The following is a 288,358-nucleotide window of genomic DNA, read 5'->3' as shown; positions in this document are numbered from 1 at the left end:
TGGAAGCAGAGGAAGGAGGAGCCGATCACAGCAGCTGTGCATCAGTAAATCACCAGGAAGGAAGCCCCCCTCCCTGCCCCCACCAGATGGAAGGGAGCTCAAGGGCAAACTGGAAACTCAGCAGACTGGCTGGGGGGTGGGGGTCAGTGTTAACAGCTGGAGCTCTGTGGGTCCTTTAGGGGGGTCGCTCACAGGAGTCTAGCTGGGCACTGGGTAGCCTGGGACCCCCAGCTTTCACTCTGCTATCTCTATGCTGGCATTGGCCAGGTCCTGCCTCTGCCCGGTTGTCAGCCTCCTTATTATAAAATGGGGAGATGGCTGGAAGGGGTCTCATTCTTCTCTGACCTTGGAAGGATGACACAAACTGATGTGTTCAAAAGAGTCAAGTGTGGGGTTACAGTTATTAATAATTTGTGTCCTTGGGAGAGGACACGGATAGGTGCGGCAGAGCTGGAGGGACACAGGGTGGGAGAGAGGGTGCAGACGGACGAAGTGGGGTAGAGTGCGAACCAGAGTAGGCCAGGGAGAAAGAGCTTGGAGGAAAAGTCGGGCTCCCCCAAAGATTTTTGCAACATTGCCCCCTGGAGGCAGAGAGGAAGTCTGCAGCCTGACCTTTCCTCCCAGATTCCAGGAAAGGCAGAAGTGGCCTTTGGAAGCACCAGCCTCAAACAAACAAGGATGCTTTATTTGTGGGAGCTCTGGCGTCTCCGCTTGTCAGCTGCTTTACTTCACTTCATAGTAGTGAAGCAGGCATGAGATTTACCACTGCATTCTTCAGTTTTTTAATTCTCATCTTTTTGTATTTTGTCTTCAATCATTTTGTATTCCTGGCTGGACTAGAACTCGCATCCATTCTCCTGAGCCAGCTTGCCATGTTTCCTCCATTCCATCTTTTTGTTGTCGTTACTGTATATTTAAAGCAGGGTCTCACATAGCCCAGGCTGGCCTTGGACTCACTATGTAGCTAGGAGCGAACTCCTGATCCTCCTGTCTCCCCACGGCTGAGGTTACAGGTGGGTGCCACCATGCCCATCTTATCTTGCCCACTTTCAGGTGGACAGCTTGGTGGCACTGAGTACATGTGCCCTGTGTGGAGCTACCGAGGGGTAATAGGTGTTCATCCAACACAATTGCTTTCCTCTCTAAAAGCAAGCAGGGATGTCTAGAAACCCATGGCCACGGCGCTGCGGCATTCATTACCAGGTCTCAAAGGTTAGGACAGCTGCTGGGAAGCATACCACCAGCTCCATCCAGGAAGATGATTCACTTCCTCCCTGATGGCTTGTGAGCCCATGAGTCTGAGGGTGGAAAGCAAGAATCCTGGTGGATCCACAGCTGCAGGGGCTTCTGGGCTGCTCACTCAGAGGGCCTGGATCACACGGCACTCCTGGAAGGGCTGCCTGGCATTGGAGCCAAGGCTGGGCTATGCAGGATACCTGTTTGCTGTTGCCAACATATGGGGAAAGGAAAGGCGGGAGCTGGGCCAGTGTCCTCGTCTCCACCACTGCTGTTTATTCAGGGTTTCGTCAGCTTGCATCTGGAGACTGCCTTATTCCCATCACCCCAGCACACGCCCTGCATCCAGCACACAAGGTCACTTTAGGTTCTGGAACACGTGTCTAAAGTGTCCTGGGTAAGGCTGGCCTTATGCAAATGTTGTCCTCTCTTCACTGTTAGGGAGAGCAGACCCAGTGACCCTCACATGGGAAGAAACCAGGTCTCAGGTCTTTTAGATGGAGTGGTCTCCCCAAGGCAAGGGCAGGGGGTTGCCCCAGAAAGTAGGACTGATGGTGGGTGCTGAAACGAGAGCTGGGCATAGAACTGGAGTGTAGTGGGCCTCAGAGTCCTGCCTTTGGATGGAGGATACCCCCACCCACACCCCCACCCACCCCGTGTGTGTGTGTGTGTGTGTGTGTGTGTGTGTGTGTGTGTGTATGTGTATGTGTGTGTGTTAGCGTTGCAGTGCATAACCAGGGGTGTCAGGTCCTTACGCTGCCCCTTGTTTGAGAGGGCATCTCTTCTAGCACATGCCAGGGCAGCTGGCCTCAGTGCTTCCAGGGATTCCCGGTCTCTGCCTCTCTTGCCACTGCAGGAGTGCCCGGACTACAGACTCACCCCATCATGCAAAGTTTCACACTGACTCCGGAGATCCAAATCTGGTTCCTCATGCTTGCCTCAAAAGTGTCTTACCCACTGAGCCATCTCCCCAGCCCCCCCAACCCAGTCTCTTGGGTTAAAAAATATGAAACCACCTTTTAGAACTGGGCAGCAAGGAGAGGCAGTTTTGTGTGAACAAGCCGATCTAGTCCTTGGAGCAATTTAGGCCTCAGCTCAGCCAATAACTAGCTGCATGACACCGAGCCGTTATTGGATTTTTCTAAGCTTCTGACTCCTTGACTATAAATCAGTGCGTTGCCAGACATCGTCCTGTACACCTGGAATCCCAGCACTCAGGAGACTGGGGAAAGGGATCACTCTAAGTGTGAGGCCAGTCTGGGCTGCACAAGAAGTTTGAGGCAAGCTTGGCCTACATTGTGAGATCCTGCTTCAAAAATCACCAAAATAAGCAAAGTAATAAAAATGGGAGCATTGATGATGACTGACATTCACCATATGTCAGGCGCTGTTCTCAGTTCATGTATCGGCTCAGGTAATGCTGCCAACACCCTACTAGAGTCTCCAATTTATAGACGAGGGAGCTGAAGCACGGGGAGGCTAGAGCATTTGCTCAAGGTCACACAGCTGGCAATGGGCAGGTCAGGACCAGAACCTAGTCAGTCTGGCCAAGTCCGTAGTCAGAGTCCTAACCGTGTCAGTGGCCAGTCGTGAACTGGGTGGTCAGGCACTAGTCCTCACATCTTGGGGTGGGTGCTGAGCTGAGTACTGGTGAGCTGAGTACTGAGTTAATGCTGTTGACAAGGATCCAGGCTTGGTACACGGGTAACTAACTATCTGGGAGATCAGGGCCTGCCACTTCCCGTGTCAGATCTCAGGTTTCCACACATGACAGGTAGCATAACCCCAGCGAGTGACTCCAAGGGCCCTGCTCCAGGGCAGAGCCCTCCCGAACTGTGTGTCTCTTCACTCTGTGGCAGCCTCAGGTACACAAGGCTCACCTGGAAACTGGCCTTTCAGAACTGAAGCCCCAGATCTATTCAGAAGCAGGCCTATCCCCCGCCATCGTCTCTCCCCTCAGCCTACACAGCAATGTCCTTCACTTTCCTATCTGCCCCTGTCCCACCTCCTACTTAGAGCTCACTTCACTTTCTTCCCGGACCCTTGTCCACCATCTCTCTTTTCTGTAATTCCAACGTCCCTGATCCCAGGGTATCCTCTGCACCTTCCCATGGATCCCCAAGCCCCCAACTTCCTGTGCCCAGTTTACTCCATGGAGCAAGGCTTGTTCTTTAACACAACACTCACACTCGTCACCTCCAAGCTGTGAGCTCTCTCCTAGCCTCACTGAAACTCCATGTACCTCTGGGCTCCATGCCTGAGCTGCTCCATACAGCCTGTCTTCACACTGAGCTGCTCCGTGCACCCCCGTTCTCCATGCCTGAGCTGCTCCATGCAGCCTGTCTTCACACCTGAGCTGCTCCATACAGCCTGTCTTCACACTGAGCTGCTCCGTGCACCCCATTCTCCATGCCTGAGCTGCTCCATACAGCCTGTCTTCACACTGAGCTGCTCCGTGCACCCCATTCTCCATGTCTGAGCCTGAGCAGTCCCTCTGATCAAACACGCTTCCAGAATCCTTCAAGGGCCACCCAAGCTCCCAGATGACTAATGTTTCTTGAGCTTCTGGAAGAACATGGGTGCAGTCAGCCTCACCTACTGTGCCCAGGTCCTTGGCTTAAGAGCACCTGATGGTCTGGCCCCATCACAAAACCTCCTGAGTCAGCTCCTCTGCCCTCGGTCTGGGTCTTCCCAGTGAAGACAGAGTTCTGATGTCTCTTCCTCACCTAAGACCTTAGGCTAAGGTTGGAGGTACCCTGGCGTCACTTATCACAGGGCAGCACAGCCCTAAAGAAAACCAGGTGGAGCATCTTGGCCGTTTCAGCACAGAGCCTCAGAGGGAGGGATGTGTGTGTTCGTGTGTGAGTATGCATGCATGTGCATGTGCATGTGCATGTGTGTGTTTTCTCCCTGTGGCAGTGGTGTGAGGGCTGCATAGAGGGCTGCTCTACTATTCTGTTTGCAAAGTATTCATTCGCACAAAGCATCTCACTACATTTTCACTTAAGACAACATCGATCGTCTGACCACCCTCACAAAAGGTAAAGGACAGGGAGAAGTTGCCCAGGGGCACAGCTGCTTGGTGGTGCTCAGATCCCAACCCAGGAGGTGCATTTAGCCCTGGAGCCGAATGGACTTCTGCTCTGGTCACACTGGCTCTTGGAGGAAGTGAGGATGACAAGGACAGCCACACTAGCGGCCCTGACTCGGAGCACTGAGCTTGATCCACTCCACAGAGCACTGTGGACCTCCTGCTCATGGCTGGGAAGGAACCCAGGCTCTCCTGAGATGTATTTTTAGCTCCCCTTCTTCCTTGGCACTTTCCTTTTCTAGCCTGTCATGTCTGTCAGAACCTCACACCTCTAAGGGGGTGGAGGTGAGGAGGAGGAGCAGTGGGAGCCAGACAGAGAGAGACAGCTCGCTTGTCACCATCTCAGTTCTCCCAGGGCAGAGTGGTGTCCAGGCGGGGCACAGCCTGCTGACCAGCTGGCCTCTGTCTGAGCTAAGGGTCTCTCTCTCTCTCTCTCTTCTCTCTCTCTCTCTCTCTCTCTCTCTCTCTCTTTCTTTTCCTTTCTTCCTCTCTCTCTTTCCTTTCTTCTTTCCTTTCCTTCTTTCTCTATTTTATTTAGTGTGTGTGTGTTGTGTGTGTGAGTGTGTGTGTGTGTGTGTGTGTGTGTGTGTGTGTGTGTGTAAGACAAAGAAAAACTCATGAGACTCGGCTCTTTTCCTCTACCACATAGGTTCCAGGGCTTGAACTCAAGTCACCAGGCTCAGCAGCAGGGGCCCTTATACTCTGAGTCATCCCTCTGCCTCCCCCACTGCTATTTTCTGATTTGAGTTTATACATGCTCCTGAGATGTGTGACTCCTCCTGGAGACATCTCAGGACCTCTCCATTTCACAGTTAGGGAGAAAAGGGAAAGTGAGCATGTGGACCTCCTGTGGTCCTGGAGAAGAGGGACATGGATTGTGCAACATGGATGAGATGTGTTTGTGGTGTCTGCTCACATCTTTCACCCCTTTGTAACCTGCACGGTACCAGCACAGAGATAACATTTAAGAGACCCTCACTTGATGAACAGTCCTTTGTTCCATAGTGAAGGAAACAGATTATCAGATGCGCAAGGATTGGGTCTAAATCAGCTCAGCACCAAGATCTGAGCCTGATCCACTCCTGCCTCGGGGCCGCTGAGTGGTGGTCATGTGTGCCTTACAGCCTCTGCTCCCACTAAAGTCTCAAAGGAGCCTCATCACTAATCCTTACCTCGGCTCACAGCCCTTTAGTTCTCTCTGCTTTTGCCTGCCTCTGCCGACCTGGGGCCTAGAGCCCAGATCCTAGGTTCGGAGATCTTACGCTCTGCTCACCATCCCTTTTTCCCAGTGATGGTTAATACTGCTGACTTGACAAAATTTATTAAAGGGGTTTCACCTAGGAGACAAGGCTCTGGGCGCATCCATCATGAGGGAGTTTCTGGACTGAGTTAACTTGAATGGGAAGACCTACCCGAAATGTGGGCAATATCATTCCCCGGGAGCTCAGATTATTTAAAATAGACAGAGTGAGCTGAGCACCAGCATCCATTGTTCTCTGCTTCCTAACAGTGGATGCAGAGTAACCAGCCACCTCATGATCCTGCTGCTCCCATGCCTGCCCCACCATGAAGGACTGCAGCCACAAGCTGAGAGAACCTGAATAAACCCTTCCTTTCTTACCATAGTAAGGTATGTTACCACAGCGCCAAGAAAAGCAACTGACACCCCCCCTCCCCGCCCCGCTTCACCCTCTACTCATGGTTCCCCACTGACAAACAGCAGAAAGAGGATTCAGTAGAATGGCTTACAGGCTGTGGTCCCGCGAGTCTGGCAATGACTGTCTGCCATTGGGGTCCAAGAATCCAGTAGTTGTTCAGTCCACGAGGCTGACTGTCTCAGCTGGTCTTCAGTGTACACTGGAATCCCAAAGAAATGGTCTCTCAAGCCAGTGGAGGACTGGACTTGTCAGGGAGAGCAAGAGCAAGCAGGCAAAGAGAGCAAGCCTTCTCCTTCCATGTCCTGTATGTGGGCTGCCAGCAGAAGGTGTGGCCCAGGTTAAAGGTGCATCTTCCCACCTCAGAGATCTGAATTAGAAGTGGGTCTTCCCACTTCAAAGAATTTAATTAAGACAAAAAATTCCTCACAGGTGTGCCCAGCCATTTGGGTTTTGGTCAGTTCCAGATGCAGTCAAGTTGACAACCAAGAACAGTCATGCCACGAACCTTCAACTCCAAAGTATTCACACAGGACCAGACACCAAAACCCAGCCAGTGTGTCAGTGGGAAGAGCGATTAGGTCATAAGATCAGAGCCCTCACAGGCAACCAGTGCCTTAGAAAAGTGCCGGGAGGAGCTTGTCTGGCCCCCGCCATGAGAAGACCCAGCTAGGAGAGGGCGTTTATGAAGCCGAAGCTGAGGACTCACAGACACTTGACCCTGAGCTTCCCAGACTTGTTACCTATCAATCGCCCAGGCTGAAGTCTTTTGATATAGCAACTGGGGTGTACTTAGATACTTCTGATCCCAGCCAGACCCCTGGAAGGTGTTACCTGCTTTCCCTCCACTTGGGCAGCATTCACAGCTTCTTTACTACGATACCCCATCATGCTGGGGTCACCAGGGACCTCTCTGCTAAATCTCACAGGCACATTCAGATCTTGTCTTTCTGGGCCCATCAGTGGAGTGTTTTGTTTATTGGTTGGCTGGTTGGTAGTTAAGGATCTTAATATGTAGCTCAAGCTGGCCTTGAACTTGATATGTAGCTAGGCTGGCTTTGAACTCTAAATCCTCTTTGAGCCAGCCTCCTGGGTGCTGGGATTGCAGACGTGTGCCCCCCGTGATTGGCTCTATCAGTGCTGTGCAGTTTTGCTGGCACAGCTGCCCGCTGGCACTCAACTTGGGGAGCACCTTCTCCTCCACTTACAACACCCTGCCCTGGGCCCATGTTGCCCTCTCTGGGAAGTGCTTCCCACTGTTGTTTACAGGTATTTCTTGCCTGTCTCAGCCTCACATTGGCTTCCCCAGGGTTATGACCTGCATCTGCGTGCTCTCTCCTGAGCCTCCCCACGGATATTCCCCAGGCTCCCCAAATGCAGTGTGTCCCAAGCTTAACTCATCCTCTTTTTCTTAGGTCTTCCTCCTCACTCAGCTGCCTGCTCCCTACTATGTGTTCTTAGTCTCGCTCAATGTCGATACTGTCTATCTTTCATCCAAGCCCAAACACATCAAAGTCTTCCACAATCAACTCTCTTATTTCTTCATGGTGTCTCTAATCCTTGATGGTTAAAGGGCACAGACATTCCTGACGGATTGAACTCTAACAACAACACACTATTGGCCCATCAGGAGGACTCTGGCAGGCTTGGGTACTTTACCTCTCTGACCTTTCTTGTTGGTGAAACATGGTGTTATAATCAGCTTTCCATCATCGGAACATAGTACCCCATCAAAGAACTTAAATAGGGAAACATTTATTTTGGCTCATGGGGTTAGAGGCTTTAGTGCATCGTCATTTGGCTTATCACCATGGGCCTATGGGAAGGCAGAACATCATGGGAGGAAGGATGTAGCAGAACAAAGCTGCTCTCTTCACTGTATCCAAGAGAGATGGGCCAGTGATCTGAGTGTTAGTTATTTAGCTGCGTTGTGTTCTTACCCTGCAAGGAAGTGTCACGAAACACGACAGAATCAGCTTATAAGAGTTTTATTAGAGATAAAGGGATAGAGAGTGCGCAGGCCTGTGGGAGAGACACGTGTGTAGAGAAGAGGAAGAGAGGAGAGAGAACTGGGAACATGGTGCTCCGCTTTAAAACCGGCTGGGGACGTGGCCAGGTCACGTCACTACTCCCACGCGTGTGCGTAGATCACATGGTCACGTTACGCGCTTATGTGGCCATGTAACGTCACGGATCCTGGTTACTCGAGACGCCTTGACCCAGAAATGGCTATCTTGACCTGGAACTGGCTAGGTGGAGGTGTCCAGGTCCGCCGGGTATCCTGGTTACGAGAGACGCCCTGACCCGGAAATGCCTGGTATATGCAACCGTGGGGGCGTGTTGTGAACCCTTCACTGAGGATAAGATATCCCCATCAAAGGAAAGCTAACTTACCCCAGTGACCTTCTTCCTCTGACCGGAGATCACCTCCTAAACGCCACTATGGAGAAAATGCCTTACAGCTGGGTCTCATGCAGGCATTTCCTCTTGGATGCTGGTGTCAAGTTGACGCACAAATCCAGCCAGTGCAGGTTCCCAACATCCGCACGTGAGTTCTCATCCTTGGAATTAGAGACCCTTCTCTCTTTGGTGACTTGTTGTCCACTTTAGTCTCACCTTTTCAGATTCTCCCCTAGCCTTCAGCTGCATCACAGATAGCAGGTCCGGTGTGGCGGTGCACGCCTCTAACCTCAGCACTGGGGAGGTTGAAGCAGGGGGATCCAGAGACTGAGGCCAGCCCAGGGTACAGTAGTGAGGATCAGGCAAGCCTGAGCTATATGGGGGACACCCTGTCAAGAGAGAGGGAGGAAGGAGGGAAACACACCTATAAAACCAGCACTTGGGAGTTAGAGGCAGGAAGATCAGGGGTTCAAGGTCCTCTTTAGCTGCATAGTCAGTCTGAGGCCAGCCTGGATTACATGAGGCCATGTGTGGAAACACAAGACACATATATTGCATTCCAAAAAAAAAAAAAAAGAAAAGAAAGAAAGAAAACTTCTACCTATCTGTCTAACACTCCTCCCAAGCTTCCCACCCTCCGCGGCTTGACTGATCTCTTCCTCGCAGGCTGGCTTTGTTCCCTCCTCTGCGCCCCCCAGTGCACAGATCATAATAGTGAGGATGCCAGGCTGGACACTGGCCACTCCACTCCATTGTTAGTTCTCCATGATCAAGCCAGCTTCACTCAAGACATCATGGTTGATGAACCGGAGTTCTCTGCAATTTAAAATAGCAGCATTCACAGCTGGGCCTGGTTATTCCAGAGAAGGGGGAGCACACCGGCAGCTGGAGGAAGATGAAGTCATGGAGGGCTCCCTGGTGGAGGCTGCACTTTGGATACTCATAAGGTCGCTGAGAAAGACTAGGAGTGAACAAGAGAGAACAGGCAGGAGAGTGAGAGAAAGTGAAGCCTGGGAGTGGAGCGGTTCTCCATTCTGTCATACCTGTTCCTGTAGCTTCAGAACACTCGAGGGTCCTCGCAGCCCAGGAGCACAGGCACTTTACACTCCCAGGGTGAATCCTCACACCTTTTCTCATTACCTCCCCATGTGGCATGGAAGCTACCTGGGGAATTAGTGAATGTGGGGCTTCAGATCTATGATACTAGCCATTGCCCCATGGGTGGGGGAGCCCCAGAGGATACAAAGTTCTGTGTCCCAGCGAGGACAATTAATCTTGTTGTTCTACTCACGAAGCCCAGTAGTAGCTGCTAACAAGCACCCGAGAGCGCCCCTAAAACATAAATCAAAGCCCCAGTAAGAGATCCTTGAAGGCCAAGATGGCGGCAGCCAATAAGGGCGAGTGCTTAGGAGACCCGTGGCATCGGGCTTCATCCCAAGCTGGTCATTTGTGATGAGGCACTGGGTGGGAGAGAAAGGATCCACGACAGCATCTTGGGTTGGGGCTGGCATGGGACAAGCTACAGAGGTCCCAGACAGGAAGCTACCGTTCAAATGCTCTGGGGCTGAAGAGATGTCTCAGTCAGTAGCACTTGCTGCTCTTGCAGAGAACCCAGGCCCAGTCACACAGTGATAGCTTACGACCACCCACAGCTCCATTTCCCGGGAATCTGATGGCTTCTTCTAGTCTCCCAGGGTCCGGGCATCCATGTGGTGCACATACACATATGTAGGCAAAAGACATACACATAAAATAAAATAACATGTCCAGAACTGGGTAGAGCCCAAGGAGGTGCCCAGCTCTGGGAGAGCATGTCTGGGAGGCAGACAGTGAGGAACTTGGGGACTCTCAGATGAGCGAGATGGCTGCTTCCTCCTCCCTGGTTTATTTTGGGTGCCTGGCTCTGCTCTGATGTTGCCCGTCATGTGTCTTAGACTATGCCATAGCCCTTTCCGGGCCTCCCTGACCCGTTGGCGGCAGCAAGGGAGCTGGACCAGAGTCTCTCTGCAGTTTCCTGGCCACCAGTTCTACAGCAGAACTTCCTACACAGCCCCAAAGCCGTCAAGACAGCGGTGCCCAATCTCCGCCTCTGGGAAGCCGAGGACCTGAGTACTACTGGCAGGCTGGCTTTATAGGGAGTGGTCCAGGCCCTCCAAGGATGGTGAGAAAATGGATGCCCAGCTGGCAGGCAATCCTTAGACATGTGGGCTTCAGTGTCTCTTCCACAGTGGGCCCCAGGGGGGCTGGGCAGGCCGAAGGTGTGCAGGTTCTGGTTAATGTGCACCAACTCTCTGTGTGACCTCAACCACGTCACTCCCTTCTCTGAGCTATTTTTATCTGGGTGGAGGGGAAAATGCCAGTTGTATATTGTACAAAACTGCTTGCTTAAAAACACAAAACAAAAACCCTGGCTCTGGGGTTCCAGAATCTCCCAGAAAACTTGGCACATGGTCCCAGTCGGCGGGAATTACTTCTCAGAATTGTCGCTTTTGGAGAAGGTACCGGTTTGTGTTTACTGGGATGAGAAAAGCAAAGAAAAAAAAAAAAAGATGCAACAGGTCTGCTGACTGATCTATGGGGGAAGCTTAGGTATTTTATCAATGAATTCACCAATAAAAAAATATTGCCACGGGTTCATGGTGACCCGGGCTGCAGGTGCCAAGCACTTACCCTCCAGATGTGAAGTGGCTTCCAGGACTTATCTTCAGGAAGATGTGACTAGTCTCTCTCTTCCTGAAGTCACATTTGAGAACATTTTCCCCCCTAACTATTTAGAGTGCCTCTTTATCACCCAGGCCATCTGAACCTGTTGTAAATTCTCTCAGAGCAAAGCTGCAATTTATACCTGTCTCAGATACCAGCCTGAGAAACGGAGGAGAAAATAAAACTGTTGGCCTCGTTCCTCTCCGGGTAGACACCAGAGAGACTGTCTAAGCTGCCCAGACAGACTAGTTTGCTGGCGAAGGAGCGAATGCCATGGCTGGGAAGTCTGGTGACTAGGCAAGATCTGACATTGACCCTACTCTGACCGGGAGGTGACACATCTATGCCACCCTGTCACAGCCTGATTGGTGCAGTCATGAGAAAGGGCACAGGCACAGTTCTCTGCGGGGCCATTTCCACGCCCCCACTGGAAAGAAAGTCTTCACTAGAAGGGAGAATGCTGCAGGCGCCGCTGGAACACCCGAGCGCGACCGCTCAGCCATCACAAGAGAGGAAGCAGCAGTGATCCAGATGTCGACATGACCTGCCCTGGACAGCTGCCAAAGGAACAAAGCCAAGTCGAGGCTGGGTCAGCATCTTCCCACCCACATGGACAGGGAGGAAAGTTAGGTCAGAAGAGAAACGGAATCCATAGCAGAGCGGAGGGGAGCATGTCGGCCATGCCTCACACCTCCTGAGCTGAGTCCTCACTGAGGCCGGTACCACTCCTCCTCCGGGCTCTCAGGCACAGTTAAGAGAACCACAGAGTAAGCTACATCACCCCCTACATCCCACATGCCCAGGACTTAACTTCACTCACCCTTACCCGACGAGTCTGTTACCTCCAGAGGGCCCCCGTTTGAAGATTCCTCACCAGCAACTATGCAGGGGTGTATATTGGACGGGTTTGTATCAAAGGAGACAGGTCCACATGTCCACACCAGAATGGCCCTTCCTCCATGGCAGCAGGAACTAGCCTTGGCCATGTCCTTAAAGAAGTGACTTGATTTTCTGATTGGCAGCTGTGCGATTGAACAGGCGCTTCTTGTCCTTGTTGTCCTTGATGTTCTTGTCCTCATCCTTGCTCTCCTTGTCCTTGTCCTTGCTGTCCTTGTTCACACACATCACCCCAACGCACCCACAGAAAATGTTAGATAGCAATGATGACTGGAAAGAAGATGATGTGGTGTCTACTCAAAGCCTTCAAGCATCCCCTGATTATTCTGGTTCCCAGATTTGTCCTCATTCCCTAGTTCTACCTGCTGACCCCCAGCTCTGAAACACTATAGAAGGCTCTTAAAGGTTGAAAATGACCAAAGGGTCACTTCCGGGATGCTGGGTCACAGGCCGGTGGTGCTACGTTGGGAGGTGTAGAAACTTTAGGAGCTGGGCCTAGCTGGAGAGAGTAGGTGATTAGGAGGGTGCCTTTGGGGTTACCCATGGTTCTCAGTCCATGTCTCCTGTGCTTCTTGTCCTCCTTGAGGTAAGTGCTCATGTTGTGTGCTCAGTATTTTAACTGGGCAAATATGTGTACATTTGTTTATGCTGTGGAATATTACTTTAACTGTGTAAATGTGTTTTACATCTGCTTATGCTACGTTTGTTTAATTATGTAACGATGTGCTGCATTTGTTTCACCTCGCCTGCCTAAGGCACCTGATTGGTCTAATAAAGAGCTGAATGGCCAGTTGCTAGGCAAGAGAAAGGATAGGCAGGGCTGGCAGACAGAGAGAATAAATAGGAGGAGAACTCTAGGCTTGGGTGAAAAGAGAGGAACAACAGAAAAAGAGAGGAGAGAATGAGAGACATGCCAGGAGCAAGAAGTCAGGCAGCCACCAGGCTGCAGACACAAGAAACAGTGAAAGTAAGATATGAGGAGCAAAGAAAAGGAAAAGCCCCGAGGCAAAGGGTAGATAAAGAGAAACAGGTTAATTTAAGTTAAAAGAGCTAACCAGAAACAGGCCTAAGCTGAGGCCAAACATTTATAACAAAGAATAAGAAGTCTCTGTGTCCTTATTTGGGAGCTGGGTCATGGTCCCCCAAAAGAAAAAGCCTGGTTCAAGCTCAAGCCCTATGCTCCTACCACCATGCTGCTCTGTTCAAGCACAAAGGTCCCAGCAGTGAGGGGCTGACACCCCTGAGACGTTGGCTCTAACAAACCCTCCTTTGAGCTATTCTTTGGTCACAGGACAAAAAGAACTCATGGCAGAACTGTAATGGACCAGAGGACTCCTCACCCACCCCACCTGCTATCCTCCTGCCTCAGCCTCCCAAGCACTGCAATTATAGGCATGTACCACCATCCAACCTTGACTTTGCTCTTAATCTACCCATTCTTCGTGGTGGGGAATGCTTGATCTCTCTGGCAGAGACTGGTCCGTAAACCCATGGTGCTGGCTATTCTTATGTCCACTTGACACACAAGCTAGAGTTGTGTGAAAGGGGAGAACCTCAGTGGAGAAGATGCCTCCATAGGCATTTTCTTAATTAGTGATTGATGTGGGAGGGCCCAGCCCATTGTGGGTGGGGCAATCTCTGGGCTGGTGGTCCTGGGTTCTATAAGGAAGCAGGCTGAGCAAGCCACGAGGAGCAAGCCACTAAGCCACACCCCTCCATGGCTTTTGCTTCAGTTCCTGCCTCCAGGTTTCTGCTCTGTTTGAGTTCCTGTCCTGACTTCCTTCCATAATCAACAGTGATATGGAAATGTAAGCCCAATAAATCTTTTCCTCTCCAACTTGCTTTTTTTTTTGTCATGTTCTTTTGTCGCAGGAATAGAAACCCTAACTAAGACATCCACATAATTCTTTATCATCAGCTTCTCAGAGTTAGGCATTCTCTCTCCTAAAATTGCTCTCTAAAGACCCCAGGCCATGCTTGGGGTTCTCTTTCTCTGCTTGCACACCAGCAGATGTATTCATTCCACAGTTTCTCCTGCCTTTCTCTTGGTGGCAATGACCCGTGACTGCTTTGTGACTCTTTGATATCCACAGGACCCCACATACTAACACCGCACTGGAAGCCATGTCTGGATCACTGCCCTCCTCTTGCCCATTCTGGAACTGGTATAGACTTCCTAGGTAGTATAGACAACGTTGCCTATATCTACCACTACTTCTGTGACCACTTACCCCTGGCCCAAGCTGCCTGCTTAGGAACTTTCAAGACCCTCATGGGTTCTAGATCACCATGGTGATGTCCTTCCTCCCCATCCTTCTGGTGTTGCTCTCCTGTGTCTAAATCCCAGCCTTGGTGCTCACAAAATTTCCAGCCTAGAGTGTTCAAAACCCTCCTCCACCTGTATCTCCCGCCTTCCAGTAGTGAACAATTTTTTATAGTTTAGATGGTAAATGTCCCTGAAAAGCCCATGTAGTAAAGAATTGGTCTTCAAGGTAATGCTGCTGAGAGCTGTACAGTTACTTCAGGAAACATGATTTTATCATGTTGAAGTCAGGTGCTGTCTGATCCAGCATAATAGCATGTCTTCAGCTTATGAAATGCTCAGAAAACACACCAACTAAAGAACTGGGGCTGGCGAGATGGCTCTGCGGGTATGAGCACTTGCTGCTCTTCCAGAGGACTCGGGTTTGGTTCTTACTACCCGTGTTGGGCAGCTCATAACCGCCTGTAATGTAACTCCAGCTCCAGGGCAGCTGACACCTCTGGCCTCCACGCACACCTGCACTCTCATGGACATAAACACAATCACAGTGGTTTTAGATGAAGCAATTCCATACATGTGCAACAACATGGGTAGATCTTGCAGTGAAACACAAAAGGATAAAGACTCAAAATGATGTATGCTAGTTAGCTTTATGTTACTATAATAAACACCAGATAAATCAACTCGGTGAGAGGAAGGTCTTGTTTTCGCTCCACAGTATTTGAAAGTTGATTCCATTGTGTGCTAACCCAATTGCTCTGGGTCTGAGACAGCACAGAGGACAGAGGAAATTGTTCACCTTGTGGCCGGGATCTGAAAAGAAAAAGAGGAGCTGTGCTGGTTTGAATGAGAACGGCCCCCATAGGCTCATAGATTTGAATGCTTGGTCACGAGGGAGTTGGCACTACTTGAAAGGATTAGGAGGTGTGGCCTTGTTGGAGGAAGTGTGTCATTGGGGTTTTGAGGTTCAAAAAGCCCATTCCAAGCCCAGAGTCTACTCTTCCTGCTGCCTGCAGATCCGGATGTAGAACTCTCAGCTCCTTCTCCAGCACCATGTCTGCCTGCATGCTGCCGATAATGGACTAAACCTCTGAAACTGTAAGCCAGCCCCAATTAAATGTTTTCCTTTGTAAGAGTCGCTGTGGTCACAGTGTCTCTTCACAGCAATAAAACATTGACTAAGACAGGAGCCAAGTGTGACAATACATTCCTATAATCCCAGAATTTGGGAGGGGGTGGCTAGAGAATCAGAAATTCAAGGTCATCCTCAGCTACATAGTAAGTTCTAGGATAGCCTGGGCTATGTGAAACCCCATCTCAGAAAGAAGAAAGAGGAAGGACGATGGAGGAGGAGGAAGAGGAAGAGACCAAGGACTCATAGTCACCTCCAGGGCACATCTCTAAAACCTCTCATTAAGGTTCTTATTTGTTAAAGGTTTGCAGCACTTTCTAATTGTTCTAACTAGAGGAACAAGCCTAAAATATACAGGCTTCAGGGACCATTCCAGATCTAAACTACAGCAAAATACTGTGTATTAGTCAGGGTTCTAAAGGAACAGAACTGACAGAATGAAAATTACATACATGCAGTGTGTGTGTGTGTGTGTGTGTGTGTGTGTGTGTGTGTGTGTGTGTAATTAAACTGGCTTAAAGGCTATGGTTCAGATAGTCTAACAACGGCTATCTCACATCCCTGTGGGGCATGTGACTACATTTAGTCTATGTCATACATTCCATCTCTGTGATAAATGCCCCAGGGAAACAGTTGAAATGAGGGGAGATCTTTTTGACGCATGATTTCAGACATTTACAGTCAGCTGGCTCTGTTCTAAGGAGACTATGGTGAGGTGGAACATTGTGGTGACAAACAGACTTACTGGAGCAAAGCTGCTTACCCTATGGAAGCTGGGAACCAGAGGGTGACCAAGAAGGACAGATGGGTATGCCCTTTCAAGTCATGCCCTCTGAACCACTGACTCCGGCCAGTTCCCACCTCCTGGTTTCCATGATATCCCAGTAATGCCTCTGAAATTGTTAGCCAAGAGTAGAATTTTTCCTTTTGTAAATTGATTAGCTTGGGTTTTTGCCACAGTAATAGAAATCTGGCTAATGTTCTCATGCAGTCGTTTTGAAGTCACGAGGCTATGACTGGATTACAAGAATGATATTTATAGTGATATCATTTCTACAGTGTATGTTCTTGGTAGCAAATAAAATACTACTATAAAATTCTTATTCTGTGTTTTCTCTTTGTGTTTCAAATAGTATGATTCACTTTAATTTTCATTCTCTCCTTTGTTTTCTCCAAAATACACCCTGGATTTATATCCACTAAACTCTGACTTCTCCTTTGAAAACTCCATTACTTCAAACATGTTTTGTTTTATTTAAGAAACATGTTTTAAATAATTTGTCCACTATTTCTGATTTTTTTTTTATTTGAGATGAGGACTTTCTGGTTGACATTGAACTCATGGTCTTCCTGGCTCAGCTCATAAGTAGCTGTGACTACAGGTGTGTGCCATTGGGCTTGGGCTTGTCTGTTATCGGTAAAGCCATAAAAAGCTCAGTTATTCGATGCTGCACCCACAAATGTGGGTGTTGGACAATACAGGCCTGAACAATGGGTGGATCACAGAAGAAACCACAAGGAAAATTCGAGAATATTTTAAGAGGGATGAAAATGAGAACAGTCTGTGAAACTTTGGGATACAATGAAAGACTGCTGACATTGAAGAGGAAAACTCAAATGACTTGACTTTGGACTGTAAGAAACTAGGAAGGCAAAGCAAACAAAAGCTCAAATATACACTAATCAAGACATCATAAACATGAGAGCAGGAATACATGAAACAATTAAAACAGAAAACAAAGCCTAGGGTGGCTATTTGTATACATCAACATTTAGTTGGACTAACCAAGACGAAAGAAGACTCTATTACAATAAAACGTGAAACAAAGGGACATTGCTATTGAGTATGGGGAAATAAACAGAAAATGTGTACCATTGTTCAATGTCTAAAATAAGGCTGGATTTATCACTGTCTGAGATGGTTAGTTTTAAGGTCAACCTGCTACCATCTAGACTCTCCCAGGAAAAGCTCAGCAGCGAGAGATCGTATAGATCAGTTTGTCATGTGGGCATATCTGTGGGGATTGTCTTTATCACATTAGTTTATGTAGGAAGACTCAGCCCACTGTGGTGGTACTATTCCCTGAGTTTGGGTCCTGGACTGTGTAAGGGTGGAGAAAGTGAGCTGAGTAGTATGCATGCACACTTATGCTCTCTCTGATCTTGACTGGACATGAAGAGCTGCTTTAAGTTCCTGACACTTTTCCCCAGAAACAATGTACTGAAACTTGGAACTGTGAGCTAAAACAAACCCTTTTTCCCCTAAGTTGCTTTGTCAGGGTATTTTGTCACAGAAACAGGAAATGGATTATGGACAGTAGCTTACACATGGGGATGCTGTACTGTATGGCACAGTCTGCTTCTGGGCCCCACCGACTACTACTGCACAGGGCTGTGGAAATAGGGTGTATTTACCTTTCCCATGGTGGTAGAGAAGTACCTGGCAGAAACAACGTAAGGGACAGATGATTTATTTTGGTTCACAGTTTCAGAGGGTTTGGTTCATGGTTGATCAGCTGTATGTGCTTGAACAGAGCATCATGGGAGAATGTAGATAGGAAGGGGAGAAAGAGAGACAGAAACAAGAGATACAGAGACAGAGGCAGAGAGCAGCAGAGACAGAGGGAGAGGCAGAGAGAGAAAGAGAAGCCAAGAGGAGGATAGGAGATGGGAGAGAGAAGAGAATTAGATGACGTGGCCAAGGTAAGCCACAAGACAGCTCTCACAGACTATTTTCTTCAGCTAGACCCCACTTCTTATTCATTGCCATCTCTCAAAAGGAACTAATCCATTGATTAGGTCAAGATCCTAAGAATCCAGTTACTTCCCCAAGCTCCAGCTGGCAACCAGGCTCACAGTCCATGAGGCTATGTTCAAAGTTTCATATTTAGACCAGGAGTTGGCCTTCCAGGTAGGAGTCTTTGGGGGCTGCTCACCTCTGGCTGAGAAGTGCTTACTGGAGTAAAATGGTTTGTGAGACCAGCTTTCAGAGTATGTATACCTGCCTGGAGCCATCAGCGAGCAATTCAAAAACTTTCAAACAAGTTCTGGTGATTGTTGCTATGACTGTAGTCAGTCATTCCGTAGAAAATGAGAGCAGTATTATTCTTAGAAGAAATAGAACAAATCCTATCCCAACTCATAAGATATAAGAGTTTTAATAGTATTTGGAATAAACTGTGAACAGACTCTTCCAGACCTTGACCAAGGCCCTATGTTGAAACTCCAGCACCTTCCCCAACTCCACAATTGCCAAATTCAGTCACCCACTATGACCTGCGTCCAGATAGCTGGGGCAAGACAGTTTCTAAGGATAAAACAGCCTTGTCTGGACAAACAACTCCAGGAGAGGGAAACTGTGGGCTGGTACATAGCTCCCTGAAGCTGCATTAACTTCCCATTCCCCAAGCCTCCTATAGAAAGCCCAAGTGTATCCCCTGCCCTTTGGCGAACATCCCTCTCCCACTGTGTCTGCCCCTCGATGTTAGAAACAAACAGCACAGTCTGCTGGTGTCAGTCTCTAGACCATTCTGCCTTCCGTGTCTTTAAGATGCTTCAGAAATCCAGCAACTGTCAGTCTTAGAATGTTGTCTTTTCACAAAGAAATTGTTGCCAATACGTTTTTCTATCTTATGGAAAACAGAATAAAATAAGAAACATTTTAAAAGGAAATCTAAAGCTTTGTTTTTGTCTATTTGTTTCCTGCTTACTACAATTCTGCCAGCTGCTGCCTCCTTGTGGGCTCCTCTAGCCTATGTCATTTTCCTAGTTTCAGTGACACATACTGAAAAGCCACCAGATAGTCTTGTACTACCAAATGGTGGCTTTCTACCGCTGATTAGGGGTCCCTGTAGTAGTGTCTGAGGAACAAGAAATAAAGCAAGAGAATCATCAGTCTGGTAAATCTATCGAATTATTTTTAATTTAAGGGTAAGTAGAACTCTCTTGAAATAAGCTCAATACTTACCTTTGTGACACCAAAACAAAGATCCACAAGGACAAATTTATCTCAAACCCCAGAGTCTCTATTCATGAAAGAGTGAGTAGCTATGGACAGAATAGGGCGATGTGTGTGATATATGCAAGTGCACAGTTGTGTTTGCCTGTGCATGCACATATAGAGGAGCCAATGTCCTTTTCTGGTCTATACGGGCACCAGGCATGCACGTGGTGCACATGCATACATGAAGACAAAGCTCTCATGTGCATAAGATAAACATAAATGTCTTTTAAAATAAATAATAATTTTTAAAGTATGGCAGAGGTGGAAGAGTCTAAATCAATAGAGTGCAGGTTTAAGACAAGCAAAGAGGAAAAGAACAAACAATATTCTAATCATACAGGAAATGAAATGATCAACAGCATTACAGGAATCGGCAAATCCCTCTCAACAATAATGTTAAATGCAAAAAAAAAAAAAAAATCTTAAAGCTGTGGTCCAAAAATGTAGACTGGGAGACTGGATTTAAAAGAAAAGACCTGTTTATTGTCTAGAAGAAACATCCCTCACTAACAAAGGCACACACAGAGAGAGAAAGGAGAGATGCCAACAGAACAAAGAAAAAAAAAAAGGAAGCTATCTGGTTTTCTACAAGAGGGCCAGAAGCATCGTTGGAGAAAAGATGGCCTGCCTAGCAAATGGTGGTGGGAAAATCTGGGGTTCACCTGCAAGAGAATGACACTAGATCCCTACCTCTTACTTTATACAAAACGCACTCAAAATGAAGCAAAGATTTCACTGGAAGACTTGAGATCCTGAACCCGCTAGAGGAAAACACAGGGAAAATCTTCAAGGTGCAAGAATAAACAGACTTGCGGAAAGGATTCTAATGCCCAGAAGTAATAGCAAGCACTGGCAAGTGAGCCTGCACGAATCGACACAGGGAAGGGAACTGTTAACGGAGCATCCACACAGGGAAGGAAACTGTTAATGGAGCATCGACACAGGGAAGGAAACTGTTAATGGAGCAGAATGGGAGAGAGATTCAGCCAGCTGTTCATTTCAGCAGTCAGTAGCTACAAATTGTTTTCATTTATGATAAAAGAAAAGCAACATACACAAAAATGCTGAGAAAGGTCTAAAAGAAAACATTCCAAGGCAAGGGGTGATGACCTCAGGAAAGGACGGACAGGAAAGGGGCTGTGAAAAGTGTGTGTGGGGGGTGTATTTAACAAAGCTCCACACTGATTCAATATTCTACAATGGGGGCAGGCTGGAGAGATGGCTTATTAATTAAGAGCACCAGCTGTTCTTCCGGAGGACCTGGGTTCTGTTCCCAGCACTCACATGGCGGCTCCCAGCTGTACGTAACTCCAGTTCCAGGGGATCCAATGTGAAACATCATGAAACCACTAAGCCCTTTGTGCATCTATGGAATTGGAGGCTCAGTAAGACTCAGGTCCCAGGCAATAGATGACATACTGCTGAACGGCTGGCCCAGAGTTTGGAGGAGAATGACTAGTGAGATGGGGCACAACAGAGGGACTCAGGGGCGACTGGGAGCAAAGAATAATGACATACACATGTGAAATTTCATAATGGAGCTCATTGTTTTGTACGATAGTTAAAAAACTAATAAGAGCTTAGGAAAATGTGTTTTTGAAAAAAGGTTCCAAGTCTTGGTGCAAACCCTGGCTCTGGCACTCTGCGCTCCTGTGAGTTTGCACACATCACTCCATTTCTCTAGTTCTGCTGTCCATCTTTAGGGGGCTGGGCCGTGAGACAGCCACCCTCAACGCCTTCCTTTGGCCTTAAACTTAAAAGGGAGGGGCGGGCAGTCTTGCCATGTTCCCTGGTGGTTATGAAATTGAGATGAGAAATTAAGAACAGCACTGTTTCCGGTGATGGATTCTGGACCCACGAGGCTTGTTAATGATGCCATTTTCATCATCAGCAAACCCCAGAGCTGGCGCTCCTGTGGTACCCCGTGAAGTTGTTGGCTATCTGCCAGCTCTGTGGTCCCGCAGGAGAGCCAGCTTGGAGGAAGAGTCCCAGCAGGTCTGATCAAGGGAGGGAATGCGGGTTTAATGAGTCAAGGCTCAGCTCCTCTCTAGCTCTTTCCATCAAGTCCAGGTGTGACAACTCCACAGAAGATCACTGGGTAGACCAGACTTGTCAGGTGAGCTGGCTGGGGATGGAGGACCCAGAAACAGGCAAAGGCTAGGGTGAAGGAGAAAGTCAAGGACACTGGGAACTCGTAGGACCAGAGTGCAATCTGGAGACACCCGTCTAATGTGTGGATATCCTGGTCCCCGAAGGCACATCAGCTGTGTATCTGGTCTATATGACCCTGGATCAGACACTGGCAGGCCAATCAGAGACGTGCATCTGTAGATAACTAAAGGTCTGGGAGGAGGGACTTGCCAGGAGGCAAAGCCCACGACTGTGGAGACCTGGAGGTACTTAATGGAAGCATGTTCAACTCAGAGTCACGGTGGAGGAACTTCAGGTCCGAGAGGGAAGGAGGGAAGTGGGGGAGCCAGGATGGAAACCAGGTCTAAGTCAGAAGCTAATAGACTTACATTCCGGGCTTCATGCACCTTTTCTGTGAGCCTGTGCGAGCATGTGTGGATTCCAGATTATAGTGAAGTGCAATGTCCCAGTGACTAAAGAATCAAGCTTGCAAATGGGGCTTAAAAACAGAGCCCAGCCTGGGGAGCTGGTTCTGTCAGGAAAGTGCTTGCAGTACAAGCAAGAGGGCCTAAGTTCGGGTCCCCAGCAGCCACATCCAAACAGCATGGTACCCCCAGCTATGACCCCAGTGCTAGGGGCAGGGCAGGACGGAGACAGGAGGCTCCGCAGAGCTCCCGGCCAGCCAGTGCAGCTGCATCAGTGAGCTCCAGATTCAGTGAGAATCTTCCTCAGAAAAGCAAGGAGAGAGGCTGAGGACAGCACTCAACATTGACCTCTGGCCTCCACAAGCGCACACACACTGAACACACACATACACACACACACACACACACACACACACACACACAATAACTGGGGGGGGGGGCGGTTCTTGGTGTACATCTTTAGGGGCTTGGGCTATGAGATAGCCACCTCTAAACTCCTCTTCAGCCAGCTGCACAGAGGACCTCAAAAAGGTTTATTGACTTGGAGGAGGTCATCTTTTCTAAATGCTCATTTGACAGATGTGAAGACTGGGCTCAGAGGCCCAAAGACAGCAATCAAAGTGGAATGCTGGCCCAGCAGGCAGGACTCTTGGTTGCCAGGTAGGTTCAGATCTTTGCGGCTGGCTGGCTAAAGAAACAACCTCTCTGGCTGTGGCCTCGGATGAGGGTCTGACCTCTTCTGACCTCTGTTCCTTCATTTGCTGGGGAAGCATAACCACTCCCCAGCAGGACTGTGTGGTCGGGATGCTGTCTGTGGAGTGCAGCATCAGCCTGGGCATTTGGATGACTGTGTCCTCTCTTCCTCTCTGGCTCACTAGTGGACTATTAGAGAATTCCAGCAGGGAAATCCCTATCAGAGAGAGGGCCCCTTCACAGCTTTAGTGGCCTGAAGTGCCCAAAACACCTTGGGAATGTGTAATTCAGAATAAAACCGCTTACTCTGAGTTACAGAATAAAGGGAGGAAGGGATCCAATGATATAGCTCTATGCCGCTGCTTTCTGAAATATGGTATCAAATGCCAAATTCTTTCAGAAGTCTTTTTGGGCTCCTCTTGGCTAGAGCTCCCAGACCTTGTGAGCTTCAGCACACTCCACCAGAGCAGCAGTTTAGGGGAGCAAATACTTCCAGTGCTTTTGGGGTGAGCACAAAAGTGTCAACTTGCAGAAAAACCTCAACTTATTAGGCTGCTCAGTGGTCCAGATCCATAGGGCAGCCAGGCTCACTGCAGACTTATCCTTGGCCCGAGAGGCAGGGGCTGATCACTGAGACCTGCTGATAGTCCATTTCTGATACTGATAATCCATTTCCCCTGAGATCTTGGGACAATCACAGCCCATTTCCAAGCCCCGCTCTGTGTCCCCTTCCATATAACGAAAGGGTTGGGTTAAACCAATCTCATCACTAATGGCTCCTTCATCACTGGTTCATGAGCACCAGCAAAGTGAGTCACATGGTTCCTGCCTGCAGTAACAGCTCCCGGGAAGGGCTGGGGTGCCTTGGTCAGTAGAAACACTCAGACTCCATTACTACCCTGAAAGTGCTCCTGGCTGGTGCAGCTAGAGCCACAGTAGTAATTTGATGGTGATGAAGGGAAGCACAGGGACTTTGTGAGCCCCTGAGCCAAGCAGAACTGGGGACAGCTTTTGAAGGAGGTGACATCTGAGATGGTGTCACAGAAGTACGGGGCAAGAGGAAGGGCTTGTGGGTGGCCAAAATATCAAGCTGGGACATTTGGGGTTCAAGTCCTGTCTCTGCAAGGAGTTTGCTGGCTTCTCCATTTCCGGCCTTGAGCCTCAGCACCGACCTCTCTCACTGTTTAATAGATGGAGCAGAGGAGGGAAGAGGATGCAGTTGAATTCAATGGCTTTGAACTTCTGTCCCTTGAGACCCAACTTGACCCAAGACCATGACATTTGATGCACAGTTGATTTCTCTGAGTTTTCAAGGCATTCGGGAAAATGCAGTTTGCATCTCTTCAGCGTTAGGGAATCAGGTGACAGGCCCAGGTAGGCTGGGTCTAGGTCATTGTGAGTTAATTCTCTGCTGTTTTGCTTTCCTGATCAGACCGTGGAGGTGACTCCCAGACACTTCCAATAGTGTCTTGTATGGTAAAGGGTCAGAAAAACATGTCACCAGCCTTCATTGTTAATGGAGATACAGGCTTCACTCCACACTTAAAGAGACAGACAGATGTCCTCTGAAATACGGTGATTCACCAATGAAATGGCATTGTTGGCCACAGGAATAGAGAAAGTAAGGGAATCCATCCAGACCCCCCTAAGACAGCAAGACAAAACACAGGATCTGTAGAGAGAGCTCCAGGCTCAGTCCTAGCACTGGAGCCAACAGTCGGTGTTGAATCAGACTTGGACCTATTCATCAAGTTCTTAATTTCAAATGTTGGACACTTTAGTTCTGGGATATTTCTTAAGAGATTCCAAGTTCCTGTGGAAATTCTCCATTTCTTAGTCATTTTTACAAAATTTTCCTCCATAAAATATAAGCATTCATACTAATGTCTTTGTTTACTCATTTAGGTAGTTAGACTTCTAAAATTAATTCATTTTTACATTTTATTTAATTTTACTATGCAATAGTGAGAACTGAACCCAGGGCCTTGTACGTGCTAGGTAAATGTGCTACCTACCATGGGACTTGTATGCCCTCAGCCTTAGATCATTTGTATGTCATTTAGAGTGTATTTTCCCACTTGGTCATATTTTCCTGACTTTGCATATCTAATAATATTATTGTGGGCTGAACATTATTAACAGTAGATTCACTGGATGCTTTGGATGACAGAAAGGCCTCACCTGTCACACTTCCCATTTCTCTCTTAGGCAGGCATTTGGGGTAACTGGTGCCTGTTTTAGGTTTCTGGTTGCTTCAGTCCCAGAGTCTAACCTCTCCTGGGGTATGGCTCTGTCTCCTCAGTGATGCCTGTGGGAGATGTGCTTCATTTTGGAGGCTACCACAAAGGCCCTTAGCTGTCCTCCACCTGCCTCCACGCCCCCCCCGCCACACACACACACACACACACAGTTTCAAATCTTTGGGAAATGTTGGGAGAAGGGCAGTGTATATGTGAGGGGCAAGCCCTCCCCTCTGGCCTTTTAAGTATCAGTGGCTCCTGGGGAGATCTTAGTCTTCTAGAAGAACGGTAAGGCCTAGCCCTCCAGCCCCCTCTGCACAGCCCCAGAATTCAGATGACTTATGGGAAAGACTAGTCCTACATTCAGAGTACTTTAACTGTCGAATCCACTTTGGAAGCCTCTTTTGATTAACAAAAGTTTGCTGGTTTCTCTTCTACCCAAGATCCCCTCCCTAGTTCCAGCCAGCCCCATGATAGTCACCAAATCAAATACTCTCTGAGGGAAAAATATGATTCACTCTGAAAGTATATTCACTGTACTTCACTCTGGAAGGTCCGCCAGCCTGTGGAAGTCCAACTCATCCCATCCTTACTGAATCTGTGTTTCTTCAGTTTGATTTTTAGAACGTGGTGGTACGCACCTGTAATCTCGGCACTGGGCAGGCTGAGGCAGGAGGATCAGGAGTTCAAGATCAGCCTCAGATACATGGTGAATGCAAAGCCAGGCTAGGCTACGTGAGACCCTATCTCAACAAAATGATGACTTACGTTATTTATCCAGGTTTTCCTAGTTGTTACAGTGGGGTGCTGGGCTGCCATGGCCTACCACACCTTGCTAGGAAGCAAAGGCTCGGATACCCAGTTCCCATGCAGTCCAAAGAGTCCCAGGTGGAGGAGCACAAGCGAGGAGGAGTCCTGATGAATGTGTGAGCTGCAGTGCGCTACCGAGAACCCTGGACAAAGCCGTCCCTCCAAAGCCACGTGCTGGAACTTTTGAGTGAGTGCAAAAGCAGAGTGTGTGTTGAAGAACTTGGTGTCAGAGATTCACCAACCTAACCCGCGTAGTGTGGAGTCTGAGATAAGCCCCAGAGGGAGTCATTCCAAAGCACATTCACGACAGTGATCCAATGACCAACCAACTGATTTTCCCACAGGAAGGCCGGGTGCTTGGGCCTGGCTTCTTCTCTTGCTTTGTAACCTAAACAATGTATGGCAACTTCTGTTTGGTAGACTGTTGACTGGTATTTGACAGATTTGGGGCTCAGACGGTAGAAGCCAATCTTACAGGCCACCACCAGTCCTCTGGAGTTGGTTATAAATAACTGTTTACATATACTATTTATATAAATAAATATATGAAAACAGATTAATTAAGGATAAACATTATGGAATGATTACAACAGAATTCTTTCTTTTTCTGGTTTTTAGATGTTCCAGTCGCCCATGACCCAGACCTCCAGTTCTGTTCCACTATGGAGGCTACAACCTGCAATGGATCGGTAGATGGTTCTACTGTCTTCTACCTGGTGGGCATCCCCTCTCTGCCAGAGCCCTTCTACCTTCCTGTGTTCTTCCTCTTCCTCCTCTTCTACCTGCTCATCCTGATGGGGAACACCCTGATCCTGGTGGCCGTGGTGACAGAGCCCAGCCTCCACAAGCCCATGTACTTCTTCCTAGTCAACCTCTCAGCCCTGGACATCCTTTTCACCACAACCACTGTCCCTAAGATGCTGTCGCTGTTCCTGCTGGGAGACCACTTCCTCACCTTCCCTTCCTGCTTACTGCAGATGTACCTCTTCCAAAGCTTCACATGTTCAGAAGCCTTTATCCTGGTGGTCATGGCCTATGACCGCTATGTGGCTATCTGCCGCCCTCTGCACTACCCCGTCCACATGACCCCACAGACGAACACTGCACTGGCAGCTAGTGCCTGGATCACCGCCCTCCTCCTGCCTGTCCCAGCAGTAGTAAAGACCTCTCAAATGGTATATAATAACATCGCCTACATCTACCATTGTTTCTGTGACCACCTGGCTCTGGTCCAGTCCTCCTGCTCAGACACCACCCCCAGACCCTCATGGGCTTCTGCATCGCCATGGTGGTGTCCTTCCTCCCTCTCCTCCTGGTGCTTCTCTCCTATGCCTGCATCCTGGCCTCAGTGCTTCGTATCAACTCCAGGGAAGGGCGTTCCAAAGCCTTCTCCACCTGCAGCTCCCACCTCCTGGTGGTGGGCACCTACTATTCATCCATTGCTGTAGCCTATGTGGCCTACAGGGCAGACCTGCCCCTGGACTTCCACATCATGGGCAATGTGGCCTATGCTATTCTCACACCAATCCTCAACCCTCTCATCTACACCCTGAGGAACAAGGATGTCAAAGCAGCCATTACCAAAATTGTTTATTTCAAAAGTGTGACGTGAATGTTCGGCCTCTTGATGCAGCTAACTCTACCCCTAGGACTCTAACTAGCCATGTTTAGCTCAGAGAAGAAGACTCTAAGTGGTCCAGTGCTCAGAGAAGAAACTCGATAAATACTGTAGAATGGTCAAATTAATGAGTGTAATGTTGTACAATAAAAATTCACTCAAGCAAATAGCCCTAACTTCTGTCTTTATAGCTTGGTTCAGGTTTCTTTCCTTTGTGCAATGAAATCATGTTAACCTTTATTTTTATAAGAATCTGAGGTTGCATAAAAATTTCACTACTGGATAATTCAAAAACATTTACTAAAGCAAAAAAATATGCATGGCAAGAAAAAATTCTATATAAGCAAAGTATATTTTAAAAATTTGAGGCTAAGAATCTAGGAACAACCTAGATGCCCCTCAATCAAAGAATGGATAAAGAAAATGTGGTACATTTACACAAAGGATTATTACTCAGCTGTAAAAAACAATGACATCATGTAATTTTCAGGCAAATGGATGGAACTAGGGGAAAAAAATCATCCTAGGTGAGGTAATGCAGCCCTAGAAAAACAAACATGGTATGTAAAATCACTCATAAGTGGATATTAGGTGTAAAGTAAAGGATAACCAGGCTACAATCCACAGTCCCAGGGAGGCTAGGTAACAAGGAGCGCCCAAAGGGGGTTGCATGGATTTCTCTGGGAAGGAGAAAAAAAGAGATCTCCTGGGTAAACTGGGGGCAGGGGTGGGGGGTGAACGTGAGGGATAGAGTTGGGCTGGCTGGGGGCTAGATAGAGAGGGGGAGTAATGAAAGAGATGTCTTCATTCAGGGTGCCAGGGAAACTCCCAGGAATCCACAAGGATGACCCCAGCTAAAGCTCCTAGCAATAACAGAGAGGGTGCCTGAACTGGCATCTCTTGTAATTGTCATCATAGAACCTTCATCCAGTAACTGATGGAAGCAGATGCGGAGATCCACAGCCAAGCACTGGGCCGAGTTCCAGGGGTCCTGTGAAGAGAGGGAGGAGGGATTGTAGAGCAGGGGTGTGTGTGTCAAGATCATGATGGGGAAACCCACAGAGACAGCTGACCCAAGCTTGTGGGAGCTCACAGACTCTAGACCAACAGCTAGGGAGCCTGCATGGGACCGACCTAGGCCCGCTGTGTGTCGGGGACAGTTGTGTAGTTTGGTCTGTTTGTGGGGCTCCTTGCAGTGGGAGCAGGACCTGGCACTTGAGCTGGCTTTGGGGAACCTATTCCTCATGCTGGGTTACATTGTCCAGCCTTGATGCAGGGGGAGAAGCTCGGTCCTGCCTCAACTTGATATGCCATGCTTTGTTGACTCCCTTTCTGAAGGGAGCCAAAAGAGGAGTGGATGGGAGAAGGGGCTGGAAGAGAGGGGAGGGGAGGGAGCAGGAGAGGGGGGAAGGGAAACTGTGATCAGGATGTTTGCATAAATGCAAAAAATGGATTAATAAAAAATTTTAAACAAGAAATTCACCTAGAGAACACAAACTAAAATAACTTGGAGGCTAGAACAATGGCTTAGTGTGTAAAACACTTGCCGTTCAATCATGAGGACCTGATTTCGGGTCACCAGAATCCACATAAATCCAGATGTGGTAGCACCATCTGGACTCTCAGCACCCCTACAGCAAGATGGGAAGTGGAAAAAAGAGAATTCCCAGAATCTCACAGAGCAGCTAGCCTAGAACATGCCACACACAGTGAACAAGAGGGGAGGACTGACATGTGACATTGTCCTCTGACCTCCACAGGCGAATGCCATGGGCATCTCTGTGCCTAACACCATACACAGAAACACAAAGATGCACACAGATCAAATACACACAGAGTTTTTACAAATCTGCATGGCAAAAAGACATCCTATCAGAAAAAATATAAGAGAAAAGACATACTACTGCCCTGGGGCTGTAGCTCAGCACAAAGGCAAGAATCACCCATTACGCTTAGCTTCTGATACAAAATGGTCATGTTTAGGTACAGCGAAAACTCTACATTTGTACTAGTCACTTTTCTTATAACTGTGATCAAAATACCCGACAGAAGAGCGTGAAGGGCAGATTCTCTTCCTTAGGATTTCGAAGACTCACTCCGTGTTGATTTGGCTCCATGCACATAGACAGAACAGACAGCAGTGGGAACATGTGGAGAACGAGGCTGTTCAACTCTTAACAGACAGGAAGCCACGCAGGAGAAGCATGAAAGGACCAAGACAAGACATGACCTTCAAAGACACACCTCCAGTGACCTACCTCCTCCAAACAGGAAGTTTCTAGAACTTCCCCAAACCAACATTAGCTAGGAGCCAAGAATTCACACACGAGCTGTGGGGCACATTTCAGATTCAGATCTAATAGGCCTCCAGTTACTGCCCATGAATTCGTTATTAATTTGAACATACAATGGAAAATTGGACCTGTACAAAAGCACCACATGATCAAGTAGAATAGATGTCATAATTAGGCTCAAACAGACCCAGAAGGCATAAGGTGCATGAGTAGGCAGTTCAGACTTCAGTGATATCCAGTCTCATGGTATTCATATTTTTCAACTAACTCTATCACCTCATGGGAAAAATCTCTAGAATCAAATCCTTTGGTGGGGGTGGACCTCAGGAAAGGAATTACAAGTCTTTCTTTAAAAATATGCTGAGGCTTTTAAAAAATGAACAAAGACCGCATTACAACCCACGCAGGAGGGTCTTGAGGGGCACCCACAAAATAAATGAGTGCTGTCAGTCGGCACAGTCTATTAGAGGGTCTCTGATTTTTCATCCAAGTTTAGCCTCCTGAAAAGTGAAATCCAAAGAGATAGGGGTGCATGTCTGTCTGCCAGCAATGGCTAGTGGCTTCATTAAGATATTTAGGACACTGGAAAGGACAGGGAGAAAGGATCGGTGAGCAACACAAGATCTAGACAAGAGTCACATTGGTAACCTCTCAGAATAGACAGTACCTGTAGGAGAAAATGCAGGCATGACCTGGCGGCCAGCCTACTTGGCATACCGCGCTTCTAAATAAGAAGCAGGGCACACCATGCTCCTGAGTATTCCCAGAAGCCGCAACACTGAAGTCTGAGGTAGCACAGTAACCAGCAGCTGGCTTGCCGACCAGTCTGCACTCTCCACATCTGCTTTAATGTGCTTCTTCCATGCAGAGACCCTGGTGGTCTGTGCAGGGTAAAAGATCCAAGCTCACAGCTGAGTTTGAAAACCCACCAATCCCTGAGTCTGCCCAAGCTCAGGACTTGAAATCCTACCAATCCCTATCCTGGAAATTTCCATCCTGGAAAGCTCCACCCCCAAGAAATCTATATAAAGCCTGCCTCCAGCTCAGATCTTTGCAGCTTCTTGCCCAAGCAGAGGCGGCCACCCTCTTGTGTCTTTCCCAGTGAATCTTATGTGAAGTTTGTTGTGCTGTGTGACTTTGTGGTATTCCTTGGCTCCTGACTACCAGGATACCTCTCCCCCTCAAGCTGCAACACTTGTATGGAGGAAACCTTTCCCCTCAGAGCTGTAACCCATACAGTATAAGTGCTCACTATCCAGTCCAAGGTTATGCTAACCAATCTCAGTCGCTAGACTTTCACTGTATAAGCAGTTGCTCACATGCGCTAAAGCAATTGCTGTTCCCATGAAACCGTCTCAGGAGTGGTTTATAGCTGCACCCTTTACCAACCCGCGGGCACCGCTGTCTTTTGGGGGGCACCCCAGTAACCATAGCAATTTGGTGCCCAAATGTAGGGCATGTGAGTACATAGGGTAAAGGCAGCCCCTGGTAGAAGAAACGGGCGGGTGGGGGAGGGGTGCAGAATGGGTAATTTGCCACCTGGCCAAGGAGCAGCTCAAATTCAGGTAGTAAAGTGTCTGCTAAAAGAGGAGTTAGAAAAGTTTTGGTCTGAGTTCTGCAGATAAATCCTTGGTTTTCTAAAGATGAGCTTTTTGATCTAGAGCTGTGGCAGAGAGCTTTGAGTAATACACGGAGACAGGAAGTTAGGATTGGACGTTCCTTGTCTGGATCTTTCTATCCCATTATTATGACTATAACTGGATGTCTAGGGGTGGGGTGGGGGCTATGGGTGGGGGCGGGGGAGTCATTAAGGGAGCAGCTTTTCTAGTAGCAGACAGAGATAAGGTCAGTGAAGAAGAAGAACAGGGAGGAAATCAAGATGGCGCTGACAAATTCTTGCTGCATCTGAAAGGACACTTCAGGCAAGAAGGAGGAAGTCAGTAAGTCATGGGAAGAGTGGTCCAGGTGAAGGCTGCTAGGCAACACCTTCTTCTTTATACCCTTGCTTGACTGCATTGCTTGAACACTGCACTCACTTAGCCGTGAGGAATCCCGGCTGCTGCTACATTTAGATCCTTTTCATGGCTTTGTGCTAGTAGTGATGATTGTTGGCCGAATGTGCAACCCAAAGTCTCGGCTTTTCCAGTGAAATCAAATTCTGCCCCACAGAGAACTTTAACATGGCATTCGCATGACCTTAAAACCATCCAGCAGTTGAGGGTGTGCTGAGATGACAGATGTCAGTCTCCACATGTAATGCAATTATTAGAATCCATAAGCATGAATTAAAACACACTGGAGGATTATAAACAGCTGGTTGGAAGTTGTTTGAGCCCTCAGGACTTTTTGATTTGGAAGGCACATTATTTCAATCAATGTGAACTTCAGGCTGAGAGAAATAGAAACTCAGGTGTAGCATTGAATGTGGAGATGTTACAGAGGGAAATCACATTCTCACCACCTGCTGAGCAGGCTTCTGGATCTCTTCAGTGTTTTAACCGAGTTTGTCTGTGTGCCCTCAGAGCTTGGAAGGTTGTGCCCTCCTCAAGGGACACAGCAAATTTCAAAGATTTAAGACAGGGACCTACTGAGCCTTTCTGGTGAGACTAAAGTTCTGTGGAATGGAAAGTACAGCATATTGAGGAGGTTGGCATGCTGGTGCACCCACTTGCTTATGATGGGAACACAGCAGAGCTACAGAGGGTCCAATAAAGAATGCCCCTGTGGATGATTGGATCCTGGCATCTCAAGAAATAGGGACTCAGATGTATACTGCCACTGTCTTTGTAGAGGCTCTTTGTGGTGATATTTTATTTGTGTTCTAACATATAAAGCTTGCCTAGGGATCAGAGGAAAAAGCCAGCCACTATATTAAACATAGAGGTCAGGCAGTGGTAGCACACACCTTTAATCCTAGAATGCAGGAGGCAGAGATTCATCCGGATCTCTGTGAGTTCAAGGCCATACTGGGAACAAAGCCAGGCGTGGTGGCACGCGCCATTAACCCCAGTACTAGTTAATCAGAGAGGTCTGGAGGTCTGTACAGATAGACAGGAAGTAATAGAGCTGGGTGGGAGGAGGAAGTGATGTAGCTGGGCAGAGAGAGGAAGTAAGATGGCAGGGCATAGAAAGGTATAGAGGCGTGGGTACACAGGAAGTAGCTCTCTTGGGCTGAGGATTTCCTAAGTGATAAGAACTTGTGGCTGGCTTGTTGTATCTGATCTTTCAGCTTTCACCCCAATATCTGGCTCCAGGTTTTTTATTAATAAGACCATTTAGCAATTTGTGTTACAGCTCTTGGGGCAGCCCTAAAGTCTAATGGCCCCTGTTGGTCCTGTGAACAAACTGGACATTTTAAGAGCAACTGCCCAATGCAGAAAAAGGGTACTTCCAAAGTCACCTACTAAATGTCCCAGATGTCCAACGGGCAAGCACTGGGTAAAAGATTGTGCTCTAAATATGGTAAGATAGACAGCTCCTGGTTCCTATAACCCCCCCCAACCTGGAAGCCCTCAGTCCCGCCCATAAGGATGGTCTTTTTGTTTGTTTGTTTGTTTGTTTTTCAAGGAGGATTTCTCTGTGTATCCCTGGCTGTCCTAGAACTCATTCTGTAGACCAGGCTGGCCTTGAACTCAGAGATCTGCCTGCCTCTGCCTCCCAAGCACTGGGATTAAAGGTGTGAGCCACCACCGCCCGGCAAAAATGGAGATTATTACATGACTTAAGAGTTATTAATTTACAAATGAAAAGATGACGTCTTTAAAGCCTGGTCTCCCACAAGGTACTGCCATCCATATTAATAAATATATTATAATCTTAGATATCAAAGGTTGCTTTCACTCTATCCCACTACAACAAGAGGATAGGGAAAGGTTTGCTCTTTCTGTACCTGTGCCAAGCAATGCATATCCCGCTCAGAGTTGGCAATGGAGAGTATTGCCTCAGGAATGAAAAAATAGTCCTACTATGTGTCAATGTTATGTATTTCAGGCTTTACATCGTTTGTTAAATGACCCCTCTGTCACATTTATTCATTATACGGATGATATTTTGCTTGCCCATTATGATTCTAACAAATTAGAGGAAGTTTTTCAACTAGCTCTGACCAGTTTAAACAATAGAGGTCTCAGAGTTGCCTCTGACAAAAATACAGCAAATTTTTTTTTTTTTTTTTTTTTTTAGGATGTAATGTTTTTTTTTTCTTTTTTTTTGTGATATATATTTTTTATTTTACAATACCATTCAGTTCTACATATCAGCCATGGGTTCCCTATTCTCCCCCCCCCCTCCCCTCCCCCAGCCCACCCTCCATTCCCACCTCCTCCAGGACAAGTCTCCCGAGGACTGTGATCAACTTGGTAGACTCAGTCAGGAGGTCAGTCCTTCTCCAGACTAAGCCAAGTGTCCTGCATAAGTTCCTGGTTTCAAACAGCAACTCATGCAATGAGCACAGGACTTGGTCCACTGCCTAGATGCCTCCAAACTGATCAAGCAATCAACTGTCTCACCTATTCAGAGGCCTGATCCAGCTGGGAGCCCTCAGCCTTTGGTTCATAGTTCATGTGTTTCATTCATTTGGCTATTTTTTTTTCAATATATATATAGCCTTTATGGATCTATGGGTTGTGGTCTGATTGTTCATTTTATATCTAGAATCACCAATGAGTGAGTACATACATAACTGTCTTTCTGGTTTGGTTACCTCACTCAGGATGATTTTTTCTAGTTCATCATTTGCCTGCAAATTTCATGCTTTCATTGTTTTTCTCTGCTGAGTAGTACTCATTGTGTATATGTACACATTTTTTTCATCCATTCTTCCGTTGATGGGCATCTAGGTTGTTTCCAGGTTCTGGCTATTACAAATAGTGCTGCTATGAACATAGCTGAGCATGTATCTTTATGGTATGTATCAGCATTCTTGGGTATATGCCAAGAGTGGTATGGCTGGGTCTTGAGGTAGTTCGATTCCTAATTTTCTGAGAAACCGCCATACTGATTTCCACAGTGGTTGTACAAGTTTACATTCCACCAACAGTGGAGGAGTGTTCCCTTTGCTCCACATCCTCTCCAACATTGGTTGTCATTGGTGTTTTTGATCTTAGCCATTCTAACAGGTGTAAGGTGGTATCTCAGAGTCGTTTTGATTTGCATTTCTCTGATGATTAAGGATGTTGAGCATTTCTTTAAATGTCTTTCAGCATTTGTAGTTCTTGTTTTGTGAATTCTCTGTTTAGCTCTTTAGCCATTTTTTAATTGGACTGTTCAGTGCTTTGATGTCTAGTTTCTTGAGTTCTTTATATATTGTGGAGATCAATCTTGTCAGATGTGGGGTTGGTGAAGATCTTTCCCGATCTGTTGGCTGTCTTTTTGTCTTATTGACTGTGTCTTTTGCCCTGCAAAAGCTTCTCAGTTTTGAGAGGTCCCATTTATTAATGGTTGTGCTCAGGTCTGTGCTGTCGGTGTTTTATTTAGGAAATGGTCTCCAGTGCAATGCGTTCAAGAGTGCTTCCTATTTTCTTTTCTATTAAGTTTAGTGTAACTGGATTTATGTTTAGGTCTTTGATCCACTTGGACTTGAGTTTTGTGCATGGTGACAGATATGGATCTATTTGTAATCTTTTACATATTGACATCCAGTTATGCCAGCACCATTTGTTGAAGATACTTTCTTTGTTCCATTGTATAGTTTTGGCTCCTTTGTCAAAAACCAGGTGTTCATATGTGCATGGATTAATGTCAGGGTCTTCAATTCGATTCCATTGGTCCGTATGTCGGTTTTTATACCAGTACAAGCTGTTTTTATTACTATAGCTCTATAGTAGAGTTTGAGGTCCAGGATGGTGATGCTCAAGGTTGCTTTATCGTATAGGATTCTTTTAGCTATCCTGGTCTTTTGTTTTTCCATATAAAGTTGAGTATTTTTCTTTCCAAGTCTGTGAAGAATTGTGTTGGGATTTTGATGGGGATTGCATTGAATCTGTAGATTGCTTTTGGTAAGATTGCCATTTTTACTATGTTAATCCTACCTACCCATGAGCATGGGAGATCCTTCCATTTTCTGATATCTTCTTCAATTTCTTTCTTTAGGGATTTAAAGTTCTTATCAAAAAGGTCTTTCACTTGTTTAGTTAGTGTTATCCCAAGGTATTTTATATTATTTGTGGCTATTGTAAAGGGTGATGTTTCTCTGACTTCTTTCTCAGCCCTTTTATCATTTGTGTATAGGAGGGCTACTGATTTTTTTGAGTTGATCTTGTATCCTGCCACTTTACTGAAGGAGTTTATCAGCTGTAGAAGTTCCCTGGTAGAGTTTTTGGGGTCACTTATAATACAGCAAATTTTGCCTTTTAATCTTCTGGAATCCCTTATAAATTTACACATGGTATCTGTAAACCCTCCTCAATTTCAAATTTCTAATCAAATCACGCTAGGTGCTCTTCAAAAGCCATTGGGAGACATTAATTGAATCAGGCCATTTCTATAGGTCACTACTGGTGATTTGCTTGCCCTCTTTCAGACACTAGAAGGGGACCAGACCCTTTCTCAGTGACATTCATAGATCGCAGAGCTCTATTGTCTCCAAGCAAGGTTAAGGAGTCACTAAATGCACTAAAACTATCCTGATGAGATCCCACCAAGGAACTGATTGCCCATTTGACAGATACTTATCCTGTTCCCAGTAGACTACTGTTTCAAAACCCAAACCATACTATTGAATGGGTCCATTTGTCCTCAAATTTCCCTTCAAAGATTATGACATATGACACAGTTGGCTGTGTTATGTATCTTGTTAAGACAGATGAGACACAGAGCGGTTCACATAACTACTGTGGAGCTGGATATTGTAATTGGACCTTTCAATAAACATATAACTGATAAATGATTCTCTTTATAGTAGTCACTCTTCGTTCCAAGCTAATATTTTTGGTTTCCCAGGAAGATTGGATAATCACTATCCTCCATGGAAGCCAATACATGTTTCAAGATAAACCACTGAAAAGAGCTTTTCTCCTGTCAGTTCAAACCCTGTACCTATATTGGATATAATATTCACTAATGCTATTCCCATGGAGGAATGACTTGTGTGATATTCAATACTGCTACTCAAGAGTTTAAAATTTGGAAGGCTGTACCAGGGAGAGCTTCCTCACAACATTTAGAGTTAAAAATTGTGCTCATAGCCATGAAACACAATCCTCGGCTATTAACCTGTATACTGACAGTATTTACTGTGCACTCATAGCCATGAAACACAATCCTCGGCTATTACCCTGCACATTGACAGTGTTTCCTGTGCTCAGCTTACTCCTGGATTACCTGCTGCATTCATAAAGACTAAAATTACATCTTCCCATGACTTCTATATTTTAGCTTTGCCAGCTTTATTACAACGGCAACACCATCCTATCTTTGTATCACATATCAGAGCCCGTATTCCTCTTCTGGGGATGCCAAATAAAGGAAATGCTCCTGCTGATGAGGCATCATGGTCTCTAGTGGCCTCCCTCTGGCAGGACTCGGTGACTATGCACAATCACTTTCATCAGTCTGTAAGGTCCTTAAGAACCCCCTTTCCGGCTTTAACTCATCATCAAAAACATCGAAACAGATTGAGGATGTAATGCCCTGTGCTCCCTTTCTCCCTTCAGGACCTCTGCAGCCAGAGGTCAATCCCTGGGGGCTAAAGTCACTGGCATTATGGCAAATGGATGTCATGCATATTGCTTCATTTTGTAGGCAAAATTCAAGTCACAGTAGACACTTACTTACTTTCACCTTCTTATGGCCACACCATTGACAGGGGAGAAGGCCTCTCATGTATACTACAAGAACAGATTATGGTCCTGTGTATCTCTCCTCTGCCTCTAAATAATTTCATCTCCAATGGAAAACTCAACATATTACTGGTATTTCTTAATAATCCCCCAGTGAAGCTGTAGTGGAGAGAGCAGACAACTCAAAGAACAAATTGATAAATACAAAGGGGGGCTATAGGTCTGAATAAGGCTCACCCTCAACATCTTATTGATATGGCATTAGTTACTTTAAAGTTTTTGAGAAGAGATGACAAGGAAAATACTATAGCTCATAAACATTGGGCCCCTTTGTCAGGGCCTACGAGACTACCTCTGGTGACCTGGAAAAATGTAAGAACAGGCAAATGGCAATCACCAGCCCCATTACTTACCACTGGGAGAGGTTTCCCTTGTGTCTTCCCAGAAAATGGACCACAGCCCATCTGGATCCTGGTCTGGCTCTCCAGACCCTGGACAGCTGACACCAGCAATGAAGCATGAAATTGAGCAGCTGCAAGAGATGGGGGCAAGCAACTATCCTGCGCATATGTCTGCTTGTCAGCACTGAACAGTAACTGGGCACTGGTACCCAGCCCTCCTGCATTGACTCTATTGACAGCACTGAACAGTACTGGGCACTAGTACCCAACCCTCCTGCATTGACTCTAATGTCAGCACTGAACAGTACTGGGCACTAGTACCCAACCTTCCCTTGTCATCGGGTGGATGTCAGAGGACCTTGTCCTCAGCTGTTTGCTAATGATGCCAACCTATTTCCTGATATGCATCCTATAAGGGAAAATTCTAAAATTCAGAATGACACCATCCCTGTGCCCAGATACCCTCTTTGCTTTCATAACTCTTATAATCTAGTTACCTATGCTGTTATCTCTTCAGCTGTAATATACTGGCTGGCATACTCCGCTTGTTGATTAGGAGGCTCTGCTCTCAGGAAAGCAAAATGATAGAGGGGGAACTGTAGGAGAAAATGCAGGCATGCCCTGGTGGCCAGCCTACTTGGCATACTGAGCTTCTAAATAAGAAGCATGGCACACTACGCTCCTGAGTATTCCCAGAAGTCAGAACCCTGAAGTCTGAAGTAGTGTGAGTAGCTGGTAGCTGGCCTGCGAATGAGTCTGCACTCCCCATGGCTCCTTCTGTGTGCCTCTTCTGCATAGACATTGGTGGTATGAGCGCTCCTATCCAGTCCGAGGAAGTGTGCTGATCAATCACAGTCACCAGGCTTCCACTATATAAGTGGATGCTCACGTACAGTAAAGCAGGTGCTGTTCCCTGACACCATCTCTAGAGTGGTTTATCTCTTTGCCCTTTACTGGCCCATGGGCATTGCTGTCTTGTCTGGGGATGCACCAGCAATGACAGCAAATAATTGTGAATGTATTTGTGTCCCATGTGACTGTTGTTTTCAACCAAAAGTTTCCATATATTTATTAAGACAGTTCCTTTAACTTCAGCATTCCACCAATCATCATCTGTGTCCTGTTGCACATCAGGGAAGTTTCTGAGATGTGTCAGGGCATGCTTCATCTGTGGAAGAACTAGAGTTCAAATAATCTCTTCAGAAGTCTGAGGACCTGGGCAGCCATCCATTAGGGCCTTGCCTTTCTTGTTCTCCATGGCGAAACTTCTGTTAAAAAAAAAGCTGTGACTTTTTTTTTTTTTTAAATATGATTTGCAAGCTAGAAAACTGTACCAGAGGGAACGTGAAACATTGGCTGCCTCTTTCATAGTCAGCTCTGAGGCAGGACTGAGGTCAGAGAAGTAATACCCGTGTTGGCTGCTATTGGCTTTGGTTTAAGCATCTTGATTCTGTGTGTTCACCATTCAACAAATAGAACCACAAGGTGCAGACTGTTCATTCCTCAACACGGTGATGTTTAAACCATATAAACTGCCTTCATGAGCAAGTCTATCAATGCACATCCCAAGCACGAACTTTCCTATCCTAGAAGAGAGGTAGATACCTCCACCCTGTCGGTTATCTTCATGCTACCAATCAGTTCTTTGGTCTAGATTGATAGCAAGTGAGACTATTTAATGATGCTATTGATGGGTAAGAAAGGGCCATCTGGGGAGACTTCAAATCCCCTACTTTCTTTTTCAAACATCTTACTATTACACAGGAATTAACTTTCTAGCCCAAATCTCACAGATACAAAGGACCTTTCTGTGGGTACTCACGGCTAAAACCTCATCTACATCAGCACTAAAACAAACCTTAAAGATGGGAAAGTTCCCTAAACAGAAGCTCTGGCTTCTAGGATTTGTTTTGACATCAACCCCAAACAGTACAACAGCATGATCTAATCTGGTGACGATCACCATTGGTGCATGCGGGTGGAACTGCCTCACGGAGTGCCAAACAGCACCTGGCACTTTGGCATCGGCATGCTGGAAGGTCTTCAGGATGTCTCTTGGAAAAGAAGTTGCAGGGGATTATGAACTTCCTAGCCTTTTACAGCAGCTCATCTCCCTCCTCCTCACATTCCTCAGGCGATATTTGCTGTTTACCAGTCTCTGATTGTGCAGATATCCTTCCACTCCCGGCTCTTGGCATGCTGGAATTCAACTCTCTTTTAATGTTTCTTTTGTTTTGTCGTTTTAAAATCCAGGGTCTCATGAGGTAGCCCAGACTGGTCTGGAACTCCTGATCCTCTGGCCTCCACCTCCCAAGCGCTGGGATTACAGGCTTTGCACCACAACACTCAGCTTAGATGTTTATCTTTCCAGAACTTGTTTCCACTGGCATTTCCATTGTTTCTTTTGGAAGCAACGGGCCGGCTACTCTCATATCAATGACTTTCTTATCTTCATCTGTATCCACCCAAAGAGCTTCTTCTAAGAGAAAAAGTATCTTTTGCTTCATTCTCCACTTCAGAGTCCTCCACGTGTCCAGAGAGTTGGACCCATAGCCCCCACAGCTGTCTTCATCATCTTCTGTAGATGTAACCGGCTTTCTCTTTTACATGGTTCTGTGTTTCTTATTTAATAAGACGGTTGGTTACATCTACAGTCTTCCTCATGACCACAGAGCAGGCATTGCCCATGGCCCCTGGCTGGCTTCTCCTCCTCAGGTGATTCCACAGCAGGAGCCAGCTATCTGGTGCCACCAATGCTGGCACCTGCTCCACCCTCTGTGACTTCTAAAGGTACCCATGGGAGAAAAATGTTCAGGAACAACATCTCAATGTTTATACAGGAGATGTTGGCACCCATGTTCATGCAAACAACTGTAATTAAACACAAAAACAAAACAGAAAACAAGAACAACCAAAAAAGGCACGAAAATAAGAGGGGGACTTGTTGGGAGAAAGAAGGGGAACAGTGTGAGTGGGGAGGGAGTGAAAGGGGGTAATGGGAGATGAAAATGACTAAAATACATTTTATGAAATGTGTGTATGAAATTGTGAAAGAATAAAGAAACAGAATTTTTAAAGAGTCGTGAATAAAAGGCCCCAGTGGTATGGAGAGAAGCTGAACATGGGTCCATCGAGGCTGATCCAGTTCATCTTCTGCTAAGAACCCCAAATGCCAACAACAAAGGCTGACACTGCACACAGGATGATGAATGACCAGCACTCAAGGGAACCAGTCAGCTGTGAATGATGCCGGATCCCTTTCATCATGAAGGGGCACTATTTATCTCTACAGAATGCAAAGCCATTCTGAACATGGGTTTCCCTTCTTGCTCACAGTGTGTCTACCACCATCGCCTGTGTATTTAATAAGTGCCTTAAGTGTGAGTCACTTCTCGTAACCATGACAAAATGACCGATAAAGTCAATCTAAGGGTCGATTTGGGTTCCCCGCTTTAGAGGCTTTATGCTGTGGTTGTTTGGTTTGGTTTCTACGGGCTTGTGTCAAGGCACAGTAAAGCTGTTCACCTCATGGTGGACATGAACAGAAGTACAGGATGTGCCTCCACTTCCTAGTTTATATCACTTTCCAACAGCATCATCAAATTATGACTCCACTGATGAATAAATCCACCCAGGAGGTGAGAGCTGTCATATCCAATCACTTCCCCAAATCACATTGACTGGCAGTCAAGCCTTTAACACATGAGCCTTCTGGAAATAGTTCCTACGCAAACCATAATAACTTACTCATCACAAGGACTTCCTGTGTGACCTTGCTTTTGACAAAGGCGCACAATTCATAGCAAGAGAAGTGAGGCCGGTGGCAAGTCCCGTGCACATAAGAGTCCCAGATCTTACAATACAGCCCATCCATCAGAAGGGAGCGGCTGTATTGAAGGGACCGATACCAGAGTGAAGACTCAGCTTGGCTAACTGGCAACAGCTGGAAGGTGTACAGGTACTGCCTGATAAGCTAAACCCATGCTCTTAACAAACAGCCAGTAGGCACGGCAGTTTCTGGTTTGTACAGAATGTACAGGTCTAGGATGTGAGGTAGGAAATAGGAGGGCGCTCACTAGCCCTGAGAACCAAAAATATTTTCTCCCTTCCCCTCAGTTTTAGATTCTGTTTCTCTAAACACTATGAGTTCTAAGAATGCTCACCTCTACCAAGGTTAGCATAATAATGTCACTGGCCTGGAAGCTGAGATTGTCATGAGCAATTGGGAGAGCTCAGGCCACTGAATCATTAAGCTAAGAAAAATACAACTAATACAGCTTACCCTGAAGAGGAAAGAAAGAGGAAGGGCAACTATTTCTGCACCCAGAGGCTTCTGCAAAGGCAGATTTCTATTCCTACGGCCATGATGAAAGTTAACGGAGGCCAGCAAGCCAAGGCAGGAGGGATTTCATATTTAATGGCCCCAGATCACTCACTCTTGGGCAGCATGCAATCCTGCTACTGTGGTCAAGGCCCCAGGCAAGACATAAAGCTTTGGGTCAGAGAACTAACTCTGCCTTCAGTCATCACTGTTAAAATGAACAAGTCATTTCACTTCCTAGGTCCCATCGTCCTTCCTTTGAACTTCCTGTCATGTCCTGTGGTAACTTCCTGTCTCTTCTGTTGTGAGGACCAGATGAGATCATGAGAACAAAGGCTGTATCATTAGTGTAAAACTCTGGCCCTTGAGGGTTGTTAGTGACAATCTTCTCATTATCGGCGAAGCCCGGGGCAAATCTGGCCTCCCTGGGATGGATGTTGTAGGAGATGTCAGCAAGTAATTTCCTGGGAGCACAGGGTTTGGTACAAGGGAAGAGACACCTGGAAGAAAGCACCCAGGAGACCAGGCTGGAAAGAGAGGGCTGAGGGTTTAATGAGCTCAAGCTCAGCCCAGTCTGCAACTTCTCCTGAGGCCTGTCGTGGAGAACCACAGCAGACATCACCATGGACCAGATCCAACAGGTAATCATTGCTAGGGATGGAGACATGCAGAGAGCTGTCAAGTAAAGAGACAGGGACTGGGGCCCAGGGGCTGTAGACTTGGGCCAGAAAGACTGAGTATGTAAAGAAGGACACCCACAGGATCCAAGATCACTGAACACACACGAGCTGTAGGATCCTGGACTGGATATGCTGCCAGATGAAGGCAAGGAGGTGTACCCACAGGTACCCCCAGACCATCCGAACCTGGGCCCTCCCACAGCGAGACAAGGCAGGTAACAGCAGGAGTCATGGGGAAACCCAGCAAATGGTTTGGCCTCAGGAAGCATTGCCTGTCTAAGCAGTCTCTCAACAAAAATAAAATCAAATAAAAACCTTCATGGTCCCAGATGAGAAAAATAAGGTTCAGAACTAAAGTGACTTGATTGGAGGCCACACACATGGAGGGTGCAAGAGGGATTTACAAGCAGTCCTCTGCCTCCCAAGTCCACATACTCGACTTTTAAAGAGCCAGAGCTCTGTGAAGGGAAGGGTGCTCTCTCCTTAAAGCACATATTGTGTGACATCTCTCTGTAGCCTCTCCTCTGCCAAACTTATAGGGGGCACTTAGAAGGTGGCTCATTGAACTCGAAATCCTTCAGAGAGCTTTACCTCAAAGTCATCACTGTACAGCTGAGCACAGCATGGCTCAAGGCTTTAAGTCTCAGCCTGAGAGAAGCAGAGCTCTCTTGATTGGCAGGTACGGCTTAGCCCTTTGAGGCTGGCTTCAAAAAGACCCCTGCTCTCACTCATCACCACTCATGGCCTTGGACATGGCCCGCCCTTCTCTCACACTCAGGTCCTTAGCTTTGACGAGGAATGGCTTCTCTCTGGCAGTGTTATGTGGTGAGAGGAAATGATGATACGTTTAGGTTGACATTCAGATGACTCGTGTGTGGAACAAGGGCCTACCTATGCAAAATATCTAGTATTATTTCTATTCATTGAAATTATACAGCTGAAGGAGAAACCACCTTCCTGACAATCCACAGATAAATGTGCCTAGTAGACTGAGATGTAATCGTGAGATTACATGTACACATTGCATGAAAATGCACAGTAATGGGGAGATTCACAGCTGCTTTGCACATGTGAAATTACAGACAGAAGCAACCAGTTTTCAGAGTTTGTGGCCTCATAAGCCTTGCTTGACATGGGGTTCCTCCATCAGAGAATTATTCATCTGGTAGGTTGACACCTGAATTATTAATTGACATCTGTTATAATATGTCATGAACCGTGGCAGCAAGAGCAGATTCTTGCCCAGTGGTTAACTTTTGCCTCAAAGAAAGCAAACTCCATATGGAGTTTCTTTGATGTCCATCATCTTCACTGAAGTAGATTGGTGCTGCCAGGAGCAGACATGTCTAATTTCCATAAAAAGCCTTATATTATTAAAACATCTTAAATGCCATATTCTGTAGATTTCTGAAGTGTTTGAAGAACACCTGTCTATCTAAAATATATCTCTGTTTGACCTTGAAAACATACCTAGCATGACTATAAGTTTGATTGTAATAGGTGACTAACTACTAACCTGCATTTCTTTATTATCCTAAATAGTTTGTAATAATAATCTTCAAGGACTAGAAATTTACATTACATTGTTAAATGAGCTGCATAGATATAATACCTTAAACAAGAGTAGAGACATATGTACAGCATATTCTAACAAAAATAACTTTAAATTTGTATCAATATACAAAAATCCATACCAATGTAATGTATTTAAGACTAGCAGTTGTTTTTTTAGTTTAAAAGTAGATTCAATAATCTGCCCTCTTATCTTATCATTCGATATCCTCCCTTTTTCTTTTCAGAACAAGATCCCTGAATCTAATCTCCTTTGTTCAGCTTTTTCCTGACCATTACCAATAACAACTTGTAATCAATCCCCCTAAATGATGACAAATATCTATAGCCCACTGCATGACCAAAACCCGCCCATCCTAACTCTTGGGAATGTATATGTTGTGTTCTCTAGATTGCTTCCTGCTGTCTGGGGGTGATGGCATCTTTAGGGACCCTGATAAAATTGAAATAATGATGAAGTCCTGGGAAAGTTAGCTGTACCATTTGTTGCCAGTCTCTGTATAATAGGAAAGTGTGGGGCTTTCTGAAATCCTGGCTGGAGTAGTGCATGAGGTTGGACTATCTCAGCTAGCCGCTTTGAAATTGCCCTAAGCAGTTTGTAGTCCAAAAGTGATCCTTGGGTGGTCTTTGTCAGTTTAGTGGCATTACCAAAATGCAGGTGGAATCATTGTTTTGGGGCCCTGTCATCCTTTTGAGACTTTTACTTTTTGTTTTGGTTTTTTGAGGGTTTCTCTGTGTAGTTTTGGTTCCTGTCCTGATCTCGCTCTGTAGACCAGGTTGGCTCTGCCTCCTGAGTGCTGGGATTAAAGGTGTGCCCCACCACTGCTCGGCCCTTTTGGAGACTTTAAAGGTTGCTGTTATGAATGGTCATGGTTCACTATAGAAAATGTAAACATTTTAAATGTCATATGCAGCAGATCTCCAAGAGGTTGAAGGACTACAGTTTGTTAAGTACATCCAGAGTACATAAACTTAATTTCTAGTTACCTGATAGAGACTCAAACCTAAAATCATGTACAGGAAGCTAGATGAAGCCTTTTTCTAGAATTAGTTAGTATTCTATATGATCATTAGTGTCATATATATATTATAAATTTAGAGATAATATTTATACCTTAAGAAAAAAATTTAAAGAGTCAAAATAAAACCAAAGAATTATGAGATTATTGGCAGTAAGACTAGTCCCTTAATTTTGGTTTTTCTTCTGTCCCATACCAGATGGCTCTTTTGACATGAGACAGAGATTTTAGATTTTCCTTTAATAAGCATGCTAGGGTTTAGAGATGGAGAAAGCCATGTTCCAACTTCAAGGCCAGCTTTAATTTTTAATTAAACTGGGACTACAAAAAGATCATTTGCCTTATATGTGTGTAGAGAACAGCAGACACAAACATTTGGGAAGATTTATGAAATTTTATCCTGTTGGAGATGTGATATACCAATAGGCCAATTTACTCTTTTTCATAGAACATTTTCTCTGAGTAATTTGTCCTTTTTCTTCAGATGTCTCATTTGACCAGAATTTTTCAGATTCCTTAGCTGGATGCCTTCATTCTCCTGGAAAGACAAAAACAAAACCCTTCCCCAACCTAACTTTGGGGAGTTTCTCTTTTAGCAGGGTATAGCCAATCAAATGAAAAGCATTTGTTAGTCTTACATGTTAGTTTAGTTTGATGAACTATCGCCTCTCCTAATCAAGGGTTCTCTCCTGTTTGAATCTAATCTTTATCAATTTTGATGGTATCCATATTTTTTTCTTCTGTGGAAATAATATCAAAACCTTCCCCAACGTAGCACATATCCTGGTTTCCATCCTGAGGTCAACACATCTTTAAAGTATGCAGGCTGGTTTAATTCAGCAGCTTTTTCTATTATCCAATGTCTCTCTGCAGCTGTCATTCCTTTCTCATTAGCATTTAAAGTTTTAAAGTTAATAAATCATTGTGCAATCTATCTCTGAGGGCCTTTATTACCCCTTTCTTTTTATTAAGTGTATCTTTTAAAGTGCAATTAGATCTTTCTACAGCTGCTTGCCTGTAGGATGTGTGGTCTACGTGTAATATGCTTTAGGTTGCAATATGCAAAAAACTGTTTCATTTTACTAAAGACATATGCTGAGCATTGTCAGTCTTAATTTGTACAGGTATCCCCATGATGACCATAACTGGTGGTCGTTCTTATATAGTAACTGGATAAACTAAGGTTGGTTTCCTAATAACTTTGGGGTCACCCCTATTCAGTTTCATAATGCAATAGTGTAGTAATTTCTGCTCTAAACTCCTTTCTTAGTTTCATTAGTATGTCTTTCTAAGGATTTTATCTTATCAGTCAACTTTTCATATTTGGCACCATATCAAACAACTTTTTAAGGATAAAACATGAATTACCAAACTGATAATGATTATGATAGACATTGTGTAAATTCCAGCTAAGTTAATTATCCTTTCATTTAATTGTTCCATTTTCAAACCATCCATTATGGAATCATACAGTGACCTAACACCCTATATTGTAATATTTCCCATTTTTAACATGGGGGGGAAACTTTTTAAAACTAATTCCCCCCTTAAGAATTCCCAGGTGTCTCACCAGATCTGCTGATGACGACAGTGAAGTGTGAGGCTAGCTGTCACTGTGTAGCACAGCTGGGCAGAGAACACAGGTGGTGCACAGCCTGGCTTAGGGCAGCTGCAGCTGCTTGTGTGTAGCTGTGAGCTGAGAGTGTGTGGTGGCTGCATCAACAACAATAGAAGCCCTATTGGGCGTCAAGGCAGCTAACCCACTGTGGCAGCAGCCTGATGAGGGGGTCCAGGGGAAGCCCACAACCCACAGGGAGAAGGAGCCAAGAAGCCAGCTGTCTGAAAAGTGGACACAGGGGAACATGCAGAAGAAGCACATGTGGCGGGAGCTGCCTGAAGGTGGAGCCAGCTGGTTGTGGACAGGTAACCTGAAGCCCCGGCATCTGTGGAGTTTGAAGCCTGTGGAGTCCGAGCAGCAGCTGGAGGCCATTATAAAGAGACTGCAACAGGAAAATCCCAGACTCGCCCAGAAGGCTTGGCAAGAAAGGAAAATCCAGCCAACGGTGTAGCAGCATGGCAGCTGCCATGGGTGAGGCTCCAGCAGTGGCAGGGCCGGGGCAAGTGGCTATCTTTCGATTTCATGCCCCGAGTTGGATGCCAGATGTTGCATTTATCTAATTATTCTTTATCAATAAAAATTAGGGAGTCAGATATCAGGGTAAAAACTTGAATAGTCAGAGAAGTGCAGAGAAGCAACCAGTGACCTCCGAGCTCTTCTGTTCTTCCATCCAAAAAGACCAAGATCCTCTCTAAGGCCCACCTTACCATTTCCTGTCTCTCTATCTGTTCTTAGTCCTCCAAAACCTCTATGGTTAATTTTGGTTCACTAGTGGCTAGCTCTGCCCTCTGATTCAAAACAATTTTTATTGTCAGAATGCAATCAAAATACCACACAACACTGGTAGTTCCTTTGGTTATAAACTTATTGTTTTTCTATAAAATTATTGCTGTTTTCTTCTGGTTAGTGTTTGTATGATGTATATTTTTACACCTTTGCATCTGATATTATCTTAACCATTGAAAGTATTTTTGTTGTAGTTTTTGAGATGGGGTCTCCCTCTGCAACCTTGGCTGTCCTGGTCACTATGTAGACCAGGCTGGGCTTGAACTCACAGAGATCTGCCTGCCTCTTTCTCCTAAGTGCTGGGATTAAAGGTGCATGCTACTTTACCTGGCTATTAAAAGGATTTCTTACACACAGAATGCAGTTGTGTTCTGCTTCTTTATCCCTTTTAACTAACTGGTGTGTTGACAACTGATTGTTGATATGATTGGATTACAGCATGTCATCTTGCTACCTGGTTTTTCTTTTAGTCAATCTGTTTTTACTTCTTATTTTCTATCTTCTTTTGTATTACTAGTCTTTTAATTTTATGTGCATGTATTTTTTATTTTATGGGTATGTTTTCCCTGCATGTATATCTGTGTGCTATGTGCATGCAGTGCCTCTGGAGACAAAAAGAGGGCGCCAGATTCCCTGGGAGTAGGATTACAGAAGTTTGTAAGCTGCCATGTGGGCACTGGAAATCAAACCCAGGTCCCCTGGAAGAGCAGCCAGTGTTCTTAGCCACTAACTCACCTCTCCAGTTCCCAGATTTTTTTTAAATGTATCTCTTTTTTTTTTTTTGGCTATTTTTGATGGTTAGTAATAATTGTCAAGTTGATTACTCTGAGAGATATGTAAGGTTTTAGTAGAGTAAACTCCTGGGTATATCTGTGAAGGCTTTTCCAGAGAGGATTAACTGAAAGGGGAAAGCTTATCATAGATGTGATTAGCATGCCCCATAAGCTGGGAGCCCAGATGGAATAGAAGAGGGAAAGGAGAAAAAGGAGTTCATGTGTTCTGTTTCCTAGCAGCCATGATGTCAACTGCCCTGCTCTGCTTCACCCGCCCCACCATGTTGAAGAAAAACATCTAGACTGCTACCTCATGTGTTCTTTCTGTCCTTCAATTATCTATGTCAAATATTTTATCACAGCAACAAAAAATCTAACACAGGGGCTGGTGTTGAAGGACGGTGTTCTTATGAACTGGTCCCCTGGAGAGAACTGGAAAAGATGGAGAAGCCCACTGGGAAGAGGCTCAGATGCTGCCACGGAGCTTAGTGGGGGATCTGGAGGGCATTTGGAGGACGCCACAGTCTGTGTTCAGGAGGTTGCAAGTGGGTATCTCTATTGGCAGTTGGTCTAACTCTACACACTACTCATGTTATAGGCTGGCAAAGACTTTCTCTTAATTTTGTCCAGGTTTTGAGATTTTTGTGAGGTTAAGAGATGGTGGATGAATTGATCTGCAATAGGATATTTCAAGTCAGTTCAGGATTCAGGCTGTGTTATGGTTATTACCAGCTGGTTTTAGTTAGGTTTGCAATGAAATCAGGGGGTGGGGTGGGGAGGTCAGCAGAAAGGCTCGACAAGCTTGTAATTTGGTCAGAAAAGTCTCTTAAAATGTGTTAATGGAGGCATGGTTTCTAAGGAACTTAACACCATTAAAAGATATCTCATTCCTCAGGCAGAGGTGGAGGGAAGAATGTAAGTTCAAAGCTGTCCTGAGCTTCGTGGGAAGTTGTAGGCCAGGCTAGACTACACTGAGCCCTATCAGAACAGTAGAAAAGATGCAGTGAGTTCATCTTGAAAAATGGACAGACTCTACCAACTGCAGTTTTGAGGGTTTGAAAGAATAAACTCACCTGCAAGGTTTCTCTTGTGTGGAGAGTGACTCCACAGTGCACTGTATACACAGGGTTGTCTGTGAAGTTGTTCATGCCAAAGTTTATGATCATTTGGTGTCATTGGCTTCAGAAATAAAGCTTTGAATGACGGTTTCACATGTGTGTGGAGAGATGTCTTCATTTCTTTTAGGGAGTAAGTTAGGAGTGCAATTTCTGGGTCATGTAGTAAATGTCTGCCTAATCTAAAACATTGCTAAACTAAAACTGTTTCCCAATTTGTCCCATTCTCAGAAACAATACAGTACTCCGGTTGCTTCATATTTCCCCAGTACTTGGTGTCATCTAAGAACTGTAGCCATTCCAAGGACTGCAGAGTGACAGCTCATGGTAGTTTTGTATTGGCTTCATTTGGTTTGGCTTTGAATTTTGAGATGAGCTGTGTAGAACTTGGGGTTCTCTTGCTTCCGCCTCCTGAGTCCTGGAATTACAGGCTTGAGCCGCTGTGCCTGGTCACTGTGGTTTGATTTTGAACTTCTGTGTTTAGTAGTAGCATTGAATATCTTCTCATGTGCCCATTGGCCATCGCCATAGCTTATTTTTATAGTGTGTGTTCAAGTGTTTTGTCTATTTAAAAAGAACATACTCTTTCCAAATAAAATCTACTCCTACCTTCATGTCATACTTTTTAATACCTACTGAATTTAATTAGGGTTGCTTGCATGTGTATGAATTAGGGTTATTTGCAGAAGCATAAGTTTCTTAACAGTGGCTGCATCACTGAAGAAAAGGTAATTCCTCTCCCGTAAGTGGTCATTAATTGCTAGTATGTCCTCAGCTAGTGGGGAGCCCTCATAGCACTTTCCCCATTCATGCTGAAATGTTGACTGGCTTGATCTTGTCTAGGTCTTGTGCAGGTAACTATAGCTGCTGTGAATCCATGAGTGAAATGGACATGTCATGACCAGAAAACAGCATTATGTAGCACTTCTTCCCATTCTCTGGCTCTTAATATTCTTTCAATCAGCTCTTCCACAATATTTCCTGAACTTCCTGACCTCCGAGGGAATGGTAGTGGTATAAAATCCCTGTTTTAAGCTAAGGACTCAACAATCCTTTGTTCTCAGCACTATGACCCACTGACCATGGTTTAGAGAAACAGCAATACATGGGTGTAAACATAAATATTTAGAAAGTATTTTAAATACCTTTGATAAATATTTTAAATATTTGAAAACTTGTCCATTTAGCAGAACAAAAGTAGTAGGCTCCTCCTAGTACCTAAGACATCCCCAGCCATGGGCTTTTGACCAGGTTCACAATACCAAGCATGAATTCTCTCCTGTGGATCAGGCTTTAAATTCAAGCTGAAGTGGTTATTCCCATAACAATTGTGCCACTGTTATACTAGTAGGCACATCTCTCCTGACAGGTTGAAATTGTGGCATGCAAAGGACCACTGGGTAAGACCATTGATAACTTTTCTCTTCTAGCAGCCTACAAAGTACCTCCAGCACTTGAAAGCTTAGCCAGCAGTGAGGATGTATCCATATAGGTCCCAGCTTGATTTATATATGCCCTGCAACCAAAGCATATGATTTCTTCAGCAATAGGGAATTACTATATAGTTTAGTGAGCACTCCAAGGGCAATAGCAATAGCCTGTATTATTTTGCGGTCTCAGTTACCTCCCTGATCAACAACTCATAGGGAGGTATTCCAAATATGGCACTGGGTTTTTGTTTGGTTCTTTAATAATCTACAGCTTCTGGAAGATCTATTATCCATCCATGCAAGATATTGCCATTGAAACTACTTTTTAAATTGTATGTCTGAACTAACTTACAAAGTAGTGGGTTTCCATATGGTCTTTCATATAGTAAAATTAATATAACCATTTTTCATATATTCTTGGTTTGAGTTAACTATTCTTCCAATTCCCTGCTTTCTCCCACCCCTAATATTCTCCCATTCTATTTTAATATTACATGTGTTCTAATAGTCCCTTCCTCTACTTAAGGGATCCCTCCATCATGGGTCCTTTCTAGCTTTATGACCTTTACAGACACTTCAAATTCAACACACAAATCTAGAGATTTAGTGTTAGGATCTGTTAGGACATGTAGGTTTGTCTTTAGGGACCTGGGTTACCTCACTCAGTGTATTTCCAAGTTCCACCCATTTCTTGCAAATTTAATTTTTCTTCATAGTTAAATAAAATTTCATTGTGGCCGGGTGGTAGTGGCTCACGCCTTTAATCCCAGCACTCAGGAGGCAGAGGCAGGCAAATCTCTGTGATTTCAAGGCCAGCCTGGGCTACAGAGTGAGTTCCAGGAAAGGCACAAAGCTATGCAGAGAAACCCTGTCTTGAAAAACCAAAAAAAAAAAAAAAAAAAAAAAATCATTGTGTTTTTGTACTACATTTTCATTATCTTTCATCAGCTGACGAACATGTGGACTGATTCCATTCACAAGCTATTGTGAATAGAGCAGCAGTGAACATGGATATACAGGTATCTCTTTAAAACACAAGTCCTTTTTTTATATCGGGTTCATAGAATTCTGGCTTCATAGAATGCATTTGGAAGGGTTCCTTCACTTTCTAGTTTGTGGAATAGTTTGAGGAACATTGGTAATATTCAACAGTGAATCCATCCAGTCCTACCCCATCCTTTGTCAAGTGAATATTTTTAGAAATTACTACTTCAGTCTCATTGCTTGTTACTGATATGTTTAGGTTTCTTATATTCTTAGTTCAATTTTGGTCAATGATGTATTTAGAAATTTGTTCATTTCTTTCAAGTTTTCCAGTTCATTGTACTATAATTAGAAAGTATTTCCTAATGATCATCTGGATTTCTGTAGTATCTGTTATAGTGCCTCCTCTCTTCTCTACTTACATTCACATGAGTCTTCTATGTTTCTTCTAGCTAATTTGGGCAAAGGCTTGTTAATTTTGTGTACAGTTTGAAAGAATGGACCCTTTGTTTCATTGTTCTTTTGTATTATACTTTTAGTCTTTCAGTTCTTTTTCTTTGTCCTTTATTATTTCTTCCCTATCTCTAATTTTGAGATTGGTTTGCTCTTGTTTCACTGAAGACTATGAAGTGCATCATTAAATTATTTGAGACCTCTCTGTTTGTTTTATATGTAGACACCCATTGTATTTGCTTTAGCCCACACATTCTGTTATGCAGCGTTTGAATTTCATTTGAGTCTATGAACACTTAATTTCTCCAGCCACACGCTCTTTACTCAAAGGTTCACAATTTAGTCTTCATGTGTTTGTGCAGTTTCTGCACTTTCTCTCACTGTTAACTTTATGTTTTATGCTATTTGTGTCTGATAAAAAGCAAGACATTAATTTGCTTATTGTATTTGTTGACTTATTTTATGGATTAAAATATGACCCATTTTAGAAAAGTTGCATGCACTCATGTGAAGAATGTATATTTTGCCACTTTGGGATGAAATTTTCTGTAGATGCCTGTTAAATTTCATCTATAGTGTAATTTAACTCTGATGTTTCTTTGTTGATCCTTATGATGAGAGTAGGGAGTTAAAACTACCTTCTAGTATTATATTGGAAGCCTATTTCTACCTTAAATCCGGTACTATCTGTTTTATAAAGTTAGGTTGTCTGGTATTCAGTATTCTTCTTAGTGGTTTGTTCTTCATCAATATGCGTGACCTTAAACTCCTATGATCTCTGGCTTGAAATCTTGTTTGCTTTTTTTTTTCCCCCTTAGGCATGATAATAGCCACATGTTTGCTGGGGAGATAAGTTTCCTGCAGGAAGCAAGTTGTTAAATCTTGTTTGCTAATTCAATCAGTCTAATCTTTTAATTGGATAATTAAGGCCATTGGCAGTCAAAGTTGTTATTGAATGAATGGACAAGTTCCTGAAGTCTTGTCAGTTTTGATCTGGCTGTTTTGAAGAATCCATGTTCATTTCTTCCTCCATTATTCATCTTAGAGGTTTGGTGTTTACTGAATTAATAGTGGTTGATTCTCTCCTTCTCGTTTGATTTTCTGCTCTTTCAGTGTGAATTTTAAAATTTCTCATGCTTTTATAATTTGTATTATGTTTACCTTGCTTTTTCTTCTGAAAGCAGGATTCCTTTAAGTATTTTTTGCAATGCTGTTTTCATGGCCACGAATTCCTTCAGCTGTTGCCTTTCTTGGCAGCTCATTAGCTTTTGGTTTTTAGGGACACCTTTGATAGAGATGGTGATCTATGTGGAAGTTATTTACTTTGAGGGCTTAAAATTCATCACGCTGTGCTTTCCAGCCTTTAGAGCATCAAGAAATCTACTGATACTCCATTAGGGCTGCCTGGTGTGAGAGTTGGCGTTTCTCTCTTGTACCTTTCAACAGTCTTTCTTTCTTCTTTGGCTAGGAAGCTTAACCATGAAGTGTCATCAAAAGAGTATTTTCTGGTCGTACCTATTTAGAGTTCTAATGCCTCTACACCTGGGTGCCTATATTTTTCCAAGATTTAGAGAAGGTTCTGTGACTATTTCATTGCACAGGTTTTCTTTAATTGTGTCTCTCTACTTCTTTCTATATCCTGGTTATATATACAATTGCTGTTTTAATGGTGTTCCATCAATCTTATGTGTTTTGGTCATTCTGCCTTACATTTTTCTTGTCTCTCTGTAATGCTTTTCCAACCTCTTTTTAAGCCCTAATATTTTCTTCTTGTTGTCTAGTCTATGATGAGGCATTCCACTGAATCCTTTATTGATTCACTGAGCTTTTCATTTGTAAGATTTCTATTTGATTCTTTCTCAGAATCTTGGTCAGATTGTTTTCCTGTGTGCTCCATTGTCTTCCTCCATTTCTTTAGCTGTTTGTGTCCTCTTGAAATTTATTGCTCTTTTTTATTGATCATTTAAAAATAGTCCTTTTGTGTTCTTTGTCTGCTTGGTGACCATTGGCTTGTCATGTGTGTGCATGCACCTGCATGTGTGCACGGGCACATACCACAGATCACATGTGGAGGTTAGAGGACAGCTTACAGGCGTCAGTTCTCTCCTTCGATCATGTAGGAAGACTGAACTCAGCTGTTCATGCTTTTGAATGTCATTGTAAATACTTTTCCACTTTTAATTTTGATATAATAATAATAATAATAAATTTTTATTTGCATTTTGAATATGTTAGCTTATATATACAAATAAAATATACTTTGCTAAATTGATATATTAGTTTTGGTAGCTATTTTCTATTACTCTGAATTTTCAAAGTCTCTCATAACATAATTTTTAATGACATTTACTTGTTCCTTTCTAACATATATGCCATTTATTATTTTTCCCATATCTTTGCACTGGTCTAGAACTCAAACACAACAATGAATAAAACAGTAAGACAAGACATGTCTCGCTTTTGACCCTCTGGTAAAAGGCACCCAGCATCTCACCATCAACTGTGACACAGGTTGTGGGATTTCATAGCTGCCCTTTGTCAGGTGAGGCTGTTCTTTTCCATGCCAGACTTCTCTGTGAGACTTTGTCGTGCGCTCTATTTTTATAGACTGTTGTCAGGGAGTCTGGAAATCGAGGTTAGCGCTGCTCAGATGTCCCCTTCTGGTCTGCAGTCTTCATAGTTCCTGTTGGAAGGACTGCTGTCAATCCCCCTGTTGCCACATTAAAGGGATGCACCTTACTCTCTGAAGAGTTGGTCCCTTACTCTGGGTTTTCAGTAATTCGACCTTCATTCAGTGGACTCCTTTGCATTTTTCTTCTTAATCTTAACATGGAGTCTTTTGAGCTTCTTAAATGTATGAGTTGATTTTTTTAACATCTTTGGAAATTTCTCAGATACAATCTCTACAAGTTTTTCTGCCCCCTACCCCCCACCCCCACCTCTGACCCCACCCCCACCCCCATCTCTTCCATCACAGAGACTAGAGGTGTATGTAAATTATATGTAAATTGTAACTTTTGACCAAATTGTACAATTTTTTTTTATTTTTTATGTGATTCCATTGGGATATGGGCTATAAATATGTCTCCAAATTCACTCACCATTTTTTTTTAATTTATAACTATCCAAAGCATTCTCAAAGTCGGATACATTTTTAAGTTATGGGAACTATATTTACTTTAAAAAAAGATTCAGGCCAGGCGGTGGTGGCACACGCCTTTAACCCCAGCACTCAGGAGGCAGAGGTAGGTGGATCTCTGTGAGTTCGAGGCCAGCCTGGGCTACTGAGTGAGTTCCACGAAAGGCACAAAGCTACACAAAGAAACACTGTCTCAAAAAACCAAAAAAAAAGGGGGGGTCTCAATTTTTATTCTGTTTCTCTTCACATCTTTGCTCATTTGGTTTGTTTTTCTATCTGCTTGTCTGCTTGCCTACCTGCATGCCTCATCCTTTCTGATTGGGTACTGAGAATTGAAAATCTGAGTGTTTACATCCAGAAGGGTTGAATTCTTCCAGTGAGCTTTAGCGATAGACTATCTTTATGGTCATGGAGCTTTGGATTAGCCTGGCTCATTTGTTTAGGTTTGATTTTTAGGATTTAGCCACTGCTCCTAGAATCTGGTACTTCCAAGGTCTCAACTGCAATCCTCTCTACTCAGAAGCTGAGCTCTAACCACTGATCACCCACACCTACACCCACACACATCACATAGCTGTTCAGATCTATCTATAGCTCTTTAGAATTCTAGTCGCTACCTTCTCCTGGGTTCCTCAGTTGTCCCCTGTGTTTACACTCCTGAGATTGACCAACAATCTGAATGGACTTTATATCTCAATTTTGGGGGTCTCTGTCATATCATTTCCGGGAATTTGTTTCTTAATTTCTAATCACATCAAGCATCCAGACTCCAATCTATGTCTCTTCAGCTAAGAATTTCTGTTTTCTAGGTGAGCTTTGTTCTTCCACCTTGCAACTTGGAAAACAGTTTTAAGTAAAAGGCTAGTGTCAATTCAACCTTGGCTGTCTCTCTTTTCCTTCAAGGCCTGTCATGGTCTGCACTCCAGAGAATTTGAACAATTGTACATTATACATTGTATTCACTTTTATACATTATATTCAGTTTTTAAAGATCTTTTGGGCAAATCTTAATGAAAATTTAATCTCAAACAAGCTACTCTCTCATAGCTCAAACTTTCAAATTCTCTTGAGGTGGCATGCGTTATTAATAGAAGAGTCAGAGCCCCCTAGGATTTTAGAGATGACACATTTTCCCTGCAGATAACTATTCTTATTATGAGTAATAGTCCCTGGCCCTGATCAGAATGAATGCCTGACTGAGGAACACTATGAATATGGGTCCCTGGTTCTTCTTTATGAACTGGCTGTTAAACTGAACACACAATATATAAAAACTGGATATATATATATATATATAATATATATATATATATAATTTCAGCATTATTTGAACACACTAACGGTAAATTTGGATCTATGAAAAAATATCCCATCATCAAGTGGAAGTAATAGGTGTCATGTTGGATTTAAATAGATCTTGTAGACATGAACAACTTTCATAAGCAGACAGTTCAAATCCAGTATCCCACGGCATTCACATCTTTCCATCAACTCTTAACTGTGATCTCATGAGAAACCCTGTATTCCTTATACTTAATTCCCTCAGAAATAAAAAAGTTCAAGCCTAAACAACAAATGTTTCTTTAAAATATGCTAGGACCAGCCAAGACTGGCCTACTGCTAAGCACCCTCAAGGAGATCCATAAGCTAAATGAGTGTTATCAATGGGCAGAGCCTACAGCAATGGTCTGGCTTTTCACACAAGTTCGTCTCACCTAGAAAGTGAAATCCTAAGAGCTATGGGTCCATGCCAGTCTAGGAGCTGGTGAAGAGGAGGTCTAGACAGCAGTTAAGGTGGTAGGTCTCTAAAATGGACACACACTGTGAAGACATCTGCTCCCATGTGATTATTCACCAAAGTATATCCATGATAGAAAGGCCTCCAAAAAGAGCAAGAGCCAGCAAAGTCACATGGTCATTCAGAGTCTGTGAACCCCCCAGTTGCTTCAAAGAGTCATGAAAAGGGAGAGGGGTGTGCTACAATGGCATTAATAGAGGCTGAATATGATTTCATAGAGGCTGATGAGTTTCATCTTCAGCTAAGAACCCAAGATGCCAGCAACAAGGACCAACACTGAGCCCTGATGTGGAGGAAAGGAAATCAGCAATGGATGACACTGAATCACTTTTATCATCATGGGACAATGTTGTTGTTTTTTTTTTTAAAAAAAAAAAAACTTTTTATTTATTCTCTGTGGCTTACACATCAAGCATCTCAATCCCATTCATCATCCCATCCCTTCATGTCCACCCTCTGCCCTTGTAACACACCCCCCAAAATAAAATAAGATTTAAAAGAAAAGAAAAAAAAAGAAAAGAAAAATCTCATCATGGAAGCTATAGTATGACACAGTGAGTCACCCAGTATAAATATATCTTTACTTGCAAGTGTTCATTGCAAGGAGTCATTGGCCTGGTTTCTGCTACACTATCAATATTGGTCCCACTGGGACTCTTGGGTATCCGGTTGTTGCCCTGTGTCATGGAGATCCTGCAGCTTTGGATCTACAGGACCAGCCCCTTCACTTGCTCAGTCAGATTATAGGTGGGGTGGATTTGGGGGTGGGCTAACTCATAGAGCCTGGGTGGTAGCAGAGTTAGTCAGCTCCTTGCTCACCTATCTTCCCCCCCCCCCCCGCCATACTCATCATCAACAGGGCCAGCTCTACTGTGTTGCCCAGGTAAGGTGAGGTGCAGGGCCTGCTTTCCTAAGTGCTGCAGCTGGTAAAGGGGGAGGTCAGCTTCCTCACCTGCCATAAGGGAAGGGGGGAGGGGGGGCAGGGACAATGTTTTGTCTTTAGCAAAATAGAAATCTATTCCAAATATGAAGCTGCTCCTCTTGCTCACAAGGCATTTGCCACTGTCACTGTCTATGCATTTAATAAGTGCATTGTATGTGTTGTGGTTTGAGTTAGAAGTGTCCTTCATAGGATCATCTATTTAAACACTCGGTCTCCTGTTGGTGAAGCTGTTTGGGGAGGTTATGCAACTTTTAGGATAAGGAACCTTGGTGGAGGAAGTGTCACCTGGGGGTGTGAGGGCTTTAGCCTCACCCCACTTCCTGCTTGCTTTCTTTGTTGCCTGTGTGTGGTTGAGAAGTGCTCTTGCTTCCTGCTCCTGTTGCCCGGTCTTCCCTGCTGTTACACACACCTCGCTCTCTGGAGCTGTAAGCCAGAATAGACCCTTCTGTTGTTTGGGTCATGCTATTTTATCACAGTAAAGAAAGATCAAATAATACAGCGTTAGTCACTGTTCATCACCCTGGCAAAATCACCGGCACTGCATGTGGTAAGGAGGAAAGGTTGGTTGTGGCCCACAGTGTTGAGATTCTAGCCCAGCATTATGTGGCCCCACCTCTCTGGGCTTGCACTAAGACACAACACCAGAGGAGGGACATGTGATAGCTGTTCACGTCATGGCAGCCAAGGAAGCAGGGGGAGAGGGGAGTAGGATCAAGAAAGGTCCTTCAAGGGCATGCCATCAGTGACTTTCTTTTTTTCTTTCTTTCTTTTTCTTTCTTTCTTTCTTTCTTTCTTTCTTTCTTTCTTTTTCTTTCTTTTTTTTTTTTAATTTTATTTATTTTATTTTACAATACCATTCAGTTCTACATATCAGCCATGGGTTCCCCTATTTTCCCCCCTCCCACTCCCTCCCCTTACCCCCAGCCCACCCCCCATTCCCACCTCCTCCAGGACAAGTCCTCCCCCGAGGACTGCGATCAACCTGGTAGACTCAGTCCAGGCAGGTCCAGTCCCTTCCTCCCAGGCTGAGCCAAGTGTCCCTGCATAAGCTCCAGGTTTCAAACAGCTAACTCATGCAATGAGCACAGGACTTGGTCCCACTGCCTAGTTGCCTCCCAAACTGATCAAGCCAATCAACGGTCTCACCTATTCAGAGGGCCTGATCCAGTTGGGGGCCCCTCAGCCTTTGGTTCATAGTTCATGTGTTTCCATTCATTTGGCTATTTTTTTCAATAATTGAGTAAAACTGAAATTTATTATAAGCCACAGTCGTCCTAGGGACCTCCATGCTATATATATATATATATCCTTCATGGTTCTATGGGTTGTGGTCTGATTGTTCTTTATTTTATATCTAGAATCCACTTATGAGTGAGTACATACCATGACTGTCCTTCTGGGTTTGGGTTACCTCACTCAGGATAATTTTTTCTAGTTCCATCCATTTGCCTGCAAATTTCATGCTTTCATTGTTTTTCTCTGCTGAGTAGTACTCCATTGTGTATATGTACCACATTTTTTTTCATCCATTCTTCCCTTGACAGGCATCTAGGTTGTTTCCAGGTTCTGGCTATTACAAACAGTGCTGCTACGAACATAGCTGAGCATGTATCTTTATGGTATGAATCAGCATTCCTTGGGTATATGCCCAAGAGTGGGATGGCTGGGTCTTGGGGTAGTTCGATTCCTAATTTTCTGAGAAACCGCCATACTGATTTCCACAGTGGTTGTATAAGTTTACATTCCCACCAACAGTGGAGGAGTGTTCCCTTTGCTCCACATCCTCTCCAACATTGACTGTCATTGTGTTTTTGATCGTAGCCATTCTGACAGGTGTAAGGTGGTATCTCAGAGTCGTTTTGATTTGCATTTCTCTGATGATTAAGGATGTTGAGCATTTCTTTAAATGTCTTTCAGCCATTTGTGATTCTTGTTTCGTGAATTCTCTGTTTAGCTCTTTAGCCCATTTTTTAATTGGACTGTTCAGTATTTTGATGTCTAGTTTCTTGAGTTCTTTATATACTGTGGAGATCAATCCTCTGTCAGATGTGGGGTTGGTGAAGATCTTTTCCCAATCTGTTGGCTGTCTTTTTGTCTTATTGACTGTGTCTTTTGCCCTGCAAAAGCTTCTCAGTTTTGAGAGGTCCCATTTATGAATTGTTGTGCTCAGGGTCTGTGCTGTTGGTGTTTTATTTAGGAAATGGTCTCCGGTGCCAATGCGTTCAAGAGTGCTTCCTGCTTTCTTTTCTATTAAGTTTAGTGTAACTGGATTTATGTTCAGGTCTTTGATCTACTTGGACTTGAGTTTTGTATCAGTGACTTTCTTCCTGTAGCTAGGTACTGCCTCCCAGCTTCCATAACCTCCCATCAAGGCCACCAAATTGTGACCCTATCAGTGATTAATCCTCTAATGAAGTGAGAACCCTCACAGTCCAATTGACTGCAGAGCTATCTGCTGGAGCCATGCCTTCAACATGTAACTCCTCGGGAGACATTTTAGATTCAAGTCACAACACCTTGTTCATCATAATAATATCCCAAAAGGTCTTGCTTTATTTTTATTATTATTATTAAATTTTTTTCATTCATTTTACACACCAATCGAAGATCCCCCTCTTCCTTCCTCCCACCCCCAGCCTCCCACTCCCACCCACAAGGAGGCAAAGCCTCCCATGGGGAGGCACATTCAATAGAGGCAAGTCCAAGCCCTTCTCCCCCACCTCAAGGCTGCACAAGGTGTCCCATCATAGGTAGTGGGCTCCACAAAGCCTGCTCATGCACCAGAGATGGATTCTGATCCTACCGCCAGGGGTCTTCCCAAGCAGATCAAGCTACATAGCTGTCTGGCCATGCAAAGGGCCTAGTCCAGTCCCATGCAGGCTCCGCAGCCATTGGTCCAACTTTCATGAGTTCCCTCTAGTTTGGTTTGGTTGTCCCTGCAGGTTTCCCCATCATGATCCTGATGCACTTGCTCATAGAATCCCTCTTCTCTCACTTTGACTGGACTCCTGGAGCTCTGTCTAGTGACTGGCTGTGGATCTCTGGATCTCCTTCCATCAGTCATTGGAGAAAAGTTCAGTTCAGGCACCCTCTCCACTATTGCTAGTAGCCCAGGCTGGGGTCATCCTTGGGGATTCATGGCAACTTCCCTAGCACTGGGTTTCTCTCCATCCCCATGGTAACTCTTTCATTGCATCCCCCTCCCTCCCTCCCTGTTCCAGCTCAACCATCCCATTCCCTTATGTTCTCATCCCCTACCCCTACCCCCTACCCTCCATTGCCCACCCCTCATCCCCAGTTTACTCATGGAGATATCATCTATTTCCCCTTCCCAGGGTGATCCATGGGTCCCTCTTTGGGTCTTCCCTGTTAGTTAGCTTCTCTGGAGTTGTGTGTTGTTTCCTGATTACCCTTTGTTTTATATCTAGTATCCACTTATGAGTGGGTACATACCATGTTTGTCTTTCTGAGTCTGGGTTACGTCACTTAGGATGATATTTTCTAGTTCCATCCATTTGCCTGCAAATTTCATGATGTCATTGTTTTTCTCTGCTGAGTAGTACTCCATTGTGCATATGTACCATATTTTCTTAATCCATTCTTCAGTTGAGGGGCATCTAGGTTGTTTCCAGGTTCTGGGTATTATGAATAATGATGTTATGAACATAGTTGAGCATGTGCCCTTGTGGTATGATTGAGTATTCCTTGGGTATATGCCCAAGAGTGGTATAGCTGGGTCTTGAGGTAGATTAATTCCCAATTTTCTGAAAAACCACCATACTGATTTCCAAAGTGGCTGTACCAGTTTGCACTCCCATCAACAGTGGAGAAGTGTTCCCCTTGTTCCACATCCTCTCCGACATAAGCTGTCTGCAGTGCTTTTGATCTTAGCCATTCTGACAGGTATAAGATGGTATCTCAGAGTTGTTTTGATTTGCATCTCCCTGATAATTAAGGATGCCGAGCAATTCCTTAAATGTCTTTCAGCCATTTGAAATTCTTCTTTGCTTTTGACATAGGAACTCAATGGGCAAAGAAATAAAATGGTCTTGCACCCATAGTGATCACAAATCTTAGAATGTTTGCCATCACTCAGAAGTGGGTAGTCTGGGTGAATGAAGGAAAAACTGAAGGTTTGGTTTAGGTATAGACTAGATAACAACAGTGTGCTACTTGACAAGTTCAAATATGCACCCTTAACCAGCAGCCACTATGTCAGGCAGTCTGCATGGCCAGAGTATATGACCAGAATATATGGACAGAGCACACAGGCCTGGAAGGAAGTAGGGCCATCTCTTCTCACTAACCCTGAGAACCTGGTTCTAAAACATTTGATTCCTTCTCTTCAACTTTGGGTTCTGCTGGCTGATCTTTTTCATTCTTTAGAATAGACTACTTCTACCCGGACTTGGATGATTCACTGGCCTGGAAGGTGAGATTGCCACCTGAAATTTTGGGGATCCTTATGCCACTGATTCAGTAAGCAAAGAAGGGTACTGCTAATGTATTTGATCATGAACAGGAAATGCAGTTGTGACTATGTGGTGAGAGCAAGAACTATTCCCGGTACCAGGGCCATCTCAGGAAGGCATAGCAGTATTCCTGTGAGCAACAGTGAAAGTTAGCGGAAAGCCAGCAAACCAAGACAGGAGGTTCTTTAATATTTAATACCCCAGGCCTTCCTCTAGCAGTATGCAATTCTGCTGTCGTGGTCTAGGCCCTTGGCAGAATATAGATCTGAGTCAGAAAACTAACTGCCTCCAGCCACTCTGTTAACACAAGTAAGCTATACTTGCTGTCCTTTTGGACTTCCTATTGTCCCCTACTGTTCCTTCCTGTCTCCTCTGTGGTGAAGATGAGATGGGATAACAAGAACAAACATTACACCATTAATGTAAAATTCTGGTCCCTTGGGTGCTGTTAATGATGATCTTCTCATTAGCAACAAAGTCTAGGGATAAATCCTACCTCCATCATATACATGCTGCAGGAGACACCAGGAAGTGATCCCTGAGGATGCTGGGTGGAACTTGGGGAGATGCGTCTTAAAGAAGAGTACCCAAGAGACCTGTTTGGAAGGAGAGGGATAAGGGTTTAATGGGCCACAGCTCGGCCCAGCCTGCTGCTTCCACCAAAGCCTGGTGTGGAGAACCACTGAAGACACCAGTGTGAAGCAGCCCCAACAGGTGAGTGTTGCTGGGGTGGAGGAGCCAGACAGAGGCAGAGATGGCTAAGGTGAAGAGAAGGACAGGGGCTCCCGGATTATAGACCTGTTGGATGTAAACAGAGGCAGGGCCTCGGGCTCTAGAATGACTGGACACACAGTAGCTCTTTGACCTTGGATTAGATACAACTGCTCTGTGAGGGCAAGGAGGTGCGTCAGGAGTGGAATTCAAACCATCTGGGCCTGGGTCTTCCCACAGAAAGACAAGGTGGAGGAAGGCAGGAGCCATTGGAAACACCAGCAAACTGGTTCTTATGAGGTCCAGCCTTTGTGAGCACTGGGTAAGCACTGTCAACATAAAGGAAAGCTTACAAGGCCACAGACGGGGAAATGGGGCTCCAGAGAAGAGACTCACTGAAGGTCACAGAGCTAGTCGTGAACAGGCATTTGTGTCTTGTCCTAACTCCCAAGACCACACACTTGTCTGCCACAGTGGGGGTGGCACAGCGAAGACAGAGTCTGGCTTTGTTGTGAAGAGTCTCTGTCTCCCTTAGAGCATGGATCACGTGACATGTCTTTTCATCCCCCCACTCTGCCAAACACAATGGGGACACTCAGAAGGTAGTTCATTGAACTGTAAATCCTTCAGCGATCTACGCATCAAAGCCTTCGCTGTATAGATGAAATAAACAACGATGAAGGTCACAGCAAGAAAGTGTAAGGGCTGGTTCAGTTCTTGATTGACAGGAAGGGCTTAGACCTTCCAGGTAGGCTGGCTCCAGGAGCACCCTCTCCTCTCACTCCGCACCCTGTGGCCTTGGACGAGAGCCTGTCCTTCTCTTAACTTTAATTATTTCATTTCCTCTTTTGTGTCTATGTTCCTATTTTTATTTGATGTGTGTGTGTGTGTGTGTGTGTGTGTGTGTGTGTGTGTGTGAGAGAGAGAGAGAGAGAGAGAGAGAGAGAGAGAGAGAGAGAGAGAGGTGAGAGCTGAACTTATGATTCATGTGCACCTGTGCCCAGCACAAGTGTAAACATGAGAGGACAACTTTTGAGACGTAGTTCTTTGCTTCCACTGTGGATTCTGGGGATCAAATTCAGGTTCCTAGGCTTGCGTGGCAAGAGCTTTCACCTTCTACAACAGCGGTTCTTGACCTGTGGGTCACATATCAAATATCATGTATATCAGATATCTACATTATAATTTGTAACAGTAGCAAAAATTACAGTTATGAAGTAGCAACCCAAATAATTTCATGGTTGGGGGGCACCACACCATGAAGAACTGCATTAAGGGGTTGTGGGGGTTAGGAAGGTTGAAAACCACTGCCTTACACCGGCGGGTGAGCCCAGTTTTCTCACTTTTAAGAAGCATAACCAGCAGGGAGGGCTCTGTGATGGGAGATGAGGAACATCAAGGGCAGGTTGGACATTCAGGTGACTCATGCATCTGTCCTCTCCCTCCCAACAGCAGAACTGGTGCTAGAAGATCCCCTGGGGCTGGGCCTTTTGGTCCTTAGCACAGGATTGCATTACTTAGACACAGCCTATAATTCAGGATAAAACAATCCCAACTTAGAAGGTGGAGTAAGGCCTAAGGAGATGTTGGCATTTCCTATGATAAACTGGTTGGTGCCAGATATCACACTCTTTAAAAAACTGAGGAGCTTTGCTGCCCTGCTTTGATGGTGGCCCAAGCCTGGACTGCCTATTAGACAACCCAGCACCACATAGCAGTCAAAATCTACAGGCGACCTCTGCACCAGGAGCTCAGCATCACATCTCTGTCAGCAGACAGTGGGCAGAGCAGGGAGCTGCAGTGGGCAGAGCAGGGAGCTGCAGGGGAAGCTGGGACCCCTCTGACTGCATCCTCTTGGCTTTAGTTCCTCCTACATCCCCCTCCCCCAGCTCAGTCTGATCCTGGAAGGACAGACAGCCCATGACTGACTGAGTGCAGCAACGTCCAGGTAGGGCAGTTGGTGTCCCTGAGGGTGTGAAATGACCCAACTGCTCCATCTATGGGCATGTGGGGGTCTGCTTTAAGGAGCCTCAGTTTGGAACAAAGCTGGCTCACTCTTTTTGTCCAGTCAAGGACATATTGCCAAGGAAGGATTTGATCGCCAGACACCAATTTAAGTTCTACCATATAGAGCCTCAGAGAAATATTTGAAATTTAGTCTTTTCAGATTTTTATCAACTGAAAAAGCACAGGAAATAGAAACCTCTGCCCAAATATTTTTGACTTGGATACTTGATATCTGGATTCCTCAGGAAAGATGGAAAGGAGAAAGAGCCATGCCCCAGGAATTAGAGACCCAGCACAGCCTTCCTGTCATTTCAGTCAGCTGCTGTGGCTCCTGGGAAAGCCCCATCCTCCAGTGCAAAGTCTCTGGTCTTCGGAGAGCTGGGTGGCTGCAAAAGAACTCACTATTACATAATGGTTTGTCATGAGAAATGCTTTGTTAGAAAATGGGAAAACAGAAGTCATGGGGTCATTGAGATTAAAGACACAGTATTACCAATGTCCGAAGACACTTGCTTCCAACGTCCAGAGGACAAGCCTAAGGCTGAGAATAAATCACTGGTGTCCTATGGCTTTAGTCCCTACATCTGTGAGTTGAGCGTTCCATTTTGATTCTCCTGAGAGTTCTTTCTGTGGGAACCAATACTGCAAGCATAGCTCAAGTTCTGTACAAATCAGTCCCCACCCATCCCAGGACATCATGACACCTTCTGAGCAGAGATCAAAGAGGCCTTCTGGGTGGTGGCCATCCAGGGATCAATTAGGGCACCTCCTGGGCTGCTGCATTCACTAGGGAGAGGCAGTCAATGGGCCTGCAGAGACTGTCGTGGATTCTGTCTTGTAGCAGAATTGACGAGAAATCATCCTCAGGATCCCTGACTTGACAGAGCACCTAAAGCATTCTCAGGGTGACCCCCTTTTCCTTAAAATGACAGAGACCCCTCACACACAGAAAGGGGACAAATGTCTCAACTTAGAAGGAGATATCAGGGCCAAGCAAACAAGCAAGGAGGCAGTAGTGGGGTAACAGTTACAGTGGGAAGGCAGTGTGTTTCCAGAAAGCTTGAGACACCCCACACACACACTGCAGGCCCACCGAGGTACCAAGGACCAAAACCAAAACCTTGAGACAAATCTTGAAGAAAAAGTAAATGAGTTAATTGACTGAAGAGATCTGATATTCCCCAAAAGATGATATTGGACATGGAAAAGAGAAGCCACGTTCATACAAAGCACTTAACACAACTATAGTTATGTAATCCTGTCATTGTTTGCTTCATGCCTTTCTTTCCCATGAGACTTTCACTCCTGTGAGGCTTACACCTCTATCCGGATCCACAAATCTGCATCTACCCTGTACACGACACTTAGTGTTTTATATCCCAGGGTCCTTCTGTGGTGCACTGTGGTTTTTCTATGATGTTTATACTGCAAGTGTTTCAGCCACCCTTGATTTAAGGTAGAGGGAGCCCTGGTCTAGGTTGAGGACTCTGGTACAAGACAGAACCTGCTGTACCTCCTCTAGAATTGACAGTAAATGAATTGGTTATCTGGATTAGACAATGACGATTTTATAATTCTCATCCCAGAACCTTGGGTTCTTCTGTTTACAGATGGGCCTGGGAACCTCCTGAGCATCCAGCTTTAACTCGCCATGGAGAACGTAGCCTGTAATGGATCAAGGGACTCTCAGACCATCTTTTACCTTACAGGCATCCCCTCTCTGCAAAAATCCCTCTTCCTCCCTGTCTTCTTCCTCTTCCTCCTCTTCTACCTGCTCATCCTGGTGGGAATACCCTGATCCTGGTGGCCGTGGTGACAGAGCCCAGCCTCCACAAGCCCATGTACTTCTTCCTAGTCAACCTCTCAGCCCTGGACATCCTTTTCACCACAACCACTGTCCCTAAGATGCTGTCCCTGTTCCTGCTGGAGGACAGATTCCTCAGTTTCCCTGCCTGCTTCCTCCAGATGTACCTCTTTCACAGCTTCTCCTGCTCAGAAGCCTTTATCCTGGTGGTCATGGCCTATGACCGCTATGTGGCTATCTGCCGCCCTCTGCACTACCCTGTCCACATGACCCCACAGATGAACACTGCACTGGCAGCCAGTGCCTGGATCACCGCCCTCCTCCTTCCCATCCCAGCAGTGGTACAGACCTCCCAGATGGCATTTAACAGCATCACCTACATCTACCACTGCTTCTGTGACCACCTGGCTCTGGTCCAGGCCTCCTGCTCAGACACCACCCCCCAGACCCTCATGGGCTTCTGCATCGCCATGGTGGTGTCCTTCCTCCCTCTCCTCCTGGTGCTTCTCTCCTATGCTCGCATCCTGGCCTCAGTGCTTCGTATCAACTCCAGGGAAGGGCGTTCCAAAGCCTTCTCCACCTGCAGCTCCCACCTCCTGGTGGTGGGCACCTATTACTCATCCATTGCCATAGCCTATGTGGCCTACAGGGCTGACCTGCCCCTGGACTTCCACATCATGGGCAATGTGGTGTATGCTATTCTGACACCTGTTCTCAACCCTCTCATCTACACCCTAAGGAACAAGGATGTCAAGGCAGCCATCACTAAAATGACATGTCACCAGGATCCAAAGAATGTTGGAAAACCCTAAATCTACACCTCATGGCACAAACTGGACTTTTTCTCATAAGCACCAACAACCATAGAGAGGAAAATGCAGGGAAATTCACTCAGCTAAATAATCAGAACACTAATTCTCAAAATATGTTTCCTCTGTTGTCATTTTTTTCTTACTCTAGAGACTAAATGGATAGGATTCTTGTTGGGTTTTTAAGTTGCCACATTCCTAAGTTTTACAAGACAGTGAATGTAACTTGGGGGGCTACAGTCCCATGAATTCCAAAAGTGTTGATTTCAATATTTGGCTGCCAAGTAGTTCATTCTTTTCTCTGGGACCTACTCTGAGATTCTCTGAAAATCCCCGGTGTTTCTGACACGTAGCTGTGCCTCACGCTTGTCCTCTTTGCAGAACTAACCACTTGAAAACACCTCTTGAGGGAGCAATGGAAACCGCTAACTATTTTAGCTGACCTAGCATTACCGTCACCTCCAGTATTCTAATGCCAGTCCCATAGGAGACACGCCTCTGCTTGCCAGACCTTGTGGAGTCTTAGGAGCAGAGCATATCCCCCAGTCCATGGAGGCTCAGTGAAGGAGCCTCCCCACACCTGCTCCGGCAAGAAACACTGCATGTCTTTGAATTCTCACTACACTGCATTTTCCTCACCCATGACCTTTGGTGGTAAGGAGAGATGCTTCTCAAAGCAGTCTACAGTTTCCAAGCTAGCATTCTTCCTCAAAATATAGTCTTTGTTATTTCTCTCTCTGCACTTAGAGGCCAATTCAGGCCCTCTATGCCCTTTTCCTATGGGAAGTTTCCTTTCTTTCTTTTTTGAATGTGTTTTGCCTGCATATATGTCTGTGAAGGTGCCAGATCCTCTGGAAATGGAGCTACAGACTGTTGTGAGCTGCCATGTGGGTGCTTGGAATTAATCCCACGGAGGAGCAGCCAGTGTTCTCAACCACTGAGCCATCTCTCCAGCCCCTGGAAGTTTCATTCTAAGTATCTGCCAGTTCTGTTTATCTAGAGACCAAAAGAAGTGTACAAGTATTTGGGCGGTAAGAGGTGGGGGAAGCAAGGTGCTAGATATTCTTTTCTGGCTTTTCACATACAGTCTCATTCCACTATCTGGCCCATCGCATCTCTCAACATTTTTCCAGGAGGGAAGACTCAGTAAGGATGGGAGCTCATTATAGCTTGACACAAACCCCAGCACACCTGTGAGGAGGGAATCTCAATTGTGGACTTGCCTCCATTCGACTGCTTGTAGGCGTGTCTGTAGGGCATTTTCTTGCTTGCTAATTGGAGTGGGAGAGCCCAGCCCTCTGTGAGTAATACCACTCCTGGGCAGGCAGGACCTAGGCTGTAAAAGTGGCTCAGCGAGGCAGGAGAAGCGAGCCAGTAATCCTCATTCCCTTATGACCTCTGCTTCAGTTCTGCCTCTGCGTCCCTTCCTCAAGTCCCCGCCTTGGCTTCTCTCAATGATGGACTGTAAACCATAAGCCAAATAAACCCTCTCCTCCGCACGTTGCTTTTGGTTGTGGTGTTTTATCACAACAACAAAAGTAACTAGGACAGAGCTCAAATAATGCTGCAACTCAGCAGAGGGTATGGTTAGTCCTGGGACTCCACCTTCAGCAGTCCCAGAGCCTGCCGGACTCTGGTTTGTTCTCAACCTGTGGGTCACAACCCCTCATCAAACCTCTGTCATGAAAAATACTTACATAATACTTGATAAAAGTAGCAAAATTACAGTTATGAAATAGCAGCAAACGTAATTTTATGGTTGGGGGTCAAATGAGGGACTGTAATATTAAAGGGTCGTAGCATTAGGAAGGCTGAGAATCACTGTGGGAGAGTTAACAACAACAAAAAGCCCCTTGGAGCTGAGTCAAGGAAGTAGACTCAGAGTGTCCTTGTTTACTGACTCCGGAAAACAGGCATCGGGACTCACCCCTTCCACTGCGGCATGCCTAGTCTTCACTCTGCGGCACTGATGTCTAGACTTGGTTGGGACCACAATCTTCAAGTTCAAAAGGGACAGGTTAATTTGGAGTCTAGCCTCTGAGTTCCAAATTTAACCTATGGATGGGGAGGGCAGTTTCACTCTCTCTCCATTACCAACCAGCGAACAATTCTAACTACACCCTTGTTAGCTTGTGCTCCGTTTTGGAACTCTGTGTTCAGAACGTCTCTTTGGGTATCACTGTCAGTTTTTAGTGAAAGCTTTTGCCTGCACTGCCCCTGGACATATTTGCGTCTTCAAACCTCCTTCTAGACAAGACAAAGAACCATTCACATGGAAAGTGGATTGGTGTGGAAATGGAGTTCAGGATAGCTTTACCTCCACTTACTATCTTCTTGGGGCTGCTTTTTAAATATTTATCACAAGTAGAGGTGAAACAGTAACCACAAAAACAGCAACAATACTTTTCACCATAGCCACAACTGCTAATTGGCAAATTTCACATTTAAAAAATGGTTTTTCAACTTTGATGCTAAAGAAAACTATCAGTAAAGACTCTCACAGAATGGGAGAAAATATTTGTCAATTTCATATCTGATAACAAATTAAGGAATTACTATCAATAATATATATAAAGAATTCTTGGGCCTGGAGAAATGGCTTAGAGGTTAAGAGTACTGACTGCTCTTCTAGAGGTCCTGAGTTCAATTCCCAGCAACCACATGGTGGCTCACAACCACCTGTAATAAGGTCTGGTGCCCTCTTCTGGTCATACATGCTGTATACATAATAAATAAATAAATCTTTAAAAAAAAAAAAAAAGAATTCTTGCTCAGCAACAAAAATGCAAACTGCTCAATAAAAATGTGAGGAGGGTTGTGGATGTAGTTCAGTGATGCCCGAGGTCCCAAGTCTAATATCCAGAAGCACGCACATGCACGCACGCACACAATGCACCCTCTACCTATGAATCTATCATACTTACACATACACACACCTATGATTATCATATTTACACACACACACCATCTATCTATGAATCTAATATATTTACACATACACACACACATCTATGACTATCATATTTACACATACATACACATATAATTTCACATTCTTCCATTTAAACCTTATTCACTCTGCAGCATGCCTAATCCTGACTTTGAAATTTAGGGAGAGGGGAAGGACTCGAACAGACAATCCTTTGAAGAAGACATCCAAGTAGCCAATAAGCACAAGAAGAGATCAACATCTCTCACCCCTGGGAAAATGCAGATCAGAACCATCTCGAGCCATCACCAAACATCCATCAGGACGGCTGCTTTAAAATAAAAGAGGAGGGACAAGTACGTCTTCAGGAAGGTAGGGAGAAGTCTGGTAAGGAAGTGAGCTTAGCCCAGCCTGGTGGGGTCAGAGGCAAAACAGGCTGTGAGGAGCTGCGCTCTAGGAGATCAGAACCCCAGTATTTTCTAAAGGGTGTCTAGTGCCGGGAGGATCTCAGCACCCCACCCTCTCTGTTCCTCCCCTCAGTGCCGTAACCCGAGTGTCAGTGAGACTCCTCAAGACCCCTTAGAATTTAAGGTGTCAGATCTGACAGCTCAGGATGATGGCCTACGCCTTTAATCTCAGCACTCAGGAAGCAGAGGCAGGTGGATCTCTGAGTTTGAGCCAGCCTGGTCTACAGAGCAAGTCCAGGACAGCCAGGGCTATATTAAAAGACTTGTCTCAAAGGAAAAAAAAAAAGGATACATCTTGGAGGCTAATAAAGTGACTCGGTGAGTAAACATACTCGCCACCAGGTTCCATCCTCAGGACCCACGTGGTGGAAGAAAAGACCCGACCCCTGAAGTTGTCCTCTGACCTCCACGTGTGCGCTGTGACGGGATGTGGAAAGACAGAAAGCCTGAGCGCTGGTGGAGGAAATGTAACTTGGTACAGCTGCTCTGGAAGATGCCATGACGTGCCTCAACTATTTAAACCAAGCACAAAACTTTAATCCCACCACTGAGGCAGGTGGATCTCTGTGAGTCTGAGACCAACCTGGCTCACATATGGAGTTCCAGGCCAGCCAGGACTAGGGAGTAAGACCCTGTCTCAAACAAACCAAAAGTGAAACCGACTTACTGCAGGTTCTAGCAACGCTACTTCCGGGTAAATCACCAAAGGAACCCAAGAGCCCGCAGTGGAACTTGTTTATCTGTATCCATAGCGCCGCGGTTTGCCATACTCAAGAGGTAGAAAGTACCCAACTGTCCACCGACAGATGACTAAGAAGCAAAGTGTGCTGGTGTGGTGTATTTACAACCATTCTTCTCCCCCCCCCCACATTTTATGCTAATTTTTGATGATTTAAATGTCCCCCAAGTCAAGTGTAGCTGTCCTGTTGAGTGTGTCCAAGTGCAAGAAGACTGGGGTGTGCCTACGGAGGCAGGGTGTGTGTTACATAAGCTCCGTGTGGGCTTGAATAGAAGTGTCATTGGCCACAAGTCCTATGGACGTCCAGTCTGCACTGAAAAAAGTGTCTCGGAACACAAACACATGTGAAGTAAGGCTGTGTGCTATTCAGCTGACAAAAACGTTAACTATAAACTTGTGGGAATTTAACCCTCTATTTCCCTACACAATGATTCATGTCCACTAACTCAGTGTAACATCGTAGAATATAATTCTTGCCAACATAAAATTGAGTGTGCTTTGAGATCATGTCTTCGCAGAATCATCATAGCTACACTCCCGGAAGTAACTGACCATATGGTTCCCATCTTTTCACAGGTTTTGCCAAAACCTGGTGTTATCCCACTTGAAGTTTTTGCCATCGCCCCCCCCCTGTGTGTGTGTGTGTGTGTGTGTGTGTGTGTGTGTGTGTGTGTGTTTGCATATATACACATGTGTCTGGGTGCATGTGGAATACAGATGTTAATGATGAGTGTTTTCTTCAATCACTTCACCTTATTTCACGAGGCAGTATCTCTCACTGAATCTGGTGCTCACTGATTGGCTACCCTGGCTGGAAGAGCAAGCTCCGGGAGCCACCCATCTCTATCTCTCCCATGCTAGGATTACAGGGGTGTGCACATTGCTCCTGGCTTTTTAGATGGGTGTGGTGATCCGACCTCAGACCCTCAAGTTTGCACAGCAAGATGACTGAGTAGAGTCATCCCCCTGGTGTGAAGCTTTGCATCATCACCAAGCTAATGCGCCACCAGATCTGTTGATTTACATCTCCCTGCTTACTAATGGATGTGGACATCTCTGTTTGCTCTCAGCAGCTGGCAAATCTCTCTGTGCAATTGCGTGTTGGGAAATTTAGTCCTTCTTTTCATATTTCCTCTTCTTGTGCCTTGTTGGGGGACTGATGCCTGTCTGTTCATTACAGATTTTAAGTATCACACTGCCAGACCACTTTGTGATTTGTTCTCTGTTAAGGAGAAATGCTTGGTTTGATGGAGTTGAATCTGTCACATTTATGATCCATGTATTTTCAGGGTGTCCAGCCATCAGTACCACAAAGGAATTCCCAGCTCTCACGAGCATCTTCATTTTAGTTCTTACATTTATAGCTTGAGTACACATGGGGTTTCTTTCTATATAAGGCATAAGAAAGGAATCTTTCTCTCCATATTGAAAGTCATTATTTTTTTCTCAAATTCATCTCTTTAAGAAGTCTGTCCTGGGACCAGGCAAGGTGAAGGACACCCTTAATCCCAGGATTTGGGAGGGAGAGGCAGGTGATCTCTGTGAGATCAAGGCCAGCCTCGTCTACAGAGTGAGTTCCAGGGATACACTGTGAGACCCTTTCTCAAAAACAAAACAGTCTGTCCTGGGAGCTAGAGAGATAGCTCACTGGTTAAGAGTGCTTGCTGCTCTTTGAGAGGACCCGAGTTCAGTTCCAGCACCTACCTCAGGCAGCTCACACCTGTCTGGAGCTCCAACTTCAGGGAATCTGATGTCTTCTTCTAGCCTCTGTGGATAATGCATATACATGGCACATACACAGACTAAACAGATAATCATTAAAAGTAAAAATAAATCTTTCATAAAAATCTGTTCTTTGTTGTTCTATAAAATTCTCATATAGAATGCCTGTTCTGGGTTACCTATTTTGTTTATCCGGTCTGTTGTGACTTCAAAGACCAAATCATTTTATTGCAGCTTTCAAGTGTGTGGGGTTTTCCTATTGGATACAAGGATGGCCCTTTGAGCTTACCACACATTTCAAAGTTCACTTAGCTATTTGCTTATCCTTGTTTGTGTTTAAATCACTTAAAAGTATCTTTTCTAGTTAGTGCTGTAAAGAAAACAAAAACATTTCTAGCTAGTATCCTATTTCTAAACCAAGCCCTCCTGCCATGAATGATGGTTGCCTTGTTTCTGCTTCCAGATATTCCTCACTAGAAAATTCGTGTGAAGACAGAGACTGGGCCTGTTTTTTCATGTCTGTGTCTCCCATATCTCAAGCATCACTCAGAGCTAATGAGATTGAGGACCTGAGTCCTGTCCCCAGAATCCATAGTGGAGTAGAGAACTGGCTCCTAAAAGTCCTTTGTCCTCCACATGCTTTGGCATGCATGTATTCACATTCGCATACACATACATGTAATAATAATAATAAAATAATAAAATAATAATAATAAATATACAATTTAAGAAGAAATGTGTCATTCAGCATTTATGTCCATGCCTGCACACATGCACATCTGTTGTGGGGTATTTTGATTGCACTCAGACACTCCCGAGACTGTCAACAAAGTTAAACCTTGACTAGAGGGCGGAGTCAAGATTTAGCTGGCCAGAATTAACCATAGGTTTTTGGTGGACCCAGATTGGGAATAGGGATGAGCTTAGGAAGACTCAAGGGCTTTTTCGATCTGGAAGTATGGAGAAGCAGGGTCAGCTGATTGTTCCTCCGTTGCTCTTCAGATCTATCAGGTTTTTACCCCAATATCTGACTCACTGAGTTTTATTTAATAATAGAACGGTATAAGTAATCACCTCATCTGGTGCCTTACACAACACACACACACACACACACACACACACACACACAATCATCTCATCAGGATCTTCATTGCATAGGCTCAAGGATAGAGAATATGCACTTCTGAAATCTTGGAGGAAATGAAAAAACCCACAGCTACATTCAAGTCCCCTACCTGAGTCTCATTTTATTTCACATCATCCCTGTCCTTAGTGCCCTTCCCTTATCATCAAAGGAAGAACAGATGATGGATTTGTACTCAAGAACAGGTCAAGGGTCAACTTTGTTCACAAGGCTCAAGGACCCCGGGGTGGTTGGTGGTGACACCAAACACCAAGCTTCCCTTCATTCTCCAGGCCTCACCACCCACGGTGTGGCAGTGTGTAAACTTCAGTGTCTAGGGAATCATGCTGATGGTTTATGAAAACACAGGATGCTGGCCCCCACCTGCATGTTTTGATCTAGCAGATACTGAGTGAAGCCTGAGGATTTGCATTCTAACACAAATAGTGAGTTCTAGGTGTGCACTCGCTTTTGATAGTACCCTATAGAACGATGCCTTGAGTACCAGGGCCCCTAATATCACCTAGCATTGCCCTGGAACTTTCTCCTGATGGAAGAAACTGTTTTATTTGACAGTAAACTGAGGGACCTTTCTCTTGCCAGTGAATGACACGCTTTGTACTCCACCAGATTCTTTTCCACCTTGGCTGACAGGAACTCGATCCTGTTTCTCAGCTTTTGCACATTTCTTTTTCAAGAGCCCAAAAATAGCCATGGCTCTTCTTCCCTCTAAATAATTTTTTGTTATGTTTTGCCCCATTTTACATTCTTTTCTACAGAAGTCTCAAATCTTTCTTATACATAGAATACAAGTAAATATATAATATTCATTGACATGATTACAAAGGTATATACTTCAAACAAAATAATGAGCACTTAAAAAATTTATAGCTATTATTTTGTGTTACTTTTTCTTTTCAGTAGATTGTCTTGGGTAATTTCTTGGGTAAGTTTGGGGGAACTTTTCCATCCATGAAGTGTTTAATTAATGTTCTTTCTGGAGAGGTGGCTATCAGACCTGAATAGCATTAAGGAAGTATCAGGGTGTGTCCTCGTTAATTTTAACCGTCAACTTGGCACAAACAAGAGCCACCTGGGAAGAGAGTCTAAATGAAGAATTATTTACATCAGGTTGGCCTGTGGCCATGTCTGCATGGGATTTTCCTGACTTTTAACTCAGCCTACTGTGGGCAGTACCATTCCCTAGGCTGGGAGGTCTTGATCAGTGTAAGAAAGGAGATAGGTAGTTGAGAGTAAGCAAGCAAGCCTACACACGTTCATTTATCTCTGCTCTTGACAGTGGGTTTGATGTGACTTGCTTCTTGAGTTCCTGCCTTGACTTCCCTTTCAGCGATCGACTGTAGCTTAGAATTGTAAGTGGAATAAACCCTTCTTCCCCCCTTAATTTCCTTTTTGCCAGTTATCTCCTCACAGCAACAGAAATAAAAGTAGGGCAGGGGAATAAAATGTATCAGGGTCTAGGAAAAGCCGAGAGCTGATACCTGCCCAGTGAGGTGCCCTGGTATTTCTGTCTTACTGGAGGCCCCCTCCCAGGCTGGGATCCCCTCCATTTCAGTTGCCAGTGGGCCAATATTCAGAGAATTTGTTACTTCTGAAAGTGTTCCTTTAGTAAAATTGTTGGTTGGGTAAATCAACAGAAGGTGCTCTCCATTCTTTTCAAAGACCCTGGGAGTTACTGGTGGCTGAAGTTAGGCTTCTGTCCCTTGCAACGAAAAGTGTTTTGGTTCGTTCACATCAGAGCCCTCTTCTGTACTGGCCTCCACTTCACACTCAGAGCCAGTCACTAGAATAGCTTTCTGACATGCTCTGGAGAGAGGAAGGTCGGGCTGAATGCCACCGGTAGCAGACATCAAATAGTCGATGTGGTCTCAAGACTCCTGGGTGCCCTCTCCTCTTCTTTACCCAAGATCCTCCCCTTCTGACACCACCTTTAGGAGTTGGGACACAGGAATATGATTCTGTCTGTTTCTATTTCCCTCCACAAACAGCACAGCAGCTCCAATGAGCTCCCACGGAGAAGAATGAGAGAACTGCCTCAGAGGCTGTCTGCGTTGGTGAACACAAGGTCAGGAAAAGATGCCAGGTTGAGCAGCTGATGGAGGAGAGAAGCTTGGGACTAGGAAATGTATAGCCTGAGGGGGTATGCACAGAGAACAAGATGGAGGACTCAGGAGTTCAGAGCTACAGATAGTGGCCTATCTGGTCCACGGTCACAGCTGCCACCATCACCTCATTCACAGCCACCTTCTCAATCCTTTCTCTTCAGGTCTGGTCCTTGGATCCCGAAGACACAAATTCCTCCTCTGTTCCCCTTTGATGTTCTTGTGTCTCCGAGCCTGCTTGCTTTCCACTGCACTCCAGCTGTCTGTCTGTGCCCGCCTGTCATCCAGCAATGCCTGACGGAAGGTAGAGAGCCACCGTCTAGGAGCCGTCTTAGTTCCCAGAGCTCAGCCAAAGCCAGGAAACTCTAAAGGATTTTGCTTTTTTTATGTGGGATTCTTCTTTGTTGTTTTTGAGATAGGGTCTTAGTATGCAGCAAGAGTGACTTCAAAATCCTCCTGCCTCAGCCTTCTGAGTGCTGGGGTTTGGGGTGTACATCTCTATACATACCACTCCCTGGCCAAGGGCTTGTGAGTTAAGAAATGGTGTGGTGCTGCAACTGATACGCCATGGCTGGCTGGTATCCATGGGAGGCCTGTCCTTTGCTGAAGAGAAACAGAGGAAGAGGAGTGGATAGAGGGGAGAAGGGGGGAAGAGAGACTGGGATAGAGGAGGGAGGGGAAACCACAGTTGGGGTGCATATACAAAAAATATAAAAAAAACCATCATAGGAATTCTGTGGATCAATAATGATTGCCTGACATGACGATGAGGCTGTGCCCACTGCCACTGAACGAACTGTATGTTCAAAAAGTGATGAAGAAATTCAGTTTTTATGTTTATCATATTTTACTACAGCTAACGTAAAAATAAATGGCAATGTTCTGATGAAACTGTGGAAGCAATTCTGAGATGCATGTTTTATTTAAATTTATAAATTCTTGTAACTATTACTGAAGATGTGTAAGAGTGTGCTAACAAATTAAGACTATCTTCAATTTTTCACTTTTAATATCACTGATGAGAGGTAAGTGGAATATTATGTAATAAACAAAAATTATGAAAAAAAGTAGTGCTGTAGACAGTAGATATTGTAGGGAAGAAGGGGAGGGAGGGGAGAGAGAGAAAGAGAGAGAGAGAGAGAGAGAGAGAGAGAGAGAGAGAGAGAGACTATCCTTCCCAGAGCCTAAATGGTGGGAAGATGAGCAATAGGAAAACATTTCTCATAATGTTTGATGTCTTTGAAGTAAAGGCATCAGTGGATGTAACAGAGAAAGTATTTCAAAATACATAACAAGAAAGGTCCATGAGATAAAGAACTAATTCTACAGCATTAAATGATACAGCAGATTTCAAGCAAAAATGAGACCAGGAGGTGGGTTACCTGTGCATACCTCGATGATGTAAACAAACTTCAAAGAGAAACCACTTTGCACTTTGCACATCCATGTCAGAACATGAAGCACCGTGTTCACTCAAGCCTAAATTAGGTAACAGGCGAATACTTCCAGACACACAGAAACGGGGGAGCCCAGCACCTGTGGGCTCCACTCTGAAAGCCTGTTACGTAAAGAAAAGCAGACAGCAGGTAGATGACTCAAAATAAAGAATGGCTAGCATTAAGAAACGGTGATAAAAGTGACAATGATAAGTAGCATTTAAATATAGAACCAAGACTGAAGCACTCTGGGAATTATAGTCACGGAATAGAAATTAATGTTCTAAACTTTGACAAAGTAAAATTAATGATACAACTAACATTGTTCAGGATCAAAGGATAGCAAGAACAAGTACACAAAGTTAATATCCTTTAAAATGAAAACGAGAAATTAAAAAATAGTGGTTCCTATCTATTAATGTTTTCCACAGTCTTTCTTCCTTTATTATCTCTTGGCTTCATTTAGTAGTTGACATCTCTCGAGCGGAAGACACATTTATCTTTATTGTTTTTTAGGTTGGCAGACAAAGTAATGATGAAACCTGCATGCTTTGTTCTCATGTGTCCCCTCCCCCACAGCCATCCCCCTCCTGCCCCCCTTCAGCAGGTTCCTGTTCTTCTCCTAGTCAGTAGCTCCCACTTCTGCTTTCCCATCACATGGACCCTTAGGCTCTCTCTTCCTACCTTCTGTTCCCTTTTGCAGTTTCATGACCTAAAGAATGCGCATATAAACACACACACACACACACACACACACACACACACACACACACACAGGGGGCGGGGAGAGAGAGAGAGTTCTGCCCGTGACAGAAAACATAGACCATGTGTCTTTCTAAGCCTGGCTTGTTTCACTTAGCACACTGATTTTCCAGTTGCAACCACATTCCTGAAACATGTTATGACTTTGTTTCTCTTACAGCTGCATACAATTTCATCATGTATATGCACTTCCTTTTCTCTACCCATTCATCCACTGGTGGACATCCACCTAGTTCAGTTCCTGGCTATTATAAATAGTGTAGTTATAATGCAAATTGCAAGTATCTCTGTGTGCTGACTTAAGAGATCTATAGGTACATACCCAAGTACCATACCTGGGTCATAGTCGTTCTAGTCTCTGCCTCTTTAGGAACTTCCATACTGAAGTACAGGGCTGCTATATGAATTTACACCCCACCATCATTAATTAAGTTTCCTCTTTCCTTACATCCTTGCCAGAATCTGCTGTTAACATTTTTAAGTTTTATTTTTATTATTTTTAATTATGTGTAAGTGCACATATCTGTCAATTTGGTGTGTGCATGTGTGTACAAGTGCCCTCAATGGCCAGAGACATCAGATCCCTTGGAGCTGGAGTTACAGATGCTTCTGAGCCACCTGACATGGGTGCTAGGAACAGAACTTGAGTCCTCTGGAGGAGCAGCAAGGGTCCTTAGCTACTGAGCCATCTCTCCATTGTTCTGACTGAGATGAAGTTCTCAAAGCAGTTCTACTTTATATTTTCCTGGTGGCTAAGACTGTTGATAACTTCTTGAAGTATTTATTAGCCATTTATATTTCTTCTTTTGAGAACTATCTATTCAATTCATAGTCAATCCATTGTCTGAGTGGTTCAGCTTTTTGGTGTTTTACTTTTACAGTTCTTTATATATCCTGGATATTAATCCTCTGTCTGATTTATAGTTGGTAAAGATAGCTCCCCCATTCTGTAAGCTGTTTCAAACCAAACCAGAGTACAAAGGGATTATAAGACAACACTATGAATACATCAATGCATTATGAATACAAACAGGATGAAATGAAAATTTTCTAAGTTTATAAAAGAAAAATGTCATAAATGTGCAAGTGAAGAAGTTGAATGAAAAAAAAAAAACTTACAACCAAGAAAAGCCCAGAGCAAATGATATGATTGGTATGTCCTACAACTTAAAGAATAATTAACATCATTCTCAAGGGGAAAAGAGGGAGGGACACTGTGTAAGTCATTAGATGAGTTGAACATCAACCTCATATCAGAGCCAGACAAAGAGATCAAAAGAACACTAACACCAACTCACCAATACCCTCTGTGGATATAGACGCAAAAACTCTCAGTAAACACTGGCAGTAGGATCCGTCTTCAAATGGTCATACACTGTGACCACACAGAGTGGCCGCAGACTGGGAGAGTGTCCGAATACATTAGAAGTATATAAGGCAGCATATCAAGAGAATGACAGGTGTGGGGGATCACATGATCACCTTAACTGATGCAGTGAAAACATTTGACAAAATGCAGTGCCCTTTCAAGGGAGACCCTCGGAAAGCGTGGAATAAATGCGCACTTTCTCAGCATAGAAATGCGCGTTCACGAGGAGCCCCTAGTAAGTCATCTCACTGGTGGAAGACCGGAAGCCCGAGAGCAAGGACAAGAAGAAGACAAGCCACCATCTTTTGTTTCTATTCAACACTGTCCTCAGAAGCACAGTGTCTCAGTTATTGTTGTTGTTGGACTTGATACAAGCTGGCTATCTGGGCGGGGCACCTCAGCTAGGAAAAATGCTTCCATCAGATGGCCCATGGGCAAGTCTGCAGGACATCTTCTTGATTAATGATTGATGTGGGAGGGAGGGCTCAGTCCACTGTGGGTGGTGCCATCCCTGGGCAGATGGGCCTGGGTCCTATAAGAAATCAGGCTGAGCAAGCCAGTAAGCAGCACCCCTCCGTGGCCTCTTCTTAAGTTCCTGCCCTGCTTCAGTTCATGCTTTGACTTCCTTGGTGGTGGACTATAAGCTGTGAGATGAAATAAAACTTCTAGCCGGGCGGTGGTGGCACACGCCTTTAATCCCAACACTTGAGAGGCAGAGGCAGGCGGATCTCTGTGAGTTTGAGGCCAGCCTAGTCTCCAAAACAAGTTCAGGAAAAAAAAACAAAAAAACAAAACTTCTCCCCGCAAGTTGTTTTTGTTCATGGTGTTTATTAGAGCAATAGAAAACAGACTGGGGCACCCAGTGAGAGGAAGTCAGAAAGTCACAGAAAGAAAGGGCATGCAAATGAGGAACACCAGGACATATTTACAGATGACATGAAACTACGTAGTAAAAAGTCCTCAAACCCACAAAAGGGCTGAAGAGGTGGCTCAGGGCTTAAATGCTGCTCTTGCAGAGGACTGGAATTCTGGTCCCAGCACGCATATTAAGCTGCTCATAACTGGCTGAAACTCCCGCTCCACTAAATCTGATGCCCTCTTCTGGCCCTTGCACGTATATGGACTCATATACATACCCAAGTGCAGACACACACATGAATATAATTTTTAAAAATAAATAAATTTGTTTTTAAAAAATCTATTAGAACAGTAAAGTTGCAGGGTGTAAGACTGACACACACACACACACACACACACACACACACACATACACACCCCAGTTGCTTTTTTGTTACTATGCACTAACAATGTAAAGTAATTTGAAGAATAAATTGAGAACTGTTGTACTCATACAGGAATGAAAATAAGGGCCTGGACCTGAGTTGGTACCCAGTACCCATGTGAGGCGGCTCACAACCACCTGTAACTCCAGCTTCAGGAGATCCAGTGCCTCTGGCCTCTGAAGGCACATGCACATACCCACATATGCTGACACACACATACACATAATTAAAAATAATAAAAATTAAATATTTGTTAAATTAACAGAATAAAATATTTGTGAATAAATATAATAAAGAATATGCAAGACTTGAATTGCTGAAAATTACAAAAATATTGCTAAAAGAATTAAAAATAGAATTGGATAAGTGGAAAGACATCTTTTTTGTTGATTGGAAAATTCAATATTGTTAAGATGGTAACTCTTTGAAAAATCCTCTACAGATTCAGTGTAAACTCTTAAAATGCCAACTGCCTTTTTGACAGAACTGGAGGATTTGTTGCTAATATAGAACAGCAAGGTGTGCTGGCTACTTGCTAATAGAATAGAAAGGTTTTTTCTTTTTGTTTGCTTTTTGAGACAGAGTTTCTCTGTGTAGCTTTGGAGCCTTTCCTGGATCTCACTCTGTAGACCAGGCTGGTGTCAAACTCAGAGATCCACCTGCCTCTGCCTCCCGAGTGCTGGAATTAAAGGCGTGCGGCGGCGAAGGGCGCCTTCTTTCGCCGCCGCCGCCACCACCACCCAGTGAATAGCAAGGTTTTATGTCAACTTGACCCAAGCTAAACTCATCAGAGAGGAGGGGGCCTCAACTGAGAAATTGTCTCCAAAAGATCAGACTGTAGACAAGTCTGTAGGGTACTTTCTTAATAGCGATTGATGGGGAGAGGGCCTGGCCTATGGATGGGCCCATCCCTAGGCTGGTTAGTCCTGAGTTCTGTAAGAAAGCAGGCTGAGCAAGCCATGAGGAGCAAGCCAGCAAGCAGCTCTACTTCATGGCCTCTGCATCAGCTCCTGCCTCCACTTCCTGCCCTGTTTGAGTTCCTGTCCTGACTCCCTTCAATAGTGGACTACATGTGAAAGTGTAAGCCAAATAAACCCTTTCCTCCCCAACTTGCTTTTGGTCATGGTGTTTCTTCACAAGAATGGTAACTCTTAAGATAAGACACAAGGGATCTTGAAAAAGAACAAACCTAAGAATTCTCACTTCCCAATTTTAGAACACACTATAAGAGGACAGTGGTGTGGTGGGCCACAGAGATAGACACATAGATTACTGGGCAGGCCCTGAAGCTCTAGAACTAAGCCTATCCATTTATCATCAACTGGTTCTTGATAAGGGCACCAAGACCAATCACGAGGACATGATAGTGTCTTCAGCAAAATGTGCCTAGACAACTGAATAATTTTATGCAGCATAAAACTGGGGGGCTGGGGAGATGGTTGAGCTGGGAAAGTGCTTACAGCTTTTGATGAGAGCCTGAGTTGGCTCCCCAGAACCTACATACAAATATCTGGGCAAAACAGCATGTGTCTGTGATCCCAGCACTGGGGAGGCAGAGCAAGGAGGATTGCTGGGACTTGCTGGTCAACCAATCCAGCCCAAATGACAAGCTTCTGGTTTGGTGACAGACTCCGTCTCAAAACATAAGGTGGAGAGTGATTAAGGAAAACACCCAGGTCGACCTCTGACCTCCACATACAGCCACACACATAAAGAATAAACTTGGATGTTTGTACATTATATACACAACTTATGTACTATGCATAAAATTATAATATAAATATGTATAATAATAATTAAAAAATAATGTATATACTACATACAAAATTACAACTCAAATAGATCAAAGATAAAATGTGTAAAGTAAAACCATACAAATCTTAGGGGAGAAAAAAAAAAGTACATTTTCATAAATTTGGATTTGACCATCACCACTTAGATATGGAATGAACATAACAAACAAATAAAAGAAAAAGAATAGGATGACAATATTGCCTTCAGAAGTTTAAAATATCATGCTTCAGAAGCCATTCTCTGGAAAGTGAAAGCTGGGGTTGCCGGGATGGCTCAGCCGCTAAGAGCACTTACTGCCCATCGGAGGACTGCATTTGGATCAGGCATCTCACAGGTAACTCCAGCCACCCTGTGACGTACATGGGCCCTTGCACACATGGGCACACCCACACTATAATTAATTAACTAATTAAAGTGACAATGCACAAGATGAGAGAAGTACTAGAATCCTGAGAACATGAACAATTCCCAGAATGAAACAACACAAACAATTCCATTTCCACATGGGTAAGGGACCTGAAGGCACATTTCTCCAAAGAAAACACACAACAGCAAAGGCACTTGAAATGATATTTGACGTCATTAATCATTAGGAAAATGTACAAGATACCACTTCACACTCACCAGAACCTCTGTAATGAATGGAGAGAAATGCTGGGAGGCCAAGGAAGCAGAGACCAAAGTACAAGACAGTGGAGTCTACACGGTGAGTTCTAGGGCAGCCTGAGCTACGTCCCATGTTGAGGAGGATGTGGAGAGATTGGAGCCCTCCTACATCACTGATGGGTATGCAGGCGACACTGTCACGACCAGAAACCACATAGCACTTCCTTAGTTAAACCCAGAATTGCCCTATCACGCAGCAGCCCACCCGGGGTAAACACCCCAAATAGAAACCGCATGTGCTCATCGTACCCCGGGGGAGAGGATGAAGTCTAGAAAGTGCCCCTCTCACAAGCAAGGGGGCCTGGATTTGATTCTGACGACCCGCAGGAAAATGCCAGGTACAGTGGCACATGCTTATAAATCCAGTGCTGGGAAGATCAGGCAGGAGGGGCCCAGGGCTCATCAGCCAGCTGGTATAGCTTATTCAGTAAGCTTCAGGCTAATGAGAAGCCTTGTTTCCAAAAAGGTGGATGGCATTACTGAGGATGACATCAGAGGCTGTCTTCTGCCTACCTCACATACAAGTGTACATGCTTCCTCAAGAAACACACACACACACACACACACACACACACACACACACGTAAGTAAAAAATGGATGCACCAAAAGTTTATGAGAGTGCTATTCACAATAGCTGAAAGAAACCACCAAAATCTGCATCAAAATAACGAAAAGATAAAATGTGCAATCTATGCACACTGGAGTATTATTCAACTGTGAAAAGGAATAGAACTCTTACACATGACATAGTATGGAGAAACCATGAAAGGATTTGTGAAATAATCCAGATATAAAAGGCAAATGTCACATGAACATGTATAGGAGGTCCCTAAAGCAGGAAAATTCATGAGACGGAGTATAGATTAGGAGTTACCACAAGCATGGAGAGAGGGGCAATGATGGAGAGTTATTATTTAATGGTTAATAGAGGTTTTGCTTTGTGGTAATGAGAATACTTTTGGAAACAGTAGTGATGGTTGCCCAACACTGTAGTGTAATTAATACCATAGATTCAAATACTTCAGAATAATTAAATCAGGGGCCTGAGAGTTGGCTCAGTGGTCAAGAGCACTTCCTGCACTTCCAGAAGTCTGCAATTCAAATCCCAACACCGATATTAGGCAGCTCACGCCACATGTAACTGTAGCTCCGTGGAATCCAATGCCCTCTTCTGGCCTCTGAGAGCCCCCACATGCATTCGGACACACACCCACAGATGCACACACATACACATACATCGTAATAAAACATCTTCTAAAAATGATTAAAATGGCTAATGTATCTAGGTTTAAAAACGAACAATGTAAACCGTGATGGCAGGTACCCCCTGGAATCCTCGTGTTTGGGAGGGTCTCAGAGGCAGGAGGCCAGAAGGTCAATGCCATCCTCGCTCAGCCACCTATTGAGGCCAGGGTGGCCTATATGAGATGCTATTTCAAATAGAATTTTTAACAATGTATATACAAAAAGCCTACTCTGAATTATACACTTTAGGTGAATGAATTGTGTGGTGTGTGGATTGTATCTCAATATAACTGCCTTTTTAAAAACAGAAAGGGAATATTACATTTATACAGATAAATGAACAGCATGGAGGAACCCAGGATGCATTCTGGTAAGAGATTCAAGTAGGACACAAAAGACACATGTCAGGTGGTGTCATTCAAGTGAGATATCCAGGGTGGATGAAGAGACAGTCTAGTCATCATTGCCTGGAGCTGAGGGGAGTGGAGGGGGAAGGGAGGGGACTGTGAGTGGGTGCAGAATGTCTTTGGTGGGGGAGATTAAAAAAAAAATTCTAAAAGTAATCTGAGGCCTGAGAGAGCTGAGCTGTTAAAGGCACACACTGCTTTTGCAGAGGATCCAAGTTGGGTTCCCAGCACTCACACAGAGACTCACAGCCTGTAACTGCAACTCTGGGCGATCCAATGCCCTCTTCCGGACTCCATGGGCACCTCCATTTGCACATGCACCACCATCCCCAACAAGCACAGAGACACATAATTAATATGTGTGTATATACCCATATATATGAAAAAATAAAAATGCTTTGACAATGGCTATACAATTCCGTAAATATATTGAAAACTAAATTCCTACTTCCAATGGTGAAGCAGATAACTGTACATGAATTCTAGCTCAGTACGGCTGTTTGTTAAAGTGAGGTTATTACAGGAAAGGCCCAACTTTGGCCCCTACCAAGTGCTTGGTACAAGCCAGTTACCATGGAGATGAGGGTGATTCTAAGATGATGACTTGTGCTTCACACAGGGAGGCTCTTAAAGGATGGAAACAGTCCTGGGTGCTCTTGGCAACTGCATGTTTGCGGGCATAGTCTGCCCATCTCCAGAGACGCAGCCCCACCAAGGACAGAAGGACCTGCCTCCAGCATAGGCACCAGTGTTTACCTCCCTGTTGCCCAGCTCCCAAGCTTCCTGTTGTTTTAATTGGCCCCTGAAAGGGAAACAGATCTAATTGACGGGCCCTAATGAGTCCCTAGAAATCTGGGTCCCCACATTCTCCGCTCCCCAGTCACTTGTTCCAGACAAGCAAAAAACTTTGCAGGCTCCCAGAGGAAAGGGGGTCCTTGGGAGACAGCCACAGAAGTGGTCTGAGCTGACTGGTAATTAGACCCAGGAGACCCTGCCTCATGATGGCAGACGCCATGCTTGGTGCACAGTGGATGCACTTCCTTGGCCTCTGTGGGAGAGTTCTGGCCCACACCTTCCTTCTGGTATGGCTTCCCCGCAGACGTCTCTGTTCATTCCCTGCTCTTTGCTTTATGGCTCTGAGGCCTGGACTGGGCCACTACCCACCCCTGGAGGTCCTGTGCTCACAAGGACCAACTCAGACCCCTCTTCTCACCCTTCAAGGTTCAGGACAAACGTTTCCCTACAACATCTTAGCCAAGTGCTAGACAGCCCATCCTGCCCTTACCTGGGGCAGCCATGGTTTGCACCTCCTGGCCCAGGTCTTGGCACTGCAGGCCTGGAACAGGGCTGGCCACGCATGCAGCAGGCTTCCAGGAGGACCACACAGCACAGACACAGGGCTGGAGGCAGAGAAAGGCTCAGGCTCCCTCTGCCCTAGTCACCTTCCCCCTCAGAGCAATGTCATGCTGCCATAGCCGTTCCTTTAAAAATGGTGCCTGAAGTCAAATATTAATAAAATTACAAAGCCGGACATCTGGTTTCCCTGACTCCAGGACTCCTCGGAGCCATCACTGTGTTAACTGATGCTGCCCATCTGTTAAAAAAAAAAAAAAAAAAAAAAAAAAGATAAAGGTTCTTAAGGGGCTAAGAGAGATGGATCAGCAGCAGTGAAGAGCATGCACTCCTCCTCCAAAGGACCTAAGTTTGACTCCCAGCACCCATGTGGGGCAGCTCACAACCTGTTACTCTAGCTCCAGGGGATGCAATGCCATCAGCCTCTGCAGACATCTGAACTCAGATGAACACACACACACAGACACACACACACACACACACAAAGCTCTAAAAGAGGAAGGTTCTTAACTATTGGCCACAGAATCTTTCCCCCCTCCTAAAATCTTACAGGACTAGTATAATGTAAAATCACTGGACATTTCTGACCTAGATGGTAAATGGGCAGGGCAGTTCACTTCTTACTACCTCCCAAACTCAACTCAAGGCCAGTGAAGTAATTAAACACTTAAATGAAACTACAAAAACTATCAGAAAATGAAACAAAAGGGAAATGTAGGCAACAGCTTTGGACCTCCAAGCCTGGAACTGAGCCTGGCCATGGTGCTCTGTAAAGACTGGTGTAATAAAGAGGGCTTCTAATATCACCAATAGACATGCTACAGAGGTAGCATTCAAGTCTGCTTTTTTAATAGGCTGGCTGCGCAATAGCCTCCATGTTGACCGTATTCCACCTAGGAAGCTACCGCTAGGAAACTGATAACTCCACACCATAGAGGGTCCCTCTATGGACCACTTTGTGGGGTCAGTGAGGCCAACACAGGGATGGGAGTGGGAGAAAAGATAATACAGGGTCAGATATGCAAGGCTTTAAAAACCATGCCAAGAGCCTGGTGTGGTGGCACATGCCTTTATTCCAAGAACTCAGGAGGTTGAGGCAGGTGGAGTTCAAGACCAGCCTGGTCTCTGTAGGAAGTTCCAGGACAGCCAGGGCTCATAGTGAGACCCTGTCTCAAAAGTAAAAAGTGCCACAGAGCATGACTGGGGGCAAGGTGCAGAGGAAAGGCACAGGGATGCATGCTTTCATGTGCACTTCTGGGTTCTATTTTTCTTTCTTGAGACAGTCTCATGTAGCCCAGGATGGCCTCAAACTCTCTATGTACCGAGGGTGACTTTGAAAGCCCACCTCTGCCGCCTGAGTTATGGGATTAGAGATATGACACCACATTTGATTTTACAAGGTGCTGGAGACTGAACTCAGAGCTTCATGCATGCCATGCAGGTGCTTTACCAGCCGAGCTGCATATCTGGCCTGTGACACATGCTTTTTTAAACAATCACCCTAACTAGACTACGGATAGCGATGGGCAGAGAGAAGGGGTCACTACGATGGTCTGCAAGAGAGAGATAGTGCTGCATTGGCCAGCAGCCTTACCCAGAACAGAAGTGGGCGGGGTTTGGGGTTGGAAGATACTTGAACAAAGGACAGAATTTGTCAACTAGCTTTGGCTTAGGGACCCTAATTGCTCATCGAACATACATGCAAAACTTACAGATGGAGGAACTGAGACCTGGACCCATTCAAGGACCTGTCCATGATCTCACACAAAGATAAGATGGTCCAGAACTTGACTTCCAGATCCCAGGCCCAGAGCCCTTCCCTACCTGACACAATGAGGAGATACAACACTGCAGGTTTCCTAAAGCCCTGGATGCCAAAGCTGGCAATCTGGACCATTTCCATAGCAACTGCATCCATGGCGGGTTCCTGCTCTTTGGGCTGCATGTCTTTGCCTTCTCCCAAGGACTTTCCCCAGTGCCGTGGCTAAAATGCACAGCCTAGTTGCTTCTAGGCCAAACCAACCCTCTTGGTCTTCACGTAGAAGAGGGAGGCACCCTCTCCTTCTTACAAGGCAAGAGCACGAAGTCCTGAGAAGCTGACGAGACTCACCTAAAGCCACACAGACCATTAGTACCTCAGATTTCCCTCAGTCCTAGAACTATTTGCCGACACCCTGGTTAAGGAATACAGAAGGCTGATGTCACGACCTAGAAAAGAACATCTGGTCCAAAGTCATCACGAGGGAGGGGTAAACAAGACCTTGAACCGAGGTGAGCTCCCAGAGGCCTGTGCAGCAGCCGGAAGGCAGCCTGTCTTCCATAGCTGCATTCCTGAGAGAAAGTCTGTGCCCTGACTCCTTCCTTCAGCATCACTGTGCCCCCATCTGTCTTGTCAGAGACCAGTGCCGGGACATCTCCAGGCTGCCTTCAATTATGAGGCAATAAATATGAGATGTGCCGCATGGTGAGCGGCTGCTTGGGCCGCCAGCCCCGCCTCCACCCTCACCAGCCTCCGCACCAAGAAGATTGGATTTTGTTTCGTTCATTTTTTATCTCTGGTCTATGTCGGATGGGAAGACACAGGCTATGGGGAGTGGATAATTTGATCCTTTCCCCACTTACCAGCACAGCACCAAGATGGAATGTGTGATGTCCTCAGGCTGTCCTCACCCTGAGGAGCTTCTCCACCTCCATGCATCAGCCTGTGTGTGTGTGTGTGTGTGTGTGTGTGTGTGTGTGTGTGTGTGTGTAGCTGCAGTGCAAGGGTCCAGCTCAGAGAGATGGCAACCTGAGTCCCAGTTTTGGCCTTGCTGCTGGCCCACTTCGAGGTGTTAGACCAACATCCTGAACTGGCAGGTAGGAGGGCCCATAAAATATAAATAAATAAATAAACAAACAAACAAGAAAAGAGACCTGCTCTGACCCTCTTGGAGCTGCATTTTACACCAAGTAAACAGACAGCGCCATGGTTGGGTGCAGCCATTGATACGGGGTGTGCAGGGTATAGATTTGCTAGGCAGGACCCAAGGGATGAGAGGGAACAGCATGGCAGATACAGAGAGAAGTGCTTGATAAACACAGCCAGGGGAAGAAAGCCACCTAAATGTTCTTGGAGAACTGAAAGTATGGCTGGATATGGGGCAGATGGAAGAGGGGGGTAGAGTTGAAGCAGACAGTGTCTCACCAGCTCTGCATTCTAGAACAATCTCTCTGACTGCCTGGAAAGCCGGTATGGCACTAGGACCAGAGAGGGAAGATAGAAAAAACTCCAAAGAGGAAGCTAATGGGATGGTCCAGGATGGTCCAGGAGAGAGGGCTTTGTCCTAGATTAGAGCAGAAAGAAATCACTGGGGCTGGAGAGAGGCCTTAGCTGTTAGGAGTGTGTACTGCTCTTGCAGAGACCAGAGTTCTATTCCCAGCATTCAAGTCACAACTGCCCATAACTCTGCCTCCAGAAGAACTGACACCCTCTTCTGGCCTCTGTGGGCATCTGCATTCACATGCAAATACACACACACACACACACACACACACACACATCATTAAAAGTAATCAAAACAAGTCTTTAAAAAAGAAATACTATTATTATCATCAGTCTAATGAGTGATGTCATCAAATGTTCATTGCAATGAGGATAGTGCTAGATATTAATATCAGTGTTTAACCCAACAATTCTTCGAGTAGATTATCACCTCCGTTTTGTAAAGAAAGAAAGCAAGAGTTGCCCAAAGTTACAAAGTAATAAGTAATTGAGGGAAGAGGCCAACACCTTTTCCTAATGCCCACATCTGTCCAACTCAGGTTCTGCTTCCTGCAAAGTAAGCAGTCTTCTAGGAGCCAAGAATGCACAGACTCCACCCGAGTTTTGTAATTGTTTGGATGTGGAAAGCAAAAAACAGAGGAGGGAAGGATGGTACACAGGCTGCTGACAGTGGGAGTGTGGGGTGGGGGATGGTGGATGAACAGAGAACACAGCAAAATCAGAAGTCTGCGAGGAGACGCTGAGTATGGTCCTGGCAATAGAAAGGTAAGACAGTCGGAAGTTGTTGGTCGATGACGGTTGCAGACATGTGAGTAGATGAGATTTAGAGGTAGTGCATACAACAACGGAAGACCAAGGCTGGGACCTTGGAGCACTCCAGCCCTCAGAGGATGAGGACAGAGGCATAAAGACTCAGAGGGGAGCTCTGTGAAGTCAGCCAAGGAGGAATGGAGTGGTCAGTGAGGTGAAAGCTAAACTCTGTGGGGAGCAGCAAGCAGGAATGAAGCAGAGGCACCCCACATCCATTCGACCTCGTCAAAGTGGTCTTCACAGGCATAGTGTCACACAAACAGCTGGAAGAGTCTCTAACACCCTACTCCTGGACTTAAACAATCGATCTCTGTGCACTAGACATGGGGCAAGTCTTTGGCCCTGGCATGCCAATGAGTCTTCTCCAACCCTTTCCACAAACTTTGAATGGTCTGAGGTTAAGAAGGCCAAGAGCAAAGCCAGGCATGATGGCATACACCTTTCATCCCAGTGCTCAGGGGACAAGCAGATCTCTGTACATTTGAAGCCACTCTGGTCTGCCAACCAGAACTACATAGTGAGGCCCTGTCTCCAAAAAAGAAAGAAAGAAAGAAAGAAAGAAAGAAAGAAAGAAAGAAAGAAAGAAAGGAAGGAAGGAAAGAAGGAAGGAAGGAAGAAAGAAAGAAAGAAAGGAAGGAAGGAGGAAAGAAAGAGAGAGAGAGAGAGAAGAAAGAAAGAAAGAAAGAAAGAAAGAAAGAAAGAAAGAAAGAAAGAAAGAGACAGAGAAAGATAGATTGCAGGAAGAAGAGAGAAAGATGAGAAATGCGTGAAGATTGCTGAAAAGATATAACAGATAGACCAAAGGGAAAAGGAGTTTTGTTTTGACGCTGTTTAAAAATAACCATATTTAACGAGAACAAAGTCACAACCACCATTGCTGAAATGTTATCCAAGCAAAGAAGACTGAGCACTTTGTGTACCATTTGGAATCAAATGGTACACTGTCCATTGTCCTGACAGACTTTTGGGCTACTGTCCTTATCCACGAAGGATACTGTGGTTGGGTGTAACCATCAAGTGCATGTGAGCAGAAAAGTAAAACTCCTGCTGGACAGAGAAGGCTCGGCAGAGGGTGACCGTCATCACCAGCTGGGTCAAATCATGACTCACGGTTCTCTTCACTGCTGTTACTCTTGATGAAAGAGCCCGTAAAACTACTTACTGATGCTGTGCTGTTTTGCAGTCGTAAAAAGCTGAGTCCATGCTTGATTGACAACATTTTTAGGCTATTGAAAGGAATCGTTTTCCTCTTGAAAATTCAGGGGCCCAAACCCCAGAAGCTTAGGGTAATTTAGGTAGGTGGTAGAGGTGCAGAAAATGAAGGCCAGTTTAAAGAGCAGGAAGAAAGTACAGACAGAGTGAATCTCAAGAAATTGAGCTGTCGTGGTGAGGGAAGAGAGTGGAGTTAGTAACTATAGAGTAACATGGGATTGAGGTCACTTGAGATGAGAAATTTGTAATCACGCCAAATGCTAAGCAGCAGGTAGAGAGAAAAAACGGTACCTGGAGGAAGAGGGCAGAAATGCATTCAGGCCCCGATCTGGGGCGGGGAGGGGGAAGACTCTCCTTTCTGACCATTGTACTACAGCACAGAGGTTAAGCACACAGTGTCTGCAGCCACGTGGTCTGGGTGTGAATTATATGCATTGCCCCCCGCCCCGGCATCTGACTTTGGTCGAGTTACTTAACATAAGGCAAGGTTGCCCAATAGAGATGTCCGCCCTGCCGAGTTAATTTAAGATGATGAGGCCAGTTGATGCAGGAAAGCACTCAGAACAGCGCCTGGTGCACATGAAGTGCCTGATGAGGGGGTGTCAGCGGTCAGTCAGTTAGCGATTAGCTAATTCATCTCACACAGCTGCGGGGAAGGGGAGACATGGCCCAGCCTGCCGATCCCACTCACAGCTTTGGTCTGGAGATAAGGACTTTGAGTCAGACCTGAGTTCCCGCCACTGCCTGCTAAGTTTCCATTTGTCTGTCTGGGACAAGCTCCCTGTCAAGAGGGGGCTCTGGGGCTGGGGATACAGCTTAGTCGGTAGACTGCTTTCCTAGCATGCATGAAGCCCTAGGCTTGAGCCCAGCAACCTCATAAACAGGCATGGAGGCATAGACTTATAACCCCAGCACTCAGGAGGTGGAGGCAGAAAGGTCAGAAGTTCAAAATCATCTTGGGCTACACAGTGAGTTCTCAGGGCCATTCTAGGCACATAAGACTGTCTCAATAAAATAATGCTGCATGTGGTAAACCATGGAATCAGATGCTTGGCCCTTCAGAACTTAGTCTGTGCTCCACCACACAGCTAGCTGGCCCATACCCAACTCCACGTTATCTAGAAGACCTCAGGCAGTTTTCTGTTCTTCACAATTAAAGAAATCCAAAGAAAGACTATGGTCATTTTTCAGGTGAGAAAACAAAGGCTTAGAGGGAAAACTACTTGTACAAAGCCACTCAGCTAGCTGGCCAACTGGCAGAGGCAGACCTGGGATCCAAAAGTCCCCTCCCTTAGCTCTGCCTCTTCTCTATGTCCCCAGCTCACTCAGCCCCCACTGCACCTGAGGGTCCCTCCAGGTGGGCACAGCCAGAGCCCCCTAAGCCTCAGAGAAGGAGGTAAACGTGAGATTGATTCTGTTGCCCCCATTTGCCCCCTTGAGGGCTTTTTGCTGGAACTCCCAGTCTCTAGTATCCTCTGGCTTTCCCCATCCCATGAGAGACTTGGCATTCTTGTAGACAGCACCCACAGTAGCTGAGCGTCGGGTTTGGGGATCTGAGGACTTGGGGCTCATGTGCTCAGGAAGGGCAGACCTGAGTGGGCAGAGAACAAAGGTTTCCCTAGCATAGGTTCCAGGTCTAAACAGGATCAGAGAATTTCCCTGAAGCCTCTCTAGCTCCTAGTTAGGTCTGTACCATGATCTTCGGGGTATATCTAGGGAAGCTGAGGCTTGAAGCAATGAAGGCATCTGCCTAGGGTCTCAAGGGCAATAAGGTTCCAACTGGGGGTCTCCTCTCCGGCCACAGGCCCTACCTCTGGACACATCCTGCTACTGCAGGTTCCTATCACCTCCAGTCAGGAGACAGCTCCCCTCCAGCTCTCCTGTGCAGTACCCATGGCATTGAGTCTGTCACCCCCTTCTCAGGGTCCTTCCTGAAAGGAGGAGAGTCCCCTACGTTTCTGAGGCCTGCCCACCTGCTCTTTCCAGGGTGGCAGCCTCTCCACAGCTGGGTGAACTCCGGGCCACTCCCCACCCACCCGTCTCCCTGATAATGAAGCCCCAGCCTGCAGGACCAGCTGCAAGGCTTTCATCATCCAATTACCGGAGCTGCCGGCATGATAAATCTTGCTCACACAAACGCAGGCAAAACTGCAGCTATTTTCCTGGCCATTACTGTGCATAGGACATTGGGACTCGGGTCATTTGCTTTTCTGACGTGGCGTCCCTGTCCCCCAACCCTCTCTCTTCCCTGTCTTCTTGCATTTCTCGTTGGCAGCTACCCTCGCCCCTACCCCTTCCTGTCATTAGCTCCCTCTCTTTCCCCAAGCACCTGCTCCTCTCTTCCCTAGGCTGTGGGCCAAGACTGGAAGACTGTGTGACCTTGGCCGAGTCCATTTCACCTTTCTGAGCTTCAATTTCTTGTAAAATAAAAATGGTGTCAGTGACTTTACAGGGGCTTGAGAAGACTAACTTACCCAAGCATGCTACACTCCTCATGGGCAGTCACGAGGGTACTTGTCAGCATTCTTTGTTGTTTTTAAGAAGTTATATATTCATAATAATGTGTGTTGGGAAAGAGAATAATATCAAGTCTGTGAGTATCACTGCTAGGAGACCACGACATAAGATATTTACATAAAGTATGCTAAGGGAAAATATTAAAAATAATCCACAGATTTAGCTAATATGGAAGGGGTATGTGAGAGAAGTGTGAGAAACCCTGAAATAACAGTCTCACAATGCTTGCATTCATAAACATCTGTTCTGTTCGTCACTCTGCCCCAGTTCCTGTGGAGGGGAACCCGGGCCCTCCAGAGCAGAGGGTCTATCCTGCCAAGAGGCATGGCTGATCGTCCACAGGTTGTGGGGTCATCTTAGGACCTTTGTTCATGTGAGAAATGGTTCCTGGTCCTTTACCATGGAGACCCCATGCTTGGTACTGGGAACACAGGGCTCTGATAGTGTCTCCCTCAGGGAACTCCCAATCCACTTCTCTTTGAAGTCAACACAATCCATTTCTCTTTGAAGTGAATCACACACACACACACACACACACACACACACACACACACACACACAGAGGAAGGTGGAATCTGCCTCTGGCTTCATCTAGGATAGTTGGTTCTGTTGACCTAGGGTATATAATAGGACTTCTCTCAGACTTGTGCATTTGCAGTGAGGGCACAAGGTGAAGACAGGAGGCCCTAAGACCACCTCTGTAAGGAGAGGTGTGAAGGAGCAGCTGCACACACAGGACTTGATGGAAAAGGCTGTCAGCAGTGGCCCTGTGTGGAGGGCTGTGTGTATGCCCTGGCGGAGGGAGGAGGGGACTGCCCAGACCCTTGTGCATTCTGACTGTGTCTGCCAGAAGGGAGAAACCTCACCTCTTTCCCTGAGGAAAGCTGGCTGAACCAGAGAGTCTCAGGCCTATTCCAGGGCTGTCACTGGCCAGTGGAGAGACTGGGACAGTGTTCTAATAGAGATGACTAGGGACAGGGGTCCACTGAAGGGGTCAGGTGCAGCCATTTGAAGGGAACTAGCTAAGAAATTCCAGGAAGCAGGCGGAGGGCTTCCTCCAGGTTCTTCCCCTGGTAGGCAGACACGGAGGAAGACCATAGCAGTTTCCACAGCCCCCATAACAGAATTCACAGGCCAGCGTGCAGCCTGAGGGCTACAGTAAGGTAGGGCCGACTGCCTTCAAAAGGCTGAGTCTTGGGTATCTGGTAAAGTAGGAGGAAAACCCAGCTGCCTGCCTCTAAATGCACTGGTAATGGATGGTTGAAGAAATGGAAACTTCAGGGAAGCCAGCCTACCAACTGCCAGCTAACCCTAGGTCAACAGAACCGACTATCTTAGATGAAGCCAGAGGCAGATCCCACCTTCCTGTGTGTGTGTGTGTGTGTTGTGTGTGTGTGTGTGTGTTGTGTGTGTGTGTGTGTGAAACCTTGGGGACAATAAAGCTAATAAATGATGCCTCAGGGCAACTTTGAAAGAACAGGCACTGCTGTTCTGCTACGAGGAGAGCATGCTTCAAAATTGGGGTTGGCTGCAGCCTTCAGGGAGTTAGGGGAAGATTGCCACCTTGTGGATAATGTTGGTAGTGCCTTGGACAAAGCTATGCAGGCCTTACAGATGCTTTGGATTGCAGACTTTTGACTAGCTGGTCCAAAATAGTCTTGCCAATAACATGTTCTAATTTCTGGAAACAAATTAATACCTAGTCTCTTTAGGCAAGACACCAATATCCTAAGTTTTCTCCTCCAATCCCAGTCCAGGTGACTATCGAAGACTTAAGGATAAGGCCACCTACCCCTTACCTGCAACTGCCCACCCTCCCATCATTTTTACACATATGCAAATGCATCCAACAAGCCCGATGGTGCTCATACCAAGTGCCAGGACATAACCTGGTCTCTGGCCCCTGCCGCTGGGGAGCTCAGCCTAGAAAAGGACACAAATATAGCAATGGAGAATTCACACGGTGGTCGTGCTATGTGACTGGGGACCTGGAAGGTAAGAAGGGGTGCCTATCCTGATTCAGGAGCAGGGCAGGTACTCCAGTAGATGGAACATCTACTCAATTAGTTCTCTTAGTAGAGACGAGGGGAAGTGGGGTCCACACAAAAAGAGCCTCAGAGAGGCAGAAACACAGCCTGTTTGGGGACATCTGTCTACATACACAGAACTATTGAGGGAGATGGGGCGGAAACTTGTCCCTGGCCACCAAAGTAAAGACTTTACACTGTGTCTGTGAGGACACACTAGGTAAAGGTGCATGCCACCCCGTGATGCAAGTCTGATGAGCTGAGTTTGAGCCCTGGAAACTCAGTAAGAGTGGGAGGAGAGGACTGACTCCACATGGTGACCTCTGACCTCTGCACAGGTGCTGTGGTACGCACACTCACACATCTGCATCACATGAACAATACTAAATAAATAAAAATGTAAAAAAAAAAAAAAAAGGAAAGGAAAAGACTGTCGCCTTGGCTGAGAACCTCGATAGCCACAGAATGGGCTGGAAAGGTAAGAGGGCCCTGCAGAGGTGGGGGGCATGTGGAGATTCACGGGGCAGTCCTGGTAAAAACACATGAGGTCCACAGCCTTCACCTCCAGTTTCTTCCTTGGCCCAAAGTCAGACCTCCTCAGTGGGTCCCTGAAGTTCTCTCAGACACAAGAGAGACCTCTCATGGTCTCATGCTCATGGACAGACCCAAGAACCCTTCTCCCTACCAAAGACAAGAGCAGGACCCAGACAGGGAGTGGAGAATAAGCTCACCATGCCTCTACTCTGAATGTCTTTCAAGAGTATCCGAGGTCCTCTCAAGAGCCAAGAGGTCAATGCTGCCATGCCTGCTTCCAGAAGAGGAAGGGCAGGTCTAGAGTTCAACATATCGCCTAAGTTCTAAACCTCAAAGGAGAGTGGAGACAGAGGGAAGAGAGGAAAAGAAGAGCCAGAACTATAATAAGACCTAAGAACACTTCTTTCTCAAGATGGAGCGATAACTTAGTTAGTAAAGTGCTTGCCCTACAGTCACAAAGACCTGAGGACCAAGGTTCAATTCCCCAGAATGCTTTATTTAAAAATGGGCAGGGGGCTGGAGCGATGGCTCAGAGGTTAAGAGCACTGGCTGCTCTTCCAGAGGACCTAAGTTCAATTCCCAGCACCTACATGATGGTTCACAACCATCTGTAGTGAGATCTAATGTTCTCTTCTAAATTAAAAAAAAAAAATGGGCAGAACTGTGTGCACCTGCGATCTCTGTGCTGGGGAGACAGACATGGGAGGATCCCTGGAGCTCACTGGCCAGTCAGTCTAGACTATCAGCCAACTCTGGGTCCAGTGAGAAAATTTGTCTCAAAAAAATAAGGTGGAGAGCTATTGGAAAGACACCCAATAGCATGTGCGCGTACACACACACACACACACACACACACACACACACACACACACACACACCCCTCTACTCTCTTTCCAACTTCCTCTTGGCTTCCAGCATCTCTAACCCCACATTATTTATTCTATCCAATAAGGTTCTGTACAGTAATCAACATTCTCCTAAGTGTCGTCACATAAGGGTTTCCCTCCCTTGAAGCTTTGTCATAGAGTATTATATTTTAATCAGCCCTGCCCTCAGGCCTCAGAGGTTACAGTCAAGCCCAGAGGCCTCTTTCGAATGTGGTCCAGAGTTCTCCATATTTATGCAGGTACATCCCATGTCCTGGATGAGCAGGCTCAGCCTGACACACAGGCCTAGGTCAACCTTGGGTCCCAGCTTCCCATAAAGAAACCAGGCACAGACTTTCCAACCTTGACCTCTTAGACAGCTGTGGTGGTTTGAAGGAAAGTGGCCCCCCAAAGGGAGAAGCACAATTAGGAGGCATGGCCTTGTTGGAGGAGTGTGTCACTGTGTGAGCGGGCTTTGGGGTCTCTTTTGCTCAAGCTTCCCTCAGTGTGACAGTCAGTTGACTTCCTGTTGCCTCTGAGTCAAGATGCAGGACTCTCAGCTCCAGCACCACATCTGCCTGCATGCCGCCATGCTCCCTTCTATGATGATAATGGACTAAACCCCTAAGACTGTAAGCAGCCACCTTAATTAAACATTTCCTTTGTAAGAGTTGTCATGGTCATGGTGTCTCTTCACAGCAATAAAAACCCAAACTAAGACAGTAGCTGTGATTAACATGACCTCCGATACTCAAAAAGAGGGATTCCCAAAAGGTGCCCCTCTAGGCATATTACATGGCTTAGGACGTGCCACTTGGCTGGATTGAAGCCCCGTGTGCCTATCAGCCAGGCACAGAAGCAGCTGTGCCGGATAGTTTTATGTCAACTTGACACCTCCTCTGAGAGGAAGGAACTTCACTCGAGAAAATGCCTCCATAAGATCAGGCTGTAGGGTATGTCCTTAATTAGTGACTGATGGGGGGCAGGACAGATCATTGTGGGTAGCACTACCCCTGGGATGGTTGTCCTAGGCTTTATAAGAAGGCAGGCTGAACAAGCCAGTAAGCAGCACCCCTCCATGGCCTCTGCATCAGCTCCTGCCGCCAGGTTCCTGCCCTGTTTGAGTTCCTGTCCTGACTCCCTTCAATAGTGGACTATATATGGAAGTGTAAGCCAAATAAACCCATTCATCCCCAAGCTACTTTGGTCATAGTGTTTCATCACAGCAATAGAAACCTTAAGACAGCAACAGTTCTCCCAAGTACAGCCACCCACCTAAGCTGAATCTTGAGTCATCTATCGCCAGCTGGCAGGATTGACCTTAGCTCTCCAAACAGGTACAGTACATACACGCCTGCAGCCCTGGATCTTTGTCAGAACCCATTGAAATCAGTGATGTCTGTGAGGCCTACCCTGCGCCTGGTTCTGAGTTAGTGCTCTCCCACTGGAAATTCCTAGGGCACTGGGATGCTCCTTAGCCTTGAAAGTACTGATGAACACCTACCCACAATAGCCTGCTCCAGAGATGTAAGGACAATGCAACTGTCCTCTGAAGGGACATCTTCACAGGATGGGTGGAAGGCCGTCAACACACCACCAGACTCTGGCCTTCAGATATATCTTTCTCTTCAGATCTTCTCTGATCCCTACTGCCATCATCACACTGGCCTTTGGAAGCCTCACTGTTCAATCACAGGTCCCAGGTTACATATGCTCACCCCTAGCATTCCTTAATACTAACAACATAGCAGACGCAAGACTAGAGTGCTGGCCAGGCTTCTGGAAGAGGATCTGTCTTAGTTAATTTTCTATTGCTGTGATGAGACACCATGAACAAGGTAGCTTTAGAAGAACATTTATTTGGGACTTACAGTTTCAGAGGGTAAGCCCATGACCATCATGGCCAGAAGCATGGCCGTAAGCAGGCAGGCATGGTGCTGGAGCAGTAGTTGAGAGCTTACATGTTGATCTAGAAACACGAGGCAGATAGAGCTACCTGGGGATGACATGGAAACCTCAAAGCCCACACAGAAAACGCCCCCAGTGACACACCTCCTCCAACAAAACCACATCTCCTAATCCTCAAACAGTTCCATCAATTGGGGACCAAGTCTTCAGACATATGAGACTATGAGGGCCATTTTCATTCAAGCCACCAGAGCTCCCAAGTAACAACAGAGCAGGGCATGAACCTGGAATGACTTGGGGTCCTGTCCTGCTAGTGGCACCTCTCTGAACCCAGGGTTCACACTACCAGATACCATCTTTGAGGTCACTTCAATGCAAAGAAGTCCCAAGTCAAGGAAGGTCAAGAAGAGCAGGGATGTCTGTCTTGTCTAAGACCCACTTTTGAATTTACAAATTTGTGGGCGCTGTACTTCTTCAAATGAAATGGGATGGCCATTCATTCATTCACTCATTCAACAAATATTCATGCTATACAAGATGAACAGAAGGAAAACTAAGGGACTTGATGCCATTCCCTCAAAGTTCATACCTGTCTATAAACCAGATTCCTTGGCCTTCAACATAGAAGCTTTCAAAGCAGGCACAGAGTGTAGCTGGAAGAACAATTTCCCAATGATTTGACCCCAAAAAATCTAAGTCTGAGCCCCCCAAGGGAAGAGATTTACCCCAGACCTACTAAATTCCATTCTCCAGAGGGAGGTGTGATGGAGGATAAGGGGGTGGGAATAGCTTTTAAATAACTCTCCAGGGGTGACTCCTATGTACATAAAGGTTGGAAAGCACCACTTTGACTCTACCCTCATTCAGCCTCCTGTGATTTTATTACCGCACCCTGGACTGAAAAGTCCATGCTCAACAGGAATTTGTGGGTCACAGTTCTTGAGACTGAGAAGTACAAGATCCAGGTGCCAGCATTTGGGCATCTGGTAGGGCTTCAGGAGGGCCTGATGAGGCTTGGTTTCTGTATTCTCACATGGCTGAATTCCCAATTCTGTAGGCTAGGGCAAGAATTCAGGGTGTGTGTGTGTGTGTGTGTGTGTGTGTGTGTGTGTGTGTGTGTGTGTTCAGGACAATGTGCAGAGAACCATCCACCCTGCACACAGAGGCTCAGACTTGGCTACTATACACACCGGCCCAACAATGGAAAAAGACAGAGGTAGTGTTGCACAAAGCAAGATTTCACTCCAAGTTTTGGCTCTGAGAGCTGTCTGGTGCCTTCAGGCTTTGTGGTTGGCACTCCATCAGCCTTCACTGCTATCCACACCTATGCTTCTCCCTGAAGGGAATCCATGTCCTCATTCCTGATTCTCTTCCCCATTGCTGATAACAAAACCCATCTTTAGGATGGCTCTGGATCTTGGAGGGCAGGTTCTCAGGAGGTTGGAAAACAATTCTATCCTGAGATTCTGAGACTAAAGGCTTTCCTGGGAGGAACTGTAATGCAACTGCAGCCCAATGCTGCAGAGATTGCTGCAGCCTCTCGCAGGTGCTGGCCACATTCCACCTGGGAGTGCCTTCCTGGGGGAGGGGGCAGCCTTCTTCCTCTTCATCACCTCATTGTCTGCTTTCACCCATCAAATGCTGCCCATGCTGAGGATGACAGAGACCAAGGATAGGAGAAAGATGTCTCCCTGCTCTTCTCTTCACACTGCTAAGCCCTTCTGAGGACTCCTGGTCAATCTGATCTACCCCATGGCCCTCTTGCTGTGGTGAGGTAAGCATGTGCTCTGGCTGTGGGGTTTTTGTGCCCCACTTTGTTATAACAGTGACTTATAATTGGATTAACCATGTTTCCAATACTACCTACAGTGTTTGGAACATTCAAATCAAATTTGCTATTAATTAAATGTTTAATGAGTCTTAATAAACTATTAGATGAGTTAAATAAATTGAACAGCCAAGGCTTGTGATTTGAATATTCCCCTCAAGCCCACAGGCCCAACATGGAGCAACCTAACAAAAATGCAAAACTAAAATTAGGTTAGATTTCTTGCTTTAAACGAGTCTGTAAACAATTATTGCAAACTACTGAAGAGGTGAGTTAGTATTCACTGGGTGGCACTGTTGTTCTTGGGAGAGTCTCATTATTATGAAAATTGCTATGTTTACTTGAAGCCTTTCCAAAAGTGACTTCCAGAAAGCACATGCACTCACCGAGAGAATGTAAGGAGTCGTGCTGAAATAGTTGGTCAAGCCCAGCAGCGCCACAAGCATCCCTGGCCTTGTTCCTTCCCACTGACTAAACAGCAATGTATAAGCCAGGTGGTGGTGGCACACGCCTTTAATCCCAGCACTCGGGCGGCAGAGACAGGAGGATCTCTGTGAGTTCGAGGCCAGCCTGGTCTACAAAGTGAGTTCCAGGACAGCCAGGACTATACAGAGAAACCCTGTCTCAAAAAAAAAAAAAAAAAAATACAAAAGAGTACTAAAGTTAAAAGTTCTCATGAAAAGAATAAATCACTTCAAATTTACTTTTTGAACAAATGTTGAATATGAACTATTCATTAATAGGTATTAAGATGATGATAATTTCAGTTTCCTTGGCAACAAAGATCAAATCACTGGAATGAAGACCTTCAAGCATCTTTATTGGTTCTAAGGCAGTGGTTCTCAACCTTCCCAATGCTGCCACCCTTTAATACAGTTCCTGGTGTTGTGGTGATCCCCGACCATAAACTTATTTTCACTGCTACTTCAGAATTGTAATTTTGCTGCTGTTATAAATTGTAATGTAAATATCTGTTTCTGATGGTCTTGGGCAACCTCTGTGAAAGAGTCACTTGACCCCAAGGGGTCCCAACCCACAGTTTGAGAACCACTGTTCTAAGTGATGATCATGTTTATGGTACAGTGATGTGTCTGATGCTGGCATCACAGAGTCAAGCAAGACACACTCAGAACATGATGAGCTCAGTCAGCATCTCCCTTGGAGTGCTGGAGGAGTAACAGTCATGGAAAATCCAACCAGGGACAAAAGGGAAATGGTAGTGAAATGAGAGCCACACACATCACAGCTTGGCTTTAGGCTTAGGACTTCTCACAGGGCAAGACCAGGCTCAGCCTAGACAAAAGCCCAGCTCCAGGGACAAGACCAGGCTCAGCCTAGACAAAAGCCCAGCTCCAGGGACAAGACCAGGCTCAGCCTAGACAAAAGCCCAGCTCCAGGGACAAGACCAGGCTCAGCCTAGACAAAAGCCCAGCTCCAGGGACAAGACCAGGCTCAGCCTAGACAAAAGCCCAGCTCCAGGGACAAGACCAGGCTCAGCCTAGACAAAAGCCCAGCTCCAGGGACAAGACCAGGCTCAGCCTAGACAAAAGCCCAGCTCCAGGGACAAGACCAGGCTCAGCCTAGACAAAAGCCAGCTCTAGGGACAAGACCAGGCTCAGCCTAGACAAAAGCCCAGCTCCAGGGACAAGACCAGGCTCAGCCTAGACAAAAGCCCAGCCCCAGGAGCATTGTGACGGACCTGAACCAGGCACAGCAGCATGTGTTTCAAGTGACAGCTCAGCAGTACTTGAATGTGGGAGCACCTGGAGAGGGTGGATGCAGATCAAGTAGGCCAAGAATTTCTGACTCGTTCATTCATTCATTTATTCATTTAGCCTCTCTCTCCTGCTGCCTATCATTCCAGACCCAGTGCTGGGGACAGAGGACAAAGACGGGTCAGACAGCTCTTACTTTCAGGGAATTCAGAATGTGACAGAAAAGCCATGTTATAGGTAAGTTATTGTGACTCAAGGTTATAAAGGAACAAGGGTTCCTCCACCCCACCTAGCAGAGGTCTCGAAGACACAGCGGATACTGGCATCCCATGGAAGGACCAATGGGAGACTCAGAATGTGCCTTCAGCTGTATAGAGGGATGGCATGGCCCTCTGGAGAAGAGTGGTCAGCCCAATAGGCTGCATGGAGATCATCAGTCTTTCAGCCTCAGGTTGACTCTGTGGGTCCTCAGGTTCACTCTGAAACTTCATAACATCTTCTGGCACTCTGAGGAAAGACTCATGACCAAGAGACACAGGTCCAAATGCAGCACCAAAGGACATGGTCCTGAGGTGACTCTTAAGGAACATGAGCAGAGCCAGGTGAGTGGACAGGATTCCGTTTTCTGGAACTCCAGTGTCGGACTACTGTGCTGTGCTGCTCCGTTCTAAAGACTGCAGGGGAAGACTGGGCCACTCTGAAGGCAGAAGATCAGAGCCTGCACGGGCTTCTCTTCACTTGGGCTACAGGCCTCTCTGCTTTATTTTCCTTCGCAGGTGTGACTTCCTGCCCTGCTTTTTCTACTCGGCCAACTGGAAAACAGCTGAAGCGTTACCACAGCATGGGACAGGCTCCAGGGCCCTGAAAACCTGGATGACTGGCAGAGCTGGAGTGCCCACAGTTCTTTGTTACTGAGCTGAACTGCGAACAAGCTAAGACTGCTAAATGGTTTGAGTTGGACTTCCCCCACAGGCTGAGCCACAGGCCTGTGGAGGTCTCTCCCCTCCGGCCAGTTTCAGGACAGCAGCTTCAAGCTGGTTCCGCCCCACAGCAATCCTCTCTACACCACCCCTCAAGCTGGGCCCTGACACCTGCCTCTCTTCCCAAAGGTGCAGGATCCACCTCTGCGGCTCCTGCCCTTCACAGCTGCCGCCGCCCACTCTGTCTCTCTAGTCTTCGTCTTGGACTTCCTGTGTCCCTAATCCTCTCCTTACTTTTTCTGAAAGCAGCACAGTGGGCCTTTTCCTGGTTAAGGAATTTACAGCTAGTCACTAAGTAGATACAAACACAGGGGCGGGGGTAAGGAAGGGCCATGGGATAAGTGGCATTCATGTTGGCAGGCGATTAATTCCCTTCCTTGATTCCCTTCTTGGACATTCCCACATAAATTCCAATATTGTTTTCATCCTCTAGCTCTAGCCACAGAATTGAGTCACTGTGGTGGTATTGCGTTCCCCAAAATATCGTGTACCCTAATAAACTTATCTGGGGTCAGAGAACAGAAAAGCCACTAGATGCTTAGGATAGGCAGTGGTAGCACACGCCTTTAATCCTAGTATTCCAGAGGCAGAAATCCATCTGTTCAAGGATACAGCTAAGCATGGTGACTCACTCCTTTAATCCCAGGGAGTGATGGTAGAAAGCAGAAAGGTATATAAGGCGTGAGGACCAGAAACTAGAAGCATTTGGCTGGTTAAGCATTTGGCTGGTTAAGCTTCAGGCTTTCGAGCAGCAGTTCAGCTGAGAGCCATTGGGATGAGGACACAGAAGCTTCCAGTCTGAGGAAACATGACCAGCTGAGAAGTTGGCCAGGTGAGGTTAACTGTGGCTTGTTCTGTCTCTCTGATCTTCCAGTGTTCACCCCAATACCTGGCTCAGGTTTAATTTTATTAATAGAACTTTTAAGATTCATGCTACAAACCACTGTGTCTACTCTAATCTAGTACAGTGTGAGGAAATCTGGGCTTTCCAATGAGTTCCTACCTCAGAGAGTGTTCTCTTTTCACCCTCTCCCTTTCCCCAACTGCACCCCTCCCCCGTCACCTGCCCTGGTCACCCTTGGGCCCTGGCTGCTCTTTACTTCCCACCAGAGAGAGGTCTTCCCTGGCAGGGGGCTTCACATAAAAGTGAAGGGAAGTAAGTCCGCATTCATCCCTTTCACCTCATCCTGAAGGTCTGCACACCAGGCTGCTTTGTAACCATCCTTAGTAAACAACGGAGAGCCAAAAATGGAGGTGGGCCAAGGATCAAGAGAACTGGGTATGGGTGTTATGCCTGTGTGTGTGTGTGTGTGTGTGTGTGTGTGTGTGTGTGTGTGTATGTGCGCGCGCGCCTGTATGTGTACCATGTGCATGCAGTACCTACAGAGGTCAGAGGAGGGGATTGGATCCTCTAGAACTGGAGTTATAGACGGTTGTGAGCTGCCATGTAGGAGCTGGGAATGGAATCCAGGTCCTCTAGAATAGCAGCCAGTGTTCTTAATCACTGAGCCATCTTTCAGCCCCCTCAGATTCATCTTTAACGCAGGCCATGGCATCAAGAGCAATAAGCACCATTATCAAGGGCGGCTGGCATGGGTTTCTCATTTTTCTCCCTGGGAAATGTTCTCTGGATTCGGAAGGGGAGGTTGAACATAGCATCCATGCTGGGGAAAGCCCAGCCTCACACTTCTGCTCTCTCACTTAGTTCTTCCAGGATAGAGAACCTGCAGAGCTCTGGGCGTGATTAGAAGGATAAGGGCATTTTCCTTATTAAAAATTGAACAATGCAGATCTTTCTTCTGGCTAAAGCACCTGTAAGCCACCTCATACTCAGGTTAGCAATGAGTCATTTGAAAAAGATAAGTCTCTGGCTTTCATTCAAGATCAGAATCCAGGGTTTGCGGGACAGGGAGTAATTTCTTGTCTCTTCTCTTAATGGGAAGACAAGAAATCACAAATCAACCTTCACATTTTACAAATGGAGACCTGATGCCCAGAGAGTCAGGGGATACATCCACAGTCCTAAAGCAAGTCAACAGCAGGGCCCAAACCACATCATGGTCTCCAAACTCCCAGTTCAACAGTCTTATTGCTGTGTAAGATAAGGCACCATTTTCTCTAGGCTCATTGGAAAGGGAACAGTGAAAAAATACAAGGAGCAAAATATTCATTTTTGGGGTTTTCTGTAGACATCAGTGACCTGTTATCCCGGCTGTCGCTGCCATTCCCTCCTGTGGAAAGTTGGGTCCTCACCCATCAGTCTTGCTTTGGCTTTAGTTCCTACTAGGGCTGGTGCAGTCTTCACAGCTCAGGACCTCTCGGCTTGAAAACAGACGAAAAGCAATCTGCTCACACTCATGTTCCTTCCCACACTCAAACAAACATGCAAATAAGCCCTGTTCTTCCACAACAGCCAGATCAGAGTAGCCAGAGGGCCCACAGTGCAAGATCCAGGGGCGGGACCAGCAGGTCACCTCCAAGGGGTCCCTGTTGTAGTAGATGCCCAGGTTAATTCTCCGCCTCTTGCTAGCTGGATGTGAGTACAAGAGCCATGTTGGTGATGGTGTTCCAACGCCTTCCTCCAGCTCCAGAGAACTGTCCAGCAGAGGGCGCTTCTGGGTAGTGGGAGCGTCTTTACCACTTGGGTCTTGTGAGTAGGGCATCTTCAAGGGCCGGAAGCTCACTACACTGCCTTGGCAGCCAGTGCGGGGCTCATGGAGCTGTGGGTTCAGAGTTGGTTTCTGAAAGCAGTCACCGCAATCAGTGCTAAAAGACTCTGCTCGGAATCTGTTTGGTGTCCGGGCACTGCAGTAGAGCACCAGGTTACCTGCCCTCCCAGTCACTTCGGCCACTTGGCACTCGCCTGTCACCTGAGGCCCAATGAGCTTGCCATGGTGCCACGTGACTCCTAAGTCATCACTGTAGATCATCAGGGAATGGGGCTTGACTGAACACGGAAAGCAGAGGAACCAGCGTGAGAAATGGTAGGCGTAGGCAGGGATGACCAGCCTCCCTGACTGCAGCTGGATACCATGACCCGGGCCCACAGCAAACGTGGCCCAGTGCTTCAGCTCTGAGCCAACGACCTCCTCAGTCAAGTCCTTCACTTCACCCCACGAGCACCCGGCGTCCTGACTGCAAACGAAGCACAGGCGAGCGGCATTCTTGCCTAACGTAATTTGCCGACACTCAGTAACATGGTCCCGCACACAGATGAAAAACAGGTACACACGGCCAGTATTCTGCTCCCACACAGGGCAGGGGTTCATGGTCCGATGACCAGGTAATGTGGCTTCCATCAGTGGCTGCAGGGGTCCCCACTAGTCAAGGGGAAGAGAAGGAGATTGTGGGAGTGGGTTATTAATAGGAAGACACAAAGCTCATCAAAAGCATCAATTCTTTTCGCAAACAATCTATGACATTGAAATGGACAGAATCTTAAAGGCCCAAATAATCACAAAATCTGCAACTATTACAAAGTGTCTTTAAATCGGAAAAAAGATAATGCTAGATATTGTAAAAAGCTGTGCTCTCTCAAGAATGTTCTTCTGGGGCTGGAGAGATGGCTCAGAGGTTAAGAGCACTGGCTGTTCTTCCAGAGGTCATGAGTTCAATTCCCAGCAACCACATGGTGGCTCACAACCATCTGTAATGAGATCTGGTGCCCTCTTCTGACCTGCAAGTGTATATGCAGACAGAACACTGTATACATAATAAATAAATAAATCTTTACAAAAAAAAAAAAAAAAAGAATGTTCTTCTTTGCTTCATCTGGACTTCCAAATCAATCTCCAATTCCCAACTCTAATGTCACCTCCTTTGGGAAACCTTCCTTGAAACTCACTGGTCTAACAAGTTATAGCAGCTATATAACACTATGCATATTTTTGGTAACTATCTCCCTTTTTAGACTAGGAGCTTTTTGGATAATACCTAAATTATATGCATTTGTATCTCCAATACCTGGCACACATGACAGCAGCCAATAAAAGTTTACCAAAAAATGGGAGGAGGAGGGTGAAGAGGATGAAGAGGAGGAAGGGAAGAAAGAAGAGGAAGAAGAGGAGGAGGAGGAAGGAAGGAAGAAAAGAAGGTAGGAAGGAAAGGAAGGAAGGAAGGAAGGAAGAAGAGAAAAGAAGAGATGGGGGTCCGTGAGACCACTCAGAGTGAAGGTGCATGGCACCAACCTATCCTAGAGCAAACGAAACACCTAAAACTCTGGGCTCTGTCACCACAGGGCTGGGCCTCTGTGGAGTCTGACCTGGCAAGCTACAGAAGATCTAATGACATACAGTAAAAAACAGGGACTGGAAAGTCCTCAAAATACAAACTCCTCAGAAGGAACCGGGAACCGGCGTCATTCAAAGCAAGGACAGGGGCTCAGCAGTCACATGGTCACTGTGACCCAGCAAAGGACCCACTCTGAGTGTGCAGCTCAAGCGGGGAGAAGCAGAACAGCAGGCAGGTTAGGAGACGAAGCCTTCAGGACAGCTGGACTAACGGTGCTCCCTGCCCTGGGTGGTTTTACCAGGGCATAGAAAACAAACAACAACAACAAAACCAGGCCATTATAGGGTCTGAATGCACCACAGAGGCCTCAGGAGCCCGAGTTTGTTTTGCTGCTGGATTAGAGATGCATGACTTAGAGTAAATGAGAAACTCTTTGCCCAGTTCTCCCATGTGCTAATCATGACTGACAGCAGTGCCTACGGTACAGACTGACTCTTAAAATCCAATGGACCCCTGGCACAAAATAACTCAGGAAAAGCCACTGGTTTTATTATTTGCCCCTCAGCTCCCCACACAGAGATTTGCTGGCCAAGGTGGGGAGAAACAGAACAGACCCGGACGTGCACTCAGCTCTGAGGAGAGAAGATGAGGCCCAGGCCCCGGTCTGGGAAGAGTTACCTGTACAGAGAGGCCCTTCATCACCCCTCTCCTGAACACCAGGTAGAGAGCATCCACGTCTCTGCTTGTGGAACGCTTCTCTGCGAAGGCCAGGAAGGTGTGGACGGGAGGGATATAGAGCAGGGCTGGGATCCGGTAGGTGATCCCTTTCTGGTCTTCCTGCTGGAACAGGGTGCTGTTGATGGGACACGGTGACACTTCTTCCATGGCTTCTGCAAGGACAGTAAACAGTTCAGTGGGTGTCTGCACACAAGGTCACCGCTGAGGGCACAAGCCAGCTGTGGACATGCTCAAATGTCCACTGTTTCATATAAAGAAAACATCATGGCCTCAGCAGCCCAAAGCAAATAACATGCACCCTCAGTCAACAAATCTGTTCTCCAGACATGTTGATTTCTTGGCCTGGAGTTCCCAGGTTATTCAGATGACTATAAACTAACCCACTTGAGTAATATCCAGATTAACAATCCTCAAGCTCTCTCCCTCTTCTGAAGGCCAGAGACAGGACAATCCTCTGAGTCATCTGTGTCAGTAAGGAGGTTCACCCCTAGTTCACTCTATGTGGAGCACACACAAGAGAAGGGTAGATTCTCAAGGGATGCATCTTGGTGTTGTGAGCTCAGTTCCATGTGCTCTGGCGCAGGTGGACCTGCAGCTTGGGCAGCTGTGACAGGGTATTAAAAGCCACACTTTTACATGTGACCAGCTAAGTGTAGTTCAAGGGGTAATTATTGTGGCTTTGAGTTTTCTCTTATTTCCAGCCCTCTGGAGATTACATTCTTGCAAATTCAGCTACATGGATCTTTGCGATATTCTATCTGCCATTTGCCAGGCTAGCGGGTCTGTGATAACATGGAGAGTGGAAGCCTCCAGAAACTCTTTGAAAGCGTCCAGATAACCCATTTGTCAGAGGCCCCAGGAGGGACTCAGACCAAACAAACAAAAATAGGTCTAGGATTTAACTTTCTTTCAAATGATCTGTCACCAAGGCTCATCTTACAAATAATTTACATAAACAAATAAATAAAAGCGCTAGGTCAATGAGTCCCTCTTTATTTATTCAGCAAACATTTCTGAGTGCCTACACATATCAGGCCCTTACAACAGTGTCGAGGAGCCACCTGTTTTCAAGCTGAGAACAGCTGAGGAGGGCAGCCGATCTGCACACAGATAAACACCAAGAAGTATGTGCCGTCTTAGAAACACAAGAGCAAGCAGGAAAACCGAAAAGGCGCACCTGTGCGGATGAAAGCCCCAGAAAAGGACTTGTTGAGAAGGTAGTAACTGGCCAAGCTGGGGACCCAGTTTGCCTGGAACACGCTTTCTCAATCGCCACACAGTTCCCTACCTCCCCTCCCGTGGCTTCAGCTGTATTCAGATGTCATCCAATGGGTGAGCTGTTACCTGACAGCGCCCTTGCCGCCTCTGTGTCCTGTCCCCTGCCTATTTCTCCACAGGACTTAGCACTCTCTGAGGTCTCATATAGTATACACATACAACGCATGCTACAAAATAAAAGCGCCACAGTGTCAGGTCCCAGCCCCCCAAGATGGTAGTCTGGACTCTGACCTGGGAAACACTCAGGATTCCTCAGAAACCTTGTAAAGTGGGTTTCTGTTTGCCAGTAAGAGCCATTACTTTCTTATCTTCTCCTATACCCTCACCCCCAATCTCCGGAGAGGGCATCTAGTTCTCTATTAAGAAGCCTCCAGCAGATCTGAGGCCCCACAGTAGTTCCCAGGCTGTTCCAGCTAACTGGCCCTCCTCCCTCCGCAGGGTAACCACTGCTAACTGGAAGGGCTTTCCTGCCATTTCCCCACCCTGGCGATTGCCTGTCTCCTCCTCTCCCTGCCTTTTCTCTTTGCTCCTCTCTCGGTCCCCTAGAGGTAGCCATGGCTAGATTCCCCCAGACGCCTCTGGTTATTCTCTCTCCTATCTACAGTAAAAAACCTTCCCCCTAGCCATGAGGTAGCCATCTTGGTGGTTTCTTCATTGCGCCCCTTGTTTACACATAGGACTCTATCTTCTCACCCAGAGCCAAGCACGGTTTGTGATAGGCATTGGACAAGTACATGCTGGATAAATGAATGAATGGAAAAATGAACTGGAATATGAAGAGTGCAGATTGGGCTAGCCAAGCAATGGGGTAAGAAGCAGAGTGGGTGGTAGCAAAGCCTTTTGGTAACAGCAAACAGTGAGCTGTGTAGGCTTTCAGTAGAATGGTGTGACTGTGACGAGCTGGAATGCAAAACCTATGAGCAAAGGCAGGACCAGACGGCCCAGCAGAGCCAAATCCTGACAGGCTTTATCACCTTAGTGTGGTCCCGATCCTACTGGGATCCACTGTAGAGTTTCTGATAGGAATGGCATCGTGAGTTTAGACCAGCCTCTCAGGCAGCGTTCCGGGTAATGAGATACAGGGTAATGTTGCACTGCGTCAGTCCATCTATGCCCTTTGAGTCAAGCAACACATACGAATAACTCATCAATCAATCACTAAATTGAGAGAACTGTGGCTCACTACTGGGAGAAGGGAAGGGGGAGCGGCCTCAGAGTCAGAAGAAAAGCTGCCCTTCCTTCCAGGCTTGGGCTCGAACCAGCATCAGCAAGCCTGGTGTGGACCGTCTTGTCTGCATGTTGTTAGGGCACGCCTATGCTCCGCATTCAGGCTCTGTCCTTTCATGCACCACTGGACTTCATCCTAAGCCCATCTCTATCCTGAGTCACACTGCTGGTAATGCTTCACCGAAGATTTGGCTGAGACCACTCCAGGTTCTTGGGCACACATCTCACTTCTCTATTCCTTTGGGATCCTCATCTCTAAAATGAACTAAATGCTACACAACAAGAGTGGAAGAGCCTCCACTAGCTGTCACAAGGCCGGTTGCACAATAGGAGCACAATACATGGCAGTCACTGTGTCACTAGTTTTCAGTTATAAATCATTACGTTTAAAAAAAAAATGTCTCACTGTGTAGCCCAGATTGGCCTTGAACCTGATAGCCTCGAGCCTCAGCCTCCTGAATATTAGGGTTCCAGGTGTGCGTCACCATGCCAAACAGGTGACATATTATTCCTGAATCCTAAAACTGATATATGACTGCAGTCATGCACTACATAAAATATACATAAAATGTAGTAATATAATAGACTGTATACGTGTGGGGGTCCTGTAAGCATCGCAGTGCAGATGGAAAGGTAGCCTAGCAGTTAGCGTAGCCGCTTACAGCCCTGCTCCAGGGAAAGGTTTCCCCAATGCAAGTGTAACAGCTCGGTTCCAGCAGAGGAGGGTTTCCCAGAGAAGCTTTTACAGCTCTGCTCTGCTCTGCTCTGCTCTGCTCAGGAGAAGTGTTAAGAGATTTATTGGGAAGGAAGAATCCAGGAGGGGGCTGCCTTGGTGAGAAAAAGCAGCAAACTGAACAGGGTACAAAGCTTATATAGGGTTTCTGGGGGGGGAGGAGCTTTACAGGGTGGCTAGGGATTGGTGGAATTTTGTGGTGTGGTCTGATTCTGGGGCAAGCTCAGGGATTGGAGGCATTTCAAGCTCAGGGACCTCAGGGATTGGTGGGATTCTGTGCTCAGAGATTGGTTGGATTCTTCAGCCTGACTCAGGCAAACTCAGGGATTGGTGCGATTTCAAGCTCTGGTCTGGGGTCAAATCAGGGTGTTTTTCCTTTGTCTAGGTCTCAGATGTAGCCAGGTACAGAGTGTTTTTCCTTGACCCTTTTCACCCTACAGGTTCCATATGAGTATAAGAGTGCTGAAAAAGGAGGCCGGTGGTGGTGGTGGTGGTGGTGGTGGGAGTTCGAGGCCAGCCTGGTCTACCAAGTGAGTTCCAGGAAAGGCGCAAAGCTACACAGAGAAACCCTGTCTCGGGGAAAAAAAAAAGAGTGCTGAAAAAGTCCTATTGTCTAGAGACATCTTAGTTACCAGTATCACAGCCCTGGCATATTATATATTTATTACTCACATGTTTGTGGTGATGCCTGTCATATAAAAATATAACACAACTGTGTACAGTTCATAAAACTTGAAATGACAATAAGCTATACTGCACTTCCCGTCATTATCTTGGAGCACATACCTAATTACTCAACTTCTGTGAAACAGCATGCTATATCAGCTGGCAGCATCTTCCATACAGCCTAGCCATGCTGTAGTCTGTACCATATAGATGTGCATAAACACTGATGGTGTTTTCACAACAACAAAATCACATTAGTGGTGGTGTTCCCAGTACAAAGCTGCATCTTTAAGCATTGCATTGTTCTATCAATAACAACTCCTCCTCTTAGCACCTGGGCTGCTCTTGAACTTGTGATTCTCATGCCCCAGCCTCAAGAGTAAGGCATCGTGGCTAGCTCTCATTTGTTAAAGGTGAATAATGTGTACTTATGAGGACCACTCAAGAGTGCACTATAAAACTTTAAGGCACTATGCAAATAAATGTCTTTAATTATTATGAATGTTGACCTTTTCCAATTCACTTTGGGTTCTGCTATCACCTCAACCATTAGTCATTAATTTTCATTAATTATGAATGATATGGATGATAATGATAATGGCCTGCCATTGACACCTAAACAGTTCACCCAAACTATGTGCTGAGAAGTGGGGACTGAGAAGAGTCACATACAGGTCCGCTTTGGAACTGTTTGCTTTACCAGAGAATTCTAAGTATTAATTGCTGTCCCATACTCTCTCATTTCAACAAAGTCCTCCCTGCTCTTTTCTCGGGGAGAGAGAGTACAGTGTAGCACGACTTTTGAAGGCTTGTTTGCGGAGGAAAACTTAGGTAAGACCCTCTGTTGCAAACCTAGTTTCAAAATCCCACCTCGGGACCTTTGTGGCCGCCCACAACTTCCTCTGTAGTAAGAGGCTTTTTCCTAGGCTCTCTTCCCGCTTCGTTTCCACTGTTCTAAGGTTAAGTTTGGCTTCAGATGGAAGCAAACAAAAATAGAACGGCCCAGAACACGCTCCAGCTGTGAGGTCCTAGCTGATTCAGGCTGACTCAGTATTCCTTCCTGACGCAGGTCCACACAGTCCTGGGCCGTATTCGGGGTGACCCCCACCCCAGCTCACCGGTTCCAACGTGTCTCTGGGCTCTCCCGTGGGGTCTCGGAGGAGGTCCTGCAGCCGAGCTGGGGCGTTGGAGACAGAGAAGCGGCGACGAAACCCGCGAATGCAGAGACAGAGCCAGACAACGCCGAGCAGGAGCTGGCAGGAAAGAGACCGAGACCGCGCGGGGATGAAGTGACACGCAGGGGAGCTGGCGCCCGAGGACTGTGACCGGCAGCAGCCGGGTGCCAATCTTCCCGGCCTGGCCACGCCCCTCGCCTCGCAGCGCCCGCCTGCTCTCTTCTCTATGCTCTGATCTGTGGGTTGGTCTGTGGAAGGTATCACCGCCTAAAACTTCCCTGGACAGCCTAATTGTCTTGCAAAGGTTCCGGGCCTCAGAGGGGACTAAGAAGAAGACAGAGGTGGAAGGGTGTGTGCACACAAAGCCGTGGGCACTGCCCTTGCAAAAAGTACCAAAATGTATATATTTATCAGGGCCTGGTGGCACAGGGCTTGTGAACTCAGCTAGTCTGATGAAGACCAAAGCTGGAGGACTGTAAATTTCAGCCGTCTGGACTACAGAATGAGTTTAAGGCCACCCTGAACAATTTATCAAGAAGCCCCTATCACAAGAGAGAATAAACAGAGCTGAGAAAGCAGCTCAGTGGTCGAGCACTTGCCTAGCATGTACAACATCCTAGGCTCACTCTCCAGTACTGTAGACAATTTATTATGTATTGTCTACCCACATATACATACATGTATCTGTCACTGAGTACTGAACCCATTCTCTTGTTTCACAGTTATGTGCAAGGACCACCCCCTTCTCCCCTGCTTCCCCCAGTCAAAAAGGGAAGAGGCCCCTCTTGAGACACTGCAGCATCTAAGAGGGGCAGCCAGTGATGAGGACAAAGAGAGCCACAAACGACTCAGTCTGGTCACTAAGGCTACCAGAAATGGGAGACTCGAAGGAAAATAAAGAAAACAAACAAAAACAAGCTGTGGAGTCCATCGGCATCAAAATCCACCCAGTGGTTACTTTTATAAGCATTAGAACTAGGACATTTAGTGTCGTGGCATTGTCCTGTGGCGGGGGACTTGGGTTTGGCTTATAGAACTCAGAAAGACGGACTATAGATACTTTGACCTTATAATACTAATAATCACATGCCCAAATGTGGGTTTAACTGTAGTAAGACATGAAGCTTCACCACAGGATTCCACAGGGACCTGGACTCCACCTCTGCCTGTGACGATGACAAGGGTCAGGGCCCTGCCCACTAAGGAACATGGCATCTGTTCCTCTCATTTTGTTTCTGTCGTCTTAGGAGTCTCTCTCCCGAAAGCCTGCCCCCTCTTGCTCCAGCATAGGAATACGGGGTCTTGTTTCTTTGACATGAACTTGCTCGATTCTTCTGAGTAGGAGTCACATGGTGAGAAATAAAGTCACTTGTGTTGGAACCAAGTAACACAAAGGAATTTGGCAAAAGAAATAAAAAGAAAAGTGGAATACTAACTTGGAGGATGAGAAACATTGACTTCTTGAATTTGAGTCTGTGAGTCAGGGGGAATGCAGTGAGTAGAGAGCTGGGGGACGGGTCATGAGTTGTTAACAGTTCTAAGGGATGGCCTTTCCTGAGAACACAAAATTACAGGAGGAGCTGCTTCTTCTTTTCTTTTTAAAGGAAGACTATGAGAGACTAACCTAACCATACTGAGCTAAAGTAAAATGTTTCCTCCTAAAAGAACCAGTACTCCACAGAAAAATGGCTGACTTCAGAGAGAGGGGAGAAACGGTACAGCATAGGCCTACGGTGTCTAGCCTTACCTGAGAACAGGGCAGCCAGAAGAGAGGAGCTGGCTCACAGCGGAAGAGCTCCCTTAATGAGGCCCCTACTACCAAATGTGGCAATAACAACAGCCAGGTGTGGTGGAGCACACCTGCCCCAGTACCGTAAAAGTGGACGTAAGGGACCTCCACATGTTCTAAAGCAGCTTGGTTTAAATATGAGCTCCAGGGTACTTGGGCCTAAATACTGAGACCCCGTGTCAAAGGGGGAAGAAGAATAACAACTTACAAAGGAGTAGACTAAATATTTAAAATTCTGAGATCATGGTGTGGAGAGATGGCCCAGTGATTGAAAGGACCCAGGTTCAGGACCCAGCACCCACATGGTGGCTCACAAACATCCTTAGTTCCAATTCGACAGGACTCGACACTCTCTTCAGATCTCTGAGAGCACCAGGCATGTGCATGGTGCACATACACACATGCTGACAAAACATTTATACACATAAAATAAAGAAAAATCTTTAAACTACTGTGAGATGATATTGACATATGGAGGTCTCTGGTCATTTCCAGTAGTTGCTATGGTGAGAGTCAAGCTAGAATACACGTAGAAGGCAGAATAAAGCCTTTCCTATACAAATTGTATTCAAGGTGGCTGAATGTTCTCCTTTATAATAATAATAATAAAGGAATTAGACAGTTTCCTCATTTTACAATAACTGAGTGGCTACTAGAACCATCTGATGGTCAGTGTAAAATTTTTGTGTTAGATGCATCGATCCAAAAACATTTGAGCTCACTGTGTAGCATGACAAATAGAGGCAAACAGGTGATCATGTGGGCTCCTACAGTCTTAATTGCTAAACAACCAATCTGAGAGTTGGAGGTGTAGCCCAGTGATAGGGTGCTTGCCTAGCCCTGGTTCAGTCCCCAGCCACCCCCACCACATGCACACACAAAGGGGGAGTAGAAAATGTGTTAAATGATGCCATGCCATCAACCTTGTTTGGATCCTAGATTGAACAAATCAGTTCTAAAAAGACACTGAGGCGATTTTACCAGTGACCAGACATTAGGTGACATTCAGGATTTGTTTTTGTAGTTGTTTTTGATCTTCCCAACAGGGAGCACCAAGCCCCCAGACCTCAGTTTCTAACAATATGGACCAAGCTCCTTGTAAAATAAGTTAATCCCAGAGTGGAGCCAGTGTGGGGCGTTTACCCACCAACCCCACAGCTCCCCAGAGTTTTCTTCAGTGTGAGCAGCAGGAAATATTAGAAGGATTTATTGCAGAGAATATCGCGGAGATAAACAGATAGAAAATAAAGGATAGCCTCAAAAGGGCCTGGAACCTTTTCCAAGGGCCCCCGACTGTCTCTGCCCCAGGGTTTTTATAGAGACGCCAAGGGGTGGAGCAAAAGACCTCCCCCCCCCCCAGCACAGCCAAATGCAGACCATCTCAGACACCTGCACTCAGGCCCGTGGTCCTAATCATCCTCTATGAGGACCTGCAGGGTAAAGCCACGAGGAACCTGAGAACCGGCTCCCACAAGCCGGGAAAAACACAAACTGAGTGTAAAACACCATGCGGTGCATAAAGGTCACAAAGTGATAGGGATTCTCTCACAGGGGCTCCTTAACGGCCAAGCTGGGATCCACATGGTTAGAAGATACTGGTAGTGAGACTATAATTCCTAGAATAAAACAAAACTGATATGAATAGTTATACAAATAAACTAGGACGGACATAGCTCTTCCTGAGGGTAGAATTCTCGTTAATAAACACACTGGAGAAAGAAATAAAAATGACCACTGTCTTCCCTTTAAAGGTTGGCAAAAGGGCTCCCATTTATCATAGCAAGATGTTATAGAAAACACAGTTTTATTTCTAAAATACTGAGATGATTCAGAGTCACTTCCCAGACTTTTCATTATCAGTTGAGAACTCTACCAACGGATGAGTCAACAGTTTTACTGTGATATTGCTGGGACACGCTTTGCAGGTCCTTCCTCAAGAAAGGCCTGTGGCCACAGCTGCAGGAACTGCTCTCAGGTTTCAGTCATCACACTGGAAGGTTCAGGGTTTCCTCAGCTGAAGAAAGCGCCTCTCTTGTGGTCAAGCCCTTTTCCCAGATTGACCCACATCCAACATAAGGAAGTAACTGATAGCAGAGTGTAAAGATCAGGCCATTCTGAGTCAACTGATCTCCAAAGTAAGTCAGCAGTCAGGGCTGGTCACCTGAGCAGGCTTGCACCATATCTAAACTCTCTGCACCTTTTGCTTGTCGCCTTCTTCTCTAAACCATCTAGACTGAGTTCCTTGCCAAACTCCGCCCACGGCCTGCTTCATGGGCAGAACTAACCTGAAATACTGGAATGGTGACTGAGTTACTCATGAGTGGATTCCATTTTCTTCTTATTATTTAAACATTTCTTCATCATGTGTATTTGTTATATATTCAATTGTTCTACATAAGGATATTTTCATGCATGTATGTACCATACAAAACACCCCTCCCTCCTAAACTTTCTCACCTCTCCCGTTAGTCCTCTTTGTTCCTCCCGAGTCTCACTTCTACCTTCATGTCATAAATACATACAAGAGCTTATCCATAAGTGACAGAAAACATTCTCTCACATCTGACTTAACGTGATTATCTCCAGCTGCATCACCTTTCTGCAAATGACATAATTTCGTTCTTCTGTATAGCTGAAAAAGAAAATCCATTAGGCGTATATACCACATCTGTTCCTCTCTTGTTGGAACACTCGGGTTGGTTCTGTAACTAAGCTACTATTAATACTGTATGTCTGTGATGTGTTAACCGAGTCCCTGGAGTAAATATCTAGGGGTGACAGAAGTAGGTCATATAATAGATCTTTTCATTTGAGGAACCTCCACAATGACTCCCATAATAGCTGGACCAGTTCCTCACTACAGTATATAATGGCTACCTTTGTCCTCATCCTCACCAACACTTACTTTTTAAAAACACTTTTTTATTCTTTTAAAGAATTGATATATATATGTGTGTAGATGTATGCCACAAGTGACCATGCCCTCATACACCAGAAGGCATCAGATCTCCTGGAGCAGAAGTTGCAGGCAGTTGTAAGTTGCTCATATGGGTACTGAGAAACAAATTGGGTCCTTTAGAGTGGCCTTAACCACTGAGCCATCTCTGCAGCCCATCTGTTCTTTTTTAAATGGCTGCTAGTCCTACAGGGGTCAGATGGAATTGCAAGGTATTTTGGATTTCCCTTCTCTGAGGTCTAGTGAGAGTGAAAATGGTTTTGTATGTCTATTGACCATTTTGTATTTCATCTTCTGAGGACGATTCATTATGCCTTTGTTGATTGGTTGATTCGTTAATCTCGTGTAGCTAGCTTTGTCAACATCACACAGCTTAGAGTCATCTAAAGAAAGCCTCAATTGAGGAATCACCTAGATCAAATTAGCCTGTGGGCTGCCTGCCCACTGTGGGCAGTACCAGCACCAGACAGGTGGTCCCAGGCTATCTAAGGAAGCTAGCTAAGCATCCGCCTAGGAGCCAGCCAGAAAGCAGCACTCCCTGATGGGTCAAGTCCCCACCCAGATTTTCCTGTAGTGTACTATAACCTGTAAGGTGAAACAAACTTGTCTCCCTTAAGTTGCCTTTGGTCAGAATGGTTTTTTTTTTTCACAGCAACAGTAAGGAAACCAGAACATTTATTTATTTTGGTTCTTTCTAGCTATTAATCCTGTTAGAAATACAGCTAGCAGATTCTGCTCCACTTTTTGGGCTGTCTCTCTACACAACTATCACCTCTACTGTATCGCTTTTAAATTAGTGTCATCAGTTTTTTTGTCAATATTTGGCATTGCTTCCTGACTGGGTTCTATCCAGAAAGTCCTTTCCTGTGTCTGTATCAAGTGGTTTCTCTCTTCTCCCTCTAAGTTTCAGTTTAGATCACACATTAAGGTCTCTGGTCCACCTGGAGTTGGTTTTGTACAGGGCTAGCTAGAGCTGGCATCACTTCCTCCTTCTACATGTGGACATGCAGTGTTCCCAGCACCAGTTATTGAAAATGTGCTTTCCTCCAACATGTATTTTGACACTTTTCTTATAAGGTAGCTGCGGTTGCAAGCGTTAACGTCTGGGTCTTCTGTTCCATTGATCTATGTGATTTTGTGCCAGTATTGTGCTGTTTTCGTTTCTATAGCTCTAAAGTACAACTTGAAATCATTTTTCTTTTTTCTCAGCATGGCTTTGATTATCCAAGGTGTTCTGTTTCTGCATGGATTTTAGGATTTTTTCCTGTGACAGTGACATTGCATTTTGATGGGGATTGCATTGAATCTTTAGACTTCTCCTTAGTCTAACCATTTTACAACATTCATTGTTACAATCTGCAAGCTTAGCTGGTCTTCAATTTCTTCAGTGTTTTGAAGTTTCCATTGTAAAGGTCTTTCACTTCTTTAGTTAGGTTTATTCCAAGGGCTTTTTGTGGGTGGGTGGGTGGGGGTGAATGGGATTGTTTTCCTCATTTCTTTCTCAGCACGTTTTTTGATATACTTAATGCTTTTTTAAGATTTTTATATGGTAATTTTGTATTCCGCCACTGCTGAAAGTGTTTATCAGAGCTGTTTTCTTGTAGCCTTTGGTTCTTCTATATATGAAATCTTACCTTTTTAAAAATATTTTTAATTAAGAAATTTTCTATTCACTTTACATAACCACAGATTCCCCCCCTTCTCTCTTCCTACCCCAAGACTCCCCCCCCCCAACCCATCCCCACATTTTCCAAGTCAAGGTCTCCCATGGAGAGTCAGCAGAGCCTGGCACTCAGCTGAGGCAGGTCCAAGCCCCTCCCCCCTGCACCAAGACTGTGCAAGGTATCACACCTAGACCCAAGGATGGATCTCCTATCTTTTCCTGATTCTTAAAACTCCTAATTGTTTTCTAGCCTGTTTGTTGTTGTTGTTGTTTTTTAAGATGTATTTATTATGTATACAGTGTTCTGCCTGCATGTATGCCTGCAGGCCAGAAGAGGGCACCAGATCTCATTATGGATGATTGTGAGCCACCATGTGGTTGCTGGGAATTGAACTCATGACCTCTGGTAGAGCAGCCAGAGCTCTTAACTGCTGAGCCATCTCTCCAGCCCATTCTGGGCTGTTCTTAATTATTTCTTTCCACCTACTATTTGGGGTTTGGTTTGTTCTTTTTTTCTCCAAGACCTCACCTCATGAGCAACTACCTTTGAACTTACTTCTCACTACTCAGATTCTACAACCACCTCCCTAATACCTCACTATCAGACAATTACATGGGAATTCAAAATATTCTGAGGAAGGGGGTCACAGACACCACCAGAATATCAGGTCCAGGGATTTTATTGGAGACAGTCTCACCATGTAGCCCTGGCTGAGCTGTATTGTGCTAGGTAGGTACACTAGGCTGGCCTCAACCACAGCCATCTTCCTCCCTTCGTCTCCCTAGTGCTGGGATTTCAGATGTGCATCGCCACATCCAGCTTTATAATCAGGTTTCCAATCTTTGTTGATTCTTCAAGTGGTATAGACATCAGAAGAGACCTAAGCATGTGCACCCTTAGCTGTGTTCAGACTGTTCTATTTAATAACAGAGGATGTGGTCAGCGAGGGCAGGTGTACTCTATAAAACTCAGCGTGACTGCAGCGGCTTGTCCTGTGGTGTCTGTTGTGGAGACAAGGCTTGGGTACAGTCGGGTCAGTAAGAGTAGATAAAAGCAGTTAGTGAAAGAGGTCTTTGCAGGCTGAGTGAATCAAAGAGATTTCACAACTTCTTCCACTCCCTGAAGTTCCAAAGCAAAAAGTGTTGTCTCTGAGATACATATGAAAGTATTACAAACAATAAATAGTATCAGCAGCAGAAATTTGCAAATAATGGCCTTTCTTCTCTTTAGTGGTTCTTTCTGCTTGAAATTTAAGTCCATGGAGGCAGGTGAAAAGCTGAAAAACAGGAGGATGTGATAGGCTCCGGGGTTTCCAGGAGGAAGGGCGCCACAGATCCAGAGGGTCAGCAGCAGCCCAGCAGCAGCCCAGACAGGCCGCAGTGAACCCCAGTCCAGCCCTCAGGAGATGCTCTGCCGTCTCACCAAGTGCCGGTCGTGAAGCTGGAGCCTGTAGAGTGTTTCTGGTTCATGTGACTGACAATTATCCATGATGAATGCCACCAGGACAAGGGTAGTGGCAGTGCATAAATCGGCTGGGCTTCCTCAATACATCTAACTGCTTCCTCAATGCATCTAACCTGCTTAAACTGGCTTGAGGCAAGGGGAAACTGTAAGATCCCTGCAGTCCAAGTCCCTAAGTGGGTTTATTTGAACGTTTTACTGGGATTATGAATGTACCACCACAGCTGGCTTCTTTTTACATGGATTCTGGGGCCAAACTCCGGCTCTTATGCTTGCATGGCAGGCAAGCACTTTATTAAATGAGCCACCTTCTCAGCACTGCACTATGACTTTTATAAGGGGCACGGGGGCAGATTGGAAGCTCAAGGAGCTCTGACTTACCAAAGGCTTTTACAGGAAAGAGTATAGAAGAGAATCCAAGGCTTCAACATCTGGCCAGTCTTGTCTCACACTCTCCACTGGGTAGTCTAGACAGGACAACATTCCCAGGGCTTTCCATAAAGTGAATTCTCATAAAGTGAATTGTGGGAGCCCGTTCTCGGGTTCCTCGTGGCTTTACCCAGCAGGTCCGAATAGAGGATGATCAGGACCACGGGCCTGAGTGCAGGTGTCTGAGATGGTCTGCACTTGGCTGTGCTGGGGGAGGAGGTCTTTTGCTCTACCCCCTTGGCGTCTCTATAAAAACCCTGGGCCAGAGACAGTCGGGGCCCATTGGAAAAGGTTCCAGGCCCTCTCGAGGCTATCCTTTATTTTCTATCTGTTTATCTCCACGATATTCTCCGCAATAAATCCTTCTATCTAATATTTCCTGCTGATCGCACTCAAGAAAACTCTGGGAAGCTGTGGGGGTGGTAGGTAAATGCCCCACAGTGAATATTGTTTTGGGCACTAGACTTAGGTAGAATTATACTCCTGAATGTCTAGAGGTACAATATTCCTAAGGGTCACAAGATCTGGTCAAGCGCCCAGTTCTCTGACCAGGTTGGGAAAATGCTGAGGGGAAAAAAATACTGTTTTGTCTCTGAAGGAACATAACCTCTGGAGCCAGGTAACTAAGATTTAAGTTCCCATTCTAGAAGCATCTGTGTGGCAAGCTGTTAACTTTTGTGTCTTGGCTTCCTCCTGTGTAAAGTAAGGAACAGTGGCTGCCACTGAGAATGACTGCGGGCATCCGCAAGCCAATGCATATAAAGTGCCCAGAGCACAAAACCAGCGCTGGGTGTCGCTGCTATCCCTGGAACAGAGTCCCTGGCTCCAGGGTCTCACAGCCTAGAAGGGACTCCATCACAAGTAGTAAAGCACTTGCTGCACTGTTCCTTCTTTCAAGACTAGGACTCCACATTTTCACATCTTCTTTCATTTATTGAAAAAAATTTTAGAAAATGGCAGTTAATAAAGGGCACAAACAAATCAATAGGAACATACTAGTGGAAAACATAGAGAATATAAAACTAAAAATGCCACTGGCTTCTTTAATTGGTTAAGAGCACAAAATGTAATAGGCAGGTCTATTTTAAACAAAAAGCTAGTTTGTATTTTTTTAAAATAATTCTCCCCAAGTCAAATATATATATATATATATATGTATATATACACACCCACAAAAATGGTGTGTAAAGGAAAGCTCTCATACATAAGAAGTTGTATCCTGGATGGAAGGAAATTGTTGCTGAGGCAGGGATTAACACAAAGTCAGCAACAAGTTAACAAAACCCACTGCGCAAGACAAGGCCTGGCTCTACAGTCCAGGATGGCCTCAAACTCAACCCCACTTCCTCAACCTTCCAAGTGCTGGATTGTAGGTGAACACCACCACCCAGCAAGGTTAGCGGTTCTTAAGAACTGAGCGTTCAAACGCTGCATGGCACAAAACTATACTAAATAAAGTACTATTAAGTACAAAGGAAAAGTATGCTCAGTTTTCACAAAAAAAAAAAAAAAAATGCTTCTAAAGGAAAACAACAACAAAAACCCACCCAGCAGACCAAGGAGGCTACAGCTAGTGGTCAAAGACACAACTCTGCAAATCTGTGCTAGGAAATTCTATTTATCCAGAGCGGACTAAACAGGGGCATTTTTGAACATTTCATACTTGACCAAGTTTAAGCTTTCTGTTTCTTCCCTACCCACCAGTAACTCGTATGATCCAGCAGAAAGAGAGCTTTTAAAATTGGCTATTTTATTTTTCTTTCTGTGGCGAGACTGTCATGGAGCCTGGATATTTCAGGCTCATATGCATCCATGACCAGTGTCCCGCTGTGATCAAAGAACTTGGCGATGGACTTGGTGAACTCGGCTTCCCGCTGCTGCTTTGTCCTCCCACTGATGAAGGTCAACTTCAGGGTGTATTTGTCATCAAACCTAAGCATCAGGACAAAGAGAACAGATCAAAAACCAAACAGACGGGGAAACTGAGGAGATCTTAGGGTGAAGGAAGACAGTAATGGAATACTCAACAGCAGGAGAGGTTTATTTACGGGGAAGGAAGGGACTAGCCGAAGGGTAGCAGGGAGAGGAGGGAGGAGGACCAATGACAGCATACATATGAAAATGCCCCCGGAAAACACACCACTTTGTATGCTAATTGATTTTAAAAATCAATTTAAAAACCAACAGGGACTCAAGCAGTAACATACCTCACCAAGTGCTTTTGAAAGGTGGGGATAAGCTTGGCACTGCTGATACAGGGACTACCCCTCCACGCTCACCCAGAGAGACAGACAGACAGACCTACTCCCAGGCTTCCTAATTGCTAATTATTAAACTAATTCTGATGCCTCCCTAGATATGCTGACATATCTTCCCTGGTACAATTACTGAACCCTAATGAAGATGAGAACACACTATCCAAGAAAAATATTCCATGTGGAGGGACCAGAAAGGACAGAGGCCCCAAGGACATGCCTAGGATGACTGAAGAACAGAAAAAGAACAAGATGAATAAAGAAAAGGAGTATTGGTCGCAGGAGAGGGGAGTGTTTGTGCACACATATACGAACACACAAAACACACACATACAGACTGCTAAGCTGTCCCTAGGAACTTAGCCTTTTTCCTGAACAGGAGATCTCAAACAGAGGACTGAGTGGATGCGATGTATGTATGTATGTAGAAGATAACTTGCTTTACCTGCCCTGCAGGCAATGACTACAAGCAGGGAGAGATGCTGCAGGGTCCACCCCACATGAGGAGTTAGCTAGTAACTGTGGAGCTGACAAACTAGAGGCACTCTGGAGTCCAAATGATCTGGACTTGTTAGAAATAAAACTTACCCAGAGAGGAAAACTGGGGCAAGAGTGGGCTGGATAATGGGGAAAGGAGTTGGGTTTTAGACATGTTAAGATGCCCATTAGGATCCAGTATCAGACAGAAAGCAGGATATAGCTACAGTTCAGATAAAAGGTCTAGGATAAAAATGTAGATTTAGAGATCTTTATATAGGTAACATTTAAAGTCTTAAAAAGCTACATAAAGATTTCTCAAGTATAAAGTAGTTCTAGGAATAAGCCCTAATGTTACTTCCAATTTCAAGAAAGGAAAAAAGAAAAGAAACAAAGATGAAAGAAAAGACACTAATGTAATTAGAAATTAGAAGAACATGGTACCCCAGAAGACTTGTTTAAAAAAAAAAAAAAAAAAAAAAACAGGCAGAAAACTGTAACTAAATGGTCAGATGCTGTTAACAGGCTAATGCTGTAGGATGGTCATTCTATATGCTGTGAATATGTGTTGTTACTATTGGTTAATAAAGAAGTTGCCTTGGCCTATGGCAAGACAGGTTATAGCCAGGTTGGAAATCCAAGCAAAGATACAGGGAGAAGAAGGGTGGAATCAGAGCAGACACCAGCAGATGCTGAAGGAGCAAGATGCCAGAGCACCAGTAAGGCACGGGCTACGTGGTGAACGAAGATTAATAGAAATGGCTTAACTTAAATGTAAGAGCTAGTAGGTAATAATCCTGAGCCATCATTCAAACAACTGTAAGTAATATAAGCCTCTGAGTGATCATTTGAAAGCGGCTGTGGACTGGGACAGGACAGAAAAGCCTGACTACAGGCTAAGATGAGGAATGAAAGGTAACAGCTGCTCCAAGTGATAATGGGGGAGAAGTAGATGACAGCAGTGACAGACAACTGAGAAAAAAGTATGAGGGACAAAGGGGAGGAGACTTTTTTTTTTAAGGCTAGGAGAAATTACAACCTGATTCTATGTCAGAAGGAATGATCTAGTAGCAAGGAAAACATCAAGGAGAAGGGACAGAAAGGAGCATGCAGATGGAGAGGATGGGAGCCTCTGACCACCTCTGCCTCCTCACCACAGACAACAGCAAAGACAAGAGGTGATGCTCAGGAGGTTTGGGGACAGATGAAGAAGCATATAAGATCCTCCAAAGGGATCTAAGCCACGTGAGAAGAAAGGCAATGGGAAGGTGGTCGGCTCTATGAATGGGGGCAGTACAACAGCCAGGAAACCAGTGATCATCAGAGCAGAAATTTTTAAAGGAGAAATGATAATGACTAGGATGTGCCCAATGAAAATACGTGCTGAACACACAGTAGAAAATGACATCATTGAAAGACAGTGAGTAAAACAGACCACAATCTGCAATAATCATCTATCCAAACATATAGATACTGAGACTCACAAAAGGACATATATTAGAGAGTGCCATGAGCCAAGTTATCTCTAGGAAGAGTTCTGCAGTGAAGCACAGAAATGGCAAAATGTGATGAAGTACAATTCAAAGTGGGTATGTTGGGGAGGAGACTGAGGAGGAGCAGGAAGAAGTGAGTGGAGAAGGGGGAATCCAGCTCCATGTCACCATCAGGGTAACAAGGACTACAAGACAAACATCAGCCACCACTTTCAGTATACAGAGGAAATGTGTCTTCCAGTCACAGGCAGGTTTCACTACAGGAGGAAAAACAGGAAATGTTCAGATGGAGAAGCTATGGGAGATTTTGTAGATGGTCTACAATAACTTGGCTGTAAATGAAGAGGTCACACACACTACAGCTAAGGCTAGGTTCATTGCGGTCATTCACACAACCAATTTTTTTCATTTATTTTTATTTCTTATGCACAAGTGTTCTGTCTGCATGCATGTCTATGTATTACTTGTGTGTCTGGTACCCATGGAGGCCAAACAAAGGCACTAGAATCCCTAGAGCTGGATTGTGAGCCACCATGTGGGTGCTGAGAATCAAAACCCAGGTTCTCTGGAAGAACAGCCAGATCTTTTAACCATCTCTTTAGCTCCAATACAAACAAAGTGTTTGACACATTTATACTCTCTCCGACTTTGGGCGAGGTCTGAGGACTCAGAGATAAATGACACAATCCCTGCCTGTTGTACTTGGGAACAGTGAATGGTAAGGAGTTTTATGCCGTGGAGAATGGTATTGTGGGGTTTACAGTTTACCAACAGACAAGTAAATTTAACTATAGCTCCATGGACAACACTAGCAAGTAAAAATGTTCTTGGAATAATTTAGACTAGCATGTATCAGCAAAGCCTTCTTCAGAAAGAGGGCAAACAGTTTATCTTAGAGACAGAAAATTAATCAAGCCAGAAATAAGTCAGTTTAAACAGAGAGTCACTGGGCAACTAGAGAAGATGGCAAACTGCAAAATGCTGTTAGCTTCTGAGAGGGGTATGAAGAAATATGGAGATGCCACTGGGGCAGATGAAGAAAACTCCAACTGCTGGGCAAGTTTATACTATATACTAACTGCAGAAGAACAACTCACTGAAGGCTCTTTACACTTGAGTTAAAGCCTGTGCAAAGTTTGAATATGGCAGCTGATCATCTGCGAAACTTTCACTGCCATGGCACATCATATGACCTGGCAGCTGTAGATGACAGCAGAATCAGGCACTGTTATACTAAACCACTGTGAAGGGAGAGCATGACAGAACAAGAAGCATTCATGATTCTTTCTCTACCAACAATCCAGCAGCTGACAAAAACTAGCAAAGAATGTAGAATGTATTTTTACACACTTCTAGTGGGATTTAAAATGATGCACACACTTTGGAAAACAGACTGTCACTTCATTAAACAAAGTAACCACATGATCCATGAATTCCTCTTCTAGGTACATTATCCAAGAGAAATGACACAGATCCATACAACTACATATGCACTATCATTCATAAAACCTAAAAGGTAGAAAGAATCCAAATGTTCTTCAACTGAAATAGGTTAACAAAATATAATATATCTGGGCAATGGACTATCAGTCAACCATAAAAAGGATCAAAGTACTGATTACTGACATATGCTACAACAGAGATGAACTTTGAAAACATGCTCTGTTGTGAAATAGTGTCTTCTGTACATGGCAGGCTATTGGACTCATGGGCTCACAGCAACTGTGGCTGCCTGTTCAAGATTTGTACAAGATCAAGCCAGTCAAGATTCCAGCATAGACGGAGAGCTCATGAGGCTCCACTGTTGGCTGAGAGTAATAGGCAGTGATGGCTGCTGGGGGGGACAGTCAGCTGTTTTCAGAGGTATGGCCTCATAGGTTGCCCATGCTCCAGTGGGTAATCCTACTAGCAGGCAGCACTAGTTGGATTCAGTGGATTATGAAGACAATATGAAGTTGAGAAGGGGATATGCAGAAGTGTCTGGGGAAAATTGGGGAGTGAATAGGGGGTGGATATGATCAAAATACACACCTATATGAAATTCTCAAAAGCCAGGTAAAATTTTAAGTCTTAAAATATGAAAAAAGGAAAATATTAGGCTAAGTTAAAGAAGCATTATCATCCCATGCACATGAAATATCTATAAATGTCTCTTTTAGGGACAGGAGAGCAGAAGGGTGATTACTTAGGTTGCAAGAAATGGGGGAAATAGAAGATAATCACTGAAGGTACAGGGTTTCATTTTGAGGTGAAAAAATGCTTTTATGACTGTGGTAATAGGTACAATTATAAATACACTAGGAGTCACTGACTTAAACTTTGTATGGGTGAATGGGGTGGTAGGTGAACTTTCTCTCAATAAAGTGGTTACAACACAAGGCAGCTGAGATGACTCCGTGGGTGAAAGTGTTGCCAGTTGATCCTCAGATCCTACGGTAGGAGGAAGAGAACTGACCCCCAAGAAGCAGCCTTTGACCTCTACATTGTATGTACCATGGCACAGGTGCACACAAGCAAATCACACACACCACCACCACCAACAACAACAACCACAACAATAACAAAAACAACAACACAAGTTGGATGAAAATAATGAAATCAATGTTGTTGGATTCTAGAATTATGCAACTCTGTTTTAGTGGCCTGGTGAAAAGGGCAGTCTTCTCTAACGGTTGAGGCAAAAAAAAAAAACCCAAAACAGGTAGCAACCCTGCCAGGAGATAGCAGAACTCAACTGCAACATCAGAATGAAAGTCTGTTCCTCTTCCTCAGAGGTTACTCCACAAACTGCCAGAAAGGGGCTGGTGCTGATGTTACTTACCTTCAGTATGAGTAATTACGATGTGATGGCCTGGATATGCTAACAAAGTGTGTCATGTATTTTTAGTCAATGACTAAAAACCTGAAATCTAGCCGGGCGGTGGTGGCGCACGCCTTTAATCCCAGCACTCGGGAGGCAGAGCCAGGCGGATCTCTGTGAGTTCGAGGCCAGCCTGGGCTACCAAGTGAGCTCCAGGAAAGGCGCAAAGCTACACAGAGAAACCCTGTCTCGAAAAAAAAAAAACAAAACTAAAAACCTGAAATCTGTGCACAACTTAGGCTAAAATTCATTCTCTACCACTTCTGAGCTCAATCCTTTAGGCCATGTTCTTATCTGTAAATATGTGTTCTAAGGTTTAAATGAAGTAATGCATTTAGAATACTGCAGTGGTTTGAATGAAAATGCCATCACAGGCTCAGATAATTGAACACTCAGTCCCCAGTTGGTGGCACTATTTGGAGAGGTCTAGGAGGTGTGGTCTTGTTGGATAAAATATGTTGCTGGGATGGGCTCTGAGGATCTAGAGACTTGCACCATTTCTAGTTTGCTCTCTCTGCTTTGTGCTTGTGGCTCAAGATGTGAGCTGTCAGCTTGCTCCTTCAGCCACTGTGTATGCCTCCCGGCTGTGATGGGGATGGAACCACAAAGTCTGGTCATGGTGTTTTATCAAAGCAACAGAAAAGTAACAAATATCTAATATATAATAAATGCTGGATGTATATTTGCTATAACTGGCATTTCGTCTTCCTAACAACTCTATGGATTATTTTTTTATCTCACTAAACTTCACTTTACGTAATTTACCAAAAGTCATGAGTTAGAAACAAACTCAATGGAACATGGACCCAGTTCTAGATACCAATGAACACCTGTATGTGCTACCACAAGACAGAAGAGACTCTGGACTGTGGGGGGTAATACAGAAGCCCCAAGCCAGAGACTCCTCAACACACTCGGGATGAAGCCAGAGGTCACAGATGCTAAATGGAGGCTCCCGAAAGACAACTAACCTCACACCTTTAATCTTTTAAAGAAGATTTATCTATTTTATGTGTATATGTGTTCACCAGCATGAATTTATGTGTACAACATGCATGTAGGTGACAAAAACAAAAAACAAAACAGAAGAAGATGTTGGATCCCCTGGAACTCAAGTTACAGCTGGTTGTGAGTCACTGCATGGGTGCTAGGAACCAAGCCCAGGTCCTCTTTAAGAGCAGTAAGCACTCTTAACCTCTGAGCCATTCCTCCAACTGCCACACCAACTCCAGTGTCGTCCGTGTGACATGAACAATTATGTCAATAATAGCGGACGGGAGATACGTGTCCCACGGGACTAAGCTCCCTGGAGGTCCCTGGCAGAGTGCCCGTGTTATGCCATCTTCTCAAAGGAGACATGCTTCACAGATCATGAGCTCCCTGGGCTATGGGTTCTGTATAACTGCTTTTCTGATAATGTTCTGATTAATCAATAAAACACAGCCAAAATTAATGAATGCTTGGGTTGTGAACTATGGAGAAAAGGGGAAGCTGGACATGGACCTTATTTAGATATAGCAGAATGAACTATTCCTTAAAAACCTCAAGCCTCAAGCCGCTAGATAATAGAAAGTATAATAATTCAGGCACTTCTAGGGAATGAACACTCACCCACTAGGAATCCTTTAGGAATCCCAACTAAAGTGATTTATGGCAGAAAACATTATCTCATAGGAGGCAGATGGTGGGCCCCTCTGTTGAGGAAGTTCAGCATGGAAACTTAAGGACTACAGCAGAACCCCTTCCCCTTACAGGTGTAAAAGTACAAGAGTCCATATTCCAGCAGGTAAAAAGGCTTTATATTAGAAGAGATATATGGTAAAGAACTGAAGAAAGACTTAGGGAGGATCTGCAGCATCCAAATTGGCTAAATGGGTCATGAGAACCAGAAAAGTAGAAGTGAATAATAAACTAGCAAGCGGCTGAGATAAAGATGAAGGACACAGCTGCAAGAAGCCTACATAAGTCTAGGAACTGTACTAAGTTTAAAAAACACAGACTGCTCTTTGGGTCATAAAGTTCTTGTGAGTAAAGGGATATGTCTAGCGCAGATTAATAATTATATGCTTACTGTTTTTAAAGATGATGTAATTAAATTATTGCCAAGCTCTTGTTGTTCCTTGTATGACTTGATAGTTTTCTTTTCTATATATAAACTACTGATTTGCAGAAGTAAAATTGCAGCAGATTCAAACCACTTTTGAGTGTGTTGTCTGTCAGTCGCCGAATCCTTGCCTTCCTGACTACCCAAGCCCTGATTCTCCTACGGTCGTGGTACTCCTGGTGGGCCAGTCCGTGGCATCCAACCTAACCTCTGACTTTCGTTGACTGGCCACAAGGAAAAAGACAATCATTCTCCAGCCTTCCACCAAAGTATATCCTGAGGGTATCTTCTATGATAAAGAACCTCAGAACTGCAGTGCTAGGAAAAATCTATCAGCTCATTCATCCCTCCACTGTACATGACTAGCACTATGATCAGCATAGAACAAGAACAAACTAGTACACTGTGGATCATGACAACACCCCAGGGCAAACCCAATGCCAGGCGTTAAGAATCTCTTAAGAACCAAGGATGGCCATTACCTTTTGAGGCTGGAGGACAGTTGCCAAATATCATCAGGATCCATTCCTGTAGGATCTTTTCTGTGGGCCACAAGAAAGATGCTCTTCTCCTTGTATGAGGTATAAATGGTCAGAATCCCCATCATCACAAAATAGGTTCAAATAATGTTAAGGGGAAAGTAAACAAATATGCAAAGACAACTAAAGTAACAACAAATGACACACAAGAGCCACAAAAAAATTCTTGACAGTCCTAAGTAAGTTTTATCTTACCACTAAAGCACTGAAAATTTAGTTATTTCCTTTTAACCCTTGTATTTATGTACCTAGAAGAAACAAGGCTCTCTCTGGTTAGTTCTCTAGACACCTCACAAAGGAGACAAAAGGTACAGGACAAATAGGCTTTCTCATCTTTTACACTGAAGGACAACAGGTCTAAGAATGTCCTGTTACCCAGCTTCTCATGACTTCGTTATCACTTATGCTTATTTCTCTACTTAAAAAAAGGATCAGAGGCTAGAGAGATGGATCAGCAATTCAGAGCACTGGCTGCATTTGCAGGGAACCTGGGTCTGAATCCCATCACCCATATGGCAGCTCACTACATTCTATAGCTCCAGTTCTAGATCTGACACCCTTTTCTGGTTTCCTTGGGCACCAGACATGCATGTGGTACAGAAATATAAGCAGGCAAAACACCTATATACGTAAAATAAAAAATATATATAGTCAACCAATGTCAAAGTGATTTCAGATTTAGTCAACTGTGAGACCAATTATGCCTAATGCACATGCAGACACATTATTACAGGGTTTGACAGTGTTAACTGTATATTCAACCACTAACATGTTGTATGGAGTGTCATTTAAGTTTTATGAATTAGAAAGGCAGGAAATATGGTGTGAAGCATAAGGACTTTGGAGTTAAGACAGTCCTGGATTTGCATGTCAGCATTTAATAACTTCATTTCCCTCCCAAGTATCCTCATCTCTAAATAAGAGTACTGAACTTTTAGAGATGTCAGGAAGCTAAGCGTAGGGGTGCACACCTATAATTTCCACACGTGGATGCTGCTAAGTCAGGACTACTACTGAGACCCTGTCTCAGACAAACAAAAATAGAATTGTCATGGGTTTCTATATATAGCCAGGTAGTACACAGCAGTTATTTACAGTGGTAGTCACCAGCACTATATATAAAACATGAACTTCAGATCACGCTTTGCTTTAAACAAATATAACTGAAATATTGTCAAAGTAGTTCTTTTGGAGACTGTGTAACAGGGTTGCTGTCATTGTCTTGAGAATGGTCTCTAAAACTTATGGTATATTCTTTTAGATTGCTTCAACAGCGGAAATTTCAAACTAGGATATTTAATGTCATTATTGAAGAGTCAAAGGTCACTTGTTGCCAAGTCCAGGAGCCATCTATTTGTATACTACTTTTAATCAGATGCTTTATTAAGATGGCTTGCTAACCACCTCTGATAGTCTTTATTTTTTTTTAATTATGTGCATATGTGTGTGTCCATGTAGGTATGTGCACATGAGAGCCAGAAGAGTGTGTCAGGTCCCCTGGAGCTGGAGTTACAGACGGTTGTGAGCCACCTGACATGGGTTCTAGGAATCAAACTCTAGTCTACTGCAAGTACAGCAAGTCCCTTCAACTACCGCACCTGTGGGAAGGTGGTCTGTAAGATATGTTTTTAGTTAGTGGTAGAGTTCCACATACTAATGTATAATTTTTTTAAATTTTACACTTTTTATTTATTTGGGGAAATGTGTATGTATAAAAGTATGTCAAGGCACAAGTATGGAAGTGAAAGGACAACTTGTGGGGGTCAGTTCTCTCACTCTGGGTTCCAGAGACTGAACTCAGATCATCAATCTTTTTTTCTTTTTTTTTTTTTAAAGATTTATTTATTATGTATACAGTGTCCTGTCTGCATGCAAGCCTGCAGGCCAGAAGAGGGCACCAGATCTCATTATAGATGGTTGTGAGCCACCATGTGGTTGCTGGGAATTGAACTCAGGACCTCTGGAGGAGCAACCAGTGCTCTTAACTGATGAGCCATCTCTCCAGCCCCAGATCATCAATCTTGACAGCAAATGCCTTCACCTGAAAAGGCATCCTGATGGACCAAAAAAAAAAAATCCATTATATATTTTTTTTAAGTTATAAAGTGTAAAAGTTATATACATACAAACTAAGGGACAGGTGATGGGAGTGGAGGACCACAGAGAAATCATTCTATGAATGTAAATAAACTCTGTAATTAAGACTATAATAAAAGCTCTTTGCATTGAGGATCTTAGAAATAATCTATGAAATAATCAGAAGTAATCTATGTTTATCATAAAAAGGAGAGGCAAAATTCTCAACTTACAATGGGATTTTGTAACTATGAATTAAATATGCATGTAATACACCATACTTGCAAACACTATAATTAGCCTAGCCTACCTTGAATGTGCTCAGAATATTTACATCAGCCAGTCAACTGGGCAAACTCATCTAATACAAAGCCTACTGTGTAATAACATGGTGAATAGCTGATGTAATTTACTGAGTACTATATTGAAAATTAAAAATGCAATGGTTGTTTGGATATTTTTTTCATGCCATTATAAAAGTGAGAAATTTTAAGTTGAACCCTTTGAATTTGGGAAATATACTATAAAATCTCCCATCTGATTTTCTTTCTTTTTCATTTGTGTGTGGAATATGCACATGTATGTGTTCACATGTGTGCACATGTATGTATGGGTACACAAAGATATGCATGTGTGTATGTGTAGGGCCCTGGTCCCCCATTTTGGGTAGCTGCCACCTTGCTTGCAGACCTTGACCTTGATGTCCTCCCTATGCTAATTCCCTCCCGGGTTCCACCCTCCTGAATGCTTAAGGGAAGTTCCTTGTTTGTGTATCCTGTATATTGGGCGTTAACAGCTTAGATGAAAGATTGTAAACATCAGTAGCAAACTTCTGCCCTCTGGGGTTCTCCCACTGTGCAGTAAGCCTGCATTTAAGGTTTCCTCCCTCTTCAATAAACAGCATTCCGCATTCTGCTGAGGCGAATGACCCACTGTCTTTTCAATCCACAGCCCCTTGGGTGGTGGTAGCGTGGACATTATCGCTACATGTACGGAAGCCAGGGGTCAACACTAGGGGTCTTCCTATGTCACACTCCACCTAATTTTTTAAGGCAGGGTTTCGTACTAAACCAACCTGGAGCTCACTGATTCAGGTGGACTGGCTGGCCAGGTCCTGGGATCCCTGTTCCCATCTCCTGAACACTGGGATTACAAGCCTGTGCTGCTCTGCCAGCTTTTAAGTGGGTGCTGTGTTGAGCTTTTAAGTGGGTGCTGGGGTCCCAAGCTCAGGTCTTTGTGCTTGTGTAGCAAATATTTTAACAACTGAGCCATCGCTCCAGCCCTCTTTTTTTTCTAATTTTTAAATGCTATAAGGTTTTTTTGCCAGGTAGCTGGCTTGAAAGTCATGATCATCCTGACTCATCCTGGGAGCTGGAATTACAAGCATATGCTACCACATCCAGTGTCCCACTCACTCTGGCAATTCTGAATGGGTATTACTTACATTTTTTCCTTTTAGCCTAAGATCACACACACCTTGGATTTCAAACTCATGTTGTATAGTATGTTAAACCCATGTTGTGTAGGATTTTAAACTCATGTTCTGTAGCCCCAGGAGTCCTCAATCTCACTGAAACACGGACCAAATCCACACCTCATGCTCAGGACCTCCCCAGCCAGCTCTTCAGCTTCAAAGAAAAATAGGAAACAAATTCAAACTTCTAAAATCCAAAGCTTTTCTATGAATAGTCAGGAATAAACGGCTTAAAGCAACCCAGTCTAAAGGGAAAAATCCAACGAGTTAAAAGAGCTGGGTCTATCATCATGTGTTTTTGCTTTAGGTCTCCTATTAGTTAATAACTAAGTATATAGGATAAAAACCTTATTAAATCCAGAATATCAATGATATAGCATGAATTTACAGGTACAATTTTTAATGTTAATCCTAACATCAGCAAGCCCTAAAATCAAAGCTTTTATGGAAAGGAAGGATGATTTAACAGCAGATATTTTTGAACTGTTATTAAAAAGCAAACCTGAGCATAAAAAAAGGATATGATATGACGCACAAAGCCAAAACTGGCTTGGACTCTGGAAAGGGGTGCATGTAATCCCAAATCAAAGCCACTATGGCAAAGAAGCAGGAGATGGTACAGATGGTGAGGCGACCGTCAATTAGACCAAAGTTCTCCACGTACTTGTATTTTTCCAGGAGTACCTAGCAAGAAGCAGGATGGAAGGTGACAGCGATGTATCCTTGCTGTGACTTGCTTTTACAGATCCCCACTTAGTCATGTCATGAACTGCAGGAATGAACAAATGTTCTTTTCGACTAACATCTTACCACTCTAAACAAAGAAGCTCAAACCCTCTTTAGAGAATCCCAGGTGCAGCACTCGGGAGGCAGAGCCAGGCGGATCTCTGTGAGTTCGAGGCCAGCCTGGGCTACCAAGTGAGTTCCAGGAAAGGCGCAAAGCTACACAGAGAAATCTGTCTCGAAAAAACAAAACAAAACAAAAAACAAAAAATCCCAGGTGGGTTTTTTGTTTTTTTGGAGACAAGAGTTTCTTTGTGCAGCCATGGCTATCCTGGAACTAGCTGTGTAGACCAGGCTGGCCTCAAGTGTGCCTGGCAGTACCTTACATAGTTTTTTAAATTCTCAACTTTTCTCATAGGACACAGCTAACATTTTCTTTTCTTTTTGCAAATGGACCCTCCACAGTTGAATAGTCTACCTTCCCAAACTTCTGTGTTTCAAGCTAATTAATCTCAAAACAATAATTACCAATTTTCTTGACACCCCAACATTCATGGTGAAACACACTTCCTCCTACTTACTTATTCTGTGATCATTGTAGAAGCCCTTTTCTGGCTCATCTTCTAACTTTGAGATCTGTGAGGAGATGTATCCACAGACTAAAAACATGCTCATGAATGTCTTTAAAAAATGTACCTTTTTGGCGGAATCATCCAAAGAATTTTTCACAGCTGATCCATCCCACTTATCAATCTTTACAGGCTTATCATCAATCTTCCACTACAAAACAAATAGAAAAATTGTGCATCAGAAAACGTGGCACCTTACAAAGTAGAATGAGCTACTTTCTTCAGATCTCTGAGTATTTGAACATTCATTCTTTGTCTTCGGATGTTGAGACTAGGCACTAAAATCAGGTGGGTTCTCATATGGATTGGTACAAGTTTCCACACAGAAAACTCAAATCCCACAGCCTAGAACCAGAACACGTACATGTGCTATGCCAACTCATATATCCCACCTCCATTTAACCACAGATGAGTGCAGAAAAACAACAACCAACCAACCAAACAAACAAACAAAAAACCTGCTTTTGTTCACCCTAACATTCTATAAGCACAAAATTCAGCAAATACAGATATGGGGATTTACAGACACTAACAGAGAGGGAAGGGTCTTTGCGAACAACTTTAAGACAGCAAATCCAGTATAATCTGTTGAAAACATCAAATTTTCAATTATAAACCAAGTGTCCTAGTTTGCTTTCTGTTACTCTGATAAAATACTATGACCAACAGCAACTTGGAGAGGAAACCAGGGAAGGGATGCAGCTCAGAGACAGTGTTTGCCTAGCATGCACGAGGCCCTGGTTGGCTCACTAACTTTTCAATTCACAATCATTTGGCTTGAGAATGGATTCTTTTACTCAAAGACAGAAAACACTTCTACCTTATCAACCTTTTTACAAAGCTGTGGTTCTATATACTAATATACAATAAGAAAAGTGAAGTCTGTCAAGAGGAATAAATGTAAACTGAATGTTACGTGTGTATGTGTAAAATTAGTCAGTGTGTATGTTGTAATTGTGTGTGTGTGTGTGTGTGTGTGTGTGTGCATGCGTGCGTGCGCGCGCGCGTGTGCATGTGCCTTCAGATCCCCTGGAGCTAGAGTTACAGGTAGTTGTAAGTCACCTGACAGGGTGCTGAACCAGAACTTGGATCCTCTGCAAAAACAAGCACTTTGAGCCACTGACCAGACCCTAAATTAGCTATATTTAAAGCCTTTTTAAATCAAATCTTTTCCCATCAGTGTCTTATAAAACAAACTTTTTCTTTATTACTTATGGTGACATTTTTAAATACAGATTCTAATAATCTGTTAGCCTACTAATCAAACATAGCTAATTTTTAAAATTACATATTAAACTAAGAATAACAACTGTTTTATTCAGTCAAGTATATTCTAATAATACCAAAGAATTTGTATGCATAATCTGTGAAATAATGAAGTCATTTACAAATTTTTATCATTCCAAAAGGGACTTATTCTCATAGACCCCCACCTCAGACACACACACATCACTGAGTGCAGCACAGTCCAGAAATGGAACTCAGCTCTACAATCTCCCAGCAGTTTCCAGGGACAAGGTGCAGAAGCAGCATTAACATGCTGAATAAGCCTCAGCTCTAACAGCACTGTCTGGTTCGAGAAACTTCAGCAGGGAGAACAGGAACTTTTCCTGTGATTACACAGATCATGAGAAAGGTTTTCATTTGGTTTCTGAAGAGAGGGATGCATCGTTTTACTTTGTATGCACGCAAAACCTTAGCCCTCTCTGCTATAGCACAGAGAAATACCTGAACAAGCGGGATTGACATTAAGTTCCTATTTCCATTTTGTTCCCATTTCCCATCATCTCAAAAACTGCTCATCTAAAATGTATGCAAACTGCATCTCTCCTGCTGTTATTCATGTTATCTTTTCCCCTCCCCTTGGTCTTCCTAAACACTAGGAACAGGAGCAATAAAAAGGACAAAAAGACAAGGCAGGGGCTGGGATCAGTAAGCTCTGAATTCAGTAAGAGATCCTGTCTCAGATAAAGGTGGAGCCAGGCATGGTGGCTCATGCCTTTAATCTCAGCACTCCAGAGGCAGAGGGAGATGGCTCTCTCTGAGTTTCGGAGGCCAGTCTGATTTGCATAGTTCCAGGCCAGTGAAGGCTACATAAAAGACTGTCTCAAAAAACAACAAAAAGGTGGAGATCAACTGAGTAAGATACCCACTGTCAGCTTCTGGCCTACACACACACACACACACACACACACACACACACACACACACCCCTCTACATATGTGAGTGCATGAACATACACAGAGACAAGGCAAAGGGCAAGTCTGGTTCACATGGGACCTCACAGGATAAATTATGACGAAGGGCAATATGTGGAAAGCAATTAATGTAAGTCTTCCTAAGGATTGTCACTCTTAGTTAGGAAGGCAGATTTTCCAGGTTGGTCCCTGACTGCTATTTGACAACTTGGCTGTTACAGTTCCCTGCACTGATAGAAGACATCCCCTACATGCTAAAAGAGCTCCCTGTGTCTAAGTTCTGTCAACAATGCGATCCAGGCCAAATATCTTTCCTTCTAGGGATCTGGCAGACTTGGCATAAGGTACCCACTTAACTAGCCCTGTGGAAAATCAAGCACTGTGTGTCTAATGATGTTCCCTGGCAGACACCATTTCACACGGACTGTCCTAACTCTCCTTACTGAAGTCTTTGAGGGCTCTAATGGCAGAGGAACTCTAGCACACCACTTGGTTTCCTGTACACTCCACCCTATGGGGCTATGATATATCTTACTACAAGCAGCATTATATGCTGAGTCTCATGGTTTGTCTAACATAGCACTAGTCTTGGGGAATTCTATACACACACACACACACACACACACATTTATTTTTCCTGCTCCTGCCATCTTTTCAATACAGTCATAGTACTGATTTGGAATTATTTAATAGTTTAACTGGATCAGATCATGACTCTGAGTTTATACTATAACTATACAAGTTATTCACATTCATGAATGAGTCATGGTGGTTACTAGGAATCATTTTTATTGAGAGGAACAAGGCATGCTTGTCCTTGTCCACACTTTGGAGGTCAGAAATACCTAGCTAACAAGTTCACAGAAAAAGGGTACACGATGATTTTCATGATACTCAAGACTCATTTCACTTATGATTCTCCAGTGCAGAAAGTTCTACAAAGACTTTTCACTGCAGGCATGGCATTGGGGATCCCATTTCTCAAGTGCTTAGGCAAGTTTTTAAATACTTCTCCATATTGAAAAATATGTGAACAATGCAGGAAGTCATTTTTCTAAATTAAATGATTTGGGAATTACAGCCTCTGCTCCCCAAGCATCTTCTGGTGTTAAGGCCTGGGGATGGGTCAACAAAGGAAAACACTGGTCATTAGGGTAAGCAAACAAACAGTCCTGAGTATAACGTCGTAGCAGGTACACTTTCTTTACTTTAGAAAGTATGTGGTGATATGAAGACTGCACTGGACTGCTTTACAGAGTTCCTTAGCCTGACTCAAATGATTCCTCCCCTCACTCTGGTGAGATGGATACTGGGGGTGACAGCATCAATGTATCAATGGAAGGACCCCACTCTGATTTAGAAAAAAAACAAAAATTTTCTCTCCCTTCTTTTTGTCTACTCTAGTTCAGAAAGTGGATAGAAGCTGCAAAGCAGGACAGTTAGTAGGAACAAGGCACATGGCTGAGGGACCAAATGCTTACAAGGCTAAAGGTAAAACATGATTCTAAGCAGGAAATGGTAAGAGTTTAAGTGTGTAAATATCAACTAACTTTATGTGTTTTAAGGGGTTTTGTTGGTTTCATTTTGAAAATCGTTTCACAGACAAGTCTCAAAGATACCAGAGACATATATAATCTATAATTATATAATTATATAATTCTGCTACTAATGTATAAATTAGATGGGTCCTTTTTAACCTGAATCCTCCATACAGGACCAGCAAGTGGACAAACAGTGGACACATATAGCAGGACTGGATGGACTTAGTAACATACTAGTCAAAAGTAACATGACAAGAGACAGGTGACCACCATCAGAACTAGGGCTTAGACAACTTGTCAGAACCATCACGTCACTTCCCAAGAGAAGGAATAGAGGAAAAAGGATAAATATTCTTTTTTGTATGCTGGGTTTGAGATGTATAGCTCAACTGTTTTATTTTACCTCTGACTCCAGATTTTTCTAACCTATAGTAAGGAGATGACAGAAACTGATACTCAGAAGCTGAGATGACCACTTGAGTTTTAATATATGTCTAACCTCAACTTCCATCTATACACATTTAGCGAGATCAGGAGTAACAAGTGCAAAAATAAAGGGAAAACGTTAATTTGGGAAGAAAATGATGAGTATCTTAGAATGCAGTTGCTTAATTTAGATGCAATTTGAAAACCCATGGTATCACCAAGACAAGATTACAGCTCTTAGCAGCACACTGAGCCTTTAATTTCAATCTCTTTTTTAAGGGCCAAGAAATACTGTAATGGAAATTATTGGTGTAGGAGTGCTTATTAGTGGTTGTATTTATGAGTTAGTTGGAGGTTAGAATTACGATGTGTCAGTTAAATTATGAACATGCACATTAGTGGCAACTCCAGAGAAACTGATTACCCCCTGGGCCCCAACTGCTTTCTCCATGGTCCCAAACTATATGGGAGCCTTGGCCCCATGGCTCAGGAAGCCTACACCACTGCAATTCTGTGGGCACAGCTTTAGTTCATGGGGGCTATGGATTAAATATCCCACAACTGATGCCAATACATCTGGGCTCTAAGGCTGAAAACGGTTCACACTGAAACTGCTGTGACGAGCGGTAAGATGAGGGAGCGGGAGCTGGAGCTGGAGCTGGAGCTGGAGCTGGAGCTCAGCTGCTAGAGGGCTTGCCTGGCAGGCAGGAAGCCTAGGTTCAATCTCTAGCACATAAACCAGAACACGCCTGTAATCCCAGCACTTGGGAAGCGCAGGCTAGCTATCAGAAGTTCAAGATCATCCTGAGTTACACAGCAGCTGGAGGCCAACCTAAAATACAAGACCCTACCTCGAAACAACAAGGTTAGGTATGTACCTTTTAAGTATGTACCTTTAGTCCCAGTGCTTCAGAAGGCAGAGGGACACAAATCTCCTTGAGTTCATGGCCAGGCTGGTCACAGTGAGTCCTAGAGTTCCAGATCAACCAGCACTATATAGTGAGACTGTCTCAAAAAACATAAAACACAAAACAACAACAACCCCAAGAAACAGAAAGATATGAGATGTGAGTCCTTCGTCTATGGAGGGGGCAAATCACGCATTTAAAAACTACGTGCAACCAGTTTAGAAACTGCAACTACATTAGAAATTCCTTTCTCGATTCCTTGTGGGAATGTAAAGTAGCACCCCTAGTGTGCAATATAGTTTTGATAATTCCTCAAAGTTAAATGCAGTGCCAAGGTGTCAGAATATAGTCTGGTGTGGGGGATTTGAGTGCCTGTGAGAAATCTCTAAGAAAATAAGACATGAGTCTTGTGACCTCAGTCTCTTCAGAACATGGGATTGTTCTTGGAATGTGTTTTCATGATCCTCCCAGGTATAACGGATAGGAATGAGATGACTTCAGCTGTGTTAGTCATAGGCCTCTATGGAAAACATGCTTTTGCCATGTAGGATTGTCCTTGTGGTTGTTCACTTTACTCAGGTGACGCTTCTTAACCCTCAGAATCTAAACTGTCTGATCTCTGACTAAAACTGGCCATTGCAGGGGACTTCAGTGAGCCTCATTCTCCCAGGTTCACGCTGCCAACTAGAGTAGTAAACACCAAGGGAACCTGAAATCCTAGCACTCAGCAGACTGAGGCAAGACAATCGACAGTTCCGGGCCAGCCTGGGCTACTGAGACCACATTTCAAAAATTAGTCAATTAAAATATCAACAGTTACAATATGACCCAGCAATTCCACTCCCATTTACATAATCCGAAGAACTGAAAATGTCCACCCAGTGAACAGATGTACTTATATTAGGTACCACAGAGCCAAAAGGTGCACGATTCAAGTATTAACTGGCAAATGGAAAGATAAAAGTATCAGTATCTGTCAGAGGATGGTTTGATGGGTAAAGCACTGGTCACACGAGGGTGAGGACCTGAGTCTTCATGATATTGTGAAACTGGATGCAGCTGTGAAGATTTTTAACACCCATGCACCTGGAGTGAGGAGGGAGGTGGAAATAGGTGAAGACTGATACCTGAGTCTGTCCTCTACATCCACACACAGAAATTTTAAAACAGTTTATCAGTGCCAATGAATATATTTAGGTCATATAAAAATAAAGTTTGATACATGCTATAATACATGTTAAATGAAAGACACTAGTCACAATAGGCTATGTTTGTTGTGATGGTTTGAAAGAAAATGGCCCCCAAAGGAAGTGGCACTATTAGGAGGTGTGGCTTTGCTGGAGTAGGTGTGATCTTGTTGGAAGAAGTGTTTCACTGAGGAGGTGGGGTTTAAGGTCTCATACATGCTCAAGCCACTCCCAGTGTGACAGTTTACTTCCTGTTGCTTGCAAGATATAGGACTCTCAGCTACTTCTCCAGCACCGTGTCTGCCTGCACGCAGCCATGTCCCACCATGATGATAATGGGCTGAACCTCTAAACTGTAAGCCAGCACCAATTAAATGTTTTCCTTTATAAGAGTTTCCGTTGTCATGGTGTCTCTTCACAGCAATGGAAACCTTAACTTTCATCTATATAAAATGTCCACAACAGACAAATCCAGATAGAACTAGACTTGGGAGGGCTGGGGGCTTAGCTTAGTGGCATAGTCTTGCTTAGCATTCATGAGATTATTGGTTTGGGTCTCCTCCCTGAAAAAAAGCTTTCTGTGGTGGCCTGGAGAGACTAGGAAGAGGGACTAGGGCATGACTGCTAATAGGTATGAGGCTTTGGGGGGACTTAAAAAATTTTCTGAAATTGTGTACTAATGACTTTCTAATTATACTAAAAACCATTGGACTATATAATCTACATATTATATATTCATTTAAAATTTTTATTTTCAAAATGTACAGGTAACAAAGAGCGTATGAAAATACAAATACCCAGGCTTCAATACTACAAAATCTTGTTCTGATCTGGGAGGTACAGAAATCTGTTATTTTTAACTAAAACCCAGGGGAACCTGATATGGACAGTTTTTACATGTACTAAAAATATTTATCTAAGGAAGTCAAAATCCAGAGAGGTTTTGTGCACACACAAACTGTTATTAGCTCCACTTTACAGGTGCAGAAACTGAGTTACAAAGAGATTTGTTAACTGGCCCAAGAATACACATCTGGGTAGCACCATAATTCAATGCTAGGGGCTGGCAAGGCCGGCCCCAGAGCTATGTTCTCAGTAACCAAGATATAGAAGCTGTGCTCTAAGGTCAGGCTGAGAAGCCAACCATGAGAAAGAATCCAGGTTATGACATTAAAAAGGTTTGGATAACAGTTTACAAAAAAAGAAAGAAAGAAAACATTAAGCACCATTCCAATTTTTAGTAGCCCAAACAGACTGGGAAAGAGCTGCCCTTTCCAGTTGCCGTAGAGAACAAAGCATGGGCAGCCGTGGGGCAAAGATAGTGCAGTCACTTCGAGAGGGAAGGGCAGGCCTGCAAACTTAAAGTCAGGAAGGGACAGGTGCCACTTGTTCCTCAGTCCGGTTCAGAGGAGCAGAAACCCACGTCAGTGTGGACAAGTCAAGCAGCACACTCGAACACCTCGACTGCATTTCTTCACGGCAAGAGAAACGATGGGTGTGGAAATAAAAACCTTCCTCCCACAAAGGGAGAAAAGAAAAGGCAAGAAGAGAAATCCAATCAAAGGGGTTCTATGAAGGCAGCGTCCTCATTTGAACACACCCTACATCCTCACCCCTCAGAACAAAACCTCCCCGTTCCAGCAGACCTGATGCACTCAGGACAAGTCCCCAGATTCTCCACCTCAGCAGTCAGGGGGTTTTCAGATACTTCAAGCAACATCCTCTACGGCTCTTTCTAAGACTGAGGTGGCATATCCCCCTCCCCCTTGCTAAATTCAGGGCTGTAAGCTCTGGCTTTGCGATGATCAGTGTAGAGAAACTCTCACAGGAAGGACACTGGAAAAATACAAACCGGCAGAACTAAGTCAACCCCCAGGGGCACTAGTTCTTCTGTAATTCAGAAGGGGAACAAGTCAATGTAAGCCGAAAGGCAGTTTTCCAGGAAAGGGGATTTTAAACAGCTCTTGATGGTTTTCCCTCTTCTGTCTCTCATTTCTTGGTTAAATCTTCCAAGTTGGGGGAGGGGGAAGTATGCTGGACCATGCCTGTAAGCTCACCATTAGGCAGGCTGAGGCAGAAAGACCTTAAGTTTCAAGACCAACCTGGTTACAACAGTAAGGCCCTGTTTCAATAAAACAAATAATCTGCCAAATGTTCCTCTGTGAGAACATTTTACCTCTTTCTGATACCCCAGTAGGGGATCTCATCACCTTGCCATTCCGTTTTTATATAGGCCTTTAACCTTACCAGTATTGTATAATTTAATCTTTACCACAAGCCTATAATGAGAATACCTACAATATTCACTGTGGTAAAGAAAATCAAGTTCAGTAATGAATAATCATCCAAGGCTTTAGGTATGCTACACCAGAACTCAAACTTACCCTTCTTTCTGTGAAAGCCTATATACTAGTCTATGGCCTTATTATGTGTCTAATTCTGTGAACTATGTGAATAATTTTCCTAAAATCACTTTATATAGTCTCAAAAGCCTTTACATCCCCCTCCCACTTAAGTGACCCCTCTCCAGTCTAACTCTACTATCACTGTGTTTCCGTGGAGACCCTCCTAGTAAGCCTACTAAGAAATCTCATCGTATTCTGTGTATCTTTCTTTCTTCAAGAAAGACTCCCTTGAGGACCAGAAAGATGGCTCAGCAGTGACGATACTTACTGCCAAGCCTCAAGGGATTCCTGGGTCCCGCACAGTAGGAGAACTGATTCTCAAAAGCTGTCCTCTGACCCCCACACCCATGTGCACACACACCAAAATACATCAAATAAAATAAATAACTTAAGACTTTCTTGATATGTTCTTCTTCTCATTCTCAAAATCATGTCTGAACTCTACTCAGACATGAAGCCTTTCAACCCAGGGCTTCTCACTCTTAGCTATCAGATCTCAAGAACCATTCTCTCTCATTTGAATTTCTGCAAAAAGTACCTTCTGAATACATCATGTGTTTCCTTAAATATACTTACTTTGAATACGCCACTTCCTATTTGGCTAGTCTGAGTACTCTGATAATAGGAACCTGCAAATATATTTCCCTCCATCACTACATAGTATACTTCAAAGAGTGCAGAGGCTGATATATAGTCTTGATTCTGTTCCCAAGCCCTGTCATACAGTTGCCAGAGACTCTCAACATTTCAGATGAAGAATGGGAAAGGTACTAAGGTTAAGTAACCTGACAGTCTTCATACTTTATTCCAATAGCAGAGATACTTAAAGGCCAAATTATCCTAACACAATGTGCCAGATACTACAGTCAGCTCTCTCTACCAATATTGCACAGGCAAGGACCAGCCAAACATGTATAGATAGTATTCAAGGAAAGAAAAAACAAAAAACAAACAAACAAAAAAACCTTTGTATGCCCTGAACTCACAGATATTTTTGTAATAGTATTACAACTGTCTGCCTAACATTTACTTTGCAGCAAGTATTCCAAATAATCTAAAGGTGATTTAAAGTATTCTGGAAGGTATGTAGCTTATATACAAATATTATTCCATTTTATGAATGATCTGAGTTTCCTTGGATACCAAAAAATATGCAGTGAATCCTGAAACCAAGCCTTCACAGACATCAAAGAGCACTGTGTTTAGTAATCTCTGCCTTGGCAGAATGTTCATGTTTATGTTTGCTGGTGATAACCCAAGCAGAGGGAAAACAGAGAAGAGTCACCCTGGGGAGGCTCAACACAAGCTATGAGATGCACTGCACCCAACAGAAAGGGTGAATTTGAACGCAAAATACCAGCCAGTTCCCAGAACACATTCCTATTTCTCAAGAAGTATGAAGAGTATGAAAGCAGTCAGAAGACGGGAGGAGGTTCTGAGTTTGGGCCAGCTTAGCTATATAGCAAGACTCTTTCCATTTGAATCTAATGATCCTCAAAAAAAACCAAACAAACAAAACCAAGCAGAACTGGGGATATGGCTCAGTGGTGGAGCCCTTGCCTGTCATGCAGGAAGATATGCAGGACCGGAAGCCCTCAACATGATCAGATATTCCCTCCTTAAGCACTAGCCATCTGTTTGGCACAGAAGAATCAGAAAGTGTTTCGATTCAAATGTTTAAAGAAAAAAGGTTTACTATATTAAAGCACCATGCTCCACCCTTATCACATCAGCTGGGACTGAGAACACTGCAGGGGGGCCATAAGATAGATCTAGGCTAAATTCCTCATTTTGCAGATGAGAAACAGACACGAGGAGAACAGGTATATTTTAGGTCACATAGCTAGAGGCAGAACCAATACTAGGCCTGTTTTTCACACAGCTGTTTCTTCCAAGATGCTGTGCAAAGGGCAAGAAGGTCAATCCAGGAGCAGCCCCCCACCCCTTCCTTTAAGCCCTTATGGATAAGGATGGGTAGGCAGAGTGGAAAAGCAGCTGGCTGGTACAGACAGCAGGAGAAGAAAAAAGAAAGGCAGGGAATGCAAAATGGAAAAATAATCTTAAGGCTTCCTGTCAGCCCAGCAAGGAAAGTCAACATACGAATATTTCATTATTTGATGTATCATGAAAAAAAAATCGCCTAGAAACGTTTGTGAGTAAAAGGCAAAGGAACTCTTTGTACTCTCTAGCAACACGCGAGGGTGACGGTGGAAGTTTGGGAAATACTCTTTTTAATTTCTTTGGGAGATCAGTTTTCCGCGTTGGTGAAATGGGCACTTTCAAAAGTGGGCCTCCTAGCACAATAGAAACGTCATCCTTACGGTGAAATATAGCCCTAACTAGGAGAAGCTGCGGTGGCGGCCCGTGTTAGGGACCAGCACACTTGCGAAAAGAGATGACCCAAAGAGAAGGCTTGGGTCTGAGTGTGTAGAGAGGGCAGATTACAAGCGTGCGTTGGTGGGCTACAGAGGAGCGCTCGTCAAGAAGCCGCAGAAAAGGGGGGCGGGGATGGGGACGGTGGGCTCATCACCTCCTGGGCATCCCCAGGGCTCTAGACTGTACCCAGGACTCAGCTCCTCACCTTATCCAACAAACCACTGCGGCTGCTGCCTGTTCCGCAGCTGGGGCCGCCGCCAGCCCCACTACTGCCTCCGCCACCGCCGCTTCTCCCGCCTTGCGACGCCGCCGCCGCCATCTTGTCTCCCTCCGTGTCTCCCTCCCCTACGACTTGTCCAAAGCCGATTGGCTAAAGCTGCCCACGTGATGCGCCGCGCAGAGCCCATCGGGATCCGTAGTTCGGGGTGCTGACGAGGCCTGAAAGTGGCCGCGGGGCTTGCCGGGACTTGTAATTAGAATCTGCGGTCGCCGGTTGCCGCCTACGTTGCTAGCCTTAGCGTCGCGGTTACTAAGGAGTGGGTGGGGAAGACTGTGGCAAGCGCCACCGTGGAGCGACTCCGAGATTCCCGTGAGGCTCGCAGGCGTGCATCCCGCCTGACGGGGACATCGCCTCCGCGGACCGTACGGAGGCGGAAACGACGCCGGAGGCAGGTGTGGCTGGAAACTTAGTCTGCTTGAGTTAAGAGTCTTTCCAGCCCAGAGGTAGTCTCCTGAGAAGTGAGGAAGAGCCAGCTCTTCACCCTTTTCGATTTCTGTTGTTGGAGCATTAGTTCGAGTATTCTCTTCAAAGTGACTATCATCTTAGCTGTTTGTAGTGTTTCGTGTAGAACTGTCATTTATTGAGCGCCTACTGTCTACCAGGCAGTGCCCTACATGCACTTACATCCATCCATCCTGTGTCTCAAAATAATGCTGTTTAGACAAGAAAATGAATTTACCAGAAGCCAGAGAGCATGGATCAAAACATAGTTGAAGCCAAGTTTTTAGTTGTTTTTTTTAAATTAAAAGCATGTTTCCAGTTTGGCATTCTAATTTTACAAATATCGATTGAGAAAAAATATTGAGCACCAATAAAACTTGACAATGTACTAAGGCATGTAAGGAAAATAAATCTGATTGCTACTCTGGAGGCTTAGAATTATCGCATAGTAATATTACTTTATGCCATATTACATTCCATTATTTAGCTTTTATACCCATATACTTCTCATAAATATACAGATGATGGACCAAATACTAAATTCGTTAAGACATTATTTTGTTTTGTTTTTCTGAGATAGGGTCTTACTCTAAGGTTCTGGCTGGCCTGAAACTCACTATGTAGACAAATTGGCTTAAAACTCACAGAGGCATACACTACCATGCCCAGCTTCTGAATTGCTTAGCATATAGTCAGTCCTGTTCTAGTCACTCAGAATATACCTCTGAATGAAACAGACAAAACCTGTCTTGGCAAAGCTAATGTTCATATGAAAATAGCGATCACTAAAGAATACCAGATTGGATTTCGTCTTCTGTAAAGCAGTTCCTGGCCACCGCAGTTGAATGCCTCATAACTTTTTGTTGATGCCGTTCATCCTTCTTGCGACGTCTCATTTCTCAGCACTCAGCTCTAATGTCATCCTGCTCTTCGAAACCCTCCGTGATCCCTTCCTTTTTCCTTCCTTGCAGACAAAACACAGTACTCCTGCAGCATTTTGTTTATGCCTCTGCTTAGTCGGGGGTAGTAGCATTTATTAAGAGTCTTCCTTCTGTAGGCCACACCCTGTTTGAGAGGCTGGAGATGAAGAGATTACTAGGACCTAGGTTTGCTTTTGAAGGGCTTCAGCCTCAGCCTGAGGTTGGTGTGGCAGAGAACAGTGAGAAAACCAGACCATTCTACTACAGTGTAATAGAGTACCTCCATTAAGAAATAGGTCCTGCTGGACGGTGGTGGCACACGCCTTTAATCTCAGCACTTGGAAGGCAGAAGCAGGCAGATCTCTGTGAGTTCAAGGCCACACTGGGCTACAGAGTGAGTTCCAGGAAAGGTGCCAAAGCTGCACAGAGAAACCCTGTCTCAAAAAAAAAAAAAAAAAAAAAAAAGAAAGAAAGAAAGAAAAAAAGAAAAAGAAAGAAAAAAAAAAAAAAAAAAAAAAAAAAGAAAGAAAGAAAGAAAGGGGTCCTTGCCAGGAGATGGTGGTACATGCCTTTAATTCTAGCACTCAGGAGACAGAGTCAGGCAGATATCTGTGAGTTCGAGGCCAGTCTGGTCTACAGAGCTAGTTCCAGGACAGCCAGAGCTACACAGAGAAACCCTCAAAAAACCAAGAAGAAAAGAAAAGAAAAATAGGCCAGAGGATTGGAGAGATGGCTCAGCAGTTCGAACACTTGCTATTCTTGCAGAGGATTCCAGTTCAGTTCCCAGCATCCACACAAAGGCTCATAAACACCTCTAATTCCAGTTCCAGGGGACCCAGTGCCTTCTTTTGTCTTCTATGGGCATTGGGTACACATGCATACAGGTAGGCAAAACACTCAGACACATAAATTAAAAATAAATGTTAAAAAGAAATAAAGCGGGCCTAACATAGGTCAATCTGGGAATAGCGAGGTACAGGAAAGATGACTACATGAATCAAGAAAGACAGACATGTGATAGGCCCAAGGGATGGAGGAAGCAAACGTATGAAAATGAGGAACATCAGTGTCTATGTGGGGCGTGGGAGTGATGCAGGCACACAGGAGTAGGAAAGAGACACACCGACAAAAGATGCGTGCTTGTTGGAGCTGGGAGGTCCTAAAGTCAGCTTGACATTAGCTTTCAAGTTTGAGAGAGAGTTCAGAGGTAGCTGAAGTTTCCCCTTAAGTCTGGACCTTGGTCTTTCATTTTTCTGCCATAAAGATAAGTTCATGCTTCTAATAGGGTTACATTCTAGAAAACATAACCAAGGAGCTATGTTACTTCTTGTCCCTTTAATTGTAAATCAATGCCTTCTCACCTATTATTCCTCATGCTGAATTGGAATTTCTATAATCATTTATGTCCTGTCTAATACTTGAGTTTGATTTATTCTTTGTGTTAAATGCATGGCATTTGTTTTTCCCAGACTGGGTCTTATCTTTCAACTTTGTCTTTGCTATTTTCTTTCTGCCGAAATGTATTTCATTTAAATGATCTTACAAATGGTCCCTTCCTTTCCCATCTATGCTTTTTGTAGCCTGCTTAAACAACCCGACTGCGTTCTAGTGGTAAACAGTGTGGCTCTTAAAATCCTATGTCCATGTCTTTGTTTCTGTGACTTTTGTGTGTGTACATGTGTGATACTCAGTATCAAACCCAGGGTCTTGAGCATATTAGCTACATCCCTAGCCCCTTTTATATTCTCTCTATAGTTTTATCCATCTATTTCCTGGAATTGTTTCCATCCTATTATTCCCCCCTCCTCACACACACACATGCACAAACCCTTCATACAAGACACATTTGGGAGCATAAGGCTCCAAATATCCAAAATGTGGGATATAATTAATAAGGTTCAAGACTTCTTAATGACAGGCTAAGAAAATTTATACTATCTGTTTTACAGGTAAAGAAACAGGTAAAGAAACAAAAACAAAAAGGAGGCAAAGGATCATTCCCAAGGTCAAAGATCAGGTAAGTACTGTATAGACACAAAACTAAGCCCTGATGTCCTAGTGAATTTCCAGATCCTACTCTAGCAGCTGCCATCTCTAGCGTTTTCCAGAGACTGATTTCCTCATTCATTCACTTGTCTAGCTGATAGATTGGTTGATCACCAGAGAGGCATCCTGAAAAACAAACCAACTGGTTTTGTACCCAGCCACCTGCCCTCCTTTAGAGAGCTCTAGCTCCGTGCTAAACAAACCCAGAATCTAGCAAAAGCACACGTGTTTCCCACTAGGAGGTCCAGGAGAGGCTTCGTGAGAGGGGTGGCGAGCGAGCCAAGGGTGCAGAGAGACATCCTCTCGCTCCTCACTCTACCCACCGCTTCCTCTCTTTCTCACACAGTTCTCTGGGGCACAGAAGTTTTAGCTTCGTCTTCTGTGTGGGGAAATGGAGACTCCAAGAGGTAAAATGATTTGCCCACAGCCGTCCAGCTTTGTAGTAAAAACTAGACCCAAAGTTAAGCTCCTTGTTCCCAAACTGCCCCCCCCCTTCCTTCTGCCTCTCCTGTCCTACTTGTCACTGCCAGGAAGCCTCTTCACAGGACGTCTTGGCCTCAGCTCTCCTCACTGCTCCCGCCTTTTATGTACTCTTCCCACACTGTCCACACCTCAGTCTCACAGTCTTCGGGGAACTCCCTCAGCCAGGGGGGCTCGGAGAGGCTCTCATTACCTGAAGCTGCCCCCAAAGCAGATTTTTTTGGTAACTGAAGTCTGTTAACGAAAAATCTCTAGGAGTTCACAATTTAGGAACTCAGATCTTTGAGGAGGCCATTACTGAATTTTAACGGATGAGAACGACCAGGTAGACAGGGTAAAAATGGGTATTTTATGCTGAAGCCACACAAAGCACAAAGCTGGAAACAGTGGTTGCAGTATAGCCATGTAAGGCTGAATGCCCAGGACTGGCTAGCCTGGAAACATCTGGGCACAGATGCCAAGGACCTTGGAGAGCAGGCCCAGGGCCCTTGGGCTCAGGGCAGAACACCTGCCCAGTGCGTTTGAGGCTCTGGATTCTAGCACAGCACAGCAAAAGCAACATGCAGCTAAACATACAGAAATGATTAGTGCCCATGGCGTTCTCAGGGGTCCAGTCAGAAGAGCGTGGGTGGCGACAGTCTAGGTACGATGAGAAGCTGAACGAAAGCCATGGTGAAGAGTGGGCTGTAGAACAGTATGAGCTGGAATTCTGCTACGGTGACCAATAGAAGTGTAGAGGACAAGAAGCAAGGCCCTGGGGCCAGGAGAGGGGCCAGGCTGCAGTGAAGTCCCCAGTACATTTCCAGGCAGCAGCAAATGTTTGTGGTTGAATTGGCAAAGCTAAGTAATAGTTGTTTTCTGGTTTGGTTTGGTTTTGAATAGAATTTCTTACTTTATTCCTGTGAAAGCCAAAGAATTTTTATCACAGAAAACCAACAGTAGCCTGGGAGTTGACTATCTTCCCAGATGTGTTTGGTTTGGCCTGTACATTGTTTCAAAATGACAGATGAGTTGTTCCTGCTTAAATAACCAGATTTTATACAAAAAGCAGCAGATCTCGCTTGAAAAAAAAAAAGGGAAGATCTGGTAACGTTGCCTGAGAGTTCTGCTTGGCAGCGATTGGGGAGGGCTGAGTCAGAGCTGCTCCTGCAGGCGCATGTCAGCTCACATACACATCCTCCCCTTCCCTACTGTCTCCCTGGCATCCAGCTTCCTTCACCCGCTCCACCCCCACAGCCTCCCAGCTCCTGTAAAGACGCGGGTTTGCAATGCTTGGCCACTTACATTGGTTTATGCAAGGTTTGACATCAGATTCTGACAAAGACTTAAACATATAGATGATAAATACGTGTGTGCGCGTGTGCGTGTGTGTGTGTTGCTAAGGATGGAACTCAAGTTCTTGCACATGCTGGGTAGCCAGCTCATCTTCATCTTTCCTGAACTCTGCAAGCTCTTTAACTTCCTGTTTCCTGAGTAACAGGTGATAAATTTAACTGTAATTAGGGGTAGTTCCTCTTTCAAAGAATTATTCTGAAGACAGCCACAATTTGACTTTAACAAAAACAAACAAACAAACAAACAAAAAAAAAAACAACAAGTCAGACCCTGGAGGCAGAACCATATCCACTTCCCAACTTCTGTTTGTATACATGCTTGTACATACATTTCTGTCTGTATACGTTCATGCACATACATGTGCAGCCGACAGGAAGTGAAAGATCATTTCCTTTGTGTTCTTTTTATTCCTTAGGTGGTAGAGAGATGGGCCAGTCAGAGTATGTGAACTGTCTTCCCTATCACAGCTGGGATCCCTGAAGGAGCCTTCCTTCCCTGTCTCTTCCTCCCCTCAGTGGAGGAACCCCTCCCCTGGGCTGGGCATACCCTCCCTCCTGACCGCTCCCAGAGAGGGTAAGGCCACCCTTCTCTCTCATCATTCCCTCCTCCTCGAACCTGCTCCTTCCTCTCGGTGATGATGTAGCTGAGTCTTTCTCATCCTGTTAGCCATGGTCATCATAGAACATGACCACTGTGTGCCAGCCAGGTGCTGGTTCCACTCCTAAGCCCATCCACAAGCATTTTCTCATTTGATCATTAAAACAGTTCCATAGAAGAGGTCCACTCACTGTCTACATTTCACAGAGGGAGAAACTGAGGCAGTGTGGTGAAACGTTAAATAACTTAAGTGTCCAAAGCATTCTCACTAGCATTTGAACCATCCAGAGTCCATGCTTTGTAGTGACTGCCTGCCCTCCAAGGCTGGGACTAGAGCAAACGCCTTGCCTTTGTCCACTGTCCCCACACCCCACACCCCTAAGTCCCGACCTGTTGGCTGCTTCCTCTAGACCGTGCTACTGCTTGCCTGGCTCCTCCCTTTCACAGCCGAGGTCTTTGGAAAGCTTGCTTGTGCTCACCCTTTGCACTTGTGCTCACCCTTTGCACTTGTGCTCACCCTTTGCACTTGTGCTCACGCTTTGCACTGCCTCCCTTTATCCACTCCTTCATAGGTCAGTATTTAGTTCTGCCCTTCCCTGGATGCTGACTGTCAGTTCCTCAAGGTCTGTTTTAGGTGGTACCCTACCTGACTTCTCAGCTCCTCCTCTCTGATGCTTTCCTAAGCTTTGGGGTCCCTTGGTTTATCTGACAGCTCCCTGGGCATCCTCCACCTTCCTGTTCACCTCTCTAAACTGGTTTCCGGTCTTGTTTCTGCTTTGGGTTTTTGTGATGTGCCTTCCCCCTTTGCTCCCCGCTCCTTCCTTTGAGCTTTGTCTTTGTCTGGTCCCTCCGTGTCACCTGGGCCCTCATAGCTCGCACTAGTTTGGTACAGTACTCCCTACAGCAGTCCCCATGGCCAGTCTCATCCACTGGAACTGTTTTGTCAGACCTCCCTTTCTCAAGCACAGCTCCGGTCATGGCTGTGTACAGCTCAACTCTTGACTTTGTCTCCTAGTCACTGACTGACTAGGAGAAAGTATGAAACACAGAATGAAATCACAGCCTCCCTACCCTCATAGCAAACACCCTTCAGAAGCAGGCACTATCTTCCTGTCGAACCTTACTGTGGGAGTCTCAAATGCACAGCCTGCCCCGTCCTGGGCCTGACCATTTCTTCCTGTGTACCATGATACCCTCAGTCCTGTGGCTCTTTGTGTTTGGACGGTTTATTCTCCTCTCCATCAGTAAACTCACTTTACCCCTCAAACCAGATTTATCCAGTCCAAACTTGGTTTGCTCATCACTTCTAAAATGTGAGCCCCCTTTCTCTGAACGCTGTTAAAACAAACAGCCCTTCTCATCCCATCCCCTCACCCCTCTGTTAAGGTAGGAACATTGCCCCCACAGGGGGACCCTGGAATTCAGAGGAGTAGAGGAATATGCTTAGTCACACAGCAAGGAAAGACAGAGCCGGGCTTCACACCAGGGCTGTGTGAGCCTAAGCTCGTATTCTGCGGAGTTAGGACTGGTTTGAACTGGAAAGCCCAGGTCCTGCCCCCTGCTCTCTTCACAGCATCCCCATTGCTGAAGCAGAGCCCCTTGGTCCTCAGAGGTAGGGTGGACAGGACACAGTGGTCTAAGATCAGGTGGGCTCAGGAATGGCACTGGGGAGGGCTGCCTGCCCTGTGCCTCTTCACCCTTCTGATGTCCCCCTGTCCTTGCTGTCTCTCAGGGAGATGATGTCTTCAGGAATGTACAAAATGGACAATGGCAAGCCTTGCCTCAACAACTGCTTTCCAGCCAAAAGTCTCCTTCGGATGCCGGAAGAAGGTGAGAGGAGTCACAGATCGCTGCCTTTTCTCCATACCCAGCTCCTTCCTGCCTTGCACAGTTTTTATTTTCTCCTATGTCACTCAGTCCTGTCCCTCATCCCTCTTTTTGAAGCAGCCCCATTGGCCTTCTGCAGTGTGCTTTTAACCACGGTGCCTTGTTACTCGAACTCTAAAAAACCCAGAGCCAGATATTGGGGTAAATGCTGACAGATCAGAGAGACAAAGGAACAAGCCACTGACGTGTCTCACCTCTAGGACTCCTCAGCCTGCAAAGGCCTCAGTTCCTGTCTCCTCACACCTTACACACCTTTCTCCACCCAGCCATCACTCCCTTCCTAGTGTTGGGATTAATGATGCGTGTGCTTCCCAAATACTGGGATTAAAGGTGTGAGATCTCAAGTGCTGGGATTAAAGGCATGTGACTCCCAAGTGCTGGGAACCAAGTTGTGTGCCACCACTGCCTGGCTCTGTTTCTCTCCTAGACCAAGTCAATCTCATGTAGTCCAGGGTGGCTTTAAACTCACAGAGATCCAGACGGACCTCTGCCTCCCCCGAGCGCTAGGATTCAAGGTGTGTGCCACCACTGGCCGGCCTCTATGTTTAATCGAGTGGCTTGTTCTGTTCTCTGATCTTGAGGCAGATTTTATTAGAGTACACCACAGTGCCTTCTGTTCAGTAGCCTCTCATTGCTGACACCTTTAGAGGCACATGGCACTCACGGTCTAACCTATGCTTAGTCTCTGCCACAGTCCCTTTCCTTTACTCCTGCTCCTTTCTTTTCAGGGTGCTCTTTCCACAAAGCCTTTTCATCTGTCTCTAGCATTCTGGCCTCCATTCCAGTTCGCCAGTCTTCAAATCCAGGAAGCCCTGCTCTCCTCCCACATTTCTCAGCAAACCACCTTATGACCCATAGTCTGTTATGCATCTTTCTTCCCACTTCTCTGATTAGATGAGGAACCATTCTCTGTTCAGCTCCCAAATGAAAGCACCAAGACTTCTCTGGTAGTTTCTCAAATATCGATCTAGTTAAAAACTCCTCTGGAGCAGGGACTTCTAGACTGAGCACAGCTTCTAAATGGAACACTGTCTAGAAATCAGGTAGGCCTGCTGCTTTGGATGGGTAGGTCAAGAGAGAAGTACACCTTCTTTAATCCCTGGGTTTGTGACGTGTTGCCCACTCTGAGTATGTAATGTAAACCATATGTGTGTATGTGTGTATGCATACAGATAGACATGTATATACTGTATTGTCTCATGAATAAAGACCTGATAAGGTTTAGCTTATAAATTATAAATAGTATGAGATTAACATACACAGTTAAAACTGTTCTAGTTATCTAAAAGTAAATAGAATAATTATATCAGTATGCTGCAATGAATAAGTTATTTAAAATTATTCTTTATTTCTGGAATTTTCCACTTAATATTTTTAGGCCATAGTTTGAGTACCAGCAACTGGAAACATGCGCGAGCACACACACACACACACACACACACACACACACACACACACACTTGAATAAAGGGGATCATAGAATACATAGGATTGGCTCTTCTCTGGTCTATTCTTTAATTTTTTGAGGGACATAGTAACTAGGGATGGATCACAGGGCCTTACACATGCCAGACCAGGGCTTTGCCACAGAATTAGCATCCCAACCCTGAGCTCCCTGCTTCTCCAGGGTGATTTCATTTTTTACCTAAGCATCATTCCTGGCCACCTACTTATTTAAATCCTCTAAACCAGTGGTTCTCAACCTTCCTAATGCTGTGACCCTTTAATACAGTTCCCCATGTCATGGTGACCCCCCAACCATAAAATTATTTTCATTACTATAATTTTGCTACTGTTAAGAATCATAATATAAATATCTGATATGCAAGTTATCTGATATGTGACCCCTGTGAAAAGGTCATTTGACCCCCAAAGGGGTTGTGACCCACAGGTTAAGAAGCACTACTCTACGGCACCTACCAATATAGATTTATGATTTCTCTCACTCACTCAATCTCTCCTCCCCCACCCTGTCTCTTCTTACACACACACACACACACACACACACACACACACACACACACACACACACACGGAGAGACAGAGGATGGAGGAAAGTGGAGTATATCTGCATGTGTTGGTATACATATTCACTGAGAGCAAAGAGGTGTCAATAGTGAAAAGAATATACTTGTTGCCTGGATCTTGGTTTCTAAATACCATTATCCAATGAGAGGAGTAAGACCTCTCCCAAAAATAGATGTTCACAGGTCTGAGGCAAGAAAAAAAGAATTCAGATTAGACTTGAACATCTTGTGGTACCAGAAAGCCAAGAAGTGCTTAGAAAAACATTGAGGGCAGGTTGAAAGGACACAGCAGCCAGATGACAGAGCCAAATCTGGGACAGCCTAAACAGGGAAATAAATAATGGTAGGATTGGGTTGTAAACCATGCAATAAATATTCATGAGCCCATAATGATATAAATAAACATTTAAGTCAATAAATTAGTGGGAGAGAAGAAACAGCTTTTCCTTGTGGTAAAAATCTCATTAATGAATACAGAAGACATGAGGGATATATAAAATCACTAATCAAATATCACAGTAATATTTTTTGCAGGTAAAACCCACTTATAGATAATATTTCAGTCAGGATTCTTTAAAGAAGTAAGTCTAGTAGAAGATAAGTAAATGGATGAATAGATGGATAAATAGATAGATGGATTGATAGATGATAGGTAGGTAGGTAGAGAGATGACAGATAGATAGATAGATAGATAGATAGATAGATAGATAGATAGAGCAGGTGGGTAGATAGAATAGGAATTGTCTTATGTGACTTCAGAGGCTGAGATAACCCTTGAGGAAGTGCCTATTTTGAAGTAGGTTTTTTGTTTGTTTTGTTTTGTTTCCTGATGGTGAGTATGAAGCTCAGTGCTTTGCACAAGTTGCCAAGTGTAACTGAAGTTTTTCTGTGTCCCATCCAGTCTGCAGCTGCTCAGACCCAAGTAAACACATAGAGACTTATATTAATTATAACTACATGGCCATGGCTCAAACCTTTTGGTAGCTAGCTCTTATATCTTAAATTAACCCATTTGTATTAGTCAATGTTTTGCCACATATTCTGTGGCTTACCAGTCTGCTGGCATGTTGCTCCTTGGGCAGCAGGCTGGCATCTGCTGACTCAGCCTTCCTCTTCCCAGAATTCTCCTCTCTGCTTATCCTGCCTATACTATACTTCTTGCCTGGCTACTGGCCAATCAGCATTTTATTTATGAACCAAACAGAGTGACACACATTCACAGCATACAGAAAGACATCCGCAGCAGGCAAGTGTTCTGCCACTGAGCTACATCCCAGCCCATTGTCTTTTTTTCTTTTCTTTTTTTTTTTGGAAATAGAGTCTCTTGAGGTAGTTCCAGGCTGTCCTGGAACTCACTATGTAGACAGGTTGGTCTTGAATTCACAGAGATCTACCTGCCTCTGCCTTGAAATGCTGGGATTAAAGGCGTGCACCACAATGCCTTGAAACCCACCCCACTCCCATTCCCCACCCCCTACTCCCCCACCCTGCCACCCCTGGCCATGTTGCAGTCTTGAAGCAGGACTTCTTTTTCTTCTAAAACGTCTGTTTTTGCTTCTTAAGTTTTTCAGCTAACAAAGTGAGGTAGCGCGACTAACATCACCTCATCCTAGATACTAATTAAAACTACAAAGTACTATCACAGCAATTGCATATTATAATCCAGTAAAGCTGACATACAGCAATTTGGGATGCTAGAAAAAAAAATGGGTAAAAGTATGAGAAACAAGACATTTGAACAACCTTCTAGGTATAATTATTAATAACCAAGGTAAAAATAGGAACTCCTCAGTAGTGAAATCAAGCAGACCCAACTTTGAATGAATGATCAAAATTAGCACTGTAGGGCTGGGGAGGTGGCTCAGCAGAGAAAACTTGCAGCAATAATGAGGACCCATCCCCAGCATCCATGTAAAAACTGGGTGGTGTGGCCATATATGCCTGTCACCCCAGAACTGGGGGTGAAGACAAGAAGATTGCTGAGGCTTGCTGGCCAACATAGCTAAAATGTTGAGCTTCCAATTCAATGAGACACTCTGCTTCAAGGGAAAAAGATAGAGAGTGACAGAGACACCTCACGTTTCACTGGCTTCTCCGTGCACAGCTGCACACATGCACTCATGGATCATGCATGTGTATCCATACACACATCAAACAGACATTGTAGTGTCAATGTGTTGCATCATAGTACACTCCTAAAACCCCAGCACGCAGGAGGTTGGGGCAGGAGGATTGTGAGTTTGAAGGCAGCCTGGGCTGCATAGTAAGACCCTGTCCCCCAAACAAGTTACCGCCACTAGGAATAAAGCATAATGATTTCACAAGTTCCCTGAAATGATGCACGGAGAAAGGCACAGCTTGCTTTTGTGGTAGCTCGCCAAGTTCAAAGCCTCAGTCTGAACATGGGACAGCATCAGAAAAGTTCACACTGGGGGATATTTTATTTTAAATACTTTAATATTTCACTGACAAAAACCCTTCACAATGTCAAGTCTGCAGAAGGAAAGAGAAGAGTGGAGAACCATCTCACCAGTTGGAGCAGACTAAGGAGCCATGCCAGCTGAATGTGATGTGAGATCCTGGCCTGGATCCTGGGACTCGAGGAGGGCGTTAGTCAGAAAACTGGCAACCTTCAAAGAAGGGCTAACATTAGTAGCTGATGTTGCATCAATGCTAATTGCCTGGGTTCAGTAATTGTGTGGCTGTTATGTAAGATGAGAACAGAACATTAGCGAAGCTGGGTAAAGGCTGTGTGGCAATTTATACCATTTTTGCAACTCTTCTGGAAGTCTAAAATTATCTCAAAATGAAAAGTTATAAAGAAAAACAAAGCAAAAAGTACTCCCTTGATCCTCCTCTTGCTGCTAAAAGCCTATACCATTACCAGGCTCCATCTAGTTTCAGCACTTTTATGGTCTGCCTCTCCTGATCCCTCCAGCCTCATCTCACATTGATCTCCTGGCATGTCTGGGCCTTTCCTCTTGGCCACTTGGAGTTTTCACACCAACTCAGACTGCTATCTCCAGGAGTCAGGGATATGAAGAGGGAGTCAAGGAGCACTAAAGTCTATGACCTAGATGGGGCAGCCTGTGGTGGTGGGGTACCAAACTGCCTGACCCATGGCAGGAGTGGGAAATTGTATTTGGACTTTTTTTGTACCACCTAGCCAACTCCCAAATAACCACACAGAGACTTATTAATTATAAAAGCTTGGCTGATAATGCCATATCATGTAGGTCTTTGAAGTGTTTGAAGATCACCTACCTTTCTAAAATACATCTCTGTATGATCTTGAAAAACATAGCTAACATGACTATAAGTTTGATAGTTATAGATGACTACTAACCTGTACTTATTATCCTAAATAGTTTTCAAAGACTAAAAGTGTACATAACTCTTTAAAATGAGCTGTATAGATACAATACCTTAAACAAGAATAGAAACACATATAATAGAACAAGAATAACTTTAAATTTGTATCAATAAACAGAAATCCATACCAATGTAAAATATTTGAGACTAGTGGTTGCTCAAAAGTAGACTCAATAATACACCCTTTTATCTCATTTTTATACTATATTCCTCCCTTTTTCTCTTCCAAAACAGATCCTTGAATCTAATCTTCTTTATTTAGCTTTTTCTCTGACCTTGACAATAACAATTTGTAACCACCCCTCCCTAAATGATGACAAATATCTATAACCCATTGAATGACCACAAGCCATTCACTCCACCTCTTGGGAATGTTCTCTAGACTGCTTTCTGTTGTTTGGGGGTGCTGGCATCTTTAGGAGACCCTGTGAAAATTGGGATAATGGTTAAGTTCTGGGAGAGTTAGCTGTATTATTTGTTGTCCAGTCTCTGTGCAATGGTAAAATGTAGGCCTTATCTGAAGTCTTGGCTGGATAGTCTCTGAGGCTGGACCATCTCAGGCAGCAGCCTTGAAGGTGTTCTGGATGCAGAACTCTGAGGAAACTGCAACAGAGGCATTCTGAGAGGCTGGATCACCTGAGCTACCCATTTTCATTGGTGTTTAGTCCCCTTGCTCTGAAAATACATAAACTTTCTAAGGTAACATACATATCTGCATTAACACAGCTATGGACTGTGCACTGTACACAAGCCAGCCAAAGATGATTGTTTGTTTTATGTTTGAGCAGGTAAAATATATGTCACCTGCATTGTAGTTTTTTTTTTTTTTTAGGTTTATTTATTTATGTCTGTAGTCAGGATTTTCAGGGAATCTTCCCTGGTCAAATCTGATCTCTATCAACCATGAATGAATCCACAGCCTTTTGTTTTCTGTGGAAACAAAAGCATAACCTCTTCTCCAAAGTAATACAGTTTTTAAGTTCCATTTTAAAATTAAGACATTTGTAAAGTTTTTAGGCTAGTTTATTTCAGTAGTCCCTTTCATAATCTCATGTCTTACCAGCAATCAAAACATTCAAAGAGAACACAATAACATAGAGGATCCCATACTCCCTGTGTATTTCCCATCTCTACATGGCTTTTTATATATATATAAAACTTTACTCTTTTTTTAAAATGGCTTTTTGAGACAGGGTTTCTCTGTCCTGGAGCTAGTTCTGTAGACCAGGCTGGCCTTGAACTCACAGAGATCTGCCTGCCTCTGCCTTCTGAGTTCTGGGATTAAAGGTGTGCACCACCACCAACCAGACTTTACTCTTTCTTTAAAGACTTTACTCTGTTATTTTAAACTATTATTTTATTTAATTTTTTATGACTGTCTATATCCGTTTTCTTTTTTTTCTTAAGCCTACGCACATTGTTAAACACACTGTAATCTGTTTAGAGATTTTTTTCCTGCCTAAACCTGCTTTTTTGTATATCTGTATTCTTTTCTGTCTGCATGAGCAAAATCTTAAACTTCCAAGCAGCTTAGCTCATGGAGCGCTGGTAGCTAGTTCCACACACCCCCATCCTTAGTTCCCTGAGAGCTTAGCCTCACGGTGGAGGTACGGGAGGGAGCCATGTTTACCACCCCAGCTCTGGAAAGTTTCTGGGTCCATGCTGCTGTAGGTGTTTCTACCTAGTCTCATGCCACCAAGAGCACCACCCTCTGCTCATGAACCCCATTCAAGTGCTCAGTAGCAGGGCCTCTTAAAAGAGCTGTATGCTGCTAGCACTGAGCCTACCCAAGAAGCAGCAGCATTTGACTCCATGTTCCAAACCTTCTTTTTTTTTAAGCTTCCTTAGGTCTCATGTAGAAATATATGCCCAGATATTGGGTGACATTTGTAGCTGGACATGTTTTGTCCCCCCCACTAGCCAGCTCCCAAATAACCACATGGAGACTTCTTATTGATTATGAAAGCTTGGCTGATAGCTTAGGCTTGTTTCTAACTAGCTCTTGTTTTTTCTTGGTTTTTCGAGACAGGGTTTCTCTGTGTAGTTTTGGTGCCTGTCCTGGATCTCGCTCACAGAGATCCACCTGGCTCGGCCTCACGAGTGCTGGGATTAAAGGCATGCACCACCACCACCACCCCACGCCAAGTTTGTCTCTTAATCGAGCAATAGACATAGGAGGCACTCATTTGGAAAAAAGGGAGGACTTGGGCAGCCATCGCATCCTTTCCACTATAAACATTTTCTATCTGTAGCATATCCCTCACTGAGCTTAGTGGCTGCTTAAATGAGACTTGTACACAAATACCCTCCAGCAGCTGTGAGTACTCAGGAGCTATTGGGGTTTTAGAATTTTAGATAAATAACCGTATTCACACCCTCGACTTTGGAGGAGTTTGACCCTTCTCACTGTTCCAATCTTCCCCACAGGCCGGGGACACTGGTTAGTGGCTCGGAAAGGTAGCATGAAGAAAGGTGTGGCTAAGGCATCCACTGAAGGCCAGGAAAACCTGAAGAGGGTTTCTTTCGAGACTGGGTTGAAGAAAGCATCTCGGCGGGAGAGCCAGGCAGACGTTATTGGACACGTCTTGGACCGGGCTTTTCTGGTGAGAGTAAATGCATTCCTGAGGATCTGGCAGCATTAGCTAAGGGAGAGGGAAGGAGGAAGGAGGACCCCTTCCATGCCCTTGTCTGACTGGGGACAAAGACTTGTCTTGCCCAGGTACCACTACTCCTGTCCCACTCCAAGCCTTTTGAGAGTGATGGTGGCAAATTGAGTGTGGCTGATGATGAGAGAACTCTGGAAATTTCCTTTAACCTGAGAAGCCTTTACATACACCCTGTGAGATAGGCCCAGGATTGCCATCTTAATTATATTGTTGCCACTGGTAGACGGGGAAAAAGAGGTCCCCCATACAGCCAATAAATGGATGACCAGGATTAGAACCCTGATCTCCTGACTCCAGTACCTTTATATCATGTACAATGGCCAGATATGGTGGCACAGACCTTTCATCCTTGTACTTGGGAGGCAGAGGTAGGTGGATCTCTGTGAGTCTACAGAGTGAGAGCCTGACTCCAAGAGAAAAAAGATATCATATGAAGTGCAAAGTCTTATGTGAGCTGGAGAGGCAAGAGTGTTTCAGAAATAAAGGGGAAACGGAGGATCCCATGTCAGTGCTGAGGAGGAACAAGAGATTCCTCTGTGCCACGCTGTGCTCCACTCTGGGGTGGGAGCCAGTGGGGCTGGAGGTCCTGCTCTCCCCAGCCTTGGTCCTTTGGTTTTAGCATGTGCCTGGAAGCAGGAGGAGCTCATGGGATTGCTCCAGCCAGGCCTGAGGCAGTCTCTCTGGAGAGAGCTGGGGTGCTGGATTGGAGTCCAGCCAGGTGGTTTCACATCTGTCTACGCGATGCTTCAGTAGCTTTGCCAAGCAAGATGGATTTTGTAAATTAATATGAATGGGTAGTGTGGTTCTCACTGCTCCCTGAGAAGAACTCCAGCAGCCTCACTCGTTTCCACATTCTGCTTGTGAGTCCCAGGAGATGTGTATCAGAGGTTGCAGGGGAACGTGCTTGGCTCCACCTCCCCGCATTGAGCAGCCAAAGGGTTTAGCAGAGCCTGTGAGGTTTGTTTGACTGTCATGACCACTCCCCAGTGGAGTCCAGAGAATGAACAGCAGTACTGGGGTGGGACAGACCACATCACTCCACGGTGCTCTTTTTCCTCATTCCATTACAGTTGACCCTGCACATCCAGTATTCTTTATCCACAGATTCAAACAACCACAAGTTGAAATGTTTGAAAAATAAAGCAAAAACTTTTCTCTGTACTACGCATGTGCATACTTTTATATTACCATTCCCTAAACCATATGGTCAAACAACTATTTACATACTATTTGTACTGTATAAGGTACCATCAATAACCCAGTTATGGTTTGAAGTATATAGGAGGAGATACATAGGTTGTTAACAAATATGACACCATTTTAAATGAGGGACTTGAGGCCTGGAGAGATGGCTCAGTGGTTGAGAGCATTGGCTGCTCTTCTAGAGGACCCAGGTTCAATTCCAGCACACACATAGAAGTTTCAGACACCTATAACTCCAGCTCCAGGGGATCTGAAACCCTCTTCTTGTTTCCACAGGTATCAGGCACACAGGTGGCACACAGACATACATATAGGCAAGCATCCAGATGTAGAGAATAAAGTTAATTGTTCAGGTTCTGAGGTACTAAACGCCCGTTTCCACATCCTCGAATTTCCAGCAGTTGTGAGAGGGTGACTGTCCCCACATGTGATTGGCATGGTTTGTTACCTCTATTGCTGCTTTGGGTAGAAGGAGCAATGAGAATGTTTCTCAGAGCAACAGGATCTCTATGCTGCCTCTCAGTTCACGGGCACCTCAGATTGTACTGCTGCACACACCCCATTGACCCCACGTCCCCAAATATGTCGTCTCTGTGTTGGCACTAACTAACCGGCCGCCAAGCTCGTGACCTGGGGCTCTGCTTTACACTTGCCTCTCGCCCCGTCATACTCCCCCCTTTGCCAAGTCCTGGAGCTCCTGTTAAACATCATCAAGTCGATCTTCCTCTCATCTCTTCTGCTGTTGCTCTTAACCCAGCCACCATCATCTCTTATTGGACTAGCCACAGACCTCTCTAACTAGTGCAGACCAATTAGAATGCTTTCCTTTTGGGTCATCAAGATGGCTCAGTGAGTAAAAGCACTTGCTGAACCAAGCCTGACACCCCGAGTTCGATCCCCAGGAGGGAAGGTGCAAGGAGAGAACCAACTCCCAAAAGTTGTCCTCTGACCTTCCCATGTATGACATGGTATGTGCACACATGCACACATCCCCAGACGCTGCTGCTAATAATCAAATGATATAAATCAAATGCCTTTGTTTCACACAGAAGCCTGAGGCATTGCTTGGGATCCATTACATCATGGGTATGTAACATCTCCCACGTGTCCTTCCATCTTTCTTCTCTGTCATCCTCAGCATGCTGACTTGTCCTCCTGGCCTGACTCCCTTTATTATTCCAAAATGGCTGCAGCAGTTCTGATCATCACACACACACACACAGGACAATATCCAGAGGCAGAGAAGGGGTTGCCACTGTACCACGCCTGCCTCTAGAAGAAAGGACATCCCTAAACTGTCACCCACTCCTGCTCTCGGCAGCCAACATCTTATTGGCATGACCTACATATCCAGTTACTGGTTGGTGGAACAAGACCTTGACGTTTGGCTGGGACAGGTTAAGGCTTGTTCTTGGGGCTGGAGCTTGGCACATGTCCACTTTAAGGGAGGAAAATGACCTTAGTGTTCTTTAACAGGGAAGATGTAGACGAATGTTTATTGGGAGGGTCATTAACAACTTCTGGCACATTGGTCTCTTCTGTCTTTTTATCCTTTCTAAGGAGATCAGACATACTGCTTTTTAAGAAACCGCTGTCAGCCATTACTTAATCCACACTCTTGTTCAGAGCGATGCGGATCCGAATGGTCTCACAACTCCCCCTCTAACCTTGTCTTGGCTACCTCTCAACAACTCTGTGCCTCCTCCCGCCTGGGAGGCCTGCACACCCTCACCCACGTCCTAGGATTGTCCCCTCTTCACCTCTTAGCCCTCAGCTGAAAACCACTTCCTCAGGTCAGTGTTTCCTCTTCCTGAGACTGAGGTTGGGACCTCCTGTTTCCATACCTCATGGGATCTTGTATTTCTCCTTTAAAATAATCATTACATTTCTAAGCACTTGTCATTTGACTTCCCACTAAGTGAAGGTGTGGAAGGCATCTGCCGCTTGCCCCCTGTCTTCCCTGAGCCTGTTTAGAGCCTCTTCAGAGTAGACACCATACGGGATGCCCATAACGGGTGGGACAAGGAGCGCCATAGCATCAGACTAGGAGACACTTTGAAGCCAATATTCAGTCCTAACTTTTTCACTGTATATAATGACATGCAGTAGGCAAAAATGTGTGGTTTAGTGAGTACAGATTTGAATCCAAATCATAGATCAATCATGTACTAGCTAGAGAGCCTCAGGCAAGGCACCTTCTGTCTCTGAGCCTCATTGAAGAGGGGAAGTAAACCCTTTAAAGTAATACTGAAAGAGAGAGCTAAACCCTTCAGCACAGCTAATAAGTAATAAGAAACACTATTTACAATAGAGGGGTTCAGTTAGGATTAAACATGAGTTTGTTAATATAGTCAGTTGTGGCCCAAAGGTGGTACTCAGTTAATACTCGATGAATGAATGAATGAATGCACATGCAAACAAATGGCAAGTTCTATGAGAGTTCCCACTGAGAAAACACTCAGCAGAAATAGCCTAACATTACATTCTGTTGGGACCTTGGGGACCAACTCTGTCCTGTGTTCCAGCTGAAGCACCACTGTGCAAGAAAGCCATCAGACCTTTGCACTATCAATGTGAGCGGCATGAAGTTCTCCAAGGTGAGGCCAGCAGCGAAGATGTGACAGAGCCAGATGTGAGGGGGCTACCCGGATGCTCTGGTTTGTGTATGGCACCCCCACAGTCCCTGGACACTGTTACGTAGAAAGAGAGGGGAAGCGGGCAGACAAGGGCTCACTGGGCAGAAATAATATTCACACCAACGTTGCTATAAATTTGGTATTTGTATGAATTAGCAAAACTCACCTTAGGAATCTGTTCTTGAGCCTGGGGCATAGAACATGGTGTGAATTGGCTAGGGAATTTGAGTAGAGTGTATGGAGTTCCCATCACAGGAGCTTACCATCTGGTAGGAGTAAAGAAACTCTTATGATGAGGAATGTACAAGAATGTATATGGCACCAGTGTTTATAATTATGGAAATTTTGAAACAGATTAAATGTGCACCCACTAGAAAAGGACAGTTTGTCATAGAGTCAAGCAAGGAATTCAAATGGATGAACTGGACCCTTGTGTATCAACACAGATTAATCTCCAAAGATATATATATATATATATATATATATATATATATATATATATATCACATAAATCTCAAAATCATACTATTGAGTAAAAAGGCATATTGTACCATAAGACTGCATGAATATAAAGTTTTAAAACATGTAAATAACCCTATGTATAGTTAATGGGCATAAACATGTGTGTATGTAATACACCTAAAAATCAAGAACAGGGATGAGGTGTGAGATTTGGGGAGGAGACAGACATATAGAGGGCATGATGATAGAGGTCATAAGTCTTTGAAGCTGAAACAGTTCAGACTCAGATCTGTTAAAACTGGGTCATGTTTCAAAGATCACTCACGGTGCTTTTCCATATATTTGGAGTACTTCAGGGTAGTACAAAATGAACAGAAAAGCCCTCACAGCTCTCCCCCACAAGGCTGCTCTTAAACTAAGAATATCTCTTAGTCCTTTGGGCGTTTGTCCTCTCGACAGTTGCTCTGGTGTTCCTGCAGGGCTCCTGGGCAGGGAACTAATCCTGTGTTTTCCTGGAATCCTGACAGGCAAAGGAAAAGGACTTCAAACATTTTACTTCTGTGATTTATATCAACGCCTCTGAAAACCTGCTGCCTCTAGGTGAGCTTCCTCTTCTTGGAAACTGTCCTCCTGGCTGGAATATCACTTGCGATAGGATTTGTCTGTCCGTCCAACTGTCATGGGCCTTTTGTCTCTTGTAGAGTACAGGAGAGTAAGGGCCCTGGAGAGCGCTCAGGTCTGCACTCTGGGCCTGGGCTGTCCCTGGAGCATGCGTCTCTGTGAGCTGATGCTCCTGTCCTTCAACCTTGCAGGCCAGCTTGCAGACTCCAGGGAGAGAGGCATTTAAACCTGCATGTGCTCCTGCCAGAGAGAAAGCCTCTTGGTAATTCAGCAAATCTACAGTGACCCCTGCTGGTGTCAGGATGTGTGGCCTTTAGAAAGAAGCATGCCTAATTCCTGCTCTGGACAGCTTATGCTTTGCTAGGAGAGATGGGCTCAGACTCAGACCAAAAGCAGGGCACATATAAGCAAGGGTACAGGGACGTCAGGAAACACTGTGTAAGCATACAAGGGGGACTTTAACCCAGACCAGTGAGTGAGTCAGGAAGATGTAAGAAAAGAACACCTGAGCTGAGATAAATAAGCTGGGCTGGCAAGATGGCTGAGGGGGTTAAAGCACCTGCTGCCAAGGTCAGTGACCTGAATTTATTCCCTGGGACTCACGTGGTAGATGAGAACCATCTCCCGAAAAGTTGTCCTCGGACACACACACACACACACACACACACACACACACACACACACACACACACACACAATGTAATTTTAAAAAAATTGACTCAGGAATTAGTAAAGGTGTTTTGGTTTGAGGGGCAGCTGTGTACTGCCTTGTCAGGAAGATTGCTGACAGGGGATGAATGGGGAGGCCTAAGGCTAGACACATTGGCAGGACTTTGGGATCGTGGAGTACTTGGGGAGTTGAACTTAATCCTCCAAACAGTAGAGGGACAAATCTCTCCCACTCGAATCCCCCAAGTAAGCACACAGAGGCTTATACTGGGGAAGGCTTTTAAACAGGGAAGCTCAGTGAGAAGGGGTGGATTCTGAGAGAGAAAAATGGAGGCCAGGAGATGAGAGGGATCATTTCAGTTTTCCATGGGAGAGGAGATGATGCTTGAGACAGGCAGAGTGAGGGTGATTGAGAGAGTGATTTGGGAAGAGGTGGGACTCACAAAAGGGGTGAATCAAAGGAAATACTCAGAAACAGTCCTGGAAGGGCGGGACAATGAGAAGAACTCGGGTTGTCTCAGTGAGTTGGATGGGAGCTTCTAAAGAGGCATCCATCCGATGAGATCCCTGCCTTAGAAGGAAGTGTGGTCTGCTGGGAGATGGCTTGGTATAAACAGGCCAAAAGGCACGTGAAAAGATGATCAGCCCCACTAATAAGGGAAACAACACCAGGATACTATTTTATGCCCGTCAGATATTGACAGGTATGAAAAAGACGGATTAAGAGCCAGCACTGGTGTGGAGGTGGGTACTCTCAGTGAAAGTAAAATATAAGAAGTCGATGTGACACCATGGAGGTAATTTGGTAGTATCTCTTAAAGTTTAAAACAGGCCTGGAGAGCTGGCCCAGCTGTTAAGAGCATTTGCTGCTCCTGAAAAGGACCCAGGTTCAGTTTCCAGCCCCCACATGACACCTCACAGCCACCTAGTTCCAGGGAATCCAGTGCCCTCCTCTAACCTCCACGGGCTCCTGCACACACTTGGTGCACATGAAGTCACACAGGCACACATACGTACACTAAACAAACAAACACATACATAAATACATCTCTTAAAAATTGAAATAGTCAGCCGGGCGGTGGTGGGGCACGCCTTTAATCCCAGCACTCGGATCTCTGTGAGTTCGAGGCCAGCCTGGACTACCAAGTGAGTTCCAGGAAAGGCGCAAAGCTACACAGAGAAACCCTGTCTCGAAAAACAAAAAAACAAAAAAAAAAAAAAAATTGAAATAGTCACTGCTTTTTGTAGTTCCATTTCTAGGAATCTGTTGTACAGAGAGAGAGAGACTTACCCAAGGAAATTCCCTCTGGACAGTCTCTCATTAGGCCTTACTGAGCATTCTGACTCACAAGCCTTCTATAGGCCACACGGTACACCAGGGTCACTTAGAAGGTTCTAAGTGGTTCTACACTACATGTCAGTTGCACAGCTTCGGAAGTTCTTCAGTGGAGTCCCCATGGCTGGCCGTCTAACAGGGCTGCCCACTAGCCAAGTATCACCCCAGGTGTAGGACAGAAACTCACTGGGTAAACGCAGGAATCACCCTTGCTGGGAAATCTCATCAACCACAGGAACCAATGTCCCTTGTGACATTCCCTAGGTCTGTAGCTTGTAGCATTCCCATGAAGGACATGCCTGATTATAGGAGTCACCACTTACAGAAAAGCATCCCGTTCGGATGTTTATAATTTATACTTTCTCCTGGCCCAGACACAATTTACCGGTCTGCAATCATTTTTACCACAAGCAATAGTTGCCTAGGAACACAGTTACCATAGCATGTGCTTCAGGTTTCCAGGGAAACAGGACTAGAAAGAAAATCTGAGATCCAGTTATCACGCAAGAGGGGGTGTTTGATTACCCCTTACCCACATAGCCTAAATGCTACCAGTAGGAAAAGGGTTAAATTACGGCATGTCTATACCAGAAGGTAGCTAAGATATTGGACCAATCTGTTTGTTTTAGCATGGAATAATCTTCAAGTCATACTGCTAAAGGAGAAAAGCCACAATACAGCATGTATTCCATGTTTGTAAAAAGAAGATTGTATTTCAATACATACATGAGAAAAATATGAGGTATATACAAGGAATTTTAAACAGTTGACACTAAATGTTGGGATTAAAGGAACTTTTTTCCCCTGTGATGTTTGACTCTTTGGGGGTGAGCATGTTGACATCCCTAATCAGTATCTAGGAATGTGGCTCAATGGTAGAAAGTCTGCCTGGCATGCACAAGGGCCTGGGAAGAAAAAAGAAGCAAGAACAGAGATAATTTTTAAATGGGCTTTGCATTGGAACAGACTTACTACATTCCATCCTCAGTTTTCCCACTTACTAGCAATCCTGTTTCTAACATGTAACTTTGTCTGCCTGGGCCTCCATTTCCTCAGCCACAGAATGAAAATCATAATTCCCATTAGTGAATGTGGTTAGAGATTTAAAATTTTCTAAAAGTGGTGTGTGTGTGTGTGTGTGTGTGTGTGTGTGTGTGTGTGTGTGTGTACATGAATGCAGGTACCCATAGAGGACAGGAGAGAGAGGCCATTGGAACCACTGGAGCTGGAGTAACAGGCAGTTGGAGTAACAGCAGTGTGGGTGCTGGGAACTGCACTCTGGTCCTCTGCAAGAGCAGTCAATCCTCTTAACCCCCAAGCCATCTTTCTAGCCCTATGGTTAGAGATTTAGAGGACTGATGCATAAAGTGATACATAAAGCGTCGTCCATAGCACTCACCCGTCCCCCTGTGGAAGCTCAGTGAATGGTCATTATTAGCATCTTTCTCTGTACACCTATACAAGCTCAAGATTCTCTTTCTGTTCCCATGTAGATGCTTTTCACACATTTCCAGCCCTAAAGGAACTGGAGCTTGCATTCAACAGCATCAAGATGATTTATGTGAAATATGGAGACTTCAAGACATTGGAAGTAAGTTGGAGGTAGGGAGTTTTTGATCCTACCTGTTAGTCTGTAAGGAATTAGTATAGGAGTCTTCAAGATTGTAACTTTGGGGAAGGGTTCTCCAGGCTTTCACTGCTAGACTCTTCACGGATGGCCTCTGGAGAGGGTGGTGGTTGTGGTGGTGGCGGCGGCGGTGGCGGCGGCGGTGGCGGCGGCGGTGGCGGCGGCGGTAATAGTATTAGTATCATAGGAGGAGGAGTTTCATAGGAGATGTATCTCCTTAGGTGTTTGAAGAGCTGTGGGTTAAGAGCCAGGAGCAGTAAGACAGAGACATTGTGAACCAATGCCAAAACACACCTGACCTCAGTAACCTAGGTTGGTCCAGTGGGGTAATATAGGCTATACATCTATTCTATAGACCTAGAGATGAGGACAGACAAAATGGGGCTCCTGTGAACTCAATAGTATATTCTAGGCACATGCACATCTCTAATTATCCTCAGAACCTTGGGATAGAAAATTTGGTTTGCATATCTTTACACTTTATTACCACTTGTGACTTTGACAGACTAGAGGCCACTTTTTACGGGGGAATGAAGTTCTTGTCACTAATTGAGAGTCACTGTAGACATGGACTAGAGAACAGTGCCAGAAGAAGGACTCAGCCACCTGGCCAGGCTCACTCTCTCCCTGAGTAATGAACCCACCCTTCATGCTGGCCTTACAGGAAAGCATTTCCATCCATGCCTTAGCAGCATATCTGCATGCTGTAAGCTTTGGTAGCTAAAATCTGCAAACATCAGAGGTCAGTCATGCTTCATGTATGCCTCACTTAACTTGTCTCAGAGAGACTGACTTTTTCAAGGAGTTGATGGCCTTTATACGCCAGAGTTTGGAAACACTTTAACATAATGGGCATCTTCCCAAGACAGACAGTGTCTCCTCACATTCTGAAAACATCCTGTGCTGAATGCAATGCTGACCTTTCTCATGGTTTTGAGTCGACTTGCTCTGACTTGGGACATGACATGGAGAACAGTCACTGAACTCCTGAGAATTGCATATTGGGCCATAAATCCTGTCTTCCTCCTTCCAGATATCCCAAACACTCCAAAGTGCCAGGAGCCATCCAGGGGGATGTGATCACAGGCTTTGGCTCTGAATGGCTAGCTTGGGATCTAATGTTCACCATGATTGATTTTGTACGTGCCCTACTTTATACTTTGATTGCATCTGATGAAGATTATTTATCCTTCAGACCCGGTATTAGTCAAAAGAATTTGTCAACAAAAGAAAACAGACTCATTTTAGGATGCAGAATATAAATGAGAAAAGGAAATCTCTGGACCAGTCATTTGTTCTTGTCTCTCTGTGATTTGCAAGGGCTCCTTAGGAAAAAAGATAAACATGTCAAATATCCTGAATTTGCATCTCACAGTAATGAATACTTTAATGTGTAATAAAACTCAATGTGACTCAGCTGATACAGCAGCCAGGCCAAGAGTCTCTGTCCTTGGTTGTCAGCGAGCCTGTCCCGAGGGGAGCAGCCCAGAGTAGAATTCATTCCTCCATAGTCAGTTCTGGAGAACTTAACTTTGTCATGATTTGATTCCCTGTTTACAAATCTGAAAACTGTCCAGCAGGACCTCTGCCCCAGCAGCCGGAAGCTTTACTCTAGTCTTTCCTGCCAGCCCTTTGCTGGCACCTTGGCTTGAGGTTGAAGTTTCCCCCTTTGTAAAATCTGGGCTGGCTCTAAAATTCTGTGAACTATGATGCTACAAATATTTATTTCTTGAGCTACCCTCATGGAAAGCAAATCTGGATCCAACATTAAATAGCCAACGCAGTAGAATAGGGGTCCACAGTTTTGTTGTTTTTTTTTTTTCTGTAAAAGACAAGAAATTAAGTATGTTAAACTTTGGGTCCATCTCTTCATAATAACTAGGACTGTCATAACAAGTCATCCATGCCTCTGTAGAAGGAAAGAACTGTAGACAGAATGGGGGCAAACAAGCATGATGTTTAAATGTGAATTTCTCATAATTGCCATATGGAGCACTCTCTCTCTCTTTCTCTCTCTCTCTTTCATTTCTATCTATCTATCTATCTATCTATCTATCTATCTATCTATCTATCTATCTATCTATCTATCTATCTATCTATCTGTCTATCTATCTGAGACAGGGTGTGTCTGTGTAATCCTAGCTCTCCTAAATTTACTCTGTAGCCCAGGCTGGCCTCAACTCACATAGATCTGCCTGCTTCTGCTTCCCGAGCACTGGGATTAAAGGCGTGCACCACCTGACCTGGCCCCTTGTTTTTATTTTTAAGTGTAAAGATCATTCTTAGCTCATTGGCCACAAACGAGCATCAGGCTGGATTTGGCTGGTTGGCTGTGGTTTGCTGACTCCTGAGCTTGAATACTGGTGAACCGGTTCAAATGTGGATGGGATGGAGAGTGAGAGTTGGGGGTGGGTAGTGCTGTGTGAGCCTGAAGAAGGGGCTCCGGCCAGACCTCGGAGTGTCTTGTACTTGCTAAGGAGCTGAAACTGTCTTATAGGATCATGGAGTTTTAAGCTGGAGCATGTTGTGGTCAGAGCTGTATTTTAGAAAATGTGTTCTGGCTGCTGTATGAGGAATGGGATGGAGGAACCATGAGAGACACAAAGGAGGCAGATAAAATCCATTATGTCTTGGCAGTCCACACGTGAGTATTAGAGACAAGGACTTCCTGTCTTCACGTGTGCTTTTCAGAACCTATTTCCAGGCCTTCCTCTCTCCTTGTTCCAGCCAAGTGAGATGGCTCTGTTCTGTGCACCTTAAGTGCTCTCTTTCCTGTTGGTGCTTGGAACTTTTCACGTCCTGGCCAGTCTTATCCATCCTCTCCTATAGCATAAGCTTCACTGACACCCAGACCTTTTACAGTTCTCGGAACCAGCAAGATGGCTCCTGCTTCCGACCTGTGCCTCTCACTCCAGCACTCTTTGCCTTTAGCAGTCTTGTCTGAGGGTGGCTCAGATGCTGCCGCTGTGGGGAGCCTGTGCTGGCATTCTGGCAGACCTGGCCGTTGCTGCCTTTGTGGCTTGTGGGGTGTGTCTAGACGTCTATCCTAGTGGTATCACTTCTTTCTCTTTTAAATTGACTTAGTTGCTATCTTCTGGCAGTTTCCTGAATGTATATAATGAATTTTAATCCTCTCCACCTAGTACCTGTTTCATCCCTCTTCCTCTCCTGCTGAAACCCGTCTTCCCAAGACCCCCTTCTGCCTTTATGACCTGTGTGTGACCCTCTGGGCTGCCTGCATGAGCGTAGGTGGGAGGTTATTTACCAGAACACGGACAACTTATCACCACAGAAGGAAGTGACACCCTTCCCCTGCCGTTATTAACTACCAGTAGTCCTTCCGAGGGGGGCGGGCCCCATGAGCCCTTTCTCCTTCCACGATGAATTGTTGATGGTCACCACAGCTGCAGTGAGGTCATGCGTGCACCAGGCACGCCACACCCAGACGACAGTTTTACAACATTCCTCTCCAGCCTCTTAAACCCTTGCTACCCCTCCTCTGCGGTGGTCCCTGGGCCTTGAAGGAGAGGATGCAGGTGTCCCGTTAAGGCCAAGCACTCCACAGCCGCTTAGTCTCCGCACTGGATCAGTTGTGGGTCTCTGTTAACCACCGACCACACAAAAGCAGCTTCTCGGAGCCCGGCAGCATCCTTATTAACAGATGGACAGTGATAGCTTGCAGCCCAAGAAAGCTGGGAGCTCCCAGAGGGCAAGGACAAAATAAGCCTTCAGGATGGGGGTGGTGTATCTGCTTTATGTCAGGGCCTGTGCTCATAAGGCTGCAGTACTGCCGTGACTTGGCCTCTGACCTCAAAGGGCCTTACGATCCCATCCACTCCTCCACTGTGTGCCAGACAGAGTACATGGCACTCCTGTTTCTTGTACATCTCCAGCTATCTCAAGAACCTGCAGAGTTGGACAAGTATCCTGGGGTAGTTTAGACACGGCTTACAAAGCCAGACGAGGGAGATAGCTCACCTGGCTGAGGTTTGGGGAATATTTTATAAGGAAGCAGCTTTGAGATGGCTTTCTTGGGCTAAAATTCCCATGCCCAGAGAAGGACATCCTTCTAGTAGGGACATAAAGAGGGTGACTGGTGGGATTGGCAAGGGGCAGGGAGGAGTCTGAGCAGCACCACAGGGAGACAGAGATGAAAGAGCATGAGCCTGACTCCCACAAGTGATGCGGTTTCCAGGAAGTGAGGAGGGGGCATAGCCAGCTCCCCTTGTGTTTGGGCCTCTTTGTCACACATTGCTTCTCCTGTCCCTTCTTTTGTTTTGCATGGCAGTTCCTGGACCTTTCCTTCAACAGCCTGACCGAGGAGGCCATCTGTGATCTGGGGATTCTGCCGCATCTCCGTGTGCTGCTCCTCACAGGCAACGGGCTCACCTCTCTGCCACCCAACATGGCTGTCGCAGAACAGTAAGTTCTACACCCATGAGTTCATTCTGTGTGTCCCCTCAGAAGCCTGAGTCCTGTCATCAAAGGAATAGCTCAGAGCAACTCTTCTTGGAAATTCTGTAAAGTCAGGCTTTGAGTGCCCAAAGGGTGAATGCTGCCTATTCATCCTCCCAGGAAAGGCCCAAATGGATGCTTTCCTGTGTGCTATTAAGAGAAATTAGAGCTGGTGTGGGACGTTTACCCACCAACCCCACAGCTCCCCAGAGTTTTCTTCAGTGTGAGCAGCAGGAAATATTAGCTAGAAGGATTTATTGCGGAGAATCTTGCGGAGAGAAACAAAATACAGAACAGTCTCGAGAGGGCCTGGAACCTTTTCCAATGGGCCCTGACTGTCTCTGCCCCAGGGTTTTTATAGAGACACCAAGGGGTGGAGCAAAAGACCTCCCCCCCCCCAGCACAGTCAAGTGCAGACCATCTCAGACACCTGCACTCAGGCCTAATCATCCTCTATGCGGACATGCTGGGTAAAGCCACGAGGAACCCGAAAACAGGCTCCCACAGGTCCCCCTTTCTTAATATATAAAAAATAACTAATTATTAATGGCCTACAGCAATCTCAATAGCTGTTACACCTCCCAATATGGGAGTAGAGGATGATATAGATGGCATTTCTTTTTTGAATTAGGTCCAAGGTGACTACAGCAGTCTTAGCTGCCTCAAGCCCTTTCTAAAACAAAAACTCTTGAGGCGACTACAAACTTAAAGAATCCCTTAGCTTCATCATTACCATTAACAGGTTAACATAAATATTGCTACACAGTCACAATTCTCCCACTCTTACAACACAAAGCAAACTCTTAACAAAACCATTTGAATTAGCATATATGGTGCTATATATAGTTAACAATTTTCTCCGTCTTACAACTTTAACTCTTAATCATTTGAAATTTTCTTGCTAACAGAACATAGGAAAAACTGATGTATTCACATCAAACTTAAATATTTCCTTAACCACAAAACCAGGGTGCATTAATATCAATAAGTTAAACATAATTTCTGAAAACATACATTCAACCTTAATTCACTCATAACTCCTCCTTTTCTTTATAATTTTTTAAAACAATCTCAAACCTAGTTAGAAAAAACCCAAACTTATACAATTCCTACAAACCCATATTGAAAAGTAATATTTTCAATCTAATCATTAACACTTTGAAAACTTTTAGCAAAACATCCAAAAGCAGCTTCTTAATAAAACTCTTTACACTTTAAAAGTAGTCTCTTAGTATACCCCATTTGCATTTCTTACTAACAAAACATGACATTAATACACTCAAAGGAAATATTTTTTAAATTAAGTAGACTAAGGAATATTAACTCTCCCTTTTCGTTATAATTTTTTTAGCAAAATCTCAAGCCTAGTTATAAAACCCAAACTTCTGTTTAAACAGTTCCATTTGTAACACAAAACCAGTTCCATAAGTAATTCCATTTTTACATAAACAGTTCCACAAAACAATTCATGAATCATCAATTAATAAAGCATATATGCATACACAAAACTGCATCTTGATTTTAGGTAGAAATAAATTTCTTCATTTAAACAGTTCCATTTTTTTTTTTTAAGATTTATTTATTTATTATGTACACAGTGTGTTCTGCTTGCATGTGTCCCTGCAGGCCAGAAGAGGGCACCAGATCTCATTACAGATGGTTGTGAGCCACCATGTGGGTGCTGGGAATTGAACTCAGGACAGGACCTTTGGAAGAACAGCCAGTGCTCTTAACCGCTGAGCCATCTCTCCAGCCCCAACAGTTCCATTTTTAATCCAATTCCAGCAAACAGTTCCTAGGTCATTACTATAAATAAACTCAAAATTGTCCCATTGCAATGAATTCTCTATTGTTCATTTCATTTCTTAAGTCCTCAAATTGAAATGATAAATTCTGGTACTAGCCTTCCAAATATGAAGAAATTCATAACCAAAATCTTTCTGTAGTTTCATCTCATTTTAAGTTCAAAAAGTTCAGAAAAGTAAATTCTGGTATCAGACTTTCACTTCCAAATATGAAAAGACATTTTACAACCAAAACTTTTTGCAGTTATCAATTTTAGTTCAAACAAGCATCTCTGCAACTTATTCTCAAGCCAGAGACCTTTTTAGTTATAGTAATATTTTAAACTGCACCGTTTTTGCTGTTAGCTCAGGTTTTTCTGTGTTGCATTGATTTTCCACGGATCTCAGCTGCGGATTCCTTGTTGTGCTGGTTCTGGCATCCGCCATTCTTAGCTTCTTAGCAGCTTCTGGAACTTTTGAAAACCGCTCAGACTGACTACTTTGCAGTCTACTAGGACACTTCCTTCTGTGTCTCAGGTTCTTTTACCATATACATTAAGCATAGATTCACACACAATATTTACACTTTCACAAACTCACATATAACATGTGCTTAAGCATAAACTCACACTCAACATTTACACATTTTTTCAAACTCACATATAACATTAACATCTACTTATTTATACTCTTTAAGGAAACTTTAGAACTACTTTAGCAAATATATTTCTTATTACGTCTTATATACTTCTTATATTCATTCCATCTTATTTCTTATTTAAACTTACATTTACAACTAGCATCTTACAAGCTTATTACTACATGTCTTAAGACTACCTTGGATACTTTTTGCAAGCTTATATTCTTTTTTTTCCTTTTATGTTATTTTACAATACCATTCAGTTCTACATATCAGCCATGGGTTCCCCTGTTCTCCCCCCTCCTACACCCTCCCCTTACCCTCAGCCCACCCCCCATTCCCACCTCCTCCAGGGCAAAGTCTCCCCTGAGGACTGAGATCAACCTGGTAGACTCAGTCCAGGCAGGTCCAGTCCCCTCCTCCCAGACTGAGCCAAGCATCCCTGCATAAGCTCCAGGTTTCAAACAGCCAACTCATGCAATGAGCACAGGACTTGGTCCCACTGCCTAGTTGCCTCCCAAACAGATCCAGCCAATCAACGGTCTCACCTATTCAGAGGGCCTGAACCAGCTGGGGCCCCTCAGCCTTTGGTTCATAGTTCATGTGTTTCCATTCATTTGGCTATTTTTTTTTCAATAATTGAGTAAAACTGACATTTATTATAAGCCACAGTCGTCCTAGGGACCTCCATGCTATATATGTAACCTCCATGGTTCTATGGGTTGTGGTCTGATTGTTCTTTATTTTATATCTAGAATCCACTTATGAGTGAGTACATACCATGACTGTCTTTCTGGGTTTGGGTTACCTCACTCAGGATGATTTTTTTTCTAGTTCCATCCATTTGCCTGCAAATTTCATGCTTTCATTGTTTTTCTCTGCTGAGTAGTACTCCATTGTGTATATGTACCACATTTTTTTCATCCATTCTTCCCTTGACAGGCATCTAGGTTGTTTCCAGGTTCTGGCTATTAACAAATAGTGCTGCTACGAACATAGCTGAGCATGTATCTTTATGGTATGAATCAGCATTCCTTGGGTATATGCCCAAGAGTGGGATGGCTGGGTCTTGAGGTAGTTCGATTCGTAATTTTCTGAGAAACCGCCATACTGATTTCCACAGTGGTTGTACAAGTTTACATTCCCACCAACAGTGGAGGAGTGTTCCCTTTGCTCCACATCCTCTCCAACATTGACTGTCATTGGTGTTTTTGATCGTAGCCATTCTGACAGGTGTAAGGTGGTATCTCAGAGTCGTTTTGATTTGCATTTCTCTGATGATTAAGGATGTTGAGCATTTCTTTAAATGTCTTTCAGCCATTTGTGATTCTTGTTCATGAATTCTCTGTTTAGCTCTTTAGCCCATTTTTTAATTGGACTGTTCAGTATTTTGATGTCTAGTTTCTTGAGTGCTTTATATACTGTGGAGATCAATCCTCTGTCAGATGTGGGGTTGGTGAAGATCTTTTCCCATTCTGTTGGCTGTCTTTTTGTCTTATTGACTGTGTCTTTTGCCCTGCAAAAGTTTCTCAATTTTGAGAGGTCCCATTTATTAATTGTTGTGCTCAGGGTCTGTACTGTTGGTGTCTTATTTAGGAAATGGTCTCCGGTGCCAATGCGTTCAAGAGTGCTTCCTACTTTCTTTTCTATTAAGTTTAGTGTAACTGGATTTATGTTCAGGTCTTTGATCCACTTGGACTTGAGTTTTGTGCATGGTGACAGATATGGATCTATTTGTAATCTTTTACATATTGAGATCCAGTTATGCCAGCACCATTTGTTGAAGATACTTTCTTTTTTCCATTGTATAGTTTTGGCTCCTTTTTCAAAAACCAGGTGTTCATATGTGCATGGATTAACGTCAGGGTCTTCAATTCGATTCCATTGGTCCATATGTCGGTTTTTATACCAGTACCAAGCTGTTTTTATTACTATAGCTTTATAGTAGAGTTTGAGGTCAGGGATGGTGATGCCTCCAAAGGTTGCTTTATCGTATAGGATTCTTTTAGCTATCCTGGGTCTTTTGTTTTTCCATATGAAATTGAGTATTTTTCTTTCCAAGTCTGTGAAGAATAGTGTTGGGATTTTGATGGGGATTGCATTGAATCTGTAGATTGCTTTTGGTAAGATTGCCATTTTTACTATGTTAATCCTACCTATCCATGAGCATGGGAGATCCTTCCATTTTCTGATATCTTCTTCAATTTCTTTCTTTAGAGATTTAAAGTTCTTATCAAAAAGGTCATTCACTTGTTTAGTTAGTGTTATCCCAAGGTATTTTATATTATTTGTGGCTATTGTAAAGGGTAATGTTTCTCTGACTTCTTTCTCAGCCCTTTTATCATTTGTGTATAGGAGAGCTACTGATTTTTTTGAGTTGATCTTGTATTCTGCCACTTTACTGAAAGAATTTATCAGCTGTAGGAGTTCCCTGATTGAGTTTTTAGGGTCTCTTATGTATACTATCATATCATCTGCAAATAGTGAAAGTTTGACTTCTTCCTTGCCAATTTGTATCCCTTTGATCTCCTTTTGTTGTCTTATTGCTCTAGCTAGAACTTCTAGTACTATATTGAATAAATATGGGGAGAGTGGACAGCCTTGTCTTGTTCCTGAATTTAGTGGTATCGCTTTGAGTTTCTCTCCATTTAATTTGATGTTTGCTGTTGGCTTGCTATAAATTGCTTTTATTATGTTTAGAAATGTTCCTTGTATTCCTGATCTTTCTAAGACCTTTATCATGAAGGGGTGTTGGATTTTGTCAAAGGCTTTTTCAGCATCTAAGGAGATGATCATGTGGTTTTTTTCTTTCAGTTTGTTTATATGGTGTATTACATTGACTGATTTTCATATGTTGAATCATCCTTGCATCCCTGGGATGAATCCTACTTGGTCGTGATGGATAATTGTTTTGATGAATTTCTTCAGGGGCAGCTGATTTCAGTCAGTGAAGTATATACTTATGATTCTGGTGATCTGGTTTGGTGGCTGGGCAGCGCCTTCTTCTGTGTTCCCAGGTCACGTTTTGTTCATTCGTCAACTCCTCAGCTGATCTTGTTTCTTCAGACTTCAAACTGTAGGGATCTGAATCCTCTCCCGGATGTATTTCAGCTGAGCGGGGTAGTCTCACCAACACCTCCAAGTTGTTGGGTTTCTCAGGATCAGCAGCTGGGCCCTGGGTTGTCCTCAGACGGAGTGTTCAGATTCGTTCTGGTTCCGTCCCACGGAGATAGCTTCTTCCCCGGGTGTTGGGGTTAGAGGTGTCCCTGTTCCAAGCTTTTGATTAAGAGTTTGTTTTCACTAGCTCTTCAGCGGGTAATAGCTCTGTTTCTGGTCTTTATTGCGACTGTGTTTCAACCGCTGCCTGCTGTGCCTGCCTGCCTCAGCCGGGCTAGTCTACCTCTGCCGGCCGCTGCCGCCAGCCTACCTGCGTCTGCTTGTCTCCATCGCTGGGCCTGTCTACCTCTGCCGGCCGCTGCTGGGCCTGTATGTCTCTGCGGCTGCTGCCGGGCCTGTATGTCTCTGCCTGCTGCCGCCGCGGGCCTACCTACCTCTGCTTGTCGCCGCTGTGGTGCCTGTCTACCTCTGTGGGCCGCTGCCAGGCCTGTATGCCTCTGCGGGCCGCCGCTGGGCCTGTATGTCTCTGCCAGCTGCCGCCAAGCCTGTGTGTCCCTGGCGGCCGCCGCCGCCGGGCACTAGCTTATATTCTTAAAGGAACTCTATAGATCTATTTTACAAACTTATATAGGGCTACCATTAGCATATATTTAACTTAGCAAACACCTAAAGATTTCTTAACACAGATCTAAAAGACAGAATTTTTACAAACTCACATATCTTGTTTTCTTCTTTTTCTATTTCTTACTCTTAATTATTATCACTATCTCTATTAGAAAGATTCTCTTAACTAGACAGGAAGTACGTACATCATTTCTAAAGTTTAGAGTTTATAGTCAGCTTTGCTATAAAGCACTGGGATTTAGTGAGTGTTGTTACAGAATTGTGATAGTTGTTGCTAGGGGACTGTAACCTTCCCAGGATGAAGCCACACTCCAAAGTTGTCAGTTCTCTCAGTCGTTCTGGACTGGCAGAGATGCACTGTCAGCGGTAGACTGTTTTTAACTAGAGGCTGTCCCTTCACCCAAATTCATAGTAGTTCCCCTAAGTACTTCAATTCAGACAAACATTTCTATTACAGCAGTACTTTTGGCTTGTTCTACCAAAAAACTTCACTTCACGCTGAGGGTGAAATTACTGTATTTAGCTGCTGTAAAGCTCTTCACCAAATACTGCACAGCTATTAGGTAATATAAAGTATTTTTCTAAAGGAGCTAGTAAAGCCAAAAGCGGCACAGCTCCAAACTCTATTTCCTCACTGTTTGCATTAACCAGTGACAAAACCTCAGAAACACTAATCGAGCCACTTTCATTCTGGTTCCTTTATAGGAACGTCATTGTAGCTGACTTTTCTTAGTTCCACGCTTCTTACAAATGCTCCAGTAACCACCAAGCTTCATTCTCCTCTTGTGAAAAAACAAACATGTGCTCAACCCCATATTAACACAGGATTGGGACCCTTCCATAATCCTGAGCAGGGATTTCCATTTCACTTGAGCAAAAGTCGCTTGGATGCCACTGTGCCAAAATCTATCTGCAGCAGACTGTTCGTAGACATCCATATTCAAAAAGTTCAGAACAAAAAGAGCATGGTTTAATGCATTATGTGGCAATTGAGGGTAAATCTCTTCCTTTTTTTATTTTTTATTTTTATTTTGTTTGTTTGTTTGTTTGTTTTTTCGAGACAGGGTTTCTCTGTGTAGCTTTGTGCCTTTCCTGGAACTCACTTGGTAGCCCAGGCTGGCCTCAAACTCACAGAAATCCGCCTGGCTCTGCCTCCCGAGTGCTGGGAGTAAAGGCATGCGCCACCAACGCCCGGCCCTATTTTTATTTTTTGAAGTTGTATTTTAAGACTGCCATGAGCCCTTTCTACAATACCTTGTTCCCTGAGGATTATAAGGAATACCTATTTTATGTACAATTTCCCATTGGGTACAAAATTGTTGAAATGCCTTACTACTATATCCAGAACCATTATCAGTTTTAACAGTTTTTGGTATACTCATATACGAAAAACTCTTCAAGCAGTGCATAATTACATGTTTTGTAGCTTCCCCAGGTTGTGCACTAGCCATTAAAAATTCTGAATAAGTGTCAATGGTCACATGCACATATCTTAATTTGCCAAATTCTGCAATATGAGTAACATCCATATGCCATAGATGATTGGGAAGAAGACCTCAAGGGTTTACCCCTAAGTGAGGGATAAGAAAATATTTTGGACATATCCCACATCATTTAACTATTTGACGAGCTGCTTCTTTGGTGAGATTGAATTGCTTTCTTAAACTTTTGCTATTTTGATGATGAAGAGCATGCAACTGTTGAGCCATTTCCACTTGGGATAATGCTACTAATCTTTGTTAACTTATCAACCATTGCATTACCCTCAGCTAAAGGACCAGGAAGATTAGAGTGAGCTCTAATATGGCCCACAAAGCATGTCAGCTTTCTTTTGTGAATAGCATCTTTGAATTTGTTGAAACAATTTGACTTGATTGTTGTTAGTTCCAATATTTTCACCAAAACTGTTACTATTCAAAGGAGTCAAGAACATAGATGTACTTTCATGAAACTATCCTTCATTAGCTTACTTTGAGAAAAAGCATTTTCAGGATTTAGTATTTTCATTTCATTAGCTTTAACTCCTGATGTTATTAGTAGCTGTAATATTTAGCTTTGATTTTTTTATAAGGAACTTTCATGTGAAGCAACTCTTTTGTAAGACAGCTAGATTTTCTGAAGTTTGTTTCCCGTCTATAAAGCAGTCATTTCCTTTTTGAATGTCTGTTTCTTTGTATCCTTATTAGATTTGCAAAGGAATTACTCATTGCAGGCAGTTTGTTCAAAAGGCAAAGAACTTTTTTAATTTCAACATAAGTTTCTTCATATCTAAGACAACATTCAGTGTATAAACTGCTTTCTCTTGCTTTCTTAAGGATTTTAAAGTGGCTTGTTTGCTCTTAAAGGTAGCTTTTTGTCATCCAGCTACCGTAAAAATTTTGCACAGCTATTAGGGTAAATAAGGCATTTTACTAAGGGAGCCCCAAACCGCGAAGCACCTAGTTCCGTATCCTTTCAATTTTTCATTGGAACTGACACTTAAACCCTTAGACAATTTTCCTCCTTATTCTTTTAAAAGCTGTATTTTAAGTTTACCATAAACGTATTTTCGAACTGACAAAAGTGTTTCAGGGCAATGTCGCTGTCTTTAGCAGAAAAACTACATTTCCCAGAATGCATTTCCCTTATATCAGTCCATAATAATATCAGTCCCTTATATCAGTCCTTTATATCATTTCCCTTATATCAGTCATTTCCCATAGTTCTTTTTGGGTCTGAGAGCCAACTGGTTCTCTTTTACTAGACTTGCTTACAAATTCTTGCCCGGGAGGTTTGAACAAAGTTTTTTGCTTTTGCAATGGGCGATTTGAACAAGCATTTTACATTTTCAGCTATGGCACATTGGGAGGTTTCTATTCTCTCCTCAGGTGGCTTCAACAGGTGTCTCTGCTTCATTTGACACTGGCCCCCAAATCAGAACCACACCTGCCTTGTTAGTGCGCATTGAGGTGGGCAATTTCTGATAGCAACTTTCCTCGGGGCTTGTGCTTGCCTTAGCCAGTCAGTGAAAAACAAAAGCATTTACAACAGAGCTTTTCATAGCTCCCTCAGAAAGATTTTCTCCCACTGATCTATCTCGTTTTGCTTGTTCCTCCCCCGCCCCCGCCCCCCAGATGCAGAGCTTCAGGTATCTGTCTGCGGCTCTGTACCTCTGCTAGCTGCCTTTGGAGGTAGGGGCTTTTTTTTTTTCTCCCCCTGTATCTGCCTCAAACTCTAGCAGCTTTGTCAGGTCATGCATTTTCTGGGGAGGAATCTGTCCCCTCTGTTTCTTCAGTCTTTCTCCCTGACAGTATCCAGTTTGGTCTCAGTTTATCCCCTTTACCCCAGAAACAGTTTTCGACACTACAGCGGCGGCTTTCCCTGCTCCTGAAGGTAGGGGCTTTTTGTCTGTTTCTGTTTTCGGGGTCTGTATGGTTTGCGTACAGACTGAAAATCTAACAAGGGACATTTTTGCCATTTCTAAACTCCCATTAGGACAGGTGCTTTGTATCATCAGGCCTTCACCTGGCCCAGTCCCCCAGTGGGTTGGGTTTGCTTGTCTGGGTGCTCAAGGACAGAGCTTATGCCAGAGGCAATCACCCCTCAGGGCTACACTCCCTCATCTCATAGGGAGTCAGTTGAAACAAAGCTTTTCTCAAAGAGGTGCTTTCTCTGACAGAAAAGAAAGCTTTGCTCCTGGATAGTTCTGCCCTGCCCTGTCTGGGCTCTTTCCCCAGACAGCGTTCTGACTCAACAGCACAACTGCTTCAGACACAGATCAGCTTTACTGTTTTCCCAGAAAGGTCCTTACTCTGATAGGAAAGCTTTTTCTCAGATTTCTTTTTGCAGCTGTGGACCTATCAACCCGGGACCTGTAGGAAAGTGGACAACTGTGCTATTCCCACCGGCTTTAGCTTTGTTTGTTCATTAGCAATCTTCCCCTGGGTCCTGCACCTTTCTGCCTCATCTCTGTGCTCCAGGAAGTTTACAACTGCAGGAACCCTAGTATCCCTGAAATGAGGTAGAGACAAGTCAAATAGCTTCCCCAAGTTTACAAAACTAGTTTCTCAACAGAGCCAAGATTTGCGTCGTTTTTCTGACTCTAGAGGCAGAAGCTGCAGTCATCATCATGGCTTCTCATATAGGCTGATCATATTCCAAGGCCCAGCTCCTATCCCATTTCCCCTCTTTTCTAAGCATCAGGCAAACTGAAGGTTTTCCTAGTTAGTCTAGTACCTGACTTGTCTGTTGTGACCTGGGCAACCTAAACATGTGTCTTTACAGAAGGTAGATAGACGGCTGGTACATCTGACCTCTCCATGAGGGTCAGGAGCACTCTCAGAGCAAGGGCTCCGATCCCATCTCTGATCTGCAGCAGCTAGACAAGAATCTGGTGCTTCCCATATAATCTGTAGTCAGTTGATGTTGGCCAATAGAGATATTGATGGTGACAGTCCTCGTGATGGTGATCATTACCATGGTGAAAGATAAGGGGACAGTGACAGTGGTGTGGCAGTTCGTTAGTTACTCCAGGGGTTCAGGATAATAGTGATCATTGGATTTAGGGTTTCATTAGTTAGGATTATTTTGTTTCCAAACTGGGTTTCACAAATGCAGTTCAAACTAACTGAGAAAAATGAACCATTAGTGGTATCATGTGCCTATAATATCAGTATGTAAGAGGTTGAGACAGGAGGATCATGGGAGTTCAAGGTCAACCTGGGTTACACAGTGAGACCTTGTCTCCTGTACAAAAGAAAAAGGAGGAGTGAAGAGTTGATTCAACAGTTAAAAGCACCATGTTGCTCTTGCATCAAGGACCTGGGTTAGTTCTCAACACCCGCAAGGCAGCTAACAATCATTTGTAACTCCAGTTCCATAGGATCAATGCCCTCTTCTGGCCTCCATGGGCACTGCATACATGTGGTGGACAGTCATGCATATAGACAAAGCACCCATACACATTAAAAATGATAATTTTTAAAAAGAAAGGGAAAGGTGTAGCTGGAGTTTTTCTAGCTGGCCCACAGTCAGGACAAATCTCTCTCACCCGCCAGTCCTGCATCCACTCAGACCCAACCAAGTAAACATACAGAGACTGATATTGCTTACAAACTGTATGGCCGTGGCAGGCTTTTGTTATCTAGTTCTTCTATCTTAAATTAAACCATTTCTATTAGTCTATACTTTGCCACATGGCTCGTGGCTTACCAGTACCTTACATCTCGCTTGTCATGGCGGCAGCTGGCAGTGTCTCTCTGCCTCAGCCTTCCACTTCCCAGCATTCTCCTCTCTCCTTGTCCCGCCTATACTTCCTGCCTGGCTATTGGCCAACCAGTGTTTTATTTATTAACCAATCAGAGCAACACATTTAACATACAGAACATCCCACAGTAGAAAGGGCCCTATTAATCTGGAAACTCCTAAAAATGAATCTGCAGGATTTGTGTGCTGGGCATTGGGGACAGGATGTGTCAGGGTTCTGGATGTCTTTCTTTTCCTTGGTCGCATATGCAACTTCTATTAGGGTGCCTGTCACCTGCTCTTAGACACCTGCACATAGCTTCACTTGCCTCTGTGCTGACTTCATCTGAAGGTAGGCTTTCTCTGTGAGAGGACATATCTCTGTCAGACTCACAAAAAAGTATTGCAATTAGAGAGTCCGCTTGCCCTGAGTAGAGAGAGGCCATCATTCATATTCTATTATGGAAAAACTTCAGAAATGTACAAAGGAAAGTTATGGCTTGAGTATGTAATGTCCCCTCGGATGGCTTCTATACTGAAGGGTAGGTTCCCAGCTGGTGGGGCTGTTCTGGGAGGTGCCAAAACTTCAGGAAGTAAGGCCTCGCTGCAGAAAGTCACCTCCTGGGGAAGGGGCTTGGGGTATCGTGCATCCCTCCCATTCTTGTCTCTGATTCCAGCCCTTCCCGAGGTTGGTAATCTGTGCCACAGACTCCCATCAGCATGATTCCCTCTCACTGTAGGCCCAGAATCAAGAGAATCAGGACTACCAATAGCCAAAACAAACGCTTCTTCCCTTTGAGTTTCTTCTCGCGGGTGTTTGTCACAGCAGTGGACAAACCACTTACCAGACAGAGAGTAAATGGTGAAATGCCCCTGTTCCTCCCACCCAGTATTAGCCCCTGGCAGTTGTGAGGTCATGGCAGTCTGTTACAGCTATGCCCCTACCATACCCTATTGTAGATTATTCTAAATAAATAATGTATCCAGCTATAAATGTATCTACTCAGAAATGAATCAGCAGATTCATGTACTATCTATAAATACTCAATATATGCTTCGAGAGATAAGGGCTTTTTTAAAACTCAGAGTCAACAAACCTTATTCCACCTCCAGCCTCACCACTGATAAGTAGAGAGAAGTAGTTACAGAAATCTCAGGATGATGCTGGAGCACATGGAGCAGAGGGGCATGGAAGAACCAAGGAAGGAGGGTTGCCCGTCAGCTGTTGGAAACTAACTCTCGTGGACTGGAGCCAGGAGTCTGCGTCTGCCATGGACTTTAGAGAGGCTGTTGCTCTGATTCTAGCCCTGCTGCCTCAACACTTGTCATTGTCACGGTTCCTGTGCTATCAGAAGCCAGGCAGAGGATTTACCTTCCCCTCTCCTGGGCTCCACAGAGGCTTACCAGACCCTTCAATTGATAGTACTTTGCTAGAAACCAGTTTAAAGAGTCAGGTTAGCATGTATAGTTAAGCTCTGCCATGCAGAGCTGAGCACAGAGGCAAGGGGTGAAGGCTGACAGCATGGAGCCAGCTGTCTGGTATGTCCACCCCTTGGAGCCCTAATATCCATCTCCTCTCTCCATATTTAATTCCCACACAACGGTAATAATCACTATAGGCTTCATGTAACGTACATTTGAAGACACTCACCCTCCTCCACAATGGGCTGAGATGTAGTTCCATCAGCTACTGTATCTATCTCTGAATAACTATTTCCATAGAAATTTAGGAGCCAGGCATGGTAGCAATTGCCTGTAATTCCATCACTTGGAAGGGAAATGTAGGAGGATTGAGAGTTCAGTGCTAGCCTGAACTACACCATGAATTTGATGTCAGCATCAGCTACACAGTGAGACTGTCTCAAAAAAAAAAAAAAAAAAAAGAAAAAACAACACATTTGGATGTTTTATAACCTGAAAACTAAGTTACAAAGTCATTGATCACCTGGCAACTTATATGTGCATTGCACACGCACATACTCATATGTGTGCATAAAACCAGAAAGAGCTGGGCGGGGGTGGTGCACGCCTTTAATCCCAGCACTCTTTTTGGGAGGCAGAGGCAGGCGGATCTTTGTGAGTTCAAGGCCAGCCTGGTCTACAAACTGAGTTCCAGGACAGCTAGGACTGTTACACAGAGAAACCCTGTCTCCAAAAACCAAAAACCAAAAAAAAAAAAAAAATTCATAATTACTGTAGTCATTTTTGTAGGCTAATTTTTCTTTGGGCTGCCAGTCCCCCCCCCAAAAAATGACATGGAGACTTATATTAATTATGAAAACTCAGTCTTAGCTTAGGCTTGTTTCTAACTAGCTCTTATAACTTAAATTAAAATTAACCCATATTTTTAATCTACATTCTTTCACATGCTTGTTACCTCATCTCCATTATGCCCATCCTGGTTATTCTGTGCCTGGCTGGTGACTCCATCTTCTTCTTCCCAGCATCCTCTCTGCCCCGAAAATCCTGCCTAGCTATTGGCCATTTAGCTTTTTATTAAACCAATCACAGTGACATATCTTCACACAGTGTAAGGAATATTCCACAACACATCTTTCTTACTTGGTCAGGTCATAGTGGATATTTATAATTTTCCCGTCACCCCTTTAAGGTCCTGTTCCTGTCAGCCAGCAGCCTCAGCCGTTACAGCTCTTCAGTCTTCACTCCCAAAGAGACTGAGCACTGGACGTCTCGCTTTTCAGGGGCTCCTGTGGTTTTCTAGTAACTCTTTCTAAATGTCATAGACTCTCTAAGGGGAGACCAACAATTCACGAACTCCAAAGGCAGTATTTTGGGTCTTCAAGGAACAACAACAGTATATTTACTTTTGATAATTACTCATATCGTCAAGAGCAAGTCCCCTCTTTGCCTGCCTCTTGGTTCAATGAAACAAGAAACCCAAGTGTCTGGTAACAATATTAGCTTCTAGTTCAGTGAGACTATTCTTGCGAACCCCCAGGGAGCACCTCTCTTGAGAAGACAAACCTCTAAGTCCGAAGCACCTGAAATGGGACCATCAGGATGGCTCAGTGTTTAAAGAACTTGCTCCACAAGCCTGCTGACCTGAGTTCAATCCCTGGAAGCCATATAAAGGGAGAAGGAAAGAACTAACTCCAAAAAGTTGGCCTCTTACCTCCACATACATGCTGTGGCACATGCACGCACACACACACACACACACACACACACACACACACACACACACACAGCCCAAAGCTGCAGAAATACCATTATTATCCCACTATCAGATATCATTGAGAGGATATTTCCACTTCCCTCTGCTAATCCCCAGGTCCTGTGAGAATGCTAACGAAAAGCCAGCATCATGGATTGCTGATTTAAGTGATGTCCCCACTGTACAGCAAGTCCAAGCTTCAGTTTCCCCAACTCTTCATACCTGGTATAGTAACTGAGTCAAAAAGGCTATTTCGCCAGAAGATTCTCTGCAGGTAGTAGAATAGGAAACACCCCAAATCTGTCTCCTCACCTGGCAACATGTGCATTGGCAGAATCTGTCTCAGGAGGCCACTGGGGAACTCTGGGACCTGCTGGAGACATACCTTCCAGAGGAAGAAGGCTTAGCCATCAGACTGCTGATGATCTTTTATTTCAGCTCTTTTCCCGGGAGCTGGAACCATCCCCAGTCACACATATCCTTTGGAATGTAACTATGAATAGCTTGCAGTTGCCAGAGTGGGCAGAAAGGTCCCTACTCTCCAAGTGTGGGAGCTCTGTGGTGTGACCACTGACTGCTACTTCTGATCCAGAGAAAAGCACAGGGTCAGAAAAGATCTGAGAAGACCTTACATCTGTACCTCAGAATGATCCTTTCCATGAAGACAGCCTATAAAAATCATAAAAATAAACCAACCCTGCTGTGGGATGGTCTGTATATCAAATTGCTCTGATTGGTCAATAAATAAAACACTGATTGGCCAGTGGCCAGGCAGGAAGTAGGTGGGACAAGGAGAGAGAAGAATTCTGGGAAGCGGAAGGCTGAGGAAGAGAGACACTGCCAACCGCCGCCATGACAAGCAGCATGTGAAGACTCCGGTAAGCCACAAGCCACGTGGCAAGGCATAGATTTATAGAAATGGATTAATTTAAGATATAAGAACAGTTAGCAAGAAGCCTGCCACGGCCATACAGTTTGTAAGCAGTATAAGTCTCTGTGTTTACTTGGTTGAGTCTGAGCGGCTGTAGGACTGGCAGGTGACAAAGATTTGTCCTGACTGTGGGCAAAGCAGGAAAACTCTAGCTATACAACCCCATCAAACCTTGATGAGAAAAGAGCGTAACCTCCAGGGCTATCACTTCAGCAGATCCCAACTTCAGTCTTCCACCAAAAATCCATCCTGTAGAACCTGGGGACTGTTACAACGAAAAACTAAACACACAGAACTATCTCTCAGGAAGATCTGAAGGAAGATCTTCTAGAGAAAAATTTTAACTGTGGTAAGGATGCCCACAGAGCTAACAGGATAAGGGGGAAGTCAAGAAAATGGCATACAAGCAAAATAGAAATAATAGTGGAGAGGGGACCTGAAAAGAAGACAAAAACTCTACAACTAGAAGTTAGTGAAGTGAAAAGCTCATCAGAGGAATTTGGGCAGATTTGAGCCCCAGAAGAAAGAATCGGTGAGCTTAAAGGTAGCTTTAATACAATTAAATGTAGCAAGTCTGAGAAATAAGAGGATGACCTGTGTAAAGCTGGAGGGATCTGAAGAGACTGTCAAGCAAATCCACCTGTGTTCTGTGGAAGCCCTGGAAGAGGGAGGGGGCAAGCTGGGAGAAGGAGAGGAGGGAAGGGAGTGGGAGGGGGAAGGTTTTATGGAGGGAGGGAGGGAGATTTTTTGAAGACAGAATGACCCCAAACTTCCCAAGTTTGCGTGAATGTAAACATCTGTGAAGCTCAGGGAGGTTCGTGCACGTACTACAATCAGTGTCAAAGAGAAAGAGAATTTGAACCAGCACAAGGGAAGTGACTCCTCGCATGCGAGGGAGGCTCACTGAGACTACCAGCGATGCCCAGCAACTGTGGCAGCCAGAAGGCACAAGTCTGCCATGTTCAGAATGCTGAAAGAAGAACTGCCAACCAAGAGTCCTGTGTCCAGCAAAGCCGCCCTTCAGGGGGCTGGAGAGATGGCTTGAGTACATGCTACTCTTGCAGAGGACCCAACTTTGATTCCTAGCAGCCATGCCCCACAGCCTTCAACAGCCTGCTGGACTCCAGCTTCAGGGAATTCAATGCTTTCTGGCCCCTGTGGGTACCTGCATTCACATGTGTACACACACACACACACACACACACACACACACACACACACACACAGTGTCTTTGGTAAGGGAGAAATGAAGACATTTCAAGATAAGCCAAAGCTAAATGAACTCATGACCTCTAGACCTGCTCTATAGGAAGTGTTAGGAGGGCGTGGCCCGAGATAGGGATGAGCCAACCCTAGACAGAAACCCAAGCCGTAAGCAGAAACAAAGATTGTATTTAGGTCAATGCACAGTCAACACAGTATTACTGTAATAATATCACAGTTCCAGCTGTAGAACGCTGTGGGCCGAGAAGGCAAATCTGTGTCCCAAACTCTGTAGGATCACTTTAATAGGGACAAACGCCTGCTCCTCCTATCTGAAGGAAGGGATGTATTGCAGCCAGTCTGGAAAGGGTGCCTTTGGGGTGACCTCTGCTGTTGGTAGATGACGCACAGTGTGCTCTGATGAGGGGAAGGGCATAGTCTTCCTCCCTGCCGTGGAGGCCAGTTGGTCGCCTGACATTCACAGAATTAGGTCACCTTGTCCATCTCATCACTGGGATCTCTGCAGTGTATACACCCACAGAGGACAGAAATAACCTTCTACCCTCTATTCAGGGATCACTCCAAACCACCCGTTAACAGGGGTTCATTCTTTTTTATACAAGCTTTTATTATCTATCCACCCACTGCCTGGGAAAGGTCTGTACTTCTGTCTCTCCAAGCAAGCAAATGGACAATCGGGCGCATCACTCTAAGCTTTACTGCTGTGTAGAGCCATACCACGATAGCTCATTTTTCACTGATGTTAGCATATCATACAGAATCATTTTCAAGTACAGTGGAGGCATTTTCCCAGGCTAGCTGGTGCTAAGGCTTTAGTTGTGAGTTGATGGTAGACATTGGCACAGCTGAAATAGGCACCACGGGAATTCAGACTTTCTGAAACTGACCTTAAATAATGCTTTTCCCAGACACAGAAAGACAAATACTGCAATATCTCACTCATACATGGAATCTAAAATAGTTGATCCCAGCTGGGAATTGAGCTCTGTTGGTAAAGTGAATACCTGGCATGCACAAAGCCCTGGGTTCAACCTCTCCCCCCACACACACATTGCATAAACTAGGTGTGGTGGGTAGCACACACCTATGATCCCAGCACATGGGAAGCGGAGCCAAGAGGATCGGAAGTCCAAGAATGCACTGTGAATTTGAGGCCAGCCTGGGATACATGAGATCCTGTTTCCAAAAAGGAGGCATGGCTCAGTGGGTGAAGTCAGCATGTGTCTGTGTGCCCACCTGTAACTCTAACACTGGGGCGGGGGTAGAATCAGATGGCCTCCAGGGACTCACCAGCCAGCCTTCCCCACACAGTGACCTCCAGGTTCAGTGAGAGACCCTGTCTCAAAAAAAAAGTGGAGAGTGATAGAAACCCCCGACATGGACCTCTGCCCCCGCCCCCACATACACAGATTTTGAAAAGTTAACTCATAGAAGCTGAGAGTAGAGTAGAATCAAGGCTGAGAAAGTTGGGAGAGGAGGATGAGGAGAGGTGGATCAACAAGCATTAAGCGCTGGGTGTATAGGCCACCCGAGGTCTCATGTTCCATTGCCCACTAGGATAAGTTATATTACACAGATGACAAGAATGTGCTGTGTAGTTAAAAAAAGAAGAAGAAACTAGAAGGAAAGATTGGAATATTTTTATCATAAACAGTATGTGTTTGAGAAAATAGATGTGTGTGTGCTGATTCGAACATTATGCAATGTATATTATCAAAGCATTGCACAGTGCTCCATAAATACACGCATTTTAAATGTGCCCATTATTTTAAAAGGCACATTTCTGTCACTAGATGAGTCCATTCTGTCAGACATCTGGTCCATGATGAATGACTCATGTCACATGGCCATTTTGTGTCTTGTGTGTGGCTCAGTCTTTGCCAGCACACAGTATGAGCCAAAAACTGATTTTCAAAAGAAAATAATGATCGAGACAAGGGCAATATTTTGCTCTTAGTGGTTTCCACTATTTTTTACCTCCAAAGGGTTCCATTTATAGCATAAATTGCCATTCATCACCCAAACCATAATGTATCTGAGCAAGAATAAAAGAATAGTTATTCTTTGAGAAAATGGAGAAATTCAAGCTTCCCTTGAAAAACAGGAAGCCTGGCCACCCTCCCTGTCTGTGTGACATGTCTGTTGCTATGGGACTTTAGCATCCGGACGGGCTGAGCGACAGTCCAGCAGAAGAGCAGTTCTCAACCTGCCGAAGAACCTTGTCATGGAGACTGGTGGTCTGGAGACTAGTCAGTCAGTGGGTCTGAATGGCCCAAACGCTTCACCTGTACTTTCTGGAACCCAAAGGGACCAGCGAAGCGTTGTGCCTTTTTCTTAGCTACAGGTGGTACAAAGTCCAAGAGGTACAGCCCAACATGTCCCAGATACCTAAACGCCAAGGAAATTAAGCAAGGTGACAGTCTCTAGAATTCTTGTGCTTTACCTCTAGCCATGTGAGCTTTACTAAGCCATCTGGCGGGGGGGGGGGGGGGGGGGTGGCTTTATCACTACGTCCAATCAGCATGATATTTTCTGTGGCCCTGACAGAAAAGGACACAGGGATACTGTTGTCCCTGTCCGATTAAGACAAACTATTTCTGGAAGTCCTTTTTTTTTTTTTTTTTTTGTTTTTGTTTTTGTTTTTGTTTTTGTTTTTTCCAGACAGGGTTTCTCAGTGTAGTTTTGGTGCCTGTCCTGGATCTCGCTCTGTAGACCAGGCTGGCCTCGAACTCACAGAGATCCACCTGGCTCTGCCTCCCAAGTGCTGGGATTAAAGGCATGTGCCGCCACTGCCCGGCTTCTGGAAGTCCTTTTAACTGATAAAGAGAAGGATCCATTTTCGGGTTCTCAGATTCCAAGTGCCACAAGCTCTGTTGATTTACCAAAGATTTCACATCTGCAACAGCAGCTGGAGTTGGAGTCACCAGCGTGTTAAGATCGCATAATCTACCGTCATTCTTCAGGGTCTGACGTGCGCACACGCCGATGAGCAGGGAGCACTCCACAGAAATGCCATACGATTCCATGGCCTCCGTGCTCCTACGCGCCCATGCTGCCGGCGCTCTCTGCAGTGACCCCAGGATGTGGGTGGAATTTCCAGTTTCCTGTTAGAGAGGCTCTAGAGCTTCAAGGCGGCATTTTCCGTAGTAACGGCCCACCAGTTTGTTGTTGAGTAGACAAGTCCGGGTGTTCTGTCATCTGATTCAAACTGTGGGGAGAACGACAGGCGGGCTGACTTTGTGGACTTCCTCCGACTCCCCGACCCCACACTGACTGGGCCCCTGTCCTGTCACACTCACACCAGGCAGCAGGTGCTGTGTGATGGTTTGTGCAAGTCCTGTTTAACCCCGCAGCGCTGCTTGCTGCGACCGGGGAGCGTCCTGGGGGATGTTGCTCAGTGTGGCCCTACAGTCATAGAAGCGCGAAAGGAGCTGGTACGAGGCAAGAACTTGCTTTTCTATTTCATTTAAGCCCAATTCTGTCTAATTTAAATGCAAATACATGACCGAATGAGATGTCCCAACTCTCCCTTTGAACAACTTAAATCATTTTTTTTTTCTTGTCAGATTGAGAGTCTCTGGCTATCTACAGTGTAGATTCTACATGGATAATTCCAAACCTAAATCCAATTACAGTAACTGAAATTATCTGTAGTGCATACCACCTCCTAGAGTTTGGTCCTTCAGTGCCCTAACCTTTACCCACAGACGTTCTATTAGGCTCCCTTCTGTGGCACACCATGGACCTGAGGTTTGGGACCCTCCACTGGCAATGGACTGTCTGTCACTCCTGCAGTGGGCAGACAGCCCTGGGGAAAGCAGCCTCTGGGTCACCGCCTAAAACCAAGTCCCATAAGTCCTCACAGCTTATTAGTTGGGGGCACTGTAAAGTAGACTGTTTTAAAATGTGTATTTTGCCTGGATTTCCTCTTTTATGCCAGGGAAGTTGGCTCACATCACTTGTCTTGACACCATAAACCTTTCCATGCATTTGGCCAGTTGCCCAGGAATACTCACTGTGGCTATTTTCTGATGGTTCTGATGACACAGATTTGAGGTACAGCTTTCCAAACTCCGTCTCTTTTCACCCCAAGACAGCTTTCCTGCCTGTGGGATGAGAAGGGCTCTGACTGGCTCACACCGTCCTGAGGGTGGACATCCCTTAGAGTCTCCGATTCTCACTGAGTGCTCTACCATCATCACGCTCTGGGTTTTGATCCTCCAGACTGTTATGTCACAATTCAATTCCCACAAGATCAGCAAACGCTCTTGAGGCTGCCCGGCCGCCTAGCTTCCGTTCTCTCTTGGGGGTTGAGGTTCTGTGCACTGCCTCCTCGGGGCCTCCAGCTCTCTTGCAAGTTTAAAACGATGCACATTTCCTTTTTGCACAGTACTCCTCACTCTAAGTGTTGTCCACGGGAAGTACTGTTGCGTAAAGAACAGCCAGTCCCTACCAGTGCTTCCTCATGTGTTAGTCGGCTGTGTGTCACCATGGCAGAGCACCCCAAAGAAACAACGGGAGAGAAAGAAGGCTTATTTAGGCCACGCTTTCGAAGGCCTGATCCTGGTCACTTGTTTCTGGCTATGGCCAGGCTGACTGTCTTGAACGAGAGTGTCTTGGGGCACATGCGGCAGTTAGGAAGCAAAGAGAGAGAACATGGCGAAGGGACCAGGGACAAGTTATACCCTGTTTTTAGTAGTGACCTACTCTTTGCAACAAGGTTTCACATCCTGGAGTTTCCACAGCCGCTCCATAATGCCATCAGCTGGCACCAAGCATTCAGCACACGGTCCTTGGGGAGTGTTCTATGTCCAAATAGAAACTCATTGCCCAACACATAAGAGCTGCAGAGTAAATGTGCTTCTGTCTGCAACAGGGGGTTGTTGAAATCATTGTGCTTTAAGAGCTGCGGGGCTCTTGACATAAAAGAAATGACCTCCACGTATGACTGGAGGGTCTGGGTTCAGAGACACTCAGCACCAGAAGTCAAGGGCTGTCACAGCAGGCACACTTCGTGAACTAGAGCTCTGGGCTCCCTATGCTGCGGGGGAGAGGGGGCGTCTAGGCATCTGCTGAGAAGCATGCTTTCCTCTGGCTGAATCCAACCACCAGGATTGTGTGCACTTAGCATCTAAAAGACATTGGTCTACCCAATTCTAGAAGACAGTAAAATCCATTTCCCAGGCAAGGGACAATACCAATGACATTTCTAGCACGAAGAGCTGGAAACTTCAGCTTCTCCGTCCCTGGTGAACTTCAGAGAGTTCATCTGGTGAGACTGTGAGAGCCGCAGCTGTGGCTGGCTTTTCCTACTAGGTCCCGTGACACCGTCTCTGTCTGTCTGTCTGTCTGTCTCTCTTGCTCTCCCTCTCCCTCCTCCTCTCCCGCCCAAAGCTTCATTTATAACTGGGGTTCTTTGGATTGATTTGTTATGGGAGCGCACATGCTCTAGCACACGTGTGCAGGTCAGAGAGCAACTTGTGGAAGTTGCTTCCCTCCTACTTCGTGGGTTCCTGGAGTCAGACTCAGGCTGTCAGACCTGGCGGCAGGAGCAGTTACCCACTGAGCCATCTCACTGGCCCCGTCCCTCTTCTGAGACATTTACTTTTTGTCTGTGTTTTCTCTAGGGCAGACTTTAAGAAAGCAGGGTAGTATTACTGTCACAGGAACGAGTGGAACCACCTCGCTGTGACAGTGTTTAAGAGGAATGTCTGAAGGCCCGACTCCTAGTGTGTGTCTCCCTGGAGTAGAATGAAGAGCTGCTGTGGCTTCCTGGCTATTTGGTTGAGTAGAGATTCAGATTCAGAGTGCCAGTGCCCTTTCTAAACCATCTGCCCTGGCCCTTGTTCGGTCAGAAGGCTGTCAGTTCTACAGTAAGCCCCCACGGCGGGAATTCATTGTAAGAACACCCAGGAACCTCCCAACTGCATCTTAAAGACAGACAGGATCTATGTTAAGATTGTAGGTCCGAGGACTGGAGAGCAGCCCAGAATTCTCTCTCAGCTCTGTGTCCACTCCTTTCCGTGACTCTGCCCATGTATCCTCACAGGCGAACCGTGTGTCTCTGGGCCCTGCTGTAGGAAACGGTTGCACGGAGCTACAGAGCCAGAGTTGATTTCTTTCTGTTGCTTTCCTCTCACAGAGGTTAAAATCACGAGAATTCCTCTCATTCTTTATTAATTCACTTAATCGTTGCCTTTCCTGCGCTTCCCCCCCCCCTTCAGTTAGAGCAATTGTCTTGTTGTGGGCAGTGCCTCATGCCTCCTCCATGGGACTGGAAATGCCTTGAAATGGGAGAGTGTCCCTTCTCTCCCAGTACCAGCAGCATAAATTCCTGCTAAGGAAATTCCCGAGGGAGGGAGCGATCGTATTCCTCGCCGTGTCCCCCTGTGAAACTTAAGGTGTATGTGTATGTTCCAGGGCCTTCATTTTTCATCAGTCCTCAGAATTTTGGACACCCTTCTTCCCCCTCTTCCCAGACCCACCCCAACTTTTTACCTACTTTTGAATTCATCTACTTCTGCCAAGCTCTGTCTAGACCAGGCAGTAAGGGCCTCTTCATCTCCTCACCCTCTAATCCACATGGGACTTAAAGATGGGGCCAGAAGAGGAGGCGGTGGTGGGAAAGTTCTGGGCTTGGGAATCCGGAAGGACTAAGTTCTAGTTTGAGCTCTGCCACTCTGTGGCTATGAGACTTTTTGGCAGGTTACCGAGCTTCCTGATGAAAAGCAGGTGGACAGTGCCTCTGCCACCGACCCCTGCAAAGACTGCATGAAGTCGTTTATCACAGTGCAGGAGTGAAGTAGGACTGGAGAAATGTTGCTCACCCTGTCTCTTGCCTGTGTGCTTATAGCTCATGCATGGAATGTGTGTTTGTGCGTGCACAGCTGTTTCTGTTTTGTGTGGATGAAATGGAATGTGCAGGGAGGGACGAAACTGTGTCATCTGCCCATGTGTCTTTAGAGCAACCTAGGCCTCATCCACTTGGAAACATGAGGTCATATTAACAGTCACACCTAAAATGCCACCACTTCCTGTCCACCTGTGTACATCAGGACCTCAGCCTCTTGAATCCCACTCTCAGGTGTTTTGGGAATTCTTCAAGGAAACCTTGATGGCACAGCCATGTTCCAAGCCAAGAGCATATCGTTCCCATGGTTACCAATCCTCAGGGTGAGTGACAAAAGATTCTCAGGAGTCTGCCTTTGGCCAGAATTGTACAGTGTACCATCTGCAGCATTACCTCTACAATTTGGTCTTGCTTCATTCACCCTGGTGCTGACCATCAGCACAGCCGGTGACCCTACTACCCCAGCACAGCCCAGTGTCCGTGAAAATGTCTCCATGCAGTGGCCTGTGTAGACAAGCAGGATTTGAGGGCGGGGTCAGTGCGTGGGAGCCGTACCTGCTGCTCACCTCTAAATGGACCCCTTGCAGGCACTAGGGAAGTTTGGAAGCTGGTTAATCGTCCTGGTCAGGTCCCTGTCTTCCTGGGGATAGTGGCTCTCATTCTCTGCTTTCACTCAGAACAAAAGATCTCTGTGCCCACAGGGAGGCATCCGTATCATCACTGACAAGCAAGAAGTACATCCTGAGGTTCCCAGCACTGGAGACCCTGATGCTGGATGACAACAAACTGTCCAATCCCAGCTGCTTTGCCAGCCTGGCTGGGCTCAGGAGGTAATGTCACAGCCCTCCTCTGCACCATCCCCAACCCCAGTGGGGCTCACACCCTGAGTGCTGCATTCAGGCTATGCAGTATGGGGTGAAGTCTGAGCTCCACCATGTGTGTGTGCTATGTGGCCTTGGGCAAGTGAGTTCTTTCTCTGAACTTAGCTTGACAGAGAAATACAACATCAGTAAGGGTTTTTTCTGGTCATGTGCAGGATTCGCCACTACCCAGGGTAGAACCCTGGCCACCACCACCACCACCACCACCCCCACACACAAAGAACTTTAGTTGCCAGATTCTGTGTATTTGACAAGGATCTCTAAAATATTTCTTTTGATTTTAGTTACTATTTACCGAATACTACTTGGTGCCCAGATGTTTACATATTGTCTCATTTAAGTCTTCATAGAGCTTTAGAGATTAATAAACTTTATCCCCATTATAAGGTGAGGCCACTGAGCCCCAGAGGAGGTAAGTCCCCCTCATCTCAAGGCTACACAACAGGTGTCCACGTCCAGGCCTGAATCCCTGTGTGTTCCCCAGCTTGCTCAGTAACACCCCAGGGATCACATCACTGCTGTGATTCTGAATTTACTTTCCTTAATTGAAGACTGAAGAAATTGAGCCTGGACCAAAACAAGATTTTCCGGATCCCGTACCTACAACAGGTTCAGCTCTGTGATGGATCGGGGGACTGGGTTACAGAGGGGCCAACCCCCCAGAAAGAGCTGCAGACCCAGACGTGGATATTTGAGACCCCGGATGAGCAACCAAATTATACTGTACTGCCCATGAAGAAGGACGTGGACCGCACAGGTGAGCCATGTCCTTTGTTCTGATGCCCGCTCCATCAGGGAGTGGACTTCGGGGGTTGGTTCTGGGAGTGTTCTAAATGAACTGCTTAGACTTCCCAACTAGTTCTGTCAGGTGAGACGCTTTCAAACTCCAACTAAAAGTAGATCATTTTTTAAAAATCTCATCTATTAAGAAACTCAGAAGTCAGGCAAGCCTGTGGCATACTCATGTCCTTAAGGGCTTCAGGCCTTTCCAGCCTCCTTGGGCATAGCTTGTCCTGTTTAGCTGGTTCCTACTGGGTTCTCAGGATGGCTCCACAGTTCCAAGAGTCACATCTGCATGGCATCCTCCAGAGGCAGAAAGGAAGATTGTAAGCTGCCATGTAGGTGCTGGAAATTGAACCCAGGTCCTCTGAAAGAGCAGCCAGTGCTCCTAACCACTGAGCAGGTGGTTTTGGGGTCATTTAAAGTCCTCTCAGGAGTGCTCTGTTGTTTCCAAGGCTGAGACCATGACCATCTGTCATTAGATGTGTTCCTGGGTTTTTATCTCTTTTATGCTATCATTGATGCCGTTGCTTTTTATATTTCAGTCCCACTCACTTGTTGCTAGTACACAGACATTTTGAACTCATGCCTAGCAATGACATTTCCAAGTTCATTTCTGTCTTTAGTCACTTGCAGGCTCTCTTGATTATTTTTGTTCATGGTGGTAGCATCTATATATGACGCCTGTTTTGTCTCCTCTTTTCCTATTGTAAGAGTTCTTAGCACCTTTTTATTGCTATACTGGCTGACCCAAACAGTATGGTGTTGAATAGAAGCCATGATGGCCTGGGTGGTAGTGGTGCATGCCTTTAATCCCAGTACTTGGGAGGCAGAGCCAGGCGGATCTCTGTGAATTCAAGGCCAGCCTGCAACCTGGTCTACAGAGCGAGTTCCAAGATAGGCTCCAAAGCTACACAGAGAAACCCTGTCTCGGAAAAAAAAAAAAAAAAGAAGCCATGATGGGAAATTTTCTTCCTTAGGAGGAAAGTGTTCAGTATTTCAAAAGTATATTAGCTGTATATATATTTGTAGATGTCTTGTATCATCAAATTTAAAGAAATCTGCATGTATTCCTAGTTTGCTGAGAGGTGTTTTTTTTTTTTTTCCTGTGAATCAGTGTTGAATTTTATTTCTTTTTAAAAAAACATCTATTGGGCTGGACAGTGGTGGCATATTCCTTTAATTCCAGCACTCAGAAGGCAGAGGCAGGCAGATATCAGTGAGTTCAAGGCCAGCCTGGTCTACAGAGAAAGTTCTAGGACAAGTTCCAAAGTTACAGAGAAACCCTGTCTCGGGAAAAAAAAAAAAAAATCTAGTGGGCTGGTAATTACATGTATTCATTTTTAGTGGTGGGAAGGTGAAAAAAAATTTGAGACAGAGTCTTACCATGTCTGTCTGGCTGACCTGGAACTCAGAGATGTGCTTGCCTCTGCCTGTCTCTCCAGTACTGGGATAAAGACATGCACCACCTACCTGTACAACAGACGGAGGGTCTGGGGCCCCATGTTTCTTCATCTGAAGGCTTGAGAGAACTTCAGATGGACTTCTCAGTGTTGAGTCAGTCTTGCGTTCCCAGGACAAGACCCCTGTTGGCCATGATGGTCCAGGAATTGAATTTGCTGACATTGTGTGGAGGGATTTGGCATCCATGTCCAGGAGGTGATTGGTGTAATGTCTTCCTCTGTGGTGGTGTTCCTGTGAGGACTGTCAGTCAAGGCTGTGTTTGCCTCACGAGTTCAGGGGTGTTCAGTGTTCACTGCTCTTCTGTTTCCTGGGAAAGTTCTTAAGTGTTGGAAGACAATGTTATGAAGCCACCAGAGCCTGGAGTTTGCTTTGTGTGAAGAGGTTGGAATCGGGAAAGTTAGAATCTTGGAGGAGGGGCCTCTTAGTCTTTAGACCTAAGACTTAGACCCAAGAAAGATCTGCTGCTGAATTTCCTGTATCTGTGAGCTCAGCTGGCCTTGCAGAGCTCAGACAGATCTTTGAAGAGAGGACCCGCCAAATGGGTCAGAATTGGGCTGCTTTATGCATGTGGAAAATGTGCCATTTGGATTCACATGCTAACCAAAGTAAAGCTTCCATTTTGCCATCCCCAGGAATCACAGCAGCTAGGGAAGCAAGGGAGCCCCCCCCCCTTGTTGTCCAAGTCCTCACAGCAGCCACCTCCTTGTCATTCTCTGACAGACTGGCTGTTCGCTGGCTAACCCTTCCCCAGTCCCTGCTAGACTGCCCCAAGGGACTGTTCCTTGCGAGTGTTGTTCCCCTACTCCTATGTTTACTTTCATGTGACCTTTCTCATCCATCCTGCCACGGAATTGAGGGAGGGGCCCAGGCACCAGGTGAAGGAGAGTGCTGTCAGATGAACTCATTCTGCAGCCTCTTCCCTATCTCAGCTGTTCTCGGCTCCTCGATGGGATGTCTGTTCTCTACCTCTCTCTTATGAGGTAGCTGGTTAGCTTTCCGCTCCATGCAGGCTTCCCGGCACCAGGGCTAGAAAGAGCTTGCATGTTGCAAAGTTAGGCTGGAGGTCCGTGTGACTGACACACTGTGAGTGAGCAGAAGGACAGCATGAGCTGGGGTGGGAAACGACGGGAGACATGGGGAGGGGACCAGCCACTCGGGCCTCCGCAGCCTGGCTAAGGAGTTGGTTTTGGTCCAATCGGATCCTTTTCGGCATTAGCCCTGGAAGCTGTCTGGGGGGCACCGGAGTACACGGAAGGGAAGATGCCCAGACCGGACCTCCAAGGTCAGGTGATCTCACCGCCTTTCCTCCGTCTCTTTGTCGTTTCAGAGGTCGTGTTCTCATCTTACCCTGGATTTTCAACCTCAGAGGTAGGCAGAACTGCTACTTCATGTTTGTGTTTGTTTGTTTGTTGTCCTTCTAGGGATCGAACCCACGGCCTTACACTGACAGGGCGAGGGCTGTCCCTGAGCTACACTTGCAGCCTCACCTGGATTCTTTCTCACCTGATACAGTGAAAAGTCTTATCAATAGTTGTACTTTGATGACAAAGAATGACAAGGGCATTAAATAGTGACAAGTTAACAGAGCCACAAGAGAAGATTCTGTAGGTCACACCAAGTAAACACGTCTTTGCTGAGCACCTACTACAGATCAGCCCTGTGCTGCTGACGTTGGGGAGGTGCTGGGGGAACTGACCAGGCCCTGACCTCACTGCTCCCAGACTCGCTCCCAGGCCTTCAGATACTGTTTAGTAGAGTGCAGTGACAGCCACTGCCCTAAGTGATAACTGGGACTGCCAGGATGGGGCTCACAAGAGCCTCCTCACAGAGGCCTCAGAAAGTAGATTTCCGGTGAGTTACAGTGCTGCCCAGACCTGAGCCTCGCCGTCAAAGGTGTACCGTTCGATTTTGTCAACACAGAAGGCTGGTTTTTGACTCAGGACAGAGCTCACTAACCAAGCTCATGGAGACTGACACATGTAGACTAAATATTGATGCATCCAATTGCAACAAGCTGTGCATGTCTACACCCAGTCAACCCATGTCCTTGAGAGATAAGTCGTCTCCTCACAGATATGACTGTGGAGAAATTGGACTGGTTAACTACATCTGCGCAACAAAACCACTGACTGACTTCAGTTCAGCCGATCACGTCCTAAAATTCTTGGAGCTAGCAAAGCGGTTCTGCAGGCTGTGCAGGCCAGCTGGGAACTGAGCTTCCAAGGGGAGGGCATGCCCTGGCTCTCCACACCATCTTTACACCCTGGTCATAACAACAGGGCAGTTTCAGGTCTCAAGAGAGCAAGCAAGCGTGGAGGAGTATGAAACTCAATTGTGTCACATTGGCCACATTCGATTGTCAAAGCGTGTTAGAGGGACAGGGTGACATTAGAGCACACTAACCAGCCCAGAGTTTAAGGTCAAGTTTAGGGAGAGAATTCCTAAGAAAACTGCCCTCACTTTAGGTGCCAGTCAGGAAGGAGGAAGAAGACAGTAAGCTATCCACACTGTGACCACCTAGCTACAAATCTGGGAGTCCCCACAACCCCCCTGAGGGTCAATAATTTTCTAGAACTCAGAGAACCTGAGAAAGGGCCATTCGCAAACAACTGCAGTAGCAATAGAAAGGACAAAAAACGAGGCCAGCAAAGTGAGAAGGCTGCTCATAAGGGGAGACCGGAAGGCTCCATCTGTACAACTTCTGCACCCTCCCAACACCTCAAAGTTCTTACCGACCAGGAAGCTCTTCTGAGCCTCGGGGCACAGCTTTGTAGAGGGTCTTCTTAGATGCATGTTTGAACTCAGAGCCCTCCCCTCCAACCCGGCCTGACCAGCGCCCCCCCTTCCTCATCCCATTAGTAGAATGGAAGTGTGGTTCAAGGAACCCTGGCTAACAAACAAACCATCACTTAGGAAATTCTCAGGGTTTTAGAAGCTCAATGCCAGGAGTCTGGGGCAGGAACCAGATCAATGCTTCACCACAAGGCAGCCGATCTACTTTTAGGAGTGTAGAAACGGCAGCTGCTCATTTGAGTGGGCAGTGTCAAGGGTCACACTGCAATAGGACATTCCCACTGGATGGCAGGGCCTGTGGCCGGGGATGTGCCTTGGAAATCAATGACAGTTGGCAGGATGGTCAGTGCTCTCAGCTCAGTACCTGGAAACCTAGAAGGTGAAATGGTGGTAGAGATGTTCATGGGTCTCTCTCTCTGTAAACGTCAGATTCATGTCCCTCTAGGAGACGGCCAGTCATGCCCTCAGCTCAGTGTCCTCTGAGCCTGGTTCTCTGGGTTTTCCTGGTCTGTGCTCTACTCTGACTTGCCCTTTTCTGCTTACCCAGTCTTGCCCCAGTTCTGACGCTGGAGGGTCCTAACAGGCCAGTCTCCTGCCACCTCCTTCCTCAAAAGTTCAGGGAGACAAGTGGTGGTCAAGAAGGAAATAATTTATTATGCAGTGTACCCACACTGAGAAGAAGCGGGGGACCAGGGGCTAACCCCTGTCCTTGGGCTACTGAGAAGAGCCCAGGCTATGCAGGGGAAGGACAAAAGACAGTGTGGTGGGGCCGTAAGTATACACAGTCGATCAGTCTTGGTCCATCTCTGAGTGGCTCATGGCTTCAGGTCTGGTTCTGGAGGTTCTGTGGTCTCTCAAAAAATTATTGCTTGGTGGTGTGGGTTGGCTCAGTCATGAGATGACCATTCCCAACTCAAGGGGCAGCCTCCACTACCTTATGGGGTAATTGCTTCTCCCTCTGTTCCCATGGTGGAGTAATCTGCCTGCAGTCTGTGTCTAGAATCTTGAAGATGTCTTAATTATTCTTAGTGTCTTGTGCCTTGAAGGACGATGGGAGGGGTCAGGTAAGTTTAGAGCTGATCTTCTGTGGCCGGTTTCTAGATGGATACCCCTTAAATGTGTATGTGTGGAGTTGAGCAGGGATGTGACCCCAAGCTGAGAGTTGCACAGGAGAGAGCCGTTGTCCCCTAAGGGGCCAGAGGCAGCCCTTCAATCCTGTCACAGGGCTGAAAAGTAGAGAAGACTGCTGTGTGCTGTCACTCTGCCCCCGGCTCCATCAGATTGCAGAGTGACCTGGACCAGAGGAGCCGTGGAGGTTTCCCAAAGTATCACTCATCTGTGTTTACCTCACGCTGGCCTGTCTCATGTGTGTGACTTCACAAAATATTTGGCCCAAAGTAGATGCTGCACACATGTTCATCTGTCGAAGAAGGGGCAGTAGAGCGATTGTATCAAGATCATACAGCAGTTAGTGGCACTTGGGACATCTGGCTCATTTTAGCCCAATGTCTACCCTCCTCATGCCCTTTGACTCCATGTAAGTGTTTGACATGGTTAATCCGTCAGTCTCAGGTGTGTGCTTGGTCCTACATTGGCCCTGAGCACTCCAGGCTGGAGGGGAGCCATCCCATCATCAGGCTGAGCCTAGCTCAGGTTGGTCAGGACTTAGCCCTTGTTCACCCTGAATGAGAACTGGGGGCTGAGGGCCTGGGTGCTGGGAGCCCCGTTCAGTCCCCTTCCGCCCTACCTCTTCTGGCCAAGGCGATTGGTCGCCTCTATCAGTGCAAACCCTTCCTCTACCTTCGGGGGAAATCTCAGCTGAGTTGCACAGAACGGGTGGCCAGGGCCAAGGCGCCTCGGGGCTGGGGCTGGAGAAAGGGCAGGAGCCTCTGGGGTCTGCAGCACTCCTGTAGTCTGTGGCCCCCGAGAACCTGAAATTGGAACTTGGGATACTGGAGAATTAGCTCATGTGACCTCAAAGAACATGGAGTCAGAATTCTGGCCTTTGTGACCCCAGATGTCTCTTTGGCCAGACACTCTTACAGAGGTCTTTTCTCCACACCAACAGAAAGAGCATTTGGCTGCTGCCAGCCTCAAAGCCTTTTCTTTTTTTAATCATTGTGACACTTTGACTCTGACTTTTTTTTTCCTTCTAAGACAGCCAAGATATGTTCCCTTCCTCCCATATTTGAGATTCTTCCCGTGAAGTCACTGAAAGCGAGGAACCAGACACTGGCCCCACCTTTCCCAGAGCTCAGATACCTTAGCCTGGCCTACAACAAGGTAACTAACCGCCTTTGCTCTCTCCTTGGGGCACAGATGGAAGGCAGGGGCACGAGAATCAAGATCAGCTGCCTGGTGAGTTTGAGGTTAGCCTGAGCAAGAGACACTGTAAAAGAGAAAGCCATGGTCTTTCAGAGCTTGTCTGTCAAGGGGATGGCACTGGACAGGCGGTCACAATGTAAGCATGTTTGCTGCTGAGGGACGACACAGCACTGTGAGGTAGTGTGTGCTGCCGGGTCTGACCTAACGTTTGGCCGAGGAAAAGTGGTATCCAAGCCTAGATCTGAATCATTGGGTTTCATCAGGTGAAGGGGGCCCAACAGGTTGAAAAGTCCACGTGTGGACTTCAGCTGTTTGCCCTCTATCTAGAATCCAGACCTTGTTTGATTTTCTATAGACCCTCGGGGGTTTATTTTTTGGTGCTGGATGACAAACCCAAGTTCTCATGCACAGTAAGCATGTGCTCACCTACAGAGCTACTCCCCAGCCCAGCCCAGCCCTAAAGGATTTTTAATTTTTCCTGTGATTTCATCTCTGGGCATCAGTTGGCTAATTTCCAAATCTTCTAGGTGTCTTAGCTTTGTTGATTTCTAATTCATTCTCTCGCCAGGTAAACATGATTTGTAAGATTTCTTTCTTTCTAAAGTCTACTTAAGCTGGTTTTGAGGTTCCCTCTAAAACTGATTGTCCTGTGCGCACTGCCAGCAACAGATACCTGCAGCTGTGGAGATAGTGTTGATGAATGTCTGTCGAGATAAGGCACTGGTGGCATCCCTGCCATTCTGTTCTCTTGCTTTAGCAGTACCGAGAGCAGTGTTTTCAAATATCTACTCAGGGATCTGGGGTCGACTCGGTGAGTAAGCTGCTTGCTACACAAGCGTGAGGCCCTGAGTTCAAACCCCGGCACTCACATCAAAGCCAGCTGTGGCAGCACACATCTATGGCCCAGGTGCTGGAAAGCAGCCGCCGCAGGTGGATCCTAGGGCCCTGCTGGCCACCCAGGAAGATACCAGATGCCAACATCAGGCCTCCACACACACATGCACAGGCAAGTGCACCCACACACGAAGAGAGAAATCCACTCCTGGCCATAGTTTTGTCTTTTCTACCTTTAGTTCTGTCGTTTTGAAACTTTAGCAGGGGCAGCTGCATTTAGCACACGTCTACCTACCATGCGGTCCAATTGTGAATCACCTCCCTCTGCTTCTGATCATACTCCTTGTATTGCAGTCTTCTTTGTCTGATTCTAACATGGCTGTGGCACCTTCAAATGCTTCCTCTTCACATGGTCTGTCTCTACCCTTGCACGGCAGCCTGTCATCTGTACTCAAGCGCATCCCTTTCAGATCACAGAGATTTGATCTCTGCTGGGCTGTGAGGGTGGTTCTCTGCTGTTCCCATCTGCAGCTCCCATTAGCATTTCTGCCTCCCAGGAGACTGCTGTTGCTTGTTCCTTGGCGCTTGCCAGACCAAGGTAGGAACCCAAGGTGGGCTACAACCTCAGTCTTGGGCAGCACCGTGGCCCTGCATCTCCGAGACGGGCGTTCTCATGGTCCTACTGTGCAGATTTCTACTGTGCAGGACCTCAGGAGTAGCAAGTGCTCCCTCTCCCAGATGCCTTGCTTGGGACTGGCTGTTCCTTCTGGGCAGCAGGGGACCACTGCCTCTCCTGCAAGGGCAGCTCTTCTCCAGGCACACGGTATGCCGAACGGTGCCGTGCCTCGATGAGGCTTTCTGTGGTCCTCTCTCATACCCACACACCATCACCACACCCTCAGGAGCCTCACTGCCATGCTCTGAGCCACAGCTGGACTTCAGCCATTCGTTACAACCTTTAGTTGATTAGTCCTTACAGCAGATGTAGCCCCAGCACGGACCACAGGTGAGCCGGTGTCTCACTCACCCTGGAGATGCCCTGCTTTCCAGAGAACTCCCCAGGACATCCCTGAGACCGGAGTTCTCTGCCAGCTTGCCTGACTTCTTCTTTTTGGGGTAGCACTCCCTCATCTTGTGTCCTCATCATGACTGTCATTTTCCTGTGTGACAGTTAACCCCAGCGCTGTGGTGGTTAGCTCTTGTCAGGTCCTGGCACAGACCGTCAGGCTCCACTTGTTTAAGTGCTAGGCTTTGTTCTGCTTACTCGTGTATCCTTAGAATCCAGAACAACTTGATGCACAGTGGGCTCCCAGTAAGTCTTCATGAGTGCTGCTCACAGCTCACCGCAGACACAGATGCATGTGTTGAAGCGAGTGAGTGGTTTACCAGAGGTACAAGTCTGCCTCCAACAGAACTTCTCTCCCTAAGATGTTCACTTAGAAGTATTGTGTCAAAAGCAAAACAGTCACTTTAACTCAAACTTTAACCAGTACTTATTTAGCTCATAGATTTGATTGTTACATTGTCTTTAACCCAGTGAGGTTGCGCAGAAATCAGAGGTTATCACTGAAAGAGGTGTCTCTCTGATGTCATGTGACTCACCCTATAGGGAGCAGCTAGCCTGGGGCCAGATTCTGCTTGCCAATCAGCCAGAACCCTGAGTCCATGCCTTTCAGCTAGGGCTTGGCGTCACAGAACATATAATACACATACATCCTAGGTGCCACTCAGCTCCCTTTGGATTTTAACTATACACAGGATCTTCTATCTTGTCTGAATTAATTAACTTCTGCTCCCCATCTGAAGTGCTTGTCTCTCATTGCCTTGTTTACCCAGAGGCTTGAGCCATCCTGGGCCACCATTACATATACCACAGGCAACTCTGGAGACTGAGCCTCTTTCTCTGGATGCTAGCACATAGGTCCACAAGCTTTTTGTAACGTGTTTTCAGCATGCTGGGCATGCGTTCTACCACTGAGCTACATCCCCAAGCCCGGCATTTTTTTTTTTTAATAAAGGGCCAGATGATATATCAGTCTATTGTAGCTACTTAATTCTGCAAAGGCACTGTGACCACAAAGGAGAAAGATTGTGATCTATTAAAATATGAGTGAGCAGACAGCTTGGTCAGCCTCTGGACGGAGTGGCTTTTGTATTTCCAGGTACATTCAACAAGGATAGCGTTTCATAGCGTGTTAAGATTATACAAAATCAAATTTCAGAGTCCATAAATAGAATTTTACTGGAAAAGAAACGCTCTAGCTATTGGCTTGTGACTTGTCCAGGACTAAGTCAGGAGCAGAGAGTCTGTCCTGACACTTGGCGCCTGGCTCTTCACAGGAAGCTTTTAGTGGCCTGTGGTCTAGAGAATCAGCATTGGCTAGCTGAATGAACAACCATGAGAGATGCCATTTGTTCCAGGGCAGTCCAGTGAGGATCCAGGAGCCAAACTGAAGAGTCTGTCGTGCCCCCCCACCCACCTGGGGCCTCCTGTGTCCCTGCATCGAACCCCACTCCAGGCTCCTCTGATTCCACCCCACTGCTGTCCTCACGTTCTAGCCACTCTGCTCAACAATGCTTGTGTAACTTTTGTCATGCAGTCTGCTAAGTGCACAGGGGCACTGTAGCCTCTGGCCCCAGCCAGCCATGAGGTGTCCCTTGCCGTGGCTCAGCTTCATCCCACTGATAAGTGGGCCCCTGGCCTCTGGTGCTCTTCACTCAGTCCATCGGTGCTTAGGGCTGATGGCAAGGAATACCAGGAGTACTGCCGATGGAATGCTGGAGTGTGCAGGTTTGCCATGAGGAAGACCGTTATGTCCAAAGCCAGGGCTGGGTCTACCCTCAAGGCTCTTCGAGACAAAGGCTTTTTGACTGTTTGGCCACCAGTACCCTTGGCGCTCTCATATCCAGTGTGGATAAGAGAGAGATTTTGAAGATGCAGCAAGGAGGCTGGGGGGTGGGGGTGGAGAGATGGCTCAGCTGTAAAGAGCACCATGTGGCCGCTCACAACCAACTCTAACTCCAGTTCCAGGGAGATCCAACACCCTCTTCTGGCCTCTGAGGTCACTGCACACATGTAGTGTACAGACATACATGCAGGCAAAACACCCATACACATAAAATAATAAAAAATATTTTCAAACAATGAAGCAGTGGTGGCAGAATCTTTAGACAGGAGGGCAAAGTGTCTGGGCCCAGGCAGGTGATGGTGCAGGGATAAGGCATTGCCTGCTGTCCATCACTCCCACATCTGTTCTGTAGCCGCCCTTGCTAGCCAGCCCCTCCCACCTGGTTGGGGAGCACCAACTAACGTGTCCCCTGCACTTGTTCCAGATTGCAAAGGAGGATGCTGTCCTGCCAGCGGCTCTCTTCCCCTCCCTCTGTGAGCTTGTCTTCCACAACAACCCTCTGGTGGCACACACACGAGGTGGGTGGCCACAGATCTGTCCCCGGCCCAGTGCTCAGGGTTAGCCCTAGGACCCTCGCTCTCACCTTAGACGCTAGGCTAAACTTGCTGGGGAGGAGTGGGGTGAGAAGGGGAGGCTCAGCTACCCTGGAGAATGGAGCCCCTGCTTTGCACCTGCTGCCCCAACAGCAGCCATGGCAAACAGGCATCGTTAACCTCAACAACTCTGGTGGAAACCAAAGTTCACAGTGGTTATGATCTGCTCAAGGCCACTCAGGGGGAAAAAAACCTGGGAATTTGGAATTCTCTAGCCCTTACTTGAGCTCTATAAGCTGCACCCTGGTTGCAGAGCAGGGCTGTGTGGCGGGCACAGCTGCAGGGCAGTCTCTGCCGGCATTGTGAATGCAGTTCTGTTGTGGAGCCCACCATCTTCTGGCCCAGACCTCACAGCTGGAGGTGTGTTAGAGTCCAGGGCCTGTTGTCACACCAGTCGGGGGCTAAGCCTTGCTGCACTTCGTCACCGTCACCGTCGCCTCTGTGTGCCACTTTCCTTGCTCATAGAATAGGAATAATATGGCGCCGACTTCCTGTGGCTGAAAAGAGCAGTCCAATCACACTAACACATACGAAGTAACAGAACAGTGCAATCACACAGCAAGCCCCAGGGGATACTAGCTAATCGTCATCTTCTTTCCCTTCACAACACCAGGGATCCCACCGCTGCTAAAGAGCTTCCTCCAGGAGCGCCTGGGCATCCGCTTAGTTCGAAGGAAACTGGTAAAATCTAAACACCATATTTTGATGCCTCGGAAGGAATCACGAAAGGTAAGCCTTCCAACAGGGCCCTAGCCCTGGGGAGGTGGAACCTATTTTCACATACACACTAGGTTGGGCATGAGAAGATGCCTTCCCAACCAACCTGGACGCTCTCTCTCCATTGACTCGTGTGCCTTCTTCCTTGTTAGATACAGCTAGAAGCAGGGTAGTAAGACGGAAGGCCCCAACAAGAGGAGGGATAGCCTTGGAGGTCACTAAGTCAGTGACCCCCTAATTTAGAGAAACTAGGGCCAGAGAAGTGGGGGAGAAATCGGCCTTCAGGTTAGACCCATCACTGACCATAGCTGTCTGAACTTGGCAAGAGTTTTGATCTTGGAGCTGCTGCTTTCTCAGCTCTGGAGCCTCCCAGGGCTGCTGAAAGGGCTGGGTGAAGGGAGGCATGAAGCCACACCGGAGAGCCCAAGCCCTTAGCCACACATGCTCCTGGTGAAAGTTACAGCTCTGGGGTGTCAGAACTGGATACACAGCCCCTGCCACAAGCAGGCTGAATTCTCTCACTCCCAGCGGGTTCTTAGCCTCACCTCTGGGGACCATGAATTAGTAATTACCATCCTCTTGATCTGAAGCAATTTCAAACAATCTGCGAAAAGCTCCCGTCTCCTAATGCGGACATTGCTGGTCCCCCAGGGAAGACACATCTGTCCCTCACCATCTGCTCTGTGGCTGCTTCTGTCTGACCAAGCTCTTAAGCTCTCAAAGGAGGAGAGCAGAGTTTAAAGCCAGAAATAGAAATTCCTAGGGTTTCTGTGGCCTGCTCTGAGATCTACCACCTCCCTGCGCACCCGCCATCTGGCAGGGGAGGATGTTCATGAGCTAGATGCTGGGTACAGGCCTCTGTCTCCTAAGTGGTCCATGGCCGGTCCTCCACGGAGCACTCACACCTCTGCCCTCATTCTTCTCCCAAGAAAACAGGCTCGGCTCACCAAATACAAGTCAGTGTTGGGTTCAGGGTGCCCCTCACGCCTCCTCCTGTTCAAGGGTCTGAGTAATTGAGGTCTTAATAAACATAGTACCAGCTGGTGAGAAACAGAGCACTAGGGTGCATCTAGGCACACACACCACCTGACCCCAGAACATGGCGTGGGCCTAAAGCCGGCTGGGATAGCAGTCTGCCTGCAGTGTGCTGAGAGGTGGAGCTACCCACGCAGGTCAGTCCTGGGACTTTTCCTCCTCAACTCCCTGAACAAAGGCTACAGGCCCTGTTCAGGCATGGACAGGACATCGGGCCACCAGTGAGGCAGGGGTGAAGACTGTCAGTTCACCTGCGGGAAGGGACTAGGAAAGTAGGGTATGCTTGAGGAAGTCTTTCTCCAGTGGCTCTCCATCTCCCACCCACAGGCAGATGGAGGGAGACGCTGCCCCTGCCATGGTGGCAAGGGCCCCTGGTGGGTCAAAGCTGCCTTTCCCCTGTGACATGGGCTCCGGATCCATGCCCTTCAGGCTGCCATTCAAAACATGGACTCCTCACTTATCAAAAAGAAAAAAATTCTTAAAATGAAACTTACTTTAGAAAGGAGTGATCCACCCGGGCGGTGGTGGCGCACGCCTTTAATCCCAGTACTCGGGAGGCAGAGGCAGGTGGATCTCTGTGAATTTGAGGCCAGCCTGGGCTACAAAGTGAGTTCCAGGAAAGGTGCAAAGCTACACAGAGAAACCCTGTCTCGAAAAACAAAAAAACAAACAAAAGAAAGAAAGAAAGAAAGAAGGAAGGAAGGAAGGAAGGAAGGAAGGAAGGAAGGAAGGAAGGAAGGAAGGAAGGAAAGAAAGAGAAAGAAAGAAGGAGTGGTCCTTCCCACTCCTCAGATGGTGGATCCAGGTTCAGGCTGGGCAGGGGCGTCTGCCCTGTTCACAGGGAAGCAGCTTCCAGGGATCCAGCTGTGTCTCAGAGCGCATGCTCCCAAGTGCGGTCCAGGGTCTTTCTACTCTAGTCAGTCTGTAAACCTTGACAAGAGGGCACACCAGCCCCGCCTCCTCGCTCCCTCACCACCACCACCCCGCCCCACGGGAGACAGTGCAGGAAAGATGGTGAGGGCCCTGCCAGTTAGGTAGCGCCACAGCTCCTGAGAAACTTGGCTCAGGAAAACTTGGCAGGACCACCACCATCCCCTTTAGGAATCCCTGAGGAAGGTGAGAGCCACCGTAGTGGATAGAGGGAAGCTGTCCTCTGTGCAGGGCACATGTGACAGCCTGCCTGCCTGCCTGCCCAGACTGCACACGGCCCTCTATGCAACCATCTGAGGCTGGTGGGGCCCAGGACCCCTCCTAGCTATGGATCCCCTCTAACCCAGCCTTTCTCTTCTGCAGGTGAAAACTCACGTCCCCAAGGTGTCAAGGCATTCTCTGGTCCCCCACCACATGAGCTTGACCCCGGACAAGCCTCCCTCAGGTCTCATGCTGGAGCCAGAGCCAGGAGCGGAAGCGCTGCCCTCTCCCGAAAACACCTCTCACGAGGCGCTGCTGGCCACAGAGGCCTCAGAAGGCACTCCCCTGACTCACCGGACCTTTGTGCCGATGCCCCCCATCTGCTCCGACTCCACTGTGCACAGTGAGCCGGGGTCCCACCCGAGCCGTGCGGCTGCCCTCTTGAGCCCAGAGCACCCATCAGATGAAGATGCCAAGAGTACGGAGTCCATCTTCCTGACCCAGGTACCTGTCCCCAGGGGCCTCCACCCCTGGCTGCAGTGTCCACAGGTCCCTGCTCTGAGCTCCTGGCACTGCCGTGGACTGCCCAGGACGGGCAGGGAAACCTGAAGGCCGTGCAGCTCTCAGGGACCCCTGATCGGGACGACCCAGGATCTAGCAGTCCAGCAGCACAGCCAGCATCTCGGATCTCCCTGGGATGTGGTGCTGGCCAGTTTGCAGAGGGCTGTCACTGCTGCCTTTGCTAAGAGTTATCTCACTTCTCAGGCTGCCCTGGGTCCTGGCAACCAAGATGGCGTAGCTACAGGTTCCACCTCAGGGGTGCTTATGGTCTAATGGGAACACTGACAGGAATGGAACTGGCCGTCTGTGCTGAGACTGGGGGAGCCCAGGGGCCAGCCCTGAGGAGGGATGCCTCTGTCCAAACCAGGATGAGCTGTGCTTCTCAGGCCATGGGGACCTTAGCAAGGTGGAGATACTGGCAGAGAGAACAAGAAGTGTGGTGCAGGAGGAGCAATTCAAACAGGTTTAGGAACCATGAATATCCAGTATCAATGCAGTGGGGTGTAGAGCAGGGGTTCTCAACCTGTGGGTCATGACCCCTTTGGAGTTGAGCAACCCTTTCGCAGAGGTCACCTAAGACCATCAGAAAACACAGATATTTACATTATAATTCATACAGTAGCAAAATCAGTTACAAAGTAGCTACAAAAATCATTTTATGCTTGGGGGTCACCACAACACAAGGAACCGTATTAAAGGGTTGCAGCATTAGGAAAGTTGAGAACCACTGGTGTAGAGAAAGGAAATACAGATTGAACATTCCCAATATGAATGAATCAAATCCTAAATGCTCTGAATTCTGAAAATTTTTAAGTGCCAACATGTTCACAAGAGGAAAATTTCATATCATGAAATTTTGTTTCACGCATAAAATCACTTGATATATGAAATTACCTTAGGGCTATGTATATAAGATATACATAAAACATAAACAAATTTTACATGTAGATATGGGTCCCATGCCAAGCATCTTATCTTGTCATGTAAATATTCTAAAACATAAACATTCTTCCCCCAGGCATTTCATATAAGGGCTGTTCAACCTCCATAAGGCTAGAAGAGTTGGCAGGGTCCCCCAGAACATCCCAGCATGGGATAGGGCTTCCTGTATTGTATAAAAACCATTTGGGTAGGCCAAAGTGTACCTGGTTTACCTCAAAGCAAGAATAAAGAATACAAGACAAGCATCCTCAGCGTGGCATGTGACGGTCCTTCACCTGCGTTACATCACTCTTGGAGTGTGCCATGCTGTTTCTCGGCTGCCCCAGCTGCCAGCCTTTGTCACGGCCTGCAGTCCAGCCCTCTATCCGCTCTGTCTGGGAACAGCTCTCCCGGTTCTCCAAGACTGGGCCCAGACTGAGGAACCACTTCCTATGGAGTTTTCTGGCTGCCTTGGGAACTCCTCTGAGGTTGCGCAGGTTGGCCATGCCTTCCTTCTCCTATTGGCACACATCACCTAGCGTCAGCCTCCCCCACGCCTCAGCTCTCCCTGTATCAGGGCCCAACACTGCAGGCTGTGCAGAGCCCATGCTGGGATCCACCAGGGAACGTGTTTTCTTCCCGGCACAGGTGAATGAGCTGCCACCCTCCACCGTCCACAAGGAAAAGTTAGAGGCAAAGGAGAGTGACCAAAAGAGGCCATTAACTGCACCCAGAGAGGCCAAGAGGACGCGGAGGAAGCACCCGTCTGCCTCTGTGCACAACAAGTACTATGGTTATGAGGAACTGCTCACAGCCAAGCCTGACCCAGCCTTCGTGGAGCCCAAGGGTATGTCAGGGCCAGGGGCGTCCCCTCAGCCCAGAGCGGGCCAGGCCAGGCCAAGGGCGGTGCTGCCCTCCATCGGGATGTCTGTCAGGGGGTTTCTTAGGGCACGGCTACGCTTCACTGAACCTTCAATGCTTTGGGGTCATGGTTTTTTCAAAGACCGGCTACATTAGCCCAGTTGTCCACCGTGGGAAATTGCTCACAGAGAAGGGTTAATGACCAAACAAAGCCAGGTTCCTGAGCTCTGTCAGCCTCTGTTGAGGCCCAGTAGACCATCCCACCCCCCATCACCACCTGGTTTGGGGGAGCAGAGGCAGTGCCCTCTCGGCTATGATTCTATTTACTCTGATGTGCCAACAGTGTCTGTGCCTCCAAAAGAGCCTGGAGCCGGCCTCCCGGGAGTCACCCTGTCACGTGACCCCTGAGTTCAAGGAATCACTGTGAGGCCGTCTTCCCACATCAGGCTCTGAGCTCAGGCGGACATTTCACTCAATGAATGGTGAAGCATTGGGGGGAGCCGATGAGGGAGCTCTGGGAATGACTTTCTTGGGCTCTGCAGTCCTTTTCCCAGCACTAAGTGGGGTCAGGGATTACACCTGTTGCTGCTGCCTTCTCTGCCAGGCATCCAGAAGAATGCACAGGCCCTGCATCGCATGCTGAAGCAGCCGCTCATCTGTCGTTCCTCCAAGCCCAGGCTGGACACTTTCCAGAAACCCTACGTCCCCAAGGAGAAGCGGGTAAGCACCTCAGCCACTGACTGCTCCTGAGTTCTGAGGTCTCTGCAGGACCTTGGGACCCTGAGGCCTGGTTCCCAGCACTCCCTACTGCCTGTCGCAATGAGTGCATGAAGTGACAGACCTCTCTACCTTGTGCCAGGCTGGGAGGATACCAATCCCACCCCCACGGAAGACCCGAGCGCAGCTGCTGGATGACATCCTCATTCGCATGCGGGACCCTCGGAACGTCACTGAAGCTCCACTGGGTATGGTGCCACTGTCCTACCAGGGCAGGCGTCAGCGGGGAGCCCAGAAAGCAGGGAGCGCTGGGGAAGTGGGGGTTTCCGAGCCATCTACCGTGTGGGTGTGTGCCGGGTGGGCAGGCAGGCAAGCGGCTCCCCTGTCACCAGGCACCTTCAGAGTTTGAACTGAGGTATGACTTCCCACTGTCGGGGCTGGACTGCTCCCACCCACCAATATGCTTTGTGCAGCTCTGGGCCTGGGGAACCGGGCGAGCCTGGCGCTGTCCCGTCTCGTCCCTGCAGGCGCCGTGCTGCAGCGGCGTGCCCAGCAGCGCCTGGTGAACCAGAAGCAATACCGGGAAGCCAAGAAGCTGCTCAAGGAGTTCCGTGCGCGCTACAGGCAGCTGGTGCGCAGCTCGCTGCGGACTGTGTTCACGGCCAGCCCGCCGCCCAGGCCGCCCACCCGCCGCGCGCTGAGCGCGGGCCAGCCCAAGTTGGGCCGCTTCCTGGAGTTCATGGACGAGTTCTGCCAGGACACCACGGCCAGCGACTCGAAAGAGTAGAGCTAGGCACCGCCCTCCCCAGGGGCTATGTGCCCTGGACCGTGCCCAGCCCTGAACAGAGGGGGCTTGGGCTCCATCTCGCTTCGTGGTCAGCATGTGGAGCTCGGCAGGACCTCGCCTCCGAGCCCGGCCAGGCTGCACCTGGTGGCTGGCCCAGCAGCAATAAAGACTGGTGCATAGAGCAATACTGTGGGTGCCAAGCATTCTTCTTGGAAGCCAGGCCAGGGCCACAGTGGTGGTGTCACTGAGGAAAAAAAAATCTCCACTGAGTCCTGCATCCCAAGAGGGCTATGAGAAACCCACCCGAGTCGCTCATGACAGCTGAGACAGAGGAGTAGCATAGAAAACTCAGAAGTGCGCTGCAGCCAGCAAGAGGCAGGGTAGCAAAGCAGAGGGCCAGAGGCTAGGTAGACAGATTTCCTGGAAGGAACGTTTTCCACTGTGAGGGTGACAGAAGATGGAATGGTCCCTTTTGAGATATGGCTGGTAGATGAGGGGAGGGGCTAGTTTCCCAGGGATCTATAATCCAGGACACAGGCTGAAGGAAAGAACACAAACATCGGGGCTGGGCGGGCACCCCGGTTCATAATAAAGCAACATTCTGGCCAAGGCAGACTGGGGCTGCTGCATTCTTGGTGTGTGCCCAGTAGGCAGCACCTACCCCAGAAGGATCTGGAGGAGTCCACTGGGGCTATGCTGTGTGGGACCTAAGACTTCTCCCCTGGGGATGGCAACTTCAGATCTGGGCAGCAGACCTGCAGTCCCTAGGGTCTAAGTATGCTTCTTGATCCTCAGCAAGGCAGACTCCCCAAATCCAAACTCCAACCATTTGCATATTATTGAACTCAACTTCAGACTCATGTAAATAGCCAGTTAAGCGCTTACATGAAGCTGTGATCATACTCAGACATACACATGCATGTACCATCACTACACAGGCCACACCAGGTGACAAGAGTATAGTTAGCCCATTTAGACGCCTGGCAGATACAGGTGATGCAGTGACCTACAGCAGCAGCCACATTCGGAGCATTTGTGGTTGACTTGCTAGATTGGATTTATAGGAGTTCCAAAGCATCCATCTTTCCTTTATTGTTAGGAGAAGCCACCCTGACAGTCACTGTCAACCCACCAGGTTCCACTTCTGGAGAACCCCCGAGAGTGCTCCCTTCAGCCAGATGTGTTCCTGCCACATATTCTCAAGAATGGACCGACCTACCTACCTACACACACACACACACACACACACACACACACACACACACACACACACCCTGTTCCAACCTAGCATCTTGTAGTCACCCCAGTAATGAACTGACTCAGGAGGAAGCCCCTTCGTGGGCAGTTTTAATGGTTATGTTAGAATGGACTGTGTAGCCTATCTGCCTAAGTCCCTCAGTTCCAGCTCTGCCCTTTGTACCCCCATGGCAGCCCCTTAACCAGTGTGAGGGCATTCCAAAGAGGGCACACTTGTCTGGGCAAAGCACCACTTTCTCTCAGGTGAACAAGCTGGTTGTCTCTCCTTACTAAGTTTCTTATCTTTCTAAATTCCTTTGGCTTCTTACCCCAGAAGCTGTTTAGAGTCCAGCATGAGCCTTTTTCCAAACATGTAACAAAGTGTTGCAACTGAACCCCAAGCTGGAAGCCACCATGTAGTACCCCAACTCTGCTACTATTCTAGTAAGACTTGATAAGATGACTTGGCAACTCATGTTTTTCATCCCCCACCCTTGTATTTTCTGACAGGGTTTCATGTAGCCCAGGGTAGCCTCAAACTATATAGCCAAGGATGACCCTGAACTCCTGATCCTCCTGCCTCCATACACTCGATGCTGGGATCACTCTTAACTTTCCACTTCAGTTTACATGTCCTTCAATCTTCCCAAACTGAGCTGGCTAGTCACCCGAGACACTAATGAGCAATCTGGAAGTTGGTGAGGCTTTGGGAGAACCGAGAGATGGAAGAACAAACTGTGTTCACATCTGGAATTAACTCAGAATTCCACAGGACAGTGGGTCAAGTGGGAAGACAGCCTGGTCATTGGCCCCACCAGTTCCAGTCCAGACAGCAACTGGAACCACACTGTTGGCCAAGGCCAGTGGTAGAGCTTTGCACTGCGAAGTTAGCTGAGGCCACAGCAGCAGAAGAGGCAACCAGCAGCTTTGGAGTCAGAGGGCCCAGCACCGAGGCTCTGGAGTTGCAGCCAGGCTGGAGTTCCCATCTGTAAAGGACACCCAGCATTCCTAGTTACAGGGGAATGAGTAGTGTACCGCGCCTTTCTACGCTAGGGACCAAGTGCGAGTGCTGTTTTCAAGACTCCACCTGGCTGCATGTTCACTGTAAGCACTCTCCCTCGAAGGCCTTGTGTAAAGTGACTTCAGAGATCCCGCATGCGCTGGCAGAATTTTCCAGGGTCGTTTTCTGAGTTTAAGAGAAACAGGTTAACATTTGTTCCATGTTCTGTGAAAAACTCATGTCAGAGGTTTTTTCTTTTTTCTTTTTTATGACTTTCTGAGCAATGGTTCCAAAGAAGAGCATTTTTAACAATCATATTTCTAAGTTCAGCTGTAAGATGCAAGGACAGTGGCATCTCCCAGTCATTCTTTACTCAAACTTGGGTCTTCAGAGAAGTTACAATGGTCTCAAGAGGTCAGGAAACTGTAAATACCAACCATTAGAACATATAAATTGGTAGACTTGTTCCCTGTGGAGATCCCTTCCCACTCTTTCTGAATGCCCAGGTTCCATCCCAGGTACCTCCCCGGCCCAGGACAGCACCCAAACAAACACCTGCCTTAAGTTTAGTCCACACTGTCAGACGCAGCACTCTAGAGACTAACCAGAAGTAGACTGTTTGCTTTCATGAGTCTGCTTTACTGCATTTTCAACTTGGGCCTCGCCTGGAACAGGCACATACACACATTGAAGAATGCACTTTGGTACTGTTTTAATCACACATCATCCCACTTGATTCCACACCATTTCACTGTGGTAAAAGCATCCCTTGACAGGGCATACCTTGTCCCAAGTCCTCTGCCAAAAGGCTCTTTATGAGTCAAGGGGGTACAAACAGCAGTGGCAGTCCACCAGGATGCAAGGCCCCTTCTCCGATCCTAATGTAAACAGGTTGAGTAAGTCACAACCACCAGACCACAAGGAGCTATAGCAGGTTGCCTAAAACCAAACAGACAACCAATTTATATTTCTAGTGGAAAGGTTCAGCTCTTGGCTCTTAATACAACTATATTTGTACAGTTAAGAGTAAACAGTGTATCAGGTGCAAAAAGAAAGGGGGGGGACACCCACTAGTTGGCATTTCAACTAGTCACTTCCTGTCTTGCATAGTATCTGTTATCTTGCTTTGCTGGAGGCTTCGGGCTCATGGTCATGTCTGATGCAAACTGGGACCTGCCAGGCTGCACTGGGGGCACAGCTTGGAGGGCAAGTGCCAGCCAGGGAGAAGTGACTGCTGCTACAGGAGTCTGGCACCAGGAGGAAGCTCCGCCCTGCCCAGCCTGACACCCAAGCCTGCACTGTCTGCTCACACTCAGCGTAGGAAGCGAGACAGCAAGCCTGACCTTAGCATGACTTTGCCTAGCTCTTTCTGGACCTCAGATACCAGAAAGGGAGGGAGCCTGTTCAGAGCCGAAGGTCAGCACTCACACATTCCTGGCAACAAACTTAGGAAACACAAAATACACTTTCCCCTCAGAAGAAACACAGAGTAGTCTGTTCACGTGGGCTTGGTGCTTCTTCCGCCAGCCCCTTGGACTAAATTGGTAACCTCTGTGTAGCTACATCTCTTCTGCAGAACAGTCTTCAGAATGCTGCAGACTAACCACAGGCAAAGGAGCATTTCTGGGTCATCAAAGAGAATCTGTGCAGCAGCCTTGTCCTCAAAATCTGCTCCCTGCCCTACCGGCTCATAAGAACTTTAACCAGCTCCCTTCTCTCTAAAGGCTAAATCTAAGGAGCATTCTCTGGTTGATGAGGAAAGGGCTGGCTAAGAAAGACTTAAGACCCTAAGGAGGTCGATTTTGAAAGAAACAGCAAAGGCTATGATTAAAATAACTACAACAAAATTCCACTCATTACTTAGCTCACACTACAGGGTTTTCCCTATTAAGTACCCTATTTAGTATGGGTGTATTCGGGGGATATAGGTACATCTTCATCGAAAGAAACAAAGGAAAAAGCCATTCTCAAACCTCTGTCACTCGGGTGTCCCCTTCATTCACAAATTGTATAACTCATTATTATTCAGCCCTAGAGAACAACAGCAGAAACCAGAACAGTGGATCTCCATTTAAAGAGGGGCTAGGGCTGGTCCAGCTTTAACATCCCATGATGATAAGCTAGCCTCTACCCTCTCCTGATGGCTCTCCACTTCAGTGACAAGTTAGGAAGAGGAAACCCCAGGTCACTGCCGGTTCGGGTGAGAGGTCAGCTTGAGGAATGCATTAGGAGGTCCCTTAAGTGAAGGGTGGGCTTCTCCGGCCCGATCAGTGACCCAGACCTGCCTCATTTCTTGGAACTTGACTAAATGCAGCTTCTGAACAGAGTAACTGTTCTATAATCACTTCAGGAGAAAATCCATTCTTCCCTGGAAAAGTTACTTAGGAAATGGAAGAAGCAGAGTTAATCAAACTCATGAATACTGATGAGATATGGAAAATGTTGACGGTGACAGGCTGAGTGCTCGATCTCCTGGGCAGGACCATTGAAGAGCACTGTTATAGAAGAAATGGTCTTCCAAAGATCATTAACACACCCTCTAGCTGAACATATGTCCACACACTGAAGCCCCCAACAACAGGGTCTAACCTGTGGTCCAGCACACTGGGGTCTAAGACTCAAAAGTGCCTACTGAATGAACACGGCCTGCAGTCAGCAGCTTCCCATTTAGTCAGTGGCTAGTTTGTAACTAGACAATAATTAATTAAATAGCTTTACTCTCTGAGGGGCATCTTACCTTAAAAAAACAATTGAAAAAAAAGACATTTATGACCAGTACATCCTCCATACAAAAAATGTTTTGGGTTTTTTGGTTTGTTTCTTTTAATAAATGAGGCCAATTAAGAAAGGATTCCTGGACAAGCCTCAGCCAGACTTAACTTTTTTTTTAAAGGTAACTAAGGGACAGAAGTCAGTTGCTGGCTGAACAATCCCTGACCTGACGACAATCCATCCAGATGACTTCTTCCAACAGGTACAGTCAGTCGCAGGGTTACCTCTCCAGAGAAGAGCTGTCAAGCCCTCTTGAGGAATGGCAAGACGCACCGTCCTGTTCCTCCTCATTTCCTCTTTAATAAGAAAGGGAAACAAGCAGAATGCATACACACAAGGGCACGGCGGAACACGGGCAATGTGCAGGGTGGGCAGAACTGCAGTGACTTGTGAGAAGTATTGATTTTGTGAAATCTCTTTCGTCTAGCTCACCAACCCTCCCAACCATTCTATTTGTCTCTTCTCGTCAGGAATCCACGTCAACAACTGTAGCTATGAAGGACTTCAGAAAGTACTGCGATGGGGATTTTCAGAAACAGTGTTCAGGTTTCAACGACTAAACGTGAGAGCATCCTGCATGTTAGTAGTTTTCCAGCTTCAAAGCTGAGTGGACTAAAAAAAAGCCTTTCCTCCTCACCGGAAACTCTCTGCCTCCTCTTGGAGGACTGCTCAGCAGGAAGCACGGGAACCCACACTGCAGCACAGCTGAGTCTCACTGGGGGGCACAGGGTCAGCCACAGCGGGCCCAGAGTCTGCACCACTCGCTCAGCAGCGGCTGCACCTGCACCGGCAGCCCACACCTGTCGCCACCACTGCACACACTCTCAAACCAGGGCAGTACCTAGGGGCAAGGGGATATTTAAAATATATATTTCTCATCTAGTAAAAATATTTTATCTTTTCACCAAAACCCAAAATTAATTCCAACTGAAAGTGTTTTTCTACTGATTAACGACATATAAAAGGGTGGCATGTGGAAAAATAAGTGTCTTTGCTACTACCCAGGAAGACTAGCCCTCCAATAGTAATTACTAAGATCATAAAGGGAATATATGAAGTGGCAGACATTTCAACGTTTTCTCTAATGGAATCTCCTCATATTTGCAGACCAGGGCCAGCTCTCCTTTTTGGGACATTAACATGCCTTTAGCAGCCCCTAAAGCCTTAAGTTGCCTAAGACAAGAAGTAAAGTGGCATGAATATAAAGGAATGAGACTGTTGCATGTCTGTAAAACATACACCCACACCCCAGGACTCACACAGGCTCCCCGTCAGAGCAGCCTCTGAAGCCACCTATCTTGGTGATGGCCACACACATCCAGCATCCCCGGGAAGAGTCAGCTCCGAGCTGCAGAGAAAGTAACTCTGTCTGCTTTAAGGGACACCTTGCTTGGGACTCCACATGCTCTTCCCACCTTCCTAGACGCTTCAACCAACTTTGGCTAATTCCAAATCTGAGGTTCTCTCCTAGAATCCCAAGAGACTGACATCTGCCCCCAGGAAACAGCACTACAGGTAACCACCCTCAGCTGCTGACTGTAGCTCTAGCTATTTCTAGACTGACTGTTTTAGAAACACTCTGATCAAAGGCAACTTCACTGGAGAACTATGCACTATCCTGCTGGGACCTTTCAAGGGGTACAGAAGCTCTGGAAGATTTGTTAAAATGCCAGTCAAATGACTATGATAACAGCTCATACAGACACAGGGAATGCCAGCCCACCTGAGAGTCCCTAAAATCATATCAGAATCCCTATTTTCATTGAGCCCAGAAGGGCAGAAGCACCAAGCACCACCAGGGATGCAAAAGACACACAGTGTCATCTGCTAAGAAAAATAAACCCCAAAGGTCCATGGGACTACATTTACCAGCTGCATCCAGCTAGATACCTTGTTTCCTCAATATGGAGTCTCAGCATTATCTTTGCCTGACTTTGGGGCAAGTTTTTCATGATTTTTAGACCAAAATTGCAGATAGCCATTGCCAAGTGGAAAGTAGTAGGGAAACCTCACCGCTATCTCACAGGCTAGGACTCCTGGGAAAACAGGAGCCTGTAAATGGGGTGAGTTCACTGCAGTTCTACGATTTATATCTCAGCAATGTTACAATCTCAGCAATGTTAATTGCTTCTAGGTGGGCTTCACACTGTCACACTCAGTGCCTAGCCAGTCTCCCTAGGTAGCCGTGGCATGCCCTTGGGTTGTAGAGAATCCATGGGACTTGTGGCCAGGAGACACAGTGGTCAGCCTGGACTACACCACTTGGCAGTTGAGAGAGTCTGAACATCTGCACTGCAGCTTCATCATCCAGCTGACACCACTTACAAGTCAGGAAGAGCAAGTGTCAATCACACAGCATCAATCAAATGTCATAGTTTAAACAGAGAATGTCAATTAGCTTCTGGAGACGCCAAAGTTCTAAGCTCAACTGATTTAGGTGTGTAGAGTTACAGAGGGGTGACAAAGACGAACATGATCCCTTGTTTACCTCAGGTCTTCCACAGCACTGCACTGTTTGTCTCTGAAGAGTGAATGTCTATCTGCAAGGCTGACTTAAACACTGCTCTGTTGTAAGAAGCCAGGGGTCTTATGAGTGTGAGAAGGTACCGTCTCCCTGCCATCTCTAACTCTGGCCACCATGTTCATGAATGAGGCCAATCCCAATCTCATTCCAAGTGGGTGCTGCCAGATTTGAGCCCAGAAGCCTTCAGAGTTGGCTCACTCAGGGGGTGAGGAGTATGGCCCAGATCCTAGAGAGCCAAATATGCAGACCCTTGGCTTTGATTACCAAGGCTCTGAAGCCTCAGAATCATATTAGACAGTGTTTTGCCATTGAAAGAAACTCAAAGTGAGAACATTCAGCTAGCTCTTTTGGATAAATGACTGAGGTCAAGGACCTCTGAAAAGCAGTAACACCACACTGTACAGTAAGTGCTACTTGGCTCCAGCCAGGCTGCTGGACCGTAAGAGATACTGATCCATGTTGCCTTTCCGCCGGCTCACAGTCCTCCTCTCACTGTCAAATATGCGCTGTGACTGCAGAGCCATCGGCTGGTCCTCTCCCTCCTCCTGCTGCCATTTCTGCCCCACCTCACGCAGCCCTGGCTCTTTGAGGGCCAGGCCCATGTCACTGCTGGGTGGTCGCAGTTTCTTAACACCATTTTGTTCCAAGTGCTTGGTCTTACAGCGCCTTTTCCGGCCCCTACGCAGGGAAGGAATTGGCTCCTCTCCTAGGCTGTCAATCAGAATGCCATTAGCCAGATCAAAATGACTGAGTGTCTTCAGCTGTTTCTTTGTTTTAAAGACCCCACCCAAAACATCACTTTTAGGCAGCACTGAATTAACTGCCGAGGTCTTTATGACTGTGCTTATGCAAGTTTTGTCTAATGTGGCATCTAGGGTGGACCTTGACTCCTCAAACTGCTCCCCTTCCAAAGAAGGCCCACTGGCTAGTCCTCTGTACTCTGAGGAATGACAGGTCTCCAGCAGGACGTCATGGCTCCTTTTTCTAACACAGTCCTGATCTACTTTTGTCTGCTTAACAGGAGGTAAATACTCGAGGGCAGTGGAGGTGGGCCCAGCACACTCTGAGAGCATCTGGGCCCTGGACAGTCTGGTACTTAAAGCCAGAGGCGGCCTCTCCTTGCTGGAATGGACGGCTTCCGAGCCTGGCACCTCCTCCCCTCCTTCAGGGGCCAGGGAGGTGAGAGTAGCTTTGGAAAGCGTCTTCTTGATCTGCCGCTCCTGGAAGATCTGTTCCCACTTCTTGAGGATCCGTGGACTAGCCTCGTAGGAAGTCTGCTTCTGCAGGCTTCTGTTCAGGTTTCGAGGTGTTGACTTGATGATGAGTGGACTTAGCACTCGGCCATCAGGGAGTCTCTTGGGAGGGGTGCATGGCGAGCAGACAATGGGCTTGAAGTGGTTGAGTTCTTCAGAGATGCTGTCGTTACTTTCAGGGCTGATAGAGCGCTCTGGCTTATGCAAAGAAGCCAAGGACGAAAGGGAGCTGAAGGGCAGGCGCTTTTCTATGGTTAAGTCAGGGGCCGAGAGGCAGCGGTTGTTTTGAGTAGACAAGAGAACACCAATAATGGGGGTGGAGCCTGGAGTTATAGTTGTGACCTGAAAGAAATATAAAAGATTGTGTGTGTGTGGTGTGTGTGTATTTTTCTTCACTTTTTGAACTGTTTATTTTTCATTTTTTTAAAATTGTGTATATGTATGCACATGTATGTGCAGGTGTCCAAAGAGACCAGAGAGCATGTTGAATCCCCTGGAGCTAGAATTATGGGAAGCAGCGGCCTGATATGGGTCTGTTTCTCAGCAAGAACTGGTGTTCTCAATTGCTGAGCCGGCCCTCCAGGCGTCTCATGCATGTATTTGTTTCTACATAAGTCCTTTGGGTGGAGGGAGGACAGGGAAGGAAGGGAGGAAGGGTAATGTGCACCTGAAACTGGAGAAATTCCAGCCTAAAACACACACACACACACACACACACAACACACACACACACACACACCCCTGAAGGAGTTAGCAACATGAAAATTTCATGGAGATGGGGCTCACAGAGACCTTTAAAAAGGAGTCTATAATGGCTTAATATCCCCACCTGTCTACTAATTGGAAGCTCCTATCTGTCTGTCGGACTCTTTCTCTGTGTACTAATATAACCTGCCGTGTGTGTGCTGAGGGGAGACAGAGGCCGAGAGCCCAGCAGCGACCTGAGCCTGAGGTGTACCTTGGCCCTGCTGGGTGGAGCTGCTCTGAGCCTGCTCTTCACTCGGTCCTGAACTGTGTCGCTGCAGCTCTGACTCCGCTGCACCTTGCTGTTTAGCTTCCTGAAAAAAGAAGACACAGTTACCATTAGTCCACACTGAGTGTAGAAAAGACCACAATCTCTTTTACCATTCTAAGCCACTCACCAAGAAAGACAATTCCCGTAAGTAGCTATAATAGAAAACGGGTCACTTATTAACCAAATGCCAGAGAAAGACAAGACACTTGTCTCCAGCCCCTGTCTGGGGAAGTAGAGGACATTGCCTCAGAAGGGTGTGTACAGCATGCAATTCCCTTACAAATAAAACCTGTTCTTCCTCTTAGACCCAAACCTCTTCTCAAGCAATCTAAGGCAGCCATGAAATGAAAAATGGAAGCACTTAGGAAGATGCACCACAATGTTCTGTGTTTTTATTTAGGGAGTCAAAATTAAGTGTAGTCTCTTGCTTAACCCCATTACATTTGAGTTTCCAAACACTCAAGTCCCAATAACTTAAGAGTCTTCCAGAACACATGATTTTTATCTTATGAATGATAACTTTACAATTTTTTTTTTTTTTTTTTTTTTTCCGAGACAGAGTTTCTCTGTGTAGCTTTGCGCCTTTCCTGGAACTCGCTTTGGAGACCAGGCTGGCCTCGAACTCACAGAGATCCGCCTGCCTCTGCCTCCCAAGTGCTGGGATTAAAGGCGTGCGCCACCACCGCCTGGCTAACTTTACAATTTTTGTTTTACCTACTTTATGTGTGTGGGTGTTTTGCCTGCATGTATATCTGTGTTAACACATGCACACCTGGTGCCCATGTAGGCCAGAAGAGGGTGTTGGATCCCCTAGCACTAGAGTTAACAAATGGTTGTGAGCTGTCAAGTGCATGCATCTAACCTGGGTCCTCTGGAAGAGCAGTCAGTGATCTTAACCACTGAGCCACCTCCTGAGCCCCTCTATTATGACATACAAGCCACACTCCACAGTATTTGTATTGAGTGCTGCAGTCCACTACATTATAGTGTGATAAATGAAGTAACAGAGAAGTTGTTATAAAGCTAAATTTCTAAGTCATTTGTTGTTGGTTTTCACCTTCTCGAGAGTCTTGTCGTTTAGGTTGTTACATCTGGGTCTTAGTTTCATTCTGAACTCCCTTTGTCTGTGGTGAAAGGTCGGGGGTCTAACTTCTATCAGCTGTATGGAAGGCCAGATGAGTCTACTATGGAGCTGCACGCAAACAGCAAGCAGCCGCCTACACCACACGACAACTGACTTCTTTCCTTCTGCTTGACACATGTCTCACCACGCGTTCATCACATACACAGTACATACAAGACACTGATGGGCATTGCCCAGGCACCGAGAATACAGAGCAGATGAGACAGTCAAGGTCTTCAGGGAATCAGAGACCAGTGGAACAGACAAATAATTCAGTATTATACAATTTAAGAGCATAATAAAACAGTCATGGGATAAGAGGCAGAAATAGCATTAAAAGAGTTATAACTAAGAATGAAAAAAACTGGAAAATCTATAGCATGCTCATTTTGCTGGATGAACAAGTATTTCCAATAAAACAAGACAGACACATAACTATGTAGATGATTCCAAACAAAAATTATTTCCTCAATTGACCCTAATTAGCTATTTAATGGGATGCATCATATGACCTCTTTTGTAGAAAAGATTTTAATGTCAGAACTGGCTCAGAGAAAACTTAGAAAAGAAGGAAGGGAGGGAGGGAGGGAGGGAGGGAAGGAGGAAAGGAGGGAAGGAGGGAGGGTTATCTTACTATTTTTGCACCCTGCATCTCCAGAGAAGGCCTGTCCACCTTTGAGAATGGCTTCTATTCCAGCGCCTGTGTGGTTTTGCCCATTCTATTCTTATGGCCACATGGTGTTAACAGGAGAAAATGGTGGCTATGTAACACATATCTGCACTTTAACAAGGAAACTCAGCACTTAACTCAAATGAGGTGAGAATCTCCCACAATTTTGGAGCAAGCAAAAAACTTCAACATCACCTTAAGAAGACAGCTTCTTAGAAGCAATCTGGCTTAATACTTTACCTAGAAAAAATATTTAAGTTCATTTGCATTCCTAAAAACCACACAAACTATCAGTCATGTAAGCCACCTGTGGTGGTTGAATAGGAATGACCCCCACAGACTCATGTGTTTGAGTGCTTGGCCCACAGGGAGTGGCACTATTAGGAGGGGTGGCCTTTGTTGGAGGAAGTGTGTCACTACGGGGATAGGTCTCATATACTCAAGCTAAGCTCAGTGTGGCAAATAGTCTCCTGCTGCTGCCTGCAGATCAAGATGCAGAACTCTCAGCTCCTTCTCCAGCACCATGTCTGCCTACACAAAGCCATATTTCCTGTCATGACAATAATGGACTAACTCTGAAACTTTAAGGCACCTCCAATTACTGTTTTCCTTTATAAGAGTTTCCATGGTCATGGTGTCTCTTCACAGCAATAGAAACCCTAACTCAGACACCACCACAAAAGGCTTTGTAAATAACGTGCACTTTGACCACGGATTTAGAGCTGAAAGAGGCAGCATTACTATTTCAGATACATGACTTTTAGTGAGGCAATTGGACAATGAGAGGAAAAATTGTCCTGACCAGTGCAAGAAAGAAGACCTTTGCAACTTCAAAACAGCAGCTCTCCGGAACAGTCGACGCCACTGGAGGGAGTCAAGCTGAAGCTGCACCTAAACCATCAATTCCTAGTTCTGTACTGAGGAATTAACAATACAGGCTATGAGTCCACCTTGTCAGGGGTAATGGCCAAGGTGACAGTTACTAGTCTAGTTTCAAGTTCAAATTATAGATACACAAATGACTACTGCCTGTAGCTGGGAAAACCATTTCACATCTCTCCCCCTCAACTCCATATTGGTGAAGGAAAGATCCAGAGCAAACTTACATTTGTGGTGATGAAGCATACAATGAAGACACCTAAACAAGTTCCTGACAGAGAAAATATTTTTTGATAAACTTTAGCATCATTGTCTACTTCTATAAGAGAGTCCACTGGAACTTTTTTTATTGTGGTTTTTCCTCCCTCCAAGGCTCTAAAACCTGAAGACTGATCATCATAAATGCCACATCACTGTAGTTTCCACTACCTGTAAAACTGCTTTTTCATTACTAAATCCATTGTAGACATCCCTACTTGCTGCAAGCCACAGGAAAACGTAATGGCATTCAGCTACTATCACAAAAGCTACTACTTGGAAAAGTCAAGGACTTCTCCAAAGGTCAAACAAGCCATGGCTTAAGAAGTCTTGGTGATATTTTAGCTTTTGTGTGTGGTTCCTAAAATGTTTTTCTTTTATGCTTCCAAAGAACTCCTAACAGTGTATTTCTCTAAAATGCCTATCAAGCATACAAGGCTGAATGAAACACCTGTCTCCTAGGTCAGGTGGATAGCTTTATTTCTTGTGCAATTTAGGGTGAGACCCTCCTTTCTTTTACAGCCTTACTAATAGACCCCTAACTTCTTACCTAACCACTTCTAGGAATGTAGACTGGGCACATAGATCCCCTTTTTGATATACTAACCGGTCATTAGCACTCAGGTGACCTCCTCTTTTACCACCCCCATTTTGGGTTGTAAAAGAAAGCCTGGTGGTCACTGCCTGAGGAAAATTCTTACCTGCCTTTATGACCCTGTAGAATTCAAGCCTGGTGACCTTGCTAGACCAGGAGACTGCTATTGCTTGGGTTTATTACTGGATTCCTTCAAGACTTAGGAGAAATGTGGAGAACTTAGAGACGGAGAACAGAGAGGGATAAGGAGGATTAAGAGAGAATGTGTGGACGAGATGGAAGATGAGGAAGAGCCAGATGGGGAAGTACTAGCTGGGTAAGAACGAGATGAAAAGGACCTAGATGAGGCAGAATTAAGACGAGAGAGAAGATAGAACATAGAGGAAGCAGTAGATAAATATAGAGAGAAATCAAGGCAAGAAAGGAGCAAGGCATGAGAAGAGAACTGTAGCTGTGTAAATAGGATGTTATTCCAGATGAATTTTAAATCATTAAGCTGTAACTATGAGTGGGTATAGTAATCAGGAAGTGACAAGTACTCTGATGTGCAGTGCTGGAAGGACATTGTACTTCTGCTCACACACAGTGAGTCTATCTTCATCACTGCGTGTGTGTCACAGGCTTACCCACTTACTGGGTTCTGAGCCTATCAACTAAGCTAACCGTCTAAGACAAATGGCCGTTCCACAAACATCACACAGCAAAAAAAAAAAAAACACCCAGGGAAGGCCCCACAGGAGTGACTGTTACTCCAGGGACGACACCTAAGAGTAAAACACTTTACAAAGGCCACCAAACTGCTCCAGAAGAACATACACAACGGTTTCAGGAACAGACTTGACTGCATCAGAGACCTTCCAGAACAGAACCTCTGACAAAGTCATTAAACTTGGTAGCTTGTCCTGGTTACACAGAGACCAATGACTTCTCCAGGAAAGAAGAGTCCATGTGTGTCCGAGAGGCAGCAAAAAAGAGAGCTACTAACTACATTGTGCTGGCAGGAAAGAAAACATGAGCCCTAGCAGGAAGGATGACTAAGGCCAGCTTTAAGGAAAAAAGACAACAAAATGGGGTCAAGACTGTGCTGCATGTCCCTATATTAAAACAGAGCCCAGCATGGAGCAGCCACTTTCAAAATGTCTACTAAACAAACGAGTGACTGCCCACCTGCCCGCCCTTCATTAGTCCTCCAGGATCCAGCAACCATCCAAGCTTGCTTGCTTTTTCTCCCCAGGACTTGCAAAGGCTAAAGGATCCAGAAATTCCTTGACCAGGGTTTTTAAAAACTTCCTGAAACCCATGTTAGATCTAGGCAAGGAAAAGAAACTCAACACAGGCCTCACCCCTTCTAAGAGTTTTAAAGTCCAGAGGGAAAGTCTACAGATACTGTCAAACAGAAGAAAATTCATTTCCACAGGAGAAAGGGTGACACTTTGCAGCTATGAAATTAACAGAATCCATCCAGAAAGAGGATGCCAGAAATGGGTAAATATGACGTTTCTATGAAAGTTCAGGAGGGCTGAGAAGAATGAGTTTGGTTTCAAAGACCACTTGTAATCCTAATGCTAGGAAGGTGGGGACAAGCGGGTCCTCGGCTCACTGGGCAGTCTCTGGCCTGCTTGGCCAGCTGCAGGCCAATCAGGTGCCCTGTCTCCAAGAATAAGGTAGATGGCTCCTGAGGAACATCACTGGGAGTTAACTTTCAACACACACACACACACACACACACACACACACACACACACACACACACACACACGCCCCTTTGTAACACTTTTTTAATGGTGTTTTCAAGACAGGGTTTCTCTGTAGCCCTGGCTGTCTGGCTGTCCTGGATCTCACTCTGTAGCCCAGGCTGGCCTCAAACTCACAGAAATCCACCTGCTTCTGCCTCCAGAGTATCAGGATTAAAGGCGTGTGCCACCACTGCCCGGCTGTAATCTACATTTGAAAATTCAGTTCCCACCTCTTTTTACTCCTTCTACTTGTCAGCAGCCCCTGTCATCCCTCAAATGAAGGAACTCCGAATTCAGCTGTCAGTCTCTTACCCGGCCAGGAAAGCTAAGGAGTAGGAGCTGTTCTTGGAAACAAAGGCCGAGCGATGAGTCTGGATCATTTGGCCCCGAGAAGGCTCTTCATTCTCTGAATCTGAGAGACGTGCAGGACACTGGCAGGAGACAGAGGAGAGAAGATCGGGGTTCCCATTAGACCTACCAGAGCTATAGTTTCAAAGTTCAACCTCTAAGTCACTTTTCTGAGTTCCAATCTGATTACAAATGCTTTCTGAAAATCCTAATTGCACTTAGAAAACAGGGCAGATTAGGATAATTACCAAAATGCCTGTAGGGTTACTTCTACGTTGTAGGATAATTAATCTTCCACTTCTGATTTATAATCCTTAATATAACTGTTCTGTTTTCCAACAATTCACATCATTATTGAAGTAATGATACCATAAGAAAACAACAAATCAAACATTTTATTTCCATTATAAAAAATAATAGATAATCTCTCCTTCTTTCTTAGAAAGAATATGCTCTGAGTTTAATAATTTCATGAGCATGCATCGGAAACTTGTGAGGGCCAAAGAATTGTAGGAGGTTTTTAATTGGGTCAGACACATGTCAACAATCTCATACAGAAACAAACATAAAAATCTATAATGAGGGGCTGGAGAGATGGTTCAGTGGGTAAGAGAGCTGGCTGCTCTTCCAGAGGACCCGGGTTCAATTCCCAGCACCCACATGGCAGCTCACAACTGTCTGTAACTCCGAGATCTGACACCCTCACACAGACACACATGCAGGCAAAATACCAATGCAAATAAAAATAAATAAATTTAAAAAAATCTAGAGTGGGAGCATGAAATCTTGTAAAAGTCACAAATCTGAAGGGTGGAGTGAGAACGGGAAGATGAATGAAGTGAGCAATCTCTACCAGTTTAAAGGTGACAGCTTTTTGACTGGACAGAGAAACAAACAGCAAGCTGTTGAAAATGTACCTAGGAGGGAAAGCAGAGTTAGATGTTGGCAGCAAACCGTTCTGCTCCCAAGAGTCTTGGAGCATACTCAAGGATGGAAGGACTAGCTAGAATCGTGATAAGGAAGGACCTGGGTGCTGTTCTCAGAAACGGAGAGCCACTGAGGTGTGGTGGTGGGAGAGTGTAACGACTCGTCTCCTCGGGACACACCCCTAATACAAAGAGTCCTCTGGCTGCCTTTCCATTGAGACAATTTCAGATTCTCTTGGGTCCCAATTTTAATATAATGAAATCGTTTGTTCAAAACCAAACACTTGCTTTTTCCCTGGTTCAGGGGCCTGAATCCAGGGCTGTGACATGCCAGTCAAGTGCTCCTCTACTCCACCATCCAGTCAAGTGCTCCTCTACTCTACCATCCAGTCGAGTGCTCCTCTACTCCACTGTCAAGTGCTCCTCTACTCCACCATCCAGTCAAGTGCTCCTCTACTCCACCATCCAGTCAAGTGCTCCTCTACTCCACTGTCAAGTGCTCCTCCACTCCACTGTCAAGTGCTCCTCTACTCCACTGTCAAGTGCTCCTCTACTCCACTGTCAAGTGCTCCTCCACTCCACTGTCAAGTGTTCCTCTACTCCACCATCCAGTCAAGTGCTCCTCTACTCCACTGTCAAGTGCTCCTCCACTCCACCATCCAGTCAAGTGTTCCTCTACTCCACTGTCAAGTGCTCCTCCACTCCACCATCAGTCAAGTGCTCCTCTACTCCACTGTCAAGTGCTCCTCTACTCCACTGTCAAGTGTTCCTCTACTCCACCATCCAGTCAAGTGCTCCTCTACTCCACTGTCAAGTGCTCCTCTACTCCACCATCCAGTCAAGTGCTCCTCTACTCCACTGTCAAGTGCTCCTCCACTCCACTGTCAAGTGCTCCTCCACTCCACTGTCAAGTGCTCCTCCACTCCACTGTCAAGTGCTCCTCTACTCCACTGTCAAGTGCTCCTCTACTCCACCGTCCAGTCAAGTACTCCTCTACTCCACCGTCCAGTCAAGTACTCCTCTACTCCACCATCCATTCAAATGCTCTTCCACTCCATTGTCAAGTGCTCCTCCACTCCACTGTCAAGTGCTCCTCTACTCCACTGTCCAGCCCTTGTTGGGATTTTTATTTTCAACAGTCTCACTGAGTTGCCCAGAACTCTGAGGTCCAATCAGACCATGGCGCTGCAATCTTCCAACTTCAGTCTCTAAAGCAGTTGAGAGCACAAGCCTACATCAGTCTAAAAACTATTAAAGACATGTAAAAGTTCTCCAAAATGTAAAAAGAACTAGGAGGGTAGAAAAGGGCAGGATCATAAAAATCCATAACAGGTTAGACTTTACTCACTGTGCTTTGCGTTGACAATGTTGTGAACCTGGCTATTACCAATAAGGGAATCTGAAGATCTGTTTTTTCTGATTCCTCTAAAGACGTGAACTGCACTGGTGTAACTGCTTTCTACTTCATGGTAGTGCCCAAAGCAAAGTAATTATGACTCCCAGTCGTGACATGAAACCAGTAGTAGAGAACAGTTCCTGGAGAAAATCTGGACCTGCAGGCTCCTTCCGTGGAAGGGCCATCTGTCTCAGGATTTGGGGGCTTTCAGACTGTTCACCTGAGGCCATTGCGATTGGAAAGAGGCAAAGCTGCAGCCTTCCAAGACCACAGTGCACAGCTGGGGCCGCAGTGAAACCAGCAGGCGTCCGTCCGTCCGTCCGTCCGTCCTATTGCCACCTCCTAAGCCATGCGCAGGCAATCTCACTAGCAGCAGCAGCCTTCAGCCCTTCGAGGCTCCCAGGTGCATGTCATTGAGAGTGCACAGCATTTTATGCTTGTTAAACGGAATCTTGTACAGAATTAAAAATTTGTAAATTCAAGTGCCTTTGTTTTATTCTTATTGTTTTGAGAAAGAGCCTTGCTACATATATTGTCCAGGCAGGCCTAAAACTCACTACAGAGCTCAGGATAGCTTAACTGTAACTGTCCTGCCTCAACCTACCAAGTGCTGCTGTTACAGGTGTGTGTCACCATGGTCTGTTTCCAAGTGGATACTTTTAATAATAATTAATGACAATTAAGACTACAACCAGAATCATATGTCATCTGCATATGCAGTCAGCAAATACAATGACCCAAGACAGCTTAAAAAATGTCTATTTCTGAAACTCAGGAAAAATGCCTTTATACAAACTAAGCCAGCAGCTGGACAGGAAGAAACCTGGCCAGAGTACAGTGAGTGGTAATGCTGGCTGTGGAGAGCTGTTCTCCTAGTCTTTCTCTACCCCACCACACCCCCAGCAATGTGTGTGGATGTCTGTTCTTATTTATTTTTATTGTATGAATATTTGGCCTGCATGTCCCCCACATGCATGACTGGTCCCCATGAAAGTCAGAAAAGGGTATCAGATCCCCTGGAGTTACAGGATGCTGTGAGCCACCATGTGGGTGCTGGGAATCGAACTGAGGTCTTCTGTAGGACTAGCAATCTCTCCAGCCCTGCTCTTTCCTACTCTTTTATGTTGCCTATCTTCATACATGTTAAGGCTTCATTAATTTCAAACCATTAAAAAAGTACCTGAAAATTTAACAAGGCTATAAAAAAATACTTAAAAGATATGACTCAAAATATATACAGCAATCAGTAGATGTTCAAACCATTGTAACTAGAATTGATATTAAACTGTCATTTTTCCATATGAATATAATTATGTTTTCAAAAAGTACTTTTGTGGTCCAGTGAGACAGGTTGATGGCTGAAGGTACATCATCATTTGAGTTTAATCCCCAGGATCCACATGATGGAAAGAGAACTGACTCTCACAGTTTGTCTTTTGACCACCACATGTGTGCAAGGGTATGCATGTGCTTACACACATACAAATGAGCAATGGGAAATAGTAATGAAAACATTCAAGCAAGATTGGGCCCAATCATGTGCCTAATTGGTTAAGCTTGGACTGCTCATTTAATATTGAGGACAGATTTTTTTGTTTGTTTGTTTTTGTTTTTCAAGACAGGGTTTCTCTGCATAACCACCCTGGTTGTCCTGGAACTCGAGATTTGTAGTCCAGACTAGCCTTGAAATCACAGAGCTCCACCTGCCTCTTCCTCTGGAGTGATTAAAGGTGTGTATGACCACGCCCGGCTGAGGACGTACTTATATCTAAGCATTGTTCTGCGTAAGGGATTCTAGAGGGTAAAGGCAAGTAAAATACAGCTTTAAAGAAATCTAACTGAGGATACTAAGATGTTTAAAGTTTAATGTAAACAACCAGCACATACATCAATATGATGGTATACATACAAACCTTATCACATGTTAATATTCTGATCCCACCCCTTGGCGCCACCCTGTGTCCTGATGAAAAAGTCTTTTTAAGGAAAAACCTGATTCTCTCTCTCTCTCTCTCTCTCTCTCTCTCTCTCTCCACTCTGAGGTATGCACCCCTGGATGCCCCTCTTCCTCTCCCTCTCTCTGTCTCTCCGCCTCTTCACCACTCTATTATAATAAACTCTCCATGTGGATGCAGCCTCTGGGATGTGAATGTCCACCTGCCATGCCTGCATGGAGTGGGTCACATGCCAGCCTGCCACTGCATCTGCCCAACATGCCAGCATGGTTCCCTGCATGCATAGGATACCCTGGGCGGGAGCATAATAATAATTTATAACACATGTAGCACACTATCCCAGGTTGCCACAGGTTCCACTGTCCCATTCAAAATTACTTCCTCCATCATGATCTGGACAAAAAGGGCTTCCCTACTCTCAGGCTGCACAGGCAATGGGTATTTCTGGCACCAAAGCTCTCAGACCCACATCCCTGGCTGAACTGCTGGACTGAAGCAGATGTGCATTCAGAAGGTGACCACTAACCTGCTCCAGACTTGTTTTCAACACTACTACTGGCTCATCTCTTTTTTTCTGTTCATCTGTTTTCCTTTTCCCCATTTCTGAATCCTCCTGCAGTATCTTGTGGATCTGATCTTCACAAGTCTTTTCTTCTTGTAACTTCTCTTCGCTCAGCTGAAAAATACAAATCATACAGACAGTGGAATTTAAAGAAATCTCAGACTTAAAAACCTCTTTAGACTAGACAAGTGGCATCCTCCAGGGTGACTCTCATTAGACATGGCCACCCCAATTTTTACATAAATCTGCTTTTACTTGGCTCTACCTAACATATTTCACAGAGTAAGACAGAATTGCTCTGCATTCTTTATTTTCCCAATAAACTTTATATATAAGTAAATATAATATGAACAATTGTGTGTATATATAGTCTAAGATGAGGTTATGATTTTTTTAATTTTATTTATTTATTTATTTATTTATTTATTATTATTTTTTTTTTTTCGAGACAGTTTCTCTGTGTAGCTTTGAGCCTTTCCTGGAACTCACTCTGTAGCCCAGGCTGGCCTTGAACTCACAGAGATCCACCTGCCTCTACCTCCCAAGTGCTGGGATTAAAGGCGTGCGCTATCACCGCCCAGCTGAGGTTATGGTTTTTAAATGATTTATTATTATTATTATTTTTACATGCAGACTGCAATTTCTCCTCCCTTCTCTCCTCCAAGTCCCTCCCCCCCCCCCCACCCCCTCCATTTCCCTTCAGAAAAGGCAGGCCTCCCATGGATATCAACAAAATATGGCATATCAAGCTGCATTAAGACTAGGCATCTCCCCTCATATTAAGGCTGGGAAAGGTGACCCAGTATGAGGAACAGGTCCCAGAAGCCAGCAAAACAGTGAGAGAAAACCTCCATTCCTGCTGGTAGGAGTCCCCCAGAAGACCAAGCTGCACACTGTCACATGTATGCAGACTGCCTGGGTCAGTCCCATGCAGGCTCCCCGGTTGTCAGTTCAGTCTGTGCTACTCCGCATTCTGAAGCAACACAAACCAAAAAAGCTAGCTGTATCTATAGGTCTATTCACACAGGAAAAAACAAAACTTCAACCTAAAATTCTTACCCCATCAGTTACATATAATTGTACTGGGCCAGGAGAAGAGCACTTGAGGAGCTGGCTGGGTCTTATTAGCAACAACAATGACTTCTCCCAGTTCCAGCATCCTGCATTTTATGTTCATATCCTCCAGTCACAACATAGGTCAACGAAGACACAAAACCTACCAAGAAATCTAAGGCATAGATATATGCTTCTCATTTGGGAAAGACAGCACTGTCTTATGTAACTAGAAGAGGACTTTAATAAAAACCTGGGCAATCTTAGGTAAATGGTTCATCATTTATTTAGCTCAGAACAGAGGCCCCCCTGTGCCTTCCTCTAAGAAAACTATGACGGTAAGTATTTTAAATAGTTATCAGAGGATCTTACTGTGCTCTTACAGTGTATCAAGCAGTCCTTTCTACTTTTATTTCATTTTTATTGCTCAATGTTTTAATAAATTTAAATGAGATAACATATTCCAAGCACTGATAAGATAGTTATAGTTTTCATTTCTTATAAAAAGATAAAGCTAAGGAAAAAAGGATAGTTTCAGGGAGGGTGTTGTTTTATTTTTAATTAATGCATTATTTATTTTGTGTGAACATTTGCACAGACAAGCAGGAGCATGCGAGCAAGCCATGGTGCCCATGTGGTTGAAGACAACTTGTAGGAGTTTCCTCTCTCCTTCTACCAGGTGGGTCCAGGGATCGTCCTCAAGGGCTCAGGCTTGGCAGCAGGTGTCTGTACTCCCTGAGTCATCACCCTGGCCCCTGTTTTATGACAAAAGGTCTCACTATGTAGCCCAGGCTAGCTTTGAGCTCAGGATGCTCCTCCCTTGGCTTCCTAAGAGCTGGCATTACACACTTGCACCATCATGCCTGGTTAAAAACATACTTTTGATAGGATGTTGTGTCTAGGTTTAAATAATAATAATAATAATAGCCCACAGTGCCTGCTTAGCCTTATTTTTATGATTTCTATGTGTCTGATTCCTGTAAGCCTGAATTAGTCTCTAAGACACTGAACCTGCTTTAAGTGGTTGTCTATAAGCAGAAAATACCACACACAACATTATGCAAGGAGGAGATTCAAATGAGATGGACTCCCAGCTCTATCCACTTCAAATGAGACAATACAGGAAGAAGAGCAAATCCACAAACAGGAAACAAAACTGATGTCAGTGCTCCCGGCCACAGGGAAGAAAGAATTCATGTCTTCTACCATCTCAGAGACTCTTGTTTAGCAACTGACAACAGCCACACTGATGGGCACTTTACTTTTCAGGGGATACAGAGGCAAAGAATGGCCCCAAAGTGATCAGGTTTTAGCATTATAGTAATTGTTATTTGCTAATTGTGTGCCAGGTGCTGAGCTAAGACCTCAGCCTCAGTGTCCATGACATTTGTACAGTTTCCCATGTTTGTTTCACTCACACCTCTAAGACTCCACGAAAGGATCTAACAGCTTTGGGTAGCACACAGAGGATGGTGCATCTAGAGACCATGCGACAGACTGTCTCCACAGGACTTGCCCCGCTCATATCTTCATTTGTTTGTGTGGGTAAAACTTTGGTGTCGAATAGGTGAACACAGGAGGTTCCTTGAGTTTCAGGAAGCATTCTAGTAAACTAGCTGTACTTAAGAAGTGGGTTGTGGGAACTCCAACCTGTAGCTGTTCCCTGGACCAATTCCTTATCCCAAAGTAACAACAATCTGGGTTTCTTTAAAATAACAACAAAAACCCTTATTTTTTCCTTTTTTTTAAAATTCTCTCAAATATTACATCCCGACAGCAGTTTCCCTCCCTCCACTCCTCCCAGCATCGCTCTCCCTCCCCCCACACCTCCTCCTCTCTCTCCAGATCCACTCCTCCTCCATTTCCCTTCAAAAAAGAGCAGGTATATCAACAAAAAATGGCATAACAAATTACAATAAGACCAGACATATCAAGGCTGGACGAGGCAACCAAGTAGGAGGAAAAGGGTCCCAAGAGCAGGCAGAAGAATCAGAGACACCCCCTATTCCTGGAGTCCCACAAGAAAACAAGTTACACAACCAGAACATCTATGCAGCAGACCTAGCTCAGACCCATACAGAGTCCATGACTGTCACTTCAGTCTCTGTGAGCCTCTTTGAGCCCTGCTTAGTTGATTCTGAGGACCATGTTCTTTTGGTGTCCTCAACCCCTCTGGCTCCTATAATCTTTCCCCTTGCCTCTCCTGTGGGGTTCCCTTGGCTCCACCTAATGTTTGGCTGTGGGTGTGGGTCTCTAAATCTGCTTCCATCAGTTGCTAGATGATGCCTCTCTGATGACAATCAGGCTAGGCACTGATCTATGAGTATAGCAAAGTATCATTAGGAATCACTTCATTGAATTTTTTTTTTTTGCCAGCCCTGTTTGGTTCTATTAAAAATCATTTTATCTACTTGCTTTGGGGGGGTGTGTGTGTGGAAGGGGCAGCATCTCATTTTAGAGCCCAAGCTGGCCTTTAACTCTCCAGGCTACTACCTCAGTTTCTCAAATGCTAGGAGTACAGGCATGTGCCACTCACTATACTTGGCCTAGTTTTGAATTTCACATACATGGAGTTTTATGCTTTTTTGACTGTCATCCTTCACTGATCACTCTGTGAAACTTATCTGTGTTCCTTCTCATTTTGTTTTTTGTATTCTATTGTTTGATTTTAAAACAATTTAACCATTCTGTTATTCATAGATATCTGGAGACATTCTAGTCTGTGGCTATTTAGAAATAAGCTGATTTCAAGAATGACTAGGTATGTGCATACCACAAAATAGTATCTGAAGAAACTGTGAGTCATAAGATATGGGCATGCTGCCAGCTTTTCAAGTTAGTTATCAAACTACACTCCCACCTGCAGCCCCTCAGTGTAGGAGGCCAACAGTCGCTCCCAGATTCTCTACCACTCAGTACTCTATTTTTGCCATCCTGTGGGTTGGTACTGCATTCTGACTCTAATCTGCATTATCTCCTCTGATAACAACCCTGCAGAGCACCTTTCCTAAGCTCACTACTTGTACATTCTCTTCTTGGCATGGATATTCACATCTCTGCCCTGCTAGTAAGAGTTATATATATACTTTGGATATGAGGACTGTCAGGATAAAATATACACACATATATGTCTGTGTGTTTCAGCTTAGATGTATTCACCAAAGTCCATGTGTTAGAAATGTAACCCTCATATTTGCATGGTAATGGTATTTGAAGACATGGCTCTGAGAGATTAGGATTTGATGCAGTCACGAGGGCAGGGTCCTTCTGATCACATTAGTGACTTCGTAATGAGGAGATGTGCTCTGCTAGCACACTTGCTGTCTTAACATGTGTCTTAGTTACTTTTCTGTGATAAAACACCATGACCAAGGCAACTTAAGAAGAGTTTTTTGGGGGCTGTGGTTAGAGTGGGGGTCCATGATGGCAGAGAGGAGGCATGACAGCTGGAGATGGAAACTGAGCTCACATCTTAAACCATCAGGAAGTAGAGCAATAGGAAAGGCATGGGGCTTGTAAACCTCAAATCCTCACCCCAGGGACATACTCCTAGCAATGCCCTGCCTCCCAAGCTTCCCCAAACAGTGCCACCAACCATTCAAATGACTAAGGGGACATCTCACTCGAGCCATCACACTATGCAACGGCCTCTGTCATGTCACAACACAGGGGAAAGCCCTCACCAAATAATTAGCAGATGCAAGGACCATGTTTACGGACTGTGCTGCCTCCAAGTAATCCTCTGTCTTTATAAATTACCTCGTTTCTGCAAAAGACAATGGACAACTACAGCATACCTGTGTGCATATATACATCATTTCCTTCCCACAGAGCCTAAACACAGAAAACCCCTATCTGTACCACTGTTCAGTCTTAATTGCATGCAAAGTGCTTTTTCTGTTTCATTTAAGCAGTTTCACATACCATAAGGTCTTGAGAATCTACTTTCAACTGACCCTTTTTTTTTTTTTTTTTTTTTTTTTTTTGAGACTGAGTCTCACTGTGCAACTCTGAGTGGCCTGGAACTCACTATGTGGACCAGACTGTACTTGAACTCACAAAGAACCCCCTGTCTCTGCTTCTGAGCACTGGGATTTAAAAGCATGCACCACCATGACTGATTTTTTTTAATCAATCATGTTAGGGCTGGAGCGATGGCTTGGCAGTTGTTAGCAGAGCTTGCTGCCATTCCCAGCACTGACAGGCAGCTCACAACTGCCTCTAAGTCCAGCTCCATAAAATAAAACACCCCCTGGCCTCTGTGAGTGTGTGTGCGCGCACACACGCACACACAGCCCTACAATTCTCTATGTCAGTTGTTCATTCAGTTTGTTTTTGAGACTTATTCATATAACTGAGTTTATTAGATATTCCTTTATATTAGTAAGACCTATTTCACTGCACGAACATACCTCACTTTTAAATTCTATTCAAATACTAGAAAGTGCAGGTTGAAATATATAAGCTACTGAGTAAATGCTTTCCATGATAGGTACTTCACTGTAAAGCTCTACCTGCAAGGCACGGAGTTCCAGCTGTTCCTGAGGCTCACATTCTTTCTTACATTTAGTCTTTTCAGCCATGGGAGAGGATGTAAGGTGCTGTTCTCTGTGGTTTTAATTAGTATTTCCCTGATGGCTAAATACGCTGTCTTTTCATGTCCTTAATAGGCTATGCTCTTTTGTGAAATATCTCTTCAAACCTTTTGCCTTTTTATACTTTTGCTTATTTACTTATTATGTTATTAGCATGTACAAGAATTTCGGCTATATTTCACTGGATACAAATTCACTGTTAGATACACGTTCTGAGAATATTTTCTCCTAATCTTTGTTTTGCCTTTTTATTTCTTTAGTAACAGATTTGAAGAGTAAGGTTTGTGGGTTTGTTTTTTATTCTGTTTTTATATTTTGAAAAATATCAATATATTGGTTGTCTTAGTTAGGTTACTATTGCTGTGATGAAACATCATGAGCAAAGGCAGCTTGGGAGGGAAAGGGTTCATTTCCCTCACAGTTCCATGTGACAGTTCTCATCAAAAGCAGTGAGAGCAGGAACTCATGCAGGGCAGGAACCTGGAGGCAGGAGCTGATGCAGAGACCATGGAGGAGTGCTGCTTGCTGAACTGCTCTTCATGACTTGCTCGGCCTGCTTTCGTGAGAACCCAGGATAGTAGTCCAGGGATAGCACCACCCACAATGGGCTGGACCCTCCCTCATCAATCACTAATTAAGAAAATGGCCTATAGCCAGAGCTTATGATCCAGAGTATATACCCATGGAAAGAATGAAGTCTAGACTATACAAAAATCTTACAAGATTAAGAAAAATTTGAAAACTGGCCAAAAAAAAATGCACAGATATAACATCTAATGTAACATACAGAACACAAGAAACACAAGGAAAGATGCTCAACATCATTGTTCTAAGGGAGAGGCTATTCACCTGGTCTACACAGCACTAGCTCTCCCGTTTCCAACTACAACTTCTGAAAGTCTTTCCTTTCTTACGGGGGCGGGGGGGCAGCAACTTGGAACAACTCATTACTTTTAATTCTAATAAGAATAATTGATACTTATATATGGATTTCCATGTGCCAACAGTATTTCACAATAAGGGTAAACTAGAGACTATGGTAATACAAAGATTCGGTAGCTTGCCTAAATTCACATATTAGTAAGTAGCAAAAGCAGGATTTGAAGTCGGGCAGTTGACTCTGCAATATTGTCTTTCAGCTTAGGTTAATATTAACTATATAATACATGTCATTTGACAAATATCTGCATTTTTTAGAAGCCTGAGATAAACAAGTAGGTTCTTAATTATAGAAAGGGTCAGTGAACTGGGCGTGGTGGCACACATATTTAATTCCAGCATTCAGAGCCAGAGGCAGACAGATTTCTATGAGTTTGAGGACAGCCTGGTATACATATTAAGTTCCAGGACACCTATGGATACACAGAGAGACCTTGTTTCTTTAAAAAAAAAAAAAAAAAAAAGTGAGACTTTTACATGTATTTTAAAAGGGCTATAAAGATGGCTCAGCTCAGGTCTGCCCCTTGCCTGAAGGGGGCGGTCCCAATGGCCTAGACCAACCAGCTCAGCTACCACCTAGACCCACACTCTGGGCCTTGGTTTGGCCCACACTAACATCCCCTACATCTGTGACCCACTGGAGTTCATGGAAGGACTGGTTCCACGGAACAATAACTGCAGGATCTCCATGACTCCGGCCAACAGCGGGATGTCCGACAGGAGTTTCGGTGAGAGCCCAGTGATGGTAGTGTGCCAGAATCCTTGAACTAGACCAGTGACTCACTGCAATGAATATATGTGGGTGGGGTTGATTGGACAAAAAGGTATACTGTGTGACACACCACAGCTCCCAATGCCACTAGGATAAATGAAGAGGCGTTAAAAAGACAGGGGAATGAGGTAGTTGTTTGTTTTGCTTTAAATTAATTTTGGGGGGGTCATGCTGTAGGGGTGAGAGGAGGGCATGGAGGGACTGGGAGGCAATCAGGACTGGGGTGCATGATGTGAAACTCCCAAAGAATCAATAAAGAATTATGTCTATGGAGCCATTTTCATTCAATGGTAACATTCCACTTCCTGGCCCCCCAAAGGCTTATAGCTGTATCATAATGCAAAATGCATTTAGTCCAACTTCGAAAGTCTCCATAGTCTACAATAGTCTCAACGTTGTTTAAAAGTCCAAAATTCAAAGTCTCTTCTGGGACTCATGCAATTTCTTAATTGTAATCCCCTGTAAAATCAAAATGAAAAAGCAGATCACATACTTCCAACATACAATGGCACAGGATATACACTACCATTCCAAAGTGGAGGAAAGGGAACAGAATAAGGAAATACTGGACCAAAGCAAGACTGAAAACCAGCTGGGCAAACTCCAAACTCCATGTCTGATGTCAAAACCCTCTTCAGTTCTCCAACTCCTTTCTGCTTTGTGAACTGCAACAATTCTCTCTTTTGAGCTGGTTCACTGCCTGTCAGCAGCTCTCCTTGGCAGATATTCCACAGCACTGGCATCTCCAACATTTTGGAGTCTCCAAGGCAATCCAGGATTGCCCTTCACAGCTTCACACAATGGCCTCTCTAGGCCTCCATGCAGGGACACCCCTGACACATGCCTAGCTTCAGTGACTTTCCTTAGTTATTGAGGGATATTCTATAATGCCCTTCTTCTATGCTTGACTCTAAAGCCAGAACCACAGGCCTCAGCTGGAAGTTCTGCTGCTTGCCAGGGCTGAACAAGCCCTCCTTGCTCAATTATATCTTTACCAGCTTTCTGTTTTCAATGGTTCCTTCACTGCCTAAGCTTGGCTGTCCAGAAACTCAAATTGTAGACCAGGTTGCCCTTTAACTCAGAGCTCTGCTTGCCTCTGTCTCCTGAGTACTAGGATTACAGTGTGTACCACCATGCATGGACCTAAGCTGTTCTTCAATTCCTTTCACAAGTTGGAAGCTTAGCTGGTGGGGTCTTGCCCTGAGGTCATCATTCCCTTTATTCCATTTAGCATCAGGCTTTTCTTTAAACTTTTTCCTAGTGCTCCTTTTCTCCTCACACTCTATAGTTTGTATTTTTCCTTGCTCAGCTTGCTCCTTTTCATTACAGATCTGCATAAGACTGACCACTAATAACCAAGCAACACAGCTAATACTAAGGTTGTTTTGAAATGTCCTCTGCCAAAGCTGTTAATCCATAACTCTTCATCTTAGCCTCAGGCAGATTTTTGGACAAGGGCAAAAACAGCCAAGGTCTCTCAGCCACATATTAGTAGTTCTCTCCTCTGAAACCTCTTGAGCTGGGCCCCATAGTTAAGTCATCTTGAGCACCACCGTCTTCCATGTTCCTATTAGGATGGTCCATTAAGCCCCACTTAAAACATTTAACTGCTTTTCTAACCCAAAGTTCAAATTCCTCCGAATAAAAGCATGGTTGGGCCTGTCAAAGCAATACCCCATTACCCGGTACCAACTTCTGTTTTAGTTAGGGTTTTATTGCTGTGAAGAGATATCATGACCACAGGAACTCTTATAAAAGAAAACATCAATTGGGGCTGGCTTACAGTTGAGAGGTTTAGTCCATTATCATAATGGTGGGAAGCATGGTGGTATGCAAGCAGACATGGCGCTGGAGAGGAGCTGGGAGTTCTACATCTGGATTCATAGGCAGCAGGAAGAGACTAAGACACACGAGGCCTGGATTGAGCTTCTGAGACCTCAAAGTCCACCCCTAGTGACACACTTCCTCCAACAACAACACACTTCCCAATAGTGCCAGTCCCTATGAGGCAATGGGGCCATTTTCATTCAAACTACTACAAAGCCTAATTAATCAGATAGTTTAACAAAGTATTTTATTTATACTAGAGGCTAAATAGTTACAGATAGATGATTCCTTTGTTTGGTTTGCAAGTAACATTGAGATGATTTTGTTTAAATTATTCTCTAAGCCATAAAAACCACTATATTAATATAGTAATCTTATAAGTATTGATCCTGTCTCATAAATATGAAAGTAGCAAGGCAAACTATCACATTTCATAAGTAACCTGAATAACTTGCTCCTCTAAATTTGGTCACCCTCTGAATTTTCCTATGTGTGTTAGTTTCTCCAGAAAGTACATTCCTTGAAAAAGCTGTTTCCCATCTGTGTAGATGCAAATAGCAATAGGGGACTACAACCTTAACTAATACTCTTTAAGTCTGAGCATCCAGCCTAGAGAGATGTCTTCCCTGGCGTTGTAGTGAGGACTAAAGTGCACTCTCTTAGGGGTTTTCTTCTCCTGTACCAGGCATTTGCCTGCCCTTAGATAATAAGGCCTTGCACTATTTCTCTGTCTCTAGAAAGAGGAACACCAGCACATGTCAGAAATGGGCATTTTCTCAAACAGTATGTAATGTTCTGGAGGAAAAAATAGCAGATAGAATAGACATAAGAACACTAGAAATCTTAAAATGCATCCAGTCCTATCACAAGCCAAGGATATTGTTACATAAGTCACTGTTCAAAAAGAAGAGGCTCTAGGATTAGATAAGCAACAACTGAATAAACATTTGTACTTAAAAACATTATAGGAAAAACATTTTAAAATAGGTCAACAAGCTGCTGCTTCTGTGATATGACAGAACATGTTTTAAACTCCCTAGGTTGGAATATATATATATCCAAATAGATTGAGTGAAATGTTCAAGTTTTAGTAAAACAGGTTCTATTTTATAGTTTCAAGCAGAAAGATAGTGAAAGGGATTTTTAAAAATACAGCTTCAGAAATCAAAGAGTTAGCTCAACAGTTAAAGCACTTGCTGCTCTTGCAGAAGACCCAAGTTCAGTTCCCAGAATCCATGTCAAAAGGCTCGTGACTATGTGCAACCCTGTTCCAGGAGCAAGGATGCCTCTGATTGCTGGTCTCTGCAGGCACCTACATTCACATGCACATACCCATACACAGACACAAACACATATTTTTTATATATATAACACACACATACACAGAGCGCGCTTCCTGAAATCACTGTCCCTTTCAGCCTTCCACATTTAGACCACCACATCCTAGCTTTTCAGCTTTACTCCCATTATGCTTTTAACTCCCTTCTTTAATAAACCTAGATCCACGACCCAAAGCCTTAATAACTAGTGGGCACAGTGCCACATACCTATAATTTCACCTTCTTGGGAGGCTGAAGGACCAAGTACAAGACCAACCTGGGCTACACAGTAAGACTTGTATTTAAAACAAAACAACCACATGCAACTATATTACCTTCCTTATACACATCTTCTAATTTACTGTACCCCTTCTACCAAACTTCTGGTAAAACTTTAACAGTGGCTTAACTTAACATTGCTTACAACAAGAAGTATTCTTATTGGTCTTATTTCTATTGTATGAGGCAGATACTGCAAGTTCTCAGCCAGGCCATGCTCTCTTTTCTTACTAAAGAAATCCTGATGTTACTCAGGAAATTAGTGCACCTGCTAAAATGCTAAATTTCCCAGGCTCCCTAGCAACAGGGATCTGTGACATTAGAATTTAAAATTCTGATGAGTCAGGGAAAGCTCCTTCAAAGGACCCAATTCACCCAATAGATGTGTCTCTAGCAGGATCACCCAGCTCACACAAGGAAACAGCACTTGTGGAGATATGTAAACAGAAAAAACAAAGTAATTCAGAGCCCTGGGTCATAATTGCTGCTGTGCTCTGCCCTGAACTACCTTTCTCCCATGTTTGTGTTACCAGAGGATAATAAAAGCCTTATTAGCTTTAAAATAATTTTCTACTGGTGTATTGAAGGTGTATGTAGCATGATATCATGGGATATGCATAGCCAGTAAGATAGTTAACATACTTACATCAACTCACATAGTCATTTTATTTGTTTTTATGGCAAGAACAAACGGAAAAAAATCTATTCTTACCTACTTTGAGTTATTTAGAGTTTCTACTATTTACAATAAATACAATTCCGGACTTGTTGGCCTATTCTATTTCTAACTCAGTAACCAGAGATGCTTTAACGTTACATGTAAGATTCCACTGCCCACATCCCATTAGGCTCTTTACCAGGTTAACTCCATCTTCTTTGACCTGGCCCTTCAACATCTCTCAACTCGTTTCCTAGCACCTCTCACCTGTTTTTGCCCTGCTCCCGTTTGTATGCATCAGACACACTGAGGTCCCTGCGCACTGAACAAGCCAGACTGCTGGTCTCTAGGCCTCTGGGGGCTTCTCATGCTTTACCTGATTTGCTTCCTTCAAGACTGTCTTGCCTCTGAAATAACGTCCCTAACCACTCTTTCCAAAGCTGCTCTATGTTCCCTCCCACTGCTTTCTGACTTCAGACTGCCTTATCATGTTCAGTCATGATTGCTTATTTCTTGTCTTACCCCTACAAAGGAATCTCCCTGAAGGCAAGGACTGTATGAGTCTTCTTCTACACTCGATTGCCAGTGACTCATACCAAGTGCTCAATAAATATCTGAATAATAAAAATATATCATTTCATTTACACTGTGTGTGTGTGTGTGTGTGTGTGTATGTGTGTGTGTGTGTGTGTGTGTGTGTGTGTGTGTGTGTGTGTGTGTATCACTTGGCTAGATGGAAGAAATGAGCTGCTGCTGTGTCTAGCCAGCTTTACTTCCTGTCTTTCTTGTAGAAGTATGAGCAAGCAGCTGCCCCATGCTTCTGTCACCACATGGCCACCTGCAGCCATGCCCTTTCCACCATGAGTGACTGTATCCTTCCATACTGTGAGACAAAACAAACCCTTTCCTCCTGGAGCCGCTTCTTCCTGGCATTTGTCACTCTGAGAACAACAATCACTTCATCTTGCCTCTAATCTATGACAGTGCCCAATTCTGATTAAGTAGATCATTCACCTTTACAAAGTAAATGCCCACATGCAGAATCATTACCTAAGTATTTACAAGCCCGGGTAAGCAGTGGTAATGCAGGAGGAGGACTAGGGAGGGTTGACATCAAACTTCTACAGGCCAGTCTCAGACAATTAGTTTGAAATTAAAACAAAAAAAGCAACAGTTGCAGGCTGGAGCTCAGTGGCAGAGTATATCCGCCATTCCCTCAGTTCAATCGCCAATATTTGGGGGAAAAAAAAAGATTATGATAACACAACTAAAAGCTTCCTGAGTAGTAAATATTTTGTAACAAAGAGAATGTTTCATATGCCCTATGGCCTCCATTATAACTCTCCTGGAGTACTTACTAAAGTAAAAGCTACAAAAATAACAGTAGCTACAAGTAACTAGACGTGCTTGCAAAGAAGAATAACACAATTATTAGCAAGAGCTGTGCTAAGTGTCAAGAGCACTTTTCTTGGTAGAGTGTGATGGCCCCTATAAGCTACACTTTCATCTGTGAAAAGATAACTCAAAAGTGTTCTTAGCTAAGTTTACTTCAAGTGTAGCTTTAAATCTATATAGGCTGATATAGAATAATATGTAGAAAGATAGACTATGAACTGTAAATTCTTAAAGACCCAATGAATCAAAAGTAAGCATTCTTTAACATCAATATTTCAATTAACTTGAAAAAAATAAACATTGTGCTAATATGTACACTGTACCTTTCTTAGGCATTCATATTCCTCACGAAGTTCTCCAGGCTTGCTTAATTTGATTGGTGCTCTGAATATAAACTCTGGAGGAAAAGGAAAATACTTTTAAATAGGGTTTTGTAAGAAGAAACCATAGCAATGTCCTACCACTGACTACCACATTATAAATCACATTAAAAAATTATGTTTTGTTTGTTTTTTGATACAGAGTCTCAGTATAGAGCTCTCCTGGAATTCACTATGTAGACCAAGCTGGTTTTGAACAGGAACAATAGGTAAGTCTTAAATGTTATCAAAAAGGAAGAGCCAAGCATGGCGGTACATGCCTGGAATCCCTGCAAGCATAAATCCAAGAATAGCCTGGGCTACAAAGCAAGAATCTATTTTCAAAAGGGTAGAGGGGTACCCACTTCATTTCTGTAAATATGACAAAAGCTTGTACCCCTAGATGTTTAGTGCTCTGACTATAGTAATAGTTTTGTTTACTGATAACTCTACCACTGTTGCTTCTAGAAAAACTAAGTTCTTCAAAAGCCCTTTGTCCTTTTTCAGTTGTCTCAAATATTTCCAAAAGAAAGGATACTGAAGAATAAAGAAGACACTTAAACAGGGTGACATCAAGCTCTCCCTGCACTAAGACGACACCCTGCTCTCAGTGTGGAAGACAATCTATCACCCTCACCCACTTCAGGACCTGACGACCGTTCCAGGCACACCCAAAGCACATTCCACTTACAAGCACGTGCATTTAAAAGTCTGTGCTTAAAAAGAGAGAAGGAAGAAGCGAAAAGATAGCAAAACTCCTTTTGAAAAAGTACTTCAGGGGCTGGAGATGGTGCAGCAGTTAGGAACATCAGCTGCTCTTCCAGAGAACCTGGCTTTAGTTCCCAGAACCTACACAGTGGCTCACAGCCATCTGTAACTCCAGTTCCAAGGGACCCAAGCCATCTTCAGATCTTCACAGGCACCAGACACACATGTTATGTACAAACACCTGCAGGCCAAACACTCATCACAAAAACATCTTTAAAAAAAAAAAAAAGTACTTCAAATGCATGTACTGAAATCCTATTACAGGTAAGATATTTCACACATCTGTCAGTGAAACTTTCACAACAACATTACAATTGGCATTATCTATTCTACAACTGAGGTAGGCAACTGTGGATCTAATGGTCTGCTTAACACAGCACCACAGATGCATGGCAAAGATGGAAGAGACACTTGAATAGGAGTAAAAGGAGAAATTATTTAATGATTAAAGGGGCAGTGCTTCCAACATTAAGGCTAATCTCTCTCCCCTCCTACAAAAAGCACTCAGTGGTGCCCCTCTTGAAAAAGTCCTCCTGGATGTCTGTGGAAGATGGTCTTGACTGTGAGCTGATGCAGGAGGACCCAGCCCACTGGAGGAACATGCAGTCACCAGACTCTGAGCAGGTGGTCCTCGGCTGTATAGGAAGCTAACTAAGTGGGAGTCTGTACTGAGCCAGCAAGCAGCATTCCTCCGTGGTTTCTGCTTCAGTGCCTGCTTCCACAGGCTTTTAAAATAACCCCCTCTCTACCCTCACTTGGTTTGGGCCAGCATTTTATAACAGAAAGGAAACTAGTGTACTTCCTTACTTACTTAAAAACACAAAATATTCATTAAAAGATAACAGTTATGAATTTATATGAACCTACAACACAGCAAACAAGCAAAATTTTAAGGAGAAATTATGGTAAGAAATTTAATATACCACAATTAAACCGAAAAGGCAATAAAAAATAAACAGAAAAATATGCAATAAAATATTACATTTGGTCATATTTACCTATATGTGTGTCCACTCAATAAACAGAGTATTTATTACTTAAAGAAAACAAGAAAATTCAAATATTTTAATATACTCCATTACAAAGACATTTCAAACAGTCTCAAAGAATCCATACTATACAGATTCGAATCTTTCATACTGGCTGCCATTTTTCCAAGTTGAGCTTTCCAGCTATGCAAGTGACAACTGTTACCCAATATTCTTTCTCATTACATTCTTTTCCTGATTAAATTTGCAAATATAGATTTCTGCTGATTACAACTGACAAGGTTAGCTGTTCCTAATTTTCAAATAGTACTCTGAAATAAACAGTAAACCAGGAGCTAGTAAACCAAGAAGAAGACAAGAGAAAGATTTTAAAGGACCTAATGCAGGTACCACAGTGTTAGTATATGCTAACAGTACAACTGATGTGACACATGCGCTCCTCCGCATGGCCGCTTGTCTATCGACAGAACAACCGCTGACAACTGAGCGCTGAGCCCGAGATGAGTTCGCCGTGTAACGGGTAACAAACCCTCCCTAAGACAAGACACTGGGTGACGGTCCCACTAGCACAGCATGGAACTGCCATCTGTTCGGCACACCTCAAGCGCTGAAACTTTAGCTTTTTCATGAGTAAACTAAGGCCATTTACATTTCCTCTGAGATTAGTTTCCTTTACTGCTCACATAAACTCATCTTTTTGATTTGTGAAAGTCCCACCATCTGAAGAGCAACACTTTTCTTATCTATCATTTATGTGGATGCTGCTTACAGCAGATATTCTTATGTAATATATTACTCAGATTGTTCCTCTTTTTTTTTAAGATGGGCTCTTTGCCTGGAACTCAGAGATTGACCTGCCTCAGCCTCCCAAGTGCTAGGATTAAAGGCATGTCTGCCATATCTGACCTCAAATTGTTCTTTTACAGCTTCTGCATTTTGTACCATATTTGGAAGACCTTGAGACTAAGACATAATCAACTTTATCATAGTTCCTTTTGGTACAAACCAAAACAATCTTCTCAGATTCACTTTTTAAAATTCTAAGTATTTTGAGGAGCAACATAAGGAACATAATCTTATTCAGGCTTATAAATAAGACTACTATCCAACACGAGAATAAAAATACTTTAGTGATAGCTTGGAAAAAATGACATTAGAAAATTTTCTCTGTCTAAAACAGTTCTTGCTGGTTATTTATCATACAACAAATTCTATTATTTTGTATAACCAGTATACACTAATTTCAAAAGTGAATAAAAATTTCAAGTCTCAATCTTTTAATATCCTCATCTTGTAAATAATCTAAAATTTAAAAACTGACCCTAGATAAGAACCAGAGCCTCAGATAAACCAGGCTCAATTTTCTCTTCTATAAAATCAGAATAATAGTAAATACAGTTCTAATTAACGATATCATTCACTATAGGTTATAAGAATCAAATGAGTATACAGAGAGTGAAAACACTTTGTAAATTATTTCAGACAGTAGAATACAGCATAATTTATTAAATATAAGATTATAGCTGATATTAGCAGTGTGATGCTTTTTATCTTATAACTTGGTTTTATTAGCAAGTTACTTATAAGAAACACAGACTTAGCTGTTTTTATATGCATATGCCACAAAAATGTTTCAAAACTCTGAAACATTTATTAAGAAATTCATATAAGGCTAAACAGGAACTCAGCATCTGGCATCACAACTCTTTGGGTGGGCTCTTATTATAGGGTTTAGACACTTTCTCTGTCAATAAAGTGAAAGTATTCATAAATATCAAAGTTTCTCTTTGCCTCAGTCTACTTATCTATCAAATACGAATCAAAATACTGGCCAACCTATCTCATATGCAATTAGACCACAATTATTATGATCTATCCTATCTTACTATGCCTCTAACTTGTTGGAAATCAAAAGACAAGAGTAGGATGCTATCATATATTCACTAACATTAGAACTGACATAAATCACCTTAATATTGGTCTGGAATAATTTAAAAATGCAAAATGCTAAACTACACATGATAGCTCATGCCTGTAACCTCAACATTCCAAAGGGTGAGACAGGAAGAACTTGCGTCTGAGGTCAGCCTGGGCTACGTAATAAGACACTACATCAATAATAATAATCATTATCACCATCTCTATATTTAAAAAAAAATATTGTAGAGGGCAAGAGATCCTTGTGCACACAGATAAACCTTGAAGAAGTCAAGAAAAGTGAAACGCACAGGCTTGTTTCTTCAAAGAAAGATTTTACCTGCCTTCCTGGAATGCTGGGAAAGGATGTAGTTTACAACCTGGTGATTCCTTGCTCTCTGAGACAGGCTCTACTGTATTCCCCAAAATGTATGTTTTGCTTATCCCAGACTCTTTCCCCCTAAATCTTTAGCATTGCTTCTAGGCCATAAAACCCATCCTTGAGTGACATCACTTGTGCTTTACAACAGCCTAAGTGACTTCTATGCCATCTTAGGGCCAGGCCAATCCGACACCCACAGGTGTTATGTTTACCACAGTCGTTTTCCCTAGACCCTAAATCTTGGGCACTATCTCTGAGTCAATAGTGCCCATCTTTGTGAAAGAAGCCAGATGCGCTCATAAAGAATTTCAATGTTGCCGGGCGGTGGTGGCGCACGCCCTTAATCCCAGCACTCGGGAGGCAGAGCCAGGCAGATCTTTGTGAGTTCGAGGCCAGCCTGGGCTACCAAGTGAGTTCCAGGAAAGGTGCAAAGCTACACAGAGAAACCCTGTCTCGCAAAAACAAAAAAAAAAAAAAAAAAAAAAATTTTTCAATGTAAACATGTATCAAGCTCTGCTATACTCATGGGATTGAGTTAACTGTTATCAGAAAACTTTTTCCAAAATCATGCTGAATTTAAATATGACTAAAATAAACCAACTCAGACTCTCAGACTTCCCTCACCTGGATTGTTGCCCTGCCTGCTGTAAAGCCTGTGGGGACCCCCAACAAAGCATAATGCTTTTTTTTTTTTTTTTTTAAACTAATCTACCTCACAGGAAAACATAATTATAAGTAGTATTATTACTACAAGTCAATGAAGAATCCTTGTAATAGGCCTGGTATGTGGCATATACCTGTAACCCTGATATTCAGAAAACTGGATAAGGATCTTTGTGAATTCCAGTCCAGCCCAGATTACATACTGAGTTCAAGGTCAACCTGGGCTATGCAATAAGACTCTGTCTCAAAAGTACAAAATAAAAGTTTTATAATAAAACATGTAACCATTAATGAGCACACACTATATACTAAATATCAAATACATACAAACCACAAATTGCCAAAAAGACAGATATTACAGACCTAACTGCCTGTCATTATGAAGGTTTGCCTACAAAGATAGCCTTTGGCTGATGCCTTGAATTTGGATTTCAGGTAGGCTCCTACCCTCCCTGGCTTTTCTGGTAAGAGTGGTTTGTTGCACATCACTGACTCTGGAAACACCTGCTTACTTATTAGGAGTATGAAATTTTGGTACATGCTCAACAGAAAGTGTGTATGATCCATTCATTACAAAAGCTCTAGGCAGTAAGCCTCCAGCAAGTTTCCCTGGTTGGCAACATACACATATTGCTCCACTTTCTCTGCTGGGAGGATAATACATATCCTGCATGCCTCCACTGAGAGAAAACTATGGAAGCCTGTACCTAATTTCCCCCAGACTTTGTCCTGTAAAATGTTTTCGGTTGATTTTCCTCAGTATTACTTCACTGTCCTAAATCACAGCTATGAGCTCAACTACATGCTGAGTCCTGTTAGTGCTCCTGGTGAGTATCTGAGGTTGTGGGTTTTCCAGCACGGTGTGCGCACGCACGCGCACGCACACACACACACACACACACACACACACACACACACATTGTGTAGCCCAGGATAACCGTAAGATCTTCCTGCCTCAGCCTTCTTTCTATATTCTGGTATTACAAATGTGCACTACTAAATGCCTAGCTCTAAAAATTCTTTAGATCCCAGTTTGTATCTGAGAAATGATAGCAATATTACACATCTATAGTTGTTGGTTCAATATCAACTTTATTTTTCTTTAAGAGCTGAGGACCGAACCCAGGGCCTTGCGCTTGCGAGGCAAGTGCTCTACCACTGAGCTAAATCCCCAACCCCTCAATATCAACTTTTAATTCATTCTTATTTCTTAGTCAACATTCCTCTAAAATCTGTAAAACTCCACTACAGTTCGATCTTACAGGTAAAATGCTATTTGGCTTAGAATAACTATAACATCAAAACAATGTCTCTGAAACTCTATGAAGTATGACATTTTCATCTGCTTGGATGAGTATGGAGAAAATGGACCAAGCAAAGGTCAGAAAATGAAAGCACGCTCCCCTTTTAAATGTTGTACTACATGTTTAGTATGTGTGCTACTGTGTGCATGCGGAGGTAAACGACACCGTGGAGTCAGCGCTCCTCCCACTGGGGTCCCAGGGATTGAACTCAGGCGGTCAGGATCGCCTGCTGAGCCGGCTTGCTGGTCCAAAAGCTCCTCTTTCCAATCATTCTTTCACAGTTGAATGCAGACTATGCAGCAGGCACTTCACATTATCAGTTAGTATGAACTGGTTCCGTGATTTGTAAGATAGTTTGTAGCTGCTGATGTGGGATTTCACTTAATTTTTCCTCACTTAGGATTATATGTCGGCTTCCTCTACCCCAAAAGAGGAAACTGAGGTTGAAATGCCAGCAACACTACTACCAGCAGAGGAACAAAACATCAAGCCCAAGAGGAAATGCAGCACAACCCTCTCTTGCACAGAGGAGTTAGTTTATACACACACACACACACACACACACACACACACACACACACACACACACACACACACCAATCCCATGAGACCTTGCTGCTTAGCTGGTTAAAAGTGTCTACCCAGGAAAACATCTACCAACTGTTCTAGTGTTCAAACACTTCCCAGGTGTTTCAGTAGCATGAGAAGAACCACTCACACTCCTTCCCTTGCAGAAAGAAGTGTTGGCTTTGGATGCATGTGAGCACAGGCTACCCCCATTCATAAACAAATCCAGGAGCTGACAGAATTTCCTGATGCCTGCCCTCTGACTCTGACTATGCATACCAAGATGAGAAACTCCCAAGGGATGAGATGGTCTAAGGGTGATACACACCTGTAGTCAGTGACTTAAGCATTGTACTTACCTTAGTCTAATGTAAATTCTAAGAACAGAAAACCATCCTTAAAGATCCTTCTTAAGAAAGGACTCCCTGGGACAGGGTGACTAGTGATTCGCCAATAAAAAGAAATGGACTACAAGACAGACATTGTGCTACTTGCACCAAGTCCAGTGTCACTCCCAGAACATCCACACTCACTGTAGCACTTTTTTTATTTTTATGTATTGTGTATGGGTGTTTTGTCTGTCTGTATGTCTGTGCACCACGTGTTTGCCTGGTGCCTGTGGATGCCAGGAAAGGGCACTGGATCCCCTGGAACTAGAGTTACAGACAGTTATAAGCTGCTGTGTGGTGCTGGGAACTGAATGTGGGTCCTCTGGAAGAGAGCCCAATGCTCTTAACCCCTAAGCCATCTCTCTAGTCCTTCAATGTAGCATTAGAAAAAAGAACCCTACCCTATTGTACTGGAAGATGCTAGCTTACCAACCCCAAAGGCCAAAGTCAACTGTCCTCTAGTTCTGGGACATGACTGAGGGTCCCCACTACAAGTTTAATTTCTTATGAATGTAGCAGAATATAAGAGAATTTTGGAAGACCTATTAAGTCTTAGATTTTAGTGAGAATATTCTCACTGACTAGTTATTTGTCTTTGAGACAATTTTTTTAAAACTCTCTTGGCATGAATTTCCTTATTTGTAATTTTGTAATAATATAACCACATCTTAGAACTATAGACATGATATAAAACAATGAACTCAAAAGGTTATAAGTTATCAAAGTGTTTGGTGAGTTATTTCCCACCATGCAAATACATGGTTAGATTAATATCTACTGAAAAATGGTTAACCGAAGAGTGTTGCATTCTTTCAAACATAAAGGGACAATTGTCTATAACTACCAGAGTTGGCTCTATACCACTTACATTTCACTACCATATAAGAGACAGTCATGGGACGCAGTCTCTGCCACCTCTGTCGTTTGTATCACCTCGTTCCTTCCTTCCATCCATAGTTTACGGCTCTGCCCCACAATGCTCTCAACTTCTACACTCACTCTTCTCAGCCACTCTCCTTACTCACCTTGTACCAGGCTAAAAGTAAAGCATCCTTCAATAGTAGCCAACTGTGTGGAACTCCGGGTGTGCTGGGCCCATGTCTAACTCACTAATCATAATGTCTCTGTGCTGTGTCTTTATTACCATTTTCCAGATGAGGAAACTGAGGTAAGGAGATTTTAGTTTGCTAATGCCCCAGTGCTGTAAGAGAACCATGATTGAAACCCAGGCAATCTGGATTCAGATTCTGTGTATTTACACACACACACACACACACACACACACACACACACACACACACACACACACACCAAAGGACATAGGAAATTAAAGCTTAGGTTATACAAATTATAAAACCAAAATACTTTAATGTAGCAGGTTGGCAAAAATCAAAAAGTTTGGTATAGACAAGAGTTGGTAAGGATACTGTTATCTTTTTTTTTTAATTGAAAATAGTTTTTTTTCTCACATTATATATCCTGATTACAGTTTCCCTCTACTCCTCCTAGCTCCTCTCCATCTCCCCTCCCACCCCCTTTCTGTCTCTCATTAGAAAACAAACAGGCTTCTATGGGATAGTAATAAAATAAGATAAAACAAAACTAACACATTGGAACTGGACAAAACAAATGAACAGAAGGAAAAGAGCCCAAGAGAAGGCACAAGAGCAAAGACCCATTCATTCGCACACTCAGGAATCCCATAAAAACACTAAACTGGAAGCCATAACATATACGCAAAAGCCCTGCTGGGTTAAAAAGAGAGAAAAAAACCATATAAATAAAATAAAAAATAGCAGTAAGATAAAATTAGAATAAAAAAGAGTCTTGACAAGGCATTATAAGACAAGGAATCTCCAAAGATGCCGTAGAGTTCATTTTCTGTTGACCAACTAATGCAGACATGTAGTCTACTCTTTAAGAGTAGTTTGTTTCCCCACTGAGACTCACTTTGAGGAAACTAAATTTATATTTGCAAATGGTTATCAACTGGAGATAGTTTCTGAGTTAAGGAAGGGGGCATGTGCCTACTTCCCCTTTTGGCTCTCGGACCCTAACTGGCGCAGATCCATGTAGGCCCTGGAGTAGTACGGAAACCTAACACAGAAAAAAACTTCCTAAAATATAAACATATATGAAGGCGATCTAAATGAAATAGCCAAAAAATGGGGGAGACAGAGCCCAAACTGGCCATCTCTTGTCACCAAATGAAGCTTCCGAGATTGGATTATACCTAACTGAGTTGTTAGGCCACAGGGGTCCCACATGAATCCCCAACAGCCCAGGTTGTTGCTAAGACTATAGGTTGCTCTCTTCTAACTGACAATAAGGCCCCACTGCTGAAGACAACACCCACACAACGCTTTAAACATGGAGCAGCCGAGCTGATGACTACATAGAGCATTCACTCCTGTTTTCTAGCATCTTTGGTACAGGAATGTACTTTGCAAGCTACCAAAAGAGAAACATAAACACCAAGCCAGCCACAAGCCCTTGGATGTACAATGCTGTCCTGCCTGCAAAATATGCTAGTGCAGTGACGGCCCAAAGCTTGTGGGAGTGACCAACCAATGTCTGGTTTGGGTGAAGGTCCACTCCACGACAGAACCTATCCCTGACACTGCTTAGGTGACCAAAAACCTGAAACCAGACAGTCCAGGGACCTAGGGTAAAGCCAAACACTACTAGCAATAAAATGACTATTCTCATAGAACAGTGCTCAGCCACCATCAGAGAAGTTTCCTCCTACAGCAGATTGGAACAAATACAGAGACCCACAGCCAGTTTTATGCAGAGAATAAGAGACCTTGAGACACTCAGGCCTAAACAAGATGTCTCTATCAAATCTCTCTTAGTTCCCTAGTGGTCTAGTGGTTAGGATTCAGCACTCTCTCTCAAATCTCTCTTAGGGCTCAAAGAACCCCACAGATGAGGAGGCAGAAAGAGTGTAAGAGCCAGAGGGGATGAAGGACACCAAGAAAACAATGCCCTCTAAATCAACATGATTGACACACATACGAACTCACAGAGACTGAAGTAGCATGCACAAGATACCATATCTTAAAGATATTTAAGTGTGCCAAGATGTATGTACAAGGATGTTCACCACAGATCATTCACAATACTTAAGACTACCACCTGAATGACCTTCAAATTGAAACTGACTAAACAAACTTCTATGTAAGTGGGACACCATTTCTGTAACAGCCGTTCCTACAAGTCTGCTTTTCTCCTAGCTTCTAAGTTGGCCTGGTGATTTGGGGTAAGATGTCATCCACTGTGTATAAAAACACAGCAGCTCTGGACGGCATCACCTCCCTACTGAGGTTCACCATGCTCTCCAACATCAGTCAGACGGAGAGGACATCACCCCACAACCTAAACAGGACACGAACGGACTCAAAACTGCCTGTAGCCTCTCGTTTGTAAACCTTACTTTGACCTTGCTCTCACCCCACAGGGGTCCAATGAGGATCCTGGGCATTCACCAGACCCAGCTTTCCTCAGAAGCTCCTGGAAATTTTCCTCCTCAACACTGAAGAAACAGTGAAGAAACAGACCTCCTGTTTCGTAGTGGCTTCTGGAAGGCTCCCCAGCCTTTTACCCTGCTCACTTGGGCCAGCAAACGTCCCCGAGACAGCAGGAGGGGAATGCACTCCTCACTAGGGCCCTAGCCTGTCAGGTCTGGCTGTGTGGCACCCGGAGCGATGCTCTTGGTCTCCTCAGGCCCACGAGGAGAGCACGTCTGACTCCCTGCTTGAGCACGTCTGACTCTCTGCTTCTTGCTTTTCTTACTAGCTGCTTCCTCCCTTCGCCAAGAATCCACAAACGTCTGAAGCCCTGGCTGCCTTGGCAACCTTACAGCGCTCTCACATGGATTTTTTTTTAAAATAAGGCTCTTCTAGTTATTCTCAGCAGGGGTTTGTCTGCTGCAATCTGCTCCACTGTAGTCAGAAGAATTTAAAATCTACATACTTCATAAGCACTGTAAGAAAAACATGATTTCATGACAAAAGCACAAAGCACAAATGAGACCAAACTATTTTTTCAAATTCTGAGATGAAGCACATTATAAGGCAAACATGGATACACAGATGATTCTGAAGGAAGAAGAAAGGACCAACAGGAGCTGATGTAATAAAGGCCAGACTGCCTAGAGTTATGGCAGGTATCAAGAAAAGTACTGGCAAAGACAAGCAAGCTGCTCAGAAACTAGATGAGTATGCCACAAGAAACAGTGGACAGCAATGTATGCTGAGCAGAGGCCATGGGATGGAAGGACACAGGAGACGGTGGACAGCAATGGACGGCGATGCTGAGCGGAGGCCATGGGATGGAAGGACACAGGAGACGGTGGGCAGCAATGGACGGTGATGCTGAGCGGAGGCCATGGGATGGAAGGACACAGGAGACGGTGGGCAGCAATGGACGGTGATGCTGAGTGGAGGCCAAAAGGTGGGACTAAAGCCTGAGGATTAGTTCAAGACACAAAACAATGCATTTCTGCCTCTAAGGAGCATGGGCAAAGTGGCATGAAACTCCTCTAAAAGTGAGGATACAGATGGGAGGAGATGAAGTTGGAGCAATTATTACTGAGTGAATGTTCTAACAGAGACATAGGTCCTAAGAATGAAAGAGGAATAAGAAGGAAGAGACAAGCCTAATAGACCCATGGGAAAACACTCTAAAAAGGTTAAAATAGTACCGCCAAGATGGCTCAGAGGGTAAGGGCACTTGCAACCAAGTCTGATGACATCAATTTGATCCCAGAAACCTACATGGTGGGAGGAGAGAAGTGACTCCCATAATTGTCCTCTGACTTCATACAGGTATACACAAAGGTATACACAAAATAAATAAATGTAAAAACAGTTTTAAATGATTACAATCTTGATAGCAAAGACAGAAAAGAAGCTTGGTTCTGATGCATACTGAGGTTGAGATGAGAGAAGACACCACAACTGTCTATGGCAGCTGAACACAGTACTGAGACTTAGATACAGTTAAAAAAAAGTTAAACATGTGTGCATAGGAAAAATAAGAGCTTGATCCTATCCACAGCTACCAGCATGCACTGGGGTCTTGAAGCATGTCCCTGGCAGATAAAGGGGAAATACTGTACCTCTTCAAAACATAGTAAGTGCAGAGATGCACAGAAAACGAATCACTATTGATACACTCTCAACTTACCCATGTATGTATGTATGCGCCTATCCATGTATGTATGTATGTAACCTCCAAACTACTGTCAAACAGAACACATGAAAAGAGAACTTTGTGAAGAGAGTCTCACCATGTTCCCAAACACACTGTCCTGAGTGCTGAGATGATAGATAGGTACTGGCCCACCACAGCCAGCCCTCCGAAAGGAGAAATTCTAACGTTAAATTAAGCATACACTCTGCAGCATGAAAGGAGGAACAGAAGTAAATCATAAATGTGTGCTAAAACCAAACTAATATGCCCCGCACACTATTGGGGGTGATACAGCTCAGAGTCAGAGCACTTACATCACACAGGTGGGCAGTGGGTTCAAATCCCAGCACCACAAAGGAAATAAAAGCTTATTATCTACTCTTCTCTGTTTGCTCCTTCTGAGAGTGTGGACGACAGCCAAGCGTCAACTCTACTAACCCAGCACAACTGCTAACTTCCTCACTCAAGACAGGAAGAATTATAGTAGGCAATACCAAGAGTGCTTGCCTGGGAAGAAGACGGTGTAGAGGGAAAAGGCTAAGAACTAAGAACGTGGACAGCACTTGCTGCTCTTCCAGAGGACATGGGTTTGATTCCCAGCACTCATATGGTAGCTCACAACTGCCTATAACTCAAGTTCCAGGGGTTCTGATGTATTCTTCTGTCCTCCACAGGCACTAGGTATGCAAATTGGGTACATCCATATATGTAAGCAAAACACTCGTGTATTTTAAATAAATCTTTTAAAAATTTTTCTTAAAAGCTAGTAAAATTTAGAATCAAGTATGTAGACTACCTACCAATGGATAAACCTGAACATCTCTAATCACCATTACACTCAATTTCATTGTTTATATTTTTAAAGCATCCCTTGGTAAAGCATTAATCAAATCAAAATTTCATAGCTCATACACTAAGAATTTATGTTTATAACTTCAGATATAATAATTTAATTTCTAGGAATGTATCTAAAAAATGTTCTAGAACAGAACAGAAACACTTACATAAAACTTTTTCAGGGCCCACAAGATGGCTTGGCAAAGATGCTTGCCACCAAGCCTGATGGCCTGAATTTGACCCCAGGGCCCACATCAGAGAAGGAAAGAGCCAGCTCCTCAAGCCGTCTTCCAACTTCCTCAAGCATGCTGTAATCCCCCCCACACACATCCACGCAAAGAAACATAAATTAAAAGTTCAAAAGAGGGGCTGGAGAGATGGCTCAGAGGTTAAGAGCACTGGCTGCTCTTCTAGAGGTCCTGAGTTCACTTCCCTGCACCCACATGGTGGCTCACAACCATCTATAATGAGACCTGGTGCCCTCTTCTGGCATGCAGACAGAATACTGTATGCATAAATAAATAAATAAAATATTTTTTAAAAAAGTTAAAAAGATTTTCACTACAAAATGAAAACCAAAAATAACTTCAGTGCTCAACACTGAGAGATTGATTAGGCTAATTATGACTAGCCAGACAATGGACAATTATTTAGCTATTAAAATTATATAGAGGACTATGCTGGCTAATTTTATGACAGCCTGACAGAAGCTAAAGCCATCTGAGAGGATGGAACCTCAATTGAGAAAATGCCTCCCTATGACTGGGCTGTGGACAAGCCTGTAGGGCATTTTCTTTTTTTATTATTATTATTAACTTTTAAATTTTTATTTTACATACCAACCAGTTTCCCCTCCCTCCTCTCATCCTGTTCCCATCACCCATGTCCTTTTTAGTCCCCCATCCACTCCTCAGAAAGGGTAAGGCCTCCCATGGGAGTCAACAGATGGGGAGGGCCCAGCCCATTGTGGGTGGTACCATCCCTGGGCTAGTGTCCTGAGTTCTGTAAGAAAGCAGGCTGAGCAAGTAAGCACCCCTCTGTGGCCTCTGCATCAGCTCCTACCCCCAGGTTCCTGCCCTGTTTGAGTTCCTGTCCTGACTTCCTTCAGTGATGGACAGTGATGTGAAGTGGAAGCCAAATAAGCCCTTTCCTCCCCAAGTTGCTTTGCTCATGGTGTTTCACCATAGCAACAGTAACCCAAAATAAGACAAGGGGATTTTTTTTTTAATTCATTTATTGAGTATACTGCACAGGGCAATGGGCTGGGCAGTAACTAGAATACCCAATAATATAAGTGCTTTAATAAGATGAAAAGCCATTGTTAGAGTATTGACATGCTAGAAAAAAAATGGTGACTTAATAGAATTCACAAAAGGAGAAAAAGAAAATCAAAGTGCTAACATAGGAGTGTGTGTGTGTGTGTGTGTGTGCGTGCTTGCGTGCATGTGTGTGTGTGTGTGTGTGTGTGTGTGTGTGTGTGTGTGTGTGTACACCATGGAAACAGCCACGAGATATTAGGAGGTTAAAGAGGAAATGAGCAGTGAGGAAGGGAAGTGACTGAGAAGAGAAAACACACAAATATGAGCATGCAACCTTCCACAAAGAAGTTTAGTTTGGTTTACTAGCTGGACACATCTAGACAAGGTCCCAGAACAGCTGCAGGGCTAACAATCACAGAACAAGCAACTGCCGAATCAACCCTACAGCCAAGCGCTGCAGTCAGGAGTCATGGGGAAGAGAGCAGGGTTGGAAGGACAGGCAGCGCTTTCGGAAGGAAGGGTGGAGCTGCGCTAACCAGTGGCTAATCAGAGAGGACTGACAGTAGAGGTCAATAGTCTTGCAAAGGCAGATGTCAAAGTAGAGACAAGCAAGTAAGACTTCCACACTGAATCTAAAAATGGCCCCCAAAGCAATGTTTTCTTGTTAGGCAACCTGCAATGGATCATCAGTAAAACCCTATGATTCAAGAGGTCACAGAATCAAATGTAGGAACAGGAGTCAGCAGCAGCTGAGAAGAAGGGCTTGGGCCTCAGAGCTCTCATCCAAGGCGAGCAAAGAGCCACATGTGTCCACAGCATCACATCCACCACCATGGAACAACAACCTTTGATTTCTTCTCTGTGAGACAAAACATTATTCATAATGGTGGTTTGAATGAAAATGGCCCCCACAGACTCATAGGGAGGGGCACTAGTAGGAGGTGTGGCCTTGGTGGAGGAAGTGTGTCACTGTGGAGGTGGACTTTGAGATTTCAAAAGCTCAAGCCAGGCCCAGTGCCTCTCTTCCTGCAGCCTGCTGATCCAGATGTAGAACTCTCAGCTACCTCTCCAACACTTGTGTGCTGCCATGCTTCCCACTACACCCCCGCCACGACGATTATGGACTACACCTCTGAATGTAAGCCAGCCCCAATTAAATGCCTTCCTTTATAAGAGTTGCCATGGTCATGGTGTCTCTTCACAGCAATAGGACACTGACTACAACAACAATCATCAGGAAAATGATTCCTAAGTTTGAAAGAGTCCAGGATCTGGAACCAAACAGACCTGTGCTCAATTGTACCCTACCCTGGATTGTACCTCCACTATTCTTCCTAGCTAGCTTGATTCTTTAACTATAAAATGTGAGTAACTCCTATCTGAATAGTCAACTAATCTCCCAGTATTACTGAGAACAGCTTGTGTGCATATTCAATGGCAGCCTCCCTGTCTCTTAAACTCTTTGTTTTTCCATCTATCCTCAACTTTGCTTCTCTAGCTCTGTATAAAGAGATCTGGCCCTATCATCCTCCTAATGAGTAATTTTGGTTAGCCTTTAACTCCCTCCAAGATCTATACAATGGGACCCTAAACCTACCACTCCAAGAATATCTTTACCCTTCCTCCAATAGTACCTGTCACCAGCCCTCCCCCACTATTCTAAGATGTCATACTTGAACTACACCATGACTTCACACATGCTGCTTCTTCCTAAAATGTTTTTTCTCCTTCATCACAGGATGATCCTCTATCCATACTTCAAATCCTACCTTCTCCTTTCCAAAGCTTTTCTACTAACCCAGAGAGAAGTACATTACCTGTATGACACTCACAGCATTCTATACATGCACTAGCATGTATCACACATGCTACGAAGGCTTGACTCTGCCTCACTGCCTAGGCATGAAGGTAGAGAAGATCACCAAGTATGTATCCAAGTGTCATTCAGTGCCTTCAAAAAGTGTTTGTTGAATTATCCAATGAGAATATAAACTTCCACATTTAGTTTTCTCTACTCAGAGACTCTGGAACCATCAATTTCTCCCCTCTACCATAATACACAAATGTAACATATCTATTGTTGACTTGATATCACCTATCTTAAAGAGAAAAGCCTCTTAAGCTCTTACCCCACAGGTACCCATTCTCTGCTCCCTTGACAACAAACCCATGAAGACTATCTGTTCTGCAATCTTGTTTTTAGTTCTCAATTCAGCCCATTCTGTTGGGGTCTTCTGTTGCTATTGGTTTGGTTTATGTGAGTGTTTGTTTTCATCCAACTACTGTATCAAATGCTTTTTAAAATGCCCAAACACACCTCTGGTTAGCCAAAGATGGATAATAGTACAAATGGAAAACAGTTAAGAGGATAGACATAATCCACTGTGCAAAGAGTCTACACTTACATCGAAGAACTACGGCGCTCTAGAATCACCTAAGCAGCCTTACTGAAAACACGAATCTGGAATAGCACAGCTCACTGGTCTTTACAGCCATCCACTCCCCTCTGGAAAGAATGGAATGAATAACCAGCCAACACTGTCCTTTGTGTTACACCTCCTTCCCAGAATGTATTCTTCCAAAGCAAATGGGAAAGCACACTGTTCCCTCAGCGTTCCTCTTTTAATACACTTTGCTCTCGAGTCCAGCCTTTCTAGGAACCTAGTCCAGTGCCTTACACAAATTAGGAATTCTCCATTAAATACAGCACAAAGTCTTAGCATACAGGCAAAGTAAATTCCGTAAATGCTAATTCCTCTACCTCCAAAACTTTCCTGCCTATGTCAAACAATGCCTAAAGTTGACAAATCCTTCATATCCTATTTAACAAGCCAGAAACATCTGCACTGTGAGAAAATTACAAGAACAAGACACACACAGAGTTACTCAATTTCACACACTACAGGATAAATTTAAGTAAAATCGTGATGCGGTAGAAATTTCCCAGACTCTGAAATTCCAGACACTTAGGTGATTAAACATTAACCTGAATTTGCACACAAGCCACACATACCTATTCATACATGTTCTAGTTTTTTTTTCTGTTGCTGTAATAAAACACCCTGACCAAAGCAACTTAGGGAGGAAATTGGGTGTTTGGCTTACACTTCTGGTTCACAGTCTATCACTGAGGGAAGTCAGGGGAGGGACTTGGAGCAGAAATCCTGAGGAACTCTGCTTGCTAGCTTCCTCTTTGGCACACTCCAAGGTTCATGCTTGACTAGCTTTCTTATATAGGCAAGAAGCACCTGCCTAGGCCTGGTGCCATCTACAGTGAGCTGGGCCCTCCTGCATCAATTAATTACCAAATAACCCCCCACAGACCAATCTGTGCCCCCAAAATGTCCAAAGACCAATCTGATCTAGGCAATTCCTCAATCAATGTATTCCTCTCAGATAATTCTAGTCTATGTCAACTTGACAGTTAGTGCTAACTGGAACAGCAAATAAAAAGTCTGGCAAAATTTATCCTCATTAACAATGGTTGTCTCTGAAATGCAAAAACAATTGCATACAGTATTACCAATTTCTTCATTGTGCTTTTTTTTCCTGTATATATGTCTGCATGAAGGTGTCAGATCCTCTGGAACTGGAGTTATAGACAGTTGTGAGCTGTCATGTGGGTGCTGGGACTTGAATCCAAGTCCTTTGGAAGAACAGCCAGAGCTTTTTTTGTTTGTTTTGTTTTTCGAGACAGGGTTTCTCTGTGTAGTTTTGGTGCCTGTCCTGGATCTTGCTCTGTAGACCAGGCTGGCCTTGAACTCACAGAGATCTGCCTGGCTCTGCCTCCTGAAAGCTGGGATTAAAGGTGTCTGCCACCACCGCCCCGGCTGCAGTGTTCTTAACCATGAGCCATCTCTCCAGCCCTCGTGCATTCCTGGTGTTTAATTTTCCTATACTGAATGCAAATGACTACTAAGTTTCTCCATACTTGGTTTTGCTCTCCATAAATCCACTCTGCACACTACTGTCAAAACAATTTCTTCCACAGTCTTCAGAGAAGCTTGTGATTTACTCTTCTTTGTATCCCTAGTAACCAGCACTGTGCTTGGCACAATAGTTAATGAATGCATTAATAATGAATAAAAGCTAGCATTAGGAATTTGCTTTCTCTAAAGCACCTAACATGTGCCATCTCACCTAATCCATACCGCTTTCCAAGGCAACCATTATTCAAATTTAGAAATGAATTTTAGGTGCAATTTAAGCAGCTTGCCCAAAGCCTCACAGCTACTACAGGGCCACAAGCCAGAATTCACATTCAGATCCACTACTTTTCATACTATCTTTCTTCCAGAATACTTTTCAGTATACAAATAATAGTTATACTTCAGTAGTGAGCAGAAGATATTATTAATCATGTATGCATTTTATAATCCTTCTGATCTCAGTTAAAGTAGAAACACATAAGAATACTGCTGTTCCAGACCCAGGTGCTACTGATAATCATGTCTAGGTCCATGGTCCTACCACAGCTGGAGTCTGTGCTGAAGTTCGAGTATGGTATTGTCACCAAAGGTCGCACAGAAGCCTGGGGTTGGAGCCGCAACCTGAGGCCTTGGTGGTGTCCGGGGGGCCATCCTGATATGAGTGGCCAGTGCTTCCACCAGAGCCAGGATGTTGTCTGGGCACAAGCTGCTGCTGAGGGCCATGTCTGTGGCCTGTGTCACCTCAGGGGCCATAGGAACCATGTGTGATGAAATCAGAGGGCCATGTTGAGCCAGCCTGCCCTTTACTGGCCCAGCTTCTGGAAGAGAGAGCTGTCCCTTGCACTTGGGAGCTATGGTCCCAGCCCTCAGCACAGGTGAAGGAGAATGGACCCTGATAACAGGGGCATAGGGGAGCTGGCTCTGCCCCATCACCTGAGGCAGGTGGCCCCAGTGGCACACAGCAGGGTCTTGGTTTGGCCCACCCTAACATCTACTCCATCTAGAACCTGCTGGAGCTTGTGAAGGGACTGGTTCTGTGGTACAATATCCACAGGATCTCCAGGACTCAGGATGCCACAGGATATCCCAGAGGTGTTCCAGTGAGGATCCAGTGATGATGATGTATCAGAAACCAGAGGTCTTGAACCAGCCAGTGACTCACCGCAATGAGCATTTGCTAGTAAAGCTGATTGGACTATGTGACACACCACTCCCAATGCCACCAGAACAAATGAAGAAGTGTTAGAGAGGCAAGAAAGAAGGAGAATCGAAGAGGGTTTTGTTTGTTTGTTTGTTTGTTTTGTTCTTGTTTTTGTTTGTTTGCTCGCTTGCTATGCTTTGGTTTGATATTTTTTAAATTTGGGGGGGCGGGCACTGCAGGGGTGAGGGGAGGAAATGGAAGGACTGGGAGATGAGGGAAATGCATATGTTAAATTGCCAAAGATTCAATAAAGAAATTATGTTTGGGGGAAAAAAAGAATACTACAGTGACTATCAAGATGAAATAAAAGAAAATCCTGGCCTCACAGTACATTTGCAGAATGCCCTTCTCTCTCCTTTCACAGGTAACTTTCACTACTCAATTAGCATCATACATCATCCTAAACATTATAATCAAGTTACTGATGCAGATAAACATATAGAATAAGTTTTGGCTGCTGAAGAAAAAGAAATTCAACAAAACAGAAAAATCTCAGTCCATGACTCCATCAGGTTGGTGTTAAAGTAGAGAAATTCTGAACTAGGCTCTAATACAGACAGCTACCCCATTCATCCAGCAAATGCTTAAGAACCTACTGTGTTCCAGCTACTGCAGCACCACAGAAATCAGGCCACCCTCCCCGGCTCCCATCCCTGATCTTAGCACTTTCGGTCAAATCCCGTCACCAAAAGTTTCATATGAACTACAGAACCTAATCGTTTTCCTAGCAGATGTGAAGAACTAGATTTCCAAACACACACACACACATACAGAGAGAGAGAGAGAGAGAGAGAGAGAGAGAGAGAGAGAGAGAGAGAGAGAGAGAGAGAGAGGAGCATGAGGTTTAAGTAGGAATTATGTATATGGAAACATTCAGAACAGTGGACAGCAGCACATAAGCTTTCAGTCAGTGTCAATTTACTAGGCAGGCCTGGCCCTGACCTCCTTTAACCATTAACTGCTTCCTACCAAAATGAGGTAAATTATCTCCAGCCACTGGAAAACCAGAAGCAATTCATAAACAAATGGGTATCCCTGCAGTCTGCAGCAAGGGGAACATGATCTCTGTCACTTTAGCTCTCTCCCAAGAATGGGGACTTTGCAAAGGCGCCTGCCCCGCTCCTCTTCTATAGAGATGGGCCCTCCCTCCCTTTCTGTGCTCCATTTCTTTCTGTCACTAACGGCCAGAAAGACTAGTCTTCACTGCTGACTTCATCTCAGGCCCTCCCTTCAGATCAGCCCATCTTTGTGCACCTTTCTATTTATACACACGGCATCAGCTGGAGCCTTTTCTAACTTTGCATTGTACATTTCTTCAAGACTTATCCATGATGAGATAGAAGAACTTTGTTCATTCATTGTAATAACAGCTACAGAAATGACTCATAATTCATCTGTACTCTTCTCAAGGAAACTGCTTGCTTTTTCCAGTTCTGCAGTCTGAGATGAACTGTGTGACCATGCGTACCTGTGAGCTCCCCTAAAGCAGATGACCACTCCTGGAAAGGCTGCATCGAGAGCAACAGCGTGTAGTATCAGGTGAGGCCAGAACTTCCTCTCCTCTCACTGGAAACTTGCCCATTCTTTTCTATCATGTACCTCTGAATTTTACCTACTGCTATTTTTCTAACTTTAGCTGACCACTTGGTTTTGTTCCTTTTAGAAACCGGGTTCAATCCCCAGCACGGGGGCAGGGGACAGGGGAGGATGGCTGTTGTTTCACCACAATGTGTTTAGTTCTGGCTCTGTGTTTTTCAATTCTTGCTGGACTTCGTGAATATTATAAGGTTCAGGGTTTTTATTAATTCTGAAATTCTCTCAAGTCTTCCTATCTTCAGATCCTACATCCGCCTTGTTCTATCTGCTTTTCTCCTGGAATTAATACACTTGGAGCCTCCTGGTCAACCCCCCGGCTCTCTTTCCTGGTTTTCTATTCTATGTGTACTTGAGAAGCCTCCTCACAGACTCACCCACTTTCTCATATGTATAAAGCACCGTTCACCCTCACTGACTGGCTTGTTCATTGAGGTGTTCAATTCCGGATATCTTTATATAAAAGATAGTCAGCTCTGGGATAGCTTCAGGCCTTAACTACACTCATTTTAATTATCCTCTGAGCTACAGCTCAGTCCCAGGAGTGCCAGTCCCCACGTTCTGTCTGTGGCCTCTCCTTTGTGCGGAACCCTGTTGGCTTCTTCCATCATTTCCACTGAGTTTACCTCAGCTTGGGCTTCTTTCTTCTGGAAGAACCCTGAGCTGTCTGGGGTAGGAGCGTGTCCCTGATAGTCTTGTTTTAGTTTCTCCACAGGACTTACATAGTTCACTAGCTTAGAGATACTTTTTCTATTAATTTCTCAGCATAGGTTATTTGAACCAAACCTCTCTGATCTTGAATGTGAAAAGGCTATAGATCTTGTGTTCTAGTTTCTTAGGTTGGGGATTTAGCTCAGTGGTAGAGTGCTTGCCTAGCAAGGGCAAGGCCCTGGGTTCGATCCTCAGCTCAAAAAATAAAAAAATAATTTAAAAAAAAGGAAAACAATTTTTAAAGTTCCTCTTTGCAAAAAAGCCCAGGCAAATCAATACAAGATTTTTTTCTTCTCTCTTTGTGATGGAGGGTAAATTTTTTTTATAGCCAATCCTTTCACAGAGAATATAGCCCATGAAGAACCCCAGAGCTTTGCAGAAGTCTTAGTTTTTTACACATGGCTAACCTCAACTCAACCCCCCAGGAAGAGAAAAACAGAACCTCCTCCCTCACTCAGATCCCTTGAGCCTGCTGGGAGATAACACGGCAGGGCTCAAGGACTCAACAGTTTGGATAGCTCCATGTCTGTTGACTACTGTCTCCCAGCAAGCTCAGGAATGCACGCACGCAGGCACGCACGCACGCACGCACGCACGCACGGGGAAGTCACCAGTTTGCCTGGTTGGGTGCAGTCTACCTTAGCCACCTTTCAAAGACAACTAGGGTTTCCAACACGTGTCACTTTCCCCATCAGAGACTCTAAAGTGCAAACGTGAACTCCTCTTTGGAATTCTCCAGTGAATCCTCACTCTTGGGCAAGATGTCAAAGTCCACTATCACCCAACAAGTCCTGTTGCCCCATCCTTCCACTCTCTCCTAGACACTCTGTGTTCTAACTCCTGGGCCAGACTGGCTTTATTGAGACCAATAAAAACAAATAAATGTCTTCAAAAAATAATAGGAACCAAATATTCAGTAAATTAATCAAAGAAAATGAGATGAAAATGGATATCAAATTCTTGAATAAATTCACATACAAATGAATTCAGGGTAGGCAACTCTTCTAAATTAACTAGAAGTCAGGGAGCAGGAGTAAGAGAGGAAACACCACCTGAATTCCTGCTGCTCAATCTGAAGCCACAGATCTGAGCTATTCTTTCCACAGTAATTCATTTCATTGGCAGAAGAGATGGTGAGGTAATCTGCACTGAGTTTTGTACAGCACATAAACAGGCGTGAGGCACATGGTTCCTGCTTAGTGCAACACAAAAGGACATGCTTATGTATGTCATTAAGGAGAAAGGGATGAGTCACTGTACAGATCTTGAAACAAATCCTTATAGACCAGGGAAATCCCTGTCCTTTTATACAATCACATAGTTTCATTACTCACTAGTCCTAAAAGCAATTTAGACAACACACACTGCAGATGTTTTCTGACAACTGAGTAATAGACCAAAACTATTTGCTTTTCACTGAAAGCAAATGTTTAAAATGTGTGTTAATCATAAGTGAACAGGAAGTGTGAACAGGGATATTTGTGTAGGAAGACTATGGAATAAAAAAGGAAGGATAAATAAGGTACTATTCACTTTTTTACCTACTAATTTTTTGAAATTCAATTTTAAGACAAAAATAGAAAGAAAAAAAAAACCCTGCCAACTTAAAATGGTTATCAGCCTTTGTCTAACTTACTAGAATTATACTGTCTATACTAGAATTACTTCGATCATTACCTGTAGTAGAAGAAAAAAGGATTGTTCTAAAAACAATGAAGTTCCCATTTCAAGATCAAAAACTGTATAATTTAGAAGTATCTTTGGCTTTAATTCTCAAAATTCCTTAATCGTTTTCAATAAGGCTTAATATAATTATTATGTACAGTTCTAAATCTATGCACGCCTATGTAGTAAATGTTTTTAAATCAACATGTTAGAATGCCTTTAAATTTAGAATATAAGTTCCACGAGAAAGAGATTTATAATATTTTGTTCACCAGTGTGAACAATGCTTAGCAAAATGTAGTATTCATATAAACCCCTGCACACTGCTCAAGACAGTACAAATACTATGTCCACACAGACAAGGACCTGCACAGCCTCAAAGAATGAATGACAAGTTCAACTTGGACTTGGTCTTGATCTCATCACTACTGCAGCCTTCACAGACTGGGCCTCACGGGTTGGCAAAAACAACTAGTAAACTAGGTATGGTGGTACACACCTGGAATCCCAGCACTCAGGGAGACTCTCCCAAACTGAGGGAGAAGGGCTGCTCTAAGTTTGAGACCATCCTGGGATACATAGTGAGACCCTGTCTCAATTAGATAAATAAAATGTCAAGCCACAAAAATGTCAAAAACACAACCAAAATTTTCAACAAGTACAGACTACACTTGTCTTCATAGACAATCCAATTCTAAAAGAGACAGTATACTTTTTTGATAATTTATTTAATTTTATGTGCATTGGTGTTCTGTGTGTATGCATGTCTGTATGAGAGTATCAGATCTTGTAGTTACAGACAGATGTTAGCTGCCATGTGGGTGCTGGGAATTGAACTCATGACCTCTGGAAGAGCAGTCAGTGCTCTTAACCACTGAGCCATCTCTCCAGTCCCACAGTGTACTTTGAAATCCCACCCACACTAGCTGAGGACAGAACCCAGGGCTTTGCGCTTGCTAGGCAAGTGCTCTACCACTGAGCTAAATCCCCAACCCCTTGAAACCTTTTTTAAAAAATGAATAAATTGTGCACAGTGGCACATGCTTGAATCCCACCACTCGGGAGACTAAGGTTAGAAGGTCTCCAGTTTACTGCCTGCCAGGCTCCACAAGCTCCTGTCTCCAAATACAAAACCACAATAAGCAGCTTCAGTAGCATATGCAGAGGATGAAGTGTGAGGACACCACTTGACTGCAGGAGTTTAAAAACAGCCTGTGCAACAGAGCACACCCTGGCCTCAAATAAATAAACAAATAAAAACAAAAGAATCTCACTTCAACAGCAGTAAACCTAATATAATTTCATTTCCAGTTTTACAAAGCAGCCCCAACCCTTCCTTCATTACCTGGCCTAACTGATGTAAGAATCCACTAGGAGATACACTTCTAGGGTTCCTACACATGACCTCCTGCTGCTGTAGTTACTACATGAAATGCAATGCAAATAGTTCAGCCGCCTCCGTTAAAAGCCGTCAAGGAGCCAGGCTGGTAGCTCATACTTGCAAGCTCAGCACTCAGGAGAAGCAGTAGAATAGTCACAAGTTCCACACCTCCTTCATTCCGGCTGGCTGGACTACAACGGGAGATCTTATCAAAAAACCAAACAAAGTCAACATGGGTCTTTCACGGTCACCAAGTCTGTGTTCTGTCTTGTACACAGTACTCTCAGCTCTTGTTTATCTACCACCTCACTGCAGCAACTTGTAACTAGGAGTTCTTTCTCCCTCCACTTCAGTCTTCTCTCTGGAACAATGAGGACCCAGAAGGAAACAGTTCTGAACCTCTTCCTTTTTCTCTTCTTTAGCAGCCCTTGGAAAATCTGTTGAAGCTGTGATAGACCTCTCCATAAAAAATGCACATACTTACAAAACAACTGTTTAAAAATTATTTATGAGTCTGGAGAGATGGCTCATGCTTAAGAGCACTAGCTATTTACTCTTCTAGAAGTTCAGTTCCCAGCACCCACCTGTCAGTTCTCAGCCATTTATGTATGACACCAACTCCAGGGCATCTGATGATACCCTCCTCTGGCCACCTTGGGCACCAGGCACACACACACATACATGCAGGCAAAACACTCATACACATAAATTTTTATTTAAATTTGAAAAAAAAAACGTTGATAATAGAAAAAGATAAGATTCCACTTAAACACTGACCAAGAGATGGCTAAATAATGTCATTTAGTAAAATTCCATGCAATTGTAAGAATATTAAAGATGTTTTTTTCTCTTGCAGCATGAATGCATCATGAATGTACTATTAAACAAACGAACAAACAAAGGAACTTACAGGGCTGGGGAGACAGCTCTGAGGCTACGAGTGCTTGATCTGCAATGAGGACCTCAGCTCAAAGCCCTATATAAAAAGCCAGGCATAGCTCCAGGCGGCTGTCACCTCAGCATTGATGGGCAGACTGGAGGATACTGCCATCTTGCTGACCAGTCAACCTAGCAACATGAAGAGCTTCCGGGTCCATCAGAGACCTCATCTCAAAGCAAGAAGGCATAGAGGAAGGTGTCCTCATTTCAAAGCAACACAGCATAAAGCAGTGGTTCTCAACCTGTGGGTCTTAACCTCTTTGGGCGTTAAATGACCCTTTCACAAGGATCGCCTAAGACCATCAGAAAACACAGATATTTACATTACAATTCATAACAGTAACAAAGTTACAGTTATGAAGTAGAAGGAAATAGTTTTATAGTTGGGGTCACCACAACACGAGGGTCGCAGCAATAGGAAAGTTTAAACCAATGGCACAGAGGAAGGTGTCTGACATCTTACTCTGTCCTCAGTGTGTCCATGTAATATACACACACACAACATACACAACGGTGGTATAACACACAACCTTTTGCATAAAAATGGCAAAAATACAAATTTTAATTTTGATAAGGACTTCATAAAGATGCATTAGGTGTGGAAGAGTAAACACTGGAGGTGGTAGAAATGAGAGGAAAGCACCATTCACCAAACACCTTCTTCTGTTTGCCTCCGACTCATGAAGGATAAAAAGGGCTTGGGGTTTGGTTTTGAGACAGAGCCCCATGTAGCCCAGGCTGGCCTGAAACTTATTCTGTAGTCAAGGAAGATCTTGAACTTAAGATCCTGTCTTCTCTAGCTCCCAAAGAGTGGGAGCACAGGCTTGTCCTAGCACAATTTATGACATTTTTATGTACTTATTTTAGGAGGTGTGTCCATATGCACACACACACACACACACACACACACACACACACACACAGGTCAGGGGGACAGCTTTACAAACTGTCGGTGCCATCTTGCTGCCCCCCCATTAAAATTTTAATTTAAAAATACTGTGTATAAATAACTTCAGTAAATACCCACTAAAGCTAAAAGATAATTCCCAAACCCTATTTGGCAATTCTTTTTAAGTCTTGTTTTTTGAACAGCTTCTCACATAGCAAAGAATAATCTTGAACTCCTGACCCTCCTGAGTCCACTTCCCAAATAATGAGATCCCAAGTTTGTGTCATCATGACTGGTTCAGTAGTTTTTTCTATTCTTCTAAAATTATTTAGCTGAATAAATATATGATTGCATATACTCGCTAATCCAAAAAGAAATTTAGGGAATATACTTTTCATTATGACCCACATATAACTGGAAGATACTAAATATCACAATAAATTCTATGGACTCTCATTTTAAGTAAATGTCCTTAATCACTAATAGCCTGTCCTTTATGAAACAAACTTCTTTAATGGGAAAATGTGTACACAAACCAACAAGTAATACTCTCTTTCACAGTTCAAATTTCAAAGCAGATATTTCACAGCTGCTCCTAGAAATGAAGAAATAAAAACTGCTCTCCTATTTGGCCATACAGTCAATGTAGTAGTAGAGAGACCAGAGAAATTGCCTTGTATATTCATAATCTCAGAAAGTAAAGCAAACTAAATTGATCAGGAATCAGATAGAATTGGACTAAATAACCATTAGGCAAGTAATTTAATCTCTCTGGGCCTCAGCCTCATCTATAAAACAGAAATAAAGGTACATCCTCACAAAAGCGCTGTGATGTTCTAAACATGAAATACAGAAAGTAAAACGCAGACCATCTCAGCCCTTAGACGGAGAAGCAAGGTAGGTGTCTTTGGCAGGTGTCTCTGCTTGAACCAAAACAGATGCATTCTGGACCCTGTAGTTTCTAGGAACTGCACTTTCATACACACAAAGCAATGCCTGCTTTCTCCTATAGAAAGCAACGCAAGGCAGAATTCCTAACATAAAAGGGCTGGCAAATGGCATTTGCTGATTTTACATTTCTTGAAAATCTCAGTTGTAGATATGTTGCCTGGGCGTGCCCCCAAATAAGCCTAAGTCTTGGTTTGTGTTACAAAAGGGATTTTCTATCTCAGACTTCAGCACCAACAAGTGATGGGCTGGCCATGATGAAAAAGGGAAAGGAATTCAGGCCAAGAGTCCTACAACAGAACTTTAAACTGCCAGCATCATAGACGGAAACCAACACAGAAAGACAAAACAGCCCCAGCCAACCAATCTTCGTCTCCAAAACTTAAATCCCACCCAGCTTTTTCCATCGAGCACTACTGGCGTTTATGATTAGTATTATCAAAAATATAAATAGATGGTATTTATCTCATCCTCACTTGGTGCCAGGCTCTGCGATAAGCATGTATTTTTTCAAGATTGCACACATGCGAGCTCAACCTCCAACCCACTCTGCTCTCAAGCCTGCAAAGCCCCCTTCACAGCTTCAGATTCAATCTGTCCCCCGAGCCTGGGATACCCAACACCCGTCGCTCATCCACTTGAGCCCAGGAAAGCACATCCTACTTTAGAACACGACCCCACGCCCTCCGACCAACACTACAACAAGCGCTTCTGGGATCCTCCGGGGCCCCTCCCCCTCCACGCACCAACTTCAACATGCCCCTAACTTGTTCCAAGAATTGCTTCCTTCCCAACTTCTGACTTACGCAAGGCGCGGGGTCCCCTCACTGCCCCTCCAAATGCAACACGCCCGCAGTTCGTTCCAAAGTTCAACCTTCACCAACACAACACGGCGTCAGGACAGAACCCGATCGCGACCCCAGGAGAACTCTCCACACCCGCTCCAGCAGGGCCCGGGATCCTCCACCCCGCTCACCAAGCCAGACCCGGGTGGCTGGGCCTGCCTGGACCCCAAGGGGACGAGGGGAGGCTCCACCTGGCTCCGCGCGCGGCTCCGGGTCCGGCCTGGGCCCCGCGGCGGCCGCGCCCCCGTCCCGGCGCGGGCGGCAGCGCTCCGGCTGTCCGCGGCGGGCGCGCTCGCCCAGCAGCTCCGCGGCGGCCTGGCCGTCGTCGCGGGCCCGACGGCGGGCCCAGCCCGAGCCGCGGGGACGGCAGCGACGGCAGCCCGGGCCGGCCGCGCGTGAAGCGCAGCCTCGGCACCGCGAGTGGCCGCACGGCGGGGCCGCCACTTCCCCGGGGGTCTCCTCCAGGCAGCCGGCGCAGCCCGACTCCTCCGGCCGCGGCGGCCGCGGCAACACTAACAACGCGGGGCTAGAGGCCGGGCCCGGAACCCTGCTCTTCGCGGCCGCCATCTCGTCACAGCGGCCCCGCCGGCCCCGCCGACTCAGAGCCGCTGCGGCTGCCGCGGAAGAAGCCCGAGTGCTCGGACCTGCCGCCGCCATCTTGTTTCCCGTTCGCAGGGAGAGTCCGTTGCGCCGGGAGAGGAGTGGAGGGCGGGGCGGGGCGCGGCGGGCAGCCTATCTGCATATTCATGAGGGGGCGAGGACCTCGCCGGCTTGGGGGCCGCTTCTCCCTGAACCCCCGGCTTCTTAGCCCAGGACTGCTCATTAATGTTTAATGTGATTCTTTATAGATCCGGTCTCCGGCCCGCCCGCCAGTCTTGGCCGTTTCTAGCCCTGGATCCAGAGAGGCTGCGCGCTGCAAGAATTTGGAAATTCTGAGCGACGTGGAGCTTTATAAAGTGATGATAACACCTATGTGAGCTGGTCAGAAACCTGCCTAAGCGCTTCATTTGGAAAGGGCCGGTGCTTTTTCTTCGGGACCACGACAGCTTGTTGTGACTGAAATGAGGCCTACCGTGACCAAAAAGTCTTTAGTGGGTGTTGAAATAACAGCCCCGGGCAGCCCTCGTCTCATCCGCTCTCTCCGCATCCTGTCATGAAATCCCCTCCTTTGGCTGGGGCAAAAGCGTACTTTATTTCACACGTATACACACACCCTAGCTCCTTCTCAGGTTCCTTCCTTGTTCGATACTTAAATGTAGAAACTCTTCTAAGCTTGGTCCTCGGTTTCCCTTCTTCCCACTCTATATGGTCCCCTGGTCCCCTCACACGTTCTCCCTTCTGAAACCCCACATTAGTACCTGCAGTTCAGAGTTACTGAATCCATCATTATGGAAACATACTTGGATGCCTGCATCCCTCATGTACGAACCTAATGTCACACTCCTTTCAGAACAGCCCTTCTTATTTCCCACATTCTAGTCACAGAACCATCTCCACAGGTCCTCAAGCTCCCAGCCCAGGCATCTTTAACTTCCTCATCATCTCCCATAGTCCTGCCATTTTCTGGCCAAAATGGCTCCTTTCCAGCCTGTTCCTGGCTCTTCATGCCCTGGTCCCCCTGTATGATTGATGTCTCATCATCTCTTCCCCAGCTGGCAGCAGTGACTTCTGCAAACTGACCTCCCACCACACAGCCCCGCTTCCTCTAAACCTTGTTCCCTGGCTCCTAGAGTTCATTTCCAAAGGCCAGCTCTGGCCATACTGTTCCTGTTTTAAGCCAGGGAGAGGTGCTCAGACTGTCTTGAACTCACTTTGTAGACCAGACTGGCCTCGAACTCACAGAGATGCCTCTGCCTCCCCCCTCCCAAGTGCTGGGATCAAAGTTGTGCATCAGCACCGCCAGGGGTGCTCAGACTTTATTTCCAGGTCTGGATCCAGAGGATTCAGGAAAAAGAATAGCTCCCCATGATGGAAAGATGGCTCTTCTACACCAGCTCTCCTGCTGTTGACTTTTCTGCCTTAAGGTACATTTGGACCAAGATACTATCTTGATAGAAAAGCGGAGGCTTTGGAAAGACATTGCTTTTTCAATGCCTTGTGTCAGCCTGACACATGTAGAAGGAGGCATCCAGAGGCCTCGGGTTCCATGAGATTATGCAGAGTTGGTGCTAACCAATTCAAAGCAGAGTGATTGGTCAAAGTCAGAAGCCAGGAAAAAACAAAACAAAACAAAACAAAACAAAACAAAACATGGATTCCCAGGATGAGAACCAAGTGGCTAAAGACAGCCAGCAACTGAGGAGGGTCAGTGAGCAACTAAAGTCAATACCGTGTTCAGACTGTCAGAAGCCCAGACAGCCAATCCTGCCAGACAGAAATCTGGTCTGGGCTGCCCTGTGCTTTATCCACAGCACTTCCTCACTTCCTACCACTTGAGATTCCTGGGACATTTTGCCTGGTCCTGACAAGGGAGACTTGTACAGAGAGTATGCTGGCTCTTTGTCGGTCAACCTGACACACGCTGCAGTCATCTGAGAGGAGGGAGCCCCGACTGGCAACAATGCCTCCATACCATGGGGCTGTAGGCAAGCCTGGAGAGCATTTTCTTAATCAGTGATTGATGTGGGAGGGGACAGCAGTCCAACCCTGACCTGGTGGTGCTGGGTTCTTTAAGAAAGCAGACAGAGCAAGCCAGGGGAAGCAAGCCAGCACCCCTCCATGGCTTCTGCATCAGCTCCTGCCTCTGGGTTCCTGCCCTGTTTGAGTGCCTGCCTGGGCTTCCTCAATGGGCTGCGACCCAGTGTCTATGAGCCAATAAACCTTTTCCTCCACAAGGTTCATCACAGCAGTAGCAGCCCTGACTAAGTCAGAAAGCAAGCACCGTTAGAAAGAGTTCCTTCCTGAGAGCTGTTCCCTCAATCTGAAGGGCCTGTTCTCTGCTGGCCTGAAACAGTGTAGCGTGCCTTTTTGGACACAAAGAGAAACAGGAAATCTTCTTTTCCAGGAGGAAAAATAAGAGATCTGAGTATCACTGGACCAGATGCCAGATCTGCTCTTGGTCCTGGTCCTGGTCATTGGATCACTTCCTCAGTTTTCTCGGCTTTAAAATAAATGTGCTAGAATTGAGCAGTTTTCAAGCTGGGATGCACCACACAAGTATGGGCACACGGGCATATGGAGCCCAGAGGTTGCCTCAGACCTACCGAAGCCAAAAGCAAGGGAGAAGGATGGCAGGATCTGTGAGGTTCGTTCTTAATGCTCTAACAATTCTAACCAAACTCCTAGGAAGGACTGTCACAATGGATACGTTCAAGTCTCCTCCATCTCTCGAGTTCAGAAAACCAGTTCCCAGTCCCTCCTCAACCTAACACAGTGATGGCGACAGAGGACCAGGCAGATCTGTGGAGAGTTATTCATGCTGAGAACAGGAGTCAGAAGAAGATGGTTCTAAAGCTTCAAGTGTAAAACAGAGATTGTGGTCATGATTGACGAGCCAGCAAAAACAGAGCAGCTAGGAAGGAGCACCAGACTGAGAGAAGAGGAGGACCGAGGCCCAGCAGACATTTTGTTCTATCTCATTTGCCACCGTTTAAATCTCCTTTCTGCTGGGAAATGCCTCCTTCTTTCTGTGTATTTCTGGCAAGAGGAGGGAGGCTGAAATAGGGAAGCAACTAACTCCTCCCTGCCCAGAGAGGGCCGGACAGGGCTTGGGCTCCGCCTCCTTGTCACGCCTTCCAGAACTCTGAATCTTCAGTGAATGACAGGTTTCGAATTGTTCACAGCAACAAAGACAGCAGGTATCCAACAGCAAGGGCTCTTGGGTGAGAACTGGCGGAGGGGTGGTGTCCTTACCGTGGTGATGGTAGCCACACTGGATTGTTCCTGAGGTAAGGACTGTGCTGTGGTACCAGCGGCCTGGCCTCTTTGCCTCTTGATTCACTTTTTACTTAAGCCAATCTCAGTTCCTGTAATTTGTCCTGCAATTCTCCTACCAAAACATGGGCTTGTTTTGAAGTGTCATCAGAGACTGACTGGTTGTTAAGGATGCTTTACAGATTATGAAACTATACAACAAGGTTAGGCCAACTCTCTGGAACAGAACAAGTCCAAACAATGTAACCACTGGCGGGAATGAAGACGCTCTAAAGACACGCTTGAAAACATTGAAGCCACATGCCCCATGGAATTGAGATTGCCCTGGACATCTAGTCCTGGGAGAAGGAAAAGACTAGAAACTGGTGCCAGGCCAGAGGAGAACTTGTCTCTCAGAAAGAGACTTCACACAGACTGACAGCTTGTCTGTTCACCTTGAGAAAGACACTCCAGCCCAGACAACAGAGCACACTTAGACCACGGCTGCTTAGCTCCACATGCCCCTTGTACTGTATTTAAACCGAAGCTTCATGTTAGGACCCAGAAGCTGGATTGGCCAGAGGAGGGGGATGTGGCCCACGGACCTCTTTGTTCCTCTTCCCACTGTGGCCACATTGAATACATTTTTGTCTGTTTTTCACGGTTACTGTCTCTTTAACTGGCCTGCTGAGGGCAGGTGGTTGAGCCTACATTGCTGGAGTGAAAGCAGGATTCACGGTCAGGGGCTCTGACCTCAGCAGTATAGTAGCAGTAGCAGGCCATGCTCTTTTTTCTCATCCCCCAGACATCTCACTGGCTCCGCAGACATCCAGGAAAAAGTGGGACCCATAGACTCACTTCAGTGCAGGATGCTAACTGGAACAAGAATGGAGTCTCCTCCTTCACTCTGCTACCCCAGTCACGCAGGCCAAAGACTGCATGGCCGCCCTAGTGCCCCAACGTGAACAGCTCCAATAGTCATGAACTATCCTTAAAACTCTTCCTCCTCTTCATCCACACCCCTGCAAACCTTTGCTCTCCCTTCATGCTGGTGACCCCAGCCTTGCTCTCCCGGGTCGATGGACTGTGGCCTAAAATCATTCAGCACGGTTCCCAGTGGAAGCAAGGCTATTGTCAGTTAGTTTTGCTCTTTTAGGGGGCCCACCACCCAGCTCCCAAAAAATCACACAGAGGCTTATTAATTATAAATGTCCAGCTTTAGCTTGGCTTGTTTCTTGCCAGCTTTTCTTAACTTTAAATTAACCTGTCTGTCTTTTGCCTCTGGTTGTGTAGCCTGGTGTCTGACCCCTGATGTCCTCCTTCTCTGGCTACTTCTTCCCTTCTCCCATATTTCTCCTTCTATTTAGACTCTGCCTGCAGCCCTGCCTATCCTTTCTCCTGCCTTGCTATTGGCCGGTCAGCTCTTTATTAGACCATCAGGTGTCTTAGACAGG

At 45.1% G+C, this 288,358-nt stretch overlaps 6 protein-coding genes and 1 long non-coding RNA gene across 7 annotated transcripts; 3 read left to right on the top strand and 4 right to left on the bottom strand.

Moving 5' to 3' along the window:
* The first annotated feature begins 26,340 nt into the window (after positions 1–26,340).
* Positions 26,341–27,290, top strand: LOC114698644 (olfactory receptor 2AT4). The gene is given in 2 exon segments (XM_028877421.1): positions 26,341–26,929; positions 26,932–27,290. Coding segments are annotated over 2 exon segments (948 nt in total).
* Positions 27,291–67,241: 39,951 nt separating this feature from the next.
* On the top strand, positions 67,242–68,579 carry LOC114698656 (olfactory receptor 2AT4-like). The gene is given in 2 exon segments (XM_028877430.2): positions 67,242–67,371; positions 67,374–68,579. Coding segments are annotated over 2 exon segments (963 nt in total). The 3' UTR covers positions 68,207–68,579.
* A 38,150-nt stretch (positions 68,580–106,729) lies between these two features.
* On the bottom strand, positions 106,730–115,814 carry Neu3 (neuraminidase 3). Its single transcript, XM_028877513.2, has 3 exons — positions 115,272–115,814; positions 110,190–110,401; positions 106,730–108,601 (listed from the first exon to the last, which is right to left on the bottom strand). The coding sequence occupies exons 2-3, from the start codon at positions 110,394–110,396 to the stop codon at positions 107,555–107,557; spliced, it is 1,254 nt and encodes a 417-aa protein (XP_028733346.1). The 5' UTR covers positions 110,397–110,401; positions 115,272–115,814; the 3' UTR covers positions 106,730–107,554.
* Positions 115,815–124,644: 8,830 nt separating this feature from the next.
* Spcs2 (signal peptidase complex subunit 2) lies at positions 124,645–149,650 on the bottom strand. Its single transcript, XM_028877516.2, has 5 exons — positions 149,505–149,650; positions 138,325–138,408; positions 137,429–137,589; positions 133,299–133,433; positions 124,645–125,559 (listed from the first exon to the last, which is right to left on the bottom strand). Exons 1-5 carry the CDS (start codon positions 149,616–149,618, stop codon positions 125,373–125,375), a joined length of 681 nt encoding a protein of 226 aa, XP_028733349.1. The 5' UTR covers positions 149,619–149,650; the 3' UTR covers positions 124,645–125,372.
* Positions 126,822–131,845, bottom strand: LOC114698710. Its single transcript, XR_003735395.2, has 2 exons — positions 130,930–131,845; positions 126,822–130,754 (listed from the first exon to the last, which is right to left on the bottom strand). It is a non-coding gene; the product is annotated as an uncharacterized LOC114698710 (long non-coding RNA).
* A 68-nt stretch (positions 149,651–149,718) lies between the features above and the next one.
* On the top strand, positions 149,719–221,423 carry Xrra1 (X-ray radiation resistance associated 1). The gene is made up of 19 exons (XM_028877515.2): positions 149,719–149,971; positions 152,890–152,957; positions 157,131–157,228; positions 165,112–165,287; positions 169,079–169,150; positions 170,179–170,251; positions 173,771–173,868; positions 178,193–178,326; positions 202,629–202,757; positions 203,360–203,565; positions 206,380–206,420; positions 210,003–210,128; positions 214,338–214,431; positions 215,120–215,235; positions 217,552–217,893; positions 219,520–219,718; positions 220,337–220,452; positions 220,592–220,697; positions 220,977–221,423. The coding sequence occupies exons 3-19, from the start codon at positions 157,135–157,137 to the stop codon at positions 221,234–221,236; spliced, it is 2,382 nt and encodes a 793-aa protein (XP_028733348.1). The 5' UTR covers positions 149,719–149,971; positions 152,890–152,957; positions 157,131–157,134; the 3' UTR covers positions 221,237–221,423.
* Positions 221,424–224,090: 2,667 nt separating this feature from the next.
* Rnf169 (ring finger protein 169) lies at positions 224,091–283,747 on the bottom strand. Its single transcript, XM_028877514.2, has 6 exons — positions 283,244–283,747; positions 254,645–254,718; positions 241,449–241,598; positions 236,610–236,728; positions 230,980–231,079; positions 224,091–230,363 (listed from the first exon to the last, which is right to left on the bottom strand). Exons 1-6 carry the CDS (start codon positions 283,707–283,709, stop codon positions 229,179–229,181), a joined length of 2,094 nt encoding a protein of 697 aa, XP_028733347.1. The 5' UTR covers positions 283,710–283,747; the 3' UTR covers positions 224,091–229,178.
* Between the last annotated feature and the right edge of the window lie 4,611 nt (positions 283,748–288,358).

This window comes from Peromyscus leucopus, chromosome 1, assembly GCF_004664715.2.
Source record: "Peromyscus leucopus breed LL Stock chromosome 1, UCI_PerLeu_2.1, whole genome shotgun sequence".
Classification (NCBI taxonomy): domain Eukaryota; kingdom Metazoa; phylum Chordata; class Mammalia; order Rodentia; family Cricetidae; genus Peromyscus; species Peromyscus leucopus.
The sequence above is the reverse complement of the archived record's forward strand: the minus strand, read 5'-3'. Positions and strand labels throughout refer to the sequence as shown.

Bases quoted from the DNA above. Each gene is read 5' to 3' on its own strand.
- Spcs2 (XM_028877516.2), bottom strand. From the start codon at position 149,618: ATGGCGGCGGCGGCGTCGCAAGGCGGGAGAAGCGGCGGTGGCGGAGGC. The intron at 138,409-149,504 runs GTGAGGAGCTGA...TTTGTTTTGTAG, and splicing joins GCAGTGGTTTGTTGGATAAG to TGGAAGATTGATGATAAGCC. The intron at 133,434-137,428 runs ATATCCTTTTTT...CATTATTTGAAC, and splicing joins TTGGCTTTGTGCGTCATATC to CTATTTTGTGATGATGGGGA.
- Rnf169 (XM_028877514.2), bottom strand. From the start codon at position 283,709: ATGGCGGCGGCAGGTCCGAGCACTCGGGCTTCTTCCGCGGCAGCCGCA. The intron at 254,719-283,243 runs GTGGAGCCTCCC...CTTTTCCTCCAG, and splicing joins GGAGCCGCGCGCGGAGCCAG to AGTTTATATTCAGAGCACCA. The intron at 230,364-230,979 runs GTACACCTCAGG...TATTTCTTTCAG, and splicing joins CTCCACCCAGCAGGGCCAAG to GTCACAACTATAACTCCAGG.
- Xrra1 (XM_028877515.2), top strand. From the start codon at position 157,135: ATGATGTCTTCAGGAATGTACAAAATGGACAATGGCAAGCCTTGCCTC. The intron at 157,229-165,111 runs GTGAGAGGAGTC...TCTTCCCCACAG, and splicing joins CCTTCGGATGCCGGAAGAAG to GCCGGGGACACTGGTTAGTG. The intron at 170,252-173,770 runs GTGAGCTTCCTC...GTTCCCATGTAG, and splicing joins TGAAAACCTGCTGCCTCTAG to ATGCTTTTCACACATTTCCA.
- Neu3 (XM_028877513.2), bottom strand. From the start codon at position 110,396: ATGGAAGAAGTGTCACCGTGTCCCATCAACAGCACCCTGTTCCAGCAG. The intron at 108,602-110,189 runs GTAACTCTTCCC...CCCCTTGACTAG, and splicing joins TGAAGGGCCTCTCTGTACAG to TGGGGACCCCTGCAGCCACT.